Source organism: Ahaetulla prasina, chromosome 1, assembly GCF_028640845.1.
Source record: "Ahaetulla prasina isolate Xishuangbanna chromosome 1, ASM2864084v1, whole genome shotgun sequence".
Taxonomy (NCBI): Eukaryota; Metazoa; Chordata; class Lepidosauria; order Squamata; family Colubridae; genus Ahaetulla; species Ahaetulla prasina.
In genome coordinates this window covers 56224385-56481418 of record NC_080539.1, presented here as the reverse complement: position 1 = coordinate 56481418, position 257034 = coordinate 56224385, and the positions used below count along the sequence as shown (strand labels likewise).

At 39.0% G+C, this 257034-nt stretch overlaps 5 protein-coding genes and 2 long non-coding RNA genes across 17 annotated transcripts; 4 read left to right on the top strand and 3 right to left on the bottom strand.

Moving 5' to 3' along the window:
- The first annotated feature begins 5076 nt into the window (after nucleotides 1-5076).
- Nucleotides 5077-21189, top strand: BATF3 (basic leucine zipper ATF-like transcription factor 3). The gene is made up of 3 exons (XM_058163788.1): nucleotides 5077-5456; nucleotides 12182-12286; nucleotides 18447-21189. Exons 1-3 carry the CDS (start codon nucleotides 5388-5390, stop codon nucleotides 18630-18632), a joined length of 360 nt encoding a protein of 119 aa, XP_058019771.1. The 5' UTR covers nucleotides 5077-5387; the 3' UTR covers nucleotides 18633-21189.
- A 31919-nt stretch (nucleotides 21190-53108) lies between these two features.
- ATF3 (activating transcription factor 3) lies at nucleotides 53109-94942 on the bottom strand. Of its 7 annotated transcripts, none has more exons than XM_058165349.1 (7): nucleotides 94795-94939; nucleotides 80869-80956; nucleotides 77058-77389; nucleotides 74752-74861; nucleotides 62460-62703; nucleotides 60159-60266; nucleotides 53109-58298 (listed from the first exon to the last, which is right to left on the bottom strand). In XM_058165349.1, the coding sequence occupies exons 4-7, from the start codon at nucleotides 74796-74798 to the stop codon at nucleotides 58101-58103; spliced, it is 597 nt and encodes a 198-aa protein (XP_058021332.1). In that variant the 5' UTR covers nucleotides 74799-74861; nucleotides 77058-77389; nucleotides 80869-80956; nucleotides 94795-94939; the 3' UTR covers nucleotides 53109-58100. The 7 variants fall into 7 exon arrangements, with proteins under 7 accessions (XP_058021332.1, XP_058021333.1, XP_058021335.1 ...); XM_058165350.1 differs by lacking the exon at nucleotides 94795-94939 and adding an exon at nucleotides 84735-85071; XM_058165352.1 differs by lacking the exon at nucleotides 80869-80956 and having other exon boundaries at nucleotides 77058-77386; nucleotides 94795-94942.
- On the top strand, nucleotides 92373-146380 carry LOC131189279 (uncharacterized). 2 transcript variants are annotated; one of them, XR_009152965.1, is made up of 4 exons: nucleotides 92373-92446; nucleotides 102270-102467; nucleotides 102561-102733; nucleotides 145259-146380. It is a non-coding gene; the product is annotated as an uncharacterized LOC131189279 (long non-coding RNA). The 2 variants fall into 2 exon arrangements; XR_009152966.1 differs by lacking the exon at nucleotides 92373-92446 and adding an exon at nucleotides 92655-92692.
- Nucleotides 146381-148192: 1812 nt separating this feature from the next.
- NENF (neudesin neurotrophic factor) lies at nucleotides 148193-154147 on the bottom strand. Its single transcript, XM_058165355.1, has 4 exons — nucleotides 153831-154147; nucleotides 152008-152068; nucleotides 149755-149858; nucleotides 148193-149459 (listed from the first exon to the last, which is right to left on the bottom strand). The coding sequence occupies exons 1-4, from the start codon at nucleotides 153984-153986 to the stop codon at nucleotides 149283-149285; spliced, it is 498 nt and encodes a 165-aa protein (XP_058021338.1). The 5' UTR covers nucleotides 153987-154147; the 3' UTR covers nucleotides 148193-149282.
- Nucleotides 154148-157850: 3703 nt separating this feature from the next.
- On the top strand, nucleotides 157851-179632 carry PACC1 (proton activated chloride channel 1). The gene is made up of 8 exons (XM_058165346.1): nucleotides 157851-158138; nucleotides 165479-165566; nucleotides 166567-166770; nucleotides 170400-170554; nucleotides 172562-172704; nucleotides 175772-175916; nucleotides 176839-176943; nucleotides 178339-179632. Exons 1-8 carry the CDS (start codon nucleotides 158103-158105, stop codon nucleotides 178498-178500), a joined length of 1038 nt encoding a protein of 345 aa, XP_058021329.1. The 5' UTR covers nucleotides 157851-158102; the 3' UTR covers nucleotides 178501-179632.
- PPP2R5A (protein phosphatase 2 regulatory subunit B'alpha) lies at nucleotides 178537-228109 on the bottom strand. Of its 2 annotated transcripts, none has more exons than XM_058165345.1 (14): nucleotides 227089-228109; nucleotides 209148-209344; nucleotides 197692-197793; nucleotides 196321-196413; nucleotides 194738-194868; nucleotides 194156-194215; nucleotides 192669-192777; nucleotides 191754-191807; nucleotides 189829-189879; nucleotides 188617-188736; nucleotides 188409-188536; nucleotides 185588-185689; nucleotides 182074-182205; nucleotides 178537-178746 (listed from the first exon to the last, which is right to left on the bottom strand). In XM_058165345.1, the coding sequence occupies exons 1-14, from the start codon at nucleotides 227237-227239 to the stop codon at nucleotides 178710-178712; spliced, it is 1467 nt and encodes a 488-aa protein (XP_058021328.1). In that variant the 5' UTR covers nucleotides 227240-228109; the 3' UTR covers nucleotides 178537-178709. The 2 variants fall into 2 exon arrangements, with proteins under 2 accessions (XP_058021328.1, XP_058021327.1); XM_058165344.1 differs by lacking the exon at nucleotides 178537-178746 and adding an exon at nucleotides 179783-181050.
- Nucleotides 228110-228388: 279 nt separating this feature from the next.
- Nucleotides 228389-244699, top strand: LOC131189278 (uncharacterized). 3 transcript variants are annotated; one of them, XR_009152963.1, is made up of 4 exons: nucleotides 228389-228957; nucleotides 233688-233754; nucleotides 238689-238787; nucleotides 242967-244699. It is a non-coding gene; the product is annotated as an uncharacterized LOC131189278 (long non-coding RNA). The 3 variants fall into 3 exon arrangements; XR_009152964.1 differs by lacking the exon at nucleotides 233688-233754 and adding an exon at nucleotides 230406-230445 and having other exon boundaries at nucleotides 228390-228957; XR_009152962.1 differs by lacking the exon at nucleotides 233688-233754 and having other exon boundaries at nucleotides 228398-228957; nucleotides 242967-244698.
- Nucleotides 244700-257034: the final 12335 nt, after the last annotated feature.

Sequence of the window (257034 nt, the reverse complement as noted above, 5' to 3'; positions counted from 1 at the left end):
TCATCTATCCACAGTCTACAACACAGTCCTTTCAACAGTTGGAAGAAAGCTCCACACCCATTTGCACCACTCAGGTGACCCTGATGATACAGATAAACCTCCAGGGGGCCTTAACTCTTAACTAAACTCTTAATGAAAAGAATACAAATGAGCAGCTGTCTGCAAGGAGTATAAATCCTTCCATTGCCCACCATCCAGTCACAACTGAAGAGGCTTCTTAGATGAGAAGTGAAATGTCTTCAAAGAAAAACCCGAAAGTCCAGTTGCCATTTGAAAAAAGCACCTTTGAGTGTGCAGTTCTAACTATGCAGTCCTCTTTGGTTACTGCACCAAAACCAGACAGTTATAAAAGTACAAATGACACAATAATTCCTCTGTAGAACTATATCGGCAGCTCTTTGGGCAGTCTGAAGTTTCTGTGTTGACACAGCAGTAACATTCTTTGTTGTGTCTTGTTAATGATGGTCCTAATATTAGGTGTCCATTTCAAATCCTATGAAATTATAGAACCCAGAAACTTGAAGGACTCTACCGTTGATACTATGTTGTCTAATATAGTAAGAGGTAGTAGAATAGAATTTTAGAATAGGATCCACTCTCATCTCTAGAGTTTTAAGCATGTTCAGCTCCAGATTGTTCCAGCTGAGACCAATTACTGTTGTATCATCAGCAATTCTATACTTTAAGAGGGGGATCCATCTCCATTCCTCCGGGGACCCCCATCTCTATTTCTAAATTAGTTTAGTTCTGTTACTACGTACACAAAAATGAAGATGATTTTAGTATTTTGTTAATGTATCATTCAGAACCTCTTGCTGCTTTAAATGCTGCTCCATTTTTTGCTAATTTTCCGGAAATTAGGAGACAATAATAAAACTACCATTAACAGAATTAGTTAATTCTCCAAAATATTCAGATTATTTGAAAATGAAACTCTGACTCGCTATTATTTCTTAACTGTTGGACTTCCCCACTATGCGTGCATTAAATTTAATATTAAAGTCTGAATCTTCTATTAGCTTACAACTTTGAAAGCATTTTTCTATTTGTAAAGCAGTAAACATATTGTTTCCTTTAAATAAAAAATAAATTTAGCTGTCTAAATTTAAACAGCTAAATGATCTTTTATGACTTATGTGTTACAAGAGTTAGCCTACCTTAAAAGCAGGTATCTTAAAATGCTACCAGATCAGACCAGATTGTGTGATCTGGTAGCAATCGCAGCTGGTAGTTCGGTGATCTGTAGCAATGGCAGAGTGAAGCCCAGGTGTCATTACTTCTTGGTTTTAACCAGAAAGTAATGTGTTTTTTGCCTTTGCACATGCACAGAAGGTTTTGCGCATGCGCAGAAGGTCTACACATGTACTTCCGAGCCGGTAAGGAAGGTAAATAGATTTCACTCCTGCTTAAAAGTAAAAGTTTTGAGTTCTAAAATCAAGTTCTCTTTGTATCAATCATTCTGCTATCCTAAACATACTTGCAAGTAATTGTCATTGAATTGTATAAGAATGAGGTTACATACTTTATTGTATTTCAGAGTACCTTCTTTTTAGAGCCATGTGGTTGTATTTTTTTAATGTAAATCCTTTCAGATGACTGTACTTTGAAGCACTGCAGTTTGACTGTAAAATTCAGAAGAATGTAAAAGAGTAATTGTACCTCCTTGGATGACTTTCTGTTTTAGTTTTTATAACAGCAGGAGTGTGCGAGTATATATTAAATTTTGTAGAGTATAACGAGGAATTTCTGGGAGAAGAAAATAAGAGGAAGCAAGGCGGTGCTATTTGAACAAGGAAGTGTGTGTGTATCTATCATTTTGAGATGAGTAATATTGCCAGCGGTTGGGAGAGCACTATAAATTCCAACTGCAGATAGGTAATGATCTTGGAAACTCAGGAAAAATAAATCAGTACAGTTTTAAATGACTTATAAAAAAAAAATCTGCTTCTTAATTGTGCCACTATTTGGCTGACTTAGAAGAAGTCAGTCCTTTTTTTAAGGTTTAAAAATATCTCTTCACTTGAAATGTCACAACATTCAACTTTATATTTTTAACTTGACTGTAAACTGGCATTGCATCAGAAGGCGTCTGGTTGTTTTCTTAATATAGCTCAGGTTTTCAGATGGATACATAATAAAACTGGTTGCTTAATCCCATGTAGTCTTCATAATTATGGTACACGGAGCTTCAACGACAACAAAAATACTGAAGTTTAATGGTGAATAGGACAGAGTATAGAATTTGGTTTCCATTACTAACTAAACTTCAGTATCCCATTAACTGAATTTAGTTTTTAATGGCTTCTTGACAATATTCACGAGTAAAAAAATTTTTGTCCATGATGTTGAACCTTGAGACATGCAGGTTCTCTCCAAGGTATTGATACTAAGAACATGGAATGATAATTCAACAGTGAAAAAAGTAAGGTTCTACATTTAGGCAAAAAACCCAAAATGCACAGGTACCATATATGTGGTACCTTGCTCAATAGTAGTAACTGTGAGAGGGATCTTGGAGTCCTGGTGGACAACCATTTAGATATGAGCCAGCAGTATGCAGTAGCTGCCAAAAAAGCCAACACAGTTCTGGGCTGCATAAACAGAGGGATAGAATCAAGATCACGTGAAGTGTTAATACCACTTTATAATGCCTTGGTAAGGCCACACTTGGAATAATTCTTTCAGTTTTGGTTGCCACGATGTAAAAAAGATGTTGAGACTCTAGAAAGAGTGCAGAGAAGAGCAACAAAGATGATTAGGGGACTGGAGGATAAAACGTATGAAGAACGGTTGCAGGAACTGGATATGTCTAGTTTAATGAAAAGAAGGATCAGGGGAGACATGATAGCAGTATTCCAATATCTCAGGGCTTGCCACAAAGAAGAGGGAGTCAAACTATTCTCCAAAGCACTTGAGGGCAGAACAAGAAGCAATGGGTGGAAACTAATCAAGGAAAGAAGCAAATTAGAACTAAGGAGAAATTTCCTAACAGTCGGAACAATTAATGAATGGAACAACTTGCCTTTAGAAGTTGTGAATGCTCCAACACTGGAAATTTTTAAGAAGATGTTGTATCACCATTTGTCTGAAGTGGTGTAAGGTTTCCTGCCTGGGAAGGGGGTTGGACTAGAAGACCTCCAAGGTCCCTTCCAACTCTGTTATTATTATTATTATTAATTATTAATTATTAATTAATTATCAAGTGTCCCATAAAAGTCTATCTCAGTGCTAGTCTATGATGAATAGAACCTAGATCTCTATTATGTAAAAGACAAAGGAGAATAGTCCTTTCTGCTCTCAAAATCCATTGCAGCTTAGTTTTTTTTAAAAAAACACAGTTGTCTTATATATTCATGCTTTTCTAGTTTAAGGTTATAAATGAGTGCAAAAGCCTTTTGTGTTTTACAAAACACGGTTGTGACATTTTAAAATTCAGTTATTCTAACTAAATGTGGAAGTGGTCCTTTTTTCTCGGTCTGGGAAGAACAGAGCCTAGGTAGAAACAGGCATATGAGTCGAGGCAGTAGGGTGGGATTAGAAAGTCAAAACTTCTTTGAAGGAGGCAGTGACAAACCACTTCCATATTTCTGCCAAGAAAACTACATGGCCCATGAAATCAGGAATTGAGCTCAACATGAACTGTATTTTTCACAGTATATCCACAGGGCATGCAAAGCTGCTCAGTTCAGTCTCTGATACCTTTAAAGTAGGGTTGTTTGAAACCTGTTTGAAATTCAGCAGAGTTGTTGCATGCCAGCATAAATTCCAAAAGTAAAGTACTGCACAAGGCAATTTTCTATGTAGAATTTGAATGTACTTCTAGGATATCCAACAACTCTTGAGCTTGGTTCAGAAGCAGCTTAAGAACTCTGCAACCTTTGAAGGTTCCAGAGGTAGTTGAGCAAGTCAAAATGAGCTGGTTTTTTTCTATTTTTTTTTCTTTATGACACCTTTTCATGTTTCATGCCTTTCAAAGCATGTTGTGTCCATCAGGCATTTCACCTGCAAGCTTGTGCATCTAATAAAATGCAAATCAGTGTATTGGTTAATGATGGACTAAATTGCAGAGATCAAAGCTTGAAGTTTCCACAACTGAATAGTTACTGTCTCTCAACTCAACTTTATCCTGTAGAGAGGAGTGAGATGAAAGGGCAAGAGAGTGATAGGGACTTCATCTTGAGCTTCTGAAAGAAAGGAGATAGGCCTAATTAGATAAGCAATGATCAAAATTCTCCACTTCCCAGTTCATTTTATACTTCAGAACAGGGGTTCAACTCCTTGAATTCCTCAAGTCTTAAAGTCGCCAAGGATGGAGACCCCTGCTTTAGAGGGTTAATTTACAATTTTACTTTCTACAGAAGTAAAGATAGCTCCCAATAAAATTTTTGCATCAATTGTAAGCTAAATATTTCAGGGTTTTAAGCTAAATTATTAGCTGACATACAGCTAATAATAGAGCTAATGCAGTTTATTTTGTGCAGGTCATTCTTTAAAATGCAGACTAGGCTGCCTTGAGTGGTACTTTTTCATGAAAAGGTGAGATTCCGACAGCAGGACACAGACATCCGGCCACTTCCACGCTCAAGTATAACAAGGGTTCCCCCCTTTATTTGACAGTGGAAAGGCTAGAGGTGATTTCCTATAAAAGCTATTTCAGGATTTGCTCCCGGTTTCCGCCTCCCGTTCTCCGCAAGCACAGCTCTTTAGCCAGATCTCTCACCACCACCACCCACATACACACACACCCTACAAGCGCGGCCCTTTTAAACGGGGAAAGAAGGCGGGCGAGAGAACGAACAGCTCCCAGGGTTCAGCAAGAAGCTTTGGACTTGCCCGATCATCAGCCGAGCGGATTCCGGCTCTAGAGCCACCCCAAAGCCCACAGCCCGCGAGCGGGGCGGAAGAAGGGAAAAGCCCCTCTCTTTTCAGTTCCCCATCGGGCTGGTTCAGCCAAAAAGGCCGCCTCCCGGTCTTGCAGCCAGTTCCCTCCTGAAGTTTCAAGGGCCGCCACGTGATTTCCATGAACTTGAACTGAGCAGATCTGCGGCGCCGGGCAGGGCGAAAGCGGCGGCTCCTGGTTTTCCCGGCCGCCGAGCGCTCACTTAGAGAAGAGCAGCTGGGGAAGCAGGCGAGGCGAGGCGAGGCGCGGCGGCGGCAGCGGCAAGCAGGCAGGCAGGCAGGCAGGCAGGCAGGTGTCGGGGAAGCGCCGAGGGCAGCACGCGCGTCCGGGATGCCCCTCTTTGGGCTTTCCGCTTAGGCAGCGGCGGGCGCAGCGAGTCCAGTCCCCAGGCGCGCCCCCGGCGCTTGCTGTGTCTACGCTGTTTTCTCCGGGACCTCAGGCGCCCTTTGGCCTCCTGACCTGCCGTCCAGGCTCCTCTTCGGCCAGGATGTCTCAGGGAATCCCCGCCGCGGGAAGCATTTTGGAACGAAGTTCCTCGTCCGAGGGGACCCTGCAGGTAAACCGAAGCTGGGAGGTGGGGGGGGCGGTGTGTGTGTGTGTGTGTGTGTGTGTGTGTGTGTGTGTGTGTGTATGGTGGGGAAAGAGAGAATAGAAAAGTTGGACAGATAGACGCGCCTCCGAGAAACTTCCCTCCGCGATTCCGAAGTTGGCTGGGATCGCGCTCTTCAAATCACGACTTCCAGCCGGCGTTCTTTCGGCGTTGGCGGGGTAGGCATTTTTTTCGGCGCTGCCGTTGGGATGCGCCGGACCTCGCTCGGTCGCACGCGAGCAGCGGCGGGGATCGAAGTGGATCGGTGGCACCTCGAAAAGACGGGGGTGCTAGATTTCTTCGGAGGAAAAGGCGTTTTTTTAGAAGCAAGTTTCGGGTTAGCGGAAAGACCCAAAAGTCCAGAAGGAGAGAAAAGCCGTGCGTAAAAATTATGGATCGTGCCGCATGCCCTACATTTCCTCTTCTTCCCTTCCTTATTACCAGAATTTGCCTTGTTTCGAGAAACGGAGGAGGTAGGAACTTCTAGTCAGAAGAAGGGAGAAAAGGATGGAACTTCCCACAGCTTGAAATGACTTTTTTTTTCTTGTTGTTATAATTCTGCAATTGGGAGGGAAGGTGTTTTTGAACAATTAAGATTTCATCAGCAGCTACTGATCTTGTTGTATAGATGCATACATTTGTCCACATGATTTTGTGAGTGGTGGGTGTCCAGGCTAGCCTTCACCTACATGTGAGAGTTAGGATAGAGTGGGGGACCAAACCTAGATGCCCAGATTCTACTTCTCCTGTTCTTTGGTAGGCCTGTCTCTGTGGCATTCCAGACTAGGGCTTTTTCTGATCCAGCAGAGTTTTGATATTCTTAATCTTCAATTCCCCAGCTCTGTCATCCAGCAAGTAGCATCCCCAAAAGCCAGGCCCCTTTTGAACAGTGAAGAACAGAATAGCTGCTGTTATTAGAATGTGTCCAATTAGTTCAGGACTAACTGTACCAGTCTACCCAATCCAGCACACTGTTACATGTGTTGGATTCAAGTTCCCATCATTCCCAACTGAAAGTTGAGAAAAAATGAATTCCACTAACCAGCAGGGATGTCTTTCAGAGGCCTGTTGGAAGAAGGGAGTGGTGGAACTAAGCGCATATACTAATTTATAGCAAGTTGCTAACAAGCTTATTCACTATATTGAATATACTGAAACTGCAAGACTAAATGTTTATATGGAAGGAAAAAATAGGGTGGGAGGGTGTCTCCTGAGCCAGAAAAATTATAACACTTACTACAGTGTCAATAACAAATGGGTGTTCTTTGTTCTTTCATGTAGTGAACAAAGTTGAAGTGGGAGAGATGAGTAGAAGGAAGTCAAAGATGAAATAAAGTGATCTAGCAGGACCACAGATCCATCTTCCTTTTCCTTCATGAGGCTCCTACTGTTCCATAAGTTTAAATGATCATAGTCTTTATGAGATCTTTTGATTGCTTATGGACTTAATCTATTTTAAGGCTACCTACTCTAACATAAAGCTAAAAGTGGCATTTTCAGCTCATGAAAGATAGATAAGCTGTACAGTATAGATTGAAGTGTTAAATGTAAGCTTAACTGATTAAATTTACTGCTGCAGAGCTGTGTACAGCAGTTGTGTGGTGTCCCATAGCAATTCGTTTATGAAGTCAAATGGTGGCTTTGCATTTTTGCCTTTCCCACACCACTTTTGCCTTTCTCACATGCTTCCTGCAGGATTATGTTAGCACAGAAAGTCTTTCCAGGACACATCTTCCCCAGTTGGGCAATACGCTAAGGATTTGTTTAATTATTTATTTACTCTCCATATTGCCACAGTCCACTCTGAATTGGGTCAGGATAATACAGGATGTAACATTGCTAGGTTCACTCCTAGTCTTCATGATTTGGGAAGTACCTGCAGGGGGATGTGGAAACTCATCTGAATGTAACATGTAACTGAATCCAGGCCGAAATTCAATTTCTCAGGAGTTTTCTTATGCAAAAGGAATTTCTCATTTTCTCTCTCTCATTCTTTATGGTGCTGCAGATATTCTTTAAATGCATTTGGTTATTTTTTGAACTTTTGTGTGTGCTTTTGAATCAACAGTTTCCTTTGCAAATTAAAAAAAAAATGGAAGTGATTTGCCATTGCCTCCTTCTTAAAAAGAAGAACAGGGACTGGCCCAAAGTCACTGCTGATTTGTGTGCCTTGTGTTCTTAGACAGGATTAGAACTCATGGTCTCCCACTTCCAGCCAAACTCTCTGTCTCTCTTGCACTTGCTTGATATAAAAAAAGAGGATATTGGTGAGGGCCTCCCCGCCAATACTAAAGATCAGGAGATAGGGAGACTGCACAGCATTGCCGACTATAGGATGAGTTAGGTCATTTAAGATACTTAAGATAAGAATAAGAATTCCAACTTACATAGAAGAATTTTATTTCCACCTACCTCAACCATTGCTCCCTTGGAACATTTTAAAACTGTTTATTTTTAAACAATTGAATCTATCAAATATTTGGTAGATTACAAGATTTATTTCTTGGCAACTACTTGTCCTTACATGTTTGGGAAGGCAATGGTTCTTGCATGTGATATCTCCAGCGTTATTTGTAATATCTTCTTGCTTTGGGGTCTTGGGCATTTCTGAGCACCCTGGTAGCCTCTCAGGTGGCCATCATGGCACTGCAGATCACACGCATATAGAATAGAATAGAATGAGCTGGAAGGGACCTTGGTGGTCTTCTAGTCCCCCCCATTCAAGCAAAAGAACCTATACCATTTTAGATAAGTGACCGTCGACTCTAGAGTCTTCTGAAAAACCTCCAGTGATGGAGTGCTCACAATTTCTGGAGGCAAGCTGTTCCACTGGTTAATTGTCCTCATTGTTTGGAAGTTTCTCCTTAATTTCAGGTTGCTGCTTCTTTGATTAGTTTCCAACCATTGTTTCTTGTCCTGCCCTCTGGTGCTTTGGAAAATAATTTGACCCCTTCTTCTTTGTGGCAGCCCCTCAAGTACTGGAATACAGCTATCATGTCACCCCTAATTCTTCTTTTCTTTAGATTAGACAAACCCAAATCCTGCAGCCGTTCTTTGTATATTTTAGCCTCCAAGCCTTCGATCATCTTATTTGCTCTTCTCTGAACTTTTTCCAAAGTCTCAACATCTTTTGTGTAGTATGGTGATTAAAATTGGTTGCAGTATTCCAGGTGTGGTCTTACTAGGTTTTATAAAACAGTACTAGTACTTCACGTGATCTTGATTCTATGCCTTTGTTTATACGACCCAGGATTGTATTAGCTTTTTTGGCTGCTGTTGCACACTGCTGGCTCATATTCAAGTGATCATCCATTGCGATGCCAAGGTCCCTCTCACAGTTACTGTTTTTGAGCCAGGTCTCACCTAATCTGTACTTATACCCTTGATTTTTCCTGCTTAAATATAAAACAAGGAGGCTTGTTGGTACTTGAGATGTCTTAGTGCATTTGAGACGCATATTATCTCATATACTATTTCTAGATTTAAATCAAAATGTACCTGCCTGTGCTTGTCAAGTCGGTTCCTCAAACCCAAGATATTTTTAAATTGGATTCCACAAGCAGTTTAAATATAGACAAAAATGGTGGCATTGCTCTTACAGGACATAGATACAATGTAGGCAAGATGATATTTTGTTGGACTAAAATCAGACCTGTAAACTGGCCACACGTGAACTCTGAGAGTTTTCCAGACTTCAAAACAAAAGTATTATATAGAACAAGAATATTGGTGTATCGGATGTAGCAATTAGCAATAGCTAATTCAAACTTCAGTTTTATCAAACTACATTGTAAACACACATGCCTGCTTCTGAAACCAGAATTGCATGTCATTCACTATATTTTAAATACCACTATACTAGTGGTGGGTTTCAAATTTTTTTACTATCGGTTCTGTGAGCGTGGCTTGGTGGGTGTGGCATTGCAAGGCTTGGTGGGCGTGGCTTGGTGGGCATGGCAGGGGAAGGATACTGCAAAATCTCCATTCCCTTTCCAATCCAGGGGAAGGTTACTGAAAAAATCCCCATTTCCTCCCGATCAGCTGGGACTGGGGAGGCAGAGAATAGATGGGACGGGGGCCAGTCAGAATTTTTACTACCGGTTCTCCGAACTACTCAAAATTTCTGCTACCAGTTCTCCAGAAGTGGTCAGAACCTGCTGAAACCCACCTCTGCACTATACTATATAGAATTTGCTTATCTTTCCATCCATCCATATCACAAATATAAAACTTTTATTCCATCAAGGGTACATTAAAATGATTCTTCTACCTGGTATTGTGGTCTCTTGAAGGGATCTTGTCTTACTGAAATGTCCTAGACATCTTTTTCATACTAAAAAAACTTTTTTAAAAAGAAACAGAGAAACAAGGAGAGGTAAAAGAATATATGAACGGGGCAAAATCTTGAGTTAAATTGGGAATGTTCAACCTACCTAATGGGGATTTCCCTTTGGATATGCAAAACATTTACCATCTTACTAGAGCAGAAACCCCATTACGGTACATATGGCTGTTTGTCTGACCTGCTACCCTAAATATGATCTAGACATTTTGTGTTTGATTCATGATTTTAGATTTAATTATGCCAAACCCTTTCTGAGCCCAGTTTCCCCTAATATTTGTTTCCCCAGAAGCTCCGGGGATTATGCGTTAGAAACTGGATAGCAAAATGCCTTTTCCTCCTTCCCTTTTTCTATCTCTCCCATTTAAAAGGCCCCAAGGTTTCAATTCTACCACTTTTGGCATCACTACTCTGCCTACTGATCTCCCCTTTACTTTTCTTTCCCTACCGTTATTTAAGAGAAATGGGGCAGGCGGGCAATTGGATCTGCTTTGCTTGAAACCTATCAACAGTGGGAGAGAAGGAGGTAGGCAAAGAAGAAATTGGGAAGAGCAGGGATATGTCCTTGATTTCTTTTTCCTGTTCTCTCTCCGAATGCTTCTCTGTTGCACTTGCATAACTTGCATAACCCTAACCATACAACAAAGCTGCCGAACATGATTTCCTGTGATTCAAAATTGTATGTGTGTGTGTGTATGTGAGTGAGAGAGACCTCTTAAGGTATGTCTACAAGGACTGTACTCATGGAACCTGTGCCTAAATGTCATATCAATGGCTACTTCTAATGAAATTAACTTTGATCAGCAAAGGGTATTGAACAGTGCTGGGACATGCACTCCTTCTGCAAGTAAATCCAATTAATTAATAAGTGAGCTAAACAGCTATGTTTGTAGACAGTGTCTTTTTACTCAAAAGTAATTTTATATTTTCTAGTTGTACTAGACTCAACTTTCAAGTGCTTCTACACAAGGGCTCCTAGAACAATAAAAAAAGCATAATGGAACTATTTTGTTATAGGTAGTTCTTGTTTAGCAATTGCTTAATTTACTGACCATTTGTAATCACAGATTAGACTGCATTGGCTTCATTCACATGACGCTCTTAATCTGAATTGAACTAGCCTATTTCTAAACAAAAAGATTCACTTCACACAGCATGTTAAGCTTCATAACATTAATAAATGTAACATTGAGCAAATGCAAGCTGTTGCATCTTTAACTGAGTTAATTATGCCTGCTGTGTTATTGCAGCACTACTAACTCAACTCAGCTGACCTCAGAAGAGGATAAAATAAAAGACTTTGTGCATATTTTCCATCTTTCTTGGGGGAAGGATAGGATCCAGGTGTGATTAACACATTCCAAAACCTTGATGATCTGGTTTCCTTCTGTTTTATTTTTTAAAACAACAGTTCAAATTTCCCAAGGAAAAGACAGCAGACTCTGGCTCACTCGCATCCTCTTCCTAGGAACTCTTGCAAACTTATTCTGTCCCCCCTTCGCCATCCGAGTGATGGCTTAATTAGCCGGCACTAACAGCTCTGGCAGCAAAATAGCGAGCGTATGCCAAGTGTCTCTGTTATCTCCCTCGATGCCGATGAGTCACCCAGGAACAAACTTCAGCTTTTAGTTAATCAGTTGATTTGCCTGCTACGAAGAGACACAGCAGTTCTCACTGCCTTTATACCCTGTGCGGTGTGGCTCCATGACTCAGCACTTCCTAGGCCTGTCCCACCCCTGCTTCTGTTGTTCCCTCCTTTCCTGCCTATGAAACCTAGGGTCCAACCAAGCCTGATTGCCATCAGCTGGATCTGAAGGCGTGGCCTGGGGGGGGAAAGAGTCAGGGGACGGAGGCCTCATTATCTCTTCCACCTGGCCTGCCTCTGGCTCCTGGAGCTGAGCCAGGGAAGCCGGTGCTCCCGAGGTAAGTCCTGATGGCCCTTCCCCCTCACTTTCTGGCAGGAGGCCCTCCCCCCAAGTCACTTTCTGGCAGGAGGCCCAGCTCCAAGTCACTTTCTGGCAGGAGGCCCGGCTCGGGGGGCACAGACACAACAGTTAGCTATCTTTCACTCAAAATATTATCTGAACCAGATACAGGCACAAGAGTTCTTGTAACCAGTCTTTACAACAATATACCAACAAACTATCTGTAAATTACTTTTACAGATATTTCCAATACAAGGGAAATATCAATATCAATCCATCTTGGAATATGTCATCAAGGCTCACAAGATTGTCAGTGGTGTGTTTGTCAAAGTATAGCTTCCTTGATTTTCTGGATGCTGAGTATTTTTTTTGGGGGGGAAGGGAAGTCATTAACTAAAAAAGCATATTCTGATTTTATTGACCAGAGCCATGATGATGATGAAAGACGAGTAAGACGGAGAGAGAAGAACAGAGTCGCTGCTCAGAGAAGCCGAAAGAAACAAACTCAGAAAGCAGATAAACTCCATGAGGTGACTGATGCACTGGCCTTCTTTAGCATCAACAATTAGTATCATTATCAAATGCGAAACAAGTCCTGGGGTCACCTTAAGAATTAAGAGAGTGTTAGTTCCTTAATTAGGGGCATCCACAGTGGGAGGAGGAGTATGTGTGTGTCAAAGCGCCACCTCCTTTATGTGTGTCACATATGCAACACACATAAAAATGGTGGGACTTTAGTTGGCAGCTAGATTTGTTTTTTAACCTTCATGCAGATCCTCTTGGTTTAATAAGCTTTTATGGACCAAACCCCATTTTTCAGATCCAGGGAATGCCATCCTCTGTTAAAAACAGAGCAGTGATCTAAGTTTGTGTGACAATGTTTTTAGCTTTAAAGGCAGCCTTTCGAAGTTAGCATTTTCTCGATCAGGGGTCTCCAACCTTGGTCCCTTTAAGACTTGTGAACTTCAACTCCCAGAGTTCCTCAGCTAGCTTTGCTGGCTGAGGGACTCTGGGAGTTGAAGTCCACAAGTCTTAAAGGGACCAAGGTTGGAGACCCTGCTTTAGATCAGGGATGTCAAACACATCATCACATAACCTTTTCACAATGTTTCCCCACCCCCCGTTCGTGAGCTGAGGTGGACATGGCCTGCGCATGATACTTATGGCCCACGGGCCACCAATTTGACACCCCTGCTCTAGATGGATCGAGTCTCAGGGCCTATACCAACATCTGGTTACCCAAGTCTGGGAAAGGCTGAGCTATACGGATGCTTAGGCAAAGATCACAAAGGAAGTCACCTTCTCCTGCAGGTTGCATATAACATGCTGTGATTGACAGTACGCTGCTTCTAATCACAGAGCATGCATACTTAGATGTTGTTCCTCCATTAACACTTTTTTGATGATGATTAAGCTATTGATACAGGGACGCGGTGGCTCAGGGGCTAGGACGTTGAGCTTGTCGATCGAAAGGTCGGCAGCTCAGCGGTTTGAATCCCTAGTGCTGCCGTGTAATGAAGTGAGCTCCCGTTACTTGTGCCAGCTTCTGCCAACCTAGCAGTTTTGAAAGCACGTAAAAATGCAAGTAGAAAAAATAGGGACCATCTTTGGTGGGAAGGTAACAGCGTTCCGTGCGCCTTTGGCGTTTAGTCATGCGGCCACATGACCAGAGAGACGTCTTCGGACAGCGCTGGCTCTTCTGCTTTGAAACGGAGATGAGCAGCACCCCCTAGAGTCGGCAACGACTAGCATGTATATGCGAGGGGAACCTTTACCTTTACCTTTTAAGCTATTGATTGTCACAAACGCCTGAGGCACTGAATTTCACAGGATATAGCTCATGAAAAAGTACAGATTTGTCTGGATTTACCCGCACTGTAAATTTTGAGAAGTAGAGTTTTATCATGCTCTGAATCAGAATCAGGTTATTTTCTCTCTTTACTTTCCCTCTTTCTCGACTAAGAAATGGAGATGATCACCATCCAATAGAGTCAGACATGATTGGACAAAGGAAACATTTACCTTCTTTTTTTTAACTCCCCCTCTCCCTGGTTTACAGTTTTATAAACTCCCACCATGTCTCCTGTTGTTCATGTAGGTCCCTTCCAACCTTACAATTTTATGAATCTTTTTCTTCAAAACTATGTGATCTAATACAGGGGTCTCCAATCTTGGCAACTTTAAGCCTGGCGGACTTCAATACCCAGAATTCCCCAAAGCTGGCTGAGGAACTCTGGGAGTTGAAGTCCACCAGGCTTAAAGGGACCAAGGTTGGAGACCCCTGATCTAATACACACTTTCCTCAGCAAACAGTTAGTAGGCCATTTTGGCACTCAGGGCAAGGAGGTTGTGTGGATGAGCCCCTATCTAGCCATCAGCATGTTGAAGTCAGTTGTCAGCTCAGAGCTTATTAATATGGAATGTCCCATTTGTGGGTGCCTTTTTATCCTCTTCTTCATACAGTTTAGTGTTTTGCTCCAGACCAGCTTAACATTTTTAGGATAGAAACCTAAACTATGCAAACAGAATCAGGATATTAGAATCTTATTCTAATATTTTATTATGCCCAGAAACGTCTTCCAAACAGTCTTGTTCTAACTGATTGTCAGACAACTGGGCAGGAGAAGCAATTTGTAATATTATTGTGATTTTTTTTTTAAAAAAGTCTCTCCCCACCTCCACTTTCTTCCATGTTTAATGGTTGCAACATTTTTTCATGTTCTCCTTTCCAATTGAACAATTGATGCTTATAAGCTGGCTTTCAAAGAATAGAGCTTAAGTGTAGAATAGCAAGGGTGTTGGCCAAGATTGAGATTGTTATCAAAGCTTCAAAGCTTTCATATGAGCAATTATGAATATACCTGAGTAAAATGATGAATAAGGGTGATGGACCAGAGTCCAACATGTCCTTTCTATGGAAGAAAGCACATTATTCATCCATTCTTGTGACTTCATGTGTGAAGTAAGGCAGTTAATGAATATATTGGTCATGGTGGCTGAACAGCTATGGCTTTTGTTTTGTTTTGTTTTGTGTGTGTTTTTTGTTAAGGACATTGGTGCATTTCTGTTTCAGCCACATTCAAATCAAGGGGGAAACTAGCCACTTGATGCATATTTGCCTTGTAAAACAATTCTTTTCTGAGTCCCACTTGCTTTCCCTTCTTTTACTGGAACTCAAAATATGACTTTTCATTCAAGCTTGGTTGAAATTGACATCAGACAGGCACGGGGAAATTTGATGCTTGTAAAAGTAACTTCTCTCTTTGCTAGAAGTCTGGTGCCAAAGATCCATCCTTCCCATGCAAGAGAACTGAGCTCATTGAAGAAGCTCTGAGAGTGCTTTATTCATCTGGTCCTTTTTTAGGGTTTCCAAATAATTTGAGTGTCGCTTTGGTTTATCCTGGCATGCAGATCCTTTCATTGTGATTTGCAATCCACTCTTTATGGATTAGAAGATTGAGCAAATTCAGCCACCTATGGATTATTCAGAAACTGTATGTTTACAACTGCAGACCAGAATGATCAAGTTTCCAGGCATGGCCTATAATGTCTCATTGGCTTTCTTACAGACCCCTGCCACCATTCCAAAAGCTCAAAGGAACATTTCTATGATATCTAAGATTTGGAATTCTGTCTTTTCCTTCCAGTTCATCAGTCATTTTGCTTATCAGAGAAATAAGTTAGGACAAAGTAGAATAACAGCAAGAGATGTTGGACTCCACTAAGAGCTGTCATCTTGAAAACATAATATATCCATTCTGAGTTTGTTGCATCTTCACGTTTGTTTCATTCTATCAGAATAATTTATGAGATACATTTAGTTCTGCTTTTCTTAAAGAACTGGGAATTGGGGATCCTTGCTAATCCAAAACTTCCAGTGTTCAGTGTTCAACCAGTGGATTTACCTTCTACTTTTTTGGTCTCTACCCATGCCCCCATCAACCAAGTATTGAAGTAAAGCCACTTTTGATGGCCAAAAGATGATTTTCACAGAAATAGTCCTTTCTCTGAGGATGATGGGTCATAATCTTTCCCCTGTCTCTTTAAATTACTGTCATTTAACTATATATCCCTACATGTAAATTAGTGCATGTTTTCTTTTAAAAGAAAAAAGACATCTGTGTCCCTCTTTTGTTTTGTGCTGCATTTCTTTTGGAATGATGTATTAACAGCCTTCTTAGAGCCTTCTTCATGATTGGATTCACAAATGTTTTGGACTGAGAATGTCAAATAGCCATTCAGAATTTGCATACCTGAGTTTTGCAGCTTGATCTGTGACCACCTGTGTGCTGCTGAGAGCTGATTAAGTGCTATGTTCCCACAGAAATAAATCAGAAAAGCCTGCTAGGTCATTCCAAGTTAAAACCTACAGCCAGTTTTTCTTCCCAATTTGCCCTACAGCTGTGGCATTTAAAGCTACAGCATAATGCCTCTAAACATGGAGGTTTTATTTATTATCATATTTAATGCCTGTGTTCAATTCTACAAATTGCCCTTGGTGGTTTACATCAGGACCCAAGCAATTTTTTTCACATTACCTGAGGAACTGTTTCATTCCCATCACATCACTTCGCCTCACTCAGGTAAGGAAGGCTTGTTCTGGCCCCTGTCAATTAAAAATTTTCAACTGGTGGGGTTCAGGAAGAGGACCCCCACTCTCCTAGCCTTTCAAAGATTCTAAAGACCTGTCTCAGTCAACTCACATGAGGCTCATGGTACAGCACAAAACCCAGGGAAATCCAGGTAATGGCCAAGAGCCCCCTCCAAATATATAGAACAAAACAAAAGCAGAATTTGAGCTGATTTAATGTAATTTATGTTGAGATGTAAATAAAACCAACTTAATTTAATTATCTGTAAAATTGTTCTCCATATATTTTGTGATTTCCACCATTGTTGAATTAAAAAGTACAATTGGATGGCAACTTTTACAGCAAGCAATATGAAATCAGAAACCTCATATTTGTCACACCTTGTTTACACGGATAAAATGATAAGATATAAGTGCAGTTCAAAAGAACAGCCTAAGCTATTCCCTTTATTGGATGCTAAAGATAATTAAGGGAGATTTCCTTTATGGGAGCTCCTTCTCTAGATTCTGACCAATAAAGGACTTTCCCAGCTAGGCTCCTCCTCTTTGGATTGTCCAACCACATGGTTCCACTTCTGAGAACAGATAAAAGCATTTATTTATTTATTTATTTATTTATTTATTTATTTATTTATAATTACATTTTTATACCGCACCATCTCCCGAAGGACTCAGGGCGGTGTACAGCCAATATTAAAATACACATAACACTATGATATAAATATAATAAATAAACACTATTTAAAAACAATTTAAAAACAAATATTTAGTGGCCGAATCACTAAAACGGTCGAAGACCGATTAAAAACCCATTAAAATTTCGCTAAAATACATTCTTAGGCTAGTCCCACTCGGTGAAATAATAAAGTCTTTAGTTCACGCTTGAAGGCCCGGAGGTCAGGTAGTTGGCGTAACCCAGGAGGTAACTCGTTCCATAGGGCTGGTGCCGCCACAGAGAAGGCCCTCTCCCTGGGGGCCGCCAACCTACATTGTTTGGTCGACGGCACCCTGAGGATGCCCGCTCTGTGGGAGCGCACAGGTCGTTGGGTGGCAATCGGTGGCAGAAGACGGTCTCGCAAATACCCCGGTCCTAAGCCATGGAGCGCTTTAAAGGTGGTAATCAGCACCTTGAATTGCACCCGAAAAGCTACCGGCAGCCAGTGCAGGCCGCGCAGGATGGGTGTTATATGGGAGCAATGTGGTGCCCCCTCTATCACCTGCACGGCCGCATTCTGGACTAGCTGGAGCCTCCTGGTGCTCTTCAAGGGGAGCCCCATGTAGAGAGCATTGCAATAGTCCAGGCGGGAAGTGACGAGGGCATGAGTGACCGTGTGTAAGGAGTCCCGATCAAGGAAGGGGCGCAACTGGCGAATCAGGTGAACCTGATAAAATGCTCCCCTGGCGACGGCCATCAAGTGTTCTTCTAAGGACAGCCGATCGTCCAGGAGAACGCCTAAGTTGCACACCCTTCCCCTGGGGGTCAGTATTTCCCCCCCCCCCCCACAGTCAGCGATGGCGTAAGCTGACTGTACCGGGACGCCGGAATCCACAGCCACTCAGTCTTGGAAGGGCTGAGCTGGAGCCTGTTCCTTCCCATCCAGACCCACACGGCCATTTATCTTGGCTGAAGTCTTCTGAGAGGACTTCTGTTGATTTTATTAATGTTTATTATACAAATTATGTTAAAAGTAATGGTTGTCTTGGAAAAAAATATCCACTGTATGATTTACTCTATTTGATTTTGCTCTACACTGCCACTTAGGTATTAGTTTAATGCTAATTTCCTATAGAAATATTTTAAATAACACAGTATAAATAAACTATACCTTAGGTAGGTAAAATTAAGATACACTAAAAACCCTCTGGGGAAAAATGTTGTAGGTAAACCAGGTTGGGAAGAAAATAAGTTAGGAGCTATGTACTTTTCAAAGTAAACATATTTTTCAGATAATTCTACCATTTTAATTGTCTTTTTGGTTATTTTTTAAATTTCCTTTTGAGAATTTAAGCACTTCACGAAGAATAGTTTAGCAAAAACAATAAAAATCATGGATTCTTGCTTGCATGCTTGATCTGTTTATTTTTATCAATTATTTCAGGAATATGAGTGCCTTGAACAAGAGAATACTTCTCTAAAAAAGGAGATTGGAAAGCTGACAGATGAAGTGAAACATCTGAGTGAAGTGTTGAGGAACCATGAGAAGATCTGTCCCTTGTTACACTGTCCCTTAAACTTTGGGTTGATTCCCAGACATGAAGCCCTCTTTGGTCCCTTGCCAAGATAAGGCTCCCTCCTGAGAAACGTGAAAGAATGAAAAGATTTCAAGAGCCTCTACTATCGTCATTTTGGCCATCCTATTGCATGACTACACACATTCTTAGAGCAGCATATGCTACATCTAGTGTTATCTTGGAATCTTCCAACCATCAAGAATTGATGCTGATGTTAAAAAGCCACGTACTGCAGCTTTATGGGAGCCAATTTCAGCTAAGCAGGATATCTTCAGAGTGTTTCCACTATGCATTCCATACTCACCATGGAATAGGAAATATTGTGTGCTGGAATTGCTAGAATATGAAATATTTTGACTTCAGTTCAGGCTTAACCATGATGTATGGTCCTTATAATAATAGAGAATTTGGTGGCCATCATAGGAAATGGGGAAGACGGCTTGAAATCAAAAGGTTCATTGATATGACCATCTGTAATCAAAGACAGGGACTGCTTTTGCTGCCCAGCACTCTGATTTCCTGTCTGTTTCTCTCTCTTACATTTCTTTTAGTGACAAACACCTCAAGTTTTGTGAAAAACTGATTACCATATTTTTGGATATAGCTTTAGGATTGTTTTTAGGTGTGAAGATATTGTGTGGCATATCAGGTTTGGAAAACATATCTTCAGGCTTCAAAGTATGATTCTCTCCAGTGACTATCAACTTACATATATTTCCAGCTGCACCACAATGGAGTTGAAATTGCAACAAAACTAGCATTTTCTTTGAAGACTCGTTTAAATGGCGTAACTCTATGAAGTCCATGGCAGTCCAATTCTTTTGGGAAGAAACTCCGTCTCACATTCCTTTGCCTTCTTCTCTGATGGTGGCTGGACAATTTTGCAGCAGTTCTGGCAAGATTCTTTTACACATGACCAAACAAATGTACACAACATAAAGTAAGGACATGAATGGTGGTTACTAGCAGTTGTTTTCATTTCTCTTTTTGGTGGAGTGGAATTGACCGATTGTTTTTAACAGCAGGACCCACAGCACCAGAGGGCAGAGCTTGTGAACGAGTGATCTTCTTTGCTATTTTCTGACTTCTCAAGGTCAGCAGTGTGAGAACAACTGCAAGTTGGTTTGAAACTGTTTCTGACAATTGGGAAGTGAAAATGATGTGGCACGGGAGGTTTTAATTTAGCATCCTGAATTTGCTTTGAAAACTCCTTATGAAGGAGAATTGGTCACTTTCCATGGCAGTTTATTCCACTGTGAAAAATTTGCTTGTTAAATGTTCTAATATTTTCTATGTAACTCTGGTATCTAAACACATTGGACCACAGGAAATGGCCTCTCTCCTTCCCCTTATTTTCTTCCAATCCCATTGTCAGGGAATAGCTAGTATGCAAGATGTGCCACAGAATATATGAAAGAACAACAGGTTCATGAAAAGAATCGCACAGCTATTAAGCTGAAGCAACACTTCCTAAAGAAGTACACAAACCCACATCCCTCCAAGTAGTTACATTTGAAGAGCTTAGTGGGGGAACAAAGGGGTCTACTGTGTTTTTAGTGATTTTTTAAAATTTTATTTATTGGTTGTGTTATTTCGTTGAATTTAATCCTAGGACCAAATCAGAATCACAAATGTGAGATTATCAGTTGGATTGTTTGTTTGTTTGTTTGTTTGATTGATTGATTGATTGATTGATTGAATGAATGAATGAATAAATGAATGAATAGAATGAATGAATGAATGAATAAAATAAAAGATCCAAATACAAAAATAACTGACAAGGAGAGAATTTCAATTCTATTCTCCCTATCTGCTTCTCCAGTGGATACCCATGGCTTTCCTGGGTGTATAGTGGAAGTATAGCTCCCATTTACCCAAACCACAGTCAACATTCTAATTTCTTTCCGGATTTCCAAGAGATATAAAAGAGGCTTTTGGGGAAATAAGATTGCAGCTGAAAATTCTTCTCATTTTCTCACCTTTATTCTTGTGCCTTTATAGTTAATTGCCTTTGACTTGAATTTTTTTCTTGGCTGTGCCATTCCAAATAATCTTTCCTTTTTTTCTTAATACCCTACAACTATATTTCCCGCATACATACAGGTTCTCCTTTTGCTTGTTATTCATGTAATAGATTGTTTTTAAAGTGGGTTTTAAAAGTTTAAAGTGGTTTTTTAAGGTATTACAATAATAATAATAATACCACTTTAAACCCTTAAAAATCCACTTTAAAAACAGTCTATTACATGAATAGCGAGTTTCCGTTTCCTGATAGTTCAACATTTAAAGTTAATTGTATTTTCATTGAATTTTCTGAATTGTTTGAGTATCTGCACTGCTTTTTTCTCCTTGGGAAGCACTGTAGGGTCCTGAATATTCTTCATCATTCATGCCCTTACCTTATCATCCTTGATAAATTTTACTTTTTATATACTTCTGCACCATGTTTATATCGGGAAAACTAATAATGCAATTACTATGCTTGTTTTATCAAGTCCTAAGTCTAATTCTGTTCAGTGGTGTTTAACCCAGGGGTGAAATGCTCCCGGTTCAGACCAAATCTACTGATCTGGTGGTTCAGAGAACTGGTAGCAAAAATCCCTGGCCCACCCACCCATGCCCACCCAATGCCCAGTCTCCCATTTCCCTCCTTGCCGCTTCTTTTAAAAAATGCTTTTAAAAGGTTAAAAAAAAAGGCTCTGATGATCACAGCTGAGCCGTGTGATCGTCAGAGCTTTTTTTTTTTACTTTTAAAAGCATTTTTTTTTTACAACCTGGTCGGCCGAATAGGTTGTAAAAAAATGCTTTTAAAAGTAAAATAAAAAGCGCGCCACAGCTGATCGCCCCCATCCCCACCCCCACCCCCAGCCTCTTATTTCAGGCTGTGCTTCTTGGCTGTTGATTTTATTATATTTGGACAATTTAAAGACTGCTAGATGACAATTCTGGACAGTTTACTATTAACAAGTAACAAAAAAAACCCCACAAAAAACAAGGGACCACAAGCAACTTAAAGCAAGCAAAGACACAACACACACACACACACACACACACACACACACACCCTTGCCCCAAAGCCTAGGAGAATAAGAATAGTTAAGTCTTTAATAGGAAACTATTAGTTTCCTATTAAAGGAATTTTTAAAGGAATTGTGGGATATATTATAGATCCCAAACAAGATCGCTAGTGGTTCAGAGTATAGAAATGGTGATCCAAAGTATCTGAATAAAGTCAGATTATCCAATATTATCAACAGAAATATTGATCTATTTCCATTGGTAGCAAGTGACATAGAAAGAAAACATACCCATTTATATCAAATCAGTTAAAAATAGCTAAAAAGTGTGCAATTTCCTCTCATACTTCTACTTTGGCTCACTATCATACTTTATTTATTTTATTTATTTATTTAATTTTGTCATAACAATATACACAAGCATCACACAAAAAGATTATATAATATGTAAACATATATATGATGAGAAACAAGGAAGTGTAAGCATATATATATATATAGGGAAAGAAACAATAGGACAGGAACGGTAGGCACGTTTGTGCTCTTATGCACGCCCCTTAAAGTCATCTTAGGAATGGGGTGAGGTCAACAGTGGATAGATTTTGGTTAAAGCTTTTGGGGTTATGAGAAGAGACCACGGAGTCGGATAATGCATTCCAAGCACAGACAATTCTGTTACAGGGTGGTTGTTTCAGTTTCAGTAAAATCTATTGGAGAAAACTCGGGAGCTCGTATCTGAGGTATGATGCAATTTCTTCCTTATGTTGCTCACACCACTCTGTGAAAATGTTCAAAGTTATCTTTCAAAGAAGCTGAACACTTTGTCACACCAAAGTCTGAATTAAACATATTGTCCAGCTCTGGAGACCCACCCATTCATCTGAGGATCATCTGGTTGGGAAAAACTCTGGGGGCTCAACTCCTACCCTAGAAACACACTGCCAATTTCTGAAAGGAGAGTACAGGATACCCATTCCATTTTTAGATGAAAACCATGCATTTCCTGTTTTTAAAGTGGTAAACTCTGTGGTATGTGGGAGAGGACCAATCAGAATAAGGAAAATCCTAACTCTTTTTTTTTAATGTGCTGCTGTAATCAATAGTGGTTGACTAGTATTAATTATGGCAGAAGTCTGATACTAGAAAGGTTATTTTTAGATATATTGTTTCCTGAGTGCTTCACCACCATTAAGAGATCTGAAGAAGTCTCCGTGTTACACAACTCTCCCCACTCCCAAGTATTCATTAGCATTACAGCAAATATAATCTACTCATGGTTGACTTCGACATTCAAATTTCAGTAAGTATTACTCTTTCAGTAAAGATGTTTCTCAACCAGCATTCATGCTGCAAGGGGGAAGGAAGGGGAAATTTGTGTGAGAAAAAGAGGAAGGAGAGAAGAAAACACACCATCCCATGGGACACTTGCAGTATCTTGTAGATCAGTTTTCCAGACTCATTGGAATAAAAATCTGAAATTCTCAACCATCATGGACAATAGTTTGGCCGGGTGAGAATTAACATGATAACATAATGTCATTAACATAATGACATAATGTTGTCATTAACATGACAACGGCGGCGATGGGGTCCTACCATCCTACGTTCGTTTGTCATCTAATAGCATCGCTTTACCAGAGGAGCTTTAAATTCCATCTATTGTCCGGAACTTATTGTGACCATCTGATTGGCCAGATTAAGACTGTTACCATCTGCTGCCCTCTATAAATTTTGAAATGTACTCGCGATCGCAGCTTCTTAACCTGCAAGTCTCCCCCCTCTCGCGGGCATGGCCCTCGACTTTATCGAGGGCCCACCTTGATGACGGATTTTGGAATCCCGAGAGGTGGCATGCTTCTAAGAGGAGGCTTAGGGTTTTTTTAACTAGGTGTTATAGTAAATTCTTATATAAGTTATCCAGGGGGAAGGGTGGGACGGTGAAGTTAGGTTCAGGGGGATACCTATCGGAGCCATTGCTAGATCCTGTGCCGGCTCGCGGCATAAACATCATCGACTCTGAGGTGGAAGAAGAGACTAGAGCTCATGGTCATGAGGGTAGTTCTATCTGCACGGTGGGTGGGAGGGGCAGGTATGGCGGACACGGGGCCCATATCTGGTTTGGGGAGTGCGCCCGCGCTATCTACGAGCGATCGCGCACTCTGGTCCCCCGATAGTTTCCTGTTCCCCGAGTGGCTTAAATCCTCCGAAGCTGGACCTTCGCCTGATGTTATGCAATGCCAGGTCCGTTATAAATATTTATTTATTTATTTATTTATTTATTTAATCACATTTTTATACCGCCCTATCTCCCAAGGGACTCAGGACGGTTTACAGCCTATTAAAAACACAAAAACACAAATATAAATACAAAATAAAACACTAATTAAAAAACTTATTAAATAAGGCCGAATTAAAATTTATAATTAAAATAATAAAACCCCATTAAAACTACATTAAATTAAAATCCTAGCCCAGTCCTGCGCAAATAAATAGATGTGTCTTAAGCTCGCGGCAAAAGGTTCGAAGGTCGGGAAGTTGACGGAGTCCCAGGGGAAGTTCATTCCAGAGGGTGGGGGCCCCCACAGAGAAGGCCCTTCCCCTGGGTGTCGCCAGTCGGCACTGCCTGGCGGACGGCACTCCAAGGAGTCCCTCCCTGTGAGAGCGCCCTTCATCTCCGATCTTATACAGGAGGGGGGTGCGGACCTGATTGGCATTTCGGAGACCTGGTTGGTCACGGAAGAGGGGGTTCCCCTGATAGAGATGTGCCCACCGGGTTTCCGTGCATTCCATCAGGCCAGAGCCCAGGGTAGGGGTGGGGGAGTGGCGGTTATTATCAACGAGAGTCTTGAGCCGAGGGAGATCACTGTGCCAAAGATAACCGGATGTGAGTCCCTCCTTGTGAAGTGGGGCCGTAGGGTTCAGGTGGGTTTACTGATCACGTACCTAGCTCCTTGCTGCATGACAGAAATCCTGCCTGAGCTGTTGGAGGTGGTCGCCGGGACGGCAGTAGAGACCCCCAGCTTATGGTCATGGGGGATTTCAATCTGCCGTCGGTGGGAATAGCATCCACATCAGCTCGGGAGTTCATGGCTTCCATGACGGCCTTGAACCTGACCCAATTAGTGAACGACCCCACTCACATCGGGGAAACACTCTGGATTTGATTTTTGTCTCTGGACAGTGGTTGAATGATCTGGAATTAGGGGAGTTAGTTATCAGACCCCTGTCATGGTCAGATCATTCGCTCCTTCAGCTGGACTTTCGAACCATCGACCCCCGCCGCAGGGAGATGGAACCGACTCGCTGGTTCTGTCCCAGGCGCCTGATGGACCCTGGAAGGTTCCAGACGGAGCTTGGGCTATTCCCTGAGGATTTAGCCCACGACTCGGCTGGAGCTCTGGTCGCCGCCTGGGATCGGGCGGCGGCTAGTGCTCTAGATCGAGTCATGCCTTTGCGGCCTCTGACCCGGTGCCGATCTTGTTTAGCCCCTTGGTACTCCGAGGGGCTGAGGGAGATGAAGCACCAGAAAAGATGCCTAGAGAGTATCTGGAGGGCCAGCCGCTCCGAATCTGAACGGACACTAGTTAGGTCTCAAATTTGGACCTATCTAGTGGCGATGAGGCTGGCAAAACGGGAGTATTTTTCCAACCTCATTGCATCAGCAGATAACCGCCCAGCCACTCTGTTTAGGGTGACCCGCTCGCTCCTCCATCAGGGAGTGGTAGAGGATCCCTTAAAGGGTCGAGCTGAGGAATTTGAACAATATCTGTTTGATAAAATCGCTCAGATTCGGGAAGGGTTGGACACAGATTGGGTAGATCCGGACAGGGTGGGGGAGGCAGGTCTTGATGTTATTATCTTGGATGAGTTTGATCCTGTGGCTCCTGAGGACGTGGACAGGTTAATGGGGGGATTGAATGCGACCACATGTTTATTGGACCCGTGTCCCTCCTGGTTGGTACTGGCCACCCGGGAGGTGACACGAGGCTGACTCCAGAAAATTGTGAATGCTTCTTTGATGGAGGGTGTTTTCCCTGCCCTTGAAAGAGGCAGTGGTGAGGCCCCTCCTCAAGAAGCCTTCCCTGGACCCAGCTATTTTAGCAAATTATCATCCGGTCTCCAACCTTCACTTTGTGGCAAAGGTTGTCAAGAGTGTGGTTGCACGACAGTTGCCCCAGTACCTGGATGAAACTGTCTATCTTGATCCATTCCAGTCCGGTTTCCGGCCTGGTCACAGCATGGAAACAGCCTTGGTCGCGCTGGTTGATGATCTCTTGAGGGCTCGGGACAGAGGTTGTTTCTTTGTCCTGGTCCTATTAGATCTCTCAGCGGCTTTGGATACCATCGATCATGGTATCCTGCTGCGCCAACTCGGGGGACTTGGAGTGGGGGGCACTGTTCATCGGTGGTTCTCCTCCTACCTCTCCGACCGGTCACAGACGGTGTTGACAGGGGGACAGAGATCGACCCCGAGACGCCTCTTATGTGGGGTGCCGCAAGGGTCGGTTCTCTCGCCTCTTCTGTTCAACATCTATATGAAGCCGCTGGGTGAGATCATCCGTGGTCTTGGGGTGAGTTGTCATCTATACGCTGATGATACTCAGCTCTATATTTCCACCCCTAACCACCCCAACGAGGCTGTTGAAGTGATGTCCCAGTGCCTGGAGGCCGTACGGGTCTGGATGGGGAGGAACAGACTCAGACTCAATCCCACCAAGACCGAGTGGCTGTGGATGCCGGCGGCCCGGTACAGTCAACTAATTCCATCACTGACCATTGGGGGTGAGCTATTGGCCCCCACGGAAAGGGCTCACAATCTGGGCATCCTCCTGGATGCACAGCTGTCTTTAGAAGATCATATGACGGCCGTCGCCAGGGGAGCTTTTCATCAGGTTCGCCTGATATGCCAGTTACGTCCCTTTCTGGATCGGGCTTCCTTATGCACGGTTGCTCATGCCCTTGTTACATCCTGCCTGGACTACCGTAATGCTCTCTACATGGGGCTCCCCTTGAAGGGTACCTGGAGACTCCAACTGGTCCAGAATGCGGCTGCGCAGGTGATAGAGGGAGCACCTTGTGGCTCCCGTGTAACACCCCTCCTGCGTAATCTGCACTGGCTCCCGGTGGTCTTCCGGGTTCACTTCAAGGTACTTGTTATCACCTTTAAAGCGCTCCATGGCTTAGGGCCGGGATATTTACGGGACCGCCTACTGCCACCATTAGCCTCTCACCGACCAGTGCGCTCTCACAGAGAGGGCGTCCTCCGGATACCATCAGCTAAACAATGTCGGCTGGCGACCTCCAGGGGAGGGCCTTCTCTGTGGGGGCTCCTACCCTCTGGAACGAGCTCCCTCTGGGGCTTCGTCAACTCCCTGACCTCAGGTCCTTCCGCCGCGAGCTGAAGACGTTGCTGTTTCGAAGAGCAGGACTAGCGTGAACGTAGTTTTAAATTGGGGTTTTAAATCAGGGGTTTTAAACGGGGTTTTAAATTTGTATTTAAAAGTTTTAGGCCATCAATTGAATTAATTTTCTATTCTTTTTTGCTGTTTTATATGTATTATATGTTTTCTGTTGTTTTATTGGCTGTGAACCGCCCTGAGTCCTTCGGGAGATGGGCGGTATACAAATATAAATTAATAATAATAATAATAATAATAATAATAATAATAATAATAATAATAATAATAATAATAACAACAACAACAACAAGAACAACAACAACAAATCAGGAAAGCTATTAAAGTTTAGCCCAAAAGTGCTTTTTCAAAAGGCAACTGGACTTCCTTTTTTCTTTTTTCTTTTTCTTTTTTTAGAAAAATTGTATTGGTTTTAAAAACAAACAAAAGCAATGGACATTGCTCTACGTCTCTGGTTTCTAACATTTACGTCAAGTTCAAATTACTATATCATATATTCTTCAGTCTATATACAAATGTACATATCTCCTAATTCCTTATATATCAAGCGTATAATATATTACTACTACCCCTACAACTATAAACATATTTAATAAACCTATTATACCCTCACAAGTACAATATACGTTGATATATACATTTTCAGACATTCATTATCTCTTGTTTTTGGCATTCTTCCTCCTATCAAACCAGGCGTAGAATTTATTGCAGACCTCATAGTACCTTGATTCACTTTTGTCTTTGAGTTCTAAAGTAAGTCTGTCCATCTCTGCAAAGTTGTAAATTTTGCTTATTACTTCTTCTTCTGAGGGTATTTCTTTACACTTCCATTTTTGAGCAAATGCTAATCTGGCCGCAGTTAATATATGCAATGTTAAGTAGGTTACGTTTTTATCCATCATGATATTTCCCATCCATCATGCCCAATAAAAAAAATTCTGATTTGACCTCTATTTTGACCATTAGCATCTCTTCTAACCAGCTTCTTATTTGGTGCCAGAATTTGCTTCTCATCTATGAAGCTTCTTCAGTTCTGATTGAATGCTGGAGGATGGAAGGATTTCTATTTCTTGCAGTCATCTGGTTGTTAGCTCTCTTTCTGAGAGTCATTGAGACCACTTGGAGGCTTACCTGTGTTCACCTCAATAGTGCAAATGGGTGTGGAATCTTGGAACTGCCAAAAGGACTGTGTTGCAAACAAATAAACCTCCAAGTGGCCTCAACAATTCTCAGGAAGAGTGCTAACAACCAGATGACTGCAAGGAACAATGGCCAACTGGAAGCCTTTGGAAAATAAAAATTAAGGACAGATGCTTTGCATCTGACAACTAAAAGTGTTGACAATAATTGTGCAGATGTTTCATTACTAAAGTAGGTAGTAGTGCATGATGGATGGCAAATATCATGATGGATAAAAACGTAACCTACTTAACATTGCCTATATTAACTGCGGCAAGATTAGCATCAGTGCTAGTAGGGAATGGGGTTTGTTCTCATTTTATGTTCTACAGGCTTGCTCTCTCAGTGTTGGTGGGAGTGGTCTTAATGATCATTGATAGGACAAGCCACTGGAATATAAAATGAGAGCAAATGCCACTGTCTAATAGCACTGATGATGTTACCTACTGTGGTTATGAAATGTCTGCAAGAAAACAACCAAGCTCAGAGATCACCAAGGACCTCACAGTTAAACTCTGAGCTACAAATATTTTCTTCTGTTGATTATCCTCTATTAATTAATCTAGCCCTCCTTCAAAAGTTTGTCCCTTTGTCCAGTCATGAGAAGAAAAATTCCATCCATATTATTTTTCAGGCCTCTTCCAGCATTCATTTTGACAAATAGATACTCTCTCGTTGTTCCCTATCTTCTTTCTCCAAACCTTTTTCTAGAAAATGTGACTCTTCAGTGAAATAGAGCAGAATATCTACTTCATGATTCCATTCCTTCATCATCAAATGAAATTCATTGTAAAGATAGGGGAGAGACACAGAATTTCAAAAGTTTGTGCAGAAAACTTCTTGGTTCATTTCAGTTATGAAAGTTTTCTGCTGGACTTTTTTTTAAAAAAGGAGGCCTTGTAATGTTGAAGGTCATTGTATTTTTCATCTGAAGGGACAGAATGAGTAGAAAGTATAACAATATTTTGCTTTCTGTTTACTAGAAATGGTTCAGATACTCAGGCTTCATACTAAAGTTTCAGTTTATAATATGCTGTACTTGCTAAGTACATTGAAAACTGTCCAATGAATTGAGTTAGCATGATTTGTTTTAGAACTCGGCATCTCCAAAAAATTCTGCATTATTCATAAACCAGAATATTCAGGATACTGGCTATATCATTCTGCCTCCTCCCTAAATATTTTTGTTTTTCCTTCTTTCTCTCCTCGCCAAAAGCAGTTAGTAAGGGTCCTTGCCCAGTCTTCATAAGCATTTGGTCTCGCATAGTCTATTTTAAGTCTTACTGCTTATCTACAAGAATTTTTAAAGGCATTCTCATGTTATGTGTAATATTAGGATCCTTCGCCAGCAAGTATAGAATCCCAACCTTGCCTAATCATTCAAGTTTTGCTGTGATGAGCAAACACATTATTTCAGGCTTTGAACAGACTCATTGCTCAGCTCAGAGGGAAGTTTTTCTTTTAAAATTTACATCTCATCAGTTTTAACATAAGAAATGAACATGCTGGATATTCTAGCCACATGTCACGAATACAGTATACAACTGGAAGGACTTATAGACACATAGTTCCAGTGATGGAGGAAGTTTTATGCAGGGATGGGATTAAAATAATTTAACAAACAGTTCTCTGTCCTAATGATTTCTTTCAACAACCAGTTCACCAAACTGCTCAGAAAATTAATAACCGGTTCTCCCAAAGTGGTGCGAACTGGCTGAATCCCACCACTGGTTTTATGCCTATCACTTATGCGGTGAAAAGGAGTCAACATCATTTCGCTTTTTCCTATGCCTAAATTGTTAATCTCAGTATTGATTTCCTGACCAGAAATAATTGTGAGTGCACAATCCCTGCAGCTAAGGTCTGCCACATTTATTTGCACATTCATGCACATACATATTGTATGTATCGTTTCATAGAGCTTGGCTCTAGCACTTGTACTCCGCTGAGTTAGAGGAAATCTTCTATGCACATATTAGCACAGTGATTGTGGATAGTCTTCTAGTCATTTATCTATTTCAAAAAAATCTCCAAGTCAAGGTAAATTTAGAAATCGATAACCCTGCTTTCCTTTTCATGACTTTGCTAAGTTGCTGGCTACCATGTAGCCCCTGCTCAGCATATTGTGTAGGTTTTTTATTTTAATAACTTAACTTTTTAATATAATATAAGCTGTCCAGATTCGCTGTATGGTGGTATGGCTGGCATAGAAATGTAATAAATAAATATTAAATATATGCAGAAAAAAAAGAGAACAAGAGAGGGAGAAGGGGGAAATAATGTTTAATATGTCTCTTATTACTAAACAAAAAGGAAGTCCTACATTCATATCATTACTAAATTAGAAATATTGTAGTAAAGTAATACAAGAAAAATTGAGGAATCATGTATATATCAAGTATATGCAATTCAAATATCTAATTAAATGTTTACCTAATTGCTGTACAATTCTTTTACAGCAATAGTGAAATGAATTCTTTATGCTGTGTATATAGAGAAGGAATTAATTCTAAATGTGCATTTCTATTGGAAGACAAATTGGCATATGCAGCCATCCTTTTTAATTAGGTTGTGCATATTTAAATAAACATGCCTCTTTGAGAATGACCAACCTCATGAATAGCACTTGGAATATAGTGGCAGGCCATCTGGAATTACTTCAAAAAATATGGATATTTGTTTGTTTGTTTGTTTGTTTTTTGAAGATTTTTAAAAATCCCATCTTTATTATTTTTATAAATAACTCAAATCAGCAAACATATCTATTATTCGTTCCTTCTATTTCCACATCAACAATCTTGTGAGGTGGGTTGGGCTGACATCTACTTCTATCATCCAGCAGATTGACCTTTTGTCTGCTTTCTTTGTATAATCAGTTTCTTCCCCCTGCTGTCCTGGAATGGCCACAAAGAGAAACAGAAAGCTCATCCTCTCTACATCAACCTAGCAGATTTTGCAACCCAAATTTGGAAGGAAACAATATGTGTGTTAGAGAAAAGGGTGCTCCTTACTGTACTTATTTGAACGAAAAATGAGGAAGGCACTGTAGGATTAGGGCCAGAGACTCAAAGGAACTTGTGCTAGTACTGGTTAGCTAGCTTATCTAAAATACCAAAACAAAAGACTTCATTTAATTCATAAAAAAAGGAAATCAGATACATGGGTAATGAAAAGTAGAATACAGCTCGACTGCCTGGAACCCATACCACATTTCAGACATCAATACAATTGAGCGTGTCCAGAAATATTTTACAAGAAGAGTTCTCCACTCCTCTGATTACAACAAAATACCTTATGCCACCAGACTTGAAATCCTGGGTTTAGAAAATTTAGAACTCTGCCACCTTCGACATGACCTAAGTTTAACTCATAGAATCATCTGTTACAACGTCCTTCCTGTTGAAGACTACTTCAGCTTCAATCACAACAATACACGAGCACACAATAGATTTAAGCTTAATGTGAACTGCTCCAATCTTGATTGCAGAAAATATGACTTCAGTAACAGAGTTGTTAATGCCTGGAATGCACTACCAGACTCTGTGGTCTCTTCCCAAAATCCCCAAAGCTTTAACCAAAAACTATCTACTATTGATCTCATCCCTTTCCTAAGAGGTCTGTAAGGGGCGTGCATAAGAGCACCAGCGTGCCTACTGTTCCTGTCCTAATGTTCCCTTTGATTGTATCCAATTTCATATAGTTATTACATACTTATGATTTTATTTTTTTCTGTTATAAAAAGTTTTTATTGGTCAAAAAAAATTTATGCAAATACATATCAGGTATGGTAAATTTTCATTTTTCTTATACATGATAAGAATTTTACTCAAAATTTTAAACACATACAACAGCCATATGGCAAGCAGGTGATACGAAGTAGCTAAGTTTCAATCTTACACAATAAGGAAGGGTCAAGAATAATCAGAATATCATACGAAAGAGAATAAGGAAAACCAACACAATACCAAATATCTTTGTCACTTCCTAGTTTTGGATCTCAGAACTCTGGGTTCAGCCTGACCTAACTCCAGGGCCGCAACAGCGGCAGCCGCCTCCGCCCCATGGTCTATAACCTCCCCTTCTTCAATTCCTGGGTCATCTAAATCCAGGAGGGCTTTGTGTTCCTCCACGTAGGCCGCAGCCTCCGCAATTGTACTAATTTTTTTCGTAATGCCCTCCCGGAAAATCATCAATCCCTCTGGCATCAGCCATCTGAAGCCCACTCCTTCTGGTACAATTTGCTTGATAAAAATAATATTTCTTTCTCATTTCACGCACCTGTCTGGGAATCTGCCTCAGAATGGCTATCTCCTGCCCCTATAAGTCAGTGCCCCACTCCTATGTTTTCTAAGAATTTCATCTCGCCTCTCTTTTCACAAATTTGACATGAACCTCTCTAGGAACTGCATGCGTGCGTGCATATTGTGAATTAACTCTATAAACTCGATCCACATCCCAATTCATAAAATCAACACCTCTCCCAAGAAATTCTCCCAACAGTTTAGTCACAACATCTCTCAAGTCTTCTTGGTCCACTTCTTCCAAATTTTGAAACCTAAGGAAATAAGACATTTTATCCATCTGTAGTCCAAGCACAGCATTGCTTGTCGCCTCCTCTTTTCTGCACTGCCCGCATCTCACCCTCCAGACCTTCCACTTTCTGCTTATTTTCTGCTGAAACTTGTTGAGTATCCTTTAAATCCTTTTGGATAGTCACAATTTCTGCTCTTATTTCATCCAGTTTCTTGTCCATATTAGATAACTTTTCCAGAATTCTTCCATTTCTCCAGCAGTTGGTCTCTGACCTTTGCCATTTAAAAAAAAAATTTTAAAATCCTCAGGCAAGCACAGTATCCTTATAATTTCCTCCGGATCCACCAGGGGCACTCACAGGAGCAACGAGTCCAGAGTACAGTTAGTCAACCAGGAAGTCAAGGGAAGTGATGTCATCAAGATTCTCATAGTGAAGGCGGAAGCTGGACGCCACCATTGTTCTCAGAGGAGGGGGGCCTCAAACCCTCCCTCCTAAATTTCTCCATCACCTCTTTCTCCAGAGCTCCACAAAACCGTAATCTTGTTATTTTAAGTTCTCCTCTCTCCAAAGTGATTCGTACTCCTTCCAGTCGCAGGGGAGAAAACCCCCGCACCGGAGTACTCCACCACATTTGCCGATATCCCTTCCCTTCTTCATTCCTCAATTCTTCTCCGCTCCCTGTTCACCACCAGGCTGCTGCAATTATAAATCCAAAGCCCGGTGTCACGAGCACAGCGGCCCAGACGACGACCAAAATAATGGCCGCGGCCTGTGGCCTCCGAACCCCGCCGAGCCTAGGACGCGCCAGCATCGGTCCCCCCAGTCCTGTATATCGGCTGGGAGACCCCTGGCGAGCCGTCCGTGCGGCAGGTGTCCTTTTCGGAACACCTGGCCCCTAAGGGCCTCGGCGGCGGCCGGATTCGGACACTGGAGGCAAGAGAAGCCTTCCAGACGTCCGTTGCCACCGGATACCGGAAGTCGTCTCCCATACTTATGATTTTATATATATGCTTATATATCATATAGTTATTTCATGCTTATGCTTATATATGCTGTTGTGACAAATAAATAAAATAAAAATAAATAAATAAATAAATAAATAGAAAGGATGACCAGTCAGCATATTGCACTGTGTGGTTCACTGTGGACATTAGCACCCAGGAAAAGGATGCTAGACAATAGAAAGCTGCTAAACAATACCTATTAACCTTAAGCATATATCTATTCTAACTGTTCATTATTAACTTTTTTCAGTTCAAGGTACAATTCACTGTTAAAAAAGTAGTCACTCCATTGCTCCTGCCTGACTTTCTTTGATCATGTTCTCCTTTCTTAGAGTGTTTAATGGTTAATCTACTTGGAAGCTTTGGCAGCAAATGAACACATTTGAGTATTTACTGTATGTGTGTACTGTATAATAAGATGTGAGCAAAGACATTTAAAGAGAGGGTAAAAAAGACAAGATGGAGGACATGATGTATGTAAAAGGAGCCAGGATTTTGTCTGGTTATGGCCACTACCTTGACTTTTTTTTAAATCACCCTTTTCCCACAAGCAAAAGTGCAGCGTTATACCATGGAAGCATTGAGCCAGAAATATGTCCATCAGCCCTGCTATGCATGGAGTGAATCAACTAGCTACAGGCAATGTTATGAATAGAATAGAACAGAATAGAATAGAATGGAATAGAATAGAATAGAATAGAATAGAATAGAATTTTTATTGGCCAAGTGTTTAATTTAATTAGTTTTTAAATGTTTTTTAACTTTTCTGATTTGTGCTTTTTACCCTGGCTGTAAACCGCCCTGAGTCCTTCGGGAGAAGGGCGGTATATAAATTAAATAAATAATAATAATAAATAATAAAGTGTGATTGGACACACAGGGAATTTGTCTTGGTGCATATGCTCTCAGCGTACATAAAAGAAAAGATACGTTCATCAAGAATCATAAGGTACAACAATGATAGTCATAGGTTATGGGAGAAGAAGGAAAAAAACTGCAGCAGCTTTTAGTTGGTGGTTGAAGGAGAACAGCTTTTAGTATTTGTTTCATCCAGCAAAATGTCAGGTCGCCACCTTCTCAATCTTTCTGTCCATTTGTTTGTATGTGTAAAACAATGAGAAAAATCCTAGAATAGTTTTCTGTAAATGTGAAATGGCAAAATGAGTAACAATGAGCCACTTATTGAATGAAAACAAAATGATCAAAGGGGTGTGTGTGTGTGTGTGTGTGTGTGTGTGTGTGTGTGTGTACTGTAGACAAAGCTGTGGATTAGAACCAGCCTGAGAATAACAAACACTTGTGTTTTTACATTGGCAGCAGGAAGGTAACTACTTAGTTTGGCTTTATGGCAATAAAGATTCTTAAAAAACTGGGTTGGTGAGGTGTCTTTTGAATCCAGCCAGGAAAGAAGTTCTGCTGTGTAAAATCAGGAGGCCTATCCTTTATGGCTGACTCCTACTGAGAACTTGAGAAATATTCTTGAAGTATTATAGTCCAACAGCAACCCTGAAAAGTAGCTCAGGAATGCAAAACAGTTGTTTCCGAAAGACATAAACCTTGTAAAAAGCCTAAAAGAATTGTTTCCCAATTCACTACTGTTTTTTCTGTACACTGTTGGCAATCTGCCACCAAACTAAGCTAACAACCACAAGACGTTGAGTCAAAGGTAGCTTCATTCAGACCTTTTTAGCTACTAAAACTGGCAGCAAATCATTTGTCATCGGTGTAAATGGAGATACTACTATGGAATCAGAGATATCTTTCCAGCGGTCACTCTTCCATTGCTTTTCAGTATTCTCCAAGGTCTGGATCTGTGTTTCTAAACCTAGTGGAGAAAGTTTAACTAAACTGTTTATTTAAAAGATAGAGTAAAAATATATTCATTGCTCAAAGGAATAGGAATTGTTGAGAGGATAGCTTAATAGGATTCAGTAGCAATACTTGGGTTTAGAAGATCTAGTTATTAATAGCAATGTTACACAATACTTTATCCGATATCTCTATATCCTGCCCTGTTGTTCTGGAAAGTACTGCATCCAAGACAGCTAAAAAATATACTGTCTCTTTCAAGCCAAGCTTAACTCTTGGTGACTTCAATAACCACATTCTTGGCAACAATTTGGAAATGATATCCGCTGTCTTCTTTGTTTTCTTGTTAACTTCCTGTTCTGTTATTTCCCGAGTCTCATCCAACGATTAACCAGCTCCAACATGCCTAACAAAATTCAAAAACAAAAAAATGGAATTGAAAATTTTAATAAAGATTAAATTTAACCCTAAAGTAGGCACTAAGATCATTTTAAAATTAAAATATTAACTGAAAACGTACTTCCCCTCCCCCCCCAGGACCTCAGAATTTTCCAATCACCCTAAATTCTTGGTATATGATAATGAGGAATGACTTGCCTTCAGAAGTTGTGGGTGCTCCGAAATGGGTTTTTTAAGAAGAGGTTGGAAAACTATTTGTCTGAGATGTTACAGGGTTTCCTACTTAACCGGGGCTAGGGTTAGAAGACCTCCAAGATCCCTTTCAACTCTGTTATTTTGTTATTCAATATTGTATTATTTATTTCCTGGCAATTGCTAGAATTAATACTCTACTTTTCTCATTCATACTCATCCAAATAGTATATGGAATTATATCTAAATTGTAATAAATAAGCATATGTAAGAATTAAGATAAATGTGTACCCTAATGTTATCTGGAGCTATTTCAGTTGGCCTACACCAAGATATTTGGATTACCTGGATGAATAGCTATATTGCAGATTGGACAGTGCAGGGATGCAAATTCTCATGGACTTCTGTATCTAGCTATCAATTAAATTTCATGGTATTTTTTGTCAATGGTGGGCTTTCTGAGCACTTAGCACTTTCACTCATTGAAATCATCCCTAATGCTGGTGCTCATTGGAGCTCACATAGGAACATAGAAGACTGTTGCTATATCACACAAAGGCCTAGCTAGATCAAACATCCCAACAGGAGCTCACTAATACATGTGGGAAGAACATAAGGAAGATTTCCTTCACTTTATGTGTGAATAACAAGTATTCACAGCCATTCTGTTTTTGACCCAAGAAATAGCATATTACTGCCCCTGATTTAGGCAGAAGCATATTATCTTCCTCTGATACCAGAAAAAATGTATTAGTCACCATGAACAGTAATCAATAGCTTTATTCTCCATGACTTTGCCTAAAAATGTAAAAATTGATCTAAGCTAGCTGTCATTACTATATCACAAAAGTTCCAAAGTTTGATGTGCACTGGTATTTCCTTTTCATGGACCTCTCAATGTGATAAAGGCCAATTATTAAATTAAATATAATTGAAATAATATAATTTATTGATACTATTTCAAATCAATTAATAAATTTAATATTCAGATTTAATGGCATGATGGAAATGCACATGCTGACACAACGGATGGAAAAACTGAGTTTTGATCCAATGTTGTGATGCCATTATTTTCAAAACCTATTAGCCATTACAGAATTTTGTAATGCAGTCAGTTATTTGCTTATAAACTATGATCATGTGAAGATATACATGCGGGTTTGGGTGTTTTACATCTCTCTCTCTCTCTCTCTCTCTCTCTGAATATGTGCTAATCTAAGCATTTACTTAATTATGTAAAATGCTCTTAATTCTTGTAAGTAAGAGTCACTCATAAACATTCTTCATAAAAGTTTCAAAGTAAAAGTTTACTCTTGGTAGGACTAATATTTTAGTATTGTTTTTGTTACTACTCTTAAACTTAAAACCACTGTGTCCTGACAATCTGACAGAACTGCAATGAAATGTCCATACATGAAAACAGATAGTGGAACTTTTCTTAAATGTAAAACTGAACAATTGACACGTTGCTAGAACTTTCTGAATATTCAGATTAGCCAACTAGTTTCTCCAGAAAGTTACTAATTACAGTCCAGAAACCACTTCAAATAGAATTTTCCCCAATGATCTGGGATTCTACATCAAGTTCTTCCATCGTTAATAAGCCTGAGTATTGCATAACAGACTTTCAAAATAAAAAAAATTTGTTCAATTTTTCCGTGAATACCATCTGCAAACACACATGCACACATACATCAGTGAGCACTAAATAATACCTGCAAATAAGAGCTTTTTACCTGTAATTTTCATTTAGTAATAGCTGAACTATTGGCCATAAGCATGTTTAATAGTAGTAGTAAATGTGCAACCACAAATTTCCTTAGTTTACCACAATACAGATAAAAACGGTAATTTGGACTTCTTAGAATTATATTTCGATGCCTGTTTCTCTGAGACAATGAAAGAAGTTCATTTCCAGGTAAGTATTCATTGTCCTCTGCATGCACTTTGAGAAACTGAAATAGAAACATTCTCAGATATTTTGTGAAATGTATTCTAGCTACATAAACTTCTAAAACAAAAATGGGCAAAAGGAAAATTGGAATCTACTGACAGATCTCTGAGAGAGTAATCAGCAATGGTTTCTGGCACTCAAGTTCCATATGTAATACACATTTTGCATTTATATTTATGCAGCTGCTTGGGGGGCAGGAGAAAGGCAGGTGTTATACTGGGGAGAGTTTGGTCCTTGAACTGATTACAAGTTCTGAGATATGCACATGCTTAGCTTTAAAAATATGGCAGGAGTTTGTATCAGTCCATATTTACCTACCTATTTTCTCTGTAGGCACATAACTGTGTCTGGATTTTTGGACCATGCTTCATAAAACTTATCCTATCTTTAGGGCTTCTGTAAATTTAATCTCAGGTCAGCTCTATGTAGCGGCAACTGCTTATTACCGTGCCAAAAAGGAGGCAATACCTCATTAAAGCAGAAGTCAAAGGAAGAGACAATGTGGTGAGCTTGATTTCCTCCACAGAGTCTTGCTGGCTTTTTGTACATCCATGCAGACACTGAAGCAATACACTCACTTAGCTGATCAGAAGGTAAGAGTAGGGACTAATTTAGATTTTTATGGGAACTTTTGTGAGATTTTATAGGAAAAGAAGGAGGTTCAGAGGGATTTCTATCAGTGTCAGTCATAATATCATCAGAGAAGGTTTTTGGGAAGTAGAAGCTGAGTAATGAAGAAATATGGGTAGTAGCTGGGTAGATGTTTTAATAACTAACATAGATTAGGCAGTTCGAATGGCTCCTGGGCTATTGTCTGTTGGTTTCTAAATAATTTCTAGATTTGGATGGTAAATCTGAAAACCAGTGAGCAATTTACACTAATAAGAATTGATGGGATGCTGGGTGAGAGCATTTGAAGGCATGAACTAGTAGGAGAAATACGTTGTAGAGAAAAAGAATCTTCTACCATAGAATGTCAGCCCCTGGCAACCCATGGCTTTTTATCAGCTCTGCAGAGTTAAATGAATGGTAAGTTTCTAATTCATGTTGTTGCACAGATGGTTAAACAGGATTAGTTCCAGTAATTGCCGGCATAGATAGAAAAAAGTATATATTAGGTTGATATTGTGATTGATAAAGAGCAAGAACTTGCTCTGTTACTCTATGGTTCACTAGAGAAGAAGAGCAAACTGGCACAGGAAAAAAAATGCACAATTAGCAAAGCTGAAGCTGTAAAAGTGAAAGTGCCTGTTTGTTCTAATAAAACTTCTTTCTGTTTCAGCAAACTGAGTAAAAAGGAGAAAAATAGAACCTGTGTGGTCCTGCCTATTTTAATCAGATCCTTAAGCCCATGTAATGCAAATGGTTATACTAATTTATATTGGCAGGCTGGAGATACCAGATATCATATTCTGTCAGCAGATGCAGAAAAGGCAACAGCAGTAACACGCTGGATTTCCTTAAATTAGGCTACTAACATTCTCTCTCTAACTATGAAGGATAATACTATGTTGCTGAAGGAAGCCTATAGCCTGGAATTTTCTCGTAGTCTCCCACCCAAATATTAACACTTCCCTAACTACTCAGCTTCCATGTCCAGACAATGTAATCATGTTCTGACACACACCGAATGAGGCCTTAAACCATATGACCCCCCAGGGACATTCCACAAGCTTGGGCAGCCATTTTCTTTTTACACATTTTGATCAAATTAGTCCCTCTGACCTGTCAGGAGTCTGAATAGACAAGTTCTGGATTTCATTATAAAAGACAGTTTAGGATGTAACAAATGTCATAATGTTGTAAAATGTTAACTTTCAGTTACACTGTAGTTTAACAGAGTTAAGCCAAGATAGCAGTTTGAGAAAATACTGAATTCAGATAAGATTACTTTTTTCATTGGAAATCAAATGCTCAGTTTAACATAAGGCATTTCAGGGGTAGTCAAGTATCTTTCCCCCAAGGTATACATGTATGGCCAAAAAGAAAAACGGAAAGACTTCGTTTTCCATCATTCATAGTTCCTCATATCAGTTGCAACATTCGATGTCCAGATAAACTTGATAATTCTACTCAACCTTATTGTAAACATGATGCTTATCACCATTCGTTGTGATTGCAAATGTCATGTATATCATAATATCATGTGGTTTCCTCAATCATGAATTGGCATTTCAGGGCCAATGTAGGTTTCTCCCATAAATGAAATGCTATCATAACCAGATGTAAGCCTGGATTTTTCAAGATTGCTTAAAATAGATCCAGAATGTTTAAATAATCGTGAGTATTGTTTAAATATGTAGATACTATACAAGTCATTTGGACAGACCTTGAGCTAAGCATTGTAGAATATGTGTAATGAAAGTAAATGGCATTAAGTTTTCCTATTGATTTACCAGTCAAAATGTAGATCAGCCTTCCTCAACCAGCCTAGAACTCTCTGTATGGGTTATTGTACAATTCCCAGAATTTATTTATTTATTTATTTTATTTTGTCACAACAATATATGTAGGTATCATACAAAAAGATTATATAGTATATAAACACATATATGAGTAAATATAAGGAGGTATAAGCATATATATATATATATATATATGTGTGTGTTTTCTGAGGTTTTCACGGGTGTTTATATATAGGTCTTTGGTTGTTCGGGTTTTCTCCCGTGTAAAATTGGAAGTGTCTTGGCGACGTTTCGACGAAGTCTCATTCGTCATCTTCAGGCTTCAGCTTCGTGCTTCTGGGAGCAATGTGTGATCGCAGCTGTTTCTTCCTTTTAACTGCTAGTGGGGTTTTGAACTGATTGGGTGGGAGCTTGGCTGTGCTCTGATTGGATGGGGTTTTTTCTGTGCTCTGATTGGCTGGGGGTGTGTCCTGTGTTGGTGGGGGCTTGTGTGTCGTGTGGTGGTGGGGGGACCTATATATATAGGTCTTTGGTTGTTCGGGTTTTCTCCCGTGTAAAATTGGAAGTGTCTTGGCGATGTTTCGATGAAGTCTCATTCGTCATCTTCAGGCTTGATGGTGATAAGCCTTGATGGTGATAAGCCTGAAGATGACGAATGAGACTTCGTCGAAACGTCGCCAAGACACTTCCAATTTTACACGGGAGAAAACCCGAACAACCAAAGACCTATATACAAACACCCGTGAAAACCTCAGAAAACAAATATATATATATATATATATATATATATATATATATATATATATATATATATGAAGAAGAAAAGAAAAACAATAGGACAGGAACGGTAGGCACGTTCCATCACACTTGGGAATTCTGGGAGATATACATAAATATATTTGGGAGGTTCAAGATTGGGGAAGGTAGATGAGAATGTATTTTTCAAAGGCTAGGAATTTATCTGTCTTGCTTATATAGTAAGCATTAAGTGACATGATGGCAATATGAACCAACCAATCCAGCAGTCAAGTCAAGAAACAGTATCTCTAAATACTGTAATTAGTCTAGCTAGTCTTCAACTTACAATCACAACTGAGCCCAACAGTTTTGTTCTTAAGTGAGACATTTGTTAAGTGAACTTTGTCTCATTTTACAAGCTTTCTTGCCAAAGTTATTAAGTGAATCACTACAGTTGTTAAGTTAGTTACATGAATCTGGCTTCCCCCTTAACTTTGCTTGTCAAAAGGTCACAAAAGAAGATCATGTGTCCCTGGGATTCTACAACTGTCATAAATATGAGTCAGTTGCCAAGAATCTGAATTTTGATCACATGATCATGTGGATGCTGCAATGGCCATAAGTATGCAAAATGGTCGTAAGTCACATTTTCAGTGCTGTTATAACTATGAACAGTCACTAAATGAACTGTTGTAAGTCGAGGACTACCTATATATAGTTGTCTTTTTTGCTGATAGGAAATGGATGGCTACACTCCTGGAATGATGCAAACATAATGACATGAAAAGATTTCAGGTAGAGCAGCACAAGGGAACATATTTTGATTCATACTGTCCTCTAGTGGTTATCTATTAACGAATGTGCTATGTGAAGAGGTTTCAGGTTTTGTAACAGAAAGTCAATTCACACTGCACCCTTAGGCTCATGCCAGTTTCACTGCAAACCAGTTTAATAAATGCTTTTTGGACAGAAACACTTCGGTAACAGTTTGCAAGGTATTCGGTTAATTTATGGACTACAAATTAAACAACCTTTTTCCAACAGTGACCACTGCATGATTGATTTTCGTCTCAATATACGTCCATACTCAAATCGTCATAACAATAGTATCCCCATCTACAACTTCAAAAAAGCCAACTACGACCTTATAAACAACGATCTTTCATTTCTGGACTGGCAAAATCTGTTTGCAAACGGCATAACTGCTGAAGACTACTATAGAGTTTTCCTACTTGAAATCAATAGAGTCATTAAACTATATGTACCACAAATGACAACCATGATCAGGAAAAGCAAACTACTCATATCAATAAAAAAGCTTCAATTAAAAAAAAACCCTCTGGAAAAGAAACAAAAAAGGCTTTGTAGCAAATTTCAAAAACCGCTACAGAAATATATGCAACCAAATAAAAACTGAATGCACAAACTACCACACCAAACAAGAAGAGGACCTTCTGCGCACAAATTCCAATCGTGCCTTTTATAATTTTGTTAACAATAAACTTAAAGACACAAGATCCATCCCACCACTAAAAGATTCTAACAACAAAGAATGCAATGACGAAACAGTTAAAGCCAACCTCTTCAACATATTCTTTGGCTCAGTTTTTGTTAACAGCGATGACACATATCCGACATTCCACAAACGTACCAGCAATGAATATGATGACTTAACTCATATAGACTTCACAGAAGAAAATGTTGGAAAAGCTCTTCATAACATAAAACCATCGCTATCTATTGGACCCGATGGACTATGTGCCTACTTCTTAAAAAAACTTTCCACTAATATAGCAGAACCCCTAAGCATAATCTTTGATAAAGCTTTCACTACCAGTTCCCTTCCCAAACTTTGGTCACTGGCCACAGTCATCCCTATCTTCAAAAAAGGAGACCCCAGCTTAGTCGAAAATTACAGATCAATTTCTCTATACTGCGTCACCTGCAAAGTCATGGAATCAATCATCAACCAATCCATTACCTCACACTTAGAAGCAAACAACCTACTCTCCAATAAACAATTTGGTTTCAGGAAAAAATTATCATGCAACTTACAACTTCTCCACTGTAAAAACATATGGACTACAAATCTTGATCAAGGCAAAACAATAGATGCAATCTACATAGACTTCTGCAAAGCTTTTGACTCAGTAGTACACGATAAACTTCTCTTAAAACTAAAATCCTATGGCATTTCAGGACCCCTTCACAAATGGATATCTGCTTTTCTGTCTAACAGACAACAAGTGGCAACGCTCTATCAAATCCTGTTCCTGTCAAGAGTGGCGTTCCTCAAGGCAGCGTCCTTGGACCAACACTCTTCATACTATACATTAATGATCTTTGTGACCATATCTCAAGTAATTGTGTTCTCTTTGCTGACGATGTCAAACTACTAACACCACTGATAATATATCTATCATTCAAAAAGATCTTGATCATCTAACCGCTTGGTCTAAAACTTGGCAACTCCAAATCTCAACCAGCAAATGCTCAGTCTTACATATTGGAAAAAAGAACCCAAACACTAAGTACATACTTGATGGACATTACCTTACAGAAGACCCCCATCCTGTTAAAGACCTTGGAGTTTTTATATCAAATGATCTAAGTGCCAAAGCCCACTGCAAATACATAGCAAAAAAGGCTCTAAGAGTTATAAACCTAATCTTGCGTAGCTTCTTTTCCAAAAACACTACACTACTAACCGGAGCATATAAAACATTTGCTAGACCAATTCTAGAATACAGCTCACCTGTTTGGAACCCTCACCATATCTCTGACATCAATACAATTGAACGTATCCAGAAATATTTTACAAGAAGCGTTCTCCATTCCTCTGTAAACAACAAAATACCTTATCCCACTAGACTTGAAATCCTAGGCTTGGAAAACTTGGAACTCCGTCGCCTTTGACAAGACCTAAGTTTAACTCATAGAATCATCTATTGTAATGTCCTTCCTGTCAAAGACTACTTCAGCTTTAATTGCAATAATACAAGAGCAACCAATAGATTTAAACTTAATGTCAACCGCTTTAATCTAGATTGCAGAAAATATGACTTCTGTAACAGAATCATCAGTGCTTGGAATACTTTACCTGACTCTGTGGTCTCTTCCCATAATCCTAAAAGCTTCAACCAAAAACTTTCTACTATTGACCTCACCCCATTCTTAAGAGGACCATAAGGGGTGTGCATAAGCGCACAAATGTGCCTACTGTTCCTGTCCTATTGTTTTTCTTTTCTTCTTCCTATATATATATATATATATATATATATATATATGCTTATACCTTTATATTCTATATAACCTTTCTGTATGATACTTACATATATTGTTGTGACAAAATAAATAAATAAATACTGCAAACTATCAGCCTTTCCCACTAGATGATTGTTGTCTGCTCTGCCTACTGCACATACCGTATTTTTCAGAGTATAAGACGCACCGGAGTATTTATTTATTTATTTTTATTTATCACATTTATATACCGCCCTATCTCCCTAGGGACTCAGGGCGGTTCACAGGCAGATAAAAAGGTACATATAAATACAAAATAAAATAACAATTAAAAAACTTATTCTACATAGCCAAATTTGTTAAAAAGAACAATATAAATAATAAAACCCATTAAAACCAATATAAATTTAAAATCTAGTCCAGTCCTGCGCAGATGAATAGATGTGTTTTAAGCTCGCGGCGGAAGGTTCGGAGGTCCGGAAGTTGACGAAGTCCTGGGGGGAGTTCGTTCCAGAGGGTGGGAGCCCCCATAGAGCAGGCCCTTCCCCTGGGTGTCGCCAAACGGCACTGCCTGGCCAACGGCACCCTAAGGAGTCCCTCTCTGTGAGAGCGCACAGGTAGGTGAGAGGTATTCGGTAGCAGCAGGTGGTCCCGTAAGTAGCCCGGCCCTATGCCATGGAGCGCTTTAAAGATAGTTACCAAAACCTTGAAGCGCACCTGGAAGGCCACAGGTAGCCAGTGCAGTCTGCGCAGGAGAGGTGTCACATGGGAGCCACGAGGGGCTCCCTCTATCACCCGCGCAGCCGCATTCTGAACTAACTGAAGTCTCCGGGTGCCCCTCAAGGGGAGCCCCATGTAGAGAGCATTGCAGTAATCCAGATGAGACGTCACGAGGGCGTGAGTGACCGTGCATAGGGCATCCCGGTCTAGAAAGGGGCGCAACTGGAGAACCAGGCGAACCTGGTAAAAAGCTCTCCTGGAGACGGCCGTCAAATGATCTTCAAAAGACAGCCGTTCATCCAGGAGGACACCCAAGTTGTGCACCCTCTCCATCGGGGCCAATGACTCGCCCCCAACAGTCAGCCGCGGACTCAGCTGACTGTACTGGGATGCCGGCATCCACAGCCACTCCGTCTTGGAGGGATTGAGCTTGAGCCTGTTTCTCCCCATCCAGACCCGTACGGCTTCCAAACACCGGGACAGCACTTCGATAGCTTCGTTGGGGTGGCCCGGTGTGGAAAAGTACAGCTGAGTGTCATCAGCGTACAGCTGGTACCACACACCGAAGCAACTGATGATCTCACCCAACGGCTTCATATAGATGTTGAACAGAAGGGGCGAGAGAATCGACCCCTGCGGCACCCCACAAGTGAGGCGCCTCGGGGCCGACCTCTGCCCCCCTGTCAACACCGTCTGCGACTGACTGGAGAGATAGGAGGAGAACCACCGATAAACGGTGCCTCCCACTCCCAATCCCTCCAACCGGCGCAGCAGGATACCATGGTCGATGGTATCAAAAGCCGCTGAGAGGTCTAATAGGACCAGGGCAGAGGAACAACCCCTAGCCCTGGCCCTCCAGAGATCATCCACCAACGCGACCAAAGCCGTCTCAGTGCTGTATCCGGGCCAGAAACCAGACTGGAACGGGTCTAGATAGACAGTTTCATCCAGGTGCCGGGGAAACTGACATGCCACCATACTCTCTACAACCTTCGCCGCGAAACAAAGGTTGGAGACCGGACGATAATTACCTAAAACAGCCGGGTCCAGGGAAGGCTTCTTGAGGAGGGGCCTCACCACCGCCTCTTTCAAGGCGGCCGGAAAGACTCCCTCCAACAAAGAAGCACTCGTAATCGCCTGGAGCCAGCCTCGTGTCACCTCCTGAGTGGCCAGTACCAACCAGGAGGGGCACGGGTCCAGTAAACACGTGGTGGCATTCAACCTACCCAGCAACCTGTCCATGTCCTCGGGAGCCACAGGGTCAAACTCATCCCAAACAATGTCCACAAGACCGCCCTCAGATGCCCCATCTGAATCGCCGCAATTTTGGTCCAGACCGTCCCGAAGCTGAACGATTTTATCGTATAGATAACCGTTAAACTCCTCAGCACGTCCCTGCAACGGGTCATCCCGCTCCCCCTGGTGAAGGAGGGAACGAGTCACCCGAAACAGGGTGGCTGGGCGGTTATCTGCCGACGCAATGAGGGAGGAGGCGTAGCAACGTCTCGCTTCCCTCAGTGCCACTAGGTAGGTCCTATTATAGGACCTAACTAGTGTCCGATCAGCCTCTGAACGGCTAGACCTCCAGGAACTCTCTAGGCGTCTTCTCCGGCGTTTTATCCCCCTCAGCTCCTCGGAGAACCAAGGAGCCAGTTGGGATCCATTCCGGGTCAGAGGCTGCAGAGGCACGACACGGTCTAAAGCCCCAGCCGCAGCCCGTTCCCAGGCCACGACTAGTTCCTCAGCCGTGCCATGAGCCAGACCCTCAGGAAACGGCCCAAGCTCCGTCCGGAACCTCTCCGGGTCCATCAGGCGCCTGGGACGGAACCAACGTATTGGTTCCGTCTCCCTGCGATGTTGAGTGGCGGTCAGAAAGTCCAGGCGAAGGAGAGAGTGATCTGACCATGACAAAGGTTCTGTGACTACATCCCTCAAGTCCAGATCCTTCAACCACTGACCAGAGATAAAAATCAGGTCCAGTGTGCCTCCCCTGATGTGAGTGGGGCCATCCACTACTTGGGTCAGGTCCAAGGCCGTCATGGAAGCCATGAACTCCCGAGCTGCTGTCGATGACGAACCGGAAGATGGCAAGTTAAAGTCCCCCATGACTAAAAGTCTGGGGGTCTCTACTGCCACCCCAGCAAGCACCTCCAGGAGCTCGGGCAGGGCAGCTGTCACGCAGCAAGGAGCCAGGTACACGACAAACAAGCCCATCTGACACCTATGACCCCATCTCACAAAGAGGGATTCACACCCGGCAATCTGAGATACAGTGGTCTCCTTCGGCTCTAGACTCTCTCTAATAACAACCGCCACCCCCCCACCCCTACCCTGAGCCCTCGGCTGATGGAATGCACGGAAGCCCAGTGGGCACATTTCAACAAGGGGCACGCCCCCTTCAGTGCCCAACCAGGTTTCCGTAACGCCTATAAGATCCGCGGCACCCCCCTGAATAAGATCATGTATTAGAGGGGCCTTATTGACCACGGACCGTGCATTACATAACATAAGCCGAAGGCCCAGGCTCTGAGGGTCTTGACCATCCGGGAAACGGGAGAAGTCAGAGGGATCGGGGCGCGCGATCGCCTGCAAGACGCACCTTAGTTTTTGGGGAGGAAAATAAGAAAAAAGCAGATTGGCAGGTGGATTGGCCTCCTGGAACACCCCCAATCAGCTATTCCCAGAGGTGAATTTTAGCAACAGGTTCCTTGGTTGTGAACTCTGGGCCTTGCTTTTTTTGGCTTTTTTTTCCTGCCTCTGAAATTCCGTTTTAGAAAAAACTTTTTTCTGCCTCTGAAAGCCTCCAAAACAGAACTTCAGAAAAAATGCCTCTGAAACTCTGTTTGGAAGCTTCTTTTCTGAAGCTCTGTGTGGGGGCTTTTTTTCTAAAGCTCTGTTTGGGGCTATTTTTTCTGAAGCTCCGTTTCTGATGCTTTTTTCAGCCTCTGAAACCTCCATTTGAGAAGCTGGGCGGGGCTACATTCAGAGTATAAGACGCACCCAGATTTGAACCAGTCCATGCCACCCCAGCCTACCCTGGCCACACCCACCCAATCCGCCATGTCTACCAGGCCATTCCCACCCCAGGCCCCCAAGGACAAACAAAATCCTGATACGGCCCACAATGGGATCGAGTTTGACACACCTGCACTAGTGCACAATTTCACCATTTACCCGGTAATTAATAAAACAGTACACAACCAAACTTTTTTTTTAAATGGTGGAAATTATACCTCAAGCAATTAGAGATCTCTCACTCCTGGAAATTATCAACATTAGCGTCAAAGAAATCAGGTCTAACAACTCCAGTTCGAGCCCTGACATCTTCATCTGAACAATTGAGATCTGTATCTTTACAAGATTTTGTGCCAAAATATCTTAAGAGCTAAGTTAGTGAGCTACCTACTCTATGACACACAGTTTTGCAACTATCACTATCTGGCCCCATAGAAGCTGCCCAATGAACATTTCTAAGTTTCCTACTTTATATGACCAATTCTTTATGAAAACTAAAAGCATCTCTGATTTTGTTAAAGGTGACAATCAGAATAATAATTAAAATTGGACTTTCTCCTTCCAATAATTTCTCCAGTATACAAAATGGACTTTAAGCATGAAAATAAAGCTTGGCATATATAGCACAGTCCAATAGGTTAGTATGACCAGAAAGCAAAGCTGAAGACTGAGTGGAGACCAATTTCCACTACCATCAATTTTCTGCTTCCAATGCCACATTTATAAGTCCACTGGAGCTTAAAATGAAGTGTGATTGATAATAAAAGCTTTGATATCTATTGCAGTATCCATCTCTTTAACTGTGAAAAAGTAAGCATGCCATCTACAACACCAACTAGTCAAGAGCATCTACAAGGGAAGAGAATCAAAGAAGTTAAGATAGTTATAAATACGCAATTAAAGCCATCTAAAGCCATCCTTTTTAAATGTCATGTACATTTATTCCTAAAGATGCTCCAGCCACTAGCCTTTCCAAACCTGGAGGAAAACCACTTTTGAGGTTTAGATCAGGGGTGAAATCCAGCAGGTTCTGATAGGTTCTGGAGAACTGGTAGCGGAAATTTTGAGCAGTTCAGAGAACTGGCAAATATCATCTCTGACTGGCCCCAGAGTGGGGAGGGAATGGGGATTTTGTAGTATCCTTCCCTTGAAGTGGGGAGGGAATGGGGATTTTGTACTATCCTTCCCCTGGTGTGGGGAGGGAATGGGGATTTTGCAGTATCCTTCCCCGCCATGCCCACCAAGCCACGCCCACAGAACCAGTAGTAAAAAAATTTGAATTTCAACACAGCTTTAGATCCTCTCAAAATTTAAGTTCTTTGAAATCATAAACAGGACCTGAGAGACTTTCTATGTCAGCAAAAGGCATGGCAGCAAAATCTGCCATCCCCTTTTACATTTTTAGCTCTCTTTCTGATCTCAGAGAAGAGGTTTAAAATATTCTATACTTTTGGGGGTCCTTCACAAAGATTTTACCAAATCTAGAAGTTGCCCTGAAGCCATCTTGTTTTTCATTATTCTGAAAACAAATGGCATCCATCACTAGGGGGCTTTTATTTCCCTTGGAATGTTTAAACTTCTTGAGTGAATACGTCATGCAGGTTTAACAGCTCTAACTATTAAAACCTTCATGATTTGCAGTTTAATGTCTCAGACAATCATTCTGCTTAGATTACAAAGAATGACTTGTCTTTGGAGAATTACAAACAAAAATATAGCACTATGTTATCTCAATTTATAGATATTGAACTTTCAATTATACGAACATCCATCAAATCCCATACTGGTGGGCAGCTCATACTATTTACAAATTTGGATTTTTAATACCATGAGTCAGAGAAATAAAATTGTCTCACTGCTGCCATCCCCCAAATAAACTGAGAATAATTTATCTTATATAGGAAGCTGTTACGGGTAGCCTTGTTACACTACTGAGTGATTTAGTAACCCTAACTGAGCCCTCTGGAGGCAGAAATGTCTTTCCAGGGAGGATTGATTTTTGTACATAGACATACTCCTATGAACTATTTTGTTCTATTTTGCAAGATACCTGCTCTAATTGGCAGAAGATATATTTGGATCTACTGAAAGTTGAGTAGATATGTGGAGGCTAGAAAGAATGAAAGAAAGGGAAGATCTGCATTTTCTGCTTGCAATATTGCCACCCACCATTTCTTGAGTACAGGAACGTATGATGTCATCTTCTACCCTCTCCCAATCCATTCCAAATGCACCCCCTCCTGTCCCCTTCAAGGTAGACCAGACTAGGAAACCAACGTCATGTAGATCAATACTACTTTATTGTAAAGCTGTATTGTAGCAACAGAACCTTACAAGTCTGAATGTGCTTCTCCCACTTCTTCACTTCAGCTTCATGAAAACTAGGGATGGACTGTCTGAGATGTATCTGCATGCTACATTCTTGCTTTGGTCTCTTACCACTTTTATCTGACCATTGTCTTGGAAGCAGCTCTTTCTCCTATCCCTCAAGGACATTTCCTCTGCCATTTAATTCACCCAAGTTTTGAAGCTCCGTTTCCTAATTGCTGGTTTGGTCCTATGACATCTTAATCTCTTGTGAGTGGGTGATCTGCAATATCTCTTTCCAAACAAGTATCACCTCAGATCCAACTGATGAGAGTGCTCCACATAATTCCTCCCTTATCACTGCCCTGTGGAATTGTTTTCCTCCTAGGATAATGGAGTCTTAAATTCTCCTTGGTCAGCAAGTATTGTTTCTTATTGTGTTGCTGATTCAAATACCAAGTCAATTAACTCCTTATTCTTGTGGCTCCTTCATCCCCAACAGAAGCCCATCCCTCCATTCCACCCTTATATCTTGCAACAGACACCTTTCAGTTACTGTCTACACTGCAAAAAGCATGCTCCCTTGCTTTCCCATCCCTTTCCCTCACTACTACAAAGACTCCCTTTCCTTGTTTTCCCCTAAATCTTTAAAACTAGTGAGAACAATCCCGAAAAGAAAAAGACAGGCACTGGAAGATATCCTTGGACAGAAACCAGCCTACAAAGACTTGCCTTTCCTGCATGGATAAGAAGGGAAAGAATCAGGAGAAGATTCAGTCACAGTGTGTGATAGTCATAGTCCAGAGTGAGCACCAACCCAACTCTGTTGCTACAGTACTGCAACTCAGACTGGACTCTTCGAAGCTGTCTTCATGAACAGCCAAGAGCAACATGGGAAGAAACTACCCCCAGGACTTGCCTCCAATTGGAAAAAGAAAAAGACAGGCACTGGAAGATATCCTTGGACAGAAACCAGCCTACAAGACTTGCCTTTCCTGCATGGATAAGAAGGGAAAGAATCAGGAGAAGATTCAGTCACAGTGTGTGATAGTCATAGTCCAGAGTGAGCACCAACCCAGCTCTGTTGCTACAGTACTGCAACTCAGACTGGACTCTTCGAAGCTGTCTTCATGAACAGCCAAGAGCAACATGGGAAGAAACTACCCCCAGGACTTGCCTCCAATTGGACAAAGAAAAAAGAAAAATCCAAATCAACTAGAGGATAGCTCAGAGAAAGAAAGGGTGATAAAGCAAGAGAGAAGCTGACAGGGAAAAAAATTTGGACACAGTCACTTTTGCATCTGTATCTCTTACATTGCCTTGTATTGCCTATTGTATTTTCCAATAGATTACATCAAATTGATTAAAATGCAGTAGAAATAAACAAAGCATTTTAAAAGAGGCAATTAAGTCAACAGAAGGTTTGCAAAATAGTTGCAAAATTTTAAGTGTCCAAAAATTCACTTTCATATAAGATGGTGAGCAAGCACTGAAAAAGCAGAACTAGAGATGTGGAAGTGAAAATATGCTCTTAAATGGAGTAAAACATATGTATTTGTTTTTTTAATGGTAATAGAGTTCTATTATGTTACATTTGGGGCATTCAAGTTGAATAAGAAAAAACAAGAACAATTATTTAAATCCCATCATTGGAAATATGAAGGTCATATATTTATTATCCTGAAATCCATATCTATTATGTTTCTTTTTCTCTCTCATCTATCTATCTATCTATCTATCTATCTATCTATCTATCTATCTATCTATCTATCTATCTATCTATCTATCTACCTACCTACCTACCTACTTACCTACCTACCTACCAACCTACCTATCTATCTATCTTCTCTGTACCCACATAGTATCTCAGTGTAACTGGTGATTAATTTATGATCTGAATTAGATTCTGAAATAATTGCCTTTTATCTCATTGTTTGAGCATAGATAGAAGAGATATTTGTTCATAGCTTGGTATGTATGAGAAATCATGTGGCTCCCCTAGCAATTATTTAAACCCAATGAGCCTGATATTTGGGCTGATAGCAGTTAAATGCCAAAAATGTAATGATGTAGAAATCTTCCCAGAGGTTTACCAGATATTTTGAACTTCCAATTCTACAAATCTTATGAGCTGAATATTCTAGGCATTATACTCTTAATACATTTGGAGGATTGAAGAAGATGCTTCTAGGGAAATCAACTTAATTAATTAATTTATATATTTATTATTTCAAATTCAATGCCAATTCATAACATAATGGAAGAGCCAGGACCATTAGTACTGTGTCAGTTATAGAACCTGCATATACAAAACCTTTAAAAAAATATTCAGGCTAGTTTGACTGATGACTAATTGGACAGTTTATTCCAGGTGCAGAGCATACCCTACAATAGCATGATGAGTGAAGGCAATAGAAGTCCAGGTAAAAAATGATGACATTGGCACAGAGTGGGAAGTGAGGTATGATGTTGGCTTAACACGGGCCCTAGCTAAGGGTCATGTGCGAATTGGCATTAGTTAGGACACACTGAAAAAATAACTATCTAGAGGTTCTACATGAACATTGGTCCTTCAAACAAGACAAATTAAGCCAAATAGGAGAAAACACACATTAGTCTTTATTATTATGAAAGTATCAAAACATAAAACTTAATAAAAAAACAAACCATCTTTATTGTATTATTAAATGTTCACATAAAAATAGATAAATACATTCATGCACTTCTCCCATTCAAATATCTCCTAACCACCCCAAAGAACAGTATCTGTTCTTGTAGATAATAAGAAAAATTCCACCATGATCACATCTACAGTCATTACAAACAGGCAAAGTTACATCAGGTGGATTTTTTCTGACATAGGGCTCATTAGAGTACAGTCCTGAAAATAGAATAGGATTACAGAATATTTCAGTCTTTCTGTCCATTATTCTCTCAAGCGATGAAAAAAATATACTGTTGTACCATCTTGAGGCACATGCTGTCTCCAAACTCAAATGAATTAACGTGCAGCCACAGCTAAAAAAGAAATATCTTTGACAAAGGTAGCAGCGCCTTAGTAAACATTTGGCATGCTAGTTAACAACATTTGTGTAACTTGAAGCAGCAGCAGCAGCAGCAACATGACGCCCGCGTCATTTTAAATAGGATATCAAACACGCATAGAAAAATATTTAAGGGAAAAATCTTAATTCTCTCATGAAATGGTCTATAGAACATAATACATAAAACAGCATCAGAAATTACTTCTTTGTTTTTTTGGATGGCTTTTGGAAACAGCTGAAATATATGGACAATGGGTCTGTAAATGCCTTTTGGAGTATTATATTGTGTTAACATTGAAGGTAACTTTTGTTAGCTTGAGAAGGTCTTAAACTCAGAGAGTCTTCGTAGAAGTGGAAGCTACCTTCTGCTTACAAAAAGTCTACTCCATATATCTATGAGATTCTAGATCATTAATTAAACAAAATGAAAGCAAATCCTGAGATGTTCTTCCAAAGTAGAAGAAATATACTGTAATTGTGAAAACTGGGATAGGATGACTAGAAGATTCATCAAAGCAAATATATCAACTCCCACCCATACAAACAAGAAAAAAATCAAAGGAGCTTACAAGATTGGCTGACATATATGCAAATTTATATGCAGAAGCAAACATTTGGAAACCATTCCTAGCGTGTAAGTAATAATACAGTGCATCTCACTGGAATAGGGAGGATTTGAACTAATTCCTTCATGTAGTAGCTTGGTCTGCTGCTTGAGGATTAATTGGGCATGGATAATTTCCAGGTCTCTTTCCTCTTTTTTTTTAAAGTGCCTCTCTCACTCTCTCTGTTCTGGCCTAATGACGGAGCCTATTGGGATATTCTTCTGTGCCCTTTGAAGCACAGGCTATATATTTCCTTCCACTTTTCATTTTTGGATTCAGTTCACAGCATCTACCTTAAATGAATGCTTTCAGAGACAACAACAGTTACAGAAGGTTATATGCTGTATAATCATATATAACTGCAGAGGTCCATAGAATCATTGTTAAATAAACCCAATTTACTCAGCTGCTAGAAGTTAGCAGTTATATAATACCCCTTCATATAAGGTTTAGTCAATGAATTGATATACAAAGGCCACTGGGATATATTGTCAAATATGGTGATCAAAAAACCTTCAGAAAAAGCCATTTTGGATGCTGGAAAAAAAAATATTTCTCTAAAGAGACAGATCTTGGCCCATTTCCTTGTATTTTGGTTACATGAAATATATATGTATTTGGAACACAGTAATGTAATGGACATAACAATATATCCAGATTATTGAAAGCATATCAAATACTTCTGTTGCAGAATGTAAAAATTAGTGTGAGATAAGAAATAAACTAGTCAAGACTGAGAGTCTACATTTTGATGTTGCTGTTTGAGGATTGTACATGCATATAAATTTTAACAGAAGTAATGCTTGGACAAAGTATTCTTTTTGCAAGCTTTTTGCAAGTCTACTTCAATTCTGTCATTGAAGAAAATAGATCTCAAAGACTAAAACATGCAAATATTATTTAATATACCTAAAAGAGTTGAGCAATTTTCTTTTTAAAAAAAAGTACAATAGATCCTCTGGTCACGACCTTAATTCGTTCCATAACTTTGATCGCAAACCGATTTGGTTGTTTTACAAATTGGTTTGCATTTACAAAAAAAAACCAAAAAAAAAGGCACGGAAGGGGAAATTGGTCGCAGAAAAAAAAATGTGAATTTTTTGGTCGGAACACAATTTGGTCATGGGCAGAAGCGTTCGTGATCAGAGGTTCTACTGAATGTGCCATTTTTTTAAATCAAGTTTCTTCCAGAGCAAAAATTGCAGAATTAAAAACTTGAGTTCTCCAATTTAAATTCTATAACTTAGAATTTCAGAAAACATTTGAACTTTTGTTAATTTTTGTAATTTTGTTTTTGTATTCTTTTGAAATTTGTAAAGAAGAATACAGGTTTTGAAAACAAATCCTTCAATTTTCCAGAATTTGAGATCTAAAATGATATTCAACATCGAACAGGCTTCCCGATTCAATTTTATTTATTTTTTATTATAAATATGAATTGTTAAAATCTGAGACACAATATTCTTGTTCTGTTTAGGGATATGCAGAGATCCTCACTGAAAAGCCTGGGAACTGAGACTGGCCTTTTGAACAAGGCATATGGCATATTAATCCTCCCTGCCCATCACTTCTGCATTACAATGATTGGCACTGTTCAAATTTGTCATATGTGTAGACAACTAAAGGATTGCGCTTGGGGTTTTATCCCAGTCAGGACTTCAACCAGAAAGTTCATCTGTGAAGAAATCTATTGGGAATAAGGGAGGAATCATAGCATCTGCTCCCTATGCAAGCAGTCCCAGATTTAACCTTCTGCATTTCAGTTTAACCTTCAGTTTAAGAGTGTGAAGGAGCAAAAGTGGGAACATTCTCCTCCTCAGTCCTTTGTTGCTATAATTCATCAGGACAGAATCTCCCACATCAAAATTACAGCTTCACCTAATTACAGCTTTAGAACATTTTACCATATGTGTCACTCTAAGCCAGTGTTTCTCAAACTTGACAGTTTTAAGAAAGGTGGACTTCAACTTCCAGAGGTCTGAGAGTTGAAGTCTACCCATTGTAACTCTGCCAAGATTGAGAAACACTGCTCTAAGCCAGTCATTCCTCCAGCTGAAAACAGTAAGAATAATACAATCATAGCACCTCCCAGGGATAACAGAATCTTAGAAATAATGCATTGGTCATCCAAAAGAAATACTCTCATAACTCCCATAACGCCTAGTGTGCATTGTCTCTTGATCATGCTGGTTGGAAATTCAGAGCTGTTACATATCTAGAAGAATGACCTGCAGAAGAGCACTTTAAGAAGTTTAAGCTAAAAGTTAACATTGCCAGTTAAACAGACTACTATCTTTATTGTTTAACATTTACTTTTGATTATATGGAAGGCCAATGCTGGTTTTAAGGTATGCTCCCATAATTTTAAGAAGATCCAGATTTTGTTGTCCATATATCAGCCCAACATGGATTGAGACTCAGCAGCTGGCTTAAATACAACTAGGAAGCCTCCAGTACTAGCTTCTACTACTTTACAGAATGATGAAAGAAGTATCTCCTGGGCTTACTCTGAAGTTCTTAAGAAGTAGTCAAGGTTCTTGGGCTACTACCTCACCAGTCTTCAAAGAGATACTATCAGTAAAATATCCCGTTAGAGTGGCATTCCCCTGACCCGTTTCTTAAAAGCAAAAGGGCCATGTTATATCATTTTATTGGTTTTGACTATTTTCTCTGACAGATTCATTAGATGAAAGACATTTCTGTGCATGTACAAGCTTCTCCTGGTGCTGCCAGGAGCTGACTCGAAGTTTCTTCTGACTCATGGATCTGCCAGACAAGGATTCAAGGCAACCCCAAATCCAGGCTCACCAAAGAGAATTCTAACACCTTGCCTCATGAAAAGAATAGTGTTGCTTTTCTGATGTGAAGCATTCCATCAAAGCAAGTCCAAAACCACAGAGCCCACCTTTACTGTACTTTTTCATCTCTATTCCTAGCTGTGCCATAATCTTCATTGGTGGATAATGTTTTCACTTAATCAATGTCTACATATAAATCAATATTTGTAAATTGCCAGCAATTACGTTCTCTGGTTCTGAAAAAGATTGTGCCAAGGAAACATTTGTAAGAACAAGATCAAGGACAAGATAAATTACAGGTCAGGAAGGCATACACTTCTACATCTCTAGTGATTATACCATGGTTGTATAACAGTCTTTTGAATACTGCATGTGACTCATTGAGTTTTGAAAGGGACATTCCCCCTTCTTAAAGTAAGCCAAGAGTGGTAATGCTCCAGTTTGATATATTGAGTCTTAATTCGGTGAGCAATTCTGCAATACACTGAAGCTTATCACATTGTCCCACAATCACCTCTAAGTTGAGTCATCAAAAACCCACAGAAGGGCTTTTATGAAAGCATGTTTTAACAAAGTGCAGTGCCCAAGTTAGATCTTGTATTAGTTGTAGAAACATAGCAATTCCCATTATACTGCAATGCCTTTTGGAACTAAAAAGAACATTCTGGAAGTTGCTAACTTCTTTTCTTTGAAAGTATAAAACAAAACAAAACAAAACAAAACCCAGTCCACCTACATTCCCTACCTAGCGAGTGGAATCCTTTCAGCTTGGCAGTTCATCAGTTGTGCATCATAGAGAACCCTTCGGCCCTACCAGAAACATTGCAAGTGCATGCCAGCAGGAGTTTAACAAGTTTAGAGTCATACTGCTTCTAGGATAGCAAGTGTAGCAGCTGCTTAGACCTGGAGCAAAGGCTGTGGCTCACTTCCACCCAACTGAGACTTTGCTAGGGAAAGCTGAAGCTAAACTACCATAGTTCTTTCTTCTCAGCAAAATCATGTCGGATCCATTTTCTCTTGAGTCAATGGAGGCCACAAATGCTGAAATTTCTTCTCCATGGCTTCTGACTTGGGATGGCAAGTTGTTGTTTTAATGGTAAGAAGCACGGCTAAAGAACCTTGAGCACTGCCTCATTATTGTTTAGCCTTGCAAATTTCCCTCTTTGATCTGCTGAATGAAAAGGTTCCTTTCGTCCTCTGGGGTCCTACCATTCTGGGCACGGACAATACAGGTGGGCCTATGTAGGTTGAGCATGTAGATCAAGTGCTGCTTCTCGTTTTTCAACTCTTCAATCTGAGCCTTCAGTTCGGCATTGATAGTTTCCAGTTTTTCCGATTCCTGGCAACAAAAGAAAGGTATAAACATAGAAATGCAAGTTTTAAAAATACAAGGGAAAAACAAAAAAAACCCATAGGTTAGGATTCATTAACATGATAATATGTACTGGGAAATATGGAAACCCATTTTCTGTCAAGGTTACATAAATAATTATGATGGCTTCTTCTTTGTATCTTTTTGCCTTGTATATCAGCTTTAATCTTTTTATCTCTATGCAGCTAAAATTATTCACTTCCCCCATGTTCAGTCTATCCAGTACATTTTTCATATACCTTAAATGCCTTCTCATTCCTTTCCATACTCCTTTTACAAGCTATTGTCTTCCTATCCACAGTATATCTTTTTACTCTTCCAATTTTAAATTTCCCACAAGAATCTTCTGTTTCTTGCAGCTCCAACTCAACCAAACAAATTCCTGTCTTGTGGTACAATGGTTCAAGGGAGTGGGGTGGATTTCATGATAATTATAATACAGAACACAGAATAATAGGGTTGGAATGGACTTTGGGGGTCTTCTAGTCCAACCCTCTGATCATTTATAGTTCAGTCACTATATCTCAACTTGTAGGGTAGGTGAGCGGGAAAACAACTAAGGCAATCTAAAGGAGAAGAAAGATATAAATTTAATGAATAGATAAATTTACTATTATTATTACTTGCTACCTCTATTTTCTGCAGTCTGGTACTGTCTATTATTATTTTTTTTTTGAAAAAGTTTTAACAAGCAAAAACATTTTTTCCCCTTTTTCTCCCCCTCCCCCCCACAAAACTCCCTTCCCCCCTCCCTTCACCACCACCACCACACACACACACACACACATACCCCGGCTTCCCGGGTCAATCACAAGGTATTGTTATACATAAACCAAACATAGAGTAAAATTTTCCCTTCTAATCCAATTAACCTCATCCAAATCTTTTCATTTCCCAACCCCCCCATTACATAAAATAATACTTCCTAATTATTCAAAGGCAATCTGATATTTCTTAATCTGATATCTGTTTTGTAAATAATCAATCCATTTTTTCCATTCAATTAAATATCTTCCCTGCATGTTGTCTTTCAAAAAAGCTGAGATTTTAGCCATCTCAGCCAAGTTAGTAACTTTCAATATCCATTCTTCTATTGTAGGTAACTCTTTTTTCTTCCAATATTATCCAATCAACAGCCTTGCTGCTGTTATTAAATTCAAAATCAATTTAGTCTCAATCCCTGTACAATCCATTATAATTCCCAAAAGGAAAAATTGCGGCAGGAACTTTATCTTCTTCTTCAGGACATTTTGAAGTGTCTATTAATTTTTGAGATAGCTGGGGAATATAAGATACAACCGAAGGAAAGAAGGAAGGAAGGAAGGAAGGAAGGAAGGAAGGAAGGAAGGAAGGAAGGAAGGAAGGAAGGAAGGAAGGAAGGAAGGAAGGAAGGAAGGAAGGAAGGCAGAATCCCATTTTAAAGATCAGCTACTTGGGAGAAAAAAATATAGCTTTCTGCTACTGTATTTAACTATAAGTACAGTGAGCGTTTCTTTGATCCATTTGAATATGTCTTGAAAATTGTTTAAATTTTAAAAGAAAGGATTTTCCATTATTATTTGGGTTAGAAACCTTAATTAATTAAGCACTTCTAAAGTACTTCTAAAGCTTTAGTGTAAGATTACATTTTCTCTCCAGATTGATGAGCCTGAATTATTTCACCTTTAACAATGTTAACCAATGTTATAATTAATTAGCAACTCACAGTGAAAATAACAGTGAAAATCTTCACAGTTATTTTATCCATGAAATTTTAAGGACCTTTTCACCTTACATAGATATGTTTATATTTTGCAGATATTAATTAGAAAGTATCAGTTAACTTACTTTCTGCAGGCATTCCGTTTTTTCCTTCTTTTTGTTTCGACATTTGGCTGCTGCAATCTTATTTCTTTCTCTCCGGCGTTTTTTCCTTTCATCTTCTTGGGGTGCACACTAACAGAATCCAAAGAGATTAGGGTTGGATCAGTCAAAAAGGGGGCAGGAGTGTGCAAGAGAAACTCTTTATGTTTCCTACAGATGTTATAATAGCAGTAAGCCTGATTTATTCCTTGCCAACCAAATGACTAACTGGTTAGTTTGGCCCTTTAACCTTGTATGAAACAGAATAGAAGTTGTCTGGCATGTTTAGAATAGAATAGAATAGAATAGAATTTTTTATTGGCCAAGTGTGATTGGACACAGAAGAAATTTGTCTTGGTGCATATGCTCTCAGTGTATATAAAAGAAAAGATACATTCATCAAGAATTCTAAGGTGCAACACTTAATGATAATCATAGGGTACAAATAAGCAATCAGGAAACAATCTTACAGTCATAAGTGGGAGGAGATGGGTGATGGGAATGATAAGATTAATAGTAGTGCAGATTTAGTAATAATTTAAGATCATGGGAACATAGAAGGTTGAGGTATGGTAAGTCAGAAAACCTCTGAGAAGGTTGATGTACAGTAAGTCAAAAAACCTTGAAGAAGCTTCCCTACAGTTTCCAAATAACATCAAATATACTTGGATTTATCTGATCTACTAAAGAGGGTAGTTTCATTCTGAATTTTCTTCTCTAAGCAGGTTTAAGTCCTAATAAGGCTTATCTTCAGAAACCATACTTTGCCAGAGCACAATCTTAGAACCTAGAATACTAAAAATGATGCCTCTGAGCAGGATGGAATGTCTTTTCTTATCACAGAGAGTAGGAAGTAAGTATTATCAACTCTCCATTAAAGTCTCATGTGGATATATTTTTCATTGCCTTTTTTTTTTAAAAAAAGATGCCAGGGAATTAAGAATTTCTATGTGCAAAATGAATTACATTGTGATATAGTCCTTTCTGAAAAGCATGTGAAGCAGGAATGTATGAAGTATATTATCTGCATAACTATAAAACCAGTAACAGTTACAGGAGCCTTCATTTTCCTGATGCCTTCCAGGTTCAGACCACATTTCCAGCATTGCTTGTCTTTCACAAGCAAAGTCATTCTCATTCGAGCACATGAAGATCATTAATGCAGATGCCAAAGGGACTAACCAATTTGTCACAACAGGTGGCAGCATCTACCTAACTTTGTCTGATCTTGAAAGCTAAGCAGGCATAGGTATCCAGGAAGGCAGCAAGTGTCAAAATTTATTATGAGACAAACTTTGCACCTTATGTTCTCGTGTGTGGCTTCACTATCATTTTGATGTCATCATGGTTAGATAGGATATATACATAAGCAGATTTGGATCGCATTAGTTACTGTATGGAAAATAATTAGGGAACCCCAAACTGTATATTAGAATGGGAAACCTATCTGGCTGGCTGACTGGTCGGCCATCCATTCATCCATCCATCTATCTATCTATCTAGTCTTTCTTCTGGAAGAAGGCAGTAGCACATTACTTTCATCTAATCAAGTAGAGTCAATTTTGATTCAAGAGAAAGTCACTGTCACTAATAACTTTATAATAATAAACATTCTGATTATGTAATGATGATAATGGATGAATGGATGGAAAATCTAATGGAACTAGCAGAGATGGCTAAATTAAATGCTCTAATCCAAGGGTGTTAAACTGGCGGCCCACAGGCCAGATGTGTCACGCACGGGCTACGCCCACCCCAGCTCCACGAAGGGGAAACAATGTCGCAAAACATTATGTGACGGCAACGTGACATGATGAGCTTGACACCTGTGGTCTAATCAAAGAAATGAACACATCCAACTTTGGTTCTACTTGGAAATCGCTTCTGGATTTTGTGTTGAAATGGGGGGGAAATCAAACTTTGATTTTGGGTTTTGCTGATTAGATAAGTTTGTTATAGAAATGGCTAATATATATTAAATATGTAAAAAATAAAAAGTTGAGGCTGTAATATTTTATTCCACTACCATAAAAAGGGTCAGAAGTCAATGCTTTTCTTTTCTATCTTTTTCCTCTTTACACTTTTTCCTCCTTTCCCTTTCCCTTTCCCATTTTCCAACTATTTTCATTTTTATTTGTATTTTATACTATGATAAGTTTAATTAAATTGTTATTAAAATGATAATAATGATCATAATAATAATAATACAGAGGAAAGACATTCTGTTTTTAGAAAGCATATTAGAAAGTGGTAGGTGAACATGGCTTAAAAATAAAAATAAAGTACCTCTCTTTTAAAAATAGAAGTTTCATCAGATCTATCAGAAACCATAACTGTATCCAAGGTAGACGGCATCCTCTGAGAAAGGCACCTATTCTGGATGGCAAATTTTAATTCCTCTTTCACCAATGGGGTCAGATTTGTGAAATCTTCAAAGCCAAGGGAAACTGGAGGAGACAAGCATGGAATAATTGCAGAAGCACTGACTTCTGAAGCAGACACCTGGCCCAGGTGTTGGAGCATCATTTTGCTGCATGGGAACAAGAGAGAGAGAAGAATGAATTTTTCCAAAGTTTGATGAAGCAAAAAAGTAAAATAAATATTGGCTAAAGCATGGTTTATTCAGTTAATACAGAATTCAGAAAACCAATCACTGAATAATGAAATTCTGGCTCATAAGTGGATAGTGATAGAACGATTATATATTCACATGCAGAATAGCTTCTATTCATTTATTGTATTTATATAGCTATCCATCTCAGTCTTGTGACTCTGAACAACTTATGCTCAATGCAAAACCTAAAAAAAACCCTAGTAAAACCATATTATAATAAAGCTGAGACAGATTTACTCATGTTGGGCTCAACTAATAACCTAGCGCCAGTGCTAAGTGTAAATCCAGCTCTTCAAGGCTTTCCAGAGGGCTAACATGGTTAGGGCTGCCTAGATCTCAGAGTAATGCTATACGATAGAGGGGTGGGAAATCACTTAACTGTCTTGCTTAGCAACAGAAATTTTGGGCTCAATTGTGGTTGTAAGTCGAGGCTAACTGTATTTAATTCAACTATTATTATTATTATTATTATTATTTATTTGATTTTTATACCGCCCTTCTCCCGAAGGACTCAGGGTGGTGTACAGGCAACAATAAAATACAGACACTACAGTATACAATTTAAAATGCAAGTTAAAAAACTTATTATAATTAGCCTAGAACTTTAAAAATTTATAAAAACCAAAACCCTATTTAAAATTAGTAAAAAATTTAAAATCGATAAAATTTATGTAATTTAAAATTTAAAATTTAAGCCAGCCCCGCGCGAATGAAAAGATGTGTCTTCAGTTCGCGGCGGAAGGTCCGAAGGTCAGGTATTTGGCGTAAGCCCGGGGGAAGTTCGTTCCAAAGTGTGGGAGCCCCCACAGAGAAGGACCTTCCCCTGGGGGCCGCCAGCCGACATTGCTTGGCAGACGGCACCCTGAGAAGTCCCTCTCTGTGAGAGCGTACGGAACTAGAGAGCAACTAGAAATTGAGGACATATTTCACAAAACCATCAGGTAGCAATCTTACCAGATGAAAATATTGAGTATAAATAACTTTTAATAATAGTACTGGTTTAGGCACGGATGTCAAACTTGCTGCGTCATGTTGCCATCACGTGATATTTTTCCCATTCCCGGAGCTGGGGTGGGCCTGGACTACACATGACACATCTGGCCCGCAGGCAGTCAATTTGGCACCCCTGGGTTAAGGAATACTGTGCATTGAAAAATGTAGGTGAACGAGAACTTGTGCAATAATTCAAACAACTGATTTCTAATTAATATTCCTAGCTCCTGTTTAGGTAGTTAGAATCTGCACATGAAATTATCTTATACCTATGTTGTCTATGAATTTTAAATACACCAAATCACTGCAGTGAATAGTCAAGTAGTTTGGAGTGAGGTGTTTTTTTAAAAAAAAACAAAGTATGCCTTTCACACATAAAATCAACCATCTTCCTTACTCTTTATTGGAAAAAATATATTTGGGACATATAAGGACAGAATTATTTATTTGTCTCCTTAAGTAGGTAAGGAAATCTACTTTGCATAGTAACTACCATATAATCACAGCAATATTACAATTCACAATAGATAAATCAATAGATAAATTATTGCATTTAGAATTTATATACACAAGCAAATCCAATAAGCTGTTAAATAGAATTTAGTTTATGCATTATCTTTTGCAATTCAGGTAATAGAGTTTGACAAGTCCATTTATGAACAAACACACAGTATTGATTGTTTTATTTAAAATGATATGTAAAAGATCAAATTCATATCAAGTCCAAATTTATTTATGAAATAAAATAAAGACTTGCAGTCTTTATTTACTTCTGTAATGCTTGTATTATGTCCACACAATTTCTAGGCCTTTAAAATACACACAGCCAGTAGTTAACACAGAAAGCATCTCCATATACAATTAAATATTTATCTCAACATGGACCTGGGCACATGCATTGCTACTTGAAATAAGACATGTAAGCATTTGACAACATAGAGAGAGTGTCTATATTAATTTTTGTACCACTGTATTTTTTCTGTGTAACAATATAATGGTGTATAGACCTAACTTCAAACAAGAAAAGTAGAAAGCCCAATGGTTTCAGACCTCTTGATCACCACAGGAATGATTTCCTGGAATTGTAATTTACATAGATCTTGAGAAAAATATGTAATTTTGCTAAGAAATCCCCTAAATCATGAGTCACAGCTCAAAATCCTGATACTCCTTAATGGTTTCAAGAGACAGAAAATACCAAGCCAACAAAGGTTTACAGGGCTCAGGTTTTATTATTTAAACCTTCAACTCAGATGGCAATAATAAGCTGCTCCTAGCATTAGTCACAGTTGTTTTAAAAAAAACACGGTTGATGCATGTGCACATTTTATTTATCATAAAGAGCATATAATTCTGGATGGGATATACAGAAAAAGCATATCTGTTTTAGCTTTGTAGGGATAGGAACCTGTCTTATAAAATTCAAAAAAACTGATGCTGACAACAAGATTTATTAATTTAGTTTCCTATAAAGAATGGGTAACTTTATGCAGGGACGCATCCACACATGCAGGTCTCATAATTAACTGTGCTTTATAGATGTCTCATAAGAATGTCATTTCCTGATGTTTCATTCCTTATATTGCCATTACTGTGTTGTTGTCTTCATCACTACTTCTTGGGAATTTGGAGACTAGCCAGGGTCTCATTACATCAATCTTGTGGTAGAGAAACCGCTGAGAATTCTGGCAATACAACAGCACTTTCGAGAGAATTACTACAACTTCAAGGCTATCGTAATGCCATTCCAACAACCACACTCTATTTGACCACATTCTCATCTGTGTTTCAGATGGTGGATTGAAGTCACTGATCTTTCCTTACTATTAGGTAACCCAAACTAGGTTCTCACATCTCAAATTTGGTAAAGCACCTCCTAAATCAGGAAAGGTTTTCAAGATGTATTGATTCCTGAATATTGACACTGGCCTTTTTATATGTCTACTACAACTTCAAGCTTTCTTATGAATGGTGGAAAGAAAGGCATTTGATGTACATTACACCCCAGAGATGGCTTTAGGGGTAACATGATAGCAGTGTTGTGATATTTAATGGGCTGCCACAGAGAAGAGGGAGTCAACCTATTCCTCAAAGCACCTGAAGACAGGTCAAAGAGCAATGGATAGAAACTAATCAAGGAGAGAATCTATCTAGGAGAAATTTCCTGACAGTGGAATTACTTGCCTTCAGAAGTTGTGGGTGCTCCATCACTGGAGGTTTTCAGGAAGAGACCAGACAGACATTTGTCCAGAATGGTATAGATTAAAGCAGGGCTCTTCAACCTTGGCAACTTTAAGCCTGGTGGACTTCAACTCCCAGAATTCCCCAGCCAGCTTTCCCCAGCCAGGAATTCTGGGAGTTGAAGTCTACCAGGTTTAAAGTTGCCAAGGTTGGAGACCCCTGGACTAGAGTCTCCTGCTTGAGCAGAGGTTTTGACTGAAAGACCTCCAACGTCTCTCCGAACTGTGTTATTTGGTATTTTGAATGGAAAGCAGAGCTGAATGTGCAGTAAGGATACATTCTGGTTCAGAAGCAGGGTGGGGTGGGGGAATGGCATGCCTCTACAATCAACATGATGAGAACATAGAATAGAATAGAATAGAATAGAATAGAATTTTTATTGGCCAAATGTGATTGGACACACAAGGAATTTGTCTTGGTGCATATGCTCTCAGTGTACGTAAAAGAAAAGATACCTTCATCAAGGTACAACATTTACAACACAAATGATGGTCACAGGGTACAATTTAAAACTTAATGATACAACACTTAATGATAATCATAGGGTACAAATAAGCAATCAGGAACAATCAATATCAATACAAATCATAAGGATTACCAGCAACAAAGTTACAGTCATACAGTCATAAGTGGAAAGAGATTGGTGATGGGAACGATGAGAAGTTTAATAATAGTGCAGATTTAGTAAATAGTTTGACAGTGTTGAGGGAATTATTTGTTTAGCAGAGTGATGGCCTTCGGGAAAAAACTGTTCTTGTGTCTAGTTGTTCTGGTGTGCAGTGCTCTATAGCGTCGTTTTGAGGGTAGGAGTTGTATCCAGTATATGAGGCATCTGTAAATATTTTATCGGCCCTCTTCTTGATTCGTGCAGTATACAGGTCCTCAATGGAAGGCAGGTTGGTAGCAATTATTTTTTATTTATTTTATTTATTTATTATTATTTTAAATAATTAATTATTTAATTATTTCCTTAACATTGTGTTAAGGAATTAAAGTGACTGGACAATCATCTGTCTGAAATGGTACAGGGTTTCCAGCCTGAGCAAGGGTTGGACTAGAAGACCTCCAAGATCTCCCTTCAAATTCTGTTATTCTGAGATAATTATGTTGTTGTTGTTAGTTGCGAAGTCGTGTCCGACCCATTGCGACTCCATGGACAACATTCCTCCAGGCCTTCCTGTTCTCTACCATCCTCTGGAGTCCATTTAAGCTCACGCCTACTGCTTCAGTGACTCCATCCAGCCACCTCATTCTCTGTCGTCCCGTTCTTCTTTTGCCCTCAATCTTTCCCAGCATTAGGCTCTTCTCCAGTGAGTCCTTCCTTCTCATTAGGTGGCCAAAGTATTTGTTTCATCTTCAGGATCTGGCCTTCTAAAGAACAGTCAGGGTTGATTTCCTCTAGGACTGACTTGTTTGTTCGCCTTGCAGTCCAAGGGACTCGCAGGAGTCTTCTCCAGCACCAGAGTTCAAAGGCCTCAATTCTTTGGCGCTCAGCCTTTCTTATGGTCCAACTTTTACAGCCATACATTGCAACTGGGAAAACCATAGCCTTGCCTATATGCACTTTTGTCGGCAGGGTGATGTCTCTGCTTTTTAGTACGCTGTCTAGATTTACCATTGCTTTCCTTCCTAGGAGCAAGCGTCTTTTAATGTCTTGGCTGCAGTCCTTATCTGCGGTGATCTTGGAGCCAGGAAAATAAAATCTGTCACTACCTCCATTTCTTCCCCATCTATCTGCCAGGAATTGAGAGGGCCAGATGCCATGATCTTAGTTTTCTTAATATTTTCAAGCTAACTTTTGCACTCTTCTCCTTCACCCACATCAAGACGCTTTTTAATTCCTCCTTGCTTTCTGCCATTAGAGTGGTATCATCTGCATATCTGAGGTTGTTGATATTTCTCCCGGCAATCTTAATTCCAACATTTGATTCATCCAGCCCCATCTTTCTCATGATGTGCTCTTATTGAATTATAGTATTCAATAATGTTTATATTGAATAAGCAAAAACTGGAATTTCTTAATTCTGTTTCCAACCATCATTTTGAACCATCTACCAGGTTTTCTTTGGTTTAAATGTCTTCATTGGTACTACTTTTACTTAAACAACTGTTACATACAGTACAGTCACTCTACAGAACTATCCAAACCAATACGGAGCCTTATACCGTAACTGTCAAAGAAGTTACAGAAACAAACAGTGAACCAGGAATCTGGATATTTCCTATGACTGTTGCAATTCTTTTTCTCTCATTTCTTACAGCCTGAATCAATTAACTCACACTTTTAACAGTGTTCAACACCGACACTCTTGAGTTTTCTTGAAGGCCAATCAGAAAAGACTAGCACCTGGGCATTCTGATGCAAAAGTGACTATGTTTCTGAAACTGTGTTCGGGAGTTACAGTTAAGTAAATTTTATATACATGAAAACAACATCACTTTCCAAACATATGCTATGGAGCCAACATGATGCAACTATGTGCAAGAAGGAGGCAGCACAAGTTCTGGGTAAAGTGCAATGTTTGCAGAAGGACACAAATATTAAGAAAAAGGGGGAAAGAAAAATTTCTAACAGCCCAGTGAGAATTGGACTGGCTACATGTCCATAAAATGATGGGGAAGGAGGCCAAGAGATAGAAAACTGGGTGGAGAGATGGAATGAAATATCTTTTAAAAGGTGTGGCTGGGGACTATATATTATTATTGTCCACACTATATAATATAATGTTTGTTAACTTTGAAAACTTTGGAAACTGTGTGGCTGGGGAATTCTGGGAATTGAAGCCCATAAACTCTGCTACAATCGTTATTTGTATTAGGTCCCATTTCTGTTCTATTTTAATATTAAATAGAATGTTAATATTAATTAAATTTAAATCTCATTTTACTATAACCCACAAAACTGTTTATTCTCTTCCATTCTCAGAAGCTTCAAAAGCTGGATCACATTTAGCTAACATGGTTGACATTCAGACCTTTAAAGCAGGGGTCTCCAACCTTGGTCCCTTTAAGACTTGTGGACTTCAACTCCCAGAGTCCCTCAGCTGAGCCAGCTGAGGGACTCTGGGAGTTGAAGTCCACAAGTCTTAAAAGGACCAAGGTTGGAGACCCCTGCTTTAAAGTAAGACATCTGACCTGATTCTTCACACACACACACTTTTTTTAAAATCAAAACTAAATGCTGACCTTAATTAAAAATTTAGCTTTGGCTTTTTCCCTGAATATTTTCCTTCTCCTTATTGATGCCATAAGACCTGGGAAGCAAATGATAAACTTTCACAAGTATAAACGTAATTAAAATTCATAATCACCCTGAATTTATTTTGACCTCTTATGACATTTACACTGCAAACTGGTCACATTTAACTGGTGTTTTGAACATTACTACTTAGTGAGATGATGAAATGTGATAAATAATGACACCAGAAACTGGTCACTGTGATCATTTTAACTAGTGTCCTTGTTTAGTGCGGCCTAGGCTGGAAAGTTGGACAAAAGTATAGAATTTTCTTCAATAAAGTACTGTTCTATATGTGAAAACAGATATGATCCTTCAATCATATTTTTGACTAACCATCACCATGTACAGCAATTTATTTTGCTGCTAATAACATTTTTACAGTGAATTTGGAAGAAATTCTATGTGGACATTTACTTAAGAATAATCCCTATTGAACAGAATTGGAATTTTGAATAAATGTGTTCTGATATTTCATTTATTATTTTACTTGTATATTTTTTATTTATTGCCTTTTTAAAAGTATATGTTTATGCATATATATATATTTGGGGGGAAACAGAACATAAACCAAGGTGCACATTGGTTTTTACTTCTGAGCAAATTATGCAGATTTTGCTGTAAGATTATACTCCTATAAATATTTTCTTGTGAATTATGAAGCTTCTTATGAAGTTCATGGGCTTGGTTCCAAGAAAGCTCACTACACTGGCTTTCTGGGCAGCCATGCTACACAGACTTAGCTATAGGAGTAAATCCCATTTAATTCAGTGAGACTTACTTCCAAGCTTAGGTTAGAATAAATCCTAGATTTACTAATGACTCATCTTCATATAAATAAAATTGACAGATGTAGATATTTTCCTTCTATCCTTTTACAAGATCACTTCAGTAAAAGCAAGCAATTTGCTTTTAATATTTATCTGTGTCAACTTTTCCAACTTTGGGTCCTTTGCTTATCTTGGACTTTATTATTCCTAATTTCTGGTCAATATATCCAATAGCAGATCTATTACTGCCTCTCCTCCCTCCCCCAACATAGGTGTGGAAGACCCAAAAATCTAATTCTCAAAGGTCCTGAACATCATTTCTACGTTGAAATCCTGAAATCAACCCACAGCTGCTATCAGAAAGCCTGCTCTGAAGTTAATATGCTGGGCTGAATTACAGGTAGCCCTTGACTTACAACAGTTCATTTAATTAGCAGCATCCCTATGGTCATGTGATCAAAATTCAAACAATTGGCAATTGACTCCTATTTATGATACTTGCAGTGTCCCGGGGTCATGTGATCCCCATTTAGTCACCTTCTGATCAGCAAAGTCAATGGGGAAGCCAGGTTCACTAACTTAACAGCAGCAGCAATTTACTTAACAACTGTGGTGAGCAAAATTCACTTAACAACTGCCCGACTTATCAACAAAAATTTTGGGCTCAATTGTCATAAATTGAGGACTACTTGTGCTTTACAGTGTTACAATTTCAAACTGAGCTGCTTTAACACCTGGAATGACCAGAAGCTAGACTGAGTGGTAGACTCCAGATGACGTGGAGTAAATCTGTAAGGACTTCTGACTCCCAGTTATTGAACAATAGCTCTTTTGAGAGCTTTGGGGCAAGCAAGAAATATTCTGAATAAATTGAACAATTAATGAATAGGTAATAGAAGGAAATGTCTGTCCACCCAGATCAAAAAATGAAGAAACCAGATTAATTTCTGATGTGAAAAAGTTAACTTTGTTTTTTTTTATCTGGCACTATTGGAATATTTTATTAGGGACTATGAATTTTGCATTTGCTTTTGGAGAATAGGTCACAAGTTTCCAGGAAAGAAATATGCAGGAAATTTCACACACCTAAAAACCACCTTCCCTCTCATTATAATATTGTGTACGAAAACAAAACCGACAGTTCAAACCGGAGCATCCTGCTCAGAGCAGAGGCGATGCTCGCAACCATCCAGCTCGCCACCTACCGGTGACCGAAGGTATCAGCAGCTAACAAAGTTAAAACTTTGAATGTTGCAGTCCCGCTTCCCCGCAGTTTCCCGTAACCAAGTGAATGATACAGTCATCTGATTATTATTTGGTCTAGAGACCATCGGAAAACATGTTGGAAACGACAAGTTGGGGATGACCTTAAACAACTAGCCGCAGTAACTTTTTTCTACGCATTGTTTTTACACAGATGATCTCGGCGTGTGAAGCTGGACCTGTAGCTTCTGGAGCGCGCGGTAGGGAGAAAGGTGGTTTCTTTTATCCTAACCTCCCCCCCACCCCCACCCCGGAAAAAAACCTCTGACCGTCCTCAGAACTGTAAAACAGCAACTAGCGAAGCACCAGAACGAGGAAACGATCTGGGAGTTTCTCTTTCTTAGGCGTGCCTGTTAAAGAGCGCTCCAAGTTTCATTCGGATGAATGAACTTTTACTTTCAGTTGGTCTGATTTCAAAGGAAAAGAGAAATTGCCCGATTTTTTTTTTTGTTTTGATTTCACTTCGTCGGTTTTGCCAAAAGTGAAATCTCTTTAATTTCTTTATATCAGAACTTTTTTCATCCCCGTCTTCGTCCTCTCTAAAGCACCCAAAATAACCCACCGCATCACTAGAACGAAAGAGGTGAAAGGACGCGAGTTTCTAAGCACCTTTCCCCCCCACCCCCCTTAATACATATCCCATCACAACAGCTGGACAAAAAGCAAAGACCATTGTTTTTTCCCCTGGACTTTTAAGCCTTTCGTTTGCCCCACTCTTCCCCGGTATCTCGCTCGCTCCCTACCTGCTTTACTCCAGCTCTTCTACGCGCCTTCCTTCTTCAAAGAACTACACAAGAAAGTGAAACGGCAAATACAAGGGAGTGCGAACTCGCAACCGTGAGAGTGGGCTTTACGAAATATGTGCGGTCGGGACTCCAGTCAAAGCAGAAGAGGTGCCGCCGCCGTTGTTGCCGCCGCCGTTCCCGATCGTGGCTGGCAGCGATCGCCGCCGAGACTCCCTGGCTCTGAGCACCTCCTCGAACCTCTGGCTCGCCGCGCGGTTGCATCACCCCCTTTATATAGCCAGCGGACAGCTCTGCTATTTACCCTGGCCGTGAGTCGAGGGTGATGTCATGCTAAGACTCCTTGGTGAGAGGGCGGAGCCAGGGCCGCGGGGGCGGGGTCTCCGAGTGACGCAAGGCCTTCCCCGCTCCCCGGGCGAGGGAAGGCCCTCGGCGGCCGATCCACGCTGCCTAAGAAGCCGCCGGCCAAAAGCGCGCACACCCTTCGCAGCGGAGGGGGTCGCTCGTGAGGCCTTGGCTCCTGATCGCTGGCACCTCTCCGCAAAGCGGGGCCGAGGAGCGTTTGGGGAGGCGGGCAGCGGTGACCTCGGAGAACCGGAGGGGGGCGGGGGGGGCGGGTGTCTCGCCGCCTTCCTCAGTTAGGCGACCGAAAGGAAGCCCTGGAGATGATGCTTTGCCATTTTGTGGCGCTAACTTAAAAAGAGCCATGAGTGACTGTCACTTCTTACTTGGAGGTCTCTGTCGCCAGGCTGGGTATTTTACGCGAGAGAGGAAGATTTCAGAGGAGTCTGCTGACCATCTCCACCGCCTTATCAAGTAATAAGGCATCTACTTTCTTAAACTCGCCGGTTTTTGTATGGGGTTGGGTAATAAAATCGTACACCTGACCTGAGTCATTCAAAGCCACACTTTTCAGGCGTAACTATCACGAGTCACTCCTATCCCTGCCCTAAGAAAATGGTTTGTGGAAGCAGCGGCGATCAGAAGTTGGAGCGGAAAGGAGCGGGCGGTATAATACTCTACAGCTACCACCGGCCAAATTGTTAAAATAAAATTTAAAAAGTCATTTTAAAGTCCCCGCCTCTTTCTTTTTACCCAGTTTGGATTCTCTCCCCTAACTTCCAAATTCTTTCCGATGGTTTTTCCCACTCGAGTCTCCTACCATATGAAAATGCTCTTCCCCGTGTATCTCCTTTTTAATGCAATCTTGTCTGGTTTTATTCGTACAAAAAACCCTCCGGTCAAATCTGCCTTTGAGTCACGGACAAAAGAGAAAGCTGCCGCCGGATCCTTTCTTTATTAACTATATAGGTTCATAAAAGTCTCCCACAATTGTAAGGAGATTCTCAGCCTCGCATTGCAGCAAAAACCTTGCACGCCATTCTTAAAAGAAAAGCCATTATCTCGATTTGGATGAGTTTCTAACCCTGGTTTAGTTAACCCCTCCAAGAATGTTCTGAAAACAAAATTCTCGTCTGAGAATATTTGAGCGACCTGCTTCGAATACCAAGTGGACATGACAACCCCAACCCCAACCCCCACACTTTCAAAGGATTTTCCACGCGACTACTGTAGGCTGTGGGAGCGACACGAGGAAGAATTTCGATACTTTTCCTCCCCGTTTTCTTGCACCACCACGAGCATAAACGAGGATGTAGGTTAGCTGGAAGCGATGCACTGACGTATTTCCGTGGGAGTGCAAAGGGCGCGTGCAGGTCAAAATATACCTCGTGGGAGCGCTTGCAAAAAGTATTGGAGAAGTTTTCGGGTTGCCTGTCTTCTCTTTCCTCGTTGGTTGGCTGCGCTCACTTTAACAGAGTTATTTCTGGGTAACTCTGCTTCAAAAATGACAGTATTCGCCCTACTCCCTATTTTATTTACAAAGTGGACACCATTAGCTCCCGTCCACTGAGTTAAATGAAGTCTTGGACTTGCCATGCACGCTTTCAAGAGGATAAACTCCGAGGCCTCAGCTAAAGCTCTCTAAAGGCATTGAGGTCTGGCTCCAAATATTAATCATACATAGAGGAGATGCTTTCAAATGAAAGAAGTGTAAGTTGGTTTCACTCCTTAGTTTCAATTGGACATTATGTAGGTTGCACTAAAAGTTTATGTATAACTTCTATGAGAACCTCTCTTAAGTACGGACAGAATTGCATCCAAAAGCTGATTTTTCATTGAGGTCATTTTCATACTAATCGCTTATAACATTCGTAAGTGTAGAATGGCCCTTCTATCTCTTTTGGCATTCTGTGCCTTTGACATAGGAGTATAAAATCAACATTGCTTTATCTGTACCTTGTATTTTAAAATGGCTGCCATGCTTCTTGCTCTTTTGTAATGTGCGTTTATAGGCAAAAACATGAAAAATCATAGGATTGAAAGGAACTGGTGTACAATATTTAATTGTTAGGCAATATATATGGCTGTCCTTGAAACTGACTCTTGATGGTTAACAAAAAAGTTAGTTTAAAAAAAACCACACCAACAATAACAAAAACCAGTATATCCACAGAATGTAGCTGACAGCAAACAGTGGCTTCTATCTTGCATGGCCCCCAAGCTGAGTTACTTTATATGCAGGTCTTTTAAATGGGCTAGTTTTGAAATCTTTGGCCAGTTTTACAAATGACATTTAAAGGAGTTTTGTACGTTCCATTAAAAAGATATAAAATAATCTAAATTATTGTGATATATAATTCAAATAGATTATTACCTGGAACTGAAGGTTACATGTAGTGGTGACAGTTGGAGAAACACCATGGTTTTGATTTACTTTCTGCTGGAGTCAGCTCTTCTATGTTCCATGATTGCATTTTTCATATTCTAATAAAAAGAGATACATATGTTTTGTCTGATTTATTTATTTAGGTTTGAACACATTAAGAATTCTCCCACTTAAGGAATGTAGCTTAAAAATAATATAGTATATCAAATTGTTATATTGATCCCAGAAATAAATATATATAATACAGTGTTTCCCGGAAAATAAGACCCTTTCTTATATTTTTTGAACCCTGAAATAAGTGCTTGGCCTTATTGCCATGTGCTCAAAAGCCCAATTAGGCACATTATCAGGAGATGTCTTATTTTGGGAGAAACAGGGTAGTTAATAATGGCTCTCATTTATTATATTTACTACCTGAAATGATGTATGACCGTGTTATTTGTCAAGAAGAATGGAAAGAAAGAGAGATATCTAATTATATATTTTTATAATAAATAAATTTCCATTCTGTATCATTATCATTTTCCAGAATTAGATAGTCCAGAAAATTATGCTAGTTAGTTAATAAATACATATCTTGATATGTATTTAACTTATTCCATTTCATCCACCTGTTGATCCTAAACCTGATTTATTTACAAATGAATCATACTGATTTTCACTGAATTGTCCTGTAAATAAATCTGCTGCCTAAACTTTCTTTATAAAGCAGCATTTAACATTCAGTTAAACTTAATTTTGATTAAGTACATTTGGTACATAAAGTACATAAGTACATAAAAGTATAATCTTGCCTTCCCAAAGCATCCACTCTTTCTGTGAATTGCTACAGAACAAATAATTTCCACGTTAATTTTTACGGATTATAGACATTTGCTTGACAAAATAAATGAAATCAAACAATCATGAATGTAGTTGATATATAGTTCTCAAATCATAATTCCTTTTCCTAACTGAAAAAACTCATTTTAGTTTATCACCTTAATAGGTTCTTAACCTATTAAGAATGTAGGGTATAACCAACTCAGACTATTGTTCTAACTCAATATTGTCTAAGATGACCAGGAGCAACTTTCCAAGTTTTCAAAAGAAGTTTTTTTTTTCCAGCCTTTCCTGAGGTAATGAAGTAATTGAACATGGGACCTTCTAAAAACAATATATGATTGATTTTGAACTTAATAACAGCCGCAAGACTTTTGATTGCTCAGTAATGGAAGAAAGAAGAATTACCTACAATTGAAGAATGGACACTCAAAGTATCAAATCTGGCAGAGATGGCAAAAATCTCCGCTTACTTGAAAGACTATACACTAGAAAAATATATTTTAGAATGGAAAATGTGGATTGATTATATTCAAAATAAGTATCAGATAAAAAAATATCGAATAGCATATGAGTAAATTTAGGAAATATTTTGTATTAGATATATTTCTGAAGGAGAGGGGAATTGAGAGTGTGACTAAGTGTGGTGTGACTAGAGATTATAATTTAGGAATTATTTTGGATTATGATTGTTAGTTTTGATACCCTGCATTTTGTTCTGGGAAGTCGGGGTGGGGGGTGGGGGGTAAGGGGGAGGGGAATTGGGCGGGGTTTGGTAGAGATGGAGTGATGGTTAATGTACAGGGATTATTGAAGATGTATAAATATAATTAATGTAGGGTCGGGTCTGCCTAGTTACCATTTTAGAACGGTGAGGAGGGAGAAAAGAGAGAGTAGGAGGTAGGAAAGAGGAGAAGAGGAAGGAAGAGGGATAGAAGAGGGAGAAGGAAGGTGTAGGGTGGAGGGAGGAGTGGATGTAGATAAGAGAAGGAGAGGAAGGTTTGGAAAGTAAAAGAAGATAGAAGAGGGAAGAGTGTTAAAAAGGGTGGTGGTGACTGGGCAAGCCCGACTAATTGTATATAACTGTAAATAATTCACATTGGATGAATTATTTGATATGATTGTAAAAATAAAACTTTTTATAAAAAAAACAAAACAATATATGATTGGACTACTGAACCATGGTTGCAGATTCCCCACAACAAACAATAAGGAAGACTCTACTACCTCTTCCACAACACTCAAGAATCTCAGAAGAGCAGAAACCCATTACTACGGTAATTTTCTTCAAAAGAAATTGTTCAATAAGCATGTTTGATTATTTACATATTTTATTTATCACAGTGTATATGCTTCCTATTCTGATTCTAGGCAACATATGAACAAGCATTCATAAAATTATGAAATTCAACCAAAAACCCAATAAATAAAGTATTTAAAATTATAAATACTGTAAACCCCGTAACTGCTACCTAATAGAGGACTGTTTTTCTCATTTTCCAAAGCAGGGTAAAGGTACATCTAATCTTGGAGAGCAGTCTGTTCCAGAGGAAGGTGGCCACTACTGAGAAAATCAATCTCTGGGTTCCAGATCACCTTGAACCTTTCAGGTTGGGTGTCCAGGCCATCTTATGGTATCTTTCAGTAAACAATATATTCATGCATCCAGAACTATACAACTCTTGTTGGTGCCAATCTTATGGTAGACCTTCACCATCCACGGGATGATCAATTGCTCTGATTTTTGGATGGATTTAGAGAAACCGATCCTTCCCCATACCCAATGCAGAAAGTTGTCTTGCTGCTGAATAGTAAGAAAAAGAGCATAATCATTTTGACAGAAAACAAGACAAGTATGAAAAATATACTTCAAAGATGCATATCAAAATGTAAGACAATAATAACATGATATACTGTTGTATTGTGTTTGTTCCTGGAGCAACAGTGTGAAAAATAGCTCAATGGTAAATATTAGAAATTATTAGCTGCACATAACAAAACACAAAATACAAAAACACGAAAAGGAAAGGGTACTAAGAGAGGACAAAAAACATGGTTAGGGATGAATTCATAGCTACAAAATTCTTATACAAATCCTAGAGCCTATGGACTCCAACTCCTAGTGCAGACTATTCAAAATTGAAAATAGATGAATCTTGTGGACGTGGTTCTAAAGCATGGGAGTTGGAGAATTTATATTCTAAATAGGGCTGTGCTCTGTTGGGTAGAACAATTACATGGCTTGAGAATTTTCCTAGACTCATCATTGTTAATGGCAGTTCAAGTGACTTCTATAGCTTGATAATACATGGCTTCAAAGATTCAACTGGTATTGATGTGGGCAAACTAGCTGTGGTTTTTCACCTACTGATAACCTCCCATTTAGATTACCATAAAGTATTTTATCCAGAGTTATTCTAGAGTCTGGTCGAGGAACTACAAGTGATAGGGCTACTATATCTACTGCATATCTCTGCATATTTTTGCATATATCAACTAGTAGACAACTAGTAGATGGCAGCAAAATGTTAAAAGATGGTCATCCAGATTTTTGCAACTCTAACAGTATTCCTAGAATTGGTACAGAATGGAGCAATCAAGTGGCTGAGCATCACAAGGCAATGTGCATGTCTGAATGTTGCTAAAACAACCATACTGGCTATCAATTAGCTACAAAGACAGCTCAAGAGCTAACTTTTGAGATATACAACTCTGAATAACCAGAATCTTTGACAAACCATCTTCCCTAGTACAGACTAAATTAATAACTAAGCTCACCACAGGAGATCCTGCTTTCTTTTTTGCATATTTATATTTATATAATATATAACATACTGTATTTTCCCAAAAATAAGACCCTGTCTTATATTTTTTTGGACCCCAAAATAAGCGCTTGGCCTTATTTTCGGGAAAGTCTTATTATTTTGGGGCACATGGAGCAAGATGGGGCTCCTCCTGCTGTCTTACCTGATTTCCAGCTCTGTCTCCCTAATCCCAACCAGAGGAAACAGCGGGGACCGGCTGCGCATGCATTTAAATATTTTCGGTGAGGGCTTATTTTTGGCAGAGGGCTTATTATCAGGGGATGTCTTATTTTTGGGGAAACAGGGCATTATATATTTATATGTGGGAAATAGCATCAAAATACCCCTTCCAATATAATGTTTGGATTCATAAAATGAAATTCTATGTATATTCATTTACTAACCTTGTTTAATATTACCATTGTAAACTAATTGCTGCTTTTATAGATTATTTTTACTGCTTGAAAACCATTTTGAAATATCTTTTAAAAGTAAAATAATATAACAATAAAAAATATCAGGGCAGGATATCCATGCACTAAACCCTGGTGTTTCACGGTAAAAGGTTCTAGCTTTAGATTATGAAACCAAACTCTTCTTCAGGCCATAAAAGTACTCTGCCAGCCAGAAGAGAGATTGAATGCTAGTTTAAATAGATATATGCAGAGGTATCTGAAGGCTGTTTAAGAAATGACCAGGCTTCCCCTCCCGAGGAAGGGATCAAACGCATCATCAGTCATGAGTCCCTGCATGCCCACAAGAGATCTAAGTCCAGCCCACCTTGAATGCCTTCTTAATTCCCGCTCATTTCCCACTCAGATTCTTGTAGAGAACTTAAGCTTTCAATAAATCTTTATACTCATTTGAACTGCCTGAATCTCCTGATTTCCCCGGTGCTTGACAGGTTGTGGTAAAATACGTCAATATGGAAATCATGATGATACAGGTTTTGCCTGATTTTATATATGAATGCACCCTAAACAGCCACAATCTTAACTTTTTTGACTATACCCTGAAGGTCACCCTTAGTCCTATCATCAAGGCTGCTTCAAAGGCTCCTCTTATCAATTTGTACAATGCAAAAGGTACTGTCCTTGACAGTACCTCTGTGTTCTGACCTAGGCTTCCTGAGCCAGTAAGAAGCACACGATTAGTCCCAAAAACTCTTTTTATTTCAATGGCTGTGAATTCTGTTCATTTGTGTAATGAGACATAAATAGTTTGTAAAGTGTCCAACAGAAGTCTGCCACAGTCCTTTGGGATAAGGCTGATAAGCACACACCCTTATCTCCCTTGACATGCTGCCCAAAGATCTAATTGACAATTAGCTTTGCAAGGCCACAGCACGGAGCACAGAGTCAAAACCAAGCTTCAGAATTTAAACCGATCAGAATGAACAAAATTGCTTCCTGCAAAGGCTCATGTCTCTTTCCTCTACCTTTATGTCTTATGGGAGGGGCCAATCATCTCCAAGCCTTACTCCCAAGTCACCCCTTTTGTCTTAATTGTTCTTGCCTTTTGACAGCTCTGCGCATGCACGCACTGGGAACAGGGTCCCCCTGTTCCACTGCCTCGCTGACATCAAACTCTGGAGGCTCCAGAGTCAGCACATAACTCCCAGATGGCCCTAGCCCCCTCTTTGCCTCTGATGCAGAGCCTTCATCCAAGCCTTCCCCAGACTCCAGGACTGTCCCATGTTCCTCCCCAGCCTCCTGCCAGACTCTGCTGCTAGCTCCGCAAGCTGCCGGCAGACTACAACAGTCTACTTAAAGGATCAAAAGTTGAGAAGTTATGATGGCATTGAACAACTGACTTACAGCCATCTATAAAGTTGCAGCCATCAGAGTCTCCACAGTCATGTGACTGCAATTTCTAACATTCCCTGCTGGTTTCCTCAAGCAAAGACAATGGGGACACCAGTAGGAAGTCTGAAGTCACTCTGATTCTTGTCGCTTTTTCACCTGCATGTGCTCCATAGCAACTCCCCCCCCCATTGCTGTACGTATGTATGCACATCTCCACACTGTAGGGCACTGGCTCACAGCACCCCCATGGCATGCGCACATTCAAAGGATATGTCCATGGCACCCTTGCAACACCTGAACACCTGAATAGTAACCACATGGTCCTGGGTTTATAATGGCAGTTTGAACTGCGGGTTTGCCATTGCTAAGTGATATAGTCACACAACTTCATACTTTACAACTGCATTGCTTAGTAATGGAAATGCCAGTCCCAATTCCTGTCATAATCTAAGGATTATCTGTAATCTGGCTAAAGTATGTTTATCTAGCTGAATCTGCATAATACAATTTATATCAATGTTCATATGCAGTTTCAGAATAGTAGATAATGTGCATAACATTTCCTCAGGTACTTATATTCAGTACTTAGAAGAAATTTAAATAATCCTGAAATAAATAGATGTCTAAGTCACTCAGATTTAAATGTAATTGCTTTTATTTATTTACTTACTTACTTATTGACATATTTGCACAAAGTTGCAAAATTTCTTTCTCTTATTGTATGCTGTGAATTGACAGAAGCAAATCCTGCACTTCTTTTTGCTAGGAAGAAATCAGAATGAACATGGAATTAACCAAGATACAATGATAGTAAAATGAGATGGAATGCATTGGCCTATAATGCAATATATAGTATCATGTTTATACTTGAATTAGGGGAAGAGATTTTCTGAGTTTCTAGAGAAAGCAACAAATTCAATAGCCTAGTTCTAATCTCAAAAGTTTCAAGAAGCCTATTATCACATAGATTTTGATCATCATCATAATAATAACAACAGAGTTGGAAGAGACCTTGGAGGCCTTCTAATCCAACCCCCTGCCCAGGCAGGAAACCCTACACCATCTCAGACAGATGGTTATCCAGCATCTTCTTAAAAATTTCCAGTGTTGGGGCATTTACTACTTCTGCAGGCAAGTTGTTCCACTTATTAATTGTTCTAACTGTCAGGAAATTTCTCCTTAGTTCTAAGTTGCTTCTTTCCTTGATCAGTTTCCACCCATTGCTTCTTGTTCTACCCTCAAGTGCTTTGGAGAACAGCCTGACTCCCTCTTCTTTGTAGCAACCCCTGAGATATTGGAACATTGCTATCATGTCTCCCTTAGTCCTTCTTTTTATTAAACTAGACATAGCCAGTTCCTGCAACTATTCTTCATATGTTTTAGCCTCCAGTCCCCTAATCATCTGTGTTGCTCTTCTCTGCACTCTTTCTAGAGTCTCAGCATCTTTTTTACATCGTAGCGACCAAAACTGAATGCAATATTCCAAGTGTGGCCTTACTAACTAAATAACTAAATAACTAACTAAATAACAAAACTAGGTATGCACGCCCCTTACCTCTTCAACACCAATCACTACAGATCTCAAATGCAAATTGATAAATGCAAGAAGCATTGTTAACAAATTACCTGAATTTATCCTCTTGTTAAACAGTGGTGCATTTGATATCATATTTGTTTGTGAAACATGGCTGAACTCATCCCTTCCTGACTCCATTGTCTCAAACAAAGAATATCAAGTTTATCGATCAGATCGTGAAAACCGAAGAGGTGGTGGAGTGGCTATCTTTTACAAAAAGTCACTGAATCTAAAAAATATCCAAGTTGCACATAAACTTTCTCTTCCTGAAACTATTGTATGCGACCAATCCCTTAACACCACTCTTCAATTATTACTATGCTACAGAGCCCCTGACTACGACATTACTCATGCAAATATGTTAACCTCACTGCTAACATGGGCTACCTCTTGCCCATATCCTCTCATTTCCTGGGTCACCTAAATCTACCTCTCATTAACTGGATAACTAATGAATGTACAACTGATCCAATCCATACTACACTATACAACGCTGTTACAAACCTAGGTCTTGGACAACTTGTAACTAACAATACAAGAGTCAACAACTGCCTTGACCTCATCTTCTGCAACAACTCAAACTCAATTTATGGACTACAAATAAAAGAACCTTTTTCCAACAGTGACCACTGCATGATTGACTTTCGTCTCAATATACGTCCTTACTTAAATCGTCATAACAATAGTATTCCTAACTAAAACTTCAAAAAAGCCAACTATGACCTTATAAAAAACGATCTTTCATTTCTGGACTGGCAAAATCTGTTCTCAACCTGTATAACTGCTGAAGACCACTATAGAGTTTTCCTACTTGAAATCAATAGAGTCATTAAACTATATATACCATAAACAACCACCATGATCAGGAAAAGCAAACTACCCATATCAATAAAAAAGATTCAATCAAAAAAAAAACCCTCTGGAAAAGAAACAAAAAAGGCTATGTAGCAAATTTCAAAAACCGCTACGGAAATATATGCAACCAAATAAAAACTGAATGCACAAATTACCACACCAAGCAAGAATTTGTGCACCTTCTGTGCACAAATTCCAATCGTGCCTTTTATAATTTTGTCAACAATAAACTTAAAGACTCAAGATCCATCCCACCACTAAAAGATTCTAACAGCAAAGAATGCAATGACGAAACAGTTAAAGCAAACCTCTTCAACATTTTCTTTGGCTCAGTTTTTGTTAACAGCGATGACACATATCCGACATTCCCCAAATGTACCAGCAATGAGTATGATGACTTAATACATATAGATTTCACAGAAGATAATGTTGAAAAAGCTCTTCATAACTTGAAACCATCGCTTTCTATTGGACCTGATGGACTATGTGCCTACTTCTTAAAAAAACTTTCCACCAATATAGCAGAACCCCTAAGCATAATCTTTGATAAATGTTTCACTACCAGTTCCCTTCCCAAACTTTGGTCACTAGCCACAGTCATCCCAATCTTCAAAAAAGGAGACCCCAGCTTAGTTGAAAATTACAGATCAATCTCTCTGTGCTACGTCACCTGCAAAGTCATGGAATCAATCATCAACCAATCCATTACCTCACACTTAGAAACTAACAACCTACTCTCTAATAAACAATTTGGTTTCAGGAAAAAATTATCATGCAACTTACAACTTCTCCACTGTAAAAACATATGGACTACAAATCTTGATCAAGGCAAAACAATAGATGCAATCTACATAGACTTCTGCAAAGCTTTTGACTCAATAGTACACGATAAACTTCTCCTAAAACTAAAATCCTATGGCATATCAGGGCCCCTTCACAAATGGATATCTGCTTTTCTGTCTAACAGACAACAAGTGGTAACAATTGGCAATGCTCTATCAAATCCTGTTCCTGTCAAGAGTGGCGTTCCTCAAGGCAGCGTTCTTGGACCAATACTCTTCATACTATACATTAATGATCTTTGTGACCATATCTCAAGTAATTGTGTTCTCTTTGCTGACGATGTCAAACTATTTAACACCACAGACAATACATCTATCATTCAAAAAGACCTTGATCATCTAACCGCTTGGTCTAAAACTTGGCAACTCCAAATCTCAACCAGCAAATGCTCAGTCTTACATATTGGAAAAAAGAACCCAAACACTAAGTACATACTTGATGGACATTACCTTACAGAAGACCCCCATCCTGTTAAAGACCTTGGAGTTTTTATATCAAATGATCTAAGTGCCAAAGCCCACTGCAACTACATAGCAAAAAAGGCTCTTAAGAGTTGTAAACCTAATCTTGCGTAGCTTCTTTTCCAAAAACACTACACTACTAACCAGAGCATATAATAATTTGCTAGACCAATTCTAGAATACAGCTCGCCTGTCTGGAACACTCACCACATTTCTGACATCAATACAATTGAACGTGTCCAGAAATATTTTACAAGAAGAGTTCTCCATTCCTCTGAAAACAACAAAATACCTTATCCCACCAGACTTGAAATCCTAGGCTTAGAAAACTTGGAACTCCGTCGCCTTCGACAAGACCTAAGTTTAACTCATAGAATCATCTATTGTAATGTCCTTCTTGTTAAAGACTACTTCAGCTTTAATTGCAATAATACAAGAGCAACCAATAGATTTAAACTTAATGTTAACCGCTTTAATCTAGATTGCACAAAATATGACTTCTGTAACAGAATTATCAGTACTTGGAACACTTTACCTGACTCTGTGGTCTTTTCCCATAATCCTAAAAGCTTTAACCAAAAACTTTCTACTATTGACCTCATCCCATTCTTAAGAGGACCATAAGGGGCGTGCAGCCCAGAACTGTGTTGGCTTTTTTAGCAGCTGCTGCACACTGCTGGCTCATATCTAAATGGTTGTCCACTAGGACTCCCAAGATCCCTCTCACAGTTACTACTATTGAGCAAGGTACCACATATACGGTACCTGTGCATTTTGGTTTTTTTGCCTAAATGTAGAACCTTACTTTTTTCACTGTTGAATTTCCTTTTGTTAGATAGCGCCCAATGTTCAAGTCTGTCAAGATCTTTCTGTAACTTGAGTCTATCTTCTGGAGTGTTGGCTATTCCTGCCAGCTTGGTGTCATCTGCAAATTTGATGAGTTCCCCATCTATCCCTTTGTCCAAGTCATTGATGAAGATGTTGAAGAGTACTGGGCCTAAAACAGAGCCTTGGGGTACTCCACTGCATACTTCCCTCCATGTGGATGTCGTTCCATTGAGGACTACATGTTGAGTGAGGTTGGTCAGCCAGTTACGAATCCATCTGGTGGTGGTACTGTCTAACCCACATTATATAACCCATCATATATAACCCATCATATGCTAATCAGTGTGTTTATTATAATAGAATGTGAGGATGACTTTAGAATTGTAGTTAAGGTATCAGCAAATAGTAAAACCTTTTAATGCAGCCCTTAGAGCATTTATAATACAATGAATATATTAAGAATATTAGGGCTGTAATCCTATATCCAATTTGCCTAGAAATAAATTCATTGTACACAGGCATAAGGAGAATATGTTTCTCTGTGCTTTTTGCAGAATTAATTTTCAAAAATGAAAACTGCACATTTCTAAATAAGTTTCCATAGAAGTAAGAACTAAATGGCATAGGTTTTAACTTTCATGGAAAAAAGGAAATTCTGGTATACAATTGCTTGTGGAAGGCTCAGTGCAGTGAGAGATTAACATATAGGGGAAATGGTTTTTGAACTACTATTGTGGTACAGTGTAATATTACACAGTTAGGGTATGTAATAATGATTGATAGGTTTTTTTATGAAATGGTAAGTGATGGGTGGTTGCTATGCTTCAAAAAGATACTGTTCTTTCTCATTTTAGCAGATTTGTTGGATTTTTTAAGGAGAAAGGAAGAAAAGGGAAGTACTAGAAAAACAAAAGAGAATCAAAGCCGAATGAATAATTATACCGTGAAAGAAAATCAGCATCAAAAGCTTCCTTTCTATCTTATTCTTAATGCTGTAATAGCAAACATCAACACCAGCCATCCTCCCATGTTCTGCAGTGAATATTTTTAATAAAATTTTATTAAATAATTTTTAAAAAGAATATAAAAATTAACACCAACTAATAACATAAGAACAAGAAAAAAACAAGAAAGAAAACAGAGTGCAGAGAGTAAAAGAAAAATGATACAAAATAGCTTCCAGTCTTCTTTATATAATTGCAGTTATATAGGTACAATTATAAGCTTTTCTATGTGGTTACAATTTAACTATTTTTTCTGTAATCTATCGTGTCTAATCATCAAAACCATAAATCATAAATACATTTGTTTCTGTTTTCGCACAAAGAGTTGCAGTTGGCAATAAATGTAGCTACCATAATTCTCTTTTCTCTGATCAAAGAGATTAATTTAACCATCTCAGCAAGGTCCATCTACTTCACCAACCATCCCTCCATTGGGGATACAGTAATACTGAATCTTTCTATCTTTGTGCATACAATAATCTTGCTTCAGTTATTGTGTACAAAAATTCCATGATTTGTATCCAACTTCGTATATGTTCACCAAACATGATAAAATGTCCCTTCTAGTTATTCACTTTTTCAGTATAAATCTGAAGATAATGTATCTGGTAGTATATATTGATGTTACTTCATTTTATTAAAAAAATATTTTAAGTCTATAATGTAAATTTCAATTCTTTCCACATATTCTCCCATTGTTCCATCTGTATATTATAACCAAAAATTGTATTCTACTATCATATATTCTTTCACTTTTTTCTTTCAAATTTCAATAAACATTTATACATTTTAGCAATTACATATTCATCATTTGTACACAATTATTTTTCATAGCCTTACAATGTTCACAACCATATAGTCTTTCATCTATTTTAAATTAAATTTATTAATTATAAATAAGAGAATCATTGATAACTAAATCCTCTGCCACCAGTTCTTCTCTTGATTTTATTTTACACTCACCTTAACAAAATTCTAGTGCCTCTTGATAAATTAACCATTTGTGTTTGCCTATTCTTCACCTATAAAATGCTTCTTGTGTCGAGATACACAAAATTGTTTTGGGGCACAACTTGAGTTTGTATCCATGCTGTGTTCTCTAACAAGAGTTTTTAAAATGCACTTCAATTTTGAATTTATGCCACCAATATCCATGCCATCCAAATCTCAAATCATAGTATTCTAACTCCAAAAGCCTTCTATTTCTCAATAGCACCCACTCTTTCTTCCAAACCATCATCCAAAGGAACTAGCAAGCTGCTAAATACAAATTCAAATCAGGTGAGCCCAGTCCTCCTCTTTTCTTTGTCTCTTGGAATATCTTGTTATATTTAAATTGTGGTGTTTTTTCCCCTGCCATTCAACAGTGAATATTTCACTAGGTGATCTGATTCAGAATTTAAAGAACAATACGAAACAGTAAGGCAGTCCTCCCCCACAGTTAGTAACTAAGAAGGTGGAATGAACAAGAATGGATCTTTCATTTTTATTGCAATATCTCACTGATGTTTTGCATCACTTTGAAATTGGATCCAGGACCAGTGAAATCTGAGCCGGTTTATTACTGGTTCACTGGCTGCGCACTGCGCACGCGCATGCACAGTGCACACCACACCACTAAATGTGAGGTGCGCGTGCAGTGCACACCAAAAGGAGGCTTAGGGTAAGTAGAATAGCACCCGAAGGGGGGTGATCAGCTGTGGCGCACAATTTTTTTTTACTTTTAAAAGCATTTTTTAAACAACCTATTCTGCCAAATAGGTTGTAAAAAAATGCTTTTAAAAGTGAAAAGAAAGGCTCTGGTGATTGCACGGCTCAGCTGTGATCATCAGAGCCTCTTTTTTACCTCTTAAAAGCATTTTTTAAAAGAAGTGGCAAGCAGGTGGCCAGGCGATTGGGGGGGCATGGGCGGGGGGGGGTAGGGATTTTTGCTACCAGATCTCCGAACCAGCCACTGCCATTGGTCTGAACCAGGAGAATTTCACCCCTGTCCAGGATGCATTGGTTTCACACTATGGCCTTTCTTCAGGAGCTATTCTTTGAAATTATTGAAAGCTGGTAATTTCCTAGAATTGCTATAGCTCTACAGCCAGCCTCTTTTCCCATTAGCAACACCTGTAAATCTCCCCACCCCAACTTCAGTTTGCAGTTTCTGGAACTTGTTACTTCTTTGTATAGATTATATTCCTTTGTATGGAATATATCTGCCCTTTCCCCCCCAATGCAAGTGTGGCTGTTATTCCTTATTTGATCACCATTACCCATAAAATCTCATGCGCAAAATGTTTTTCTCCAAATGGCAGGTACATTTAATAATAAAAAATAATAATTCATAAAACTTGTATGTTGCCAGGCTCCCAACAAAATTCTTGGAACAGATTTACTCAGTCAAATTATGCAAATGTATTAATCAGCAATTCAGGTACATGAATATTAATCAATAACTCAGTACCATAAATTTTGTAAGTGCATTCAAAAATATCCTTGTTTTCATCAAGAAAGCCAAAATAAATAACCAAAACTGACAGGCAAAAAAGAAAGAAGAGTCCCAATTGCTGAAGCAATATGTAATCTTGGCCTTGGCAATTGTGGAAAACACCTGGTTGCAAAATTGCTGGTCATTCATTTTCACAGCTTTGAAATGCAATAGAGGATGGTGGGAAGATAATTAGGAAGCTATGGAGGGTTTAATGACTTTTGTTTACATTTCTTTAACATAGCTTCCAACCATTGTAATTTCTTATTTGATTTTCCAAACAAAATGCTTAAACATATGTATATTACAATGGATGGATGGATGGATGTATCTTAACATCAAATGTTATTTCTTTTGGTGTGAAAGGGGTAGGGTAATTGTAATCTGCTATTAGGTAGTGAGACAGAACACTTATTTACATTCCTCTATGCCTCAGGCTTTTTTTTGTTTCTTTTTTCTTTTTTCCCTTTTTTTCTTTTTCATTATAGAGTCAGTTTCATGTAGTCATTAAGATACCAGGATAGAAAGTAGGAGGCCTTGAGTCCAGTGATGGGTTGCCCCCCCGGTTCGGACTGGTTTGCAAGAACCAGTAATAAAACTGGTGGGACGCTTCGCCCACTGATCTGGACGTCATCATAGTGATCTGCACATGTGCAGAAGAGCGCAGGCATGCGGGCGGAATGCGAACCAGTAGTAAAGATAAGTAGAACCCACCTCTGCTTGAGTCCTATCTTAGACCCAAAGCCAGCTTGGTAACCTTTTGCCAAATACTCTCCCTCAATTCTCAGAAGAACACAATGGCAAATCACTTCTGAAAATAAATACTGACTCAAAGGCACACAAAAATAGATAAATAAAAATTTGTCAGCTTTAAGGAAAGATATGAGCACTGATTGGCTCAAAGTATTTTTTGTATTTCAAGGCCAAAAGAACCAAAGATGATTTAAGTCTTTAAAGTACCTGACAGAAATATAATTTAAACATCATGTTTGGAGAATGAAATTAAGGGTCTTTTTTTTTTTTCTAAAAAATGAAAGTATGTTTTGTGGATTGTAAAAAAGCTAGAAATTCTTCTTCCTTACTGCCATTTTAACCCACCCTGACAATGGATCTCAATGATGAGCATGATGATCATAATCAAAATTCTGCATCCCACTCTTCACATGTGTACTATCAATCAGAGAGTTCTGCCAAAAAAGAGAATTTTATCAGTAAATTTTTTCTCGTTTTCTCATCTTGGGCAAGTGATAAGGGGAACCTGTAATGCTGACGAACAGGACAAATTGCAGAGGTACACTCCTTAACATTGTGATCTGGCCACTTTAGCTGAGAACATTTCCATTACATTAAGAATTTGATGGAAATAATATCATTTAAAATATTCCATACAAACATTGAAAAGAAACAACACACACACACCCTTTAATATGTTTAGTCTCGAGTCAAATAACAATCCAGCTTGCTTTTGAAATGGAAGGAAAGTCAAGTAATTTAGACTGCAGTAAGCTACCAGTTCCTCAAACTGTAATCCTCCATATTTTCTAGAACTATGCTTCCAGAATTCCCAATTGAAGGAAAATATCAACAACGTATCTGAAACAAATTAAAATGGTACTACAGGTTTAACAGAAAAACATAGAATTTTGTTTTGCTATACCCAGTCCTTTTGACTTATTCACTCAGCATCCATTTCAACAAGTGATTTTAAGCAATATAATCCTATCCAAGTTTACAGTGCTTGAAAATAAATCTTTTCTCAATTAATAGAATATAATCCTTCCTAAAAATGCTTCGCATTGCTACATTAATTGCAATTTTTTTTCTAAAAAAAGTTGATCATAGTATGTCTGCTGTCTACTGTTACATGTATTTTTGACAGCTACCTTTATGCTGATACTATGATCAGTCATTTGTCTGTCATATCACTTGCTATTTGCATAACTCTTTTTAATTCTCCTTATATTCCGCTTGATTTAATTACATCCATGTAGTTTTATATTATGGTTTGCTCCACCTTTGAGCAATTTAGTGCAAATAAGAGACAGGATAAATTGTATTCAAACATTTTTCACATTAAGTTGTGTGCATATTTAAATTTATCTTACAATAATATGTAAAATAATGATCAAATATTGTTACATATTTGAAAAATGATGGCATGTTTTTTTTCTTTAGCTTTAACATGAAGATAAAACTAGCTGAAAAAAGAATCAAATGTATGCACTGCTTTAATATATCTACTGCATATGGAAACTGGTAGTTTTGATAAAGAAATGTAAAATAAGAAAAAAAGAAAAAGTGTTAGTCAAATGTGAACATTAGTTCTAAGCAATTTATACTATTCAGTCCTGTGACATTTGTGAGAAATGAATCAATGGCCTTGTCTCTTGTTAAAAAGAGCTAAATTATTTATATAAAAACTACAGATACCCATTCCTAAAGATATGTGTTTAGCTATTCCAATGCAATGGAAATAAAATGAATTATGAACCTTAAAATCTAGCCAAATTATTAAAGCATATAATAGAACGTGAACCAATTTTATATGAAGAGCTATTATGTCATCTTCAGTTGGCAGGTATCCATAGATTCAACAAAAAATTGCAGAAAAATATGAAATGTTCCATTTTGAAACAAATCAAAAGTCAGATATTTTTTCTTTACTTTCTTAGAAAAAATATCCAAGTCATGAAGGATTATTTATTGTCTATTAAAATGCCATTAAAAGATAGTAAGTTTTTAAATTCTCTGAAACTCTTCCTTTAACCCAGATATTGGGGGGTATTTTTTAACTTAAAATTTAATCACTCCGGTGATCTTTTGAGGGGAATTATTTCTGAAGAAGAGGGAAAAAATGGGAACTTGGGAACTGATAACACTATGAACAGCATGACAAACTTGATTTTCTTTAGAACGTATTCTATATCTACCAAGGAGCTAACTAATAGTCAATTAAAATATAATAAAAACTTAACAATGGAACAGAGAAGGAAAAAAAATCAAAACATCATTTCAATAAAACATTATAAAAAATAAACACAATGATTATAATTAAAAATAAAAGTGGTAAAATTTTAATATAGAATTAAATTCACACTAATCATAAAAGTATGAAAGTTAATTTTATAAAGTTATAAAATTTAAAGATTTTATATTTAAAAAGAATTCTGTTTTGACAATTTTCTTAAATGAAGATCCTGTTAGTGCAAAAGGCCAAATTAAGAACTAATATGTTAACAATCATAATAAAGATTGTAGAAAAGAACTGGCAAACGAGGTTTTTTTTTTCAAAATAGCTTCCACAAATTTAACACAAATTTCAGGTATTATCTGAAATTATAGATAAGAGTGTGTCACTTCTTCAAATGTGGTCAGTTAGTTACAGTTTAATTATTGTGACATTGTCACTTTTATGTGTAATTATATCAGAATAGACATTGATACAATTCTAAGATGCCGATCCAGGCCATATTGTAAAGAGAGTGAGGTGTTGAGGTTGTTAGGAATCAAAACAAAGAACTATTATATAAATTGTGTTTTCTTTAACTATTAGTATAGTACATACTATACTCGACAGAAAATCCGGAGTTTTAAGGAATTGGATAGGGAAAAGTGAGTTTTTATTTTACAAGCTCTAAGGAAAAATATCAGCAGTGCTGAGTAGCAAAAGTTTTTTTTTCTTTTACTTTATTTCATTTTATTATCTCCAGGGAAATTTGAAGTTTTAGAAAAACTACAACTCAGTTTGGTTAGAACCTGAAATGCTAACTAACTCTGAGACATTAGAAAAAGAAAGTAGACAAAAATCAATAAACAAAGGAATCCCTTGACTACACAAGTTCTCATTATCATTAGGAGAAAATAAAAGATGTTCCCTGATTCCTAGGGGACTGCCTGCACTCTAGGTTTCAGTGCTTTATATAAGTTTCAGACATGGATAGTTTTACATCAGGACTTCCATTCCTCAGCTGCTATCAGCAGCTGGTGATTACTTCAGCCAGCTGATATGCCCACTCTCCTATATACACATTCTCTCATTTTTGCATTACTCATAGTTTGAAGATCACTTTGACTGCTATAACATAATTATGTTAATGTCAAATGAGTCACTGAGAAACAGAAAGCTCTTGTGTATCAGACTTCAGTTCTAGGTCAGTTTCTGAATGCGGTGTATACTACTGCACCACAGAAGGATGGGGCCAATCAGAGGTAAGCAACAGAATTACTGGGTAGTGAGAGTCGTTAAATTACAAGCCTGGGTTAGAAGGAAAGCTGATTTTAATGCAATTCAGGCTCACTGGTTTATTATTTCACAGGCAAGCCAGCAGGCAGCTATTTCTAGTAAACAAGTAAGAACTATATGGAGGGAAAGTTTGGACACTTTTTTTTTCTTTTTGAGCACTCTAAGCACAAGGACGGAGGCAGAAGGAGAGGGAGAAGCTAACGTAGGATTAAGTATGTTTAAATCCACTAAAATCACTGAGGATGTGTCTAACCTTGGTTTGAATAATACAATAGTTAACTATCTAGATATCTGCAATAAATGTCACATATACTGTGCTTTCCTTTGTAAGTTGACTGAGAATAAAGCCTCACTTAGCACAATGGATTTATGGATTAGAAACATTATATAATGCATTCAAGTTTAAGTATTTATCTTGTGGTGGGCCAAGTATTTCCTCTCTTTTTCTAGGTTTCTAATTGTGTAAAACTGTTTTGTAACAAACAACAATGGGCTATGAGGAAATATCTATAGCTCTAGCAACCACTACAGCAAGGCTCTCTTGAATATTGCTCAAAAATGAGAAAACAAACAGCAGTAGTTTTAAAGCCAATGAAAAAAATGTCTAAAGACATCTGTCTACATACATATTGTATCTAAGTTTTTTCTACTTCCTTAATTTTCATGTATATGAATGTTGTCTTGAAACTGGATTGTATACTGTTGATTGTTATATTATGACATTTTATGATAGCAGGATTGGGGTGTGATTACTGTCACTGTGTTGTTACTTTTTTTTACTGCAGATGGTTCATTATTTAGCTACCGTCTGTTCTATAATTGGAGTAAGTTATTACAAGTTATAATGAAATTCGTGGCATCACAGTGGCTAAATAAATTCCTCTCTCTAAAGAAATTTCCCCATTTCCCACAAGGAAATATATTCATTTAAAACTGACCTGTTTGATAAGCAAAGCACCTTTTTATTTGAAGTACTCTATACTTTGAGTAAGATGGACTACTATGTAGACCTTATTTTGAGCCAGTTTATCTTGTACAATATTAATGTTGTCATGCTAAGGAGCTTTGCAGGATACTCAAGTGTTTCTTCTAGGCTTTGGGTTTAATGAGTGACTATTTCTACAATTAGTATGTATTCGATACTTTTCAGCAAGAATGCTAATATAAGTAACTTATTCTTTTACTTCTTTCTGCATCAAAATATCAGTCCCAATGATTTTGATTCACATGTGAGCCAATGTATGTAGCACAGTTTACCCCTGCTAAAGACATTGTTAAGAAATTATTTGCTCAAATGAACATAATACATATTTTTCCTAAATACAAAGACTTGCTGCCAGGACCCCAGTCAGAAGTGGGACTGCTATTAGTTTATTCAAATAGTTTTGATTCAACCACTAATATTCTCTGAGCAGATTACAAAGTAAAAGAATAAAACGACAATATAATCCAAGGAAAAAAGAAGAAAAACATCCATACTAAACATCCCAGTTTCGTATGATCACTTACAAAAAACAAAATTAATACCTACTCCTTAATTTGCTCATTGGCCTCAATGGGCTTTAGCAAAGTTAGTGGGATTTTACACAGGTTAGTTGTGGGAAGAGACAAAATATTCCAATTGATCAAAACAACTTTCAGGATTATGGTCTCATATCTGAGCTGTACTTTTCTTTGTACCGATAAACACATTTGATACAAATTTTATGGGGGGGTGGCATTCTTGAATGAGGAAAGTTTAGAAGTGTAACCGTGTTTATCTGTTTAAATAAGAACAGCAATTGTATCCTATAAAACGTTAGCAAAAGGTATGATTCCTGCTAAAATTCATATTTTTAAATCTGTTTTGTTTCACGTAAATAATCACCTTATTCTTTTTCTCTGAAATCAGGGACAATTAAAGAGTTTCACTTTTTATAACATACTTAGCCATATATTGAACAGTATCCTCTCACCCCTCTCTTGTACATAAAGCAATATAAAGCTCTTAATTCAACTTATCATCAGAAACACAATTCCAAGCAAAAACATTTTGAAGGCTGATGCAAAAGAATATTATACTTGGGGGGAAAAAAGGAACTGTACAGATTTCTTTGGTGACTATCGTTACAAATAATAAGCTGCTGTGAATATAGCTGAGGCAAATTTTACTGAATGGTCTTAACTTTCAGGGAAGAAAATAAAAAACATTGTTACAGCAATATGATCATTTCATTTGTTTGTATAGTTCTGAAAAAAGGGGAAATCTCTTTATAGGCATCCTCAAAAATTATCTGAGTATAATACCACAGGCATAACTAGGGTTTACATCTACCTGAGAGAATGGAAAGGTGAGCCATTCAGCTGTACTCGGAATGTGAGGCCATCATCCATCTCTTTGAAAACTCCATGTCTGACTGACTTTTCATCTCTCTTGCTGCCTTCTCCTTCTGCTCATTTATCTGGGACTTCTGTTAATAAGCTCAATCTCCTTTGCCCCCTACACCGCCCAATGAACCAACTGTTGTTACTAAACTGAGTGGAAATGCTAAGTCACATAATAGGTGACTAATAGGCACCCTATAATTCTTCACTAGCCATGATCTAAATATGAAGCAATAGCATCATCTCGACCTTAAAGTGAGTGAGGGGCTATATTTTAGAAAGGTGCCCCTTGTTCCAAAGATAGCCTACTAAAGGCAAGATCTGTAGCTTGAAACCCACTAGAGTTATAAATATTTCTCTGTGATTCTTTAGTGCTCTATTAAGTCATTTTCTGCTTTTTGGTATTTACTTCAAGTGGTTTATTTTTTGAAGAACAGAGACTTTTCAAAAGAGCATTTAAAAATTTACTGTATTTAAAAAATAAAAAGAACAGAATACGGAGTCGAATATTACATTGTAATGGGTTGATATAAAATTGGTTGAAAAGAATTGCTTATGAAGTATTGGTAGTCTTCAACGTACAACTTTACATTTAGTGCAGTGGTGGGTTGCTACCGGTTCGCCCAGTTCGCCCTGGCTCACGCGAGCCAGTAGCGGTGGTGGCAGGAGGCTCTGCCCACCCACTCGGATACTGCTGCACATGCCTTCTCTGTTGGAGCTCCGACACTCTGGAATGAACTTCCCCCTGGCTTACGCCAAGCGCCTGATCTTCGGACCTTTCGCCGTGAACTAAAAACATATTTATTTATTCAAGCGGGACTGCATAATAGTTTTTACTATTTTAAATTGGGTTTTAATGTCTTAGTGTTTTAAATTTTTAAATTTTAATGTCGCCCTTTTTTGCAATTTGCTTCGTATTAAATTCTGGTTTTAATTGTATATATATTGAGTTTTATCTTGGCTGTACACCGCCCTGAGTCCTTCGGGAGAAGGGCGGTATAAAAATTTAATAAATAAAAATAAAAAAAATAAATAATAATAAAAGTACGCATGCACCCAGGAGCAAACCAGTAGCAATGGGTTTTGGAACCTGCCCCTGGTTTAGTGACCATTCGAAATTTTCAATTACATTGAAAAAAGTGACATGATCATTTTTCACACGACCGTTGCAGCATTCACATGGTCATGTGATCAAAATTGGGATACTTGGCAACTGACTCATATTTATGATGGTTGCAGTGTCCCAGGCTTTGAGACTTTCAAGTGAGGAAGGTTAATGGGGGAGTCAAATTCCCTTAACAACCGTGTCACTAACTTAACTACTGCAGTGATTCACTTAACAACTGTAGCAAGAAAAGTCGTAAAATGGGGCAAAATTTACTTAAAAACTGTCTCACTTAGCAACAAAAATTTTGGGCTCAAATATGGTTAAGGTCTACCTGTAAACTGTATGAGAGTGTGTGAAAAACTGAATAACATTGGTTTAGAAAAATAAACCTAAGTTCAAATTTTTGACAGTCATGATGCTCAACTAAACCTGATCTGTCTCATAATACTACCATACTGAGATAAACATGAAGTGGAGAAGGAAGAAAAGCATGTTTCGGTCTTAATTCTTTCAAAATAAGATGAATAAAAATGGCATAAATAAACTATGCATTCTTAAAAATATATATAAACTGATAGCAATATAAGTTAGGGAATGTCAAGTTATGAAAACGTTAATATACAATGATATAAAACAATATATAGATCATTGTAGTATAAATGTTCACATGGGGATGGGGAAATGATATCACTTGCATAATAACATCATTGTGCAAACTGTTACGTAATTCATGCCAGTCATGAGGTGTGACTGACGCAAAGGCAGAGGACAGGTCTCAATTTAGCATATAAAAGGGAACGGAATAGAATAGAATAGATTTTTTTATTGGCCAAGTGTGATTGGACACACAAGGAATTTGTCTTGGTGCATATGCTCTCAGTGTACATAAAAGAAAAGATACCTTCATCAAGGTACAACATTTACAACACAAATGATGGTCATAAGGTACAAATAAGCAATCAGGAAATAATATCAATATAACTTCACAAAATTAATAATCTCATTTGATGAAGAGAGGCCATTTATCAGACTATTATTAAATAATTTTAAACGTAGCTCAAAGAACGTAGGTATTATAAGTAGTCACTTTCCTAGGCCTTTCATCTGTTTTCTGTCAGACTAACTAAATGTCCTTGATAATTCAGAATAAAGCTTAAGAAAACAACTTTTTGATTTGAATTTTGCAGGATTGGTAGACATTGACGGAGTTCCTTCACCACGTATTTTTCAACACTTTTTGAAGCCTATTCTGTGTCTTCCTAGTCCTACTGGTAATAGACCATTTCCTAGTCCTATTCCATTACCCTAATGGTAATAGACCACTACCAAGAGTGGCAATAGTGGCAGAACAAAGCTCAAAAAATCTGAACAACCATCTCTGCCACCTTGTTTTTGCTTTTTGCAACCCATATCTGATAGCCTTAGGCAATAACTCAAGTGATCCTTGGTTTTGTTTTGTTTTCATTACAGAAAACTCTGGCATATCTGACTTCAAACCATAGTAGAGATATGAGTTATAAACTCAGAGTGCTTACAACTCATGACTCAATATGACAACTACATATATGAAACAAAAAGTGGAATTTGGGTGTTATAGGTGATATATTTCATCAACGTTGGAGTGCATTTTTTCTTTCAAATACATCCATTTCTGCTGTGGGTACAAGCAACACTTCAATTTGACAACTTCTTCAAAATGCATTAGAATTTAATTTAAAACATCTTTAAAATAATGAAATGTCCCAAGATTGCTATTAGGGCAGACCAATCAAAATTTGCATTCTCCAGAACTCTTCATGAGCCTAGATGAAAGGCAAATAGGATAAGAAAATAAAACTGGCTACCATTTTATTTATTATAAAAATATAATTTCTACCTTGCTTGTATTATGCACTATTTTAGGGTGGCTTACATTAACATACAATTTAGTTGCAGTAAGATAATAGCATAATTACATGAAAAAGATTTTGATAACAATTTAACTCCAGCACTCCACTGCTATTAAAGAGAGCATCAATTTAGGAAGATTCCACAGTTATAATGCAATCACCTTTTTCTCATTCATATTATCTGGATCTCCAACATAGAGCTTTGAAGGTTAATTCAGGAGAGAGGTAATCCTAAAATATCTTCGACTTCAGTCTTTGAGAAATTTGAAAGTCTTCAATACCATACTGAATTGTGCCTGAAAACAAATCTGTAACTGGTGGGTTCTTGTAGGTTTGGTAATGCCTATCTGCATTTTTATCTGACCCTTGCATCATTCATTAATTTACAAAGTTTTATGAGCATCATGACACAGGTAATGTAGTTCAGATGTAATTACAAGCTTTGTGTCTGACCTCATCAACAATAGGCACAATTGATGTATCTATTTAAACTAGGGAAAGTTACTTATAACTTCAGTTTACACATACTTGCAGAATTTACAAGTAACTAGACAATCTTGGTTCATCATTTCAAAGTTATTTCCTTATTGTACCAAATTTCTCAATGCCTTCAACAATGGCAGAACTTCTAATGTATTTTTAAAGTTGTTAAACATTCAGGGAGATATTCAGAGATATAACTGCCTTGAGAGTAACCCATGTTGAACTGTATAGCATAGTCAAATATCAGGAGCTGACCACAGGAAATGTTTTATGGCATTTTGTATTCTGTCATAACATGCTTCATGATAATTTTTATGTCATGTTTTATAAAGTTTCCAGATTTCAATTTCACTGGAATCATGGGTCCCAGAATTTGGGTGCATTCTGTGTTAGTCCATTTGAGGTACCTTGGTTGAAAACGTTTTGCTCTATGGTGTACAATTTTGCCCAGTTAAAGGTTTCAGACATGAGAGTTTAAGTAGTATACAGTATACATATCAATCTAAAAACCCATTCTTCAAGGAAAGTGTTCTCTGAGCCAAAACAGATTGCATTTGTATTTAATAACATAACATAACATCAGAGTTGGAAGGGACCTTGGAGGCCTTCCAACTCTGATGTTATGTTATGTTATTAAATACAAATGCAATCTGTTTTGAATTCATCTGCTTTCTAACTAGTTACATCTCCCTTTATTCTAGATTACCTTTGTTACTCTTCTTTTTTTTTTTTTTTGTTTACATTTATACCCCGCCCTTCTCCGAAGACTCAGGGCGGCTTACAGTGTATAAGGCAATAGTCTCATTCTATTTGTATATTTTTACAAAGTCAACTTATTGCCCCACCAACAATCTGGGTCCTCATTTTACCTACCTTATAAAGGATGGAAGGCTGAGTCAACCTTGGGCCGGGCTCGAACCTGCAGTAATTGCAGGCTACTGTGTTCTTAATAACAGGCTTTTACCAGCGTGAGCTAAACCGGCATATTCTTCCAGGATATTACTGACTCTAAATACTATTTCAGAACATTAATAGTTTTTTTTGGTGACAAGATCTATTATTTTCTGATATCTTCATCCTCATGTAGGTAACAAATACCCAAATCTTTTGATAACGTTTTCTAATGGTTTCATGCAGATATTAAAAATACGGAAAATGGGCTCAAACCCTGAGGGTCATTATAGGTAAAGAATTATAGGACTAAACGTAAGTCACCAAAGCTCTCTTCCACCAAGTAAAAATCCTGTGAGGATAGCAAATATAATTGAGAAGTTCAACAAAACCAACAGATATAAATTCTCTTTATCTAATTGGCACTATAAATGATCTGCTAGAGCAACTAGAGTTGTTCTTATCCAAAAACCTGCCTTAAACCAGATTAAACTGGGCTAGATAATTCATGTCATTCATAAACCTCTAAAACTAAACTACAGCAAGTTCAAGTATCTTGCCCAAAGATAACGAATTGGAAACACAAAGCAGTCCAAGAGGCTTCACCAACAAATAGTTCACAATAGCATTTTAAAAATCTAATTGTGTAATTCAGGTGTTTCTCAATCTCAGCAACTTCAACCTGTGTGAACTTAAATTCCCAGAATTTCCCAGTTAGCTGTTTCTTCAGATTGACAAACACCAGTGTAATTCCTTTGTCCTTCCAAAGGTGTGTTTACCATCTCTGTATCTACTTGAACATACTTCCTGGTTGTCTAAATCAGCCAGAAAGGACAAGGACCAATTAGGTATATCATTGATTACATTATTTCAGAAAAAATATGCATATTCAGACTGCATAAATGAAATATGTCTATACTAGCCCATCAAATTTACATTAAAGGAATATAATTACAATTATGGGCTTTAAGTTAGAGGAAGAAACACAAAGTCTGGCAAATATAACCCAGTGAGCCACTGAGATGTCTTCTTGAGTTTCCACAGTTACTGTTAACAGCCCAGCAGGATAACTCTGCGTATGTGCAAAGATGGCAGAAATGTCATACTGCTTCACTACCTTCAAAATTCCAAATCTGTCTATATCAATGTTCTTCAACCTTGGCAACTTTAAGATATGCGAACTTCAACTACCAACATTTCTGGCTCAGGTATTAGAAGCAGACTTACTTGAAAGTTGCCAAGATTGAAAAATCTTTAAGTGGCCTCCCTCACCACTTAAAAATATAGTGGTGAACAGTTGTATTCCAATATGTTTTCTCAGATTTGGGAGAACTAGTTTACCTTTCAAACTACAATCCTATGCTTACTATCTAGAAGCCACCTAACTGAAGGAAACAGGACTTGCTTGTTTAATTTATTTACGTATAGAGTACGTATTGGGGAAGCGATGGCTTAGTGGGTAAGTCGCTGAGCTTGTTGACTGAAAGATCGGCAGTTCAGAAGTTTGAATCCCTAGTGCTGCGTAACAGACTGAGCTCCCGTTACTTGTCCCAGCTTCTGCCAACCTAGCAGTTCGAAAGCACATTAAAAATTCAAGTAGAAAATTAGGGGCCACCTTTGGTGGGAAGGTAATAGCGTTCTGTACGCCTTTGGCATTTAGTCATGCCGGCCACATGACCACGGAGACATCTTCGGACAGCGCTGGCTCTTCGGCTTTGAGTCGGGAACGACTAGCACATATGTGCAAGAGGAACCTTTACCTTTACCTTTAGAGTACGTATTAGATAATATTAATATATATATATATATTAATGCATGTATATATATATATGCATATATATATATGCATGAATTGAATACATAGAATGAATACAATTAAAGGGAACATTAGGACAGGGACGGTAGGCACGCTGGTGCTCTTATGCATGCCCCTTACAGACCTCTTAGGAATGGGGTAAGGTCAACAGTAGCCAGTCTAAGGTTAAAATTTTAGGGGTTTCGGGATGAAACCACATTCAGGTAGTGCATTCCAAGCATTGACCACTCTGTTGATAAAGTCATATTTTCTGCAATCGAGTTTGGTGCGTTTGTATCTATTGTGTGCTCATGTATTGTTGTGGTTGAAGCTGAAGTAGTCATTGACAGGTAGGACATTGTAGCAGATGATTTTATGAGCTATGCTTAGGTCAGACCGAAGGCAGCGTAGTTCTAAATTTTCTAAACTTGTTTACTTGTCAGGTTTAGACTTTTTTTCATGGCCAGACCATTCAGAAGTGTTAAAGCCAGCATAGATAATGAAGGACTATGGGACTAACTCTAGAACAGAAGCACTGCTTCCGTCATTTTCTCTCTCAGAATATACTTTCACCAATAACGGATCAATGGGATTAACACAGGTTTTTGTTTTTTATTTTCCTACTGCAAAGAATACAAGCATTTGGGTAAATAATTAGGGTATTTAATATAATAACAGAGTTGGAAGGGACTTTGGAAGTCTTCTAGTCCAACCCCCTGCCCAGGCAGGAAACTCTACACCATTTCAGACAAATGGCTATCCAACATTTTCTTAAAAATTTCCAGTGTTGGAGCATTCACAACTTCTGCAGGCAAGTTGTTCCACTTATTGTTCTGTCAGGAAATTTCTCCTTAGTTCTAAGTTGCTTCTCTCCTTGATCAGTTTCCACCCATTGGTTCTTGTTCTACCTTCAGGTGCTTTGGAGAATAGTTTGACTCCCTCTTTTTTGTGGCAGCCCCTGAGATATTGGAACACTGTTATGTCTCCCCTAGACCTTCTTTTCATTAAACTAGACATACCGAGTTCCTGCAACCGTTCTTCATATGTTTTAGTCTCCAGTCCCCTAATCATCTTTGTTACTCTTCTCTGCACTCTTTCTAGAGTGCAGAGTGCATTCTTTCTAAACCCTGAACTCTATTTCAGGGTTTGTAAAACCTTTTTTGGAGTTTTTTTTCCCCTTAGCTACCATTTATTGAAAAATTTAAAAACTTTGCAGCCACCATCTATTAAGATGTTTCAACAACCGTGTCTTTTTCCAGGGGTGTGTGTGTGTCTCATCTGCTGCCTCTTTAAGACTTCGGCTACTCCAATCAACTTCCCAGGCTTCCTCCAGCCGCACAAGACACGTCACTGGCAAGCCGGGAAGCCGATGGTTATCGTCCCTTTCAGCCTTGATAGCGAGTCGGGTACCGACATGAAACCATGAATAACGTCGTGGAACAAGAGCATCCGAGAAGGTCGGTCGGGCCGAGCAGCTTCAATGCAGGCAGCAAGGAAAGTAACACACCTCCCTCCCTCCCTTATCGGCTTTTTCCATCTTCGGTTCACAGCTCGCAGCTCGCTGCAAAGCGGCGGTGACTCAGAAGGGGCGGGGCATACGGTCTGTTTCTCCTTCTTGAGGAGTGACTCATCAGAGGCCGCGGAAGCCTACTCCAAAGGCAGGCGCATTATCTCTGGCTATTAATAGCCTCCGAAAAGGCTGAAGAATGACGTCAGGCAAACGGTAGGTGGGGGGTGACCGGGTTTCGGCCTCGCCCCACGATTGGCCTGGCTGCCCCCCCCCCATCACCAGCACCTTTTGGGATATACCTTTTGAACCTGGAGCCGTTAAACGTGCGGTGCAAGAAGCCGGATGACCGTTAGGCGGCAGCAAATGGATCCCGAATCGTCGGAGTCTGGACGTATAAAGTGGTCGTCCGGATTTTTGGGTGCTCTGAACCAGGGGTCTCCAACCTTGGCAACTTTAAGCCTGGTGGACTTCAACTCCCAGAATGCCCCAGCCAGCAAAGCTCGCTGGGGCATTCTGGGAGTTGAAGTCCACCAGGCTTAAAGTTGCCAAGGTTGGAGACCCCTGCTCTGAACAATGAGGTTGGGAGGGAGATGACTTAACGGCAGCTGCACCGTTTTCCAGCATAGGTTACTCTTCCCGCTAAGGGTAGCCGAAGTCACGTTTCTCAAACTTGGTGATTCCGCAGAACTGAATGGGGGATTCTGGGAGTTTGAAGTCCACACATCTTACAGTTGCCAAGTTTGAGAAACAGTGTTCTAGGATCCCATGATAGATATAGATTTAGATATAGATATAGATATAGATATGTATCATACCCAAGGATCCAAGCAGAGGCTTATAATTGTTTCCTTTTCAGTGTAAATTTATTCATATACAATTAATGTTTGAATATAGGTAGTCCATCCAGGTAGTCCGATTTACAACAGTTCGTTTAGTCGCCGTTCAAAGTTACAATGGCACTGAAAAAAAGTGAGTTATGTCGATTTTTCCACATTTACGACCTTTCCAGCATTCCCACAGTCTTGCAATCAAAATTCAGATGCTTGGCAACTAGTTCATATTTATGGCCATTGCTGTTTCCCACAAGCACGTGATCGATCACCTTTTGCAACTTTTTGACAAGCAAAGTCAATGGGGAAGCCAGATTCATTTAACAACCGGGTTACTAACTTAGCAACTGCAGTGATTCACTTAACAGTTGTGGCAAGAAAGGTCGTAAGATGGGGCAAAACTCAACAAGTGTCTCAGTTAACAACAGAAATTTTGTCATAAGTTGAGGGCTACCTGTAAAAGTTTTGCCTTCCTGATGATCATAGATGGAGTGGTTAAGAGAGGAGCAGGTACTCAAAGGTCTTTTACAGTTCTGGGTGTAGTAATCCTTGAATGCTGCAATTTTATTTTCGTAACAATTCCGAAGTAATGAAGCTACTATGAAGGGTCATGGTGCAATGGAATTACCTGGCAATCTAGCAAACTATTTAAATTTCTAGAAGTCTTGTGAAATGAAGCTTCTGTTTACTTTAGTGTGAGGTTACCAATATATTATGATTTTATTTTACCCATCTAAAATACAGTGGCTACTACATTTTTTTTTCAAGGGGGTGGTTGTAAATTGTAACCTTTAATTTTATGAATAGATTTTAGTATGAATTGATATTTTAATTGGTGATAGTACAGTCACAAGCATCATCTGATTCCCTTTGTTCAAAGGGAAAACTTGTGTTTGTATTATGAAAAGGAGTAATAAATGTCAGCTCAAAAATAATAACAGCTTAGAATAAGAAGAAAGGAAAATTAATCAATTATGAACTTTCAGGCTGAATAGCTATGTTTTTGGATGTCTTGGTGGCATTTTCAGGGACAGAGTGAGCTACTTTGCAGTGTACTTCACTTCACTGGCAACTGACTGGGTTCTTGTATTTATAACTGGCAAGATGCTCTGGTTGGCCTATATGACGGAATTCTAAGAAAGCTGATTTCTCATCTACATAGATTTCTGATTGTTCTATTAGAAGGACTTCCAAAAGAATTGGTTCCTGGTTTGCCTTTCCTTGAATGAGGCTGCCGATTGGTTCTTGAGAGTATATACACAAATGACTCTTGAATTTTGATGTGAGAGATTTCTGAGAATATTATGGATTGGCAAAAAACCCAAACAAATGGATCACCAAACAAATCAATATAGAAGTCTTATTGGGCACAAATGACCAGACTCTACTTATCCTACTTTAGACCCATTTTGCAAAGCCCTAGCTCTCTATAAAAGCTCTAATGCTGGGAAGGAAAGAAAAGAGGGTGACTAGTAGGAAGATGGATACATGCAGTTGCAATAGTGATGAGTGCACTGTTGGAAGAGGTGAAGGACCAAAGGAGGGACAGATTGGCATGAAGAAAATCTATCTGTGTTGCTGCTAAGAATTGACAATAACTTGGTGGCCTGCAATCAATCAATCCAAATTTATGACCTATCAGTTTTGGAGAAATCCAAGAAAACCTGTTCCTCCTTAGTCAGTTTTTGAGCCAGACTATTACTCATTCTTTTTGTTGTGATTAGCTAAGGGCTGATTAGTCTTGATGTGGCATAAGGCTAGGATCCATGTTTTATTGATTTCCAAACTCTCCTTCTTCTCATTGAAGTTATTGGAATATTTATCTTGATAGTATGTCTGTGTAGTGATATATGGTAGCTTGACAGGGTGGCCAATTCTTGTGTGTCTTTGAATTAGATGGTGGATCAAATATGTTCTTTGACATTGATTATAGCAATGCCTTTCATGTTCTTTAAGCCAAATATTAATAGACTTGTGATTCCAATATACACTTCTGCACAACTACAAGGGATGGTAAATCCCTAATCTGTCATCCTTGAGTGATCAGATAATGTGCTAATGATGATTTGTTGGCTTGTAGAATGCTTTTAGGTTATGTCTGCTTTATATAGGTGTTTCTTTAATAATTTTCCAATATGATCTATAACTTTCTCAATATAGGGGAGAAACATTTTCCTATTGGAGGTGGTTTGCCTTTGGATGCACAGTGTATTTATTGCTGTTAGATGTATTACTCACCCGATCTTACTAGCATTAGCTTATAGAGCATTATCAAGATGTCTGAAGTCATCTGATAATCTTGCAGTGTCCTAGATGAATCTGGAACAGTCAGTAGGAGTTTTGATGATGCTTCACTTCTGGGAGGATGATGGAACTTTTATATAAATAATGACTCATGTGTTGGCTTTCAATATACAGTATGTCTTAGTTGCAGGTAGTCTTTGACTTATGATCACACAATTGAGACTGGAATTTCTGTTGCTAAGTGATGCAATTGTTAGTTGAGTTTTACATTTGCCAATTTTACATTTGCCTGACCTAGAATCAGTTTTATTGGGCTCCTGTGATATGGTCCAGTTCAAATAGAAGGGCCAAAAATACACTACAAAGTAGCTCACTCTGCCTCTAAAGATGCTACAATTGTCAGTGAAACATCAGGATACCAGAAAATTAGACCATGGATATTTAGCATGAAAACTCATCACTGCTTGCTTGACATCAGCTGTGAAAGCCTTACACAAGTATATAAGGAAAATTACTTTATGCTGTTGTCATTTAAAATGCTTCTTCACTTTTCTGTTTTTTTCAAATTATTTTGTTTTCACATGTCCACATAGCTGTTAAAACATTAACTTTTGGTTTTTAAAACTTTTCCCTTCTGTCTTTTAAAGTTCATGTTCATTAACTCTATTCAACCATCATTCTCTTAGTCTTACCTTTGTATTAATTTATTCAGTCTTCCTTTGCATATGTGTTTTGCAACTTGATTCTCATTTGTTGTGTCTATATGACTAGCCAGTTTTCTTTCATACTGATCACTCATTTTTGTATTTAATTTATATTCAGCATCCATTTATTCTAGATCTTATCTATTTTTTGTTTTACCACATGCATTTCTTAAATGTGTTGAACTTATTTTTATATTTCCCTGACATATCAAACTCTCACTTCAGTATAATTAAGTAGAATAGAAACAACCATCAACTGCAAATTCATGGAAAACATTCCAGAATTCAAGCCTATTTACTTTATCATACATTTAAATTATTAAATAATTTAATAAACTTTCTTTTCTTGAAATCATACATATCTGTGTGACTTTTTGAAGAGTAAAAACCTTTTTGAGGCACATTCTTTGCCTGAGAAAAATCTACCATGAACTTCTTAAATGTCGTTCATTGTCATTTCTCATATTTTTTATTAGAATTCAGCCAAATATTTTGTAGGTATGTTTTACAAATTAACATCCCCACCACTCACTTTTGCTGTGTTTCTTTTTATAGGGAAATAATTATGACATGCTTCCAACCATCAAACATAGATGTAGTCTCAACACACATTAAAAAAGGTCATGTAGTACTCAGTAAGCAACTTCATCCATATTTTAACATTTCTCTAACCATTTAGAGGAGGAGTCCGGCAGGGCTGTATACTATCGCCCTGCCTATATAACTTATATGCAGAGCACATCATGAGAAAGGTGGGGCTGGATGAATCAAAAGTTGGAATTAAGATTGCCAGGAGAAATATCAACAACTTCAGATATGCAGATGATACCACTCTAATGGCAGAAAGCGAAGAGGAACTAAAAAGCCTCTTGATGCGGGTGAAGGCGGAGAGTGCAAAAGTTGACTTGAAACTCAACATTAAGAAAACTAAGATCATGGCATCTGGCCCTCTCAATTCCTGGCAGATAGATGAGGAAGAAATGGAGGTAGTGACAGATTTTATTTTCCTGGGCTCCAAGCTCACCGAATTGGGGATTGCAGCCAAGAAATTAAAAGACGCTTGCTCCTGGGGAGGAAAGCTATGGCAAATCTAGACAGCATACTTAAAAGCAGAGACATCACCCTGCCAACAAAAGTGCATATAGGCAAGGCTATGGTTTTCCCAGTTGCAATGTATGGCTTTGAAAGTTGGACCATAAGAAAGGCTGAGCGCCAAAGAATTGAGGCCTTTGAACTCTGGTGCTGGAGAAGACTCCTGCGAGTCCCTTGGACTGCAAGGCGAACAAACAAGTCAGTCCTAGAGGAGATCAACCCTGACTGCTCTTTAAAAGGCCAGATCCTGAAGATGAAACTCAAATACTCTGGCCACCTAATGAGAAGGAAGGACTCACTGGAGAAGACCCTAATGCTGGGAAAGGTTGACGGCAAAAGAAGAAAGGGATGACAGAGAATGAGGTGGCTGGATGGGGTTAATGAAGCAGTAGGCATCAGCTTAAATGGACTCCAGAGGATGGTAGAGGATAAGAAGGCCTGAAGGAACGTTATCCATGGGGTCGCGATGGGTGGGACACAGATTTGCAACTAACAACAATAAACCATTTTCTACATCTGCAGCCTGCAGACTATTTTTAACATTCATAGCAATTCCTTATATAGCTTAAATTTATAGCGTTTGTTTAAATTCAACTTAACTCAAGTTACCATTATATTGATAAAAGTTTTCTAAAATATTCCTTCCATTATTCTCTTACTTTATAATTGTCCCAATTATAATTTTCCCCATTAGTTTTATTTTTCATTCCATCCACTGTGATGGAAATGCCTGGTTTTGCCCTCTTTACCCACTTACAAAACATCTCTTTAATTTCCATCAAAATCACTGCATTTTCTTTGCCTCTTCTAGTTAACTTCACCTTTCTAACTGTCTAACTTAACTTTCTCTTTGTATACACATTGTACTTTATCTCATTCTCATTTTTTATCTAGTTCTTGACTTTGCTACTACACAAAGCATCCTTTCTCATCCTTTTCAAAAGTTCAAATCATTACTATAATTGTAGCTTCCACATTATATTTATGCCCATTTATTACTTATCCCTCTCGAATTTTAACTGGTCTGTATGCAGGGTATTTTCTTCTTCTGTAGTCATTCTACTATCACTCTAGTTTGTTTTGCCTTTTCTTTTCTCTTCATTGCCCCCCCCCCCAATTTTGGTTTGAAATAACCAAAATGCTCTGTCCCACATTCAAAACCTCTAATTCTCTCAATTTTTCATATTAACAGTTCACTAGTTCTTTGAGTTAATTCCTTTGCTATGTGTACATGTGAATAGATGTGAAGTATGTAGACTTACAATTTCATTCAATACACACACACACACACACACACACACACACACACACACACCCCACAAAATAGTTAGGATGTAGCAAGGCTCTGCGCATGCGCAAGATGGCGGCTCGCTAGGTGAACGGAGCCGCCGACGGGATGATCGGCGTGGGATGGCATCGTCCAGGCGGCTAGCCGAGCTGCTTATACCCCCCGGCCTGCTTCGTCATCTTCTCGGCAGCCGTGGGAGAGGTCTGCGGGCCTTCTCGGTGTCACGGTTGCCGAGAACGAGGCCGGGGGAGGGCGAGTGGCGAACGGCGGCCATTTCCTGGGCGCGCGGTGCGAGGTGAGGCCGCAGCCGCGGCTTATAGGCTTGTTAGCTCATCATGGCCTGTTTATCGCGACTGCTGAGCATTGGACTACCCTGGGTATGTTTACCTCCCCCCAGCCTGGTTTTCTCGGGACGAAGGGGTTTGAGAGTTACCACCGGCTTTTCCACTGCCTTCCCTGCATGGAGGCGCTCTGAGGTCGTTTTACCCCGCTTCTGCCGCGTTTGGGATCTGCGGCCTATTACATTCTACCGGCCTTCCTCAGAGGTGCCTGGCCCGGTTTCTGGGAAAGGCCCTGGATCTGAGGAGTGGCCAGGCTTTTTAGACTAACTTGAATGTGGGGTTTGCCCGGAGGACCTTCACCTTTGGACCATCTTACTGGAGGGAATTGGCGTGGTGGTTATTGGAGGTGTCCCGGCCTTTGTGGGCCCGCCTCTTCCATTATTACCTATGTGCACTGTCATCGGCACTTATATGGCCTTTTGGGATCTTTTGGCCAGGACTATTCTTAGGAACTGTGGTGGAAGAGACTTGGAGACCGATTTGAGATCTGCCGGAGGACGTACCCAAGAACAATTGTAGTCATTGCTGAGGGTGGTAGAAGACTCACCCACCTCGTTTTCCCCATGGATTTTAGGACTGGGCTATTTTTTCCACCTTTCCATCTTTAGCCTATCTGTCATCATGTGTCAGCCACCATCGGATGATGGGTATCCATGTGAAGAACTATTGACTAATATCCTACCATCTCCCGTCGACTGCTATCCCCTAGCGAAGTGTTATTTTTACGATTCGTTTACGCTATTCGGTACAGGAACTCTTGCGCCTGCGAGGTGCCCCCGCCTCGCAGGAATGGCCCGTTTTATTACCAAGGGCCGGCCTCAATGACGGGTCTTGGGATCCACAGAGGTGGCATGCGAAGAGGAAGAGCCTTTGGGGGTTTTTAGATAGGGCATTTTTAAGGGGTGGGAGGGGTAGGGCGGGTGTTGGGGGAAACCCGCCGGGTGGGGTATCAGTTCCTGCGCATGCTCGTGGCGGTGAGTTAATAGGTCCGAGGGTTACGGGGGGAGTTCGTGTTCCACTGGTGGAGGGTGGTGCCATTTGCACGGTATGGGGGAGGGGCAGATTTGGCGGAAGTGGGGGCTCGGATCGTGTTAAGGGGGTGCGCGCTCGATGCTTGCAGGCGATCGCGCGCCCCGAGCCCTCAGACTTTTCCCGTTCCCTGGATGGTCAAGACCCTCAGAGACCGGGCCTTCGGCTGATGTTGTGTAATGCACGGTCCATGGCCAATAAGGCCCCCCTAATTCACGATCTTATTCAGGGGGGTGCCGCGGACTTCATAGGCATTACGGAGACCTGGTTGGGCACAGAAGGGGGCGTGCCCCTGGTACAGATGTGCCCGCCAGGTTTCCGTGCATTCCATCAGCCGAGAGCCCAGGGTAGGGGTGGGAGGGTGGCGGTTGTGATTAGAGAGAGTCTGGAGCCGAGGGAGACCACTGTGCCTCAGATTGTCGGGTGTGAATCCCTCTTTCTGAAGTGGGGCCATAGATGTCAGATGGGCTTGCTAGTCGCGTACCTGGCTCCTTGCTGCGTGACAGCTGCCCTGCCCGAGCTCCTGGAGGTGCTTGCTGGGGTGGCAGTTGAGACCCCCAGACTTTTAGTCATGGGGGATTTTAACTTGCCATCTTCCGGCTCGTCATCGACAGCAGCTCGGGAGTTCACGGCTTCCATGACGGCCTTGGACCTGACTCAAGTAGTTGATGGCCCTACTCACATTGGGGGTAGCACACTGGATCTGATTTTATTCTCTGGTCAGTGGTTGAGAGATCTGGACTTAAAGGAAATAGTCATTAAACCTCTGTCATGGTCAGATCACTCTCTCCTTCGCCTGGACTTTCTGACCGCCATCCAACATCGCAGGGAGACGGAGCCGATGCGTTGGTTCCGTCCCAGGCGCCTGATGGACCCGGAGAGGTTCCGGACGGAGCTTGGGCCACTTCCTGAGGGTCTGGCTCACGGCACGTCTGAGGAACTTGTTGCGGCCTGGGAACGGGCCGCGGCGGGGGCCTTAGATCGTGTCGTGCCTCTGCGGCCTCTGACCCGGCGCAGGTCCCAACCGGCTCCTTGGTTCTCCGAGGAGCTGAGGGGGATGAAACGCCGGAGAAGACGCCTAGAGAGCTCCTGGAGGTCTAGCCGTTCTGAGGCTGATCGGACACTAGTGAAGTCCTATACTAGGGCTTACCTAGTGGCATTGAGGGAAGCGAGGCATTGCTACGCCTCCTCCCTCATTGCGTCGGCAGATAACCGCCCAGCCGCCCTGTTTCGGGTGACTCGTTCCCTCCTTCACCAGGGGGAGCGGGATGACCCGCTGCAGGGACGTGCTGAGGAGTTTAACGGTTATCTATACGATAAAATCGTTCAGCTTCGGGACGGGTTGGACCAAAATTGTGGTGACTCAGGTGAGACGTCCGAGGGTGGTCTTGGTGACGTTGTTTGGGATGAGTTTGACCCTGTGGCTCCCGAGGACATGGACAGGTTGTTGGGTAGGTTGAATGCCACCACGTGTTTACTGGACCCATGCCCCTCCTGGCTGGTGCTGGCCACTCAGGAGGTGACACGAGGCTGGCTCCAGGCGATTACGACTGCTTCTTTGGTGGAGGGTGTCTTTCCGGCCGCCTTGAAAGAGGCGGTGGTGAGGCCCCTCCTCAAGAAGCCTTCCCTGGACCCGGCTGTTTTAGGTAATTATCGTCCGGTCTCCAACCTTCGCTTCGCGGCGAAGGTTGTAGAGAGTATGGTGGCATATCAGTTTCCCTTACACCTGGATGAAACTGTCTATCTAGACCCGTTCCAGTCCGGTTTCCGGCCCGGTTACAGCACGGAGACAGCTTTGGTCGCGTTGGTGGATGATCTCTGGAGGGCCAGGGATAGGGGTTGTTCCTCTGCCCTGGTCCTATTAGACCTCTCAGCGGCTTTCGATACCATCGACCATGGTATCCTGCTGCGCCGGTTAGAGGGATTGGGAGTGGGAGGCACCGTCTATCGGTGGTTCTCCTCCTATCTCTCTGACCGGTTGCAGACGGTGTTGACGGGAGGGCAGAGGTCGGCCCCGAGGCGCCTCACTTGTGGGGTGCCGCAGGGGTCGATCCTCTCGCCCCTTCTGTTCAACATCTACATGAAGCCGCTGGGTGAGATCATCAGTGGCTTCGGTGTGAGGTACCAGCTGTACGCGGATGACACCCAGCTGTACTTTTCCACACCGGACCACCCCAACGAAGCTATCGAAGTGCTGTCCCGGTGTCTGGAGGCCATACGGGTCTGGATGGGGAGAAACAGGCTCAAGCTCAATCCCTCCAAGACAGAGTGGCTGTGGATGCCGGCATCCCGGTACAGTCAGCTAAATCCGCGGCTGACCGTCGGTGGCGAGTCATTGGCCCCGATGGAGAGGGTGCGCAACTTAGGCGTCCTCCTGGATGAACGGCTGTCTTTACAAGACCATTTGACGGCCGTCTCCAGGAGAGTGTTCTACCAGGTTCGCCTGGTGCGCCAGTTGCGCCCCTTTCTGGACCGGGATGCCCTATGCACGGTCACTCACGCACTCGTGACGTCTCACCTGGATTACTGCAATGCTCTCTACATGGGGCTCCCCTTGAAGGGCATCCGGAGGCTGCAGTTAGTCCAGAATGCGGCTGGGCGGGTGATAGAGGGAGCCCCTCGTGGCTCCCGCATGACACCTATCCTGCGCAGACTGCACTGGCTACCTGTGGCCTTCCGGGTGCGCTTCAAGGTTTTGGTGACCATCTTCAAAGCGCTCCATGGCATAGGGCCGGGTTACTTACGGGACCGCCTACTGCTACCGAATACCTCTCACCGACCCGTGCGCTCTCATAGAGAGGGACTCCTCAGGGTGCCGTCAGCGAGGCAATGTCGTCTGGCGACACCCAGGGGAAGGGCCTTCTCTGTGGGGGCTCCCACCCTCTGGAACGAGCTACCCCCAGGACTTCGTCAGCTTCCAGACCTTCGGACCTTCCGCCGCGAGCTTAAAACATACTTATTTATTTGCGCAGGACTGAGTTAGATTTTAAATTTACGGGTTTTAAATTGGGTTTTATTTTTATATATTTTTTAGTTATTGGGCTTTTAGAATAAGTTTTTTAATATTGTTTTTATGCTGTATTTATGTGTTTTTAAGTGCCTGTTAACCGCCCTGAGTCCCTCGGGAGATAGGGCGGTATACAAATATGATTAAATAAATAAATAAAAATAAAAGGATGTTGTCTGAATCCTAGTAGGTGTATTTTGTAATCCACTGTTTTATAATTTGGAATACTGTGCTATCTTAGCAATTTGTATTCATTCAATTATTGTTTTAATTTCTGGGATGTTTTAATCTTTGTACACTGTTCAGAGTCACTTCTATGACATGGGTAACTCTATAAATTGCTTAAATAAATCAGTACTTTAAATCAATGTCATCATTAATCAAATCATAGCTTAGCATGTTGTGTGACTATAACCACTATTTTTATATCACCATGGAACAAGCCTTTTTTCCACATTTCTAAGACTGGACAACAAGTTCTTGTTAATATAATTGTCCTCTTCCTGTTCCTGGTTATATAAATAGAATAAACAGTTGGAATACCCGTGATTCTTCTAAATTTAGTTTTATTTCTCAATTTGGTAGCAAAAACCAGAACTGAGCAAAAGCAGTCTCTGGGTCTTTTCACGTGACCTACTCATTTCTTAATTTCCAAAATCTGGTGGCTGGATTTCTACATGTTCAGCTATCAGGAGTTAAAGTTGAATATTAACTTAGAATTAGCAAATGAGTTCTTTTCCACTCCAGACCAGCTGCGAGTAGAGACCACCTTAACTCTACAGGTAGCAAAAGATGCACTTCAGCCTGAGAATCATTGCAGAAAGCAAGCTAGTAGTGTAATATTAGAAAGAATAATGTGGGACATTAGGAGAGTTACTCTGCATGTCTTGTGGGGCCACAAATGATCAGTTCCCAGCAAGTGTAACATATCAGACTTTGGGGCTGATTATGTTATATTAGGCATAACAGTGGAAGATAACTGGAACTTGGGGAGGCAGTCAAAGGTTGGATAATGTCATTATTTTTCCTCATTTTCAGGCATGTATCTTTATTATGAAATACAGATTGATGTCATATATGAGGGCAAGAGAGAGAACACAGCCAAATTGTAACTTTAACTAAATTATGGAATTGATGGCTTAACAATTTTTCAGAACCCTGTAGTAGTAAGTTTAAGCTAAAATTATTTCCATCAAGGTTGCAAAATCTCCAGCCTGCTGAAGCTCAAAGCAGGAACACCCTGTAGACTTTATGGAGAAGAATGTACAGTAGTATCATAATCAGAATTTGACACTAGTCCAAAAATGAGCTATTTTCTCTAGAATTCCTCAGTGAAGGAAGCTAAAAGCACTAGAAGTTGGTCAGTGGTATGTAACAAATTTCACTTACTTCTTGTTACCATGTGCTGCAGAAGAAAGTTAGCTGTTTTTATACTTGTTATAGGTTTTTAAAGTAATGGCAGTAAAGAAAGCTGATGTGATAAATGCATTCCAGATTCCTGCATATTTTGTGAGTGGACAGGCTTTTTTACATTTGAAAAAATGCACCTATATATACTCTGAATAAAGAAAACCTTTTTCTTTCTCTTTTTTCAGAATTATAGGTATATGCACAGAGAGTCAATAGACTTCTTAATGCTATTATAAATTTCAAAAATGATTGGCATACGAATTTACAAGATTGACAAGATTTTTTGCTTTGCTAGAGCTTAGATTGGAAAGGTCTGTTTCCTTCATTCTCAAACCTGTCAGTAAGGAAAGGATAATAGTAAAAAGGAACCCTATCATTTTGAGAATACAGAATGGAGTTTGCACTAGCTGAAAGAGAATATCGCCTTTTAAGAAGAAGGAGTAATTATACTGTGAAAGGTGGCAATTAAAGCAAAGTAATATTACCTAATCATCAATAAAGTAGTTGAAATATATTGACTGAGATGTGGCCTTTTTCATTCATGAGAACTTCACCTGAAGGCTAGACTTAAGGTAGTTATCATCTTGACTGGGAACCTACGTTTCAGTTGAGCTGTTCACTTCTACAGAGAACCATTGCCATTTATAGCTTCTGGTCATACCACATATCAAATCATGGTTTGTTTAATCATTTGTTTATTTATTTGATTTGTATATCTATCTATGTCCTATCTCTATGCCTATCCTCTTTCCAGGTAGATGTTACCTGGCAAGAGAGAGTCCCTCAAATAGCCCTGCCCCAATATAGATTATTTACTAGCACCTTGGACTGAATCTGGAAGTAGCCTATGGAGCAGAGGTGCATTATGTGCTGAACATAACTGCTCACTCCACTTCATTTTGCATCAACTGAAATTTCTGGATGCTCTTCAAAAGCAGCCTAATGTACAATACATTACATGTATATATCAAACAGATTGAGAAAATATAAGACTTTAAACTGAAAGCTTGTATCTTGCACTGGCTTCCAACCAGTGCTACTGGTTCTCCCCGGTTCTTGCGAACTGGTAGTGGAAATTTTGAGTAATTCAGAGAACTGGTAAATACCACCTCTGCCTGTCCCTGCCCCCAATCTATTCACTGCCTCCTGACTCCCAGCTGATTGGCTAGAAGGAAAAAATCAGGGCTCACTTGACAAATAAGAGGAAAACGACACCGTCGCTTTAAACTGAGAAGCCAAGAAGCCTTTCAACTGATCGGCTAGAATGAAAAAAATCAGGACTCGCTTCTCAGCCAGGAGATCAATTGGCAAAGAAAAAGGAAAAATAAAAGACGCTGTCGCTTTAAATTGACAAGCCAAGAAGCAACTGCTGGAAGGAGGTTTTTACTTGCAGAAGCAAAGTGACATTCAGCAGTTCATTTCTCGGTCAGCTGAACAACAAACTGGATAAGAGGAGGGATTCTTGTATAGTTCTATGTTTTTGGGATTTGTGCAACATGGGCTTTGTGTTTCTAAAAAGCTTTGGACGATTTCCATTGTGAATTATCCTGTCTTGAATGAGTTTTCTGCTTGCTTGTAAATGGAGCCGAACTTCCGGCTTCCACTTTCTATTATCTCTAAGCACCGGTAGCTATTTTCTTCTTACAAAGTTTCCTTTATGCAGCTGGCAGGAATGTGGAATGAGTATCAGGCAGATTCCTTGTTAGCAGCTTGATTTTTCCTTTCTTTTCTGGAAGCCTTTTCTTATGAGTAATATTTTATTTGGGGAAATGAAGCGGAGGGATTCCTTCCCAGAGCAAGTTAGTGGGGTGGGGAGGGAATGAGGATTTTGCAGTATCCTTCCCCTGTCACACTCACCACACCCAACAAGCCACACCCACCAAACCAGTAGTAGAAAATTTTGAAATCCACCACTGCATAATCCATTTTAATATGCTATTCCTGGTACGTGATGTTTTGTATACATACAGAGAAAGAAGCGCTCTTGTAATCTTTGACTTTTAGGCTTGCTGTCAAACATCAGCCATAATACTAATGACTGTTTTGAACAATATGCAGGTTGTATTACATGAATAGCTATTTTATATGTGAAATTATGACTGAAATATTTCTGCACCTATATTGGTTCACACTGTCAGGACGTTTCTCCTTACTTTTAGGTTGCTTCTCTCTTTATTCAGTTTTCATCCATTGTCTCTTGTTTTGCCTTCTGGTGCTTTGGAAAATACATTGCACCCCCTTCTTTCTGGCAGCCCCTTAAGAGCCTGTTGCCTATCACACTCTTGGGCAAAGCATGTGAGCCATTTCCTCCTTTCAGCGGTCCATGAAAGTGCATCTATAATATGTAGATAATAAAGTTGAAAAAAGGTGAGCAACATTTTTACAGAACTATAGATACGTTGAGGCTGGGTGTGACAAAGAATGGCTGGGAGGGGAGGGGGCAGGCGAGGCACCCCTTGACATGAGTGACATTGAGTTGGCCATGCCTACCCAGTCACATGACAATCAAGCCACGCTCACAGAACCGGTAGTAAAAAAATTATTTAATTAGAACCCACCCCTGCTTCCAACCATGTAGAGCCACTAGCCAGGTGCTCAATGTCCTTTTGGGTAGCACATGCTGTAAGTTGCCCAGAATCATTGAATACAAGATTGGCAAATAAATTTAATTAACACACACACACACAAACACACACACACACGCACATATATATATATATATACACACACACATATATATGACAAATAAAGGGAGACTAGTATAGATGTATTTCAAGCTATTTAGCTCTCATCCGCTAGCCATACCCTGCTGAGATTCAAACCTGGGCTCAAATCCCAGAAGAGTATTGCTAGCTGATGAGAGCTAAATAGCTTGAAATACATCTATACTATTCTCCCTTTATTTCTTTGTCAGTAAATATAAATTTAACACAAAATAGTTTGTAGTGTAAGCGACTGCTTGTGAGGGCTCCTAGATTGGGGCTGACAGGTGAAAGGGAAGCAGTATGCTCCAGGGGTGAAATGCTCCCAGTTCAGACCCAATCACCAGTTCCGGTAGCGATGGCGGCAGGTGGTTCGGAGAACTGGTAGCAAAAATCCCTCCCCCACCATGCCCAGCTGAGCCGTATGATCATCAGAGATTTTTTTTTTACTTTTAAAAGCATTTTTTTCTTCAGCCGAAAAAATGCTTTTAAAAGTAAAAAAAACCCTCTGATGATTGCGCGGCTCAGCTGGGATCGTCAGAACGCTTTAAAAGCATTTTTTCTACAACCTCTTTGGCTGAAGAGGTTGCTTTTAAAAGGCTCCTGGCAATCCCAGCTGAGTTGCCTGATCATCAGAGGCTTTTAAAAGCATTTTTTTGCAACCTCTTCAGCTGAAGTGGTTGTAAGAAAAATGCTTTTAAAAGTAAAAAAAACCCTCTGATGATTGCGCGGCTCAGCTGGGATCGTCAGAACGCTTTAAAAGCATTTTTTCTACAACCTCTTTGGCTGAAGAGGTTGCTTTTAAAAGGCTCCTGGCAATCCCAGCTGAGTTGCCTGATCATCAGAGGCTTTTAAAAGCATTTTTTTGCAACCTCTTCAGCTGAAGTGGTTGTAAGAAAAATGCTTTTAAGAGTAAAAAATAAAAAGTTGGCCACGCCTACCCAGTCACATTAACCCCCCTCACCAAGCCATGCCCACAGAGCCAGTAGTAATAAATTTTACATTTCACCCCTGGTATGCTCCCTCCCATATTAGTCTGTAGTGACTTTTAGGGAGTACTGATGGTAACAGGAAGGGAGCAAAGCATCAAGCTTTATTTTTGTGAAATTTCCCTTTTAGTTATACGACTATTACAAAGACTATGTCTTAAAATTAAAATGAATTGAATATTGTATTAATTGTGTTGCTGCAGCTAAACTGCCATAAAACCCCACAATTACTCATTTTTGCCATAATTACTCTTTTTCCAACCAACTTTAAAAAAAAAATTCCAAAAAGTTTTCATGTTTGTACCCATCTCATAACGATGGTGGAAACAATGTTTTCTACACTTAGAACTTTCCCTCAAATCATGACCACAAATCCATGTGACCCATATGATAAGAGAGGTGCTTAGATCATCTAATTGCCTGTCTCTTGAGCATGACTGTTGACTACTCAAATTTCTGCTTTTTGTAGTTAGGGAAACACAAAGACCTCTATGTGACATAGTGAAAAAGAGCAGTGACTCAGCATTTGTCCAAAAGGGGCACTTAATTATTTCTGTGTTGCTTTCTTTTAATACTGTGATTAGCAATCAAAGCTATAATAAAGAACTTAAGAACATCCAAATTGGATCATTTATAAGGACTTACTAAAAATAGTTAACGTTAACAGCGTTTTATTTATGGTAAAAACACCTGAATATTTTTGCCTGTTTCTCTGCTTTGTCTCTTTGTAAATATGTGAGATAAATAAATATGAAGCAAATTCCTTAGAAATGTGATTTACAAACTATAAAGAAGCTGCCCGAGGAGTTATTGGTACTTGCGACAGGAGGTGTTTTCCCCAAATTTTCCCTTAGAATACTTTTGTCTGTAGATTGATTAGAGAATATGGGGAAGACTATCTGAACCACATGCTCTTCCATTTATTCATTGTGACCCAGGCCCAATGGGTAGTAGTAAACACAATCAGTACAAAAACAAACAGACTTTATTAGAACAGCTGAGAATTAACTCATTCTCAGCATCGTCTCCATTCTCCTCTGATTACAACAAACTACCTTATGCCACCAGACTTGAAATCCTGGGTTTAGAAAATTTAGAATTCCGCCGCCTTCGACATGACCTGAGTTTAACTCATAGAATCTTCTGTTACAATGTCCTTCCTGTTGAAGACTACTTCAGCTTCAATCACAACAATACACGAGCACACAATAGATTTAAGCCAGGGGTGAAATCTAAAAATTTTCCCTACCGGTTCTGTGGGCGTGGCTTAATTGGTGGGCATGGCTTGGTCAGATGACTGGGTGGGCGTGGCCAATAACAATAAATAATAAAAACAATAAAGTATTTAAAAAAAGAGGTATCAAAAACCAACTTTTCACACTTTACACACACAACACAACATAACTGACTCACACACAATGTAAAAACAGCTGCCCTTCACACTTCACACAGCCACAAAAAGCTCAAAAACCAACTTTCACACTTTACACACACACAACTCACACACACACACACACACAAAATGCCACATACAGCTTTCTGAGATTTTGTGTGTTTGTGTAGTTAGAGTGAAACACTACAGAAACACACCAAATCTCAGAAAGCTGCACAAATATTCTATTATTTTATTTTATTTTATTGTGGACTTCAAATCCCAGAGTTCCTCAGCCAGCAAAGCAGGAAGTCAAAGCAAGCTTTGTTTTTTCTTCAGTAGCTGAGGAAAGCATGGCGTTGCCAGCCCGAAAGAGCAGTAATTATAGGTAAGTGAGGAGGGCGAATTGGCTGGGCATGGGTGGGGGCTCTTGTAAGTGGGGGCTGTTAAAAAGTGAGTTTAAAAGCCTGTGAGGATCTGAAGAGGGTTTTTTAAAAAAAACTTTTAAAGGGTTTTGATGATCTGTGCTCAACCCCGCAATCATCAGAGGGTTTTTTTTTTACTTTTCAAGGCATGTTTCGGCTGAAGAAAAAATTTTAAAAGTAAAAAAAAAAAAACCCTCTGCTGATGGTGCGGCTCAGCAGAGGCAGGGGGGACGGGGCCAGGGATTTTTGCTACCGGTCCTCCGAACCAGCAGCTGCCATCACTACCTAATCAGGCGAGCCGGTGCGAACCGAGAGCATTTCACCCCTGATTTAAGCTTAATGTGAACCACTCCAATCTTGATTGCAGAAAATATGACTTCAGTAACAGAGTTGTTAATGCCTGGAATGCACTACCAGACTCTGTGGTCTCTTCCCAAAATCCCCAAAGCTTTAACCAAAAACTATCTACTATTGACCTCACCCCCATTCCTAAGAGGTCTGTAAGGGGCTTGCATAAGAGCACCAATGCACCTACCATTCCTGTCCTAATGTTCCCTTTGATTGTATCCAATTTCATATAGTTATTACATATTTATGCTTATATATCATATAGTCATTTCATGCTTATGCTTATATATACTGTTGTGACAAATAAATAAAATTAAATAAATAAGTAAAAATTATTCATAACACAATTCTTCAGTCTTATCACCAACCTTGGTCTAATTAGGCAAACTGCCAAAGGCTTTTCTTGGCAAAAGTTCAAAAGCAGAAGATGCCGACAAGAAATAAATGCAGCAAGACAAGGAGCAAGGCTATCAACGTTGTTTTCTGACAAAGAGCCCAAACACCATTGCTGGTCTTGTAAGCCTTATGGGAGGGGCCTCTTTGCTTTAGCTGCTCTTGCCTTCTGGCAGCTCTTCTCATACATGCATTAGGAACAGGCTCCTCCTGTTCCTCTGCCTCACTACTGTCAGCCTCCGGAGGCTCTGGAGTCTGTACATCACTACCCTGGCCCCATCTCTGCCTCCGTCGCAGAGTCATCATCTGGGCCTTCCCTAGCCTCCAGGACTGGCCCATGTTCTTCCTCAGCCTCATCGCTGTCTGACTCGGTTGCCAGCTCTGCAGGCTACTGGCAGACCACAACAGTATTGTTCTAGAACCGTGATGGCGAACCTATGGCATGCGTGTCACAAGTGGTACACAGAGCCTTCTCTGCGGGCACGCCAGCCGTCACCCCAGCCCAGCTCCACTGCACGTGTGCGTTTGCCTCCCACCAGCCAGATGGTCTTTGGGTCTCTGCCGCGCATGCATGGAGGCGGGGCACATGCGGGGGACACGTGCACTGGGGCGGGATGCATGCACAGGGGTGAGTCCTGCCTTAGGCAAAAAAGCTGACTGGGTGACTGCGCCAGTCACTCTTTTTCAGCCCAACTCACCTCACAGGTGTTGTAGGGAAAATAGGAAGTGGAAGGAGTATTGCGTGTATTGGCTGCCTTGAGTTATTTATAAGTATAATATAATAAAGGCAAGATTAAAACATTTTAAAAAGACAGCAAACAAACAAAAAGTAAGTAAGAGGAAAGGCAAACCCTTTAGTGTAGTGAATCAGTACAAATATTAACAGATTTAAAAAGCAGTCAGCTAGCTGGAGGGAAAGAACCAATGCTCTTCTATGCAAAGCAATGTTGGGAAAGAGAAATGAGATGCATGGGCAGAAGCCAAGAGGAGGGATAATAAGGCAGAGAGAACAGCAGAGGTCAGAGTGCAAGGGGAAAACGCAGGATGTGGTTCTTTGGGGCTGTGTCTATGGAGATTTAATGAAAAGAAGGACTGGGGAGACATGAGAGCAGTGTTCCAATATCTCAGGGGCTGCCACAAAGAAGAGGGAGTCAAGCTGTTCTCCAAAGGGTAGGACAAGAAGCAATGGGTGGAAACTAATTATTACATACTTATGCTTATATATCGTATAGTTATTTCATGCTTATGCTTATATATGCTGTTGTGACAAATAAATAAAATAAAAATAAAAAATATTCAAGGAGAGAAGCACCTTAGAACTAAGGAGAAATTTCCTGACACTGAGAACAATTAATCAGTGGAACAACTTGCCTCCAGAAGTTGTGAATGCTCCAACACTGTAAATTTTTAAGAAAATGTTGGATAACCATTTAAATGTCTGAAGAGGTGTAGGGTTTCCTGTCTAAGCAGGAGGTTGGACTAGAAGACCTCCAAGGTCCCTTCCAACTATCCTATCCTATCCTATCCTATCCTATCCTATCCTATCCTATCCTATCCTATCCTATCCTATTCTATTCTAGATTCTCAGTTATCCAGGCCAAGGTTGTCCCTAATGGTGCTTTTTCCAAAAGGCTGCTGGACTTCATTTTTCCTTGAAGACGTTTTGCTTCTCATCCAAGAAGCTTCTTCAGTTCTGACTCTGATTCTTTGGGGGCTGCATCAGACCCTTGGTCAACTGCAATTTGGCCACTGAAGATTTAGAGAAAAGTTTCCTGAGTCTGGTGTTCTGATTTGCGCATTAGGTGCAGAAAGAACAAATTCCAGTATTCTCAACTGGGGATGGTGATTCCAACTAGAAGTTACTGGGTATTAGGGAAGTCTGCTCTTTATGTAGTATCAGTCTGCCGCACAGGACAGGATTCAAAAACTGAAGGTATTCTGCAGTTGGGTTTTTGGTTTGGGGTGGGGGTTTTTTTTACACTACCATTGAAAGAAACTCTTGCACAAGCAATTTAGTCACAGAATTATGCATATACATACACTTTCTTAAAGGGTATTGCATACATTGGTCTCATGCCCAAAGGTAAAAGATGTGATGTCTGCAAAAGTTGCTGACCTCATTCTCCTTGGAATGCTATGCACTGCTTGCATCACATGAAAAGTAAAATTTAGACCAAGGATATTTCACTAATAAGTACAAGGTATGCGTGATTGCTTATGAAACACCTCTATTTCCTAATAACCTTGTGGTGATGTTCCTACCTAGCAGTAAAATGTCTGAAGTTTCAGACAAGACAGAGAAACATTTCACAAATGTAGATTGGTAATGTGATCCTGTCTTCTTCAAGACTCATTTATACACTAGCAGCCCACAAACAGGATTTAACACAGTCCAAGAATTTGGTATAGAAAAAAGAGAAGCCACATCAGGCATAAGATGCTGCATTTCATTGTGTTCATTGCTACAAGGGAAATCTTGCTTGTTAAATATATTTAGTCTGGGAGATAGAGATGTGGAAAGTGAAAATTGGCTTCACATTATTCTGTCTTCCTAACTGAACCAGTTCTTCTATCTCACACGACTTGCATGCCAGTTACTGGTGTGTTAATAAATGATGAAAATGAAAACATAGGTTTCAGTGATAGCCTTTTGCAATGCCTTTCTGTTGTAGATCTCTACAAGGAAGTATTTAGCTACATGACATCAAGTGTGAAGTGATGACAATAAATACTGAAGAGCATCAAAAAATAATATCACGAACTTGGAATTTTGTAGGAGGCAGAAATTTTGCTTTTTGGTGATAGATAGGTAAAAAGCACTGCCTGTAGGTATTTCATTTTCAAACTCTGAATGGTTTGGGTTGGGTAATTTGAAAAGGTGTCTTAATAACTACCCAGAGCTGCTGGCAGTTAGGTGGCATATAAATAATAATTTCATTTAACTTAATAATCTGTTTTATATGCTGTAATTTATGTATTATTATTACTTCAATGAAGATCCTAAGATCATCTTACAAAGTACTTTGCTATTGACTGCCTAGAGAAAGATGACATTTTTCAGTAATGGTACCGCATTTACAAAAACGTTTCTTTTATACACACACACATGCACACAGATAAAAATTAAAACAATAGAAATTAATACAAGCTTTAAAAGGTTAAAAAGAAAAAAAATGCAAAAAAAAAATATGGAGTAGGAAAAAAATAAGAATATAATAAAAACAAGAAATATGTAAAGAAATGTATTCCCCCTCCACCACAAATATAAACAATTTTAGTAACTTATCACCTTCTGTTAAAATACAACAAATGGTCTCTTCTTTCCATAGCTCATCTCTTATTTATAAATAAATCCATAAAACCTCATTATTTCAGTCCTGATATCATCAAAGTCCATTAAGAGTTACCAGAGTTAATAATATCTCTACTTTAACCTTGATCAAATAAATCAACTTCATATTCCTTCCTTTTCTTTTTAACAATTTTAATCTTTAGTCCTTCCAAATAAGGTCCTAGAACTTGATTTATTTTCATTTTTTCCTTGTCTTTTCTCCCAAAATTCTTCAAAGCTTTAACAAGCCTCTTTTCTCAATCTGATATAGAAAAATTATTCACATCATTGTCTTGGTTTGTTATTTGCATATCCCTTTTAATTATTAACACAGCACTAGGTTTTGGGAGGGGTTATGTCCAATGTAACTTCTTTTTCTATGTCATTCTTTTAGCCAGTCATTTTAAAATCCACTTTCAAAGTCTCAATCTTGTCAGGTAAAACTAGTTCCTCTTCCATAATATCTTTTAAACACAGTCTATCTATAGAGGCAGACACTCTTAAAATTAACTTCTAAGGCCATTGTTCAAAATATCTTTTAATCTGTTCAGCATTGAAACATTTGGCTTCATTCATTTTGTAAATTGAATTTGAGTATTCTCCTTTAATTCTTCTTCTAGTTCCCTCTAGTGTCCAATGTTTAAATTCTTATCTTATTATATTTTTAAAGAATTAAAAATAATTCATTTTCCCATTGAAAGGATTCTTTATAATTATTTTCAAAATCTTATTTCAAATTTATCTGGGACCTTAATGCATTTATAATTTTCAAAAATTAAAGTTTTAATCACCCTTTTAATCACCCACAGCAAAAGGGTGATTAAAACTTTAATTTTTGAAAATTAAAGCTAAAACTAAAAAAAAAGTTAAGCCCTTAAACTTACCCTTACCTTTTAATAAGGATTGATGGAAACTAATTTGGTGTTGTAAAACCTGTTGATCCAGAGGTTCCTAATAGCCAAAATGAAGTTAACAAACAATTTCCAAAAGACATTAGAAAAGAAATATGCAAATCCAGTGTCCTTTCAAAGGTGCTGGGCACAGTTTGAGCAAGATGATTATTTCCTCATATACTAGAGCTCTAAACCAATCAGAAACTTTTGTCTTTATTTTATTTTATTATTTATATTTTATTTTATTTAACTTGTATATAGCCAACCGTCTTATAACAAACTCTTGGGGCTCCCAATCAAAATTTTCTCCTTCTATTCCTCATGAGAAACAACTGCATGGCGTACTTTTGGGCAATCTCAAGTTCTCTCCTGGTCTGGGTTTATCAAAGAGGCAATTATTCGCCAGCTGTTGTTGTTGGCTCTCTGAATGTACTCTTCGTCCCCAGAAGTGAAACATTTCTTCAAGAAAGTTTCACTGATATCTAAGTAGTTTTTTCGTTGTTGTTTTTGTTGGCAAGGAAAGACTTCTTATTTTCCCAGCATTTCAGGATTTTTGGTACTTATTGAGCATCCAAGTTTTGTTCTATTTTTTTCCCTAACAACTTTAGTTTGTATGCTTGTTTTACCTTTAATTCACATTGTAATTTATAGTTTTTAATGTTGGCTCAACACAGTTTGGTGTAGTAGTTTAATGCACTAGCAGGCTCTGAGTTGTAGTTCTGCTTGGACATGTTGCCAACTGCATGACTTTGGGCCAATCATTTTTTCTCAGCTCCAAAAAGACGACAATGGCAAGCTACCTCCGAAAATCTTGCCAGTAAACTACAGGAACTTGTCCCTATAGTCCAGGGGTGTCAAACTCAAAGCCTGCGGGCCATATCTGGCCCCCAGAGTGCTTAGATCTGATCCATGGGGCCGACCTGGAAACAGCCTCTGGCAGTGAAAATTGAGCTTAGGAGGGTGTGTTCAGCCCTCCCAAATTCCATGTCAGCTCCAACGCATGGCCACGTGTCAGGGCTGCCATTCCAGCGGGTGCGGTGGTTCCGGTGGCGTGGCGGCACCAACAGCACTTGGCTCATCGGCTTACCTCCTGACCACCCGCCACTCTAGAGAACCTCCCTGGCCTGCCTCTTCGTCGTCTCCCGGCTTGTGCCATTGCTGCTTATGAGCTGAGAGGCACGCTGACCGCAGAAGACCAGGCTGGCTGTGGCATATTGCGGAGGCTGCAGGTACCGCTTGATGATGTGCTCGGGGCCATAGCAACTTCCTTAGGATGTTTGTGGCACCCTGGGTGCATTGGACTGGCAGCAAGCATTTTTGGATGGACTGGCCGGCGGTTGCAGCTGGGAGCTGCTGGATGGGCAGCTGTTGAGGGCTGAGAGGCTTGGAGTCACAGAGAGGTTTGGAAAAGGCTGTAATGTTTGCTAATCTGGGGACATGGCTGGTTGGCTGGGAATGCATGGAAGGAATGTCTAATTGCAGTGTCTAATTGCACAATGATTATTGAGTGGGGTGGAGATGGATTAAGGATCACCTGAGTGGTAAGGCTTTATAAGGTGATGGGGAGCACGGAGCATTAGCTCCAACAATATCTTCCTGTAGTAGTTTATGGATGTCAGTTGTGCCGGTAAAAAGGTTTCAAACCATCATTGGTGTGTGGTATTTTCTTTGTACATTGGAACCTGACACTCCATTTTTGCTGGCAGAGAATTGCAGGAGGCCGTCGCAGCCAAAAATGGAGCTCAGGAGCCCATTTTCACTGGAAAAGCACTTGGGCCACCACAGGTGCCCCTGACATGAGTGACATCAAGCTGGCCACACCCATCCCACCCCCACCCCCTGAGGTCAAACACATCCCTGATGCAGCCCTCAATGAAATTGAGTTTGAAACCCCTGCTCTAGTCACTGGGAATCAATCTTGAGTCAGTGGATAATAACTAATTAACTTGCATTGATTTGACAAATTACTTAGGGAAGTTTGCTTATGGTAAGACTGTGTAATAAGTTTGTAAACAAAGAAGTAAAATAAAATTAGGTTTCTGACCAACTTGTTCTTCAGAACATAGTGCTAATAACACCAAAGCTAGGAATTCAAAATGCATGCACATCATGTTGGGCTTCTCTTTTCTAAAAGGGGATGCTTTGCATTCTGAAAATTCCATTTTCAGTTTCTTGAATTTCAAGTTAAAAGATCTATTAGCAAGGGATAGGAAGCAATAGTGCCAGAAACTCTGGACAGCAACCACCAGACAAAGCTCTTTTTTGCCTCAGAGAATTATAGTGCCTTCATAGCTTTACCCAGGGGTGAAATCTAAAAATTTTCCCTACCGGTTCTGTGGGTGTGGCTTAATTGGTGGGCATGGCTTGGTGGTCAGGTGACTGGGTGGGCATGGCCAATAACAATAAATAATTAAAATAATAAGCAAAGTACACAAAACAATAAGAGGTTCCAAAAACCAACTTTCACTCTTTACACACACACAACCCAACACAACTGACTCACACACAATGTAAAAGCAGCTGTACTTCACCAAAAATGGCCCCTGCAACAAGCAGGAACAGCCACAAAAAGCTCAAAAATCAACTTTCACACTTTACACACACACAACACAACACAATTGACTCACACACAATGTAAAAGCAGCTGCACCTTACCCAAATGGCTCCTGCCAATAAGCACAAACCTCACACGGCTACAAAAAGCTCAAAAACCAACTTTCACACTTTACACACGTACAACACAACAGAACTGACTCACACACACACACACACACCCCAAATGCCACATACAGCTTTGTGAGATTTTGTGTGTTTGTGTTGTTAGAGTGAAACACTACAGAAACACACCAAATCTCAGAAAGCTGCACAAATATTTTATTCTATTATTTTATTTTATTTATATTTTTTAGATAAAAGCAGCTAAATTTAAAACTTCCTTAACTTTAAATTGCTGTCTAAAAAAAGAAACTCCTTAAAAAAACCCTAATTAACTATTTTTAAAGCCCCCCCCCAATTACTTACCGAATTGGAGGCAGGCAGATTGAGTTGCTCACCGATGAGATGGATTGCAGGCAGGCAGATTCAGTTGCTAGCTGATGCAACTGATTGCTGCAGCCGAAACAAGGCTTAGCGAGCCCAAAGAAGCAGCAATTAGGCAAGTGGGGACTGGGCGATTGTGTGAGCATGGGCGGGGGCTGTTGTAAGAGGTTGTAAAAAAAATGATTTTAAAACCTGTGATGATCAGGCAACTCAGCTGGGATTGCCCGAGGAAAAAAAGCTTTTAAAAGGAGGCTCCTCCGACGATCCCAGCTGAAGTTGCCTAATCACTAGAACCTCTTAAAAGGATTTTTTAACAACCCCTTCAGCCGAAGATCTTGTAGAAAACATGCTTTTTAAAGGTTCTGGCAATCAGGTAACTCAGGTGGGATCGCCAGAGGAGCCTTTTAAAAACTTTTTTTTAAAGTCAGCCGTAGAGGTTGTTAACAAAAAGCTTTTAAAAGGTTCTTACAATCCCAGCTGAACCGCTTGACCATCAAAGGCTTTTTTTTACTTTTAAAAGCATTTTTTCGGCCGAAGAAAAAATGATTTTAAAAGTAAAAAACAAAACAAAACTAGTTGACTGACAGTTTTTGGAATTCTGAGCTCAGAAAATTATGGTTATCTTTCCCTTTCCTTCTCAATATACTCATCAAGGCCAAGCAATGGAAAGCTCTTGCACTTTAAATTCCATTTTTAATCAAGAAAAGGAGAACCAGTGATCTCCCAACATTGTGAACTACAGTTCCCAGGGGCCACCTCATCCATCACAGGCAATAATGGTCAAAATTCAGGAACATCTGCAGGCTCATCCATCTGTCTAGAAAATGATTCTGCTTGAAAAACAAGTATCAGAAAGCATTACAATCCAGCTATCCAGGTTTCTTTACTTCATTATATAGAATCGGTAACAGATTTATAAAAAGAATTAACTGGAAAGTGTAATTTTAAGAATCCCCCTATTTATGCGAGCCCAGCCTTTCCGTAAAAGGGTTAGTATGCTGTAAGCAAGGATGACAGTATTTCATCTTGGTACTGCAAGTCATATGTTTAATTGGAAATGATTTCAGTTTATTTCTGCAATGTCCTCACCAAACAAGTAGCACATGACTGTTTTGTAAGCTTCTTGTACCTGGGGGAAATTTGATAAGGCTCTCAGGATCTGAATTGTAAGCAGATGGAACACTCTGGTCCAATAGGAGAAGCCTCTGCAGTGGCATCATCCACAAGAGTAAGGATGGAATGATTACCGCTGGCTTGTCAGACCACACTGGTAATGAAAGATTCATGAGGAGATAATGTTTTATGGGCGGGTATCTAATACTGCTGCCAAGTCACAAGTGTGATGTGAACTAATCGATACAATTCATCCTCCTGAAAGAAACTAATAGTGTGTTGATAAGAGATAAAATGTTTTAACATCTCAGACACAGAACCAAGCATTCTTCCGGCCTCACCTTTTAAGAAATTGTGCTACTTGGTGTGTAATTGTATAGGAATATTAGAAGTAGCCTGCACTGATCCCACAGGTCTTGTGTGATTTACTTCTCAATTAGTATGTTGCGGATTAAGGGCCTCATGTAAGGAAAATCCCTGTGAAACGTTACTCTAAAGTGCTGATATCTATTATTTTATTTTTATTTTGTCACAACAATATATGTAGGTATCATACAAAAGATTATATAGTATATAAACACATATATGAGTAAATATAAGGAGGTATAAGCATATATATAGGAAGAAAAAAAGAAAAACAATAGGACAGGAACGGTAGGCACGTTTGTGCGCTTATGCACGCCCCTTATGGTCCTCTTAGGAATGGGGTGAGGTCAACAGTAGAAAGTTTTTGGATAAAACTTTTAGGATTATGGGAAGAGACCACAGAGTCAGGTAAAGTATTCCAAGCACTGATGATTCTGTTACAGAAGTCATATTTTCTGCAATCTAGATTAAAGCGGTTGACATTAAGTTTAAATCTATTAGTTGCTCTAGTATTATTGCAATTAAAACTGAAGTAGTCTTTAACAGGAAGGATATTACAATAGATGATTCTGTGAGTTAAGCTTAGGTCATGTTGAAGGCGACGGAGTTCCAAGTTATCTAAGCCTAGGATTTCAAGTCTGGTGGGATAGGGTATTTTATTGTTTTCAGAGGAATGGAGAACTCTTCTTGTAAAATATTTCTGGACACGTTCAATTGTATTGATGTCAGAGATGTGGTGAGGATTCCAAACAGGCGAGCTGTATTCTAGAATTGGTCTAGCAAATGTTTTATATGCTCTGGTTAGTAGTGTGGTGTTTTTGGAAAAGAAACTACGCAAAATTAGGTTTACAACTCTTAGAGCTTTTTTTGCTATGTAGTTGCAGTGGGCTTTGGCACTTAGATCATTTGACATGAAAACTCCAAGGTCTTTAACAAGATGGGGGGTCATCTGTAAGGTAATGTCCATCTAGTATGTATTTAGTTTTTGGGTTCTTTTTTCCTATATGTAAGACTGAGCATTTGCTGGTTGAAGTTTGGAGCTGCCAATTTTTAGCCCAAGCGGTTAGATGATCAAGGTCGTTTTGAATGATAGAAGTATTGTCTGTGGTGTTAAATAGTTTGACATCATCAGCAAAGAGAACACAATTACTTGAGATGTGGTCACAGAGATCATTAATGTATAGTATAAAGAGTGTTGGTCCAAGAACGCTGCCTTGAGGAACGCCACTCTTGACAGGAACAGGATTTGATAAAGCATTGCCAATTTTGACCACTTGCTGTCTGTTAGACAGAAAAGCTGATATCCATTTGTGGAGGGGTCCTGAGATGCCATAGGATGTTAGTTTTAGGAGAAGTTTATCGTGTACTACTGAGTCAAAAGCTTTGCAGAAGTCTATGTAGATTGCATCTATTGATTTGCCTTGATCGAGATTTGAAGTCCATATGTTTTTGCAGTGGAGAAGTTGTAAGTTACATGATAATTTTTTCCTGAAACCAAATTGTTTGTTGGAGAGTAGGTTGTTAGTTTCTAAGTGTGAGGTAATGGATTGGTTGATGATAGATTCCATGACTTTGCAGGTGACGCAGCAAAGGGAGATCGGTCTGTAGTTTTCGACTAAGCTGGGGTCTCCTTTTTTGAAGATAGGGATGACTGTGGCTAGTGACCAAAGTTTGGGAAGAGAACTGGTAGTGAAAGCTTTATCAAAGATAATACTTAGGGGTTCTGCTATATTAATGGAAAGTTTTTTTAAGAAGTATGCACATAGTCCATCGGGTCCAATAGAAAGCGATGGTTTTAAGTTGTGAAGGGCTTTCCCAACGTTGTCTTCTGTGAAGTCTATATGAGTTAAATCATCATAGTCATTGCTGGTTCGTTTGTGGAATGTCGGATATGTGTTATCGGAGTTAACTGAGCCAAAGAAAATGTTGAAGAGGTTTGCTTTGACTGTTTCGTCATTGCATTCTTTGTTGTTAGGATCTTTTAGTGGTGGGATGGATCTTGAGTCTTTAAGTTTATTGTTGCCAATCTGCATTTTACAATTATTCAACAGAACCATATTGTCAGCCCTATAAGATGGGCAAGACTAAGCAACAATCATTGTGTAGACCTAAAACAATCTTCCAAGAATTTGTGAGATTAGAAATGCTAAATGGATAGATTTTACGCCAAATGAACCCATGACCAAGCACTATTCCATGATCATATATCCTCTTTCATCCAACTGGTAGAAAATTCTACAGACAATGGTATATGGATTTTATTTCCTTTAGATGTTTTGAGGACTTGTGCTTCTCCCCCCAGTATTTGATACATGCTAATAGGACACAGAGGAAGCAAAGAAGATGTCTATTTCTACCAGGTACCATATGATTCCCATGCAGAGGCATTTGCATGCCAATTTTTGGTTGAATAGCTTTCTTTGTTAGAAAAGATATTTACTCCAAGTTCAAATCAAAAACCACTATCACAAGGAAGCCCAAAATCCTTGAAGCTGCCCATTACCAGTCGAGTACGTGTATATACCCAGTCATCTGATAATTCATAAATAATCTTCCTGACCCAGAAAATTATCCTATTTATTCTGATTTCATGAACATAAAAGCCTGGAATCTCACTATTCAGATGACATTAACTCAAAACATTCACTGGTCTTTTTATAGTCCAAAATAAGTTTATTGTTTATGACTAATTCAGTCTGAAGGCATTCAATTTATAGCACAGGTAGATGTAATCAAACAGATGCAAATCCTGTCAATTTGTAGCAGAAATGAAATGGGATGATCCAATGATGTTTGATGTTTATATGCTTTTAGAAGACGTCTTGAGAATCTTCACTTTCCAGGATTCAGAGGACAGTTGTCAGACAAATCACAATTGTGATAAGTAATTGTAATATAATTGTGTGTAACTTGTGATTTGTTTGGCATACAAAACAATTGTTGATCCTGTGAATCCTGGAAAGGGAGGATTCTCAGAACACCTCCTAAAAGCAAAGAACACTGAGATCTCATTGGATCAAGCTGCTTCCAGTCTTGGCTACATGCTAGAGAATTCTAGAGCAGGGGTCTCCAACCTTGGCAACGTTAAGCCTGGAGGACTTCAACCCCCAGAATCCCCCAGCCAGCAAAACTGGCTGGGGAATTCTGGGAGTTGAAGTCCTCCAGGCTTAACGTTGCCAAGGTTGGAGACCCCTATTCTAGAGTTTATAAAAGCTTTGGCATAGACTGGTCACAAGCCATACTACATATGGGAGAAACTTTGCTAGGCAGGATAGATTAAAAGGTCTGAATGACAGTAGAGCCAAAACAGAGGTGGTGGGCTTCACATAATTTAACAACCAGTTCGCCCAGAATCAAAAATGTGAGCTCACAAGTGTGCACATGCGCGTGCGTCAAAAACATGGTGATTGTATAGGATGGGATAGGTTTGCTCGTGCATGCGCCTTGTGCATATGCGCGCTATGTCAAAAACATGGCGATTGTATAATACGGGATAGTGCCAGGGCAGGTGGGCAGGCCCAGTCACTGCCCGAACCAGTCTGAACCAGCTGAATCCCACCCCTGAGCCAGAAAGTTGTTCCTGTAACAACTGTTCCGAGATTCACTACCAACATTATTGCCTTTCTTTAAGGAAAAGAGGGATGATCTCCTCTGCTTTTATTTTTGCAGAGTCATTCCACTTCTTTAAAGGCACCAAGCCAGCTGGGTAATCTTTAGCCAGTCACTCTCTCTCAGCCCTAGAAAGGAGGCAAGGGCAAACTTTCAAAAAATCTTGCCAAGAAAACTGTGTGGATTAGTCAAGACATTTACCAGGAGACAAAAATGGACTCAAAAGTACACACACACACATGCACACACGCAAACACACACACAAATACCCCACACTGCAAAACGTATTCCCTGATACCAAGCAATAGCAACTTGGACAGCTTTTACTGGAAAACAGGAGGGAAAGGATAAATCCCTTCCTACTTCGATCTGGGGATCTTTATTGTTGCAGCCACTGTTTGGTTCTGTTTCTCTGGTCTGGCAGTGAAACTATTCATTAAATTAAGAGAGTTTTGTTGTCTTTAGCAATGTGAGAAAGCTTGAAGGTAATCACTGTAGTTCTGACTTCTGAGGAAATGTAGTTTATATATAAACAGCCCTGATAAAACGCAGACCATTGCGGGTTAGCCTTGTAATTTTACATTTGCTATTTGTAACACGAATGCAGGCATTAGTAAGTGGGAGACACTCTCATTGTTGCATAGAGTTGAAAACAGAATTTTTAGTTCTGGTAATAGGAGCTTGTAATTGCCTAAGCAATGACACAGAGCTTGTTCATCACTCTCCGTGCTCAACAGACTCATTTTTGCTTACAATTTCTTGTAAAGCTTTACGACTATAAAGTTGCCTTAGCTGTACATGTGACAGAGTGACTGAAGTGCACTCTGAGATCATACTGTTTCTACTGAAGAGAGGAACCTGTTTTGATTACAAAATCTTCAACTTCTGGAGAAAGGGGTTCACTTGTCTACAGAGTTGGTGGCTGCTGAGCTCACTTTAAACAAAGTGCTGGACGTGTTACAGCACAGGGGAAAGAGAAACAGGATTAGTAGCAGAGTGATGCAACACAAAGTTTCTTTCTTGGACAAGGTCCTGTCAGGTGATGGTCAAGCAAGACACCTTTTCTTAGAATCTCCTGAGTTATGCCATTGACAGGGGAAGTCCCTTTATGGCTCAGTGTCTAAGCTACAGTTCTGTCCTTAACTGTTTGTTTTCAGAGAGTTCCACATGTGCCGCTAGCAATGCACAAGTACGCTTTTCTTCCAGCCAATTACATTAACGTGCTTGTTCTTAGAAAGCTAATGTTTAATAATCCCTGGGGAAATTGTCTTTTACAGAAATCTACTGACAGTAGGGCTTCAGCCCCCAACATTTCTAGTTACAGACTCCAAATGCTGTGAAAAACTTTGCTCCGGAGACCTTGACAATTAGAATCTATCGTGCCTAGGATGTGGGAGGTTCATATCAAGTGTATTGTATAATGATACATCATTTGTTTAATGTTAATACGTGTGTATGTGTGTCTGTGTCTATGTGTGGTTGTGATTTTGTCATTATCTTTTGTCATAAACGGGACTGAAACCAGGGATCAGCAGTCTTTTTGGTGTAGTAGCACATTTGAATTGGGTAGAACAGATGCCATTGTCGATAGGGTTAAGCACAAAATACCCATTTATAGGAAGACACTTTGGACAGATTGTTCTGAGCCATCTCCCTAACGGCCAGGATCTCCCCTAGTGCTTTCCTTGCCTATATTCTGGAGAGGAGAGCACACTGAAGAGGCATTATGCTGTAGCTGTACGCTTCGTATCTTTTAAGGAGTCTCCATTTGAATAAAAAATGGATTCTTAAAAGAAACAACAGTAGGACAACTATCCTGGCTTGATCAATGTTTCCCCACCTGGCACCATTAAGATATATTTGATTATGACTCCTGGAACTTCCAGCACCATAGTCATTGGATGGGAAATGGTGGTATTAAGGATGCCCATCTCCACATAATCCAAGGTGTTTACTGTCAAAGGGATGCAATGACACACTTCCTAAGAGAGATTTCAAAGGGAATATGCAAATTTTGAGAAGACCAGCAATGGCTAATAGTCATGAAGGTGTTCTTCTCTTTTATTTCTGGATCAAAAGCAATATGCTTCTGCATTTCTGTTGCTGGGAAACCTGAGTGGATAGGTTAGCTTTATCCCTTGCTTTAAAAGAAGGCATTCATTGGGAAACGCCTTCTGTTTTCAAGGATTATGCATCAATTTGAGAGTAAATAAGTGAGAGCTGAAGAAGCCTTGAAGTGTTGGCCATTACTAACCAGAACATGGACTGAACTGGCATACAGGTATTTGCTTTCAGTCTTTCTCAATGTTTATCTATTTTTTTTCCTACATCGGCATCTGTTGGAAAAACTCAGAATCTTCAAATGTCACAGACGTTTTGCCTTCTTCTCTAGCAAGAAGCCATTCTATCCATATAGGAAAGTTGTTATAAGCATCTAGTTGACCACTGGAGAAAATAGGAGGCTATAGTTCTTTGGTTTTAAGTTTCTTGTGGTTCAACAGATGATTTAGTATACATATTATGTACACTTTTATATACACTGAGAGCATATGCACCAAGACAAATTCCTTGTGTGTCCAATCACACTTGGTCAATTGGCCAATAAAAAAATCTATTCTATTCTATTCTATTCTGTTCTATATTATGTTACTTCATCTTTCAAGTTTTCAACAGAGCCCCCAAAATGGTTTTGAATATTAAAAGCATACAATTATGATAATTAAAAATAAAGAACAGGATAAGAAAAAATAGAGTAGCAGTCAAGAATTTAAACTAACTTTGATTAAAGATTAATCTACAAGAGGGATCAGGATCAATAACCAAGCAAATGAATGACATTTCCAGAGACAACAATTTGTGTGGGGAAACAGCATAGAAATGCAGAGCAACTACAAGTAGTCCTTGACTTACAACAGTTTATTTGGTGACAGTTCAGTGGCATTGAAAAAAGTGATTTATGACCATTTTTCAAACTTAGGACCTTGGAGACATCCCCATGATCATGTGATCAAAATTCAGATGCTTCGCAACTTGTTCCTACTTATGACCATTGCTGTGTCCCAAGGTCATGTAATCACCTTTTGCAATCTTCTGACAAGAAAAATCATTGGGAAGCCAGATTCATTTAACAACCAGATTATTAACTTATCAAGGGCAATAATTCACTTAACAACTGGCCAAAAAAAGTCATAAAATGGGGCAAAATTCACTTAACAAAAATCTCATTTAACAACAGAAATTTTGGGCACAGTTGTGGGCGTAAGTTCAGGACTACCTGTATTGTGTTATTCAAAACTAGATTGGCTCAGTACTGTCACGTATCTCTGTCACATATCTCAAGCTCAATGTAAGACAGCTTTGTATATGAAGATGATGTATGTCTACCTATGGCCTTTCCTTGTCCCTTTAGTTTGTACTGTGAGACTTGCATAAAACTAAGGAACTTTCAAGATGTGTCATAAAAGGGTAGATGTCAACCTTTCCTTCTGCAATCTTTGTCCTTCCTTTAGCCTCTGCTTACTCACACTTGCCTTTTGTTCCTCTTCCTTATCTTTTGCTTCATTAAAAAAAATGGCTGGAGGGCAGAAGTCACTCTGAAATATATTTCAAAGCCCCAAAGGTAACAATGAACTCACAGAACTTGCTTGGCATATTTCTGTCCTTTTTGTCTTTTCTATATACGCAGTACTCAGCCCCAAGGAAGGCATGGCTTTACATAGCCCTGGCTGGCTCCCTCCAATACAGTATTTCATTTGTGGTTAAGTTTCAGCTGCAGATCTTCCTTTTTGCCTCCTCAGTATGACTTTAGTTCTGTGGTTCAGAACAATGTTTCTACACCAAGGACCTGTTCTCTTAAGTAGGAATGCTAGGCTGGTTTTACTTTTACTTGAGTCCCAGCCCAGGAATACCATATTGCAAAACAGAATTCAAACATTTAGGAATTCTTAGCAGGTCAACATGGTTTAGAAATGGCCTCTGCCTGGGAAATTTGCTGAGAGGATCCAGAATGTCTGGGTAGAAATCTCTGTGGACTGCAAAGCATTATGGGACATGGACATATTCTAGACCAGTGTTTCACAACCTTGGCAACTTTAAGTTGTGTAGACTGTTCCAGCCAACTCCCAGAATTACTCCAGCCAGCTCTCGTTCTGGGAGTTGAAAGCCACACATCTTAAAGTTGCCAAGGTTGAGAAACACTGTTCTAGACACTTTCCATTTAAAGTAGAACAATTTACTGGTAATAGGTGAAGAGGCTGCTCTTCCCTCCTCTCTCTCCCTGCTTCAAGTCTTCCATTACTGATCTTCTGACTAATAGCTGTGGATCTTCAGGAGCAGATCCATTTTTAGGACTCTCTGGTCAAAATGGTGGCCAGCAGTAGTCCTCTCAAGAACACTTCCCTCAATGCAGTGGTGAAATCCAATTTTTTTTACTACCGGTTCTGTGGGTGTGGCTTGGTGGGCATGGCTTGGTGGGTGTGGCAAGGGAATGGCAAAATTTCCATTCCCAGCCTCTCCAGGGGAAGGATACTGCAAAATCCCCATTCCATCCCCACTTCTGGGGAAGAATATTGCAAAATCTCCATTCCCAACCCACTCTGGGTCCAGTTCTCCGAACTACTCAAAATTTCTGCTACCGGTTCTCCAGAACCTGTCAGAACCTGCTGGATTTCACCCCTGCCTCAATGTCCTGCAGGAAGATTACATTGAGAGAAATGAAATCAGGGGCTTGCTGCCTGATGCCACCTAGTAGATAAAAATAGGATTCATTTCAAAGGCACTTCAGACAAGTATATCAACGAAGGGCTCTGTTGGAGTTCAAGAAACCAGCATTGGGTGTAAATCCTAGCTTCTTAGGAAAAACCCTGACTACTAGCATAAGAAAACATGTTGAAAAATATCCTTGCTCCCAACGTATTAGCATGGGCCACAGAAGAGAAGTGTCTTTTCCTTGCAAGATATTATTTGGGTAGGCAAGAAGAGCCGATGGCTGTTATTTTGATAGACTGCATGGCTATGCTTTAGGATATGCTTGCCATGGGTCGTTCATTAAATCTTGTAATGTAGCAGGAGATTATAATAGACATTATAATGAACTCATTGGAGAAGTGGGGGAAAATCAGCACTGTGGTAAATCTATAAATATGTTAGGAAAAAGCCACTATGAATGAAGGAATTATTGCGAACTCTATTAATGCTCATAAAAGTGTTTAAAATAAGGAAGGAGGATCCATGTGACAGTTATTTAAGGCACAGATGAATGTCATCTTTTACCACACTGCATGTCAAAACTGTCAACATGGCTTTTTAGAAATTATGCACTAAAAAGGAAAAAAAGGGAGACTTCATTGTTGTTTCAAATACTTCTGGTTCAAACCAAACCCTGCCTTCCTTTATTTTAGAAACTTGACAACCCAGAAGCTATTTGCGCCATCAAAAATAGGCTTTTCTAGGGTACTGCTCTGGTTGCAAAAATGTTGATGGCCATTCAGTGTGAGCAGGGAAATGGTTGAATCTAGTAGCGGTCTAGATTTTCTGCATTCCAAATTGATTAGCTCCCAGTTGTTCATTGTGTCTTTACCTTTCCTTTTTCTCTTTACTTAGTGAACTGTCTGCAGCAATAGAGAGCACAACTCAGGACAAAGATTTGGCTCCCTCCCCCCTCTTTCTCTTCTTTAGGCTTCTTTAGCTCATTTTCTCTTCTTTAGGCTTCTTTAGCTCATTGTCCTTCAGTTGGTTGCTGTGGCTGATCTTCCAACTAAGCCTATTGTGGAAAGTCCAATACACCCAAGAACACCAAGCTGGCAAAGTTAAATGCACAGAATTGTTGCATTCAGTCAACAAAGATAAATACAGATCTCTTACATTGACTAGAATGGGAGTCAATGCATTGAATGGGAGGCAAAAGCAGGGGTCTCCAACCTTGGCAACTTTAAGCCTGGTGGACTTCAGCTGGCTGGGGGATTCTGGGAGTTGAAGTCCACCAGCCTTAAAGTTGCCAAGGTTGGAGACCCCTGGTCTAAAGTATTTACTTTGGGTAAAAAGATGCCCAGAATCCAATGTATTTTTAAAGTATGCATAGAATAATATAACAAGTGATTCCTGTTCATAGTCATTTGCAACAATTCCTTAATAAGTATAATTAAGACTGAGTACCATATTTTAATATCAATTCTTGTGAAGGTGAGCAGAAAAAGAAAACATCTGATTCTCTTAAAAGAGGTCCCATTTACTTATATCATTGAAAAGCTGATTCCAGCTTGCAGCTTCCATATGCATTATTGTAACATGCATTTTGTAAGGCAGATTGGAATATATTTTGCATTGCAGACTCCTCAGATTACCAATTATTCTGGAAAAATACAGGTAATCGTCAACTTACAACAGTTCATTTGGTGACCATTTGAAGTTACAATGGCACTGAAAAGTGACTTTTGATCATTTTTCACACTTACAACCATTGCGGCATCTCCATGATCATGTGATCAAAATTCAGATACTTGGAAACTGGTTCATATTTAGGACTATTGCAATGTCCACAGTCATGTGATCACCTTTTGCAACCTTCTGACAAGCAAAGTCAATGAGAAGGCCAGATTCACTTAACAACAACGTTACTAATTTAGCAACTGTGGCAAGAAAGGTCATAAATTGAGGCAAAACTCATTTAACAAATATCTCGCTTAGCAACAGATATTTTGAGCTCAATTGTGGTCGTGAGTCGAGGACTACAGCAAATAGACCTAGAGGGAAAGAAAAACCTAGAGACATATTATCTCTGAGAAAAAGCCAGCATCTATTGCCAAAGAATCAACCCTCCGAACATAAAGCTCTTCTGTTCCTGCATGCTGACGCAAGCCCCACCCTATGTTGCTGCTGGATATCCCACCAGAATTTGCAATGATACCAACTGCCAAGAAATGCTGAGGTGTGGAAAACGCCAAGTGATCCTCTGTGAAGAGATCACTTATTCAATCTAAATCAGGTTAATGGGGGGATTGAATGCGACCACATGTTTATTGGACCTGTGTTCCTCCTGGTTGGTACTGGCCACTCGGGAGGTGACACGAGGCTGGCTCCAGAAAATTGTGAACGCTTCTTTGATGGAGGGTGTTTTCCCTGCCGCCTTGAAAGAGGCGGTGGTGAGGCCCCTCCTCAAGAAGCCTTCCCTGGACCCAGCTATTTTAGCAAATTATCGTCCGGTCTCCAACCTTCGCTTTGTGGCAAAGGTTGTCGAGAGTGTGGTTACACAACAGTTGCCCGAGTACCTGAATGAAACTGTCTATCTTGATCCATTCCAGTCCGGTTTCCGGTCTGGTTACAGCACGGAAACAGCCTTGGTCACGTTGGTTGATGATCTCTTGAGGGCTCGGTCCTATTAGATCTCTCAGCGGCTTTTGATACGATCATGGTATCCTGCTGCGCCGGCTCGGGGGACTTGGAGTGGGGGGCACTGTTCATCGGTGGTTCTCCTCCTACCTCTCCGACCGGTCGCAGACGGTGTTGACAGGAGGACAGAGATCGACCCCGAGGCGCCTCTTATGTGGAGTGCCGCAAGGGTCGGTTCTCTCGCCTCTTCTGTTCAACATCTATATGAAGCCGCTGGGTGAGATCATCCGTGGTCTTGGGGTGAGTTGTCATCTATACGCTGATGATACTCAGCTCTATATTTCCACCCCTAACCACCCCAATGAGGCTGTTGAAGTGATGTCCCAGTGCCTGGAGGCCGTACGGGTCTGGATGGGGAGGAACAGACTCAGACTCAATCCCACCAAGACCGAGTGGCTGTGGATGCCGGTACAGTCAGCTAATTCCATCGCTGACCATTGGGGGCGAGCTATTGGCCCCTACGGAAAGGGCTCGCAATCTGGGCGTCCTCCTGGATGCACGGCTGTCTTTAGAAGATCATATGACAGCCGTCACCAGGGGAGCTTTTCATCAGGTTCGGCTGATACGCCAGTTACGCCCCTTTCTGGATCGGGCTTCCTTATGCACGGTCGCTCACGCCCTTGTTACATCCTGCCTGGACTACTGTAATGCTCTCTACATGGGGCTCCCCTTGAAGGGTACCCGGAGACTCCAACTGGTCCAGAATGCGGCTGCGCGGGTGATAGAGGGAGCTCCTTGTGGCTCCCATATAACACCCCTCCTGCGTAATCTGCACTGGCTCCCGGTGGTCTTCCGGGTTCACTTCAAGGTACTTGTTACCACCTTTAAAGCGCTCCATGGCTTAGGGCCGGGATATTTACGGGACCGCCTACTGCCACCATTAGCCTCTCACCGTCCAGTGCGCTCTCAAAGAGAGGGCCTCCTTCGGATACCGTCAGCTAAACAATGTCGGCTGGTGACCTCCAGGGGGAGGGCCTTCTCTGTGGGGGCTCCTACCCTCTGGAACGAGCTCCCTCTGGGGCTTCGTCAACTCCCCGACCTCAGATCCTTCCACCGCGAGCTGAAGACGTTGCTGTTTCGAAGAGCAGGACTAGCATGAACGTAGTTTTAAATTGGGGTTTTAAATCAGGGGTTTTAAACAGGGTTTTAAATTTGTATTTAAAAGTTTTAGGCCATCAATTGAATTAATTTTCTATTCTTTTTGCTGTTTTATATGTATTATATATTTTCTGTTGTTTTATTGGCTGTGAACCGCCCTGAGTCCTTTGGGAGATGGGCGGTATACAAATATAAATATAAATATAATAATAATAATGATGATGATGATGATGATGATGATGATGATGATGATGATGATGATGTGGGCAAGACTGAAACTAGAGCTGGAGCTTTCTCCAGGACCTCTTCTGAGCTCCAGATACCTTCATTGGAAATGGCCAATGATAGTGAAGGAGGGAGGGAGAGCTTCACCTACTAAGACCACAGACTGGATGGGCAGAGCTGATGAGCTGAATTAAGACTGAAAACCAGAGGTTTAGCACCCACTATCTAAAATTTCTTGTCCATGCTACTATGAAGGGGGCTATAAAGAAGATCAGGAATCTGAATCATTTTCTCTCACTTCCAAAAAGTTGTTTGGCTGTTACGCACACACATATACGTGTGTATACATGCACGCTCCCCTCTTACATCAGCCCTTGCATCACCCTTTACAACTTTAGCTAGGTGGAGTGGGGAGTGGGGAGTGTCAGTCTCCTATTCTGTTAACTCTTGTATGGCAAATTCTCAAGGAATTCCAACCAGCCATCAGCTTCAGTCATAAGTCAGAATTATACTTTTAAAAATACTTATCAGCAATAAAATCACCAAGGTATTTTTTTTTTTACCAAATTAACAGTATACTTGAAATCTTAGGTATCTTTATTTATGAATAAGTCTCACAAAGATAAGATTTACTTCTGATGAAATGTGTATATAGGATCAGAAGCAGGGGTCTGCTCTGGAGCAGAGGTCTCCAACCTTGGTCCCTAGAGTTCCTCAGCCAGTTTTGCTGGCTGAGGGACTCTGGGAGTTGAAGTCCACAAGTCTTAAAGGGACCAAGGTTGGAGACCCCTGTTCTGGAGGATTGTTATCATTTTCTGCAGAACGTTCTACAATGGCACTGTATTCAATTTTTTCCACTCCTTGGTTATCTGTAAATTGGAAAGCACAACTCTGCCTTCACCAGTTTTGTTCTTTCAAACTCTAAGTTGGGTATTGTTTTCAGTTTGAGGAAACAATAAATATTACCATCTCAAGACTAGATTTCATAACAAGTCAGGATGGACTATTTTTTGAAGTCTGTGTATGTATATATGTGTTTGTACATTCCAAAGCAAGCACGCCCACCCACACCCAGCTTCTGAGGAAGGCCCCTCTCTACCGTGTGACTCAGTGCTGAAGCAGGAATTCACATTATCAACCTTCACCAAGCCTAATAGCCTTGCACAGGGTTACATCTGTTTTGCACGTTTGGTACATATTGCAGCATTTAAAAAGGAAAACACAAAAACTGCGAGTCATCCCCCTTGCATCAGACTCTACATCTCGCTCCAGATTCTCATTCCCTCCTGTTTGCTTGACTTTCGGCAGTAAAACTGAGTAGGAAAGTTGACCAGCAGAGAGAATTCTCTCTCTCTCTCTTCCTCCCTCTCTTTCTCTCTCTTATCATGGGATTTGCTTAACAATAGCAACTGGAAGTGCACATCACCAAGTAATGTGGTCACATGATGTTGAGGTTTACAACCACATTGATTAATGATGGAAATTCCTGTTTCAGTTACTGTGGTTAAAACAAGAACTACCTCCGAGTCCAAGGAAGAGTTCTCAGATAACCTATTCTGAGTCTAGTGACTGTTTCAGCAGAAGATAATTCCTGGACTTAATAACCTTTGATTCTCTACAGGTAAACCTCAATTTGGTTGTAAGTCATTGCAGTTGTAAATCGAGGCACCATGCGACTGGATTTGATTTTTATGACCATTTTTATGATGGCTGTAAAGAGAGTCATGGGTTGTAAAGTGAATCATGTGGTTGTTAAGCGAACTACATGATTCTTAAGCAAATCCACTGTATACCATACTTGCTTTTTTTTTTTTTGGTTGGAAAATGGCAAAAAATGACACCAAATGTGGATGTCATGACCATGGAATACTGCAGGTAGTCATGAATGCAAGCCAGTTACCACATGCCCAAAACTATAATCACATGACCTGGGGACATGATAGTCATCACTAAGGACAGGTCATAAATAGCTTTTTTTAAACATCTGTCATAAATGGCTGGTCATAAATCAAGGACTACTTGTACTAGTTAAGTGACAAACGAGTATTTTGATTGATTTTGTGAGGAAGGAGTAAAACTGAAATGGGCTGGGAGATTATATTCAGCTCATCAGTGGTGTAGATACTTCTGAACTGGGTGAACAATGGACTAGACTTGGAAGGAATGCTGTTATGAACATATTTTATCAGAATTGCCCCCTTGTAAAGATCACTATGTGCGATGTGAGCTTTCCCGCACTCACCAAACAATCCATAGATAAGGCAGCTTCCTGTGTTCCTAGCTTGGTCAAAGGGAATATATTTGTGCAGAGAAGCACGTACATTTTCAAGTTGCACAGAGGGGGAAACAGGTTCATTCCAGGCAAATGAATTTGAACTACGTTGACTTACAATCCTGAATAGATTGGCAATGTGGGTAATTGGCCTGGTTCCTATACCATTTAATATACTCACAGGGCTGGAAAGAGTTCTTCAGCCTATGGAATATGACTCCTGCTCAATGCATACTAAGGACAGCACAAATCCAACTTAAAGCATCCTAGACAAATGCTTGTCTTCCCCCATCCAAGCTAAGACAGCCCATCCCCTCTCTGGGTAATTGGATCCCCTGTTGAATATACTCTTGAAGAGGTGTCCTCCTAACATTCAATTGACATCTGCCAGCCTGTCATTTGAATCCATTATTCCGGGCTCTGCCATTCTGGAGTGATAGAGAACAGGGCTTCTACTTCCGTGTAACATCCTCTTTGATAATTAATTACCTAAGAAATATGTGGAGGAAAACAGGGATATTTTTGATACAATTTCTTTTATCTGATTTCTCTTATAATTTGTTTTACTGCCTGTACTGAACCAGGGCAATACCAACTGTACTTTTTAAAAAGGCAACACTTGTATGCTAGTGCACACACACAGTGTTGTCAGGTGCAAGAGCACCAACCTAAGATACAGGACTCATTATGAATAATGGGCTACTAAGGGGTAGAGCTTCTGCTCAAGACAAAATATTCCAAAGCAGCAAGTGAATTTTGCACAAGGCTCAGCTTAAGAGTTTAGATCAAACTAGGGCTGTCAGTTCTGACCTGAAAAAAAATCAAAAAAACCATTGGGCAGAAGCAAAGAGAGTTCTCATTCTAGCAGACATCTAGATTTTTGTTATATGACTTACCAGTTTTGCACGTTAAGATAAATAGTCCAATAATTCTCAATCTTGACATTTTTTAAGATGTGTGAACTTTTAACTCCTAGAATTCTCCAGCCAGAATTCTCTATAGAGCCAGAAGTCCATACATCTTAAAAGTTGCCAAGACAAATGGAAGTTTGTAATTTTGGAAAAGTGTGTGTGTGTGTGTGTATATTATGCACACAAATCTTCATAAATTAAATATATGTAAACATTTATGAGAATTTAAATGTGGGATATAGATGCAGATGAACCTTTACATATTAAGTGTATTTGTAATGATTGCGTTGCTACTTATTTTCTTGTCTTTTTTTTGCAAAGTGTATCACAACTGGATGGGATTATAAGAAAATCAGAAAAAAACTTGCAAGTTGGAAAAAGTTATTCATTCCACAATTTTCTGCCCTATGATCTATTCCAGTGCAAGGGAAGCAGATGTGATTCAGCTTAGTGTGATGGATCATTTGACATTCAAGAGCAACGTGCAGTAACTGAAGAATTTTTCCTTTATTTTCTCATTATCAAGAAATATTTTTAGATAATGCTCGATAAAAGGTGTTATAAGGTTTGAGTGTTTTTCCTTGTTCATGTTATTGTAAATATGCTTGTGAAGAGGTTGGGCAACCCTTTGATATAGTATCAGCTCCTCCACCTGTGTGGCTTCTTCTACTTTAAATCTTAGGAAATTGTATAACTGCACGTTATATGGCTACAAGCATGATTACACTTCTGGTTTCTGGGACATATAAGGGCTCTGGGTTAAACTGAAATGATGCAAGTATGTCTCTTCTGGTATATTTCCTGTGGTGGCTAAGATAGTCCAAGGAAGTACTTACTAAAGGCTTTATGCATTATCAGTCTACAGTTTTAACAGAACACTTGAAATTTCGGTCTTTCCAGTTACCAAATGCCAATTATTGTTTGCCAACTGTATTTCTAATAGTGTGGCATTGCCCTCTAGTGGCTTGAATAGATATATGCACATTGTTCCTAGTCCCAAATAATAGTTTTATTTTTTTTAAAAAGTAGTACTTAACTTTGTCAATAAGATGCAGCAACTCTATCATCATTTTTCCAATTTCTGTTTTCATCTACCCAATGTAACACATTAGTACCCTACTCAAATTTGATAATCCTCAGCATTAAAATCCATGAAGGGTATTGTAAAAACAGACAATTTTTTGTAATCTAAATCATGTTTGTTGATCCAAGTGAATGAGCCTAGAGCCGTGATGGCGAACCTATGACACGTGTGCCACAGGTGGCACGCAGCACCCTCTGTGGGCATGCAAGCTATCGCCCCAGTTCAGCTCCGCCGTGCATGCGCTCGTGCCTCCCACCGGCCAGCTGGTCATCAGGTTTCTGCTGTGCATGTGCAGGGCAGGGCACGTGTGGGGGGCTGTTCACGCATGCGCAGGGTGTTGTGTGGGGGGATGCATGTGCAGGGAGTGGGGGCTGCGAGGCTGGCCGCACATGCAGGGGACCACATGCCTATGATGGGACAGGGTGCACTTGCATGGGGGGGCCGCACGCTCATTGTGTTTTGGGAACGTGCACTTTGGGCACTCAGTCTGGAAAAGGTTCGCCATCACAGGCCTAGAGAATATATATCATAGAAGGGATGGATTTAGAGAATGTATAACATGCAACAGTTGCTTCGTGTTCATTTCCTGAAAATGGAAATTAAAACAGTACAAATACTAATCACAGTGACATTTTCTGCATATTTTCATATCAGTTTTCATTCAATTGGATGAGAAAGATAAATGGAATTTGCTTTCAAACTTTCTTTGAGATAGAAGAGAACTTCCATGAAGATGTTAATAGGTGGAATATGAGGTTTTGCACTCAGTATGAGTTAGCCAAGAAATACATATGAATAATCTGTTTTTCACTGCACTTTCATCGTACACTCCTTGGCTTCCCACACTTCTGGTTAAATATTGTGGGAAGGTATCAATAGGAAAACTTTCCTGAACTGAAATTTTAGAATAGCAACTCTCCTGCCACTAAGAGACATTGCCACCCTTGAGTAACAGTTGGCTGTCTCCTCTTGGATAAATAAAGAGAAACCATTCACTCAACTTCTGGAGAATTGCAAAAGGCCATGCATGTAATAACCTCCAAGATATTCCCAGTGCCTGAAAAGAGAATAACCTCTTTACATCTACGAAGATGGAGCCAGAAACATTTTGGGGGTATTTCTCCAGAACAGATGAAATGTAGCACTTCCAGAGAGCAGGGCTATCCAGTGATGTGTGGAGACAGCAAATTTGTTTAGGCTAAGGCATTATTTCATAAATGCTGTAATCAAATAATTGCAAAAGGTATTTTAAAGCAGATATATGGATGTATGAACCTTAATTGATTGCTAATTAATGAAATGAAGCTTTTTTTGTCAGGATATACTGCTGTAGATTTTACCACATCTGTCTGATGCCTAAAAATCACCTGGGAAAGAGAACATTCAACCCATTTCAAAGTGCTTCTCAAACTGACTGGCAGGACTGAAACTTGCTTTAAGAAGAAAAAGGAAAAATGCATGGCAAGGCAGAAATAATTACCATATTTTTTGCACTATAAGATGCACTAGACCATAAGACGCACATTAGCTTTAGAGGAGGAAAACAAGAAAAAAAAAATCTGCCTCTGCCTCCCAGCATCCATCCGATATTCATCTGGCTAGCATCCTTGCAGCAAACACCAAACAGCCTGGTCAGCTTCAACACGTTATCGCAATCCCAGGACGTGGGTCATCAGGCTCCACTCCATTGTGCCCACCACCGGTCAACTGAGCTGAACTGCTGACACCACCGGGGAATGCTGGTGCCTTTGCTGCCGAGCAGCTGATTGGCGGTTGGATCAGCCTCCCGGAATACCGCCGATCAGCTGTTCTAGCTGGCAAGGATCGCTACCGCTCGCTGCCACCATTCACCAATTGCTATCACCACTGCCAGCAATTGACGATGGCAATCCCTGCTGCTTAGAACAAATGATCAGCGGTATTCCAGGAGGTTGATTCCACCGCCAATCAGTGCTCGGCAGCATAGGCTCCAGCATTCCCCAGTGGCCACTGCACCAACCCCCATCCCCCCTGCTGCAATATTCGCTCTATAAGACACAGACATTTCCACCCACTTTTGGGGGGAGGTGGGGAAGTACGCTTTATAGTGTGAAAAATATGGTAATATATCACATTATCAAATGAGACATGATATTCTTTTGATATGACCAAAGTCATTTAATGAGGTAGACTTGAGTTTTAAGATTATTTTATTTTGCCCATAAGAAAGGAGTAACAAATGGAATACAATCAGATACACACGAGGTACCAAATATCAGAACCACATAGTCAGTGGTTAGTGCATCTAATAACCTTTATTTCTTCCAGTTGAACTATTATTGGGTGTCAAGAGAAGGAGTGAAAAGCTATGACAGTATAGATGCAACCCAAGCCATGCTGTGCACATTGTACTTCTGCTGCAGAATTGCAGACCTGTTTTTTGTGGAATTCAGTGTTAGCAAGAATTATGTAAACACACACTAGCAAGTGTATCCATTTGAATACTAAGATGAATCAGACTTTTGATATTTCTAATATTACATAAAAATTGTATTAATTCAATCTTAAAACAATATGCAAAATAGGTTAGTATTATTAATTTCCTGTAAACATCTTCTATGTCACCTTGCTACTGCTAAAAACAGTAGCTCTATATTCCTCTGCTGAGACTTATGCCCTATGTCTCCTCTTTATGGACTTTACTACAAAGCAGGGAACTTCGTAACAGAAAGACACAGACTTTCTACTACTAGTTTGTGGAAATAATGCACAGTTGGTTGGGAAACACTCAAAGGGAACTCCCTCAAAGTTCATATTGACTGTTGAGTAGAAGAAATAGACAGACGGACAGAAGTCACTGCCCTGGAAGGGGACACAGGTGACAGCCATTAAGAATCACTATTGCTAATAGCCAATTATTAGCAGGATGGTTTGTCAAATTGTATATTTTATATGGCCATGAGGATTTTGAATAAGTAATGATCAGTGGGACTGAACATGGGAAAGTTTTTCCATTTAGTTAGCCAAATAATTAGCTAAAGAAAAATAACTGCTTCTCCACTGATACTGAAACAGAACACTTCGCTGGTCAAAACAATTTCAATACATACACTACACTTTTATCATGCGTATCAATATTACTAACTAACCAATGGTGAGAACATGATAAAATAGAAACGATCATCCTCAAAAGATATTAAGCCACTTTAGGTCCATTATATTCTTCAGTTTTTAGATACCTTCTTGGTTCTTTGTAGTAGTCATGGGATTGCCAAGTTATTGTTAAAACTCATCCTTAATAGTAAAATGTGGCTGATCTTCAGGTTTAAAGTTTGGGTTAGGACTGCCATCTTCATTGAGAATTCTTCGGGCAGTGTAGCCAACAATAGGATATTTGGTCTTGTAAACGTTACTAAAGGTCTCATCCAGAGATCGCAACTGCTCTTCTGTGAGTCCCGTCTCAACGAATTGGAATTGCGTAAAGAAAGATGGAAAGGGGAGGGACAGACAGAACAAAAACGATTATTGCACACCTCCATGCTATGTAATGTGAATGCAAAGGGCTACTAATTGTACTGAACCAGTTTTTTCAGAGCTCTGTACTTTTTGTATTTTTAAATCCCTCCCCAATCCCACTGTCTTTAATTATCCTGTACTTGGATCAGATCACTAGGACCAATAAAGCCACGTGCAAATAAAACTATTCCTTAGTAGGACTTCAGATCAAGTTATGCTGAAAAGATCTTTTTCTTACTGTATCATAAGTGAGATCTACTGGATCAAGGGACATTTTTGCAACACTTCGGGTTGAATCTTTGCCAGCTAGTGCATTGTATGGTGCTCCTTTCCCATAAAATTCTGTTGGGGGGAAATAACACAAACAGCGGTTAAGCACAGGACTTAAGATTCTTAAGATCTCTCTCTCACACAGACAGACAGTCTGAGGTATTTCGAAGATTACACTCTTTTAAGAACAACTATTGTAAATTACATCCCAGGGACTACATTGTTCACAAGCCTAGAATTAAGCGTTGATATATTTTGAGACTTCTAGAGATTGGTTTGTTTTATCCTGGCTTTGCATGATGTCAGGCCCTAAAAAGTTCTAAAACTAGTAAGCATGAAGCATGTTATCTTATCTTCAACTGTGTATCAAGAGAAGGACGTCCATGATTCAGCTTGTCTTGAACCAACTTTAATACAATATAAACATCCTAAACTATTGAAATCTTCCAACATTTTAAAGCCTTAACAACAACACACAGAAAGAGCTGGCATATTATAAACAGTCAGTAATCTAAGAGGTAATTTAGAGTGAAATGGTGATCAGACAGAGAAAGGGAAATAAAAATGGAAGTAAAGTACACTGTCTCTCCAACTAGGGAGCAACCAATGCTTGACTACATTCTGTGAGCTGTTGTCCAAAATACTTGGAAAATACCAAATTGAAAAAGGCAACCATACATTTGGATGATCCCAAAATTGGGGGAAAGAAAATGCCCACTGGAAGCTACATTCACAGAATATAACGACTTACTTCCAATTAAAGTAAGAAAGATAGAACCTTCACTCTGTGTCAAATTTCTGTATTATGTGGTCTTATACCGTACAAGGTGGAACTGCATCTTCAACTACTATCTCCAGAAGTTTTTCTCAAAAATACTATTTGGCCAAAACTTCATGTCATGAGTGGTAGGAATCCAATAATTGGATTCCCAAACTTTCCTTATACAACTGCCCATTCCCAGCTATTTGCCTTATACTTCTATATACATGCTACTTATGTCCCTTTTTAATAACCTTGTGGTAAAGTATGTGAATGAAGCATCTTTTCCCACAAACACTGTGCTGATAAGATATGGCCAGAGCTATATTGATGTTGGGGACTATTCATCCATATTGCTTTATGGATTTATTGCATAATAATTTATTGCATAATTGTATATTAAAACTATTTAAAAGTTATCAGATGGGATTTTGAAATCAGCTATTCAGATTTGGATTTGGTTGCTTAATCTTTTGAAGCAGCAATAGTTTTCAAACTCTTTATATTCCTCTCAGAACCCTGGTTTGAAATTGAAAATGAGTAAATGCAAACCAGGCAGAAATAATTGAGGTTTGGAAATCCAGGAGGAAACCAAGTAGGAACTTGCTCCCCTTGGTTTTAAACAGTGGCAAAATGAATATCCCTGGGGCAGCAACACTCTCACAAATATATGAAACTATTGCTACATAGTTACTACAAGCTTGCGGCAAAGACAAAGACAGGAGAAGATCTAGGTTACTCTTCAGATGAAATTAGCACAGAGGGCTGCTGAATGAATAAAATATGGCATTATACATAAGTGTTGTCCTTCTAAACAGATATTGCAGAAAATATAACTTTTGTAACAGAGTTGTTAACACTTGGAACTCACTACCTGACTCTATAGTCTCTACTCAAAACCCCAAAATATTCAACCAAAAACTGTCTACTATTGACCTCACCCCATTCCTAAGAGGACTATATATGCATAAGAGCACAAAAGTGCCTACCGTTCCTGTCCTATTGTTCTCTTCATTATAATATTATATGCATACTTTTACTTATACTTTTACTTATATATACTTTTTCTCTCATGATGAGTTATTTTTATGTTGATGATTGTATATACTGCTGTGACAAAATAAAATAAAAAAAGAGCAATCTGTGGCCTTCTTAGCTGATGTTGGACTACAAGTTCAAGAATTGTTCACCATCAATCATGTTTGGAGCTGATAAGAGCTGAAATTCAACAATTGGAAAGGTAAAGGTTATCCAGCTCTGGGAATTAAGAATAATAAACATCTGGGGGGAAAACGTAGCTAGCAGCATTTATAAATGAGAGAAACACCTTTTTTCAGCATATCCTGGGGCAATTGCCTTTGCTCGTTAAAAGAGCCATCTGGTTGAGGTGACAACACCAAGATTTACTTACTGTGAGCCATACTGAAGGGGGGGGGCATTCTGCTTGTAAGTTGATCTTACCTTTTCCAGAAGTGACATCAAACACCACACCTTTCACAGCTATATAAATAGGTTCATCCTCCTGAAAGTACAATTTATTTATTATTTATTTAATCATATTTGTATACCGCCCTATCTCCCGAGGGACTCAGGGCGGTTAACAGGCACTTAAAAACACATAAATACAGCATAAAAACAATATTAAAAAACTTATTCTAAAAGCCCAATAACTAAAAAATATATAAAAATAAAACCCAATTTAAAACCCGTAAATTTAAAATCTAACTCAGTCCTGCGCAAATAAATTTATATACTTTATCATGAAATGTACTGATAAGAAATACCAACAGCATACTGTTTACCTAGTCATTGTTTTTTTCAAGAAAACCAAAAGTCACTTATCAGAACTTGAAGGTTCTTGTCTTTAAAGAGGAAAGCCTGTTCACATTAACAAAGAGACGCTACAAAAAAGTCTACAGAATAAACTTGAGCAGAGAAATCTCCGATTGGTGTAAATAAAAAGAAAAGTCTGTAGTACTGAATGTACTAGATATAGAGTGGTGGTTAATGGGTGAGGAATTTGTGGTTCTCCAGAAGTGGCTGATGAGCTTTATAACCCAAATCTCTTTACTCTTGGCCATGATAGTTTGTGTTGCTCAGTGTTCTACTTCAAATGCAGCTGGAAGGCCCTGGTTTCATTGCTTCTGAAAATTTCTATATCAAATTCCTTTGTTAATGAAATAAAAGCAATAGAGTTTATCATATCCATTATGATATAACGTGCAAATGAAAGATCTGATTACTAAGGTATAATTAGTTCCCCTTTTTTTGAATGAAGAGGAGCAACAAGCAAAAACTTACTGCATACATTAGGAAATGCCTTTAGTATTTACAAACAACCTTGGATTTCTTTCTTTTGTCTTTAAGTGTCCTTATGAGCATAAGAAACTCTGTCCAGTTTATCACAAGGGTATCTATGTTGCATTTTTTAAAAATTATATAACTATAACCCAGAGCTCCATGTTGCCATGAGCATCTTTCTAAAGACCCCCAAAACAATCCAGAATTAGTGGGGTTTCTAATCATGGCCATTTTTAGAAACAAAATTGCAAGTACTTAAAGGAACTCATTTTTCCCGTTAAAATGCCAGGACTCCCCCCAAACAGACTTTAGGTGCATTTATTTTTGCATTGCAGTCGAACACTACACAAACGTACCCCGAAAGCAAGGAAAAGATGCTACAGCAAAATTTTGGAGATGGTGTGAAACCTTACTGCTTCGTCCTAACCCAGGAGTCTGCAAACTTGGCTCTTTTAAGACTTGTGGACTTGTGGACTTCAACTCCCAGAGTTGAAGTCCAACTCTGGGAGTTGAAGTCCACAAGTCTTAAAAGAGCCAAGTTTTCAGACCCCTGTCCTAACCTAACCCGCAGCATCCCAATTTGGGCAGTCATGTTTTAATGCTGTACAAAAATCTTCCGTTACTCTTCCTTGTGGTTTATCAAGGCTGATTAACTGCAAGGCAAAATATGTTGCCTAACAAACTTCGCCGAGTTCAAAGAGCTCCCCGACTCTCCCTCCGCAGAATAAAACTTCGGTCAGTTCCAGCCGAAAGCTCCAAGGCGGGATTCAAAACGCGCAGAACTGCTCGAGTCCTGTTGTTGCTAACTTAAGTCCAGAAGGCGCAGCTCTCTCCGAACAGGTCGCTTCTGCTACCTCTTTTCCCGAGACGAGACCGTCGCCGCCGCCCACCCCCGAGAAAGCGGCTCGACCCGGGCTTTGCTGCCGGAGAAGGCCCGTCCCAGCAACCCCCAGGGGGCAGCCTTTCCGAAAGCTTTGCCGTACCTGCCGTCCGTCGTACCTGGCTAGCTCGTCTTCCGTGAAGAGCCGCACCGGCCTCTGCGAGGGGGGCGGCTTGAAGCGGAGCTCCTGCTCGCCTGGCGCCTCCTGAGGGCCCGCGACGGTCAAGGCTAGCAGGGCCAGAGCCAGGCGGCAGGCCATGGCTCTCGGGCGGCGGGCGGCTTCCAAATCCGGCCGGGAGAGGAGGCTGGCGAGGGAAACGCCTTCTCGGGGCTCCTCGGCCTTGCGTTGTTTGTCTATTCACCCACCCACATTTATACGTCGCCTCAGCCCGGAGGCTCCAGGCTCAGAGACAGTCCTTCCTGTCCCTTCCCTTTGCTTAGTTCGAAAAAGCCCTGGATGACTCCCGGATGAGAGGATCCTTCAGCTATTCAAAACAAAACAAAGTTATACGTTATACAAGTTATACAAATAAATAAAATAAATCAAATCACTGGCGGAGTGGGACAGGAGAGAAGGGGAAAAATCCCTCTACTTTTTTTTTTTTTGTTTACATTTATACCCCGCCCTTCTCCGAAGACTCAGGGCGGCTTACAGTGTATAAGGCAATAGTCTCATTCTATTTGTATATTTTTTTTACAAAGTCAACTTATTGCCCCCCCAACAATCTGGGTCCTCATTTTACCTACCTTATAAAGGATGGAAGGCTGAGTCAACCTTGGGCCGGGCTCGAACCTGCAGTAATTGCAGGCTACTGTGTTCTTAATAACAGGCTTTTACCAGCGTGAGCTAAACCGGCCCCTTGATTAATTGTTTGACCGATTAAAGCAACTTTTTTAAATTTCATTTTGTCACAACAGTATACACAAACATCGACATAAAAAAAAAACATCATAAAAGAAAAATATATAAGTAAAAGTATGCAACAGCTATGTTAATTTGATATAATGAAGGGAACAATAGGACAGGAACGGTAGGCACTTTTGTGCTCTTATGCACGCCCTTAACTTCTACCTTGCAATGCTAATGTAAAGTCTAGTTGCAGATATAGAATAAATGACTCCGGGCACTCAGATGGTGCCGTTCGTCCATAGTTCTGAATTTAAGATTGCCTATGTCGGAATAAGGCCGTAAATTTAATTAAAAGGTAGTACAAGTGAAAGGAACATTTAAAAATAAGTGTAAACATTCTTTTATTCTTGGGTTTTGTGTTACGTATAACGGGTTATATTGTTAAAGTGGGTAGCTGAAAGCCTCTGCCGACTAGCATGCCTATGATTTCAGAAATATATTTAAATGCCCATTTTTTCTTTAACAATGCACCAGTGCTCCGGTGCTGACTGCTTGATTTACCCTTCGCAAGTACAATGCACTGTGGTTTTGTTTTCTTGGTTGTCTCTTATTAACTCTTCAAACACTGCAAACCAAGCCTGATCATGTATAGTAGTGTATTTGCTTAAATTCTACTTTATAGTATCTATAAAGCATCAGAATGATTGGTCTGGAAGCCATCAAGCTGTATACACAGAAGATCTTTGTACAACAAGTGGCTTTAAATGATTAAAATGAGTCATAATTACTTTTACAGTTTTACTGCAGGTTTGAAAGGAAACGACAGCCACCTATCTCCACAACCCCCATCTCAGACACACCAACAACAGCCAAGCCTCCTACAACTGACCCCATTTCATTGGGTTCACAACCCCTAGTGATCACAGAAAAGGAAGTGCAGGACCTATTTCACAGACAAAAGCCAGGAAAAGCTCCAGGCCCAGACAAGATAACTCCTTCTTGCTTAAAAGTCTGTGCTGACCAATTGGCCCCCATCTTCACCCATATTTTCAATAAATCACTAGAGATGTGTTATGTTCCTTCTTGCTTCAAACGCTCTACCATCATCCCAGTGCCGAAGAAGCCCACCATCAAGGAACTGAATGACTACAGACCAGTTGCTCTAACATCTGTAGTCATGAAAACCTTTGAAAGGCTAGTGCTTTCCTACCTGAAAACCATCACGGATCCGCTGTTAGGCCCCTTGCAATTTGCATACCGAGCAAATAGATCAACAGATGATGCTGTTAATATGGCTCTGCACTACATCCTACAACATCTTGAGTCTCCAAAGACCTATGCAAGGGTCCTTTTTGTAGACTTTAGTTCAGCATTCAATACCATCATTCCAGACATTCTTCTAACCAAGCTAAACCAGCTACAGGTACCGGAACAGACTTGTAAGTGGATCACAAGCTTCCTAACAAACAGGATGCAGCAGGTGAAGCTAAGCAAGATCACATCAAATACCTGTACAATTAGCACAGGGCCCCTCCAAGGCTGTGTGCTCTCCCCACTTCTCTCTGTATACCAATGACTGCATCTCCAATGATCCATCTGTTAAGCTACTGAAGTTCGCAGATGACACAACAGTGATTGGTCTCATTCGAGACAATGACGAATCCGCATATAGACGAGAGGTCGAACGACTAGCCTTGTGGTGCAACCAAAACAATCTGGAACTGAACACACTCAAAACCGTAGAAATGGTGGTAGACTTTAGGAAAACCCTTCCATACTTCCACCTCTCACAATACTTGACAACACAGTATCAACAGTAGAAACCTTCAAATTTCTGGGTTCTATCATATCGCAAGATCTCAAATGGACAGCTAACATCAAAAACATCATTAAAAAAGGACAACAAAGAATGTTCTTTCTGCGCCAACTCAGTAAGCTCAAACTGCCCAAGGAGCTGCTGATCCAATTCTACAGAGGAATTATTGAGTCTGTCATTTGCACCTCTATAACTGTCTAGTTCGGTTCTGCAACCCAACAAGAAAAACACAGACTTCAGAGGATAATTAGAACTGCAGAAAAAATAATTGCTACCAACTTTCCTTCCATTGAGGACCTGTATACTGCACGAATCAAGAAGAGGGCCGTGAAAATATTTGCAGATCCCTCGCATCCTGGACATAAACTGTTTCAACTCCTACCCTCAAAACGACGCTATAGAGCACTGCACACCAGAACAACTAGACACAAGAACAGTTTTTTCCCGAAGGCCATCACTCTGCTAAACAAATAATTCCCTCAACACTGTCAGACTATTTACTGAATCTGCACTACTATTAATCGTTTCATAGTTCCCATCACCAATCTCTTTCCACTTATGACTGTATGACTATAACTTGTTGCTGGCAATCCTTATGATTTATACTGATATATTGATCATCAATTGTGTTGTAAATGTTGTACCTTGATGAACGTATCTTTTCTTTTATGTACACTGAGAGCATATGCACCAAGACAAATTCCTTGTGTGTCCAATCACACTTGGCCAATAAAAAATTCTATTCTATTCTATTCTATTCTAAAGAGGCAGCTGCTACTACTGCTAGCAGGAATACTAATAATCAAGAAAATTGACAATACTCTCCAGAATTCACCGGTATCATATTAAAGAAACTTTCTTTGCTGCCATGTGCTACTCATCTGGATGTCTGCAGCCCAGGTATGGTTATTACGATATGTTATACATATTGAGGTATGATAGGATGCGGTTTAACAATAACTTACTTTCTATTTATTGAGGATTTGGTGTAAACCCTGTTTACTAAGGCAGGGGTCTCCAACTTTGGCCTGGCTGAGGAATTCTGGGAGTTGAAGTCCACAAGTCTTAAAGTGGCCAAGGTTGGAGACCTCTGTACTAAGACATGCTTCCAAATCTATCTGCAACCTTGTGCACATTAATTAAAATAAATCCCTTTTTTAAAAAAAATATTAATTTAAATTGTTGGTTATTTAAATTGTGCTAAATTTATCAGATACATGCTGTTAACGGATACTGGTTACTTAGTTTGTTGTAGCTCTTAGATATAACCACTTTACCTCCCACTTACATTCTTCATACATTCGATCTATTTCCTGAATGGGTTAACAGGGCCGAACAGTATCCGGTTAAGGGAAAAGCTTCTTGAGACGCCAGAGAGCGCTGTACTTGACAATGAACTACATCTCCCAGCAGACTTTTCTGCTTCGACTTCGGTTCCGCAACCGGTGTCAGCAATACGTAAAAGCAGTAACGGCCAGAGCGGTGGAAGAAGATGAACTAGCGGCACCTTGTGGCTTTTGTGCGTTACATGCGCTTGCGCTATTGGTCGGATCATGTCCGCGCACTTGGTGGGCACTGAAACGCGGCGTGCGGAGCGGCGCTGCCTCTTCTATGGCTGCTTTTTCGATTTCGTCCCCGCTCCCCGCTTTCTCCTAATAGATGCCGCTGTTTGATCCGGTTCTCCCCTGCGCCTTCTTTTTGCCGGTGCCATGATTAGACAAGAGAACTCGTCATCTTATCAAGAGGTATTGGGAGAAAAGCGGGGAGGGAGGCGGAGTATTTGCACTCTGCTGATAGGAGGTGCCTGATACGGCGATGCTTTGTATGCGATCGGCGCTTAATGTTGCAGCTTGGCGGCGTCGAGAAACAATTCGCCTGCACCGAAAAGACCGTGCCTTTGCACGGTCACAAGAAGCAACAACAACAACAATAACAATATAAACTTCGGAAGGAAGTCCCGCCGAAGTTCAACCAGACTTACTCCAAAGTAATAGTGCAATCCTGTGGATGTCGTAGTAGACAAAGCGATACATTAGGGCAGACATGCATAAGTGTGCCCCTTCACGCTACACCTATATGCAAGTGTATCCTCAGCGTTGCCGCTGTGGATGCATCAGAATGCCGAGTTTAAGCGAGTCCAGCTCGAGCAATTTAAGGAGAGAGCAGCTCAAACCCTTGCAGAGCTCCATGCAGGCGGAGAGGATGCAAGCAAACTGGCTGTGGAACGGACTCCTGTTAATCCAGAATTTTAGTACATGGTGGCAAGCCCACTGAAAGCTGGAAGCTTTTCTTCTTATTAAAGATTAGTAGGACTGGATTGTATTAGGTTTTTTCTTCCGCCTACAATTTAAAGCAGGTTTTTTAGGCAAGGTGGCAAGAATTCAGAAATAGGCTTTCTTGACCTGAGCCTTTTCCTCCCCTCCCTCCAACAGCACTTTAAAAAGCTCTGGAAGCTGCATTTGGATTTTATTTATTAAATTTATATGCCACCTGTCTCACCATCCAGGGTGACTCAGTAGCTGTACCTTTGGCACCCCTTCTTCAAAGATGTACAGCAGTGTTTTTTCCCAACCTGGGCAACTTTAAGATGTATGGATTTCAACTTCCAGAGCATTCTAGTTTACAGGGTTTTTTTGACCTACAAAAGGTTATGTGTCATAGTTAAATATTAGTCTTAGATATGCCTTAAGATTTTGTTGTTACTCTGCTTTGTGGTATCAGACTAATATGTTTGCTCCTCCAGGAAGAACCTTAAAGAGTAGGGTTTAGGAAAAACTAAAAAAAAAAATTACAAGTTTTTATTATGCAACTGAAATAAGACCAAAATCTTCCAAAACTCTTCTTGAAGATTTGTGAACACAGTAAAAACAAAGCAAGGGCTGATAGACATCCTGATTATGTGAAAGTCAGCAAATTTCAATTTGTCTTCATTAAGCACTGCATGTGTTCCATTTGAAGAACATTTTGGAAAATTATATGTAACTGCCACTATAGGGCAATAATTCAAGGATTCTAAGAAACTAACCTGTATGTTAGTTTCTAATGTTAGTTTCTAAAATGTCACATGTTCTTTGCTTTGTTGATTGTCATTATTTACTCAGATGTAAGTTCCCAGTGAGTTTAAGGAGTTTATACTCATTTCCCCTTTCCCGTCACTGATGAATATTGTAGATCACAGGGGTCAAACTATCACATCAGGGGCCAGATTGTGACGTATCATGACTTTTTTGCCTTTGCGGAGCTGCGATGAGCATGGCCTGTGTGTGACATATTTGGCCCTTGGGCCACCAGTTTGACAGGCGTGTTGTAGGTCAACACATCTGGAGGGCACTGGACTTGGAAAGACTGCTCCAGTAATACTGCAAGGAGATGTTATCCATATATTACCTAACGTAGTTGAGGCTGTTTTTGTTTTATATCAGTTTTACTCTTCATTCCCATAGAATTGAAATTTACCCTCTCCTTTGGACTTTCACAATAAAAGAAGCTGGCTTAAAGCACTAATTTTAACTTCCCTTTTCTTTTTAATTCTAATGATTGCCTAGTGTTTTATTTCTCTGAGCATATTTTAAGTAAAAAAAACCCATCGTGCTGCCTTTTGCATGGAGCAGCTTTTAAGTTGCTGCATTGTTTCTCTGCTTGGCAGATCTGTGTGCAAGCAAATAGGCAGGAAAAGGAAGCTGAGAGAGCACTGTTGGCTGTTGGCTTTTGGCTGTTGAGATAAACAAGCTTATACAGACAGAAAGACACTTTCAAATGCATTGTTAGAAAGCTCAGGAAATTGGTTGCGTGTTTGCATTCATTTGGCTTGGTCAGACTGAGTTGTGCTGACAAATTCTCTGCCGGTATCCATGACAGAGTCCAAGCTTTAGGCTTCTTGTTTTGCATATCAATAAATCAGCTGCTGCAATCCTAAATTTGTTTGCTTTCCTGCTTCTCCTTCAGCCTAAAGAGCAACTTTCCTTAAGAGGACACTGTCCAGGTGCTCTGGATTACCATTCCATCAGTCAACCAGCAGACTGGCTTGGCTGATGGAGTTGTAATGGAGTGTCTCTGGATAGCATCAGCTTAGGAAAGGCTGCTAACTGTGGCAACAGTTTAGTTTCTTACATCTGTTACAGGGAAACGGAAACATTTTGTAACACCTTAAACACCAGATGATTTTTATAGAATAAATTTAATCCGTAAACAAGTTGGCCGTTTTGTTGTAGCTTTTATATTCATGTACTTAGGAAAAACCATTGTCTTCAATCGGGAGCATAGTTGAAGAATATTCGTTTATTTTACAAAAGGTTGCTACAACAAATTGTGGTTGCAGTGTGGAACATTCCTGTTTGGGACGCCATAGAGAGTTGCAAGCATCTTCTCTCCTTCATCCTTAGTTTTCTACCCAATTTACATTGTTGTTCTGTTCCCAGTGAATCTCTCTTCACTGAGCTCTTTCTCAGAGGAGCAGAGCACCAGAGAAGGAAAAATGGTTTTGAGTTTTCTATTGTAAACCTTGAGGTTTCCCTAAGTTTTGGCTCATAAGAGCACAGACTGTGAGGTAACTGAAAGCAGCCATTGGTGTCAAGATTCAAAGGATTCTATGGCCTAACATAATCATTTTCTGAACTTTGGTTAGGTTAGGAGTTCTTGAACACTTGCAAAGAAGAGAGCTAATTTGGAATTCATCTAAAGTTTTTAATCAACAAAATAACTGGAAGGGTAAGGAATGAACCAGGCAAACTGAAAGTATTGTTAGGCAACATTAAAAAAAAAGAAAGAAGTAGTCATGGTTCAAAAATGGAATGGGGAAGTGATAGCCTATTGAGTTTGTTGCTGAGATGAATGGAAAAGAAATAACATTTGCTCTCCCTTTAAACCTTTAAAGTTAAAAGGAGATCTGTGTTTTTCTCACATGCTTGTAAATGGGAAAGTGGGCTGAGGTTTGAACCAGTGCACGTTTATTCAGAAATAAAGTGAGCCTCTTGAGTTACATGGAATATATTTCCTGTGAATTTCCCAGAACACCAGTCCTAATCCATAATTAATTGAAAGGACATTCCAGTTTTTCTTCCACTGAAACTGAGAATTAAATAAATGGAAACTCAAAATTACAGAGCACCCTGTTAGACCTTCTCATTGGCAATTAATAATAATAATCATGATACAAATGCCACTCATTATTTGTGCCTGATTTATAGTGGTGATATAATTCCACGAATCCAAGTAAAGATTTAAAAAATCCTTACAAGAATCTAAGAATAGCTTTTTTAAATTTCAGCATTCTGGTTGAACTAGATCTAACCAGATATATTTGGGAAGCTCACAAGGAGGCTAGGCGGGGAAAACAGAAGGATGATGGTGAGGGGAAATGGAATAGAGTGAATAATATGCTGAATCCAAAAGTTGCTTTTACATTGAAGCAGTACGGAGCAATATTTTGATGGCTGTGTGGGCCACATTTCATGGCAGTGATTCAGCAGATGTTACTCCAATGATTCTAGGCAGCTTACTCTTTTTGTTTTAATTAACTGCCATGCAGTATGACCAAGAGCATAAAACAATTCTACACATCTAAAAGGCCTTAGTGAGAAGATTTATTTATTTAGTTGATATTAAATTTATGGTCTACCCATCTTGCCATCGAAAGCAATAGGAGATCAGTATTATTTCTCCTCATAAGCTATTATAAGTAGGAGCTCTGTTGTCATTCTAAGGGCAGATTGTTCTACCATGCTGATTTTAGTAGGATCTGCAAAAAAATGGGCTGTGCCTAACCGTCTGGATCTAAATCATGTCAAGATTTATACAGCAAAGTGATAGTCTTGCGTTGGAATGCAACAAGGAAGCAAGGTCACATATGTGCTGTTGCATTCTGGACCAGCTTACAATTTCTGAACGGTCTTCCAGAGCTAGATATAAAAAGCTCATTGTAGTAATCCAACCTTGAGCTACCAGTGAATGGGTTACTGATGTGGGGCCTCCAACATTATGCAAATGTTACATAAGTCAATTCTGCATCCAAGACGATTCCCAGACGAAATCCAAGACGATTTCCCTGTTCCATAAGGGGGAATGTGTTCCATCCAAAACAGGTATTGCACTTAAAGCTTGAAATCCATTCCAGGAATCAGCAACAACTTGTCTTGACTGAATTGTGTTTCTCTCCTATTCAGTCCCTTATACCTGATATTGTATAAAGGTGCTCAAACATCAATACTGAGCTTGTAGGAAAAATGTAGTACAGCCGGGAATCTTCAACATGCCAGTTGCAACTGGTGCTAAATCAGGCATGATCCTTCCAAATAACTTCATACAGTTACTGAATAACATGGGAAACAAGATAAAATCTTGGGACTGAATAGGTGTGTTGAGTGCCACCTTCTAGAAATATTTAGAGAGGCAAGATTAAAAGCATCAGAAATTTGGGGTCTCTAGCCCACAGCTCCCAAAAGGATACCATGATCAATAGTATCACACTGCCATATATGTCTCATAAGGATCATCCATCAAAATAATGGAAACCATCCCTGTACCACATGTAGGTCTGAATTTAGACTGGAAAGGATCTAGATAATCCATATCGTCAAAAGGACCATGGATTATTCTATTGGCTTGCTTAAATATAGAATATTAGACAAGCCAGGAATATTTATAGTCATTAAAATCAATCCAGTTTGGAGATAGTTTCTCAAGCAAAGTCTTCACCATCTTCTCTTTTAAGGAAGGAGGAACTCTTCTGCTGTAAAGAGATCTTAATCTGAGAGATCATTGATCAGCTATAGAGGGAATCTAACAAGCAAGTTGCAGAATGAATAAATTGAAGGACTGTATTCATTTCCTGTACAAATAAGAACAAATTCACAGAGTTCTTATTAGATGATACATTGGACACTTAGGCATTATTAAGCCCAGTATGGGTGTACTATTATTCATGAAGAACCATGGGAATTCTTCATAAAATAATACTAGGATATTACCAGCAACAAAAACTACATCTTCTACCTGGAAGCCCTTAAAAGTCCCACTGGCCATTCTGTGCACATGGGATTATATACAATATTTTACTTCTTCCTCTCTGATGACTTCACCACATACTTTGTAATGGTGCTTATGCTATGTTCAGTTGTATCAATTTCAAAATTGTATTGTTGTTTAAGATGCTGGCCTTTCTGCTCCATTTCCCATATGTACTCCATATACCATGGGGCCAGTGGTGGGATTCAAGCAATTTAACAACCAGTTCTCTGCCCTAATTATTTCTTCCAACAACCAGTTTGCCAAACAGCTCAGAAAGTTAACAACCGGTTCTCCCGAAGTGGTGCGAACTGGCTGAATCCCACCACTGCATGGGGCATTTTTGTTTCTGAAACAGGCCAGAACCACAGTACAATATCTGGAACACTTAACTAAATTGATGCTATAATGATTGGTCAGATATCAGAAACATCCCCCAGAGCGATTTCAAATCCAGTTAGATCATTAACTTCTGGAGATGGAGGGAATTATGAACTCTGTCTTCAGAGAGGAGGTCATGCTGTACTACCCATCTGTTTGACTACATACTGATCCATTCATGACAAGACATCACTTCTGGGACTCCTATACATCAATTTCTCCACTCCAAGGCAAATCCCAGATGAAGGTATGGCCAATCTCCTGGACGGTTCCTAAAACAGTCTAGTTATGGCCCCCAGAAACTATAAAATGCATCAGATCCTTAGATGTGTTTATGCCTTGATGGCTCTGTGTCCATGACGCTTCTGCCAACTCAAGTCAAGGTAATGAGCTGAAAGATAAAATGCTGGTAAGATGTGATTTAATGTCAAGCCCTGATTGGGAAGCCTAACAATTGCTACATCAGTAGAATCCCTGCTTTAACCTGAACAAGACTTCCTCAGAAGTAATACAAAACCAGCAAGCAACCTGGAAAAGGAAATGAAATCTTTGTGGGGCATTTGTTGAGAATACAGTGTCTCTTGCTCTGGAGTGAGGCTCATCAATATACCCTGTTTCCCCCAAAATAAGACATCCCCAGATAATAAGCCAATCGGGCTTTTGAGCGCATGGCAATAAGGCCAAAACAATATAAAACAGGGTCTTATTTTGGGGGAAACACGGTAGCAATCTCCCATTTCTGTCTCAGGGAAAATCAAATTGAAATGTGGTAGTAAGCAGAGCCTTTTAAAACATCTGCAAAAACAACATTTTAAAAATGACCCAATTTTACAGTGGGGAATGGGAGGGGGGGAAAATACTATTTTATGATTCAGCTGGTTGTTTTAGAACATGAAGAGAGGAAAGAAACAAAGGAAAGCTAGATTTTTTCCCCTGAGATGCCTTCCTTTATTTTCATCCAGTTCTTGAGATTGCTGTGCAGTATGTAGGGATTGTCAGACATGACAAGCTGGAGACATCGACAGAAATCATCCTGACAGCTTCAGCTTTGGGGGGATCAGAGCAAGAAAGCATCTAGCCTATATTGATGCAACAAAAAGTCTTTGGCCATTTTTTTATTGTGGTCATTTGAAATGAAATATAAATGCAGTGACATTGAAGAGAGAGTAACTGGGCCAAAGTTACCCTGAGAACTCTGTAGTTCAGTGAGAATTTGAATTTTGGATGTAGCAATTATATCATGAGCTTAAAGTGTACTCAGTTGTATCATCTAAGAACTCCAAATATTTCCTAGCTTTGCCTCTTCACAACTGTGGCTAAACTGATGCATGTTTAGTAAGACAGATTTGTACTTACTAAGAGTCAAACAGAAACTTTTCTTTTTTTTCACAGGGGTCAGTGTTAATATATCATAGAACCCAAGATCACCTATCCCATGTTTGCTTAGTTTCAACAGGTTGTTTGTAATGTATGGATGTTTTAGGCATGAATAGAACCGCCATAATATAGGTTCTTTAACAGGGCTTTGCTGGCTGAGGAATTCTGGGAGCTAAAGTCCACAAGTCTTAAAGTTGCCAAGGTTGGAGACCCTGGTCTATAAGATATGAAGTGGCGAGAATAAGAATGGTCTATTGAGATAGCTAATTTGAGCCCAATAATATGCCAACTACAGTAATCTGAGCAGCGGTAATTCTGTTTGCAGCTAAATGAAGATATGGAGTGTGGACCTGCAAATTCTGAACCATTAGATGAAGTGGATCAGGAAGATACCAGTTCAACAATCCTTCCAGGTGAGGCCTTCTGATCTTGTCAAACTGAATAATTCACAATGGAACATCTTAAGCTCTTGTTAGATATTGTTACCGATTCTCACTGGAACTGTGGACCAGAAATGGTCTCCACTCTGAAAGTTCAAGCCCGGCTTTGTGAGACAAGGTGAGCTCCCACTGCTTGCTCTTCAGCTCCTGCTCACTCAGCAGTTTGAAAGCATGCAATATTGCAAGTAGATAAAAACCTACCATACTTTTTGAATTATAAGACGCTCTGGACTATAAGACGCACCTACCTTTTTTTGGGGAGGAAAATAAAAAAAAAATCTGCCTCTGCCTCCCAGCAATTTGCCTCCTTGCAGTAAACAGCAAACAAACAGCCTGCTTTAGTTTCATTTTCAGCACAGCCTGATTAGCACAAGGGAAAAAAAATCTTCCTCCCAGCAATTTGCCTTCTTGCAGCAATAGGCAATGGCAATCCCTGCAGCCTGAAACAGCTGAGGGTCGGGAGACCGATCCAACAGACAATCAGCTGCTTGTGCTAATCAGGCTGTGCTGAAGCTGAAATGGGCTGTTTGCTGCAAGGAGGTAAATTGCTGGGAGGCAGAGGCTAAAGGGTGAGGGGCGGTATGTGGGCTGGGCTACATTTGGTATATAAGATGCACCCAAATTTTCACCCTCTTTTAAGGGGGGGGCGAAGTGCATCTTATACTCTGAAAAATACAGTAGCTACATTTGTGTGTGTGGGAAACAGAAGCAGGTGCTGGACCTGGCTGATGAGGCAAGTCTGGAGGAGCCAGGAAAAGCCAGCAACCCGAGCGGCGCTAGTCAGCTGAAACAAGTTCACCAGTTTGACTGCAGTTCACTAAGGCTAGGGACACAAGTGCCGAACAGAACGAAATAGCAGTTTAGGCTGTCAGGACTGCATTGTGTCTAACATTTGTAGATTTCCCTCACATTGTGTGCCATATGCTAAATAAATAAATGAATAATTTCATTTTCAAATTAATATTATCTTTAGTCCTAGATGGTAGCAGCCCTTCAGTGCATTTCAGCAAGTCCTGCCTGAAGAACGTCTTCTCTGTAATACTTCTCTTCATATATTTGGTGCTTATGGCGGTGGCCATTTTTTTGGCCTATCAAACCATTGCTGACTTTAGGGAAAAACTCAAGCATCCAGTGATGTCCGTCTCGTTCAAGGAAGTGCACTCTTATGATGCTCCTGGTAAGACCAGAGGATGGACAGCTTGTTTTCTGGGAAATCAGATAGCATCTGCAGTTACTCTTGAAATTAAAAATTTGCCATTACTGCTATTCATCTTAACTGCTTTTTGTTTGTTTTTTTCTTTATTAAATTAAATGCTGCCCATCTCCACGATAAAGCCATTCTCGGTGGCTTAAATCTAAACTTGTGCAGTACATATGCTATTTTTATAAAGGTGAAGTTTCTCTGAAGGAATTCTGGGAGCTGTAGTTCTGCAAATTCTGTTGAAGGCTTTGGAAATTCAGAAGTTTGGGATGGAATTCGTATCAATGAGCGGAGCAATATTATGTAAATTTACACTTTCGTACCCTATAGCAGAAATTGCTGGCAAGGTTCATGCATTGTGTTAAACTATGGTTTTCATTAAGATTTCTTGAACAAGCCACAATGACCTGGTTCACACATAAATAGTGTTTGATAAATCACAATGGCTCATTTTACCCATCTTTTAAAGCAGGGGTCTCCAACCTTGGCAACTTTAAGACTTGTGGACTTCAACTTCCAGAATTCCAGAACTCTGGGAGTTGAAGTCCACAAGTCTTAAAGTTGCCACGGTTGGAGACCCGTTTTAAAGTCAAAGAGTCACTTTGGTAGAGTGGTTAAAAGCACTAGATTAGAAGCCAGGAGACTATGCATTCTATTCCAGCCTTATACCAGGTGATGTTCGACCAGTCACTCTTGCTCAGCCTTGGGAAGGAGATGAGAGCGAGTCACTTCAAAAAATATTGCCAAGAAAACCACATGGACTTGTTCCTGTAGTCACCAGAAGACAGGATTGACATGATGGATTTATAACTTATTCTTTACCAAAACATAGATTAGTGTTATTGTGTGAATCCAACCTACAGTTCTTTCACCATCACAGTTTTTCTTTACTTTTTAGCAATAGGATGGACTTGATTTTTTTTTAAAGGCCTCCAAAAATTCCTGGGAACACGGAACCAATAAGATGGCATTTTCTTGATCAAATATGCTTACATTTGCAGCATGTATTAAAACTGAAGTACTTTTGCTCAATCTGCCAGAAACATTACATATCTATATGTGGGTTTTGTTCACTAAGGGGAGTGAAGAAGTGATCCCATCCAAATGGGAATTTTGCAGAATTTTGATAGGGTGATGTTGGGAAACTTGGACCTGCGGAATGAGTTGGGAGCTACATACAATTGCTTTCCCCTTCCTTGGGTCAAGTAGCTTGCTTTATTTGGGGACAGGCAACATGTACCTTCCAGAACTAATGAAATCTAATCAATCCATCAATCATAGTCAAGATAACCAGTGGTGAGGAACAATGAACAATGTACACATTATCTCCCTGTGGAACAATTCTTTAATAGAAGCTTCTGTGCCAAACGTTGCTGGATTAAAGTCATGTTGTAGTCATGAGTTGTCCTTCTGAATAGCACAGAGGCCATTTAGCAGAAATGTGTAATAAAGCTTTGTTTTCATTGCTGCAGCAATGAAACTCTCATCATAGCATATTTTCTTCAACAATTCACATAAAATATCACAGATTTATGGAAGATGAATTATAATGTACTGTAGGATCTGCTCTAGAGCAGGATTGTTTAGGAAGAGAATATTTTTTTCCATCAGCTTAGTGTTCAGATATTCTCATTCATTGTAGTTTTCTTGTGAGGTGAGAACAGGGTTCTAATCTCATCTTCCTATCAGTGGAGCATCCAGAATTACTTGTGCTAATTTCACCGAGTGGTCTCTGGGTGTAATGATCTGCAAAGAGTCTGAGTTGGATGAGGAGCCATTAGATGTGGTAGGATCCAAAGCCATGCTCTTAATGTGCTTGTATTAAAGGAGTAGGCAGCAAATGTGATTGGATCTTTTGATAAGATACCTGGGGATTTCCACTTGATTAGTAAAGATCTGTGAGTTGTTATACTAAGTATCTTTATAGCAGGGGTGTCAAACTCAAGACCCAGGGGTTGAATCCAGCCTGCAGAGTGCTTAGATTTGGCCCGCGGGGCCACCCTGGAAATAGCAAAGGACCAGCCCGCAATGCCTCTGTCAGCAAAAACAGAGCTTGGGAAGTCTGCATGCGAGCCTCCCAAGCTCCATTTTCACTGGCAGAGGGTTGCAGGAGGCTATCGCAGCCGAAAGGGAGCTTAGAAGCCTGTTTTTGCTGGCAGAGTACTCTGGCCATCACAGGTGCCCCCCAACATGAGTAAGGTCAAGCTAGCCAGGCCTTGCCACACTCACCCCAGCCCCCCAAGGTCACTCACCCCAGCTAACCCTTGCCACACTCACCCCAGCCCCCCAAGGTCAAACACAACCTTGATGCGGTCCTCAATGAAATCGAGTTTGACACCCCTGAATTATAGGAATTGAAGAAAGCTTAGGTTTACCAGTAAGGGAATTTTGGCAGATTATCTGTCCTCTCCATTTATTTCTGATAATTGCAACCTATGCTCAGAATTCTTTAATTCTGATTTGATTAAGTCTACAGCTTCTAATTCGAAAAGAAAATAGCTCCTGTAAGTGTGACATTTATCCACTCCACACAAGGGCATTATACACCAAATCATAGTGTAGCACAATGGATAAACCCAGTATGTATATTTATATCTTGGGTAAGAGGAGAAGGCTGTTTAATCATCTTTGCGCTCTTACCTCACTATATTCCAGTTGGTATATGAAATCCCATTTCATTAGCTTTCTCTAATGCAAGTTCCATGTTCGGTCTCAATATTTCAGCCTCTGTCTGTTAAAAAGCCTATCCCCAACATTCTACTCCATTTTATTCTAAGAGGATTCATATTTCATTCAATATATGTATAAACTAGGTACCTATTTCCACAATTGATCAATATAGTCAAACAATTCTTTGACATATAAGCAACATAAAGGGATACTAACATTTTGTAATGAGTACATGTTCATGTTGTACATGCATTCATAGCAGCGTGGCATCATTTGTTGAACTAGCCATAATAAACTGGGTATCATAGTTGGATTTATATTTTTGGTATAATGTAATGCTTTGGGCAAACCAGATCAGCAGGTAGCCTTGCTCACTTGGGTGTGAGAACCTGACTAGAATCAGTTGTACTTCGGTATGATTAAGCAAAAAAATCTTACAGAACTATATAGCTAAAAGCAAATTTGTGTCTCAGTGGCTGGTCCCATTAGTGTCAGATTTTAACTTGGGAAAATGTTTTCAAGTACACTCCTTTGTTTCCTCTCTTATTCACATCTTCACTTATGGGACAAGTACTGGCCTTTTGAATTACAGCTTCATACTCTTGTGCTATTAATTTATCTCCCCTTGAGACTGTCAGTAGTTCTATAGCATATTGGACAGAGACTTTCCTTTAGAAATGCAGGTGGTTAATCTTTGGACCTTCCTGACGTAGAGTCTGTGCTGTGCTGTTGAACTGAATGGTCCCTCTCAAATGTTTTGGCCGAGAGTGGATTTTGTACTATGATCCTCCGGGTTAGTTTAAAGATTTTACCATATTACATTTTGTATTAGGGATAATAGCAATATTGTTTGCTTACATAGTTATGCATGGGCTTGGCATGGCATGTGGACTGGTTCCATTGATTTCAAATGTAAAACTGTTTTTCTAAAACAGGTATTGCCCTCTACCCAGGCCAGGCTGAACTGCTAACCTGCAAGCATCACTTCTACGATTACATTCCACCTTTGGTCAACCCAGGCCAGCCAGGGAAAATTGATTGCATTACCCAGAGAATCAACTACACAGATCCATTTACTAATGAAACCAAGGTAATAATTAAAAAGAATGTAAAATAAAATCCACTGTGTGCATAGTGGAGATGCCTCAGTACAAAGCAGGAGCTAGTATGATATTCATACTGCACTTTCCTATTCACAGAACATATAACTAGAAGCAAAACTGGAAAACCCAAAGGCATCTTTGAGGGTCTTCTCTTGCTGACTTTAGTGTCCAGGCAGGTTCCTATCAATTTAAGCAATTCCTCAAAAGGTCATGTCCTAAATCAGCACTTTATAAATTGTTTTGGAAAGCAACACAGGCGTAACATGCTCCTGATGCAAAACAGTTTGGAACATAATTTTATGCTGCAGCATTAACACTGCTACAGCAGTATTATGCTATACTAATTATAGTGATTTGAATAAAGCTAAGATGAACAAAGTCTTTCCCCACTGGTCAGTATGATGCACCTGTTTAACTAGTATTAAAAGCATGTGCAGGACACAGCACTTCTATCAAAATGACAGAAGCACAATTGTGACATAAATTCCACCTCTTTGTGTGTGTGAAGACACAACACATGTTCAAAAGTTATGGAGCTTGTATCACAATGCTACATTGCTGCTTTCGTTATTTGCCCTCTTTGGGCAACTAACATTTACTAACCAGGTGTCTCACCTGCAGACACCTGGTTAGTAAATGTTTTAAAAGGACACTCTTTGGAATTAAAACTGGGCTTCTAAAGGGAATAAAAAAACGGAATCCCTTCTTGGCAGTCTTCAGTCTTAGAAATCTGTACTATAGTAATAACTCAGTCTTAGCAGTCCTCGCGATTGCAGATACCATTGGCTGTAAGAAAACTGAGACTTACATATACTTAAGATTAAAGCTTAAATTGATTTTAACAAATTTTTAAATTCTTAGAAATTAATTTTAAATGGGGTTTTTTAGCTTATTATACTTTTAGCTTATTTACTTCTCAGGCCAATTTTAAAATAAGTTTTTTAACTGCATTTTAAATTTGTATATTGTACCGTCTGTTTTATTCTTGCCTGTACACCGCCCTGAGTCCTTCGGGAGAAGGGCGGTATAGAAATCAAATAAATAAATAAATAAATAAATAAATAAATAAATAAATAAATAAATAAATAAATAAATAAATAAATAAATAAATAAATAAATAAATAAATAAATAAATAAGCAAGCAAGCAAGCAAGCAAGCAAGCAAGCAAGCAAGCAAGCTAGCTAAGTAGCAATAGAAATACTTGCATAAAATTGTCCAGAAAACCTGGTGCCTCCCTGGCTGTGTCTGTTGGCCACATCCTCCCTCTGCTATATGCTTAATATTTAAAACAAGCCTGGAACAATAAGATTCTTCTGTGGAGAATCCATATTGTTTTGTGTAGGTATTATATGTGCAATGGATATGGTCTAGAAACATTAATTTTTGTAGAATAGGACTAGCTGGTGCGCCAATATGCATGCATGTCCTCCATCTGTGAGCGGGTGTTTTGTGAATCTTTCTATAATGCTGGCTTATCTTAAAGCTCACGTTTTGCCATAGCAATGGAAGTGTAATGCTTTGAAAACTTAATAATCATGACTAATCATTACGAGAATCTCAGAAGTTCACCACCTATTTCAAATGCTGTGCAAAGAATCAGAGGTTGCTGTAAATGAAAGAAATGAATGAAGGCAGATCATCTTATTGGGACAACCACTCCGTTGAGAGAAGGGCCCTCCTCTGCCTTCTCTCTACCTTTACAGTTTGCTAACCATGTTACATATAGGAAGAAGGTATTACGAAAATTACTATGGGTAAGGAGACAACGGGAAATCCCTATCTGCCAGTATCATTTGTCTAAATTTAGATCTAGCCTGTTGTAATTAATATAAACAATGGAATGCTTTGGAATATTATTTTTCTGAATGTTGGTAAGTGAATAGATTCTAGGATCAGGACTAACTTAAACTGTCTTGATTATTCCCATAATATTTTCATCTATATAAAAGAAAAAACTTCTCATATGTCCATTTTTTCCTCCTTGTGCTTGTAGAAACGTGCTGTGATTGTCAAAGGACCCCAAAATGTGAAGAAACGGGAATTGGTCTTCATGCAGTTTCATCTGAATGAGACTGATCAGGATTTCAGTGCGATAGATTATCTTCTTTTTTCTTCATTTCAAGATTTTCTCAACAGGTACAGCCCTCCTTAATTTTTAGTCGCATCAGAAAGTAAAGGTACTATATGCTTAAGACTAGTATGACATAAAAAGATTGGGTAAATTCATGACTGTGAAGACCTCTTTTTTTAGTAAGATTCCAAGGTTCACCCAAGAGAGTTATATACAGATCTAATAGCTAGCTCCTCAGTTACTTTTCCCAAGTCAAATATTTTCTTTTTTGTATCTTCCAAATCTGTAGCCTTCAACTTTCACAATCCTCATTAATAGTTATATACATCTTGGGGCGCTCTGGTTGAGGAAAGATACAATAGGCATTGATTGGTCTTACTTGGTCAGTTAAGTGTGCAAATTCACTGCTGATTTATTCTCATTTTTCTTCTTCAACCTACTTTAGGGGGGGGGGGAATGTTGGTATAATAATTGGGAATCTAAAGCTCTGTCCAGTGTACAGCAAATCATGTCTCAGCTCAGATTTATAGTATTGTGATATAAAATAGATGGAAGAAACATAAGTCACCTTGATTCCCTGCCTACAAACCTCTTGTTTTGGAGAAACCTAAATATAACAGTGATGAGGAAGGAAGAATTCCAGGCCCTCAAAGTAAGGTGCTTTGCTTCCAGCCTGCTAGCATTTCCTGAAGTAAGCAGCACTTCAGTAGATTAGGAATAACAAAAAAAGAAGCATTTATTTAATGTGGTATGGGAAGGGAGTCGGAAGCAAGTTAGAAAAACAGTTCTATTTTTAAAATCACAAAATGGGGCCAGTGTTGAATTTGAATGTAGAATGATCCATAAGCAACCTGAAAAATTTCAGAAGTGAAATGCAGTGAGGAGTAACCTTGTTAGCTGTACAGCTGACTTTTGAGTATCACTGTGTGAAAAGACAAAGTTGCCTCAAACTTCTATTGGGCTTGTTTGAACGTATTTTTAAAATGTTAAAATTCCAAAACTGATTTATAATTCATAAAATCAGTATTTTTTTTAGAAAGGACCTGCATATCATTAGAGGACAATTTTTTTTTCAAGCAGGCAACAAGTTCACATTCAGAAAGGCAGCTTTATATACTTATAGTTGCATGCTTCCCACCCGATAACATTTCGCACTGACTGGCTTTGCAGCCATAAGAAAAGCTCAAGTTTGTGTGATAGTTTCGTGGTTACGTTACACTTTCCAAGGTGAGCTTGGAACTAATTTTGCTAATGTATTTGGAAGACTGCAAAGTTCTGTCTGACATTTTTGACACACACACACGCAAAATCAAGTTCTAAAGAACAAAAGGCTAAATTAAATGTTATGTAAACTTCTACTTCTATATTTTACTTGCTCTACCTGAAATGCATGATAGTCCAATGTACTCTGCATGGAACTAGGAGGCTTAATCCTTCCAGCATTCATTCATTCATTCATTCATTCGAAAAATCCATGTGTGCCTGGATTTTTTATAAAGAAATATTAGTTATTTTCAATGGAATTTTTAACATGATCCTGTGAAGGAGGAATTTAATTTTCCCCCAAACAATAGATCTTGATGTCTGGAGAAAAGGCAAAGACCAGCAAACTGGTATAATATGCAATTCAAAACCATTCAGTTAGGCTAAAAACAAGATAGAAAGACCTGCATATGGATTAGAGAATAAACAAAAATATATCATCAAGAGCAGTGGTGAAATGTAAAATTTGTTACTACCTGTTCTGTGGGCATGGCTTTGTGGAGGGCTATGATCTTCGGCTGAAGAGGTTGTAGAAAAAAATGCTTTTAAAAGGGTCTGATCATCCCAGCTGAGCTGCGTGATCATCAGAGGCTTTTTTTTTTACTTTTAAAAGCATTTTTTCGGCCGAAGGAAAAAATGCTTTTAAAAGTTAAAAAAAAAAACCTCTGATGATTGCGCGGCTTAGCTGGGCATGGGGAGGGGACAGGGATTTTTGCTACCGGTTCTCCGAACCACCTCCCACCATCGCTACTGGATCAGACGATCCAGTCAGAACTGGGAGCATTTCACCCCTGATCAAGAGAGTAAAAGAATTGAAATGGAAATGGGCTGGTCACATAGCAAGAAGAACTGACAAAGACCAAGGCAGTCATAGAATGGATTCCACTTGATAAAAAGTACCATCAAAGAGACCTAAAAGAAGATGGATTGACAATAGCAAGTATTGTGGGCTCAATTGGCAAATGAAAGCTCACGACAATATTGGTTGAAAATATGTGGAAGAGGCTTTCATCTTGCAGTGAATGGACAATGGCTAAAATGATGATGATGATGAATAAGTGTATATAGCAGCTCTTCCCAGAATGGGTTCCTCTACAGGTTCTGGAGTAAAAGTTCAGCTTCACCAGAGTTCATCTTGCCTTAGACTAAGGGGAATTGTAAGATCAAAAGATTTGGAAAGCCCTAGGAAAGATTTTGAGGCATAACTGAAGTTTAAGTGAGAAATAACGCAATAATTCCGAATTTCTTTAAAACCTCAGTAGCTGTTCTTAGGGCAAGACAGAATTCTCTTAGCTTCAGGTCCTCACCATAAATATGAGATCAAACTGTGAAGATGAGAAAATGATAAAATATATGTTACAACACAAACACCAGCTTTTGTACTTGTGTTCTGACATATATAATAAGCCCTGTGGTTTGGGTTGCAATTCTTTTTTGTTATTTGCTGCCTCATTCCCATAGATGCCCGTGGCTTTACTTTTGCATCCTCAGGGTGCAAATAATATTGACCTGCTCTGTGTTGACTGTTGCTGCAAATGGCTACCAAAATTATGTTACCATTTCATTTACCTTAAAGAACAGTATAACTGAAATAAAGCTAAAACTGAAAAGTTTTACCACATGGAGATTCCCAAATAGCACAAACAGTAATAACAAATCTTTTTAAAAAAATATCAGATGATAATAGGTAATCTTAACAGGTTCCAAGAAAAATATTATGAACATGTTGAGAGACTGAAGGAAGGTAATAATCAGAACAACAATCTGTAAAGCCAGGAGCACCATACTTTTTTTTTCTTCCTCAAAATAACAAAGCTTCAAAGGAAACCATAATAATCTGTCTAAACATAACATTTCTTTCCATTACAGTCCAAACAAGTCGGAATTTATGAAGGTTTGTGAGAGCTCCTATTCCAGTTGGAAATTCTCTGGAGGTTTCCGAACTTGGGTCAAAATGTCTTTGGTGAAAACTAAAGAAGAAAATGGTTTGACGGCAGTTGAATTCAGGCAGGAGGTAATGATGTCTCATGAGGCTTTCTGACAGATTTTATTGTTGTACAAATAGCTGGGATTCTGTTGCTGTTGGTTGTTGTACCATCTTGAGTTTTGTGGATCAGTGAACCACTAAAGGTTGGAAAAGCAGAATTTCTTTGCTATTTATAAGTATTAACCAGCAAAGTATTAAGGTAGGTAAGTTTTTTCTACTCTCACCTTTAGATACTTAAATCACAATTTTAACTTGGAATTCAGGGATTTCCTAAAGAATTTTTATGCCAGATACCAAAGTCTAGATTCTGATTTACAAATTAGCTAAACTGGTAACTTAATCTACAATAGGATGGTATCTTTCACAATTCTTGGGATAGTAGGCAGATTGTTCACAGCATACAATTTCTCAGATGCACTGGCATGTGTCCTCTTATTTCCCAGTATCTGCCCCTAAGGGGCAGATTAATAGCAATGCTGGTCCTAACAACTACTGTATAAGTTTTCTGCATCCTGAAGGCAACAAATAGCAAAGAAAAAAAAATGATCCACCATTAAACTCCTAATGAAATACATTTGAGGAATTAGATCTGTGAATTAGATCATTAAGACTTTTGCTCAATAATTTTTTCTAGCATTTCCCCCCCCCATCAGTTATCTGTAAAAGAAAAAAAAAGATGTAGCCATTCTTGAAGGCATTGTACTGTGTGTCCTTTAGCTCTCCCATTTTGCTTGTTTGAAAAATAAAGATTTTTATGGCTGGCTACATTCCATGCTTCAGCCATTTTTGGAATTTCCCCCATTTTACTTTATCTTTTAGAAGCCAGGTTATTTGCGTGCCTCATTCGTACGTAATCTTGGTAAGGTTCCTATTTTTCCCCTCAACTTAGTCCCACAGCAGGTATGTTATATATGAATAATCACCTATTTTTTTCCCTTTATTTTGTCAGATTAGTGTGGTTAACTACATTGAACGAAGGACAAAAGCTGACACTGACCAGCTATTTTTTGTAGTGTTTGAATGGAAAGATCCTTTTATTCAGGAAGTTCAAGATGTGAGTAAACTTGGATCATTTTTCTGTTGATGTAAAATGCCAGCCTAAGTATAACTTGGGAGTACAAATAGGACATCCACTGTTTTCAAGATGATATATAGGTAGGCTTTGACTTATCACAATTGAGCCCAACATTTCTGCTGCTAAGCAAGACAGTTCTTAAATGAGTGTTGCCCCATTTTATGACTTTTCTTGGCGCAGTTGTTAAGCTAGTAACACAGTCATTAAGTGAACCTGGCTTCCCTGTTAACTTTGCTTGTTAGAAAGTCACAAAAGGTGATCATGTGACCACTGGACATTGCAACTATCATAAATAAGAACCATTGGCCAAGCAGCTGAATCTTGATCACATGACCATGCGGATGCTGCAACAGTTGTGTGAAAAATAGTCATAAATAATAAATAAATCACTTTTTTCAGTGCCGCTGCAACTTTAAATGGTCACTAAATGAATGGTTGTAAGTCAAGGACTATCTGTACTTGGAATATAGTCAGAATAGCTAGAAATTTGCACCTTATGTAGACTCCCAGATGAAGAGCTATCAAAGAGTGCTGTAATGGCAGAAAAAACTTGATTGCTGCTTGTTGAAATATAGTGACTTTCTGAAATATAATTACTATGGAAACATAATGTCTCAAAGGTACTTTTTTCATGTGGCAACTGGACTTTCTGGTTTTTCTTTGAAGACATTTCGCTTCTCGTCCAAGAAGCTTCTTCAGCTCTAGCAACCATGACCTGGATGACTAAGAATCTCCATAGACATTTTAGCAGTAACATATCTACTGAGAAGGAAGTTTCGTTGCTTTCATGGCATCTTATTTCATGGAAAATGTATATCTGATTACATCTTAAAAGTAGGTGTATCCACTGGTGTTTAAACATTTGTGAATCCTTTTGAATTTTCAATGTTTCTGCATAAATATAACCTAAAATGTTATCACCACTCCACACGTCCCAAGTTGGTTAAAAAGAACCAAATTAAATAAATAGGTCAAAAACATTTATACTTGTTCTTTTGTTTACTGAGGAAAGTGATTCAAAGCCACATTTTTGATAACATTTTAGGTCATATTTATGCAATTTTTGAATTTGACAATTCAAAAGGGTTCACCAACTTTTAAGCATCACTGTAGACAGGACAAATAAACCAGTTTTGGATATTGCTCTATTAACAAAAAATCTCAATCTTAGCCATGTGAGTATGTAGCAAGGAAAATGATATTAAAATGCAACCTTTTCTCTTGGTCTGTTTGGAGAAGCAACCGTAAATAAAAGTTTAGTATGTTTATTACCGGTATAAACCAAGTGTTTTATTATAAGAAATTCCATAATAAAAAGTAAACAGTAGCTCTTTAATCAGCAGTTTAAATGATTCCTTTAATTTATTTTCATAGATTGTCACTGCAAATCCTTGGAACATGATTGCACTTTTGTGTGGGATATTTCTGGCTTTGTTTAAAGCAGCCGATTTTGCCAAGCTGAGTGTGAAATGGATGATAAAAATCCGAAAACGGCATCTCAAGAGAAAAACTCAAGCCTTGAACCATATAAGTTGAAAACAATGTGCTTCACAGATTTCTGTTTCACTGAGAAGTTCAACTAGGATGACTAAACCAACGTCTACGTTACACAAGAAAACTGCATTGATGGAAGGACAAATTGCTTTGTTGGACTGAACTTTAACATTTGGAAGTTTTAGAAAATGATTTGACTCTTTATAAATCCAGTCTTTTCCAAAAATATGATTCCTTTTACAAGATGCTACTTAGTGGTAAGAATATTCCTGAAAAAGAAATAACTTCCTGTAAAAAAGAAACAATTTGTATGGATGAAGTAGGATTGCTTTTTTTTTTATTTATGGGAATTTAAAATATAGTATCTACCAGTAATAGTTTTAGTTAATTCTGTTCCCAAACATTGAGTGACTAATCAACTCAGGGACAAAGACATTTGCTTCAAGGCCTTCTACAGGATATGCTGCCAATCAGAGGGAACAGTGTTTTATTGGATTCTGATTCAGCATTAAGAATCACATTCCAGCTATTGCTCTGACAAACACACTCCCAAGGGATGAAAACACATTGTTAAAACTATATGCACTATCTGTATATTGAACATACCACTGATTAATAAGTAACCACAAAAGCATGACTAAAGAGATTGATCAATATTGGTTGGCTCTCGAACATAACGATTTGATTTCTTACCATTTGTAACTTAAATAATACATTCTCTATTATATTTCAGCTCTTTTATGTGTTGGACTTCTAGTTGCAAAAGTAGATACAATCTTTTTTATAAAAAGGACAACTGATATCTAATAACTACTAGAGGCATTGTGATGATTATAAGAGCCGTGGTGGCGCAGTGGTTAGAATGCAGTATTGCAGGCTAACTGCTAACATTGCCAGGAGTTCAATTCCTTTGATCCTCACCGGCTCACGGTTGACTCAGCCTTCCATCTTTCCGAGGTCGGTAAAATGAGGACCCAGATGGTTGGGGGCAATATGGTGGCTCTGTAAACTGCTTAGAGAGGGCTGTAAAGGACTATAAAGTGGTATACAAGTCTAAGTGCTATTGCTATGATGCAATATGCTGCCAGATTTGGGGGGATGTGGTGCCACGTGTCAATTTTGGTTTGCCTATTCCTCTGTTCACAATATACAATACAATAAACCTAAAAATAGCTCTTGTTTTAGCAAGTTATTTACTGAAACAAAACCAAACAATGAAAACAGGAATTTTATCGAGCGCTCTTATTAAATAATACTTAAGCTAAAGATTTTTTAATAAAATATACCTCTGTGCTACACTTAGTTCAAATATTAATACTGTCATAGTAAATCAGACATCTTCCAAAACCTATAGATAGAAAACTTACTCATAAATCCATAAGCAGTAAAAAAAGAAAACACATGTAATAGTGAAATATTACAAAGATTATTATTTGTTAAATGAGAAAGATTTATATTAGTTTAGATACTCATATTTACTTAAAATATTTTTCTCCTGTTTAAAACCTCCAGGCAGATTATGGTGGTATGATAAAGAAAATTACTTAAAAATGTTAACCATTAATTCTGCATTCACTTTCTGCCACCTTCTGAGGAGGCAATAGAATATAGTAAAGTGAAATATTTTATTTTGAATCATGTGAAGCACGATCAGATCCATGATTGTGTTTATATTTTGGAATATTGCCCATCAAATCCAAAATACTATCATTATAATTATTCCAAGTATTTGTAGACATAAAGATGAATATGTGCAAGGCATGTGAACATGCCTTCTGCATTAAAGATAGAATCTTGTTTTGTTTGGTCAATAAAATGAAGAGGAGATGAGGGCCATAACAATTTTGAATAATATCCATTAAGTAGAATGAATTGGCTTTTCTCCTGTAATTTCCCAGACTAACCCATTCTCCTAAAAACTAGTCTGGAATGTGTGAGGGGTGGGGGGGTTTTGGAGCAGATCTGAGTAACAAAAATTCCCCCCAGATGTGTACAACTGACAATGCACCACCGGATAGCACCCATTGTTGGTTTTTTCTGCAAAAAGCCTAACTAAAATTTGAGTATCAACATTTATTTTGTCAAACTACCTTCATTTCAGTTTGATAACTGCCACCTGCTTTAATTTTATTATTTAAATCTTTTAATTAAATGTTACTATTTTGCTGGAAAATAGCCCATCAATCTAACCATTATCCTATTTATATTCATTAAATTACAAAAATGGTAATATACAGCACTAATTACAAACATAAAGACTTTATTGAATGCTGCTCAATCCCTCAATCTTTCAATACAAAACCATTTTCCACACAATTAAAATTTAAGAGATTGGAATGATACTCTGATATAAAGATCTGCAAAAGAGCACCCCACTGATCAAGTAAAAACAGACAAAACTTTTAAGAATCATTTTTTTTTTGCCATCTCAAGCACTGCTTTTTCTTTAACACAAAGAGCTGTCTTGCACGTCTGCATACAAATTGCACAGCCTAAACTTTAAATGGAGCAGCTAGGCCATCCTTCAGAGTCAGGTTGAATCATAGAATCATAGGGCTAGAGGGGATCTCAGAGGTCTTCCAGTCCAACCCTCTGTCCATGGCATGAGTAAACACAAATAAAAGTCAGAAAAAAGCAAGATCGGTTAGGTTCTACAAAAATTTGCCAAATTATAGAGTGTAATTGATAGGTTCCAATTTTTAGTTAAGGGAACAGAAACATGACTACTGAATCTTTTCTAAGAGGAAGCATGAGAACTATATGAATAATTCTTTATTAAAAGTTAACAATCTTTCCTCATTCAGAGCTCACATAACTGCTGAAGCAAAACACATAATGCAGCCTAACTCCTGTCCATGTTACAATTATCTGAGGGAGAAGCCCAACTCAGCTAAGCTGATCTTACTCTCTTTGCCTGTCTCTATCCATTTATATAGCCCACTTTACCACCTCTGTAACAAGTCTTTTCTACTTGAAAAGGACCCTCATATAATTTTGAATCTTAATCTCTCTAAACTAAACATTCTTATAAAATAGCCTGATCTGTGATACTGTAATGGGCAGATTCAACTCAAGTGATACACATTTATTCAGAAGCAAACCCCACCAAACTTCATGGGAGTCAATCCCATCAACTTGATACTAGATTATCAGTTTCATTTCAGGAAATACAGTAAAGCTAGAAGTCTCTTCCTGAGTCTCAGCCAAAGGCTGCAGCACTATGAAAAGCACATAGGAAGGAAAAAATGTAGCTACCTGACATCTATGCCTAAGTGCAACACAATTAAAAAAAGGAGAAAAAAAACTTCAAGTCAAAATTTCACCAGTCCCATAATTAAATCACACACTTCGTGGATGATAAAATTCCTTTCGGTGAGATGTCAAAAGTTGACAACATAGCAATGATTAGAGACAAATTTACAATATGCTATGGTAAATAATATCACATTCAATTACTGTATTTCAATTCAAAAATATTTCATTTACATATTGTGGGTGGGATGGCCATTTCAAAGATACTGATGAGGTTTCTCTTCTGCATTTTTTTAACATATTTTTTTTAAAAAAATCTGTATAGAAAAGGTAGGCCTCACAAACAGAGGCTTTCACACTCACTTGGCACTATCATTTGGTATATTTGTCAGAGAGGAGGAGGTATTACTTGGCTGGTTAGACAAAGTTCTGGTGAGTCTGAGTTCTTCCAGCTTTTTCCACAATTCTTCACGTTCTAATTCTTTCTTCTTCTCTCTGTAAAAAAAAAAGTGAAATATTCTTAATCATTATGCATCTATGGAGCTAATAAAGATGATCAGAAACCCTAAATATATCATAAAGATTAACTTGAATATCCCAGCATGAACCTGTTTGGTACCAATCACTACAGAAAATAGTGAGCTAGATAATGTCATGCTTGGACTAGAAAACAAATTTTTAACATTCCAGTCTCTCTGTTTGTAAGGACCTAAAGTTTAGAAAAATAAAAAGGTGATGAAAGAATGTAAGTAAAGTTTTATGCAAATAAATAACCTTGAGTATATTGTAATGTTAGAAAATCCAGTAATCAAAAAGTGTTGAAATGAGTTTGTTTTTAAACTACAAATAATTGTCCTTAGATATTACTATTAAAGTAAGGAGGCTGCAATTCTTGGCATTACAATGGGGGGGGGCCTTCAATGGAGCATGTCTAAACTGCTTGTTACCTAATCTTTCTATCCCAAAACAGCTTAGACAAAGAATGCAGCCACATAGTCTTTGCCAGTCCAAAACTGGAATTAGACAAGATGCTAGAATCAGATTAGATCTAAATATATCAAAAGCCTTTATGGCTGGATTTCACAGCAATTTCTTGGGTATTTTCAAACACTGTTATCAAATCTTCCTATTCAAAAACAGCTTAGACGAAGAATGGAGCAAGTTATGTTAACAAATTTTAATTTTAGAGCTTTCTACTAAAATTATATATTGAATTTTCAAAGTATACCTCTCAAGTTTAAACCAGAAACAACAGTATGTCTTGAGCATAAGAGAATACTTTTGCTGTTCCCTTTTTAAAAAATTTAAAAGTTTTTAAAAGTTTGGATTTGTTGTTAAAACAGTCTTCTTGAATAAGTCATATAAGTATATACAGTAGATATAAGTAGAAGTCTATATATCCTTGTTAAAATACTAGGTTTTTTGAGATGTAAAACAAAACCAGACCAAGACATTCCAGAACTTTTTCCACCCTTAATATAACATTGTATGATTCATTTAAAAACAAACTGAAATCTGTTAAAGGGAGAAATTAAAAAATTAGAATAATGTGGCTGCATAAGTCAAATTCTCTTATAAGTAGGGATATGTTCAGAATTAACCAATTACATTCAAACTGATGTCAAATAGTGGTCAGCACACACCTGCCATTAATTAAACCTAAGTCTGATCAGCCCATACAAAATTTAGCTGTTCCAGTAGGATTTTTCTGATATTTTACTCAAAAAAGTCAAGAGTTGAAAAGTTTATCTATAGATGCTCAAAAACAGGAGTGTGAAACTGGCGGCCTGTGGGCCAGAAGTTTCATGCACAGGCCAAGGCCACCCCAGCTCCGCAAAGGGGGAAAATGTGATACGTCATGTGACAGCAACATGATGCTGCAAGTCTGACACCCGTGCTCAAGAACAACATTCAGTGTGTCAGGGGTGAGCAAACATAACCTTTTTGCAACTCCTTTAAATACAAGTAGTACTTGTTTAGTGATCACAGCTGTGACCAGTATCTTAGTTACTAACTGAAAAGCAACTGTGCTTGCAATATTATTTTTTTCCTTACTTCTCCACCCTTTAGAATGCTCATGTGGTGCTGGGATAATTAGCAAGAAGGGAATTTTGCATTTACATTCCTTGGAGAGGACACGATTATAAGAGTTGGCTGGCACAAAATGGGGAATATACATTGGAAAGAATTTGGTGGCACTGGCTATTTGCCTAGCACACCAGGGACTGAGCTGCAAATGTGCTGGGCAAACAACTGTCATTAGTACATTCTATTCAATGTCGATTCTCCTTTGTGTGCCTGCTTCTCCTCTTGCAATCCCCTTCCTCTCCAATAGCATTCAGAGGTGAAAAAGGGGCAATGTCAGGACAATTGACTGTAATGGCAAACACACAACCGAGAAAGAAACCCTTTAAAAGTAACTAAATGGTTACAAAAAAATTTTTCCTAGTACTGTCATAACTTTGAATGGTCACTCCATTCAAAGTCAGTCAGTAAGTTCTACCTGGAGCTGTATCTCTTCTCAGGAATATCCAGCTATACGATGATTCCAGGAACAGGAGGTGCTTCAGGAATTACAGACAAGACTACATGCATGTCTCCTATTCATTCCGCAGCATATTTTTACCTTTAATCCATAGCATTGTAAGACTCTACGCTAGCCACACTGATTTTTTTCCCCAATAGGAAGTAAAGCATAAAGTTTTTTAAAAAGATACTCTGAATACATTGAAAACCCTTAATTTAAGATATCAGTTTTAACCAAAGTTTCTCGTGACCACAGCTGGTCAGATTGACAACCTATATCAGGCCATCCTCTGTGGCTGGCTGAGGAATTCTGGCAGTTAAAATACACACACATTAAAAGTTGCTGAGGTTCAGAAACACTCCTCTAGCATCTACATTTCGTAGTGCTCCAGGCTTCCCTAGCAGGGAAACAGCTCCAGGAGAATGTATTTCATTTCTTCCTGGAAGTGAAGTCTGATTGGTAGGGACCTAGTAAATTATAGTTCTATTAGCACAACCCTTAATTTGTCTTTTGTCCTTTAATTAATAAGGAATTTGGTAATGGATAGAGGAGAAAATAAATGGCACTATTAAACTAGATGACTACAGCTTCTCAGAACAATTTGAAGTGGAGCTACAGTACAGAAAAGAACCATCCTGAATAGATTAGCTCTGTATTACTATTTGGGCTACTTCTTTATCAACATTTCCTTCCATACAGTCAACAGAAGCCCACCTGTACATATGTAAAAACAAACTAACAGAAGCACATTGCCATACAGAGCAACAAAATCTCAACAGAAAAAAAAATCCCAAAGCATGAAAGCATAGGAAAAGTTGTGTCCCAGGTGCCTGCTAATTACCCCACTAATAGCAGCTGGAGATGTCCGAAAGCTTCTGCTGATAAAAGCGTCTTGTATGGATGTGCAGGCTGATGTCTCAACATACTAGTTGGTAAGATGCGCCTAGAGCAAAAGCTAGGCGGATTTACAATAATCAGTGGGTTAGTAAAAAAGAATGAATTTGTACCTTGATACATGGAAAGAGAAAAACTACAACAGCCCTTAATCAGAAAATCTCGTAAGCAGAATTCCTTGCAAAAGCAAAAGTGAAAAGGAAACGACCAGATGCATAGCAGGAAGAGGTGCTAAGTACAAGACAAGGCTAAGTATCCTAAGCAAGGCCCCTTAGGAGAAATGGGGTTAAGGAAGAGATGCATTTATTTAGAAGAAATGGATAAACACTGTTAACGTGAATAGTAGGAAGAGATCATTCATTTGCAGAACTATTTTTTTTTATTCTAATGTTCAAACAACATTAAGCTGGAAGACTGTTTCAGGCATATGTTTGTAAACAGATTGGAAAAGTATACCTTTGTCTTTCTGCTTTGTAAGTGCTTGTGAGTTCATCAAACAGTTTCCCATTCATCTCCATCAGTGTTTTCAGCACATTATATACTAATGCTACAATGGTCCTAGAACAGGGTAAGTTGCAAAAATATTGTTAAAAGATGTATTCTATCATCTAGTCCAGTGGTAGTCAACCTGGTCCCTACTGCCCACTAGTGGGCGTTCCAGCTTTCATGGTGGGCGGTAGGGGTTTTGTCCGATACTGAAGCACTTTCCTTTTTTTTAATTTAATTGTCTTTTTAAAAAATTTTCATAGCATTATTTAAAAACATTTTTATTAGGTTTTCGTAAAATTCCCTGTGACAATTTAAATTTCTGAAAATATACTATTTGTATCGCCCATGCATAAGTTTAGTTCACGTTACGTAAATGAAACTAAATGGCGCTATAGTGCGACCGCAAACAAAAGAGCCTCGTCCCAGAATAGCTCGCCCATTTCCCCCCACACCACCCAGCTGTAACAGACAAGCAGAGCTGGTAGCCGGCACCCCCCCAAACCCAATCCACGATGCGCATGAGGCATGCGCAGACGATGAAACATGGCGATGAAACATGTTACTGTGGGACCAGTGGGCGGTTAGAAAATTTTACTACTAACAGATACAAAAGTGGGAGGTAGGTGTAAAAAGGTTGACTACCCCTGATCTAGTCTGATTATCTAGGTTCTGCTTTAGTTTTGTCACCATTTCACATAAAAGAAACAATTATACTTAGTTTTTGAAATGATGGGGTTTGCAAACTCAAAGCATGGACATTAGACTTGTTTGTCTTCACTCAAACTCAAAACAACAATGTGAAGTGATTATCATAATAAATAGCAGCAAAATTACAATCTAATATAAGTCAAAATCAAGTACACGTGCAAAGGGCACTGCCGAAGTCTAACACAAAGTACAAAATGCAAAAATATATTCATAAGGGTCTCCTATATTTATTATTTCAATTAAATTTTCTTGGCAATTAATGAAAAATCAAGAGATAAGATTATCTGACCAGTAAAGTGATTTCCTTGAGAATGAGTTTCCATTAACATGTCAGTTCCTTTATAAGTCAAGTTAATGAAACTCAAATATTTCATTAATTTTCACATAACATTATTTTGATTATAGAATGCCTTCCTAAGAAGGCTTCCCTGGCATCAGATTTTTAACTCTGAGAATGAATTTACTGATATCCATTCTCAGAAAAAAACATCTGCCATCAAATATTGTGGATAAGAGTTTAGGGATGGAGAAGAGTCCCAAGTCAATGATTTGAAACCTGTTTACATAACCCTACATACTATATTGAGCTTTTAAAATGTTTTAAGTACACTGTTTCCCCCAAAATAAGACATCCCCTGATAATAAGCCCAATCGGGCTTTTGAGCGCATGGAAATAAAGCCAAGTGCTTATTTCAGGGATCAAAAAAAATATAAGACAGGGTCTTAATTTCGGGGAAACACGGTAGTTGGTTGCTCTCATAGTTTTGACTATACTCTGTAAGTAACATTTTTATTACATTTTGGCTGAAAAGTTGTACTTTAACCCCAGCAAAGCGTTTGACAAGGCCTCTCATGAAATCCTCAATAAAACTGTAAAATATGGGCTAGATAATATCACTGTTGCATGGATTTATAATTGGCTGAATAAATGTCCCCTTATCAACCTGGACAGAAGCACAATATGGAGTGCCACAAATCTGTCTTGGACCAACATTTTTATTACTGAGCTGGAAAGAGTTTATTTTTTATTAATTCAATTTTTATGGCTGTCCAACTGTCCAACCAAGTGACTGGGTGGAGTTGAGGGGATGACTACCAAATCTGCAGATGGCATAAAAACTAGGGCTAGCTAAAACTTCAAAAGAGAAGGAGAAGATTTAAAAAAATCTACAGAGTTTTAAACAGTAGTCCAAACAAATTTTTCTCCTGTAATTAAGAAGAAAAATAAAACAAACAAACAAAACAGTGGGGGAGATCTGTTTTGCAGAAGTAACATGAAAAGGATCTGGGTGTTCAAGCAGATCACAAATTAAGCAATAGTTAATAATTTGATGCATTTAACATAGGAATATAGGATCGAGTAATTGTCCCACTCTATTTGGTCTTGATGAGATCCCACTCACAACACTATCCTGGCTTGGACACTGAACTCCAAAAAGGAAATCCATAAACTGAAAGAAAGTCAAAGGATGGTACCAAGATAATATGGGCTGGAAAAGAAATCCTATGAGGAATGGTTAAAAGAACAGATAGATTTAGCCTGTGTAAAAGCAGATTGAGGAGAAATATGTCATTAGATGATATCTCTTCTCTTTTGCCTTGTGGGGAACTACCAGAACTGTAGGGCAAAACTATAAGGAAGTAGATTCAGATGAGAGATATGAGAAGGAATTTCCTATCATAAGAACTATCAATCAGTGGAATAGATTGTCTCATAAAGAGACATTTTCTTCACTGGAGGTTGTCAAATACAGATTGGATGGTCATCTATCAGAAATGCTCTAATGGATCCTGTACTGAGCAGAGTGTTGCACCAGATGAATTGAAGTCACTTCCAATTGTATTATTTTATGACAATGTATATAATAAATCATTTCAAAACACATCTTTCAAGTAGCAGTATTAATGATTCAGCACTTGCAGTTCTGTGCAGACAACGCAATTCTCATGCATTGTCAAATACACAAGTGCATTCTTTTAACATGGTGTTTGTGCCCTACAAGCCAAAAGGATTTAAATCGGAAACTAATCCGCAATACATTAAAACATTTTAAAAGATTAAACAGTAAGAAGTACATACGGATTCCAGTGTTCTTTGGAGATCTTATATAAATTGCCAAACATAATTGGCAAAATTGTATCAATGTTCTCTTCAATCAGACCAAGAATGTATTCATTATTCCAAAAGTACAGAGCCCTTTCTGCAATCTGAAATACACATTTAAAATATCAGGACAATGAGATTGGCTAGTATCCAATTTTTAATTATTGAAAATCTCAAGTTATACCTGAAAATGTGAACTTGACACACACTTTGCTATCTGTTTAAAAAGAGGCTCTTGTATTTTTTTGAACTGTGTCGGTTCTATTACATCCAGAATTTCTTCAATTTCACCTAAAAACATAACCTGTTACAAAGAAAAAAATATTTAGGCAAGAAAGGTTTGTATAATAACATCATTAGCATACAGAAAAACAATTAAATCCTTTTTTTAATCTAGGATTTTCTGCAATCTACACTAATTCTATTTGCCCATGATTTTTTAAAACATAAATTAAATATCCTTAATTTGATATAAATTACTGAAACAACCTAGATTATCAACAAATTCCTCAAATTTTAAATATCAGTAAAGCTACAGATCTAGTATTCTTCAAACCACCTATTGAGCTGCTCTAGTAAATGGTTTTAAAATTACCTAAATTAAAAACTCCTAGGATTTTATATGGATAAATACAGCTTTACACAGATACTCAGATTGTGATTCAGAGCTGAACAGTTGTAAGCACAAATATTTTGCAGCAACTATATTTAAAATAATATATAATTCATAAAGTCTATACTCAACAACATGAGTGTTTATAATAATGTAAAACAAAATGTGAACCGTATTTATATATTCTATGCGTTATTACACATAAAACTGTACTATGAACTACTATATAATATGAAAAGGTACAAATACATAAGTATCTTTCTACAGTAGGATTTCAATAGTCATTCAATTCTTAAAAGATAACATTTCATAATTTCCAATTTAACACAATGTAATACTTATTTCTTAAGAATATGCAGGGCACATTTCCTCCCAGTCTGAAATTTGCATGCAAGACTCAGATCTGTTTTTTTTTTCTCCTTTCTCAAGGTCCATAAATAGGCAGCATACTAGAAAAGGAATGAAAACTCAGCAAACTCCCCTGAAAAGCACACTTTGAAGTGTATCAGCCTGGGAAGTTGCATTTGGAGGAGGTACAAAAAGAATACCCTTCTCTGAATTCTGCATAATAACCTGTCATGCTGCTTTATCTCAGACAGGTAAGTAAAAACTCTAATCCCATAGGATTCTTCCAAAGAAGGGCCATGTTTAAGGCTCTCCTTAGGGTGCAAAGATAATTTTCTTAAGATGAAAATGCATTATCCATATTACAGCTGGAATAAACCTGCTGAGCTATTGTAAATTGATTTTAGTATAATGCTTTAGAAAAATAATCAAACTTACCTCTTTCTGGCTGCATATTTTTGGCCAAAATTTCAGCAATCCTCTGATAACCTGGGTTGCAAAAATAAAAACTCACTAGAGCATACCGATGGTGGGTTTCAAAACTTTTTACTACCGGTTCTGTGTGGCTTGGTGGGCATGGCATGGCTTGGTGGGTGAGGCAGGGGAAGGATAATGTAAAATCTCCATTCCCACCCCACTCTGGGGGAAGGATACTGCAAAATCCCCATTTCCTGCTGATTAGCTGGGACTCGGGAGGCAGAGAATATATGGGGGTGGGTTTGTTCCAACTATATTGTAAGTTTTTTCATTTTACATTTTTAAACAAGAGGTAACAAATTAATGAATTATTGGATTCACTCATTACATTAAACCATCATAGGTTAACAATGATTTCTTGAATTTAAGGATAACTGACTGGATTTATACAACAAATGCAGACAAACACATCAGTTTAGCGCTCAGTGAGACATAATACCTGCATGTAACATTTTAAAAAATAAAATGCCTACATTTTCTCTACAACAGGGGTCCCCTTTTGGCTGTTAGGAACCGGACCGCACAGCTGGACATTAGCAGTAGGGAAGTAAGCAAAACCAAAAACATCCCCCCCTCTTCAGTTTGTGGAAAAATTGTCTTCTATGAAACCGGTCCCTGGTGCCAAAAAGGTTAGGCACCCTGCTCTAGAATTTCTATCACTTGTCCCTTTTCCTATTTAAGTCTATTTCTCAATCATTCCTTAACTAGGCTTTTATGTGGAAAACACAATTCATGGGGAAAAGGCTATTAAGTACTATAGAGTATTTTCACTTTAAAAGGCTGCATCCCTTCAATGTTCCAACTGCTAAAGAACACAGCCATGTTTTGTGTCACAGCCTTATCATTGCTCTGTAGGACTGTGCAAAGGGGACATGGGTTCTAAAAATATTTAATAAAAGATTTAATAAAAGTAAATGGCAGTTTGAAAGTTTCTAAGCAATTTTAATGAACATTTAATTACCTGGAAAAAACCACTGCACACAACTGGACTTTTTAATAAACAGGCATATGATTAATCAATTCTAGTTTATAATAATATATTTAAAATGCTCAGGTGTTTTATATGTTTATAAAATTGCAATCTTCTCTTTTGTTATGTATGATCACAACCTTTGTACAACCAGTTCACAGAATTATAAACCACAGAATTCAATTTCATTTTACATTATTTTCTCCTGATTCAAACTGATGATAGATGATACCATTTGGAGAAGGCTGTGTTTGAATACTCTTTGTTCTAAAATTGCTGGTACAATATTTATTTACAATACTCAACCTTTCCCCTTATCCTTTTATTACATATTATTTTATCAGCATTCTAAAGTAAGGGGCCACTTCTGGTAAATAGATGTCCAATTATATATTTAAACAATTTCAAATTTTGAATATACTGTATATCTGTTGTATTAATATAACAAACTGCATACTGGTAATTACTGCAGTTATAAATTTCTGGATAAATAAATTCAGTATGACAGCACAAGGAACAAACAGGCTGGTTTTAGAAATACCTTTAGAGTTAAAACACACTTCATAAAAAGTAGTTGAAAGCCAATGACTTGCTTTAGAAGCAAAGCACTTCTAGAGTCAAACAAATGAAGATACCAGGATTCTGGTCAGGGTTTGCCATGGATACTCTAAGCAAGTGTCTTGTATCAATTTCTGTATGGAAAAATCCATCATTCTTATTCTATTGATTCACTGTAAATAACAGCAGGATGTTCTATAGAGGTTAGTATGAATTATGATTTCTTGCTGAAAACTCTAGTTGCTGAACCACATTGGTGCAGAGGTTTGGATAAGCATTATTATTTGCTAGATATAGCAAATAATAGGTTTGAGCTATATTGCAAAAGTTCAAAGAGACACAAAAAAATAATACTTACCGGCTCTGTTAATGCCATGTCTTTTTCCAAGAACTGAACAACACAGTACGCCAGCTTTAAAAAAGTTTTTGAAAATTAATAGTTTTTACAGGATTATTAAATTCTCATAATTTTCAAAAAAAAGATTCTCTGTAATGTATTATTTAAATGATCATCTGTCATTCATATGTATGGTTTTGTGTCTACACTGAGCCTCTTTTGGAAACTTATAGACTATACAAACATTTGACGGCTGTCCCATCTTCTCTGAATACCAAGCATATTTGGACATGAACCCTAATTTTTTTTTTATTATTTTGAAGACTGGTATAACAATCCCTTTGATGAAGAGAAAAAAATGATTGTTTGAATTCACAGTACAGCTCTTTAATGTTTTATACATTATATATTAAAGTAACGTTTTAAATCTTTAGTTTGGAAAAATAAAGGCTCTTATAAGCATCATGTAGCAAAGGATCACAATGAATGCCACAAACTCAGTTGTCAAGCACAAAGAGGAACACTGTCCCAAGTGCATCATTAGATGATCCTTAGAATGCAGATAATTACTATTTACTGTTATTGGTTAGTACCCTGTTTAATTCTTCTATCAAACACCTTGGAAAGCAGATTTCAAGCTATGCCTGTAGGTAAGCTATTTTTAAAATTACAACATACAATCACTAATAGATAATAAATTCAAAGGTACAAGTAGTTGAAGAAAAACATTTATTTATTTTACAATATTGGTTCATGAAAACTTCAGCAGTGTGCAAATAAATTCTGATTTTCCACTGTGTGAAATATATTACAGTTATGTATCTTTAAATAGTGATCTCCGGCCCTAAAAGACTCAACTTGTGCAATTAAATAAGTATAACTACAACATTACTTGAGTTTCAACATGCAGTATTTTATTTGCTCAGATCAACATACCTGTGCGTGAAATAAAGCTAATCCCTTTGCAGTATGCATTGGAATAAGAACCTTCAGAAGGAATTGTTTATGTTCAGCTTTCAGTGGCAATGCAAAACCATTGATAATACTGAGGGGAAAAACAAATTTAACATGAAAACTTATTACAGTACAGCAATACATATAATAAATGTGTATTATTAAGTTTACGTTTTATTCTGAAGGTTGTAAACAACACTATTCCTATAAATACATTGAACAAGGCCAGCTGTATTTTCCATAGGGTAGTAAGGACCAGTTACTTTTTGAATCTTGTTACTGAAATTAGTGGCTACAAATAAGCAAATCCTAGGTGCTGCTTGTTTGTAGCCACTAATTTGGCTGCTTGGCTCCCCTGTATGAGCACCAACTGCAAATTCCACCAACTGAGAAAAAAGTGCTTTAAGTAGGATAGAAATTAAATCATAGCAGATTCAGTACTCCAATTTGCAGCAACTTAAGGTCATTTCTAAGACTTTCACTGTATGAAAAAGTTTACAAATCAAAAATACACATTTGGAACTGCAGAAAAATTGTAATTGTTCCATTAAATGTAAAATTAATTACATGCAGCTTATGGATCTCATAGAACATTTCCTTTTCTTTCCTCCCCTTCTTTTCTGGTCAAATCTATCAAATCCTGTTTGAAATAAAAGGGGAAAGGAAGGTATCAGACTAGCAGTATCTGTCCTATAGGCAATCCTTGTTTAAGGACCAGTTGCTTAGCAAACGGTTGAAATTACAACAACCCCTCAAAAGTTACTATGACCCAGATTAAATGTTCTGGCATCCACCCCTTTTCACAGGATCATGTGATTGCATTTTGGACACTCGGCAACCTGCCCTCATTTACATCCATTTGCAGCATTCCATGGTCACATGTCCACAATGTACTAGTTTCTTACAGGAAATCAGGCTTTACTTCTAGTTTCTAGCAATCACCCATGGCAAACAATGGGCTTGTTTTATGTCTGCTGCAAAAAAAGACATAAAATCAGGATGACCATGAGATGACCTGTTAAAAACTGGCGCAACTTACAACTATAATTGTGGGCTAAATTACAGTTATTAAATCCAGAACAACCTGCATTGCAGACACATACTATAATATTGCATACTGCCTAACATACTTTAATTGCTTATTTGTAGATCATGTCCCCATGTAGGAACTCTGCAAGCCATCTGAACTTCACAGTACACCTCTTTTTAAGGTTTTGTAGAAGCATATTTACTCAAGCACCTGATTTTCTAAAACCAGTACCAATCTCCACATGGAATCTTCTTGCAATGCTCTTGGTCCCCCCAGGAGTATATTAACTCCAAGAGCTCATTCCATTTATAGCATCTTTATCTCCCTGGCAGGCCTAATAGCAATTGGGTTGGTGATGATAACTGTAACCATTGGTTAAAAAAAAAACAATGGATGCAAACCTTCGTCCTTCCTAACTGCGATGAAGACATCAACCTACCTTCCCAGTATCTCAAGTAGCTCAGCAACACCATTGAAATGTTCTGTTTCATATATAAACCTGTTGAAAAAACTGCAATTAATGTTTCACCAAACAGTGAAGAGGAAATATAAGTTAAATATCTCCACATGACAGTTGAGAGGGTTACTATTTTTCCTGAAAACTCTTAGCAGAATGCACCTTCCATTTGATGTAAAAAATTTGCTTTAAAATAGATATTCACATTACAGGTAAGATCCAAAGTAGATCACAACAAACCTCCAGAACAGAAAGGGGTAACCCACAAGTGGCCTCAAACAGCCCCACCCAGAGGCCCCACAGAAACCGGGCATAAAAAGGATGCTTTAACCTTCTGAATCATTTACAACCTTTAGAACTAAAAAAAACCCTCAAGTACCGCCAATTTGTCCTGTGGGAGGGTTGAGGGCAAGCTAATTACCCAAAGCCTTTCAGAAGTTTAACTTCAAATATGTTATTAGTAGATTAAGAATAAGTTGTAGATTATTAATTCTGTACTTTTTAAAGTACAAATTAAATAGCTGCAAAAGTTGGTAGTAAGATTGTAAACGGTATATATTATACCTGAGAAAAATATTATTGATTTGTTTCCTGATGAATGCTCTTAATCCAAGGAATTTGCCATAAATTCGATGAAGTACTGTTTTTAGAAAGTCACGCTCTCGTGGATCTTCACTGTCAAAAAGCTCCAACAGCTAATAATAATAATAAAGTATAGTTTATTACTTCAATAAGCACTAATTGGTATAAGTTCAAACAAATTTGTTCCACATCTTCCCACATAAACCTAAGGTAAGCTCAGAGTGGCTTCAATAATACAATGCCACAAAAAACATTTTGCAAATGTATGGCAGGGACATTTATCATAGGATAAATCGTTCAAAAGTCAACATTGGCAAGGGCTTAGATAGAAATACAAACAGTCTTACTGGTCATAGGCAAACAAATTCAATAACAAGGAAATACTGAACTGAAACTAACCAAACCACAGCTTCTGTGTGGTGGCACAGTAATTATTGCTAACAAATGCAATGCATATTGCCTCACCTTAAATATAAGGAAAAGAGCTTATATTTTTTATGTAGTATTGCATTTCCATACATTAATAATGTTTACATAGGATATGCAAATGCTGCTATACAGTTATCTTTGCCCTAATTTTAAAAATCAACTTCAATGTAATTCAGAGTAATAGTTCAATAGTGCAAACTTACATGTCTTACAGATTACTGTTCTATTTCTCCCTCTAACAGTATAAAAAATGCTGGCTTGAACTCTGATTTGAAGGAAACTACTCATGGGGGCAATGATATTTTTCATCTGTGCTCCTTTGAAACACCCCAAATTGTGCTACACTGTTTGGAACTTATTCTTCAACAGTAGTTAGAAGGGAAATAGGTGCATGCTCTCCAACTGTGGGAGTGGGGTGGTATGGGCAGGGGGTTGGACTCCAAGCTCCCTTCCAACCCTATGATTCTATATACTGTATTTTTCAGACAATAAGACACACCGGTGTATAAGACACACCAAGATTTTGAAGAGGTAAGTAAGAAAAAACCTGTTTTTGCCCTCCCCAGTCCCCAGGAGCACTGTGCAGGCCTTCCAAACCCTCTGGGTGCCCCATTTTTTGCAAAAACAAGTGTTTTTGCCATCCTCAGCCCCCAGGAGCACTCTGCAGGCCTCCCAAACCCTCTGTGCACCCCGTTTTTGTGAAAAACGGAGGTGCAGAGGGTTTGGGAGGCCAGCAGAGTGCTCCTGGGGGCTGGGAGGGGGCAAAAATGCCCGTTTTTGCAAATAACGGGCCCATTTTTTGCAAAAATGGGACGAACGGGGCAGGGCTTCGGGAGGCCAAAAAATGGCTGTATTCAGTGTATTAGACACACCAACATTTCCACCCTCTTTGGTGGGGGGGAAGTGTGTCTTATACTCCAAAAATACAATACTTTTCAACAGTATGGAAAGGAAGATACATAACTGCTTTGCAACTCAAAAGGAATATCTTCAAAAAATGTCATTTCTATAGTATATAAATATGCTTGTCTAATAATATTTCTGCGAAATAAAAGGGATCTTCCATCCATAAAAGAAACATTTATATTTAAAAAAGTAATCTAAGCTAAAACTATATATTTCAGATGAATATTTACCTGCTGTACAAATTTCTGGTCAATATGTCGTTTTGCAATGCTAGGTTGGAAATCAGGACTTTCTAAAAACCTTAGTAAAAATTCATACACCAGCTATGAAAGAATAAAATAAATGTTGTAAAAACATTTTGACATGTAATACATTTCACATATATTAGTAAAGCCCATTAGAAGATAATGGAAATCCATTTCAATAAAATTCAGCATGCCAATATTGCATATTAACTAGCATATTAACAGTTCAGGATCTTAAAACCCCATATTCCTACTCCATTACTATAATCTAAGTTAATATAAGCTGCAGGAACTTTAAACTCTCAAGTCTGGTGCAGAAAATAGTTAAGAAATCAGATGTGCTCTGAGATTTCCATGATATTTTCTCCTACCGTATATGATCTTTTGCATTTTTATTCTCTCCCTATTCATGACATAGCCAATGATTCCCTTTTTAGTGCTATTTTATTTTATTTTATTTTTTATTATAAATGCACCAGGTTTAACACTAACCAGTTACAGTATCTTTGAACAGAGTTCATAAAGAGTTCTAAAAAGACTAATTACTGGGAGTAGTTCTATGCTTAATGTTTACAGTTGTTTTCAGACAATTAAGTTTCTTAAAGGTTTTCTTTAAAGCATGCTGGCTGGGAAGGGGAACAAAATCTGTGGTTGAAGTCCATATATCTTAAACCAGTTGAGGTTGAGAAACAAAAAGAAGCAAAAGAAGGTTACCATTATCAACACCCAATATAAATCCCACAAACTTCCTGCCAACCCTCAAGGCAATTACACTTAAAAAATCTAAAAGAGCCAATAAAATATTTATTAAGCCTTATTATGCAGAGATGAGTTTGCCTCGTCTCATAGTTGCTGCGCCAATCCTAAATTCAAGTTAAAAGTCAAAGAATTCAATCTAGTTAAGGCCAGAGGACATAATCAATAGCATCTGAGGCAGGAACAAGTTATAGATTAAGGATAAAGAAGAACCAGGGTTTAATTTGATAGTAGTAAAACCAGTAACTTTACCGATAAGTTTTAGAACTTAGGACTGAATGAAATTGTAAAATGTAAATCAAAGATGAAAAATATTCAGATTCAGAAAAAAAAACGTTTCAGAATCCTGGAAGGTAGAAATCAGGTGACCATATGGAATAGTTTTAAAACAGATTCATGAGCATATAAAAATGTATATACTGCATTTGAAGAACTGACTATAGATGACAAAGGGTTACCTGAGCTGGATTTCAGAAATCTGGATGACCACTAATACAGCAGCAAGACATAGAAAACATGACTTTGTTTGAAATTGCATACAATATCTGTAATCCTAATAAAGCTGGCATGAATATCAACAAACAAATTTGAAGAAGTTACCTGTATATGAGGCCATGAAGCTTCTAATGTAGGCTCATCCTCTTCTGGATCAAAGTCAGGATTTTCACTTGGAGGAAGTGTTCTAAAGATATTAGAGCTAATCTAGGAGAACATGATCACATTTTAAAAGCTATTTTTAATCTGATTTTATTTAATGCAAAACATAAAGTACATTTATGACTGCATACACAACTAGAAAATACTTTTAAGACCACTGTTTCATCTAGTCCAATATATACAAAATAACACAGTTGGACATGACCTTGGAGGTCTTCTAGCCCAAGCCCTCTGCTCGAGCTGGAGACTCTATATCAGGGGTTTCCAACCTTGGCAACTTTAAGCCTGGAGGACTTCAACTCCCAGCAAAGCTGGCTGGGGAATTCTGGGAGTTGAAGTCCTCCAGACTTAAAGTTGCCAAGGTTGGAGATGCCTGCTCTAGACCATTCTGGACAAATGACTGTCCAATCCCTTCTTAAAAGCCTCCAGTCATGGCGCACCCACAACATCTGGAAGCAATCCATTCCACTGATTAACTATTCTCACTGTCAGGAAATTTCTCTTAGTTCTAGGTTGAATCTCTCTTTGATAATCTTCCATCTGGTATTTTTTGCCTTGCCCTCGGGTGCTTTGGAGAATAGGTCAAGCCCCTCTACTCTGTGACAAACCCTCAAATATTGGAAGACTAATACCATGTCACCCCTAATATTTCTCTTTGTTAGACTAGACATACCTAGTTGCTACAACCATTCATACAGTTTAGCCTCTAGTCATCTAATCATCTTTGTTCCTCTTCTCTGTATTCTCTAGAGTCTCGGTATCTTTTTTGTATTGTGCTGACCAGAACAGGATGCAATATTACAAGTGTGATCTCATCAGTGCAGTATAAAGTGGTACAAACACTTCATGTGATCTTGATACTATCCCTCTGCTGATACAGCCTAGGACCACACTGGATTTTTAAAGCAATTGCAGCATTTAAGTGGTTATATGGTTTCTACTCATTGGCAACAGACTCTTCCAACATTGCTATTTAATTTGCAGCCCGTGAACTAAATCTCATATTTAAACGTATGCTCTCTACAGTTCTAACCCTATTCTGAGCGTATCTAATAAAGCAGAAGGCATTAGGCAAGGCTTTATTCGAAGCAAAATCAGTATCTTAGAAGCAGAATTGCCACACTGAGGATGAAATGGATAATGAAATTAAGGATGTGATCTCGGAGTCACTATCTTCATACCTTGATGATTCAAACTACCTTATAAGAAAGAACATTTGAGACTGCAGAAGCAAATATCCATACTTCTGCAAAAGACAATAACATCAAGGGAAGGAGTATTCAGTAACCTAACAGTTAAAATGATATAAATGATGTCCATTATAACAACAGGTAGAATGTGGAAATCCAAGAGACACTCTTGAATTTGGTAAGACTCACTGGTATCAAGAGCAACACTGTGACAGAAAGTAATTATAGATACAATGTCTCACATTAGGCTAACAGTAATCATTGGAATTTTAATGACTGGATTTCATGGATATTACAGAATAATCCCCAGTTTCTCCTCATGAGAAAGAGATGCAAATATGAATCTGGTGAGCAAACCTTAGTAGCAGTAATCTCCACAAGAAGACTTTTTATAAGAAACTAAACAATTCTTCTGCAATATTTTTTATTATTACTTGTACGGGTCTTTTAACTGAAGGACTAAAGAATTTTAACTACAGAATATCTATATTTAGAAGAAAGCTAAATTCAGTTATTTTGAAAACTGATTATAATTGTAAGAACTTTATCCAATACTCCTACACCAAAACTTTATAATGATGTAGGGTGATTATAACTACTGTAAACATGAATCAATAAAACAAGTTTATTTTTATAATTAATTTTAGAAAATGTGGTATTTTACAGATTAATTCAGGATTACTTGGTAACAGACATGCAAAGCAGCACTTAAGCTACACAACAAAAATTTAGTTCTCTCACTTTTCTACTAAGAATTTTTTGATTCCTGAAAACACTGATTACTATCACTGCTCCGTTACATTCCAAAATTACAAATGTCTCTCATGAGGTTCATGAGAAAATTGAAAATTTCTTGCATATAATTCTATTATCTTAATGTCACAATGGCATCTGACATAACTCTTCCAGGATAAAAGAAATACAAACAAAATCTCCCCAAACAAAGGAAGAGCAGTATGTAAACTGCTACCATTATAAGTTATTGAATGTCTGGAGAGTATTCCTAAGAATAGAATAGTTCTCCATTTTCTTATTTTTTATTTTATATTACCTATTTTATTTTGTTTGTTCTGAGTTCAAATACATCAGCTTGGAAGATCTACCTGTGCAAAAAAGAGGACTTTGTATTGAGACTCTGCTTACTTACATAGAGCATAGAATAACAGGATAGGAATGGATCTTGGAGGTCTTCTACTCCCTGCTCAACCATTCTAGCCAGATGGTTGTCCAATCTTATTATATTCTGTGGGTTCCGTAATAATTGAGGCTCCACAGATGTTCACACATAACGTTTATTTTTAACTCACAGAGACCAGCAACAACAAAGAACAGCGCGCCTGCTTTGACAGCCCTTTTATACCCGGCTGTCAAAGCGGGAGCCAATCAGAACAGAACAAGAAACCATCTCCACCACTAGGGGCCACCACTGCCGGTGCAGGACATAACACTTCTTTCCCCCTAGCTTGCGCAATCATAATCCTGGAGATACGCTGGGCGCCGCTTGATTCGGCTGGACCTTCGTGGCTCCGTTGTAGCCATGGTCACTGGCTGGCCCAACTACTCAGCCTCTTCTGTGGGGGACTTCTCCGGCCCAGGGACCCCTAGCCCCTCCACCGGCAGAGCAGACAGGGCTTCCTCTCGGTTATCAGGTACAGGGGCTGGGCGTCTTATTCCCTTGGAGCTTAGCTCCTATGCCCAGGATGATTGGGTTGGGCTACCTCCTGGCTCTTCCTGAGTGCCCCACTCTGGCAGCTGCCAGTCCCCAACCTGATGCCGGGCCCTGAGCTGGTCACAATGTCTGCGCCACTCTCTACCCTCATCCAACTCGACCCTGTATGAGCACGGGCCGGTGATTCCCACGATCTTTCCTAGGAACCATAGGGGGTGGCCGCTGTAATTCCGGGCATACACCGCCTCCCCCAAATCAAATTTCCTGTTTGCCCCCATGGAATCCAATGGCTGACTAGGTGAGTATTGGGGGTGCAATCTATCAAGTGTGGTCCTCAAACGCCTGCCCATGAGTAACTCTGCTGGGCTCTTATTCGTAAGTGGGCACGGCGTGGAATGCTGCCCCAGGAGGTACTCATCCAACCTCTCCTGCCAGCCCCCTGGGTCCGACCTGGCCAATGCCTCTTTCACTGACCGGACTGCTCGTTCTGCCCGGCCATTACTGGCCGGATGAAACGGGGAAATGAGAGCATGGCGTATTCCTAGGCCCGCTAAGAATGACTCAAACTGGGCGGACGTTAGCTGTGGCCCGTTGTCCGAGACCACAAGGTCGGGCAACCCATGGATTACAAACAACCGTCGCAAAGTTCTAATGACGGCTTCTGAAGTGGTGGAATGCATTAGTGCGATTTCCACCCACTTCGAAAAAGCATCGACGACCACTAAGAATACTTGCCCCTGGTATGGCCCCGCAAAATCTTTATAGATGCGGGACCAAGGACCCCTAGGCTCCTCCCACTCTCTAGGGGGATACTTAGGCGGCAGCGGTCTTGTCTCCTGACACCGGTGACAGTCCGACACACAGGTCTCTATGTCGTTATCTAGTCCTGGCCACCACAGGTAGCTCCTACCCAGGGCCTTCATCCTAACAATGCCCGGGTGACCCCGTGAAGTGTCCCTAGAATGGACTGTCGGAGGGGGGGCGGAACTACAACCCTATGCCCCCAGAGGAGGCAACCCTGTTGGGTAGAGAGCTCGTGCTGCCTTCACTTATAAGGCTGCAATTCAGGGCTGACAGGACCCTGGGGCCATCCACGGAGAACCCAATCGAGAACTTTTGAGATGACTCTGTCCAAGCCAGACATTCTAGCAATGTCACAAGCAGTAACGGGAAAGGAGGAACCGTCAATCAGAAAAACATGGGACGCTGGAGCCGGGTCTTCCACCTTGGTCATCAATGGGCAACGGCTCAGCACGTCAGCATGGCCCAAATGTTTCCCAGGCCTATAGACCAGGGAATAGGAATAAGCCGCCAGGAACACCGTCCATCTGGTCATTCTTGGTGATAGTACTTGCGGAGTCTGTCTGTCTCCGGCCAAAAGCCCCAACAGTGGCTTGTGATCGGTAACAAGTTCAAACGGGCGACCGTAGAGATAGTCATGGAACCGCTTGACCCCCGCGACCAATGCCAATGCTTCTTTATCCAACTGCGAGTAGTTGCGTTCCGCGGCGGCCAAGGTTCGAGAAAAGAATGCAATTGGGGCTTCCGACCCATTGGGCAGCCGGTGATTCAACACAGCGCCAACCCCATACTGAGACGCATTGCAGGAGAGGACAAGCAGCAGGTTTTTGTTGAACTGTGTAAGAATTGCGTTAGATACCAAGAGTTGCTTGACAGCCTGGAAAGCAGCAGCAGCATTCACACTCCAAACCCAAGGGGACCTGCTATCCAACAGGCGGTGGAGAGGCTCTGCAACCAAAGCCTTGTGTGGCAGAAAGATTGCGTAAAAGTTTAAGAGCCCCAGGAATGCCTGTAACTCTGACTTGCTGCGGGGTGTCGGCGCATCAAGGATTGCCTTGGTCTTGGCCATAGTGGGGTGTAAACCCGACCTATCCACTAGGAACCCTAGGAATTCAACCTGGGACACAGCAACTACACACTTGCTTTTCTTAACTTTGAGCCCCACATCCCTGAACTTAACTAGCTGTCAGGCCTGGAAACTATATTAGACTTTAGGGTTCCAGACACTGCCACATTTTTCCCCTGAGGGGAGGAAGGGGGGCTGACGGGTATGGTAACATTCTTCAAGCGGTCAAGGTCGGATGGTGTTCACATCTGCAGGAAGAGTGGCAAGAAGATATTCGAATGAACTGGGAGAACGTGGGACCGTGGGACCATCAAAGGGGTCAGGGGGGTGGGACTCTTGGGGTTTGTATAACTGGGAAAAGAATCCGGAAATTCAGTTTTGGAATTTCACTCATCGTGTGCCAGTTTCCTCATGCTAGTAAAGAACTCTGGAAAACAATGGCTTCTGAGTTTTTTTTATGCAGAAGAGGTTTTCTGGAACCTTGACATTATTCCAAAACTCCTAACTTTCTTTTGCTAACGGTACCCTCTCCTCCGCTCAGAGGGGGCCCGTTAGGGGGGTGCTGGGCCCCAGCCTCCGCAACCTCCACAGCGGTGCAAAGACCCAGCGAAGATGGAAGAGCAGCAAGCTGAAAGCGTAGAGGGAGCACAGAAACTTGAATCTAACGATTTAGCTGAAATCACCTACTTCCCATCGGAAGATTTGACTCAAAAACCTGAAGTGGTAGAGCCTGCTTGTCAGCTTGGAGCACGGCCCAAAGACTCCGATTCATGGGCAAGCTGTCGTTCGGGAGAAAACATTTCCCCGGGGCAGAATAGAGAGCCCCCTCCCTCTTCTCAACCTCACTGGAGGACAGTAAAACCCGGAGAATCGGGAGAGTCACTGGATTGGGACCTGAGAAACCCCCTGAAATCCTAGTCCCTATTAGACCTCCCTGAAACTTTTGAGCGTTTGGAAGTGAGGCCTCGTATAAGCTCAGCTCACCCACCTTGAGAGCCTTTAGCTCAGCCTAAATTCACCTTCCCTCCCACCAGAGAGGGAGAAATTACTGAAGCTCAAAGCCATTCCGATGAACGCAGGAGGACCTCCCTTCCCTCCTTCAGACGGCAGGGAGTTCAGGCAGCACCAGGGACTTGGGGGGAATCGCCACTCTCCCCTCCAATTGACTTTTCCCGCCAACAGAGGCCTACGCTGCCTCCAGCAGCTTCTATTCCTCCTGGTTGGGCATTTTATCCTGGAAAAGGGTGGATCCAATACCAATGGCAACCAGCCAGTTCAGCACCTTTCTTTCCTGGGGGCCCCAGGCCGATTTTTGCTTCGTCAACTGAAGCATTTCCTTCTCAGGAAGGACTTCCTTCTCAGCAGCCAGGGGGAATTCCACCCCCCTTCACAACTCAGCAACCATCCACAACAGCAACGGCCGTCCCTCAAATCCCTCTTCAACCACAAGCAGGCCAGCACCTGGTGTAGTCTGGACATCAGTTCCGGAATGCTTGCTGCCGAAACCAACACGTCGTCGAAATACGGCACTACCCCGGGTATTCCATGGAGTAGGCGTTCCATGAGGCATTGGAACAACCCCGGGGCCACACTGACGCCAAATTGGAAGCGGTGGCACTTGAACGCCCCTCGGTGAGTGACAATCATCTGTGCTGCCGCTGTGGGCTCATCCACAGCCAATTGTTGGTATGCCTGTGCTAAGTCAAGCCTCGCGAAGATGGATCCTTGCCCCAAGGAGTGCAGCAGATGCTGCACCACTGGCACTGGATATGCATGGGCTTGTAATGCTCGATTAATGGTTGCCCTATAGTCCGCACAGATGCGGTTTGAACCATCCGCCTTAATGGGAGTCACAATGGGGGTCTCCCATTGGGCATAATCTACTGGTTCTAAAACGTCCTGGGCAATGAGTTTGTCCAATTCTGCATCCACCCTAGGCTTCAGGGCAAATGGCACCCGGCGCGGTTTTAATCTGCGCGGCACCATCCTAGGGTCTAAGTTAAATAGGCATTCCGGTATATTTTCCCAACTGGCCATCAAACACAGTGGGAAATTCCCTGACCAGTGTATCCAGCTGACTAGCTTCAATCGAGTTAACACCCTGAATAGTCAAACCCAGGGCTTCGAACCAATTAAGCCCCAGAAGACTAGGCAATGAGCCATCTACAACTACCAGTGATAGGCGGCCTACAAATTTCTTGAATTGTACCCTGAATTTCCCACTACCCACAATGGGAATTGGCCATCCCTGATAGTCTTTTAATAACAGCGCACAAGGCTTCAGACGCTTCTTAGCGATAGTAGGCACCAGACGCTTTATCGTGCTACAGGAGACAATGGAAGTTGCAGATCCGGTATCAACTTCCATCAGGCATAGCCGCCCTTCGATCAGGACGGAAATTCGGATTTTCTGCTGGACCGGTTCCTCAGATCGCCACCTGATCCCTGTTCCTCCCATCTCATCACGGAAAATGGCATAGCAGTCATCCTGCGGCGTCCTGGATCTCAGGTGAGGTCGTCTTCCAAGAGAAGGGCCGGCTGACGGACCCTTTTGTGGAACCCTCTCAGGCTGGACCGATTGGCAAACCCGGGCAATATGGCCCCGTCTGCCGCAACGGCGGCAAATTGCGTCTTTGAAATTACAGGCGGCTCGCATATGATTTCCCTCACACCCAAAACAGCCAGTCAGAGGGAGGCTATCTCCCGCATGAGTATTTGGTTTCTTAACCTCTTTAAGGCGATGGACAGCGTCTTCCTCCTCCTCCTCCTCATACAGTGGATCAGTTTCGCTGAAATGAATTGTTGCTCCTTTTGCTATCTGCGGGCTCTGCCCTCGAGGCATATCAGCTAATGAGAGGGTGGCCAGCTCTGAGGCACATGCCTCATCTAATGCCATCTGAAATGTGAGGTCCTGCTTAGCGATGAGACGCCGCTTGAGGCATTCATCCCGGACACCGCTGACGAGCTGGTCCAAAAGGTAATCATCCAGATAACAAATTCGCAATGGCGCGCCACTTTCCATAAAGCGGCTACATACTGGTTTATTGATTCCCCCTCAGCCTGATCCCTATGGTAAAACAGCTGCCGCTGGGCGATTCTGGAGGGTGTCGGGGCGTAATGTCTTTTTAATTTAGCCATGAAGTCATCCTAAGTCCCTGCCTGAATTGACTGGGGGGCCATCAATGTCATGGCTGTCTCGAACATTTCTGCCCCACAGAAACCCAGGAAATAAGCACGCTTCCTTTCACTAGATAGGTTTGTATACTCATTGGCAATAAGAAAGCATTCAAAACGGGCTACAAACGCCTCCCACGATTTGGTCACTGGGTTAAAAGGCACAAAGTTCTGAGGCAATGCCATGGTTTGCTCTGTAGGACAGGGATCTGAATAGCTCTGAGGAGAAATTCACACTTTGGTTCGCTCAGCAGCTCAGCAACTCACGTACTTTCCTCAGTCCTCGTCACCAGTATTATATTCTGTGGGTTCCGTAATAATTGAGGCTCCACAGATGTTCACACATAACGTTTATTTTTAACTCATAGAGACCAGCAACAACACAAGAACAGCGTGCCTGCTTTGACAGCCCTTTTATACCCGGCTGTCAAAGTGGGAGCCAATCAGAACAGAACAAGAAACCATCTCCACCACTAGGGGCTGCCACTGCCGGTGCAGGACATAACAAATCTCTTTTTAAAAACCTCCAGTCATGGAGCACTCGCAACTTCTGGAGGCAACCTGTTCCATTGAGTAATTGTTGTCACTAACAGGGTACTTCTTAATAATGGGTTGGATCTTTCTTGTTAAGCTTCCATCTGGTTACTTCTTGCTCTCAGGTGCTTGGGAGAATAGGTTGACACCTCCTCTCTGTGACAGCTCTTCAGATATTGGAAGACTGTTATCATATCACCCCTAGTTCTCTTCATAGACTAGACATTCCCAGTTCCTGCAACCATTCATCGTACACTTTACCCTTCAGGCCCCTAACTCCTTTTGCTGCTCTTCTCTGCACTTTTTCTAGAGTCTCAACGTATTTTTTGTATTGTGACTGAAACTGGACATAGTATTCCAAGTGTCATCTTACCAGTGTAGTATAAAGCAGTACTAATATAATATTGATATTGATACTATTCCTCTATTGATTCAACCTAGGATATAACCTTTTTGGCAGCTATGGCACAGTGCTGGCTCATACTTAAGTAGTTCTCCTCTAGGATTCCTAGATCGTTCTCACAGTTACTGCTGTTGAGCCAGGCACCACCTACTCTATACCTGTACATTTGGTTTTTCTTTCTTAAATGAAAAGCCTTACTTTTTATACCACTGAATTTCATTTTTTGTTGGATAGGGTCCAGTGTTCAACTGTCAAGATCCTTCTGTATCTTGAGTCTATGGTATAAAGTGTTGGCTATTCCCCCTGCTTGATATCATCTCCAAATTTAACGAGTTCCCCTTCAATCTCTTCAGCTATATCATTTATGAAGATGTTGAAGAATAGTGGATCTAAAATAGAACCTTAAGATACCCCACTGCATACTTCCTTCTATTTAAATGAAGTTCCATTTCTTCTTCCAAAATATTCCTTCTTCCAAAATATTCCACTAACAGCAGCTTCTTGGAAGATTTTCAGTTCAACCAAAACAAAGAAGGGCTATATATTAACAACTATTCCAATCACTAGGCTGGTATTTATTTTCAAAGTAAGCCTTTAGTAAAAGACAACACTATTCCACATCTATTTCAGTGTGAAGAAACTTGACAATGAAACCTGACTACTGCCATGTCTGGGGGAAAAAGGAATTTCTATGAAATGTCTAAAATTCAGAGCCATTTAAATAAATGAAAACATTATCATTAATTTTAGTATAGAAATGTAGTTTATTAAAGCTCAAATATGTCAAAACCTTTTCTCAACTCCTGAAATTAATGCTGCTACATATTTAGAACAGATCATTTGACCATAATTCCCCTACACAGACCACCTGTGTAGGAGAATATATGAAGCATCAAGCTAGAAATGGTCTATTAACCTCTACTTTCTTTTTCTTTTTTCTTTTTTCCTTTTCCTTTTTGCAGTTAATCCATTGAATATTTAGAACTAGTAGAGGAATTATACATTATATGATTTGGATGAGGGGATAGATCAAATTTGCAGAAGTCACCAAGCTGGCAGGAATAGATAATATATAGTCCCTTCCAACTCTGTTATTCTGTTACATATACAGCTATGCATGGATATGCAATCCTTCAGTTCAGCTTTGCCTACTGAAAGCCAACTGTTTTCAAAGAATGTCAGCTGTACCTTTACAAACTGATTTGGCTAGTGTAGCAAAATATAACAAACAAGATTTTTAGAATCTAAAAGACATGGGCAGCTGAAAGGAAATCTTTTCAAGTTAATAATATCCATTTCTAGATTCCTGCCAATCCTGGTTTAACTTCTGTGGGATGACTAAATAAGCAAAGTGCAATTCTGACTATTCTCTTTGATCATTCCATGACTTTGTCTTCCAAAATGGTCATTTACAGAACCAGTTTGGGGACAGAACTGGTTCTGGTTGTAGTAAGGTACCACAATGAGACAACAGTTTCTGAAGGAACAGTTCAGATCTCAAGTAGGAAAGGTAATTTAAATTCGGTATGGGTACAGTGTCAATTGCTGTCAATGGTTCCTTAAACAAGCAGCACTTCAGATCCAAATACTCTATACTCCTGAGAAGGAAATATTAGGAATTTTTAGTTAACCCCACAACTAGCTAACTAACTAGCTTTACTTTTATCTGTTTTAGTTCTATGCCACCAGATTCCCAGAAGGGAAAATTGAATTCTGGGATTTGGCAAGGTTCCACTTGTCCTTGAAAAACTTTAATATCTACCAGTATAGGCAACATTTTGATGACTAGAAGCCACACTTAAATATTGTGAGGGAGGAGGAGTATTTTGATTTATTCTGTTTCTTGTCAAATTGAAGACCAATAAGCCTAATGATCATGGAAAATAAAAATATGTATATTACAGATCAAGAGAGTTCCACAGCTTTTCGTATTTCCAAATTATAATAAGGGTCCTTGTTTCTTTAAAATATAGCAAACCTGTTTCTTTAAACCACAGCAAGTCTTATTATCACATTCATTGTTTTCCTCCTGAATGTGATAATAAATTGTATCAATGATTTTTAGCCATCACACTACTGAAACTAAACTTTGATGGTGCAAAGATAAAGGGGGTTTGGATGTTACAAGGTACTGAACAAGGAAGAACCAAAGTGATACCACAAGAAGCTAAGAACTAAAATGCAGTACAGCAGAACTGAGGGAAGGTATATAAAATATTCAGTTCTATTTCAGTTTTTCTGAATATATGCTTATGTTTCCCACTTAATATTACCAGAGTTTCCAATGGGTCCTACTGATATCTAAACTGAATCCAAGTGAAAAAATAACATCAGTATGAAACTTGTTTCATTTATATAATAAATAACTAAACAAACTATTCGTTAGTATGAAAAAATAATCACCTTTTAGACCAATTTTAATGTTAAAATTAACTACAGGAGATTAACAGCAAAAGCACTATCTAATTGCCACAAAAAGGCAATTCAGAAGACGGACAAGTCTTCAATAAATTTCATTTCTAAATCCTTTCAAAGGAGTTATGGTTCACATGATTTACTTACCATTTTTACAATTTCTGAATATGCTGATTCAGTTATCACACCACGATTTGTAGAAACATATTCCACTAGTTCATTCAGTGTTGCTCTTTTAATTTCTTTGCTCCTTAAGTCAGAGACAGAGTCCATGAAATCAAATAATACACAGCACTGCTGTAATTTCTGACAGAAGAGGACTTGCTGTTCATTTGAAGTAGCATCTACCAAAAGAAAAAAGTCAATTAGAATTTACTGTTCTATAACATTTAGTGTATAGGCCAAATAAGTAGTTTATTTAATATCACGTTCATAGTATATCTTTTCTCAGGGAGTTCAAGGTAGCAGATACTGGAATATCATATAATTTGTGCTCAAAACACGCTAGGTCAGGATGAGATATAGTGACTATGATCAAGTAGGACATCTTATTCAAATACATAACTCATCTAAACTAATACTAATTGTCCAACAACAGGTCTGATATTCTATTATTCAACCTATATAGTGAAACCACTCTATGGAGTCCCTCTGTACAGAATATAATTATTCAAAAACAGGAAGAAAACTACTAAGCTACTAAAAATACATTATCGATACTGAATTTAACTTTGGTCTTCTAGCCTAATCTTTAAAATGCTATTCCTCATACTGACAAAACAAATAAATTTCTTGAGAAAAAATCTATTCTCCAAAGCACTTGAATGCAGGGCAAGAGGCAATGGATGGAAACTATTCAAGAGAACCATGCTAGAACTAAGGACAAACTTCCTAATGGTTAGAACAATTAATCAGTGGAACTACTTGCCTCCAGAAGTTGTGGGTACTCCAAACACTGGAAGTTTTTAAGAAGAGATTGGACAAACATTTGTCTGAAACAATGTAGGGTTTCCTGCTTGGACTAGGTCCCTTCCAACTCTCATTATTCTGTTATTACAGTCAATTAGTATGTATTGTCCTATGCCTCACCATTTTAATCTTAAGCAGTCACGTGATTTTCCACTTAGTATTATGCAATTGTCACAGCTAAACAAGAACTACCTACATGCTGAATTTTTTTCAAGCAAAATTATTTAAAAATTGTTAATTGCCAAAATTATGAAAATTTTATATGAAAACATGATTCATCTATTTAATTCACTTTAGATGATTTCCTAATGTAAAAGCAAAGTTTAGAAATAAAAGAATTTCAACTGATCAGTCTAGTATCATAGGGTTGACTTTTTCATACCTTCAGTCTGTCCGTTTTGCTATTCTTGTTTTCCTGGCTTCCTCAGAAATTTGGCTTTCTTTTTCCTCCAATTACACAACTAGACACAAAGTTTGAAATCTCACAGCCAGTACAAAATATAATCAGAATAACAGAGTTGGAAGAGACCTTGGAGGCCTTCTTGTCCAACCCCCTGCTTAGGCAGGAAACCCTACACCACTTCAGACAAATGGTTATCCAACATCTTCTTAAAAACTTCCAGTGTTGGAGCATTCACAACTTTTGGAGACAAATTGTTCCACAGATTAATTATTCTAACTGCCAGGAAATTTCTCCTTAGTTCTAAATTGCTTCTCTTCTTGATTAGTTTCCACCCAATGCTTCTTGTCCTGCCCTCAAGTGCTTTGGAGAATAGTTTGACTCCCTCTTCTTTGTGGCAGCCCCTGAGATATTGGAACACTGCTATCATGTCACTCCTGGTCCTTTTTTTCATTAAACTAGACATACCCAATTCCTGCAACCATTCTTCATATGTTTTAGCCTCCAGTCCACTGATCACCTTTGTTGCTCTTCTGACTCTACATCTTTTTTACATCGTGGCAACCAAAAATGGATGCAGAATTCCAAGTGTAGCCTTACCAAGGCATTATAAAGTGGTATTAACAGTTCACATGATCTTGATTCTATCCCTCTGTTTATGCAGCCTAGAACTGTGTTGGCTTTTTTGGCAGCTGCTGCACACTGCTGGCTCATATTTAAATGGTTGTCCACTAGGACTCCAAGATCCCTCTCACAGTTACTACTATTGAGTGAGGTACCACATATACTGTACCTGTGCATTTTGTTTTTCTTGCCTAAATGTAGAACCTTACTTGTTTCACCACTGAATTTCATTTTGTTAGATAACGCCCAATGTTCAAGTTTGTCAAGATCCTTCTATATCTTAAGCCTATCTTCTGGAGTGTTGGCTATTCCTGCTAGCTTGGTGTCATCTGCAAATTTGATGAGTTTTCCATCAAATCATTAATGAAGAAGTTGAAGAGAACTGGGCCTAAAATATACCCTTGGGGTACCCCACTGCATACTTCCTTCAATGTAGATGCAGTTAGATTGAGGACTACATGTTGAGCGCAGTTTGTCAACCAGTTACGAATCCATCTGATGGTGATGCTGTTTAATCCACATTTAATCACATTTAATCATATAATCAGCAATATATTTCTCTGCCTCACCTTCACTTATTTCATGGGGTTCCCTAAAGGAATTCTACCACATTACCAGAACTTGTGCAAATTATTTCTCTAGGCAATTAAATATGAGATTTATTTCAAAACACTAATAACTGTTCATTTTAGCAGAATAAGTTCAATCAAAAACCACATGAATCTGAATTTTGCCATCAGTCTTGGTTATACAAGTTAAATTTGGAAAAGGACTGACTGTGGGCTAAAATTAGCAAGTAAATGACCTCAAATGATCGTTTGAAGTCAATTATAGCAATAGATTTAGAAATGAAGTGAAATCCTCCACAAGCCACAAAATGGAGTAGAGAATCAGACTCAGCTTACAACTGGGTATAATGGCTGGGGCTGCTGTGAGATAAAATCCAACATTGTAGGGCTACAGATTTTGTATGTATATACAAGGCATTAAAACTTTGAAATGTACAATATCAATTTCCAATGCACACATAGCACACAATAAGATAAGCAAAATTTCTCCAAATATTTTGCCTATTTGAAATGAACACAGAGGTAATGTTCACTCAGCAATTTGCACTCTTGAAAATAGGCATGCAACTCTAAGGTATATAGGCATATACCCATATGTATTGTTATGTACATTGCTAATACTAATGTTATATTTTGATTGTAAGCCATCTTAGGCCATTTGGATTCAATACCATATTCATTTTAAAATTAAATAATTGTAGATGGTAAAAGAACTTCTTATTCAAGCTTTATCAGAGTAGCAATGTGCATGCCAAGGCTATTGGAAAATGACCTCAAGTATCTTATCAAATGAAAAATGTGGCCACTGTGCTCGTTTTAGCACAAATTTCTTTTTGAGAAGAGCTGAAAAAATGGAGGCTTCAACAAGGAAGGGTGTCCTTTTATACTCTCAGTCCCATTAATAGAGGAAAAGAAAGTGTGAATTAAAACCATTCATTACCACAGCCAATTTAACTTTTCGCTTTTGGTGTGGGGATTCAAAAATTAATTAACTCATGAAAGATTGTCTATAACAATCTGCATGATCGGAGGGTTCAGTTATTATTACTTTAGACAATGACTACTCTCAACCTCTAGAATACCACATTTTAAAATAACAAACTAGAAATAACATAAAAATTGGGAAATCAAAATCATAGAATTATGCCAAAAGGGAATACAAATAGCTTTATTATGGTCATTAACCAGCAGAAACCAAAAGGCAATAAGCACATAACATGTTTATAATATATAAATGCATAAGGAAGTTTTATTGAACAAATAATATCACATGGACAGTCTAAGAGATGACAGTCCTTACAATGAAACAATGCATTTTATGCTGCATGACTAAAAACGTCACAGCTGATTTTTCAATACTGAAATTCAGTATCCTGAAGCAATAAACAACAACAAACTTTATAAATTTAGATGAAACTGAAACTGCCAGCCAGGACAAATATATTCAAAAATGACTATGCTAAAAGAACAGAAGAACCCTGTAGTGGAAAAAATGTTATTTTTAAAGTAAGGTTATTTCAGTGTAACCCTCAAGCTGCCAAACACATGACCTATTTTGAGCTGTGCATGTTTGGTAACCATACTGTGGTTTCCAGTACAAAAGCAAAATCTAACTGGCTCAGGATATCTTGACATGAAGGTTATTAAAGACAGTCGCAAACTTAGTCTCAGACTAACTAATGTTTGTGTTATGTTCACATAAATAAATTCAAATCTACAAGAAAATGCTGACAAAAGAGCACAATACTATGGGTTATATTTGCTTCATCTAGAAAGTATTAATGCCACAACGCATCTAAGAAGGCTTGCACAATGCTGATAATTTTCATAGATTCTTATTAAAGTGCTGGAAAAGACATTAACTATTTTATGTCATGGGTATTTGTTTTTGCCCAATTAGCTAAATTATACATACCCATGTTTCCCCGAAAATAAGACCCTGTCTTATATTTTTTTGAACCCTGAAATAAGCATTTGGCCTTACTGTCATGCGCTCAAAAGCCCAATGGGGCTTATTATCAGGGGATGTCTTACTTTGGGGAAAACAGGATACTTTGTTTACGGGCGAATTTCTAAATAATTTGTGTGCTGTTTTATCCTTTTCACAGAAATTTGAACGATTTGTTTCATATTTCTGACATTTTGTTTATTTTCATTCATTTTCAAAACTAAAGAAAAAGTTCTCAGTATTTTAATTTTTTAAAACTCAAGTTCTAGAAGTACAAAAAACAATAGATAAATTATGCTGTGGTGTGTCGTAAGAGCATAATAAAGTCCTTAATGTGAAAAATCTTAATATGTGTCCTATTCATAATTTAAATTACTGAAAATACTTTGATTTAATTTCATACTAATTTTAGTTTCCTAATATTTCTGCCTATATCTATTTTAAAATATATTAAATAACTATATAACCAACACTATACATATATATAAACATATTTTTGGAGTATTCCACACCTAGGGAGTTTTCTGAATACACCTCTATTTTAGGGTTAAAAAATGTGGTATCTCAGTGACTCAAGGTTATTATTCTAGACATGATGTTGATAGAACAGGTTTCTTCTAGAGTTTCTGAGTTGATGATGGTAACCTCATGTTTACCAGATGGTTTGGATTTGGGCTCCTGTTAACAATGTTAATGCTACAACAGCATAATTTACCACTACTAGTAGTATAAACTATGGGGCAATACTAGATAAAATGCCAAATTAAATATCCTAACAGGAACATCGAGTGTTTCATCTTAGTTATTATGGGCTGCTAAGCAACTAAGATGAGGACTCAGGTTAACAAAGAATGGAAAACAGACAGAAGGAAACAATTTGTTGCTAATGTTGCAAAACATTTGCAAACTTTCTGACTTAATATTTGAGGGATCTAGACTTAATAACAATAGTTACAACCCATCTATTTAGAAGTATAAAAATCATAATTAGACTTGATACTAAGTAACATTATATAGCAAGTTACATTATCTCTACTAGACCTGCAAAAATACAACTATAATTAAAATAACATAATAAATGACAGAGGAATAACACTCAGACTCACAGTTGTAGCTATTAGGCATCTAAGGACATCTGCCTACCTGGCCAAATTTCACAACTATTCCTAGATTTCAGTTTAAGAAATCTAAATATAAACTTTTAAGTTAGCCAGTAAATTTGAACAGTAACTTTCATCTTATTCAATAAATTATGGCAATTCAATTTTATGCCTGCAGTTAGACTGTAGCCACAACCTGAATGCCGTAATCATGGAAAAAGAAACATAATACTATGCTGCCACACAAGATGTTGAAGATTTAAATAGAAGTTATTAATATGAAGATTGCCAATGGGCAGCTACTATACTGAGTTGTTAATGTTCACTGACATTTATTTTTTAAAAATCAAGTGTTCTAAGGAGGTCACTTCTTGAAAAACCATGTTAAGAACAGCCTCTGAAGAAATTACTGCACAAAAACATTTTAATGAACCATACTTCAAAATATTACCTATAAAGATACAAATCTTTCATTTCTAAAAAACAAATATATAATTTTCTCTTCCACAGAAATATAGTAATACTTGCATTCAGTAATATAGCAATCAATTACTAAAATATAGAAAAATGTAAAATCTTTTACGTTGGATTCAATTCCCAACTGAGACTCCGTGTATTTCTCATGTTAATAATGAGACAAATTGTTTGTCATTTTCTTCTTCCAGGGTTGTTTTTTTGTTTTCAAAATTCCCAGCCCATTCCCAGTGGGAAATGTAAAATTTGTTACTACCGGTTCTTGGTGGTGGTGGGGTAATGTGACTCTTCGGCCGAAGAGGTTGTAGAAAAAATGCTTTTAAAAAGTTATAATGATCCCAGCTGAGCCATGTGATCATCAGAGGGTGTTTTTTTTTTACTTCTAAAAAAAAAGAAGAAAAAATGCTTTTAAAAGTTAAAAAAAAAACCTCTGATGATCGCGCGACTCAGGTGGGCATGGGGGGGGAGGGATCTTTGCTATCGGTTCTCCAAACCATCCACCATCCACCACCATCGAGTGATCCGGACCGAACCGGGAACATTTCACCCCTGTTCCCAGCCCTATGCATCCTTAGTATTTCCCAGAATCTTCTTTCCAAATGCTAACCAAAATTGACCTTGCCTAGCTTTTTCAGACCAGCCAAAAGTGGCTAGTTACTATGCAAGTAAAACAAACCCTATTAAAATAATCACATATAAACAGGGAGCAATGTTGTGGTTTTCTGATGGAGCCATCTATATCAAGGGTCCACCACGCCGGTCCATGGACTGGCACTGCGGCATGCCAGAAACCGGGCCGTGCAAACAAAGCCCCATCTATGGGATGCAGGCAGCATGTGAAACCACACCCCCTCCCAGAAAAACCTCTCTCCACAGACCTGATCCCTGGTGCCTAAAAGCTTGGGAGCCACTGATCTATATATTACTAAAATTCTGATTCCTGCAACCTTTAACTGGTACATCACAGGACAACACTTTTTGAACCAAGGTACCTCAAATAGGCTAACTTACAAAATGCGTCCAAATCTAACACCCATAATTACTGTGAATTGAAATTTGGCAAATCTTATAAAATGTTTTATGACATAAAAATCATAAAACAGTTTATCACATAACATAAAATGTCATAAACGATTTCCTGTGCTGATGTTTTGACTGTGCTATACAGCTCATGTAGGCTATTTTCCAGGCACCTCTGAATCTATCCCAGCTTTTCCAATGAAGGCAGTACATTAGAAGTTCTGCCATTGTTGAAAGCATTGAGGAATCTGACAATATCTCTGAAAGGATGAATCAAAGGTCACGGGTTGTCTAGTAAAGATATAAAGCTACAATGCTCCTTGCAAATACTATCAGTACTTCTTGGAAAGTTCACAATAAGGAACATTCATTTGTTAATTTACTTCCAATACACATTATAGCTATTGGGGCTTTAATTTTCAAGAACAGAATCGAGAGGGCTATGCAGAATCGCTACACAGCAACGAACATTTTTTTTCAATCTCCACCTCCAGCACAATGACCCTACATATCCCAGAAAATTATTACCAAGTCTAAAGGAATTCTTCAGAGGTAAGGCAGAGGAGTAGCTGCAAAGAACAAAGGGAGCCTGCAATTAATCTACCTATCTGTAGAAAGCATTTTGCCAGGCATTTGGGTGAGGGGTAGATGAGAGCTCCACTCCTATTGATAAGTTAACATTTTATCTTTGGGAGCTGGGTGGGGAGGAGTGAGGGTGGGTGAGGGGTGGCCTGTTTGGGAAGTTTGTTCTAATCTTGTAAACCGCCCAGAATGACTAATATGAAATGGAGGACTGTATAAATCATATAAATAAAGTCGTAGTTTAAATAAGGCTGATGGATACTTTTGGTGGTGGGGGAGAATATAGTTTCATTAATATACTGAAATATACTCCAGTGGTATCTTGGTATTTGATGTTAATTGGTTCTGGGAAGTGCAAAAAATACTAAAAACGAGTGCCAAACCAACCATGTGACTTACCATGTAACCTTTTGTTTCGCCTGGGAAGGACTTCTTGTCTGTCAGGACTTTCCTATGTCAGTGTCCTTCCCAGTATGGTGGACTTCCTGTCCGCCCTTTGTGACCCTTCCCCTTTTCTTATCACAGCACATTGAGTACCAAACAAATGAGTACCTGGACATTTTACATCAAAATGCATCAAGTATCAAACTGAACAAGTTTTGAAGCAATTGTTGAATACTGAGGTGCCACTGTATTCTATAATTTAGAATTTACTCCAAGTCAAATAAATTCAATATTCTTTTGACCAAAAAAATATTTTCTGTGGTTTAAAAATGGTGTGAATGCAAATGAGTTATCTACCTTGATAGCAGAGAAAAGAGAGAACACTTCTCCCATATGTGAATGTCCAAATTTTAAACTAGAAGAAATAGTCCTAATAATCTCAGGTAAACTTTAAAATACTACCATTCTTCTTGTTCCTATATATAAAGCATAGGTTTTTTTTCATTTGTATCACCTCACTTACAAATAAAAATAAACATCTGAGTTTATACTGTGATTTCAAAATCAGCGGTGTCTCCCGCAAAACACAATCCCAACATAGTAACATAGGTATCATCACACAAATGCCACCTTCTATACTTGCATCATAACCTTTGACACAACATGGCATTTGCATGAAATTGTTACACATTCTTCATCATTTGGATCCTTGCCTGCCTTGCCACAATGGAAGCTGCACTAGAAATCATTCCTAAAGGCAATGAATGCTTTTTAAAAGAGTGTGACTTTAAAATCAGTTGTTCTTTTCAATTCATTCAATTGCAGATGTTCCACTGAGAAACTATCCTTTTTTTTTTTTTTGGACTTTTCAGTGACCACAAATTTAAATAGAATTAGAGTTTGGTATCAATCATTTTCAATGTTTATGTGTAGTGATTATTATTATTTAATTTCATATAGACACACATGGATAGTTTACCAAATGTAATTCATAAACAAAATAAAATAGTCCATACTACTAGAGTAACCATTAAAACCAAGCACAACTACCTGTCCCCTGAACATACTAACCCCAGACCTGGCATCAAAGCTAGGTTTTAAAAGCACTGAGGATCCCCAGGATTGAAGACACCATTCTCTAGGATAAACTCAGGGAGCAGAGAAGATACTTATTAAGCTGCATAAGGTGATAACATTTAACAGAAAGGACCTGGTGAGCACCGACTCTACCTAATTACCAGGTAGGCAGAATCAATGGAGAAAAACAGTCAATAGTTCCCAACCTTTTCAACACCGGGGACCACTTTTGTGGAAGCTATTTTTTCCATGGAGGATGGGGGAGGAGGAGCCCACAACCTAGATCCCTTGCATGTGCAGTTTACAGTAGGGTTCGCACTTCTATGAGAATCTAATGCCTGATGATCTTAGGTGGAGCTGAGGCATTAATAGTAGCACTGGGTTGCAACTGCAAAACCGAATGAAGCTTCGCTCATTCACCTGCCACTCACCTCCAGCTGTGCAGTCTGTGGCCTGGGGAGTGGGGACCCCTGCTTTAGATAACTGAGTTTTTTGTCATGAAAGGCAGTAGCAAAAGCAATAGCACTTAAACTTATACACTGGCCCATAGTTTTTTACAAGTTAAGCCCTAGTCTTGAAGTGCAACCCCTCCAATCACCTACAATTAAAATAGCTGTGAAAGGGGGCTACCAAACAGCCACAGCCATTCAGTCTTGTCAGGATTGAGCTAAAATCTGTTCTACCTATACCAGGGATCAGCAACCTGTGGCTCTGGAGCTGCATGTGGCTCTTCCATCCCTCTGCTGCAGCTCCCTGTCACTCAAAATATGTGTCACAACTGCCAATGTGTGACACCCGCCAGCATGAAATTTATTGAGCTTTTCAACCCCCGGTAGACCAACCATGGATAAATCCAAGAAAAGAAAAGTTTCAGAAGAACACAGAACATTTAATTCAACTACATATGCTAGTTTTGTGGCCGCTCAAGAAATAGCCAGGCATGGGAAGGATTTTGTGGCTTTCTTTTCTGTGGGAAACAGGTCCAAATGGCTCTGAGTGTTCAAGGTTGCAGACCCTTGACCTATACAGACAAAAAACAGCACCAGAAACTGGGTAACTCAAAACTTCACTTGCACAGCCCAGGATTGAAACACAAAGCTGGGTATTACATTATAATGATGATACTGAACCCCAAAACAATGGATAACCTCCCTCAGCAAGTGCATGTAGATGTTAAACAGCAAGGGAAAAAAGCCTGGGTCACCCAAAATGTGAGGCGTGGTACAATCTCTTCCCTTCCCTTTCATCCAATGAGGAACAAGGTGAACCACCAGGGCACAATGCCTCCCACTACCAAAGTCGGCCCAGAAGGATGCCACATCGAAAGCAACTAAAAAGTAAACTTGCACAGCAAAATGTACCTAATTTGTATTCTACTTTTAATACTTATGAAAACCCAGTATCTTTTTCCTGAATTGTGATAGATCCTGATTAAATCTAGAGAGATGATTCAGGTTGAAATATCTTCCTAAAAAGTAAATAGGCTCTATTGAAATCACTATAATTTATAGTGAAATTCCATGAATATTGACTCAAAAGTATAAGTCAATTTTCCAAAAACTGTTTTTATTAATTATTTTAAAAAACATTTAATTACCAACTTAGGTACTATCATCCATTATTTCATAGGAGGCATTCACAAATTTGGCATAATGGAGCCCCAGAAAAAAGAGCCACTCATTGTTCTTTAAGGCAATGTAAAGTGATATTTGATACATCACATAGTGTCCATTGTTATGTTTTCAGCTTTTTTTTCTTCAAGCATTCAAATCAGACTAATTTTTGTATGATAAATGAGTCAAGAAGAATATGATAAAACATCTAGTCCACACTTTTACACGGTGAGAGTAGGGCTCTACTAAACCATCTCCATTTCCAGCAAGGGACAGATACCAATGTACTGGTCAAAGCAGACTGTGCCATGGCTTAACTGCTGCTTATCAGAAAATTCTTCATAATACTGAGTTCTAAATCTACTTTCTGAAGTATAAAAGAGTTCCATTTAAGAAGCATAAAGTACAATCAAGCTTTTGCTTCTCAACCCTATATCCTGCCATTTGCAAACTTATTTATCAAAAATTGTTTGCTGTCTATGAGTAAACAACATACAGTATATAAAACCAGGGAACTTTCATAAAAACATTGATATGTTGAGAGACTTCGTTAAATGAGATAAGGATATGCTACACTTACAGCACACCCTTGGTCTATGAAACCATTCACTCTGTCATAAGAAAAATAAAGCTAGTACTGGTATGATATGACTTATTTTTGATAAATCAGTGACGACTCCTAATAATCCTAGTGACTCCTAGTATTCATTCTTTTCCTAACAGACATGGATTTGACAATCCATTCAAGTATCCTTTCAAAATCCAGATGTTAACCCAGTTGGTCTGTAGTTTTCCAGATCTTCCTCCTCCTTTAAATATTGGAACTTAATTTCTTTTATTTCATTTCTCCAACAATTTATCAATTCTCCAGGAATTTTCAAAGGTTTTAGGTGATAAATTTGAGAACACTTCCACTGGCTCCTTCAACAGCCTGGAATATATTTCATCTGGCCCTGAAGACATATGTTTATTTAAGGTGGCAGAGAGAATTCCTAGAATCCTTTTCTCTAAGCTGTGTTCCTCCTCCTGTTCATCTGCAGAATATTAAAAGTGGCTCTCTCACTCTCTTTGAGAGAAGACAGGTCCAAAGAGTGTTAAACAGTTCCACTTTCTTCCTATTTCCTGTTATTACTTCCCATTTTTCCTGCATAACAGACCAACATCCTAGTTGACTTTACTTTTATTTTGGATCTACTTTTCCCAAAATTGTTATTCTATTTTGCATTCCTCACCAGACACATCTAATTTTAACCTTAATCTCCTTCCTCTATTCCTGCTGTTTCAAATTACTAGTCTGTATCCCCTCACCTTAACTGTTAGTCCCCAACTGCCATTTTCTACACATTTCTTTTTAGTTTTCAGCTTTTTATTCATCCACACAGACCTCTTAAGTCTTTTCTTTCTATTTTTCCTTTTTTTGTGAATTGTTTGTTTGTGCTTGTGCTTTCAGTACCATATTTTTCAAGATGTTCTATTTCTCTTGGGGTTACTTATCTGTCAGGATTTTGACCACTGCATCTGCTTTCTTGAAGACAAATTTGAATACATATATAAATTGAGAGAGAGAAGGGTTATGTAAGGCCACTACGTGAAAGTTAAAAGATCTACTAGGGAAGGCAATTCCTTTAGTGATACAATATCCCCAAACTGACTCTGCTATATGGCATTGACTTTGTGCAATTTGTTTGATCAAAAATTGTCAGGAAAGACTTGGGCTTTCCATGGTAAAATTATCCCATTTCCTTAGGGAGGCTCTCATTAAGGCAAGAACAACTGATCTACTTCAAATGGATTTAGATTCTTAAGGGAAACAAAACTGGCATTTGGCAGCTAGCCAAAATCACAAGCAAGGAGTGATTTTCTTACTGTTTTGTTACTGTAACTTCATGAAAATATGCAAAGTCAGACATCTAGATAAAATCTGTGATAGGGCTGACATTAGTCATCATTTCAATTAGTATATAACATTCTGCTGTCAAAAAGAATTGCAACATCTTACACCAAGTTACATTGTCCTGATTACATACCACAGAGGTATAAAATGAATCTACTGTAAATAAATACATATAGGAATGACCACTAAATGACCACAAATCAAGTAAATGATATAGTATGGGTTTCCAGTAAAAAGCAATAATTTAGCACAGAATTGGTCAAGATGAATGGCACAATAAGTTCTACTACAAACAGTAATATTCATCCTACATATTTTAAAATCTATTTTTACCATTATACAAGCTAAATGCATATCCCACATTTATGTCTGCATTATTCTTCTATAAAACTATTATTTTTGTCACAATATCCTGATGAAACTTTTTGCCATGTTCATCATAGACTGCACCTAGATTTTCAGTGTGAATGTAGAAAATAAATCTTCAGTGACATGTAGCACTTCATGGCCTTCATGCTGTAAAAGGTTTGTCAAATAGCTGCATGTAGTTTGATGTTCTGCCAAGAAAATTCTCAACGACATCCTTGGATGCTTTCCAGGTGATTTTTTCTGGCCCCACTAACAGATCTTCGAAGCACTTGTCATTGGTGACATATCTCATCTGTGGACCAACAAAAATGTCTTCCTTAATCTTGGCATCAGTTATTCTTAGAAACATCTGTCTCAAATAATGAAAACCTTCACTTGTTCATTGCTTTCATAAAAATTTTCATCAGTCTGAGTTTTATGTGAAATAGAGACAAAAAAAAACTTTGTCAGATCATCAAATGGTTTATGTGCCATGATTCTCTGCCCTGGGACCAAATTATTTCAGACTGGCCATTTGTTTTTAATGTAATGCTACTCTCTTCATGGCTATCCTATTTACATATGTAACAACAGTACTTGGTATATCTGAGCTGTATTCCAAGCAGCAGAGCCACTACTTTTAGATCTCCACAGATATTCCAGTTGTATTTGGTGTACTGGATGTGCCTCGACAACAGTTCTGTTTCCACAACTTATAATGCAAGCAAAAATTAGTATCTTTAAAATATATACAAGAAGAAACTGCAAAAGGAGAAGACTTCTATAGAATGATACATAATAGATTGAATTACACTTATTTTTATGAGTAGGCTCAAAAATCTGTAGGGTACACCCCAAGTATTCAGAAACAAATCTTTGTTGTCCAGCATTGTTAATAATCTGGAAAACGTAGATGGTACACCTGGTAAGAGTAGTTTAGCTTTATTTAGATATTGAAGAAAATGTACCCTATCAGAATCAAATCAAATTTATATAAAATGCTCTCCTTTCAATGTATATTCCCATTGGCTAAATTCAGCACTAAGAAACATAAAAAGAAAAAGACAGGCCACGTTGATTACAGAACAAAATCCATGTTAGAGCAAAACTTTTATTAAGAAAACTCAAGGTTACAAACTTAGAAACTCATTCACCTCCATTATAATAAATCCATAACATGTACCCCCATTCTATCTCCTCCATTATTACCAAACCCTGTGCCAATGCACTATTTATGTATAAACATAATAATTTGATATTTTACCTTGTTCCATTGGTCAATCTACATCAAGCTGATATAGCCAGATATGCTGGGACTACTAATTACTGTTAGCCAACAGAGTCTAACTTAAAATTCTGGAACTATAGTTCCAACACACCTGAAAAGCACCAGGTAAGTGCTACCTAACTTCAGACTTCATAATCTTCCTTATTTTTGTCATTTTCTCAGGTCAGGACTGCAAAAAGACAATATGAAATATTTGTAGAAGACCTTATCTAAGACTGGTGAGGTATGTGTAATAGATACAACATAAATTCTGACTTCTTGCCACAAACAAGATTTCTTTCCATATTTAAACCATAAATTACTTGTTACAGGAAACTATAGGTGAAAAAAGCTCAGCTGCATGTCTTTCCTGCATCTATGGAAAAAAATATTCTTTGAGAAGAACTTGAAATTTTATCAATCCCAATCTTTTAGCATGATTTATAAACCATTATAAAGATGCAATTTAATAAAATCATCAATATTTATATTTGTACATATATTACATTTCCGCTCTATTTTTAAATAGAATCCAAGATAATGTTTACAAGATACTTCTTTACAACATATTATATATAACAAACAATTGGAACTAATTTACAAGCCTCAGAATGACAAAAACGATAGTACCATTATTCCATATGTTAACTAAAAGTTCTAGATGGATTCCTCAACATAGAGAGAACATGCTCAGGTAAAACAAATATTGGTTTGGTGTGATCTCCAGCTACTGTTTTAAAGCATTAAACCTCTCTCTTTTGAGGTCTGTAGAAACAATTTAGAAAGAAACAATTTTGCAGAAACTGTATCAACATCACTATGGTCTTGCTCCTTTCAAAGAAGCTCACTGAGAATGATATAAGTATCCCTTTTAAGGATTTCTATGAACTGAAGGGCCTTCAGGAAAAGGAAGAATGAGAAAACTGAGGTGGAGATTTAATTATGCCACTGCTTGTATGAATAATATCTGTCCTGCAGAATTACTGTCCCTTTGTAGCATGCCAATCTGCAATGCTACCATCTTTCCTAAATTTAGATATTTATTAAAGGATGTTGATAGTTGACAAGTTAATGTTATAAAAAATCATGTTATTGTAAACTATCATACAAACTGGGAAAATACTAGGAACTTTCCAATAGAATAAATCCAAAGATATATAATCAATCAAAATATTAATCTAGTTCAATCTACTGGTAGGTGAGCAAATTACAGTGGGGTGCAACTGCTACATGTGTTCTATACCTACCCTTCAATCATTTTTGTTTCCTTTTTTGATTAGTAGCCAATATATAAAAGATAAACAGTCAGCTCCCAAAATACACAACAAAAAAGTTATTAAAGTGCATGCATCTCAATAGATTACACAACATTAAATGTACCACAATAATGTTATTGGGATTTAAATGAGAGTTACATCCTGTAATAATAAAAATAAAATCTACGAAGAGAGTAATGGAGAGCCAGTTTGATATAATGCACCAAGCTAGAAATCAGAAGGCCATGAGTTCTAGTCCTCCCCTAGGTACAAAGCCAACCGGGTGACCTTGGGCACTCCCTCTCTCAATTAGCCCTAGGAAGAAAGCAATGGCAAACCACTTCTCAAATCTTGTCAAGAAAACTGCAGTGACTTATCCAGACAGGAGTCAGTATTGACCTGAAGGCACCCTCTTTCCCCACACTACAAAGAGGTGAACTCTACATTTTAAATGTTTTACCATTACCACTTTTTTAACGCATGGAGTGGAAAACAACATATTACAATAAATGGAAGTTTCCAACTACCCATTAGGAAACACAATCTACTTTGAAAAACCACCAGTGCTGATGAAACTTAAACTGATGTCCTACTAACTTCTTATAGTGATTACCAAATCAAAACTACTCCAGTTTTAGTACTGTGCCAATTCTGCAGATCATCTACAACCCACAAACTGTCAGTATATGCATGATTCTTATGATTCTATGTATCAATAATGCATTGATTGATAATGCATTGATTGATAATGCATCCAGCACTGATGATGTTACCTAGTTTGGGTAATGAAACCTCTTCAGGGAAAACAACCAAGCTCAGAGATACCAAGGACCCCTTGATTCTATATATGCCTTCACATAAAATGCATAATAGTAAATGTAAGTTATTATAATGGCGAATAACCTATTACAACACAGCAATAAAATTATTCAAAACAATGTTTCAATTCATGAAATGCAACAGAATCTGTATTAGCTTCATCTATTATAGTCTAAAGAGGGAAGCCTGTACTTGAGATATTTAAATATTTAAGTGCTCAGTCTGAACTACAGGTAGTCCTTGACTTACAACCAAAACTGACCCCAACATTTATGTTGCTAAGTGAGACAGTTCTTAAATGAATGTTCTTCGTTTTATGAACTTTCTTGCCATCATTGTTACACAGTTGTTAAGTGAATCTGCCTTCCCCATTGACTTTGCTTGTCAAAAGGTTGCAAAAGGTGATCACATGACCCCGGGTCATTGCAACTGTCATGAGTCTGTTGCCAAGCATCCGAATTTTGATCACATAACCATGATGATGCTGCAATGGTTGTAAGTGTGAAAAATGGTATTAAGCCATTTTTTTCAGTGGCATTGTAACTTTGAACTTTCACTAAATGAACTGTTGTAAGTTGAGGACTACCTGTATAGTATAAAACATGCTATTAGTACATGGCATCTATTTTAGTACTTAATATCCAATTCACATTTTTTTCTTTTATTAAAATTACTTCAATTAAAATATGTGTTGGTATTTAGAACTAAAATCTCACATTTGGGCCTACAAGTGTATAAAATTATGCTCTGTCTTCCAATGCACTAGCTATATAAACCATGAAGGAAGAATAAAGAAATGTGCAGAAATATATAATAATTATAAGAGCTTGTAGGAAATTAACTGATTTTGAAGAGGAATTCTAGTAATAAATTTGGCACAGTGCTCCAGTTTTAAAGAACAAAATAAGCGTTTTAGTTTTATTATTTTTTTAAGCAAACAGAAGCAGCTGCACCACAAGATCCGGAAGAAAACAGTAAGCACACGATTTCTAAAGCAGAATGGAGAAAAAAAGAACAGCTTGAACTCTGAACAAACTTCGCAGGCTTTGCTCTACATAAGGCCCAAATCTATTCAGTTCCTCTTTTATCCCCAACCTTCCTGAACCACCAACTGTTATCAGCATCTACCTGTATAACTGACCAAAGAAATATGAAAACGCAGGTACTTTAGACCAGGGGCCTCCAACTTTGGCAACTTTAAGCCTGGAGGACTTCAACTCCCAGAATTCCCCAGCCAGCAAAGCGGGTACTTTAGACCAGGGGGTCTCCAACCTTGGCAACTTTAAGCCTGGAGGACTTCAACTCCCAGAATTCCCCAGCCAGAGTTGAAATCCTCCAGGCTTAAAGTTGCCTAGGTTGGAGACCCCTGCTTTAGACGGGACCAAACGAGCGCTTAATCCTATCAAGTGCAAGGTTCTCGACACAAGAGAAAAACAATGAAATGTTTAGGCGAGCGCCATCCGACAAAATGTTGAAAGGAAAGGCTGTTCTCCCACACACACACACTCCCCCCCCCTTGACAGGAAAGGAGATTAAAAGGTGGGAAAGAGCGCGGAGAAGTTTCTCTCCAAGTGTGAAAGCGAAAAAAGCAAGGAAGGCGTCAAAAAGGAGACCACGGGGCTCTGCCAGGAAGCGGCCGCCCACTCGAGAAAGGCCCGGGAAAGCCACCCTCCCCACCACGGCACCTGTAGCCCCAGGCCAAGCGCGCCGCACCACGACGCCTCGTGGACCCGGGGGAATTTACCTTTGAGCTGGGGCAGCGGGAAGAGCTCCACTTGGCTGCTCTGGCTCCGGAACTGCGACGAGCCCTGCGACCGCTTCTGCTTCTGAGCCTTGCGCACCGACCTCCGGGTGAAGCCATCCACTTTTTCCGCGGCGGTGATCGCCGTCGACATGGCGGGGCTCGCGGGAGACACAGGCGGACCCGTTTCTTCCTTGAAGCATAAACTCCACGCCGGAAACTCAAAGCCAAGCAGCGGCGGGCCGCGCTGGGTCGCCCCTTAATGGAACATCTCCCCCGGGGCCGGGGGGGAAGAATGGAAGGAGAGACGCTTTGGAGCCGGTGCCCGTACAAGGGGTCCCAACTTGGGGAGAGATTCCCTTGGAGGGAGGCGGAAGAAGCCTCGGAAGGGACGGGCTTCCGATTCGATTTGTTAATCCGATGCTGTCCGCAAAGGGAGGCTCCAAATCCGAGCCTCTCGGAAGTTTTAAAAAAGACGGGTCGGCAGATACCAACGCCGCGTCAGGAAGCCTCCCCAGGACGGAGCCGCCGAGCTGCTGCAGCAACAACAGCCCCGGAGGAAAGTTTGTACTCCGCCCCGCGGTTGCACTGCCTCGCCTTCGCCGCCCGCCCGCGAGCAGCAAACTTTTTTAGCAGCGCCGCACGCGGAGTCGATTGCGCGGGGAGCTTCTCAGAGGTCGCCCGAGTCGCCCTGCCAGAAGCTGAGCGGCTAAGAGCCGGAGCTTAACAAAGAGCCGGGGGAGAAGCCCCGGAGAGGCCGGGCGGTTGCAGTCCTTCAGCCCCCATCGGGAGCTCCCTCGGATTCTCGGGCCAACATCCCGTCGCGCTGCTTTCTTCCTGCTCGGGTAGACGCCGCTTCCTCTTCCCAGGAGCTCCGGAGGCCCCGCGCGACGCGGCGCGGCTTAACCGAGAGCGGGGCGAAAGCTCCCGCTTCCAGAACCAGCGCGCAACCTGCTGGAAACGCTCGAGCAACAAGGACAAGAAGAGTTCCGAGTCTGGAGCGGAGGCGGGGCCAGAAGTAGCGCCAGAACTCGGGAATAGGGGAGGGGATTAACAAGGGAGGGAGGGGGAGGGGGAAAGGAAGCGGTTGGAACAACCGTTAAGAGGAGGGCCGCCCGAAGGACGATTGACAGGGGCGCGCAGCCAATTGAGAAGCGCGGGGCCTCCGTATTACCATAGAAGGCGGAACCACGGAAAGCAGCCTGCTTTACAGGAGGCGAAGCGACTGACAGTGGAACGGCCCAACGTGAGAAGAGACAGGGTGGGTGTCGCAAGAGGAAAGCGATTGGGTGCTGAAGCAGCGGGGGGCGGGAAGAGTGGGGGATGCCAAGCCGGAGGGGGGAAGTTGTTTTCAGTGCCTTTCGGCAAAGGAGCCGCTTCGGTGAGATTCATCTCAACGCGATTGTTGAGCGTGCTGCTCTCTACTCCGAACCTTCCCTTGTTTTCGCAACGGGCCCTTTCCGGCTTATGTAGTGGTTGCCTCCGGCTATTATATGGCGACGTTTCATCTTCGCCTGCTTTTGCGAGTCTAGCCGGTCCGCTGAGTTTGAGGTTCGGGAGAGGCCAGGATCTGGGAGCAACGTCTCTCAATCTCAGAGCTGGGCGGACTTCAACTCCCAGAATTCCCCAGCTGAAGAGCATTTGGGCTGAGTTGACGTCCACGCAGCTCAAAGGCTCTGGAGATTGAGAAATAGTCTTTGAGATTGAGAAAATGATTGCCTGGGGGTTGTTTGAGTAAACCGCACGGTTCGCTGAAAGCTGGCTACAAAATGCCCCGTGCGAACTCTGCCAGGGTTGCCTCTGCCTCTGACTTCACCGGATTTCTCTGCTTCCAAAAACTCGAAGTAAAAAAAAAAAAAAGCAAGAAAAGGGGTAAGACTACCGCATCTGGGCTCCAAAAGGACGGTCTTGCAAACTCCACAGTGCCAGGTAGCAGCCTAAAACAGGGGTCTCCAACCTTGGCAACTTTAAGACTTGTGGACTTCAACTCCCAGAGTCCCTCAGCCAGCTTTGCTGGCTGAGGGACTCTGGGAGTTGAAGTCCACAAGTCTTAAAGTTGCCAAGGTTGGAGACCCCTGGCCTAAAGCATGGAGAAGAAAAGAGGGAAACGGAAACCAACCATCTGAATGTTCTACAATAGAACTGTAAATGGGCAAAGAGCTAAATGTATTATGCAACCGGAGGTATCTGCTAAGGGGATTAAATGACAAAACTTAAATAATGTATGTCAATATTTCTCCATTTTTAATTCCGATTTACAGATTTGGGAAGGTGTAGGCATCTTGGAATTGGCTTTTGCAGCGGCCTATAAAAACCCTATAAAATAAATAAATCAACGTTGACATAACCATGCAAATGTCATATGTATTTGTATCAGATACTAAGATGTATCCTTGGTGGCATTTGTGTGATGATGTCACCATGTGTGCACAATGTCTTTGTAGCTTGCAGTGGTTTGCTTCTGGCAAACTTTTACTGGCATTTATTTATTGAGATCTAGTCTCACAACCCCATTCAGCATCCTAAATGATGGGATGGTTCCACTCTGCTTCTCCACATCTTGGTTGAGAATTGGAAGATATAATCTCAACTCATGTGGAAGATAACAATCTATATCAATATTGTTTACAGCAAGTGAAAGATAAAATTCCTGCAGAGCCAATAAAATATATCATGAATTTGGAAAGTATATCTTGCTGTATATATTTAATCAATTTTAGATTCTAACTTGAGCTATATCCATTAACACAGGATCAGGGTATCCTGTTATTCAATATATCACAATTTTTTAAAAATTTGCATTTATATTCTGCCCTTCTCCAAAGACTCAGGGCGGTTTATACTATGTTAAGCAATAGTCTTCATCCATTTGTATATTATATACAAAGTCAACTTATTGCCCCTAACAGTCTGGGTCCTCATTTTATCCACCTTATAAAGGATGGAAGGCTGAGTCAACCTTGGGCCTGGTGGGACTTGAACCTGCAGTAATTACAAGCAGCTGTGTTAATAACAGACTGTCTTAGCAGTCTGAGCCACCAGAGGCCCTAATGAAGTTGCACTAATGGAACATTTCTTAAAGTAACTTTCCAAAACTGAAAAGGCTATACTTCAAGTCAATTCATTTATTTTACTAGCATTTTCATGGTAAATCCTCAAATTTCACCTTAAAGAAATGACTATAGTAAAGGTCAGTGCCATCTTGTCATGGAATTTAGTTTGAAAATTATGTAGATCTACTAAATATCTCAAACTTGATTGCCATTAATCTTAATGTTTTTCTTTCATTGTTTTCCTCTTAATTTACTGGTGAAATCCAGATTGTCTTTGTCATGTGAGTTTCCCTGCTCTATTTAATGGGTATGTATCTAACATTTCTGGCTGGTGATTTCTCAAACCTGTGAGATTCAACACTGACCCCAGCTCATAGCAGTTCTTAAAAGGAACATGGAGTCATGTGATTAAAATGCTGGGTTGACAACATTTGAGATCTGAGTCCTGCTGTTTGACAGAGTGATCTCCCGTCATTCGCTCCAGTTCCTGCCCATCTAGCACTTTGAAAGCATGCAAACTAAAGTAGATAAATAGGTACCACTTCAGTGAGCATATAAATGGGGATATGAAATGAGCCCCCAATCAAGCATCCCCTGGGCAATGGGGATGTAACCAGCTAATCCTTTCACCCCAGAAACACCTTGGTGCTTCCAACGTGGATGGGATGGGATAGCAGTTCTTGCAGAGCTAAACTGTGGATACAGCTGTGGTTTTTTCCCCCTAAAAAGACATAGGAGAACTCAGGATTTGTCAGACGGGAAAGATCAGGCCCACAATTAAACTGATGTAATAATTCTACTCACACGTATGTGCATAAATATTCTGAACTAATAATTAGCACCAGCTAGGCATTAGATAAGGGTCAGTAGAATTTGGGGGGGGGGAGTGGGACATACACACACATACAGAGAGAGGTGGGAGGGAAGGAGTGAGAGAAGGAGTGAGAGAGACAGAGAGAGAGAGAGCAGTTTCTCATTTCTGCAAGATAAATCCAGCTTGTTCAAATTCAGGCCTCTACCAAAACATTTTGATTAACCGTGGCAATTGCCATATTATAATACCAGTCAAGTATCATGGCTATTAGTTTATATGTTTTAATATATTTCAATCTTTTCATTGTATATGCTTTACTGTATTTTAAATTGGATGGGTTTATATTTTCTTCAATTAATCCAGTCTGATGTAGTAGTTAAGGGACTAGCCTAGAAGTCAGGAGACTTATGTGTTCTAGGTTTCCCTTATGCATGAAAGCTGACTAGGGAGCTTTGGGTGAGCCACTCTTTTTTTCAACCCAATCCACTTCCTGAGTTGTTGTGAGGAGAATAGGAAGTAGAAGAATTAGGAATGTTTGCCACCTTTAGCTAGCTAGCTAGGTAAACAGACAAATGTGGGATAAAAATCTAATAATACAAATTAATGGTTCAAAACAATTCAATTTTTTTGTCTATGTGCAATTTCATCTAAGAGCCATAATGCTGAATCAGACCTATAGAGTAATTTAAAACAAAGCCCATTTCATTTAATAAAAAGTATTGCATACCATACTGGGGATGCAGTGGCTCAGTGGCTAAGATGCTGAGCTTGCCAAGCAAAAGGTCGGCAGATCAGCGGTTCAAATCCCTAGTGCCGCATAACAGGATGAGCTCCCATTACTTGTCCCAGCTTCTGCCAACCTAGCAGTTCGAAAGCACGTAAAAAATGCAAGTAGAAAAAATCCCCCCCTTTGGTGGGAAGGTAACAGCGTTCCGTGCGCTTTTGACCATGGAGACGGCTTCGGACAGCGCTGGTTCTTCGGCTTTGAAATGGAGATGAGCAGCGCCCCCTAGGGTTGGAAATGACTAGCACATACATGTGAGGGGAACCTTTACCTATTGCATACCAAGGTCTCTATAAATATCTTCCCTGTATATCAACAAGGCCCTCAGCAGACTGGCCAAAGGCTCTAGAAGCCATTGTCCTGTGTGCTACTTGTCTGAGTGCAGTCAGCTTCAACTGTAATCACTGTTGTGACCTGTATCTCAGTATACAGTCTGTATAAATCAGATTGTGATTGTCTGCTGCTCTTTATATTTACCAAAAGTTCCAGTTCATCTGATGGTTCAAAGAATGGATAGATAGATAGATAGATAGATAGATAGATAGATAGATAGATAGATAGATAGATAGATAGCACAATCCAAACAACACAATCCTTTTGAGAAAATATGTTTGGAAATGCACACAGTGAAAGTAAGTTTTTTTTAAAAAAATGTTTTAAATAATGATTGTGTTTATTTTTAGAATATCCTAGATTGGCTTTCTGTTGTTTTTTTTCATCTGCTGTTGGTTTTGGCCTGGTTTAGATTTTCTTTTGAATACTATATTGTAATTTTGTTATGCTTTGTATTGATACTTTGTTTCTTCAATGAAAAGAAAGATCAGTTCTAACACAATGCAAATATTAAATGCAGATAGGTATTATGGGTCTGAAACAGATGGTTTTGCTCTTTCTTTATCTTAACACAGGTGTGGCACTTCACAATTATTAGTGAAATTTGTATTATTTCTGAGAATTAATTCAGAAAAGTCAGAGTACAGAGTCTGTATGGATACAATGTATAGGGAGGAAGCAAACATATCTGAGGAAACTATTTTTAAAAATTCCTATTTCTTTTGCCTTTAGTTCATCACTTATTTTTAAATTGTATTATATGTATTAAATAAGACTTTATCTGCAAATAAATACAAGTAAAATATGAATATTTTAAAAGGATTATTAAAATTTAGCAAAGCTAATCAACCTGAATGAGAGTCAAGCCTACAATAAATTGCCTAATATATATCTAATATCAATACTGTAACATTCAATATTTGTTGATTTGTAAATTTTAAATCTATCATTTTCCCTGTCTTTTAACAAGAGACTCTAGGAATGGAGGAAAACGCATGAGAAATAGCATTCCTGCATGGCTAGGGCATCATTTTAACTATACCACTAGCAGTTATCTTAATGTTGGCACATCAGACTAGCTCCCAAAAAGCAGGTGAAATGTTAATGCTGCATTGTAAAGCACAACAATATGCTTTGATTAAATTGTAGATTGACTGCCCAGAATTCCCAGTAAGTAAATTTTCCCAGCAACGTGTAAATCAGGACTCATAATCTATTGTGTATGCTATCAAATATCACAGCTCGCCTCAGGTAGGCAAGCTACAGGAGTCAAGGCAAAAAAACAGATCAACTCTACTTCAGTAGTTATGCCACAAAACTGACAACATGAGGCAAAGTTTGGGGAAGACAGAACATGGGATAAACATATCCTTTAAAAAAAATCAATATTCCTCCATGCCAAACCTTTATCTGGAGCTATTCTTATGTCATAACTTCCTATCCCAATTGGACTAATGGTCTGAATTGTTTAGTTGCATTATGATATACAGATGGTGTCAAACTCCTTGGGAGAGAAAATGGATAATAAATTTGAATCTAATGCATATTGGAATGAAACCTCTTTCAGTTTAGATACTTGATTGCCTTTTCTCAATGTGAGACTGACATTTATCCTCAGATCCAGTGGGGTTTAGAGCCAATCCTTCTTTCTCCAGTATTTGATGATGATGATGTTGATGATGATGGTAGGTGTTTTTGAGTTTTAGAGGTTTGCATGATTGACATTTCTACCCTGAGATGCTCTAGCACCCAATTTAACGCCCACATATGGGGTGAGATGGAGTGCTGGGACCTTGACACTAGCACTATAATTATGGTGCTTAGTTTAATGCATTTCTATTATTTTAATGCCATCTTTTGATTTTCTGTACTGTACATTTCCTACCCCCCTGCAGAACAAATGAGTAGAAGATACTTGGCAATTCTGCCAGCAGAGTGGGAGTATATCAGTCTGCTCCCATCCAATATAATTAGAGTATAGAATTGCTCAGTTAAGTACAGCCTTGCTTAGTTAATCCTCTCCAATAATCTCTTCAGTTTGCATTTTGATCTGTAACCTTGGCTTTGCTGCCTTCGCCTGTTGTCATTTGTATTTCATGTGATTCTGCCATTGAATAGATATTGCCAGAGAATGGATTGTTTAAAAGACCAATGTTGGATTTTTTTTCTATTCTAAAATCATTAATATTTAACCAAAGCTATTTCCCTTAATCTATAGATTATAATTCCTAATAGTTTGATGTACTGCCATTTTACAGGAATAGAAGATGTCTTTGTACAAATCCAATCTGATCATTTAACAATTACCACTTAAGTTTTCTTTTAAAAATACCACCAATAAAATTGTAATTTTTAAACTCTGAATTTATTGCTTTGAAAATGCAATTGCAATTGCTCTAATAATTCAGGTGGCAAATTCCTTTTAATGGTTCTTTTTATAGAATATGGGTTAGAGCAAAAAAGAAAAAAGGAAGTTTTAATTAAGGCTGGCTTTAATATCTCTCTGATAAATATAGTAAGAACATTTTGTCATTACATAATAATAACCAAAATAGGCCAGATCAACTTTCTCTAGCTTTGTTATCTATTCATTTATTTTTAGCATTTCCTTTGCGACAGCTAACCCCAAATGGTTTAGCAAATAGAGGATCTGCAATAAGTACAATTTTACATGAGCGATATAAGCACAATTGCTAATAGAAATTGGTACATACTTTTTGGTTTTTTTAAGGAGAACCATTAAACCAAAATTAATGTACTGTGTGAAATTGATCAGTTACTGTCCTAAAGGAGAGCTTTCACAACATACTGTTGTTGTTTTTTCTCTATCCTTGCTTGATATGTTGGGTTGGCTTTCTGTCCTAGAGATTGTTTTTTACAGGTTCAATCCACCTCTGTTTCTCTGCTTCTTGTTTTAAAGAAACAGTAAGTTAAGAAAATAGAGTAAAAATGAAACTGAAATCCAATAGCATTCAGACTTGTATACCACTGTATATATGCCCTCAACAGTTCTGGGTCCTAGTAGGGGGGAGGGAGGAGAGGATGTAGATAAGAGAAGGCGAGGAAGGTTGTGGAAAGTAGAAGAAGGTAGAGAAGGGAAGAGAGTCAAAGGGAGGGGGTGGTGACCGGGCAGACCTGATTAATTGCATATGACTGTACATTAAACATGTTATTGGAAATGAGTGTAAAAATAAAACTTTTTCATAATTCGGGAGAAGGGCGGTATACAAATTAAATTATTATTATTATTATTATTATTATTATTATTATTATTATTATTATTATTATTATTATTATTATTATTATTATAAAAAAACAACAACAGTTCTGGGTCCTCATTTTACCAATTTTGGAAGGATGGAAGGCTGAGTCAACCTCGAGCCCCGTCAGGATCGAAGTTCAGGCTGTGGGTAGAATTGGCCTGCAGTATTGAATTCTAATCACTGCACTACCAGGCCTCAACAACAGACCTAGCAATCTAATTGTTTATATAATTCTTTTCCTGAATGCAGTCCAGCGCCATGTGAGGGGAAAAAAACCTTGCTTGATGCAGTTTACAGTATTTAAGGTTGCATCTCAAAAGTGTTTGACATAATGGTTGGGTTAATTAATTATATCAAGTCAGGAATAGCAGCTTTTTTTGTCCATGGGGCTGCATTTCTTCCTATGAGACCATACCTTCCTTTCTGGATCTAGGATTTTATGAGGAGTTCTCAGGACATTCATTGAGGAAAATCAGCCTGATTCTTAAAGGATTCCCAGAGTTTATAATGATTGTTCTATTTAACTTAATTTAATTTTTTTTCCTTCCTGTTTATCCAGACTTGCCCCACCGTACAGTAGGGAGAATAATTGGGGGTTGCTTTTTTCTTGGCAGGTGATGTTTGGAAGAGGGCAAACAAAGCTGAGGGATCCCTCAATCTGTTTCCTTAACTTGTGAATTTGGAAAAACAAAATTAAAAAATAGGAAAGGAAGTACAGCAAAAATGCATATTGTCCGCTTCGATTTCTATAGGGAATATATTATAAGAATGGCAGGATAGGATGAAATAATTGGACTCAAAACTGGAAATTAAAACACTAACAAACAGAGGTATGTAGAAGTAGGGAAAATTAAAAGAGCTCACTGTGGAAGTAAAAATAGGAAGTGAGAAATCTGGGTTATTATTAAATATTGTGAAGACTAAGGTGGTGCAAACTTGCATGCTTGGTAAACTCATAGTTGATGGCGATGTACCTGGTAGATAGCTTGGTTTTCTAGGATTTAAGAATAAAGAGAGACAGGTACTGGAGAAGTAAAGAAAAGATTAATTCCAGCAAGAAAGACGAATCAGATCATGAAGATTAAGAACATTTCACTGATTACAAAGATTGTAATATTTAAAACTTTCCAGAAGTAATGCACAATGTGAAAAGGGGACACTGACAAGAAATGAAAAAAGATAGTTGTGTATTAATTATGATTCTAGAAGTAGTTGTTAAGACTAACAAGGTTTGCAAGAAGAACCCATAAGTACTGGAACAAATAAAAACTGATAGCTCCTTGAGGCAAAGATCAGCAAGCATACCTTGGGCATGTGATATGAGCAGGTAATGGGCTAGAAAAAATATTATGCTTGGCAAGACTGGGGAAAGCAGAAGACAGGAATGGATAAGCCAGATAAATAGAATCAAAGAAATTGCTAGTATGTTTTTAGAAAAGCACAGGGTTTTTTTACAGGGATGAGGTGAGCATATGTCCACACAATCACCATGCGCAAAACTCTCTGGCTTCTAACCATTATATCCCTATAGTTGTTTAATAAGATGGTTTAATTAGTGGAAAAAGTTGAGGTTGTCATTTATTTTTCAGTCTAACTTACCTCATAGGACTGTTGTAAGGATAAAGGAGATAGGTAGTAGGAAAGAATGATGTATGCTGCTTTGGTGCCTGGCAAAAAGTTAATATATGTAAATATAGCATTCCTGACTTCAGTGTTAATAAGAATAAGAATAACGCTTAATAATTTAAGAATATATATATGCCCTTCTCTGGGGTTCTAGTTTGAAAAGTTGTAGGCTAGGGCTATGGTTTTAAAAAGATTTTTAAAATAGCAGCTTATTACTTAACTCCACTTTCTGTTCTGGATGTGGCCTTTTCTTATTTGCATTGCTTTGTGTTAACACAGATAATTACAATCTCCAATGACAACTCTGTATGTTTAATTTGATATTTCAGATATTGGAATATTGCTTTTTGACAGTATTTTACCATTCTTTAAAAAGGCTTTTAAAATTCTATTTATATTTTAATTCTTCATTGGTTAATCTGCAGTTACAGTAAGGGTTTGCACATAGTCAAATAATAACAATCATAATAATTACCTTTCTTCAACCTTCCAAATGTGATTTTCTAGCCAAAAGGGCCATGTGCAGCTACAGTCTTAGTGCTATTTAAATAAGTGTTCTCTCTCACTGGATTTATTTATAAATTTCCATTTGCAATACTGAACAAGAAATTCAAGTCCTTGCTGAATGTATTTTCTTGCAGATTAAATAAACTGAAGGCTTAATGGGTATTTAACTGTTCATAAAAGATTGATGTGGTCCCAGCTCACATTTAAAAACTAAAATATATGAAGAACAGTTGCAGGAATGGGGTATGTCTAGTTTAATGAAAAGAAACACTAAAGGTGACGTGATAGCAATGTTCCAATATCTAAGAGGCTGCCACAGAGAAGAGGGGGTCAACCTATTCTTCAAAACAACATATGGAAATTATTCAAGGAGAGAAGCAACCTAGAACTAAGTATAAATTTCCTGACAGTTAGAACAATTAATCAGTGGAATGGCTTGCTTCCAGAAGTTATGGATGCTCCAAAACTGGAAGTTTTTAAGAAGAGATTGGACAACCATTTCTCTAAAATAGTATAGAGTTTACTGCTTGAGCAGAAGGTTGGACTAGAAGACATTCAAGGTCCCTTCTAACTCTGTTATTCTGTTAGAACCATCCTAGGTTAGATTTTTAAAAAATAGATTGTGGCCAAGATTTCTGAAGGAAATTAACAAGAATGGTAGTTGCTTTTTTAAAAAAAGAAATGTTTTCTCCTTTTGCTGTGGCTTTCTAGCTGTTTATTTATTGAATTAAGCATAACTCAAACTTTTAAAAGAACTGCATCTCTGTTTTCAGTCAAATTTTACAGACTATTAAAATTGTTTTTGTCTGAACTGATTAATTAACATATATTTCAGGTCAAAAAGTAGAATAAGCTCTACTGCAGTATAGACAGGATTCACTGACTGAAAAACAAACACACACACACACACACATATATATGTGTAAGTGTATATATGTATACACAAACACACACACACACACACACACAGCATTCCTACCTCACTTTTTCACTGAAAATGGCTGCGAGAAAGGCTTATAAGATTAGTTATTGTAGATTCTGTCAAAAGCCTACGAAGATTAGTAATTTTTGACAGATTAGTCAAAGACATGCTAGATCCTGCCATGATATAAAAGTAAAAGATCTTGAAAAGGTAGGAAAAAAACCTTGATTAGTTTAAGCATTCTTATGACTTAAGTGATTGGTTGGGTGATTAATTGATTGATTCTTTACCTTTCCTTTAGATGTATATAGCATTTCGTCCTCCAGTTTTCCCCAGTGAGGTAGCTCGGGTGAGAGTCAGTGAATAGTCAAAGGTCAAGCAATGAACTTGGATAAATGAGGTGAGAAAGAAAAGTCAGATCTTGGTCCAATGCCTGAAGCACTATATCACTTGATTTCTTCCCTCTCTGAAAGAGCCAAATATATCTAAACTGGTTGTAGAGCTCCTTATTTGAATTTTGCTGTAATTAACAACTTGATACTCATTTTGGTGGAAAGGCAAGGTAAAAATCCAATTAATAAATCATAATCATTTCTATTAATGCCATCTAGTTCTCCACAAAAGTAAACGTTTTGTTTCAAAAACAGAGTTCAAGGAATCTAGTTCCAATCTTTTGTCAGGTTTCATCCAGACCCTTATTCAAACTCAACAGGCAGAGGTTCAAGAAACCACTCTTTTATAAATTTTATTTCAGATATTGGGGGGGAGCATAATTAAACAACATAACAATTATCAGCAATAAGTTAGATAGGTATCCTCAAGTTCAGCTCTTAAGACTCTTTTGTCTTCCTCTGCCAAAACAGATTTAGAGTTGGTTGATTATGGCAGAAATGACGGATATCCATACATTATTTTTCTAACAGATTTGTCTGATCTCAGAATATTTGTGTTTGCTTTTCATTTTTCTCCTAGCTCTCATGTCCTTCAAAAATGCAACAGGTTTGTAATCAAAGGGCATTAATGTCTGCAGTTTTTATAAAACCTCATGTTTACAATACAAATCTTAAAAGCCACTAATGTTGCTTCTTTGATGCTAATCCAAATGCTGTTGCTTCCTTGTTTTTAATTAATAAAGCATTCACTTAACTGGAGAGAAATCTCACCTGTTACAACCAGTCGGTGTTTATAGAAACGAGGCTGGTTTGTTTTGAGATGTATTAGGACATTTTGTTCCAGGTCCAGCATGTCGAAGCTCTGTTGAAGACTGATTGCCTTTCATTGTGTCTCCCAGCTTCACTTCTCATTTTAAACAAGAGTCCACAATGTTATCACTGGGACTCTGTTCAAAACAGAGAAGCAAAGGGTATTTTTAAAAAATCTACAAGCAGACAATGCGACTTTTATTTGATGTTCCAATCCATAGAATCTCTCTTAATTTTTTTAAATTTCTGACATAGATCCTGTTCGATGTGTGTCAAAAAGTACTCAGGTTTACTTTTATCTGCCATGCTTTTTTCAATAGTTGTTTCCTTATTCCTTATTTGCATTAATTTACACACATGTAACCTTTCAGAGAAACAAAAATATGTTGTACATTTTGAATTCCAAATACCTAGGCTTAGAATAGTTCAACCTTATTCATACCAGAATTTAATACCATAATTAATGAACAACAACAGTTAAGCAAATGATACATGCATTCCATTGATTCATTATGGCTCTTTTTTTTTTGAAAGAGCTAATTTGTATAGCTCTTGGGCACATATATTATAAGAGATTTATATATGTGAAAATCCCAGAGTGTCCCTAAGAAGTCATGGAGCTCAAGACTGTGTGGAGAAAGTTTGATCTCAGTTACCAAAAACTTCTAATCTCTACATACACTTGGGCAGGAAGATGAAGAAAACGTCCTTGATTTATTTTAATGATTAATATAGCATACAGGTCAACGTGATTTACCAATAAAAAAATAAACCATGAGCATATAGGTTTTTTCTTTAAATATTTAGAACTGACTTGATAAAAAAAGAACAACAGATTCTGAAAGTTAACAACTGGCTACAAAGATAATATTACCAAAAAAGCGTTTGTATTCTGACTGACATATGTTATCTTAGTGAAGAACCCTTGGGAAAACACAGGATATATGTTAACAAACACCGGGAAGGAAATGGTTCATAGGTGCTTTGATAGTTTCACTAGGAGGGTATTAAATTACTAAAAGAATCGGTGGCAAAAGCCCAACACCAATTATGTTATTCACATTTCTACACCGCCCATCTCACCTAAGTGAGACCGGGTGGTTTACAATAAAATTAAAAACAACAACAGTAAATAAAATGGAGTTAAGAACAAGTCAAAATTAAAATATTACAGATTTTAAAATGTGGACTGAATGCCCTCAAATCACCAACTACCCCATGATCATATATCACTTTTTACCCCCAAGCCAATTGGCAGAGATAGGTTTTAACATTCTTCACGTCTAGGGTTATGATGTTCTAAAAGGCAGGGGCAAGGCAAAGAAGGCTCTCTTCCTGGATCCTGCCAGTTGAAATTTTTTAATCAATGGAATTTGCAACGTATCTCCCTGCCTGCCTGAAATGGATAAATGAAATTGGGATGAGATGGTTCTTCAGGTGACTTGGTCCCATGCCCTAAAGTGATTCAAACAACCTGAATTGGACTTGGAAGAAAACTGGTACTCAATACAGCTTGCATAGTAGAGGTTTTACATGCTGAATTGGACTTGGAAGAAAACTGGTACTCAATACAGCTTGCATAGTAGAGGTTTTACATGCAAACTCAGTAAGTACCCAGAATGTTCATGCCATTGCATTTTGCACCATTTGTAGCTTCCAGATACTTTTTAAGGGTAGCCCTATGTAGAGCATATTGCAGTAGTCCATACGGGAGATGAACAGTGCATGAGTGACTGAAAGAAGGGCTTCTTGATCCAGGAGAGGACGTAACTGGACCACAACATTAAGTTGAGCAAAGGACCTCCTAGCCATGCCTGCCATCTTCTCCTTGAACAAGAGTTGTGAGTCCAGGAAGATACATAGGTGGTGCACTAGGTCTTTTTGGGGCAGTGCAACCCCATCCAGGACCAATAGCTAAGGACTGGGTCCTAAAGAGCAAAACACAAAGAGGGAAGTAAGATATCACTCTGGGGATCCAGAGTTTTGTAAATCTCTATAAAAGAGATGTCAGCAGGTGGTTCTGCTCAAAACCAGATATTTCTACTTGAGCTCTGTGCTCTTCCCATAGAGAGTATGGGAAGCAAACAGGGAAAACTACATTCTAATTGTGAAGAAGACAAATACAATATAACAGACATCACTGAAACTTAATGGATCATGCTATGATTGGCACATAGCATTGAGATCCTACAATTCATTCAAAAGGAAAAGATCAAAAAGAAAGAATGGAAGTGTTACACTACACATAAAGAAAAAATACACTTGCACAAAAATAAAGTAATCAAACCATAGAAATCTTTCTGAAAATTTTTCAATATGAGCAAAAGGAGAAAAAAATAAATTACTGTTAAACATTGTTATGGGAGCTTAGAACAGGCATCAGTGAAGGCAGAAGAGATGAAATATTACTACATCGGACTATTAGTCTTTCAAAAATAAACCACCCAGGATCACATTTGGGAGATGGGCAGCTACAATATACAAATCAAATAAATACATTTTATTTATTTATTTAAAATAAACAAACAACCATTTACATATGAGCCAGCAGTGTGCAACAGCTGCCAAAAAAGCCAACACAGTTCTAGGCTGCATAAACAGAGGGATAGAATCAAGATAACATGAAGTGTTGATACCACCTGAAGTGTTGATACCGCCTTGGTAAGGCCACACTTGGAATACTGCATCCAGTTTTGGTTGCCAAAATTATTAGGGGACTGGAGACTAAAACATATGAAGAACGGTTGCAGGAACTGGGTATGTCTAGTTTAATGAAAAGAAGGACTAGGGGAGACATGATAGCAGTGTTCCAATAACTAGGGGCTGCCACAAATAAGTGGGAGTCAAACTATTCTCCAAAGCACCTGAGGGTAGAACAAGAAGCAATGGGTGGAAACTAATCAAGGAGAGAAGCAACTTAGAACTAAGGAGAAATTTCCTGACAGTTGGAACAATTAATCAGTGGAACAACTTGCCTCCAGAAGTTATGAATGCTCCAACACTGGAAGTTTTTAAGAAGATGTTGGATAACCATTTGTCTGAAGTTGTGTAGGGTTTCCTGTCTAAGCAGGGGATTGGACTAGAAGACCTCCAATGTCCCTTGCAACTCTGATATTATATATTATTATTATTATATTATTATTATTGTATTGTATTGTATTGTATTGTATTGTATTGTATTATATTATATTATATTATATTATATTATATTATATTATATTATATTATATTATATTATATTATTAGTATAGTATAGTATAGTATAGTATAGTATAGTATAGTATAGTATAGTATAGTATAGTATAGTATAGTATAGTATACATCTTGGCTATCAAACAGCAAAAATGCTAATAATATCTCATACTTGCTTTGTATAGATGATCTGAAGCCTTATGGAAAATCAGAAATTAAAATTCAATCACTGGAAAACACTGTAAGAATTATTAGCATAAATATACCAAAGGAATTTCACCTAGAGAAATGTGCTGCAGTAGCAATAAAGCAAGATAAAATTGCAAACAGTAATGGGATTGATACGCCAAATGACCAAACCATCAGGAACCAACAGGATGAAACCTACAAGTATTTTGGCATGTTGCAGTTGGATAACATCAAGCATGGACAAGTCAAAAACTGATTAGTAAAGAATACATCCAAATAGTGAGAAAAGTGCTAAAAACAAAATGAATAGGAGAAACATCATTAAAGCCTTCAACACCATCCCAGGCCATACCTGTTGCAATGATTAATGGAACACAAGCTGAAATGAACAGTATGCACCAAAAAACAAGAAAACTGATTATTATTCAGTATGTATTACACCCCTGTACCAATATTGATAGATTAAACCTACCTCACAGAAATTAAGGCAGAGATTCACTTTAGGTCTGTCAAAGAAGAAAAGTGTTCATTAATGCAATTAAAAATTGGATTTTTTATGTGCAGATAGTTAATGTACCTGTAATGCACAGGAAACAAAAAATAAATATCAAAATGCTGTAATAAAAACATAAATGCTATTAAATAAAATTATGACATGGTCAATTTCTACAAACAACTGGGAGATAAAGAGTAAAGCTTACAATAGTTTATAACTGGAAAATTAAACATTAAAAAAAGAAATTGAAGGTTTGAGTTTGGCTGCAAAAGAGCAAGGTATCTGAACTAATGTAATGGCCAGAATTCAAAAATTATCAAATGATTCAAAGTGCATATTGTGCTAATAGGCAGTGGAAACAGCTTTTTTTCCAGTACATGTATTTATTTATTTATTATTTATTTATTAATCATACTTATATACCGCACCATCTCCCGTAGGACTCAGGGTGGTTCACAGGCATATTAAAACAATATAATAAATAAGCATTAAAACCCAGTTAAGACTAAATATTATCATGGCCTGATCACTAAAACAGTTAAAACCAGTAAAAACCCCATTAAAATTTTGCTAAAACATTTTATTCTTAGGCTAGTCCAGCGCGCTGAAATAATAGAGTCTTCAGTTCACGTCTGAAGGTCCGGAGGTCAAACAGATTAAGGCTATATCATATAACATGTGGCTGCCTAGTTTGTGGTTCAGGATATCACCAAAGACAACCAGCAATCAGCTGGAATTTAACTCTGATTTAACTAGCAAAGAGTAAAAAACAGAATTGTGGTGGATATAGAACTATTCTTAAATAGTAAAATATTTTTATTACTAAAAACAAAAGGATTAAAGAATGCGAAATTAAAGTTACCAAAAACACACTTAAATATAGATAATAAATAATAAACAGGACAAGAATTTGGAAAGGACAAGAGGACAAGAATTTGGAAACAAAATTTAAAGGTTCCTGAATCTGCATACTTGAAGTGCAACATTAAGCATTATTGAGTCTTGACTTACAGAAGACACTAAGCAGAATGAAGTAAGACTCTATAACTTTATAAGGTTTATACGTAGACTATATTTTTTACATTTTTGATGGCCTTCAGAGGCCCCTATTTAGTCTATTGTATTGTTCTAATAATGAAGGTTTTTATAGAGATGTTTTAGTATTCTAATTTTATAGTAGTGTGTTAACTACCCTATCTTTTAATTATTTTATTCCAGTGGTATTATTAGAATGGATATAATTTTTCTGTTTGCAGTGTATGTTTTATCTTGAAGTAAAGATTCAATTAATCATAGATTATTTCCTTTTTGAAAAGTATTTATTGAATAAAGTATGCAACATTCAATATATCACCTTTTTCCCCCCTTTAAATGGTACTGGTACCTTTAGAGTTCATTGAACATGCGATATGCCTCCTGATTAGCTATTTTGTGTAACAGGTTTTAAACTTCAGATATATTCAGTGTAAACACACCTTCTGCTAGAGATGAGTAATCCTTCGCTGCCTCCTAATATAATTCAGTGAATTGGTGTATAAAAACAATAAGGAACTAAATAAAACGGGGGAGAGGCAAGCATATGTAGAGAAATACATTTGATTCTAGTATTGTCTACTTGCCATCCCCTGAGTGATTTTTCACCTGTGATTGAAATGTGGACAATCTACAAGAAAGTCAATATTCTTTCAAAGCAATGAGCCCTCTCCAGAGTACAATGAGTTGAGCTGACAACTGCGCCAGGGGTGAAATGCTCCCGGTTCAGACCGGATCACCCGATCCGGTAGCGATGGCAGCAGGTGGTTCGGAGAACCAGTAGCAAAAATCCCTGCCCCCTCCCATACCCAGCTGAGCCACACAATCATCAGAGGTTGTTTTTTTTTTTACTTTTAAAAGCATTTTTTCTTCGGCTGAAAAATGTTTTTAAAAGTAAAAAAAAAGCCTCTGATGATCACGCAGCTCAGCTGGGATCGTCAGAACCCTTTAAAAGCATTTTTTCTACAACCTCTTTGGCCGAAGAAGTTGTAAAAATTGCTTTTAAGGGTTCTGGTGATCAGGCAACTCAGCTGGGATTGCCAGAACCCTTTAAAAGCATTTTTGTAAAAAAAAATGCTTTTAAAACACTCCTCTGGCAATCTAAGCTGAATTGCCTGATCAGCAGAGGCTTTTAAAAGCATTTTTTACAACCTCTTTGGCCAAAGAGGTTATAGAAAAAATGCTTTCAAAGTTAAAAAAAAAAGTTGGCCATGCTCACCCGGTCACATTACTGCCCCCACCAAGCCACGCCCACAGAACCAGTAGTAACAAATTTTACATTTCACCCCTGAACTGCGCCTACAAAACTGCAGGCTGTCCACAGGGAGGGAGTTAAAAATCTAAGATGGAGACCACAATAATACGATTCAAACCCTGCTCTTTTTTGTATTGTGACCTTGGCCTGTTGGAAGAAAAACTCAACATTCCCTCACCCACCCCATGCTCCAAGCCTTTTACTGCTTGCTTCATACACTATATTAAGTTGCTGTTAAGTTAGTGTTAAGTTAGCGTTAACATGCTTTACTGAAATAATATAGCTGGTTTTAGTGAACCATATATTAATTATATTGATACAGTTTTGCATAGTAGATTGAATTGGGGGGAAAAAACTAACCACAGATTAAAATCAACCAAATTTGCTGGGTTATATGAATATAAGCACATAGCCATGATTTAACCTTTGCCTCAATAAAAGGATTTTTAAACGAATACCTATACCACAGAGAGTTTCTGCCATTCTTACACACTTTTCAGATAAAAGCCTTGATTACGCATCACGCATTTACTAATGCAATTAAATATTATGGCATAGGATAGAAATTTATAGAGACGTTTATAGCACAAATTGATATATGCTATCTACAAATATCCACAATTTCAGCTGAACACACCAAAGTAATAATAATTAATAATCAGTTGACTATAAACTGAGAAGATGCCAAATGAATTACTTGATCTCGGTGGTGGGTTTCAAATTTTTTTACTACCGGTTCTGTGGGTGTGGCTTGGTGGGTGTGGCATGGCTTGGTGGGCGTGGCAGGGGAAGGATACTGCAAAATCCCCATTTCCTCCCAATAAGCTGGGACTTGGGAGGCAGAGAATAGATGGGGATGGGGCCAGAATTTTTACTATCGGTTCTCCGAACTACTCAAAATTTCCACTACTGGTTCTCTAGAACTGGTCAGAACCTGCTGAAACACACCTCTGCTTGATCTGTTTTATTCCATACAGAAATATCCATGAGTTTGCTCAGTCTAGAGCAGGGCTGTCAAACTCCCAGCCCATGGGCCAGATGCATCACATGCTAGCCACGCCCACACCCAGTTTAGCAAAGGGGGAAAAAGTCCCGTTATGTCATGTGATGACGCTGTGACGACATTTGACACCCCTGCTCTAAAGTATTTACAATGCCTATTTGTATATAAACCGCTTATGGTTCAAATTATTATGTATATAGTAATTGTTCGCCACATATTCAGCAAGATGTTCAGACCAGGTTTGGCATTGTTGTCTGCCTATCAAGTCCTTCCCAGGACCTGGGATAGGCGGATGTGAATATTTATTGTGGATGATGTTTACAGATATCATCTCAGGATGTAAACTGTTCAAAGTAAAGCTGCCTTTTGCAACTGACGTGGTGAATTTGTCAATGTCGATAGTGTTCAAGTGGTGCTCCAATTGCTCCAATAGCTAACAGGTGGCCCACTATTCCTTCAGCTTCTTTGCAGAGGAGGCACTTGCTATCTGTCACTGTCTTTTCAATCCTGGTTTATCGTATTATTATTAATTATTGTTATAAGCCATCTAGAGTAGCCCATAGCAAGATAGGCAGCAAATAAATTTAATAAATAAATGCTGGGAATCTTGGTTAAGTTGATTAAAAGGTAATCTAATCTTACAAAACTTTTAAAAATATTAAGTATGAAAATCTTAATGAAACTACAGTATCAATAATCGAGGCAAAGCAGTAGAATTACAAATCAAACTCCAGTCTCAGATCTTATTAATATTGTGGTCTATTTTCAGCTGTAACATCCTTCAATGAAGCAGAGGCTGAATGTAACCTCACATTCTGAGTATCAAATTAATGTTCATTTTCTCCAGTTTAAATCCACTTAGAATTGTAACTTTAAAAATACCGTATATACTCGAATATAAGCCGATCCGAGTATAAGCCGAGGTCCCCAATTTTACCCCAAAAACTGGGGTAAACTGGGGACTCGAGTATAAGCCGAGGGTGGGAAATGAGGCACCTACCGGTTGGGGAAACCCTCCCTCCCTCAGCTGAGAAGGCTGGCGGCTCCCCCGCCCCGCCCTCTCACTGCACCGGCAGGGCTTCCGTCCGGTAAAATGTGAAAAAAAGAAAAAAAAACAAAACTCGAGTATAAGCCGTATATACTCGAGTATAAGCCGAGGGGCTTAAAAAAAAACAAAACTCGAGTATAAGCCGTATAGACCCGAGTATAAGCCGAGGGGACGTTTTTCAGCACAAAAAATGTGCTGAAAAACTCGGCTTATACTCGAGTATATACGGTATGTTAAAAAGCGATGGACATGACAGGGGATACATAAGTAAAACCAGGAAGCAGAAGTAAATATCATATATGCCACAATTTGTTTTTATGCGTACTGGGCTCTTTTCCATTGAAAATATGGCCATTTATTTTTTCATAAGATTTCCCCCACCCCTCCATTGTTGCAATCTCTTTAAGAAATAATATTGTTTCACCTTCCTTAATTCAGGGTTCTCCAATGTGACTATTGACTTCCAAGAATTGATGGGACAATCCAAAGAATTGATTTTATTCATTCATTCATTCATGTATTTATTTAGTCAAGAACATATTAGGTAATATATATAAGTATAAGCATGAACTGAATACATAAAATAGAAACAAATAGAGGAAACATTAAGACAGGTATGGTAGGCACACTGGTGCTCTTATGCATGCCCCTTACAGAGACCTCTAGGAATGGGGTGAGGTTAACAGTAGACAGTATTTGTAGTACTCTTAAACTAGTATTTATTTATCTTGTTTTCATATAATAAATGCTTGGAGATGATGAACAATCTGAAACCTCATAAAGGGGTTAATAAGCTGAAGAGTTTGGGGACTGTTTGGGGACTTAATTACTCAAGAAGCTTATAAACTTAAGCAGGCTTGGGAGACTTTCGGTCTTTGGGCTGTATTAGGTCTTTGAGGACTTTCCATTCAGCCATAAAGAAGTTGGTGGAGGCTCTTCCGTGAATTTACTCACTGCTAGGTCACCTGCTAGAAATACTGGAAAGACTTTAGAAAAGACTCTCTTTCAATAACAAGGTTTCAATAACTACATTACCGGAAGCTATGGTCTGCTTAACTATACTTTGTGGAATAAATTGCAATTGTCTCATTTGCTAATATGCAAAAATATAACGGTTTATTTATCACATGGGCTGGATTTATAGAGCACCGTATTTTAAATTAGCCAAACAAAACACACCATGGCATTGCTTTTAACTATAAACCTGGACCAAGCATGGACATTATTTAATTATGGTATTCTGAATAAACGAAACTCAATTAGTTACCATAATATAATAAGGCAGGATTTACAAATGAAAGTGGACAGGTAACACAATATGCTAATCCAATAGGAAACAAATCACATTATGGCTAAACATGATGTGTGAATCCAGTGAGTATTATATGAGTGAAGAAATGAGATTATAATCATACCTCACGATTGCAGCCATTGTCAGGAAACAGCTCTAGAAACAATATTTTTAATATTTGTATTAAATATTCTCATGACTATCTATTCTCTCAGTGCAAATACCTAATTTTTGTTTGTCTTGACACCTGGGGAAGAATTCTGGAGAACTCAAAAATATACACGTATTTTCTATTATATAAAATAAAGTACTTGATGATCATCTATTTACAGCAATTCCTTCTTAAACTGCTGGGCTGCAGAGAAGCTAGCTTTGTAAATAAGCAAGAAAAGGCTAAATTGTCTGCTGGTCGTTGCTATGACATGCCTGGGATATCATAACATTCCACAAGGCGTTACTGCCCAGAGATCCTTATCAAACCTCAGTTTGGCCCTTGGGATGATGTAGAAGGTTCAAGTATTTTGTCCCTTTTCTTTTACTGCCCTAGTTCTTTCTACACCATTTGGGCCACATGCAGTGTTGTGGGTTGTGATATTTCAGATGAATCATCAAAACCACAATGGACCAAGTTCATACAACATTCTACAGTGCTTAAGGCCAGGGTTTTTTTTTCCCCTTCTGAGTATTTTTGCAGGGAGCTTACATTATGTTTTTTTTTTAAGATGTTAAGCCTATTTAAGGATTTCATTCTTTTTTATGTATTTCCCATAGAGAATCATGTCACTAAGTTATGACATCTAAACTTCCAGGCAGTTCTAGAAGAAATAAAACAGATTTAGCTGGGGGGTCTTTATGACTGCATCCAGCCATAAACTTTAAATATTATCATATATTCATATATTGTGGTAAAATGACTGGGATTTATAGAATCCAGAGTCCCAATACATCTGAAGGGCACCAAGTTAGGAAAAGTTTGATTATAACAATGTATGAACCCAGCCATAAAGAACCAGTGTGCAATTAGATTGAAGGGCAGACAAATGGATTTAAGTTGGCTGGTAGACAGAATTCAGAATTCCCATCTATAGATTAGGTATGTTATTTGATTGATGACGTCCAGCTTCAGGAAGTCCGGTATTATTTCATAGACATAGGGAACTTGATCTAAGGTACACTGTTTCAAGAAATATTTACAAACTCCAGGAAGCATTCACCAATGCAAAATACCTGTTAAGGATTTTTAAGAAGTTCCTGAGAGAAGTTTCAGTTTTTGAGATAGAGCTTTTATATCTAAAGTTATGTAATTTTTTCAGTAAGCTACACTGATAACCAGGGTGTTGTGGCCTATTGGCTGCTGGCCAGTGGTTTTTTTACTTTTAAAAGCATTTTTTACTACCTATTTGGCTGAATAAGTTGTAAAAAAATCCTTTCCAAAGGTTAAAAAAAAGACTGATGATCACAGCTGAGCTGCCAATTGTCAGAGCCTTTTTTTTAGTTTTAAAAGCATTTTTTACAACTTATTCAGCCGAATAGGTTGTTAAAAATGCTTTTAAAAGTAAAAAAAAAGGGTCTGACGATTGTGCGGCTCAGCTGTGATCATCAGAGCCTTTTTTTAACTTTTAAAAGCATTTTTACAACCTATTCCTACCATTCAGAAAAAGGGAGCGAGCTGGAAAGAATCGCCAAGCAGGCAAGTGGGTGACCGGGCGATTGGATGGGCATTGGTGGGGGGGGAGGGATTTTTGCTACCAGTTCTCCGAACCATCTGCCACCATCATTACTGGATTGGCCGATGCGTTCCGAACCGCATTTCACCCCTGCTGCTGGCCCCTCCGGCAGCCAAATCAGATGAGGAGGCGTGGGAGTCAGGGTCAGCATCAAGGCAACCTGAGAGCTCCGAGGGGGAAGAGGAAATGGAGCTGGCAGAGAGAGAGAGACAAAGGCAGCGCCTGGGCCATCCATCAGCCCTCAGATGGAGAGTCAACAGCTCCCAGGTCTGGAGGTGGCTGATTATGAAGAACAACATTATACTATTGACCTCTCCCCATTCCTAAGAGGTCTGTAAGGGCCAAGCGTGCCTACTGTTCCTGTCCTATTGTTTCTTTTCATTATATCTAATTAATATAGTTACTACATACTTATATATATGCTTATATATTGCATAGTTATTTCATGCTTATGCTTATATATACTGTGCAACAAAATAAATAAATAAATAAATAAATAAATAAATAAAATAAAACAACATCTGGATCCAGTGCCTGACATGCGGATGTGCAGAAGGCAGAGAGAAAAGCAGAGCAGTGGAAATCCGTGAACCAATCCTTGGGAAGGAAGAGCCACCGCTGCTAGCGAAGCCCCACCCTAGCTCTGGGGATAAAAGGCAAGGGGCGGAGATGAATAGATGTGGCAGACAACTATTAATCTCCCTGCCGGATGGACTTGTTAGCCTGCGGTGAGAGAGAAACTTTTTGCCGGGGCTGCTGGCGCTCCTACTAAAGGAATCTTTAAGTTAACTTCAGAGGCTTTGTCGTGTTTGGGGAGCTGGGTCAGAACACAGGGTTGGCATCTAACAAGCACAGTGAACTGGCAAAAATTAGAAATCAGTTGGCTTAAAATAAATGTCTAAGCCTAGGCCTTATTTGTGTAAATGTTTGTGATTCATGCAGCACAAAATAAAACATTAAAATAATGCCAGTTAATGAAGCCTTCAGAGGAGAAATAGAATGGAAGGAGATTCAAAGAAGGAAAATCCTATCCAAAAATGACCAAATGGAATTGGTTAGTGAGCTAATAAAAATACAAAGCTACCTAATAGGCCACTCAATGAGCATATAACAAGTGTGCTACCTCCTCCCATTTGTAATTTAACAGCCAGGAGCTATGTGGGATCTAATCAGTTATTTGTCAATCATCTAATGGACTAGTTTTGTCACATATAAAGAAATGTAATTGGACTGTTGGGGGTGAGTTATTGGCCCCAAAGGAGGGAGTGCGCAACTTGGGTGTTCTCCTGGATGCACGGCTGTCGCTGGAAGATCATTTGGCGGCCGTCTCCAGGAGAGCCTTTCACCAGGTTCGCCTGGTTCGACAGTTGCGCCCCTTCCTTGATCGGGATGCCCTATGCACAGTCACTCATGCTCTCGTTACCTCTCGCCTGGATTATTGCAATGCTCTCTACATGAGGCTCCCCTTGAGATGCACTCGGAGGCTTCAGTTGGTCCAGAATGCAGCTGCGCGGGTGATAGAGGGAGCTCCACGTAGCTCCCATGTAACACCTCTCCTGCGCAGACTGCACTGGCTACCTGTTGCCTTTCGGGTGCATTTCAAGGTTCTGGTTACCACCTTTAAAGCGTTCCATGGCTTGGGGCCTGGGTACTTACGGGACCGCCTGCTGTTACCTCATGCCTCCCACCGACCCGTACGCTCACACAGAGAGGGACTTCTCAGGGTGCCGTCCGCCAAACAATGTCAGCTAAGCGGCCCCAGGGAAGATCCTTCTCTGTGGGGCTCCTACTCTGGAATGAACTTCCCCGGTTTACGCCAAATATCTGACCTTCGGACCTTTCGCCGCGAACTGAAAACATATTTGTTTGTTCGCGCAGGGCTTTCTTAAATTGGGGAGATTTTTAAATTTAATTTTTTAGTTTTAAATTGGGGTTTTTTAGATTATATATTTTAATTTATCGGCCTAACTGTATAATAAGTTTTTTAATCTATTTTTAATTGTATATTGTTTATTTTTTATCTTGGCTGTACACCGCCCTGAGTCCTTCGGGAGAAGGGCGGTCTAGAAATCTAATAAAATAAATAAATAATAAATAAATAAATAAATAAATAAATTCAAACTGGAAACAAAAATCATCCATCATTGCTTTTAAAATATCCTGAACTGGATGGATGGTATAGAATTATTTATTGTATACCTCATACAATACAATACTGTTCACTGTTCACAGTTGTTATTTTCAGTATTGATTACTAACCATTAAGGAAAGTAATACTTTCCATTGGTAACTGGCATCTATTCAAAATGTTAATTTGCTTTAAATTGATTAAAGAGACAACCTTGAAAATGAGATACCACTAGTTTCATACAGAAAATAACAATCTAGATGCTGAAAAGAGTTTTATTCCAAGTCCAATGTGTTTTGGAAAAAAAAAAACCTTCTCCAGAGACACACTTATTCCCAAGGGGTACAATACATCTGAAACTGAGAATTATTATAGGAAATTTATTTTATTATTTATTTATTTATTTATTTAATCGCATTTTTATACCGCCCTATCTCCCAAGGGACTCAGGGCGGTTTACAGCCTAATAAAACATACATATAAATACAAAATAAATCAACCAATTTAAAAAACTTATTAAATGTGCTGTTGAAGATTTTTTTTGATAAAATCTACTGGGTTTGGAATTAATTCTGCACTCATATTGTGTATTGTATGGTCACTGTTCCAGGAAGGAGAAGGCAAATGGAAAGAATTATTAAATGCCAGCTATTTTTCTCTTGTCCCTGGCAACCTGTTTATCAAGAGGTTATGCTGAAGAAGTCTCCACATCATCCACAGGAAGTCAATCACAATAGCTGAACTGGAGCTGTGGTTATCATGTCCCTCTCCCCAGCACACACAAGAAGCAACATCACTGTAATATCCTTTTGTACAAAATAGCCTTTCATCATAGTTCCTTTTTCAGAGCATGGTAAACTTTAAGTGAGCACAATATAAGGAGAATAATAAGTAGCCGCATGCCTAGCATCTTGTCATTCACTTAAGATCTCTATAGAAAAAAAGCTTGGCCATGGTGCACTGTATTAACAGCATCATACTTAATTGCCCTCTTAGACACATTTACATATTTCAGAGGTGGTATTCAGCAGGTTCTGACCAGTTCTGGAGAACCGGTAGCAGAAATTTTGAGTAGTTCAGAGAACTAGTAAATACCACCTCTGATTGGCCCCGCCCTCATCAATTATCTGCCTCCCGAGTCCCAGCTGATCAGGAAATGGGATTTTGCAGTAACCTTCCCCTGCCACGCCCACCAAGCCATGCCCAATAAAGCCATGCCACGCCCACCTAGCCACCCCCACAGAACTGGTAGTAAAAAAATTTGAATCCCACCACTGATATATTTCCTACTATTATGTCAACATGTAGCACACAACCACTATATAAACCTAATTAATTGACACCACACACTATCTGCAGCTTTTGCACCTTATAGGCTTCACTATGAGATCACAAAATCCACTACAGATCGACTAGGTAGATTCGTGACAGTCCCATTAGATAGAATACAGCAGGAAATCAACATTATAGGTTAAAATTACTTTTACATTGAGATTGGCTATAATAGCATAATGTTGAAATCTCATATTGTGGTATACTTCCTCCTCTTATACTTTTGGGGAGAGAGCTCAGCTGATTTTGAATATTATATTATCTGACTGCTTTGGGCTTTAAAAGACTTTAGCCTTTTGCCTAATCAACAGTTCCTGCATATCTTTGTCAAGGTAGTCTACCTTCTTCTCAATTCCTAATGATTAAGGCTGCCACAACTAGATTTTTTATTTTCCCAATGTATCTTTGCTAACATATATCAGTTTATCATGCTAGAATGAATAGTTTTAGCAATGTTGCACTAAAAACGTTGAGTAGTGGCAGTGGTGGGTTGCTACTGGTTTGCACCGGTTTGGGCAAACCAGTAGCAGCAGCGGCGATAGGCTTCGCCCACCTGCCAGAACATCATCAAATACGATATGTGCATGGCAAGACGGGGTGTGCGCACGAGCAAACTGGTAGCAAAGGTAAATGAAACCCACCCCTGAGTAGTGGGCATGTGATTATAGCTATCTTGTTGTCTAAGCCAAATGACTACCATCTTGGATTTTGGAAATTGAGACTTGTATTCTATATTTATGTTGCATGTCCTCCATTTCTGGAAACTCCAAATGGTAGCCAGTTTTAATTAACTTCATATGATATGGTAAATCAAAACATTGGTTTAAAATCTATCTAGGATGGTAGTTACAAAGATAAAGTTTGTACTTGTTAACTGAGTTTAATCCAGCATGTTCTACAAACACAATCTTAATATGAAATGATTTCTTCTCCATCGCAGAACTTCCTCATAGTCTTAAAAAAAAAATCACTTCATGCCAATCATCTAATACTGAATGGGAAGATATCTTTACAAGCACAAAATTAGTAGAGTCCAAGCACACTAATATAATGTTTAAATATATTTATTCTAATTTCACAAATTCTAGGAAAAACACATGTCCTTTTGGACTGACAGAAATTCAAAGAAAGTAAGGGCATGAAACACAGCCACTAAGCAACTGAGAAATCTTCTGACAGTCACCAATTTCTATTGAGCAGTTGTTTAAAATGTTTAGGGTCAATTTAAAAAAAGGATTTCTGGGTTTGTTACGTTCCAGTACGTTTGCCTACAAAAAAATGGGGGGGGGGCTAATCCATTTTTGGCCAAGTTTCTTTATTCTTCTAATAAAAGCAGAACTGGAGGTTACACAACATTCACTCACCACATAGAATATGGTTGCCTGGCAACAAAAAGGAAATGTGTTGGAAAGCAAGACAGGCCTTAGATAAAGGAAAGCCTCTTTATGTGGGTAGGGCTGAATTTCCCTGACTAAAATTATGTATTTCCTGCAATTGCAGATGAAATGTTTTACAGCCTGCCTACAATGCCCCCTGGGCTATTTCTGGCAACACTTCATGAAGAGTTCATTTGAGACAAGACAAAATGTATGGGCAATCCTTCCAACATGATCAGAATGTCATGCAAGGATGGCCTCATCCCTTCTTCATTTTATTCTAATTCTGGGAAGCCTGAATAGAGTGAAAAATAGTGACTCATCCAGACTCACCTCATGGAGAAAGGTTTGTGACCAAGGACAAAAGCAATTAACAGGATTTAGAAGAAAGAAAGCCAATTCTTCCAATGCGCGGAGCCTTTTCCGGGAAAGCCAAGTCCTTGCTATCTGTAGTTGCAGAGTCCACTCATCTACCAAATCATATTTCACAGCCATAAATGTAATTTATTGCCAGTGGGTTTTGTTGATCTTGCAGAGGTTATTGATTATAAGATGCTAGCTTTAGAGTATAGGGCCTGGAAGGTATTTATGGGCTGTTCTTTATAGCCTGACATTATGTCTGATACTGTCATCAGGATCTTTTGGGGATAGTTTCCCCATGCTTGTAGGTTGAGTTCATAAGGCAACTATGGCAATAGAGCAAGAACCTGCTGTATTTGCATGCCAATATGATACAAATATATTGTTTAATGACGTAATAAACCAAAATGAAAGCAGTATTTATTGTCATGAACTTTTTGAAACTATTGTACCCAAAAAGCCTCTATTGATAGTTAAAAACGTGACTGTCAGTACTTGAGGATTTTTATTTGAGTGTAAAATGTTAATATATTTGGAAGTCTCTCTTCCTGCTCTTGATTTTAAAATAGGCCAGACAATTATCCTACAAAAATTTATAATGCAATAAATATGACTAAAATTTTAAGGCCACTACCATTACATAGACATTTTTGAGAGAAGTTAATACTTTGAAATCTATTGTAAAACTTATTTGATGGCAACAGATTTAATCTATGTTTAGAAAAGGCTGTTCTATATTTGCTTAAATGTAAACTGCTAAAATTGCCTGAGCTGTGAGATGGATGGCAATATAATTGATAAGATTATATAGGAAGTTGAAAAGTAACTGTATTTTATTTCAAATATCAGAGTGAGAAGCAACCATCAACCTATAATTTAAAATTTGCTTACTGATGAGAAAGATACCAGTTTCATCCAGTATTGCTCTCCTGAAGTTCTTCTTGATAGCAATTATAAATTTAAGATTGTTTGGTCAGTGTTTTAAATGCAACTGAACCCTTAAATTTTAGATCATG

Coding starts and splice junctions, on each gene's coding strand:
- BATF3 (XM_058163788.1), top strand. CDS start 5,388: ATGTCTCAGGGAATCCCCGCCGCGGGAAGCATTTTGGAACGAAGTTCC. Junction 5,457..12,181: donor CGTCCGAGGGGACCCTGCAG/GTAAACCGAAGC, acceptor TTTATTGACCAG/AGCCATGATGATGATGAAAG. Junction 12,287..18,446: donor AAGCAGATAAACTCCATGAG/GTGACTGATGCA, acceptor CAATTATTTCAG/GAATATGAGTGCCTTGAACA.
- ATF3 (XM_058165352.1), bottom strand. CDS start 74,798: ATGGTGTTTCTCCAACTGTCACCACTACATGTAACCTTCAGTTCCAG. Junction 62,704..74,751: donor CATGTAACCTTCAGTTCCAG/GTAATAATCTAT, acceptor GTTCCCATGCAG/CAAAATGATGCTCCAACACC. Junction 60,267..62,459: donor CTTCTATTTTTAAAAGAGAG/GTACTTTATTTT, acceptor GGATTCTGTTAG/TGTGCACCCCAAGAAGATGA.
- NENF (XM_058165355.1), bottom strand. CDS start 153,986: ATGGCCTGCCGCCTGGCTCTGGCCCTGCTAGCCTTGACCGTCGCGGGC. Junction 152,069..153,830: donor CCAGGTACGACGGACGGCAG/GTACGGCAAAGC, acceptor TTGTACTTTCAG/GAGGATGAACCTATTTATAT. Junction 149,460..149,754: donor TAGATCTCACTTATGATACA/GTAAGAAAAAGA, acceptor CAATTCGTTGAG/ACGGGACTCACAGAAGAGCA.
- PACC1 (XM_058165346.1), top strand. CDS start 158,103: ATGATTAGACAAGAGAACTCGTCATCTTATCAAGAG. Junction 165,567..166,566: donor CAGTTCAACAATCCTTCCAG/GTGAGGCCTTCT, acceptor TATTATCTTTAG/TCCTAGATGGTAGCAGCCCT. Junction 172,705..175,771: donor TTTCAAGATTTTCTCAACAG/GTACAGCCCTCC, acceptor TTTCCATTACAG/TCCAAACAAGTCGGAATTTA.
- PPP2R5A (XM_058165344.1), bottom strand. CDS start 227,239: ATGTCGACGGCGATCACCGCCGCGGAAAAAGTGGATGGCTTCACCCGG. Junction 194,216..194,737: donor ATCAATAATATTTTTCTCAG/GTATAATATATA, acceptor TTTTTTCAACAG/GTTTATATATGAAACAGAAC. Junction 192,778..194,155: donor CTACTTGAGATACTGGGAAG/GTAGGTTGATGT, acceptor TTTTCCCCTCAG/TATTATCAATGGTTTTGCAT.